General features: G+C 42.5%; 2 protein-coding genes across 21 annotated transcripts; both read right to left on the bottom strand.

Annotated features, from left to right (window-relative positions):
- Positions 1–8,343: 8,343 nt before the first annotated feature.
- On the bottom strand, positions 8,344–49,362 carry usp6nl (USP6 N-terminal like). Of its 9 annotated transcripts, none has more exons than XM_054762188.1 (15): positions 49,132–49,362; positions 42,454–42,561; positions 24,226–24,299; positions 23,708–23,787; positions 21,862–21,901; positions 18,845–18,925; positions 17,757–17,864; positions 12,996–13,105; positions 12,876–12,924; positions 12,667–12,787; positions 12,476–12,570; positions 11,271–11,336; positions 11,102–11,201; positions 10,863–11,015; positions 8,344–10,171 (listed from the first exon to the last, which is right to left on the bottom strand). In XM_054762188.1, exons 2-15 carry the CDS (start codon positions 42,455–42,457, stop codon positions 8,727–8,729), a joined length of 2,526 nt encoding a protein of 841 aa, XP_054618163.1. In that variant the 5' UTR covers positions 42,458–42,561; positions 49,132–49,362; the 3' UTR covers positions 8,344–8,726. The 9 variants fall into 9 exon arrangements, with proteins under 9 accessions (XP_054618163.1, XP_054618171.1, XP_054618136.1 ...); XM_054762196.1 differs by having other exon boundaries at positions 49,062–49,362; XM_054762161.1 differs by lacking the exon at positions 49,132–49,362 and adding an exon at positions 48,204–48,814.
- Positions 49,363–62,429: 13,067 nt separating this feature from the next.
- On the bottom strand, positions 62,430–198,964 carry celf2 (cugbp, Elav-like family member 2). Of its 12 annotated transcripts, none has more exons than XM_054766796.1 (15): positions 198,664–198,960; positions 174,119–174,154; positions 127,121–127,317; positions 115,055–115,137; positions 93,687–93,735; positions 89,734–89,868; positions 85,352–85,431; positions 81,926–82,087; positions 77,902–77,965; positions 73,419–73,553; positions 72,856–72,969; positions 70,184–70,363; positions 68,697–68,840; positions 68,454–68,627; positions 62,430–67,307 (listed from the first exon to the last, which is right to left on the bottom strand). In XM_054766796.1, the coding sequence occupies exons 1-14, from the start codon at positions 198,714–198,716 to the stop codon at positions 68,500–68,502; spliced, it is 1,560 nt and encodes a 519-aa protein (XP_054622771.1). In that variant the 5' UTR covers positions 198,717–198,960; the 3' UTR covers positions 62,430–67,307; positions 68,454–68,499. The 12 variants fall into 12 exon arrangements, with proteins under 12 accessions (XP_054622771.1, XP_054622768.1, XP_054622769.1 ...); XM_054766793.1 differs by having other exon boundaries at positions 72,844–72,969; XM_054766794.1 differs by having other exon boundaries at positions 72,856–72,972; positions 198,664–198,959.
- Positions 198,965–207,008: the final 8,044 nt, after the last annotated feature.

Here is a 207,008-nt window from a genome sequence, read left to right on the forward strand (position 1 = left end):
TGGAACAAGAATAGATATACGGTCAAATAGAATGTCATGCATTGATTTAACTCTGGTCTCACATAGCTTGGCAAGTTCCTGTGAATGGAAAGTACATGAAACCACAAGTATAGGAAGTGATCATTTTCCGATAAGTTGTACAATAAACGCAGAAGTAGATATCAAAGAAAGACACAGACATAAAAAGTGGTGCTTTTCAAAAGCGGATTGGGGAAAATTCAGGGAGGAAAGTAGCAAAGCAGCAAATTCAATACCAATGGAAGGTGGCATAGAGGAATGCACAGTTAAGATGACAAATAAGATCATAGAGGCAGCAATGAAAAGTATACCGTGTAAGTCAATTGGAGGGGAAAGGAAAATGGTTCCATGGTGGAATGAAAAGTGCACAACAGCTGGAAAAGAAAGAAATAGCACATTAAGAAGGTTAAGGAAGAACCTCAGCCAAGAAAATGTAATAAATTATCAGAGGAAAAAAGCTATAGCCCGAAGAGTAATTAAAAACAGTAAACAAAAGGCATGGAGGGATTATTGCTCTGCCATAGGAAGGGAAATCAAGATAGGAGATGTATGGTCAATGTTGAAGAAGATGAGTGGGAAAAAGGTGTTTGCTAAAATACCTACATTAGAAGATAATGGAACAATGTATGTGACTGATAAAGAAAAAGCAAATGTGCTGGGGAAAAAGCTTGCGGGGTGCACAGTGGAGACCATCTGGATGAAAATCATAGACGAGGGAAGGAGAGGACGATAAAAGAGAATAGGGATGTGTTTCTAAAACAGGATAGTGAGGAGAGTGTGATGGATGCTGAAATTAATATCAATGAACTGCTAATAGTATTAAATAAAAGTAAAGATACTGCAACAGGAGAAGACCAGTTGAGTTATATTATGTTCCAGAACTTACCAGAAAATATGTTGGGAAAAATATTTTATTTATTTAACAAAATATGGGAAGAAGGGAAAACACCAAAGCAGTGGAAAAGTGCATTGATTTTACCATTTAATAAACCCGGTAAGGATCCAAAGCATCCTGAGAACTATCGACCTATTGCTCTTACATCACATCTATGCAAATGGATGGAGGAAGTTCTAGTCAGAAGACTTAACTATTTCCTTGAAAGTCGAGAGTTACTTGCAACTTCTCAGTGTGGGTTTAGAAAAGGATGATCAACAATGGAGGCTGTAGTTAGAGTAAGTCAGGAAATAGAGAAAAGCTTTAAAATGAAAGAGTTGATGAATATTGTATTCTTTGATATTGAAAAGGCTTATGATTCCATGTGGCGGGAGGGTTTATTGATTAAGATGAATAGGATGGGAATTAGAGGTAGGCTTTATAACTGGGTTCTTGATTTCATATCGGACAGAAAATTCAAAGTAAAAATAGGATCAGAGATGTCAGAAGAATACAGTATAGCAAATGGTATACCACAGGGGAGTGTAATTAGTCCAGTTTTGTTTAATGTAATGATAAATGATATATTCATGAATCTGGATAGAAGGATTGGGTCGGCCCTACACGCAGATGATGGAGTGATTTGGGCAAGGGGACGAGATTCTATAAATGTGACAAGTAAAATGAAGGAAGCAATAAAGAAGATAGAACAATGGTCATATGACTGGGGATTTAAGCTATCACCCAATAAAACATGTTACATGACGATTACCAGGAAAAAAGGCATAAAAAATCAGAACCTGATGCTATATGGACAAAACATGATAAAAGTAGATCATTTGAAATACCTTGGTATGTGGCTAGATCAGAAAGGCACATGGAAGACCCATGTGGAAAAGGTAGAAGAGAAATGTAAGAGGATAATAAACTTAATGAGAGCTGTTACAGGTAAGGAGTGGGGAGCAGATAAACAGTCACTAATATATATATATAGAGCTTTGATGAGAGCAAATATAGATTATGGAAGTTTTGTACATGGAGCTGCAGCTAAAACACATTTAAGGAAAATAGAAATATTCCCAAAGCATTTAGGATAAGTACAGGTGCAATCACATCAACACCAATGAAAGCAATGCAAGTTGAGTTAGGAGAAGTAGCGTATGACCTGAGAAGAGATCAACTTATGTTGACATACTGGAGTAGACTTAAAGGATGTAGGCATGGACATCTGGCCAAGGATGTGATGGAGGAATGTTGGGAGTATAATACAACCAAAAGTAATAGCTTTGGGTGGGTAATTAAAGATAAAATAGATAAATATAACATAAAAAATATACATATTAATAATTCTACACCCATAAGCAATATTCTTATCTGGCTATTTCCTAAACCTGAAGTAGATATACATATAACAGAGTTAAAAAATAAATGGAAAGATAGTGAAAAAGGACATAAGGCAAGTCAATATATTAAAAAGAAATATTATGGTTACTTAGATATGTATACAGATGGATCAAAAAGGGAAGGTGGGGGTTGGAATCTATGTATCAACAATGAATTATAGCATCATTAAAAGATGACCTGACCAGCTCTCAGTTTATACAGCAGACATGATGGCAATGATTATAGGCCTGCAATGGATAGAGGAAATAAAAGCAGATAGAGTGGTATGTTGTGTGGACTCTCTGGCAGCATTATATAGTATTAAAAATATGGAATCAAGTGGAGAGGATTTATTATTAGAAATACATCAAAACCTATTCCAACTACACATGTTAAAAATAGACATAAGATTTTGCTGGGTGCCTGCACATGTAGGGGTGGAGGGGAATGAGGTGGCAGATAAAATGGCTAAAATGGGAATTAGAAGGAATGAAATGATAGATATACCTGCTGGTAAAGGCGAAGTAAAGGCAATAATCAAAAAACAAATGATGGAGAAATGACAAAATAGGTGGGACGAGGGTAGTAGCGGGAGAAAGTATTATAAAGTACAAAGATCTATCAGCGCACAAGGGGTGAAGAGAAAAAACAGAAAAGAGGAAATAGTGTTAACTAGGATGAGGCTCAATCACACCGGCTTAAATGACAAGATGTTTTTGATAGGGAAATGTAAATCAAAAGTATGTATGGAGTGCAAAAGTATAGAGAACGTAGAACACATATTACTACACTGCAAGAGATATAGGGAAGAACGTGTAACGTTAAGGAAAACAATTAAGAAGATAGGAAGGGAATGGAGCATTGAGGGTATCTTAGGAACAGGTGGGGAGGGGGTTAGAGATATACAGAGGGCAGTGATAGAATATTTGAAGGACACAGGATTACATAATAGAATATAGATAAGTATTAGAATATTTTAGTATAAGTATTATTATTAGGATTATTATTAGTAGTAGTATAAGTAGTCTCCTCACTATCTAAGTTAGCATAAAGTAAGATACTGTATATGGCCCATGTTACATACTCCGGTACAGTAGGTGGCGGTATGCACCTTTTCAAGTCATGGTTGCAACCCGCCATTAAACTAAAAGAAGAAGAAGAAGAAAACGCGCGTCTGCTGCCATAACGTGGACGTTTGAGCAGCTGGTAAGACGTGTCTAGGCTGTCTGCTCCTGTGTGTAACAAAATGCTTAAAAATCGTTCTTTTCAATTGAATGTGTAAATATTATAAGCATTTGCTAAATCGCTGTGGAGCTGTTTTGGTGACTTTTAGTTGGAAAAAACGTCATTAATATTCCCCTTTTATGTGACTTGCTGCAGAAGTCGGGGGATGCTGCTGTGTGTGCCCGCTAATAGTGTGCCCTCCTTGGCATCGTTCCACAGGTATGTTACTTGCCAAATGTTTCTATGTTTAATTTGCACTTGGAGGGATTGCACCATTCACTGTTAAGAGAAAATACACTTTGTTGTGCACTTTATAAAACTTTAGAAGTACATTGCCTACGGGGGCTAGAACGCCCGATGAAGCCTTTATTTTTTGAAATGTTTTATTTTTGTTATTGAAATGTCAAGAAAATGGATCCTTAAATGTTAACAGTTTTATTATGTTGTACAAAACAAAGATAACGTGGACGTTTGAGCAGCTGAAGTCAGGGAATGCTGCTGTGTGTGCCCACTAATAGTGTGCCCTCCTTGCCATTGTTCCACAGAAAAGAAATGTACAGATCCTGACTTGGTGTGTGTTCTTCAATCCGGATGCCATTACAAGTCTGCTACACATACACTCAGAAATGGGAATTCCATCCATCCATCCATTTTCTATACCGCTTCTTCCTCATTAGGGTCGCTGGGGCATGCTGGAGCCTATCCCAGCTGACTTTGGGCAACAGGCAGGGTACACCCTGGACTGGTCGCCAGCCAATGGCAGGGCACATATAGACAAACAACCATTCACACTCACATTCATACCTATGGACAGTTTAGAGTCGCCAATTAACCTCACCTGTATGTTTTTGGAATGTGGGAGGAAGCCGGAGTGCCCGGAGAAAACCCACACACACACGGGGAGAACATGCAAACTCCACACAGAAATGCCCAGGGGAGAATCCAACCCAGGTCTTCCCATCTCCAGGCTGTTACTGTGTTGGCCAACGTGCCATCTCTCTGTTCCCCGTGTGAGAACTGAACTGGGGAAGAAAGCGTTCTGTTTTGCAGCCCCCACAGCGTGGAATCTTTTACAGGCTGAACTAAAGCTCTCGGAACTCATCCCTTTTGGAGCCTTTCGGTCCTTGCTGTTGGACAAAGAGCGTGAGACCACAGAACAGTGCCTTTGTTTTAAATAGCTTTTTATGGATTTTATTACTAATCACTTGCATTTTACAAAGTATGTGTGTTAATATACATTGTATGTAATCTTTTAGATTTGTATATTTTATCCCTTGTGACGTGTGCTGCTGACCTCTTGGCCAGGTCACCCTTGTAAAAGAGATCCTGATCTCAATGGGTTTTTTCTATCTGGTTAAATAAAGGTTAAGTAAGTAACCACTAGACCACCGTGCAGCCCGAAATGAGAATTCCTAAAATATAAAATCCGCCAACACTCAATCATTTTCAGCAAACGTATTAAAAATCTGAATAATATAAAAGAGGAAAGAATTGTAAAAGATACACTCTCAATCACTACTTGATCACTATTATTATAGACAATGATCCTATACGGCTTTACAACTACTAACAAAACTAGACCCAATCTATGAACGGAAGGCTCGACGGGCATACGTCAGATCAAGAGCAAAGTGGATGGAAGAAGGCGAAAAAAATACAGCTTACTTCTGCAGGTTGGAAAAAACACAAGAACGAAATACGCTAAAATCTCTGATGATCAATGACTCTGAATGCTCTGATCAGCCTGTTATTGCAAAAGAAATTGGTGCCTTTTACCAAAATCTGTATGCCTCTTCTTACTCCTCTGAAGCAGCTGATATTTTCCTCAACAAAATTGGAGAATTTATTCCAAAAATTGACAACAAATTTAAAGATAAACGTGAAAAAGATATGGAGCTAAATGACCTTGATAAAGCAGTAAAACGAGCCCCGATGGGCTGACACTTTTGGGAGCTGCTTAGGGAATTCCTCTTTCATGAAACAAGGCATGATAACGCTAATACCAAAACCTGGCAAGGATAATAGAACACTGGAAAATGAACACCCAATTTTGCTTCTAAACAATGATTATAAACTTTGAACATACAAGTACATGGATAGCAGTAGATGAGGTTGAATAACGAGTGGAACACAGTCAGGATGTGTAAAGAAAAGATGAATACTGTACAGAGCAACAGAAGACATGTTGGAACACAGTAACCTCATTGAGCACAAGGGCTTCATTTGATTTGTTGACTTCCACAAAGCTTTTGATAAGCTTGAGCATCGCTTCCTTTTTAAAGTCTTGCATTTATATGGGCTTGATCCAAAATGTTGCAACATTCTAGAACAACCAGCACGATAGCACTCCCAACCGGTACTACTCCTCGCTTCTCCTTAAACCGAGGAGTTCAACAAGGCTGCAATAATACATCTTCCTTTTATTTATTCAGGCAGCAGAAATGTTAGCAATCCTGATGAAAAACTCTTTTTGATACATGAAATATTTGTAATGAGTAGTTAAGAGGCCAGCTTACGGATGACACCATGATTTTTCTGAAACACTTCGAACAAATCCCTGAATTCAATGCATTGATCTTTTCTCTCGAGCATCTGGTCTGACACTCATTGGTAGTAAATGTGAATTTAAGGCTATACGTGATCGTATATAATATTCCTATTAAATCTGGCATTAAATATCTAGAAATAGTACAGTCAAACTTGTCTATAGCGGCCACTCGAGGGAGTCTGCAAAAGTGGCCGCTATAGACAGGTGGCCTCTATAGACAGGTTGGCGTCCAGTTTGACTGTTGACCAGTAGAGGGAAAAAAAGAAGAAAAGGGGGGAAAAAAATTAATAATAATGTTGACCAGTAGAGGCCACTGCGGACTGCGGATAAAAGTTGTACAGCACTACTAGGCTTATTATTATCAAGGTTCATGGTTTTAATCCTGAACATGCATAAGTCAAACAATAGCACATCACACACAATTTTGCATGTCCAAAAAGGAGTAGGAAGAAGTAAAGCTGATTTAATCCTACTCCTCATCAGTTTCACATCAGTTGCAATACATTTATTCACCTCTTGTTCTTCCAAGTGTACTTTGTAGGTCTACATGACAATGTAGTGCAATCATAGTCAAGGTTTTTACTTACTAAAAGGAAGCTAGAGGCTTAATAATAACTGATAGAATATATCCACCACCCACAGAACAAACCTGTGCTAGTAATGTCTTATGCTTGTTTTTAATATTTTACTTTTTATACGGCAGAGTGTCATTACAGCTTTAGTTCATCAGGAAGTGACGGGAAGTGACGGTGGGCGTCCCGAGCAGGACAGCTAGGCTCAGTGCTAGCTGTGAGTTTGGAGAGAGTTGGGAAGTGTGTTTATGTTGGCGTGGATGTAAAGTCCTGCAGTGTTCTCCGCTGTTAATAAAGCCATTAAAGTGCATCGGCGACGTGAGTCTCTCCTTCCCCACAACAAGCGGCATTACAGTATTGACCAGTGCACACCAGGAAATAAACGGTGTCATTTCTTACAGGCATTGGCTGGACAGCTATGTAGTGGGGCTTGTTTAACCTTTGCCTTGTGGGCAAGCAGGAAGGAGAGACGATGCTGAGAGATGTGTGTGTGTTCTGAGCTGCTGTCTGGTGGCCGCGTTCAATAAATAAAGTTGGCAGAAGCAACAGGAGAAGTTTCCTTCTTTGCTTCGGAGCTGAATAACACTGACAAGCTAACAGACTAGTAGCGAACGGAAAAGAAGACGGCTTTGTTTGTGTCGAATACAGAAGATGAGGACTTTGATGGATTTGTGGATGAGGGTTGATGAAAAATAACGTGAGTACATTCTAAAATACTTCAATTAAGTGCAACCCAACTCAGTTTTGCTCCCGCTGCCGCATGCATGCTTTTTTTTTGTAGCGTCGCTGGGAGCACGTCCTGTTCCCAGCTTACTTTGCGGTAATGTTTTGGTGCAAATGCTCTTAAAGTTACATGTTTGACCAGGAAATAGCAAGCTCAAAAGAAGACGGCTTTTTTATGTGAACAACTGACAGTTTGTGTGGATCTTGTGAATGATTGTGACTGAGCTAGGACTCAGTAATTAAAGTCTACACACAACGGCTTCATTGATTGAAAAACTAAACTTTTTCGTGCATGAAGCTTCTACTTGAGTTGGTAATTTGGCCGCTATATGCGGTCAGATATTGACCAAGGGAGACAAAATGGGTGGCCGCTGGCCGCGTTGGACAGGTGACTTTTATACACAGGGTCTATAACATGTACATTTGCTGGGGGGAGGATTTTTCAGTGGCTGCTATAGGCAGGTGGCCCTTCTATAAAGGTGGCCACTAAGACAGGTTTGACTGTATACAGATACAGTATATACTGTATAAGTAGATTTTGTCAGTGGTAGAAAGGGGCTTCCATACAAGATGTATTTTCCACTCCATGTCAGTTTATTAAGATAAATGATCTGCTGATTAGTCAACAACCAAGATAACTTAGGGAATGCAACGACACTCAGCACCAATGCAGCAACATACACATAAGAGGGAACAGGACACATTTCATGCTGAAATGTCTTCCCACACATTTGCACACATGTAGTGTAGCGTTTATGTGCGTGCAGTGCAGTGTAGTGCTTGTGCAAGTAGTGTAGTGCTTGTGCATGTGCGTGTAGTGTAGTGTTTGTGTGTGCGTGTAGTGTAGTGCATGTGCATGTAGTGTAGTGTGTGCGTGTGAGAGAACAGTAGTGGACACATCAGTGTTGAGACGAATCAAACGTCATGAATTCAAGACAACTTTGCCAGCAGCGAGTGCATCTCGGGCCTACGTGAGGTCAACATGTCGTTACAGTGTGTAAAAAAAAAAAAAAAAAAAAAAAAAGCCCAACATTGCACTTCATCGAGGGCAAAACCTCAGCGAAGGTGTGCTATAAATGAAAGGTAAATGCTAAAGGTAAGCGTGTTATTCTTTTATTCCCAAGCGTGTGGAGTTAAGCTAGCTCGCTAGCGTCAACATCGACCACTAACATCTAGAAATATAAAGACGCTTCCTTTTCCTCTGGAGGGAACGTTCGCTCCGCTACTATGATGAAAAACATAAAAGATATTTCTTTACACTCTTTGTTGATCATTTACATCCAAATATTCATTCAGCCTTTTTTTCCATCTTTGAATGAATAATTCTTCTTTGTGAGGCTGGAAGTCAGTAGAAGAACGCACGACGTCAGCGACTGTCCTGCCGTCACAGCAGCATGGAGTCCTGCATGGCGAACGCCTCCTGCGCATGCCGGTAGTGCGCTCCTCTAAACAGCTGGGGGAGCTGCTGCCGTACGACGGGGTGCCGCTCCCGCAACGTCGTCCCGTAGTGCTGCAGCCCGTCGGTGTCGGGGAACGTGAACACCTCCACGGGAGACATTTGGGCTTTCTGGAAGCTGGGCGAGCGAGGCACACCGCCCGGGGATTGAGGGGGCTGCTCCACCTCCGTGGCCCATTGGGGTCCGCCCTCTGGATGATACGGGGGGTTTGGTTCGCCTCTTGTTTGTCCCTCAAAGTTGTAGTCCACAGAGGCGTGGACCCGTGTGGTGGAGGTGAGCTTCTGAAGGTAGATGGGGGTGGTGCGCCCCTGGAGCTCCAGCTGCAAAGGTGGTCTTCGAGGGTTGTGGGTGGTGCTGGGTGGCGGCTGCCTGCGGTAGGTTGCAAAAGTGTTCACAAGAGCCGTATCGTGGAAGTTGTTACTGTGGGGCCGCCTTGTGGTGGCATATGTTTGATCCTCCATCCGTTGAGAGGGCGGCGCATAGTGTCTGTAGCCTGGATGAAAGATGGGGACCTCAGTAGTGGTCCTGCCAGGGGAGTGGTAGTGGTTTTGGTTTCCAGGGAAGTCAGTGTCGGCCCCTGCAGGGTTATGGTGGTCAAATGAAGGTGGAGGGGGGTGCAAGGGCATCCTGGACCCTCCTGAGATGACGCTCCCACCAAGACTGGATCCATAAACAAGAGCACCCTGGTGGAAGGATGGTACGCCATAGGGGGTCTCGCTGCGAGGAGTCCTCATCCTGGATGGAGGTCTCTCCAGCTCCAAGATCTCAAATTCCTGCTCCAGCAGCCCTGGAACGTTGTCATACTGCGAGGCGTTGGACCCGCGGTTGGCACCCGGAACAAAGCCCTTGGAATGTGGCCAGCGGTTGAGCTGCTGTGCGTCGTCGTGACTGAAGGGGGCCGGAGACACCCCCCGGGTCAGCTGGACCTCTCTGGCTGCCATCGCCTTGGCGGCTTCTAGTTTGGTCTCGGAGGGCTTGAACCAGCGGGGAGTGATGTCTCTGTGAGAACCGGTGTTGTGGTTGGCGATGACGTGACTCTGAGTCTTCAACAGCGGGACGGGGGTTGGGGCCGAGGGCGGCGACGGCCCCTTTTCGGGCGTGGTTGAAGCCGATCGCTTCTGCTGCTCCCTTGAGGCCGCCTCTCGTCCACCATCCCTCATGTCGACCTTGCGGTGGCATATCGGCTTGTCCAGCGAGTCCCGCCGTAACCGACTGGGGGGACGGCTATCCTGGCGGTCGGGTACCGGACTGGGCTGCTTCGGAGGCTCGGCGGGCTCGGCGTGGCTCTGCCCGTTGCCCACATGGTTCACGGCTGCCGTCTCCAGCTCTGGAAGCTGCCCTAAGGGCTTCTTGGGGAACTCCTCGTCTTTACCTGGAAGACAAAACCAGCGGTCCCGGGTGAAAAGTCCACTTGGGGATGACAAAGCGAGCGTTGATGGCTGGAGACACGGATGAGCCACAACGGGGACACGGATTCATGCAATACCACTGCCATCCAGGCCACATTAGGAGAGTTACATTCAGGACAACACATCATCTCCACAGGCAAAAGACAGAAAAGTAAACACAGTTTGATTCATGTACAAAAGAAAAGCCTTTTGGGGGGGGGGTCCTCAGCAACCAGAGTCGTCGGGTCCGGTGAGAGCGACATGGCTGGGCTGAAAACCAGCATGGAAAGATAAGCAGAGAGAAATTGCGGCACTTCACATCAAGCAAAGCAAGAATACAAAAAACACCAGGAAAAGGTGTGTGTGTGGGAGGGGGACCCGGGGGCTGCTGGACAGACAAAGCCACAGACAGGACGCACTGAGAAGATGGACGGACATGAAGAGGCAAGACCAGTCAGGATAGCCCACCCGTTACTGTTGTAGGAACCAATACGGCCCCCGCTCGCGTTTTTGTAGTTGTTGGCTAACATTGGTTCGGAAGAAGAGGAAGAGAGGGGAGGGGGGGTTAAGGAGAAGACACGTTAGAAGATGCTAAGTTGTGATTCAGCAGGAAGCAGCTCAGCTGTGCAGGTGCTAGCAGGCTAACGCGCGGGACGGCGTTGGCGACTGAGCTACCTGGCGCCGGCAGCTCCAGCTTGACCCTGCGGAGCTCCGCCATCGAGGCCTGGAGATGCTCGATCACCAGGTCGTCCTCCAAGAGGAAATCTTTGGACAGAGACACCTGAAGGAACTCCACCAGCTCCTCCATGGCCATCTTCATCAGGCGCTCTGCGGGGGTGGGAGGGGCACATGCCGAGTTAGCGTGGGAAGCGAAGCGTCTGTGTCAGAGAGGTGACGGCACTGACGGGACGTACTCCTGTGCAGCTTGAGGACAGTGTAGGACATGGCGGGAAGAAGCCTTTCGCCCTCCAGGATGTAGATGTCCCAGATCCTGAGAGTCAGGGTGAAGGGAGTCTGGTCGGGAAAAAATGTGGAGATGTTTGTGACGACTACTTTATTGGGCATCGGGGATGAAGTACTCACTCTGTCCAGGAAGCACTGGAAGAACCACTTCATGGTGTACAGACTGGTCAGCACCTCCTGGCTGTCCTGCAGCACAACCACACATTCATCCAACATCCAACAGCCGCTTCACACGCATCGACTCACTCACTTCTGCCAACAAGCCTTTTGAACGGCTCCTTTAAGTGAACGACCACAACAGATTCGCAGTTACTTGAGTATTCCTTATTACACGAACACAAAGTTCTTATACGCAACTTGGGAACCGGTCTTCATTGGTCTCCGAGAATAGCCGTTCAAAAGACTCGACTCGTTCGCTAAACTGACATCTCTGAGCCACACCAGAGAAGTGGATGCATCAGTGGCGAGTCGGAGTGCTGTTGTGGAATTCAAAGTGTACTTTCCTACCTACTAGTAACTAGTAACTATTAGGTTATTACTTAATGAAGGAGTCATTCTGCTACTAATTTGAGGTAAAAAGGTAATATGCCAACACTGGTGATGAAGAAGTACTTATGTTACTAACTCAATTACTTTTTTGGGGAAGGTAACTATGACTAGTTACTTCAAAAAAGTAACTAGTAACTATAGCTACTTTAAAAAAAAAGTAACAACCAAACACAGTTGATTGAGTATTTATGTACTAATTCAATTACTTTTTTGGGACAGTAACTAGTAACTGTAACTGATTACTTCATTACAGGTATTTTCCCAACACTGCTGATGGAGTAATTGTGTTACCAACTCAGTTACTTTTTGGGAAAAGTAACTGGTAATAAAAGTAACTAGTGGAAAAAGCAATATCCCCAACACTGATGATTAAGGAGTAATTCTGTCACAAATTCAATTACTTTTTGGGTAACTATCAATTGTTACTTAACAAATAAAAGTAACTAGTAATGTTTTAAAAAAAGTAATAATATGCCCAACACTGGTGATGAAGGAGTAATTGTGTTACTCATTTTGATTACTCTTTGGAAAAGTCACTGGTACCCATGACAAATTACTTTTTTAAGAGTAACGAGTAACTAACTACTTAAAATGTACTTTGCCCATTACTGGTGATGAAGGAATAATTGTATTACTACTAGTAACTCGTAAGTCGATTCAAGTCAGAGGGAAGGGGGGGGAGGAGGACAAGAAAGAGAAGTAGAAGAGGAAGAGGAAGAAAAAGAAGAGGAGTGGCGTGTGCCAGTTGTGGGGTGGTGGGGGTGTGTGCGAGTCACCAGGTGATGCTTGAGTTTGGGCATCATCTTCTTGACGATGCGGTCGTGGTGTTCCTGGAAGCGCAGGAGTTTGGGGAAGCCGGGAACAAAGAATCCTGCATAGGGAGGAAGGAAGGAAGGAAGGAGAGGGAGGATGAGAGGTTCCTGGCTGGCAGCAAGGAGATACGTGTGTGTGTGTGTGTGTTTGATACCGTGCATGGCGTGCTTGTGTCCCGACAGCAGCTTGACCAGAGCCCAGAAGGCGTCTTCCTCGTTCATGTAGATGAGCAGCAGCGCTGTGATCTGACTCATCCCCTGGCAGTAGCCCACCTCCTGCACGCACACACGCACACACACACATCCACGCTGGCGTCCCAGGAGCAATGCAGATGCTGACGACGCACCGAGTAGAAGAACTCACCACGTTATAGACAGAGTAGGCCGTGAGAACGTGGAAGAGCGCCTGCTGCCTGCAAAGCAAAGCCTTACGTTAGCAAGAAGGTGCCAGGCGGTGCTAGCTAGCCGTTACGGGCGCACCCACTTGACGTCGTAGCGGTCCCGGAACATGATGTGATCCCTGTAGGTGCGGTTCACGTCCAGGTCGATCTGCCGAACGTCGGGAGACAGACCCCTCGCTCTGGCCTTCAGCTTCTGGAACAAACAACAATCGACAACTTTGTCATTTTTCTTTCACAAACTTGTTCTGACATTTCTAATCCTTTCTTGCTTTGTAAAACTTTTACATTTCAACTTTTTTTTTTTTTTTTAAAAGAAATCGGTCTCATTCCATAATTTTGTTTGTACATTTAAAAAACAAAATTCAAAATCCATATTGTTTGAAAATATTTATTTATTAAAATTTCAAGTCCATAATTTCTGTTTGCAATTTTTTTTCAATTTCAAATCCAGAATTTTTATTGGAAAATCTTTTTTTTTTTAATTTGAAATCTATTTATTCAAATTATAATTTTGTTTGTCATTAAAAAATATCCAAATTATTATTTTGTTTGTAAATCATTTTAAAATTTCCAATGCATTATTTTGTTTGCAAATCTTTTTTGAATTTCTATTTTTGCTCACAAAGCTGTTTTTAAAATTCCAAATCATTATTTTACTGTAAATATATTTTAAATTTCAAATCCACTATTTTTGTTCACAAATCTATTTTAAAAAAAAATCAATTGTTTGCAAATATTTTTTATTTCAAATTCAATATTTGTTTGCAAATATGTTTTTTAATTTTTCAAATAATTTTGTTGGTAAAAATATAGTTTTTAAATGTCTAATCATCATTTTGTGTGAGCATTTTTTCAAATTTCAAATATATATATTTTTACATTTCAAATAATTATTTTGTTTCTATCTCCTTTTAAAAATTCCAAATCCAGTATTTGGCAAATACATTTTTTGAAAATGTGAAACTATTTTGTTTGAAATCTGAAAGAATCCATTTAACATTGAACATTAACATTGATGTAGTAGTAGTATTAGAATGTGTGCAGTGCAGTATGAATGTATGTACGTATGAATGTATGTACTGTATGAATGTATGTACGTATGAATGTATGTACTGTACTGTATGTACGTATGAATGTATGTACTGTATGTACGTATGAATGTATGTGCCGTATGTACGTATGAATGTATGTACGTATGAATGTATGTACTGTATGAATGTATGTACTGTACTGTATGTACGTATGAATGTATGTACTGTATGAATGCATGTGCTGTATGTACGTATGAATGTATGTGCTGTATGTACGTATGAATGTATGTACGTATGAATGTATGTACTGTATGTACGTATGAATGTATGAGCTGTATGTACGTATGAATGTATGTACTGTATGAATGTATGTACTGTATGTACGTATGAATGTATGTACGTATGAATGTATGTACGTATGAATGTATGAGCTGTATGTACGTATGAATGTATGTACTGTATGTACGTATGAATGTATCTACTGTATGTACGTATGAATGTATGCACTGTATGTACTGTATGAATGTATGTACGTATGAATGTATGTACTGTATGTACTGTATGAATGTATGTACGTATGTAGTAGTAGTAGTAGTACTTTATTAATCCCACAGCAGGGAAATTCACTTGTTACAGCAGCAAGCAAGATACACAAGTAAAGAATACATAATGACATAGTGACTACAACATGGTTCAGGTGGTGCAGGTGTTGTGGAGCCTGACAGCGGTCGGTATGAAGGACCTGCGGAACCTCTCCTTCTTACACCGTGGGTGTAACAGTCTGCTGCTGAAGGAGCTGCTAAGGGAACCCACAGTGTCATGTAGCGGGTGAGAGGTGTTGTCCATGATGGATGTCAGCTTAGCCAACATCCTTCTCTCCCCCACTTCCTCCACGGAGTCCAGAGGACCGTCCAGGACAGAGCTCGCTCTCCTGATCAGCCTATTTATCCTGCTCCTGTCCCTGTCCGTGCTGCCCCCTCTCCAGCAGCCCACAGCATAGAAGATGGCTGAGGCCACCACAGAGTCATAAAAGGTCCGTAAAAGAGTCCTGCACACACCAAAGGACCTCAGTCTCCTCAGCAGGTGGAGGCGACTCTGGCCCTTCTTGTAGAGGGCGTGGGTGTTGACGGACCAGTCCAGTTTGTTGGTAAGGTGAACACCCAGGAATTTGTAGCTGTCTACCAACTCTATGTCCGCTCCCTGGATGTTCACCGGTGTGAAGTGAGATGTTTTCCTCTGGAAGTTAATGATCATCTCCTTTGTCTTGCTGGTGTTGAGTTGTAGCTGGTTAAGCTCACTCCAGCTGACAAAGTCCCTGATGACCGTCCTGTATTCCAGATCATTCCCCTCTGAAACACAACCAACGATGGCTGTGTCGTCGGAGAACTTCTGGATTTGACACTGTGTGGAGTTGTGTGTGAAGTCCGAGGTGTAGAGGGTGAAGAGGAAAGGGGAGAGCACTGTACCCTGAGGGGCACCTGTGCTGCAGAGTACCATGTCAGACACACAGTGACGGAGCCTCACATACTGTGGTCTGTTGGTGAGGTAGTCTATAACCCAATGCAGTCAGTTGTTGGTCTACTCCCACACTCTCCATCTTCACTCTGAGTAGTGACAGCTGGATGGTGTTGAAGGCACTGGAGAAGTCAAAAAACATGACCCTCACAGTGCTCCCGCTGTCCTCCAGGTGTAGCAGTGATCTGTGCAGCAGGTAGATCACTGCGTCATCCACTCCGATCCGAGGCCGATAAGCAAACTGCAGGGGGTCCAGCTGAGTGCCCACCAGGGGTCGCAGGTGCTGCAGGATAATCCTCTCCATGGTCTTCATCAGGTGAGAGGTCAAGGCAACAGGCCTGAAGTGGTTAGGCTCCTTGGGACGCGGTGTCTTTGGTATCAGGACCACACAGGAGGTCTTCCACAGGGCCGGGACTTTCTCCAGGCTCAGGCTGAGATTGAACAAGTGCCTTAACACTCCACAGAGCTGGTCAGCACAGTCCTTGAGGATTCTTGGGCTGATGCCGCCCGGTCCCGGGGCCTTCCTTGCCTTGATCTTCCTCAGCTGACTTCTCACCTGATCATCAGTTATGGTGAGGGGTGGGGGTGGGGGGGGGGGGGGGGGGGGGGGGTGGGGGGGGTAGAGGATGGCTGGGATGTGGATGTGGGGGTGAAGAGTGGTGAGTTGGTAGGGGATGGAGGGGGGGCAGACTCAAATCTGTTGAAAAACAGATTGAGTTCATCTGCCCAGATCTTGTCCCCACTGGCTTGGTCTCTCCCCACTCCTTTGCCATGGCCTGTGATGGTCTGCAGGCCTCTCCAGACTTCCCTGGCATTATTCTGCTCCAGCCGCTTCTCCAGTTTCCATCTGTAGCAGTCCTTCCCCTTCCTGATCTTATGCCGGAGTTCCCTCTGGACTCTGCGCAGCTCCTCCTTGTCCCTCGAGTTGAAGACCTTCTTCTTCTTGTTCAGCAGTGCCTTGATCTCAGAGGTCATCCAGGGTTTGTTGTTGTGAAAACACCGCACCACCTTAGAGGGCACAGTGTTCTCCACACAGAAGTTTATATAGTCTGTGATGCAGTGTGTCATGCTGTCAACGTCACTGCCATGGGGACTACAGAGCGCTTCCCAGTCTGTTGTCTGGAAGCAGTCTCTGAGCCGAGCACTGCTCTCCTCAGACCACTGCTTCACAGGCCTCTTCACAGGGGGTTGTCTATTCACTACTGGAGTGTAGTCTGTGACGAGATGGACGAGGTTGTGATCAGAACGACCCAGCGGGGGGAGGGGGGATGAGGTGTATGCATCCTTGATGTTTGCATACAGGAGGTCCAAAGTTTTATTGTCTCTAGTGTGGCATTTGACATACTGGGTGAAGGTGGGAAGAGCAGAGGACAGGGAAGCATGATTGAAGTCACCGGAGATGAGGAGGAGGGATTGGGGGTGCTGGTTCTGAAGTTGAGAGACGATGGTATGAATGTATGCACTGTATGTACGTATGAATGTATGTACTGTATGTAGTGTATGTACTGTATGAATGTATGTACGTATGAATGTATGTACTGTATGTATTGTATGTACGTATGAATGTATGTAGTGTATGTACTGTATGAATGTATGTACTGTATGAATGTATGTAGTGTATGTACGTATTACTGTATGTACTGTATGAATGTATGTACTGTATGTACTGTATGTACGTATGAATGTATGTACTGTATGTACGTATGTACTTTATGTACGTATGAATGTATGTACTGTATGTATGTATGTACTGTATGTACGTATGTATGTACGTATGAATGTATGTACGTATGAATGTATGTACTGTATGAATGTATGTACTGTATGTATGTACTGTATGAATGTATGTACTGTATGTACGTATGAATGTCTGTACTGTATGTACGTATGAATGTATGTACGTATGAATGTATGTACTGTATGAATGTCTGTACTGTATGTACGTATGAATGTCTGTACTGTATGTACGTATGAATGTATGTACGTATGAATGTATGTACTGTATGAATGTATGTACTGTATGTACGTATGAATGTCTGTACTGTATGTACGTATGAATGTATGTACTGTATGAATGTATGTACTGTATGTACGTATAAATGTATGTACGTATGAATGTATGTACTGTATGTACGTACGTATGAATGTATGTACTGTATGTACGTATGAATGTATGTACATATGAATGTATGTACTGTATGTATGTACTGTACGTATACCATGCAGTCTAACGAGGGGCCACACAGAAGACAAATCAAAGCACCTGTGACGACACACACATTGAATCCATCTTGGTACCTCATAGAAGTCCTTCTTCTCCTCTTTCATTTTGGGAATATCCAGCAGGAGGCACCACACCTCCCCTCGGAGCTGCAGTGGAATCCCCTTATAGATCCTGCGAGCGAGCTAGGAGGGGAAATCGGCCTTTAGGACACAGAGTCAACGTGTGTGTTTGTGTGGCCAAACACACAAAAAAAAGTCAACATTTTGCTTCCCGCGTCGAGAAGAAATGGATGAATGAAAGAAACTGAAATGAAAGATGCTGGGAGAAGAGGGAGGAGCTTAGCATGTTGCATCCTCATTGGTTGTTTCTCACGACAGCGGATCCTGTATAGTATTTTTTATTTTTGTATTTTTTAAAATATATATATATATATATATATATATATATTTTTTAGCAACAAAACAGGCTGTTTTTCCCCTGAAAAACACCCCTTTCACAAATTTGCAGATTTTTGATAATTTCTTAAAATATTTTTTATTTTTTTCTTGGAAAATAGGCCATTTTCTGCAGAAACAAAAATGTATTTACATATTTTGATATTTAAAAAAAATATATATGTAAATAAGTATTTAAAAAATATATATTTTTTGCTATAAAATAGGCTCTTTCACAAATTTGCAAATGTATGATTAAAAAAATGTTTTTTAAACAATTTTTAAAAATTTTTCCCTGAAAAAATTTGCTGAAAATAGGCCGTTTTCTGCAAAAAACATCTCATTCACAACTTTGTAGGTATTGATTTAAAATATATATATTTGCATATTTCTTTCCATTTTAACAAAATATAAGTAGTTAAGTATTTTTAAAATTTTTAGCTAGAAAATATTTATTTTTTCCCTGGAAAAAAACCACCTCTTTCACAAATTTGCAATTTAGAAAAATGTATTTTAAAATGTTTTTCCAAATAGGCCATGTTTTGTGCAAAAAACACGTCTCATTCACAAATTTGCAGATTTTTGATTAAAAAAACCCACAATTTTTTCTCCAAAAATAGGCCGTTTTTTCCAGTCATTCACCGTATGTGGGTAATCATTTGTAAATGTACGCGTTAAAAAGCCAACAATTTGGACGCATTTCCGTGTTTGTTCTTCAAGTAACTGACCTTGTCGCTGTTCTTGTACTTGTCCCAACTCTTCAACATCTTCAGCCACTTGGTGGTCCTCTCCAGCTCCGTGTTTTTGTGCTGTGTGTGTTGAAAGACAAAGCGTTAGATGTCCATAAACCGTCGCAAAAGGCTCCCAGGTGATTATTTTGAGTGCAAGTCTTTGAGTGGTATGTTAAAAATAATCAGAGATGGATGTCCTGCAGCGTGCATTGAAGATTGAAGGAAGAGACGACGTCAGTCACCTTTTCTGACACCGAGTCATCCTCTATATATATTTTTTTTTCTTGGAAAAAGGGCCGTCAAGAGAAAGAGCTCTTTCAGAAATTTGCAGATTTAAAAAAACACATTTTTTAAACTTTTTTTTCCTGAAAATAGCCACGTTTTTCTGCAAAAAACATATTTCAGAAATTTGCATTTTTTTAAATTTAAAATAAGATATACATTTTACATTTTTTTCCTCTGAAAATAGGCAACTTTTTCTGCAAAAAACACCTCTTTCAGAAATTCGCAGATATTTCATCCCCCCCCCCCAAAAAAATATATATTTTCCTTTGAAAATAGGCACTTTTTCCTGCAAAAAACACATTTTGATCAGGAAATATACAGTCAAACTTGTCTATAGCGGCCACTAAAGGGAGACTTCAAAAGTGGATGCTATAGACAGGTGGCCTCTATAAACAGGTTGGTGTCCAGTTTGAATGTTGACCAGTAGAGGGCACTGTGTGACTGCGGATAAAAGTTGTACAGCACTACTAGGCTTGTTATTATCCACGAGCCACAGAACAAAGCTGTGCGAGTAATGTTAATGTTAATGTTGTTTTTAATATTTTACTTTTTATACGGCAGAGTGTCATTACAGCTTTAGTTCATCAGGAAGTGACGGGAAGTGACGGTGGGCGTCCCGAGCAGGACAGCTAGGCTCAGTGCTAGCTGTGAGTTTGGAGAGAGTTGGGAAGTGTGTTTATGTTGGCGTGGATGTAAAGTCCTGCAGTGTTCTCCGCTGTTAATAAAGCCATTAAAGTGCATCGGCGACGTGAGTCTCTCCTTCCCCACAACAAGCGGCATTACAGTATTGACCAGTGCACACCAGGAAATAAACGGTGTCATTTCTTACAGGCATTGGCTGGACAGCTATGTAGTGGGGCTTGTTTAACCTTTGCCTTGTGGGCAAGCAGGAAGGAGAGACGATGCTGAGAGATGTGTGTGTGTTCTGAGCTGCTGTCTGGTGGCCGCGTTCAATAAATAAAGTTGGCAGAAGCAACAGAAGAAGTTTCCTTCTTTGCTTCGGAGCTGAATAACACTGACAAGTTAACAGACTAGTAGCGAACGGAAAAGAAGACGGCTTTGTTTGTGTCGAATACAGAAGATGAGGACTTTGATGGATTTTCTTGCAAAAAACATCTTGTTTTCAGAAATTGCATTTTTTTATTTAAAAAAAAATATACATTTTTTTTCTCTGAAAAAAGGCAACTTTTTCTGCAAAAATTTTTTTTTCAAAAATGTTCAATTTTTGATCCAAAACAATATTGTTTAACAAATATATATATTTTAATTTTTTCTCTAAAATAAAAAACATCTCTTTCAGAAATGTGCAGATATTTCATTGCAAAAAAATATTTTCAATTTTTTTCCCCTCTGAAAATAGGCATTTTTTCCTGCAAAAAACACATCTCGTTTTCAGCAATTTTCCGTTTTTTTTCTCTCAGAAAATACACATTTTTTTTCTGCAAAAAAACATCCATCCATCTATTTTCTATGCCGCTTCTCCTCATTAGGGTGGGGGGGTATGCTGGAGCCTATCCCAGCTGACTTGGGGCGAGAGGTGGGGTACACCCTGGACTGGTGTCCAGCCAATGGCAGGGCACATATAGACAAACACTCACATTCATACCTATGGACAATTTAGAGTCTCCAATGAAGCTAACATGCATGTTTTTGGAATGTGGGAGGAAACCGGAGTACCCAGAAAAAACACACACACACACACACACACACACACACACACACGGGGAGAACATGCAAACTCCACACAGAAATGCCCAAGGGAGAATCCAACCCAGGTCTTCCCATCTCCAGACTGTGACTGTGTGGCCAACATGCTAACCACTAGACCACCGTGCGGCTACAAAAAAAAAATCATGTCTTTCCAAAATTAGCAAATTTTCGATCCAAACAATATTGTTTTAAATTTTTCTCTGAAAATAGACTTTTTTCCTGCAGAAAAACACATCTCTTTCAGAAATTTGCCATTTTTTTTAATTAAAAAAAAAATTATTTACATTTTTTTCTCTGCAAAAAAACCTCCACATTTCTTTCAGAAATTTGCAGATATTTCATCCCAAAAATATATTTTTTAAATTCAATTAAAACCACATCTTTCAGAAACGTGCAGATTTTTGGGTTTGGAAAATTTATTTTTTTTCTCTGAAACTAGGTGTTTTTTATCTGGAAAAAACACATTTCTTTCAGAAATCAGAGTTTTGAAAACCCTTTTTTTCTGAAATTTTGAAATTTGAAAAAAAAAAACCTCATTCACTAATCTGCAGGTTTAGATCACAAAAAATGTATATTTTACATTTTTTCCAACAAAAAACACAATTTTTTTTTTTTTTTTTTACAAAAATAGGCTGTTTTTTCCTACAAAAAACCACATCTCATTCACAAATTTGCAAAATTTTTTTTAACCCAAATTATTATTTTTCTTTTTTTTACTTTTTCTCTGAAAATAGGCTGTTTTTTCCCCCCACAGAAAATATGTCTTGTTCTTCATAAGTGTGTATAATCTATGACAGTCAGTGGATGCCTGCACATTTGCGATTCAGCAGCCACAGCCTGAAAAAAAAAAAAAGTTATTTTCTACAAAAATAGGCTGGATTATCTGCATAAAAACACATCTCATTCTCAAATTTGAAGACTACTAATCTCCCCCCTCAAGATTTTAAATAGTGTGTAAAAATAGTCACAGATGGATGTCCTCTAGCGCGGGTTGAAGACTGAGAAAAGACGTCAGTCACCTTTTCCTCCAGCGAGTCGTAGGACGGCAGCTCATTGTCACTGAAAAGAAGAAGGATGAAACACATACTGTATCTCTGTGTTCCACACAGTGCTGCTATCTATCTGTGGCAGTGATTTGCACAACAGAAGACACCATGTGAGTAACAAACACAAAGATGTTTACAACTACAAATGACCTGTCTCTTCCCTTGCTTCTTCTTTAATGTCCCAAAAGAGACGGAGCCGCCTGTTTGTGCTATGGGATGGGCTCCCAGCAGCACCTGCTGCTCGTTGAGAAGAGTTGCTGTCAGAAAGCACCTTTAAATATCTGTCTTCCATTGATAATGTTTTCTCTCTAGCGTTAAGATTTCGCACTTGCTTTGGCAGTCCTTGAACGCATCACAGCTACTTGTATGTGCTAAGACACACAAAAGTGAAATTTACGTTCTGTAATCCGGTTGGTCCCTGACAACCGTGGTAGGTCAAGTACGAATCCATATTTGTAAATGCAACATTTTGGTACTGGGGCATAGAAAACCTGTTTACCACCTTGTAAATACACTTTTTAACATCATTAGAGCCCTCTAGACATGAAATAACACCCCTATAGTCACCTTTACACTTCTATTACCCAATATAGTAGACATAAGAGAAAATGAGACATAGAAAACCTGTTTAGGACCTTCTAAATGCTGTTTTTAACATCATTAGAGTCCTCTAAACATTAAATAACACCCCTACAGTCACCTTTACACTCCTATTATTATTATTATTATTATTATTATGAAGAAGAAGTCCCAAAGGAGACTGTACTTCCTGAGAAGACTGAGGAAATTTGGCATGTCCACCACAATCCTGAGTTGCTTCTACAGATGCACTATGGAAAGTGTCCTTACCGCCTCCATCACTGTTTGGTACGGTAACTGTACAACACGTGATAGGAAGGCACTCCAGCGGGTGATCAAGACCTCACAGAACATTGTTGGGGCAGCCCTCCCCTCACTGCAAGACATTTATAAAACTAGAGTCCTACGAAGAACACACAACCTCATCAAGGACAGCACACATCCACAACACTCATTATTCACACTCCTACCGTCAGGCAGACGCTACAGGAGTTTGAAGTCCAGGACCACAAGGCTGGCAAACAGCTTTTACCCACAGGCCATCAGGCTTCTCAACGAAGCACTCACACACGCCGCACGCAACACACGCACACACTCATAGCACTTTATTTATTTATTTGTATTATTAATCTGTATTAATGTCTCTTCTGTTGTTGTTGCTTAATTTATTGGTATTTATGTTTCTTATGTTCTTATTCTTTCTTGTGTTTTCTTTCTTTTCGTGGGAGAATGAACAGAATAAGATTTTCATTGCATAGTATAACTGCTGTTTTACCATGCACATGACAATAAAACTCTCTTGAATCTTGAATCTATTACCCAATATAGTAGACATAATAAGAGAAAATAAGACTTGTGCTCGTGTGTTAATGTAAAAGTATTCCAATGGTGGACACGAAGTGAGGTCGGGGGTTCTCAGTTGAGTTTTAGCTTGGCGTGGGTGACAACCCGCAACAGTATCCCGTGTTAGGGATTACTGTGCCTGCCGTGAGATGATTCAAAGCTGCAATAAAAGCCTGTTGTTCCGCCCATCGAGTCTGGTGCTTGTGTGTCTCCACCAACCTTACAGTAACATTACTAACACCTAGTGACCAGTGTAGAGTACTACATATCATCACAACGTCTGTCAATGCATCTTCTGAATGCCTGATATTTGTATTTTACTTCATTTAGATATTTTTATACTTGAAAATGCCTCATTTTGGGGAAAATAAAACATTGTGTGTGCGTGTGTCCTTACTGCAGGAAGCCGAAGCGGTCGATGAGCTTGTACAGGTGGAAGTTGGTGTCCTCCCAGGGTTCCACGGTGGCCTCTTTTCCCTGGGAGAGAGCAGAGAGACGCTGTGGAGTTGTTATACAATGAAGGTGTGAAGGGGGTGCGCTCGGAAAGTAATAATGTTTCGCCGCTCGCACAGAGGCAGCAGATGATGAGAAATGGAGGTAATGGTGTCAGAGTGAGGACGTGGAGGTCACGTACGTACAGTACTTCCTGCTGCACTCAGTGGGAAGTGAAATCAAGTCAGAGCTCCACATTACAGTTCGCCCACACTCCTTTGGGGCATACAATCACTTCTTCTTCATTGGCTGCTGAATCGCCAGCTGAGACGTGAGTGTGTGGCCTACACGGGGGTCCAATACTCCCACCCGTGTCACCATTTGTCTTTGAGGGTGTGATGTACCACTACACACAGATCTTTATCAGGCTGTATGCCTAATAAAAAAAGAAAAAGAAAAAAGAAAAAGAAAACGGGGGCCGACCTTGTCATATTTGGCGACGATGTCCGCCCGCTCCTGATCCAGTTTCACTGCGGAATCCTGCTCGCTATCTGACGCTGTGAAGAAGACGGGACAGGAAGTCAGTCAGCGGGTATGAATTTTACAGCTTCACGCTTTTCCAAAAATACACACATTCATAAATCATTGCTGTTTTGTGGCCCATTTTCAAGCATAAAATGGCTAAATAAAGCAAAATACAGATATAAGGCATTTTTACAAGACACATTCAAAGACATAATGATGATATGTAGTATTCTACACTGGTCACTAGGGGTCAGTAATGTTACATTGATCAGACAATAACCACCACAAGAAGTACTGTACAGAACAGAAGTAAAAAAAAACAAAAGCAAACAAGGAACTCTCCCAATGCCAACATGTGAGTCTATATTATGTATTATTTTCTCTTATTATGTCTACTGTAAGGGTGTTATTTCATGTCTAGAGGGCTCTAATAATGTTAAAAAGCGTATTTAGAAGGTTGTAAACAGGTTTTCATGCCTAATATGTCTTATTTTTCTTATGTCTACTATATTGGGTAATAGGAGGGTAAAGGTGACTATAGGGGTGTTATTTCATGTCTAGAGGGCTCTAAAAATGTTAAAAAGCATATTTAGAAGGTTGTAAACAGGTTTTTCTAACTAACAAAATATTTCATTTATAAATAAGGAATCCTACTTGACATATCAGGGTTGGGTCGGGAAATAATTAACGGTGATAAATGAAGGATTACTGTTTGGGGCGGCCCGCCACAGATAAATTGGAACGCCACAAATAGATTTGGAACTGCTGGTTTGGCCCCCCACTCATTTTTTAAAAATTGGCCTGCAGCACATTCTAAAACAATTTAACAAGAAAAAAACAGCAAAAATGTAAAAATCTGCAGTAATTTTTCAAGAATAAAGTCCAAATATTAGGAGAAAAAAGTTGTAATGTAATGAGAAAAGGTCATTATTTTTCCAGAATAATGTTGCAATACTATGATGAAAAATAATGTCATTGGAGTAGCATAAAGTGGAAATGTTAGGTACTTTTTTAAAAGTTGTAAAATGAGAAGAATCAAAATAAGGCGGTAATTTTTGGAAAATTAGGTCGGGGAAAAAGCTATATAAAGTCAAAATATAATGGGGAAAAAAAATAACAACACAGCACCAACAATGGAAAAATGTACGAGAGTAAAGTCAAAATATTCAGAGACAAAAGAAGTTGCATTCTAACAAGAAAAGTCACAATTTTGGGGCTTCCGGGTGTCGGGCAGTCGACCACTGTGTGTGTGTGTGTGTGTGTGCGCGCGCGCTTGAGTAAGTAGGTGTGTGTATGAGCGTGCGCGTAGGGGTGTGTATGTGCGTGCGTTTGGGTGCGTAGGAGTGTGTACTGTATGTGCGTGCGTGCCCCTATGGGCCTGGTGACCTTCTGGCGGCCGGGGCCCGGCCTGGCTATTTGGGGCGGGGCTCTCTGGGACGTGAAGGCGGCCCCTTTCCTTTCATGCATTCTCAGTGACAATTACACACCCACACATTTCTGTACCTTTACATATATATGAAGTCTTCCTCACATACAGAGATACCTGTACATATGCACACTCACAGTACATACGTACTTCCCCACATTACTCACTGAGTTAACCAGGGTGTTATTATGTTGTTGGTTTTATTACAGTGACGGTGATATCAGCAGTATGACTATATATATATATATATATATATATATATATATATATATATTTTTACAATGATGTGCATTACAGTACTTTTCATTCTGTTCACTATCATGGATAATCATTTCATTACTACTATTATGTGTGACTGTTTCAATGCAGTATTATCATTGTGATCACTATCATAGTTCATCATTTCATTACTACTATTATGTGTGACTGTTTCAATGCAGTATTGTCATTGTAATCACTATCATAGTTCATCATTTCATTACTACTATTATGTGTGATTGTCATTGACAGCGTTATCATTGTGGTTGTTGATATTGTTTTGTCCTTATGTCCTTGTTCGTCTTTATAGTTGTCACAGACATTTATTTGCTGATGTCGTTCTGTATGTTTCTGTTGTTCTGTCACTATTGTTGTTGTTGCTGCTGTTGTCCTTGTCTCTCTTTTTTTGTTTTTGTTTTTTTCTTTTTTTAAAAGTCATATTATGATAAACAAAATAAAGTTTTTGGAACATTAGGTTGGGGAAAAAAGTTGTACAATGGGGGAATAAAGTCAGAATATTATGATAAGAACATTTATGAAGATTTTTTAAGTAGAAAGTTGAAATATTTGAAAAAAAAAAAGCAAAATAGGGGGAAAAAAAAGGGGTGAAATTGATATGAATAATAGGATTTTTCACCTACTTTTTATGACAAAGCTGAGATACACTTGTTCCTTGAAATGCATACAACTTCTTAGCATATTTACAGAATTTAAGTTTTGTGAGTGTTATGCACACAGCTGCTGTTTTTACCAGGGGTTGTTTTTGTGCCGTTACACAACAAGACAAACAGTCAAAGGCAGAAAAGCCTTTTCCTCCACACTAGGACGCCGCCATGTTCCCATAGCGACGGCGGGTGGAATCCTGCTTGACCTTTTGTGCAACTTCAGCGTGCGCGTTGTTCGTATTCCGTGGATAAATGGAACGGGTGGAGGTTACATCCAGGAGTATTTTGTAGCTGAATGTGACGAGTGGTAATTCACGAGCTGGTGGTATGACAGGAGCGCACTTAGCCGGGCCGACGACGTGTCAAAAAGCATTAATGTGCACGGAAGTGTCATGGTTGCGTTTCCTCCTCCCTGTGGCGGTGGCCACAATGACGCCAAAGTGCATCATTAGCATGATAACAAGCTGCAGCGTGTGTTTAAGTGTCGTGCATCTCGTCCAGCTGCACTGAATAGTAACAATCATTTATATTTACATTCAAAAGAAACAATAAGAAGAACAGTGTGGCCTGGACAGAAGATCTCATTTCCTGTCTTGTGTCTGCTTGGCTTGCCTCAGCTGTTCTTTCTCCAAATGGACACAAAATGCAAGTGGAGTGTGACCCAACACACACACACACACACACACACACACACACACACACACACACACACACACACACACACAGTGGCTAAAAACCAAAACAACACAACTCATTAGTGTTCAATGACAGACTATCATCCATGTCTCCATAGAACAGAAGCACCCAGTGCAGTGTGTTTTCTGCAGGGGAAAAGAAAACGGCCTATTTTGGGAAACAAAACATTTTTCGAATGTGGCATTTTTCGTTTTGCGAATGTGGCAGGGATCCGGTGTCAAAGTTTCCCCCCATGCTGAGATCCAACCAACACCAATTCCACACCAATACATGCAGTAAATCCTTCACTTTCAATTTTGCAGCTTCTCTCTATCGCGGTTTACAAAATAGTTTCTTCATGAACTCATTCAATCCCAGCCATGTGTCAAAAGACAACACCTCCAGTAGTGGACATTTTAGACCATTTCGACTGATCTTCCAAGGCACACAGAATATTGTGTTCTATGGTTAAATAAACATGGAACCTACCAAAAGAAACATTACACTCCCTTCTTTCATCAGGAAAAAAAGTGTTTACAAATATAAATTTACGACACCATGAACTATTTACAATTTTCCCATTTGGAACTGAAATACGTGTGTGCATGTGTGCGCACGTGTTAAAATTTCCCTCCAATGTATAACCTCCTGCACGCTACACTCATCCACGCTCTCCCACGTCCTCCTTGCTGTCGCGTGTGTTTTTTTACATGAAAAAGATTCTTGGCCATTTCTTATCAAATGCATCTCTGCCATCTTGTGGCCGTTTTTATGGCTTAAAACTGCTCGAAAAGCGACTTCTTTCGGTCATTTTTTTTGTCTTTTGCAGTTGCATCATCATTTCTTTTTGCCTCTCACGCAAAAAAAATGTAAATCATGTACAAAGACGTCTTTGGTATTGAATGATTTCATAAATCATTGCTGTTTTGTGGTTGAATACGGCCTATTATCAGTCCAAAAATATGCATATTTAAGCAAATTGTACTTTTTTTTTTTTTTTACCTAAATGAAGCATTTTCAAGCATAAGAGGGAGTCTAGAGGGAGTCTGCAAAAGTGGCCGCTATAGACAGGTGGCCTCTATAGACAGGTTGGCATCCAGTTTGAATGCTGACCAGTAAGGGGGGGGGGGATGATGTTGACCAGTAGAGAGCACTGTGGATAAAAGTTGCACAGCACTACTGATGTTCTTATTCTTTTCTTGGGAGAATGAACAGAATAAGAATTTAATTGCTTAGTATAACTGCTGTTTTACCATGCATATGACAATAAAACTCTTGAATCTTGAATCTACTAGGCTTGTTGTTATCCACGACCCACAGAACAAAGCTGTGCTAGTAATGTCTTACGCTTGTTTTTAATATTTTACTTTTTATACGGCAGAGTGTCATTACAGCTTTAGTTCATCAGGAAGTGACGGGAAGTGACGGTGGGCGTCCCGAGCAGGAGAGCTAGGCTCAGTTCTAGCTGTGAGTTTGGAGAGAGTTGGGAAGTGTGTTTATGTTGGCGTGGATGTAAAGTCCTGCAGTGTTCTCCGCTGTTAATAAAGCCATTAAAGTGCATCGGCGACGTGAGTCTCTCCTTCCCCACAACAAGCAGCATTACAGTATTGACACACATTGTGCACATTGTCTCACACCAGGAAATAAACGGTGTCATTTCTTACAGGCATTGGCTGGACAGCTATGTAGTGGGGCTTGTTTAACCTTTGCCTTGTGGGCAAGCAGGAAGGAGAGACGATGCTGAGAGATGTGTGTGTGTTCTGAGCTGCTGTCTGGTGGCCGCGTTCAATAAATAAAGTTGGCAGAAGCAACAGGAGAAGTTTCCTTCTTTGCTTCGGAGCTGAATAACACTGACAAGTTAACAGACTAGTAGCGAACGGAAAAGAAGACGGCTTTGTTTGTGTCGAATACAGAAGATGAGGACTTTGATGGATTTGTGAATGAGGTTGATCAAAAATAACGTGAGTACATTCTAAAATACTTCAATTAAGTACAACCCAACTCAGTTTTGCTCCCGCTGCCGCATGCATGCATGCAGTATTGTATTTTATTGTATTGTAGCGTCGCTGGGAGCACGTCCTGTTCCCAGCCTACTTTGCCGTAATGTTTTGGTGCAAATGCTCTTAAAGTTACATGTTTGACCAGGAAATAGCAAGCTCAAAAGAAGACGGCTTTTTTATGTGGAACAACTGACAGTTTGTGTGGATCTTGTGAATGATTGTGACTGAGCTAGGACTCAGTAATTAAAGTCTACACACGACGGCTTCATTGATTGAAAAACAAAACTTTTTCGTGCATGAAGCTTCTACTTGAGTTGGTAATTTGGCCGCTATATGCGGTCAGATATTGACCAAGGGAGACAAAATGGGTGCCGCTGGCTGCGTTGGACAGGGGACTGCTGTACACAGGGTCTATAACATGTACATTTGCTGTGGGGGATTTTTTCAGTGGCTGCTATAGGCAGGTGGCCCTTCTATAAAAGGTGGCCGCTAAGACAGGTTTGACTGTATAAGGCATTCAGAAGATGCATTCAAAGACCTTGTGATGATTTGTAGTATTCTACACTGGTCAATAGTTGTCAGTAATTTTACACTGATGACACAAAAGCCACCACAGGAAGTGCAGAAACAGGAAGTTAAAAAACCAAACAACAAGGAACTCTCCCAATGCTAAACATCTGAGTGTATATTATGTCTTATTTTCTCTTATTATGTCTACTATATTGGTTAATAGGAGTGTAAAGGTGACTATAGGGGTGTTACTTCATGTCTAGTTGGCTCTAATAATGTTAAAAAGTGCATTTAGAAGGCAGTAAACACATTTTCTATGCCTAATATGTCTTATTTTCTCCTATCATGTCTACTATATTGGGTAACAGGAGTGTAAAGATGAGTATAGGGGTGTTATTCCATGTCTAGAGGGCTCTAATGTTAAAGAGCATATTTAGAAGGTTGTAAACAGGTTTTCTATGCCTAATATGTCTTATTTTCTCTTATGTCTACTATATTGGGTAATAGGAGTGTAAAGGTGACTATAGGGGTGCTATGTCATGTCTAGAGGGCTGTAATGATGTTAAAAAGTGCATTTAGACGGTCATAAACAGGTTTTCTATGCTCTGACTATGAAAATATTCCATTTATAAATAATGAATCCTACTTTGTGGAAATTCCCTCATCATGGTGGGGTCTGGTCCCAGTGAACCGCCACAACCATAAACGAGGTATTACTGGACTGTAAGTGCACGCCCAAGCAACAGAGGGCGCTATAAACCCTAACTGCAAGTCCATTTTCGTCCATGAGAAGTACAAAGAAAGTCATTTCTGGAGAAATGTGAACTTACTCTGACATAATAATGTAAACAAAAGCAAAATGGATTCCATGAGTGAAGAATGTGGCCAGAAAGATGATGACCCGGTAGAAGAAACGTCGACACAACGCCAAGATGACGCCATCCTGACAGCAATCATGAGTGTGTGTTACACCACAAACACTGCTGTGTGATCTACGGTCAGCATGCTAACATCTTTGCTACTAATAGCATGTGATTATCTGCAAGCAGCACTTAGCGTGCAGGTTAGGAAGTGTACATTCCTACACGTCATGTGATGTCTAAGTTAGCGTGTTAGCTTGAACGTGCTCATAAAACCTTCCGTTACCTCCTGCACAGCCTTCCCGTGGACCCCCAGAGTGAGTCAGCGCCTCGGCACGCATGCCTTCAACCGGGTCCGACCTGAGCTAGGCTACCCCCATCATGGCCGCCGGGGAGTAAGAGCTGGAAGTGTAGCGTGGCGCCCTGCAGCGATGCTGCAGTCACAATGCCAGCGCTTGTTTCTCTGCTGAAGACGTCAGTCCCACTCGCAACATTCCCCCACCCAAACACAACAACAACAACAACAACGGGGCCTGTTGGACCCCTCCAGGGGGTGCGGCCACAATGGATTCCGGCCTTCACAGAGACAACATTTGATTTCTTTCTTCTTTTCCCCAAATCAAAGCGTGAAAATGTGTGTGCGACGTGACAGCATGGTAATGGAGGGCGGCCATTAATAGCTCGTTACAACATGGAGGCGGCGCGATGTGCGCAGCGGCAAAGGCCGGAGGAAACGTGAAGGAAGACTCATGGTTCATCAGCCTGCACACATTCAATTGACATGAATGGATTTGGTGCTAGCATTGGGCCTCACTGCCTGATATGCCTTATTTTCTCCTATCATGTCTACTATATTGTGTAATAGGAGTGGAAAGCTGACTGTAGGGGTATTATTTCATGTCTAGAGGGCTCTAATAATGTTAAAAACTGTATTTAGAAGGTTGTAAACAAGCTCTCTGTCTTATTTTCTCTTACTGTATGTCTACTAAATTGTGTAATAGGAGTGTAAAGGTGACTATAGGGTTTTTATTCCAAGTCTAGAGGGCTCTAATAATGTTAAAAACTATATTTAGAAGGTTGTAAACAAGTTTTCTTTGCCTTATACTTTTTTTTTGTCTTATGTCTAAAAATTGTCTAATAGTGTAAAGGTGACTATAGGGGTGTTATTACAGTACATGTCTACAACACTTTATATTGGGTAATAGGAGTACAAAGGTAACTGTAGGCTTTTTATTCCAAGTCTAGAGGGCTCTCACAATGTTAAAAAACGTATTTGGAAGTTGGTTTTCTACAGGTTTTCTATGCTGTAACTACCAAAATATTCCTCCTTCACTTATCATGGTCTGGTATGGAACCAATTAACAATCAAGGATTACTGTACTGTACTGTACTGTTCATTTATATGTGGCGGCCCACCATTGGACTGGCACAAATAGATTTGGCGCTACCTTCTAAACAAACACATTATAATGGGAAAGTGTGTGAATGTAGCTAGTGGTTCCAGCTCTGTACAGTAGATGGTGTCGTCCGTCCGCTTCTTAACACTCCCCATACGCACCAGAGAATAAGAAAACATTGCAGGAGGGATCAGTGTTGCCAAGTTTCTTGCTATATTTAGCAGGTATGCAGATCCCACTAGATTCCCTTTCTCTCTCTAGTGACTTTCGTCTTGATGCGGCATTAAAAAAACACAAAAAGAAGCGACAGAAGAAATGCAGTTTGATTTCTACAACATACAGTCAAACTTGTCTATAGCGGCCTTTTTAGGATCGAGGGGGCTGGAGCCTATCCCAGCTGACTTTGGGCGACAGGCGGGGTACATCCTGGACTGGTTGCCAGCCAATCACAGGGCACATATAGACAAACAACCATTCACACTCACATTCATACCTATGGACAATTTAGAGTCGCCAATTAACCTAACATGCATGTTTTTGGAGGTGGGAGGAAACCGGAGTACCCGGAGAAAACCCACACACACGGGGAGAACATGCAAACTCCACACAGAAATGCCCAGGAAATGTCCGATCTCCAGGCTGTTACTGTGTTGGCCAACATGCTAGCCACTAGACCACCGTGCGGCGGCTATAGTGTCATCAGTGTAAAATTACTGACACCTAGTGACCAGTGTAGAATACTACATATCATCACATGATCTTTGAATGCGTCTTCTGAATGCTTGTATTTGTATTTTACTTTATTTAGGCCAAAAATACGTAACATTTGCTTCAATACGCATGTTTTTTCGACTAGCAATCGGCCATATTCCAAGACAAAACAGCATGATTTATGAATAGATGCAACACATAACATGTGTACTTCGTGTCGTGCTGTCCCAAATCTGGTAAAGGCTATGGCAATGATTACCTTCTTCTACTGCTCACTACTTCCCGCGCTGCTACAAGGTTACTCCTCAGCTGCCATTTTTCCAAGTTAGAGACCTCAAAAGACTACGTGGGAGTACGGAAGTGTGTGACCAGAGTCAACTCCTTCGTGAACAAAGTCATTTTGGGAAAAACACACACACACACCTCCGAACCTGGCGCCCACCCTGCATCTGGACGGCGACACCAGCTCCTTGACCATCTGCAGCACCTGCATGCTCACAGGGGGGCGGGGCTCAGAGTGGTGAAAGGGCTGAGGGGGCGGCGGCTTATCGTGCTCTCTCCCTCCTCTGCCTCCGCTGGAATCATCCCCGAACTTGTGACGGGACTCCCCGCGGCAGCGTGTCCCGTAGGATCCCCAATCTCTTCCCGCCTGGGTGGCGCCATGCGTGTTCACCAGTCTTTGGCGTCCTCAGATGCTGTTGGTCGCTTCTTCGCCATAAATAAAAGAAAAGCCCCCTTCCCTTCCTCCTCCAAATAAAAGTGGCGAAGGACGTCACCTGCTGAGTGCCGCTGGAGCACTGTTCACTTTGTCAACCTCCTCTTCTCAATCTTCAACAAGGCTTGACGATGCTGGCGGCGTCCTTCAAATTCTAATTAACGTGCGCCTCCGCGCTCTCTCTCTCTCCCTCTTCCCTCTCCCTCATCAACACTTGGTGACAGGAAGCTGGTCACATGTCCAGCTCGCAGGTCCATGCCCTCCCACGGTTGAAGTAAAACAAAGTCACGGTATAAACATATCCCCCCCACGCCCGCATGTGAGGCGGTTGCTCGGCAGTGACCTTGAGCTGAAAGACACACTTCCCTCTCCTGTCACATGCTCTGACAGTGCAATGGGGGGGTGGTGGGTTACGGCACGTCCTGGCGACTGAGGGGTTCGCACCGACACAGAAGCTCTAATTACTCAGTCGCCGGATGCTGTTACCATGCCTCCCGCTCCCGGTTGCTAGGCTGGAACCCAAACGCCAACACTGCCAGCTACACTCCAAAATTATCTCTAACATTTCTCTCAAATATTACCACTTTATCTCCTAAAATATTACCACTTTATCTTTAAAATATTACCACTTTATCTCCTAAAATATTACCACTTTATCTCTCCAATATTACCACTTTATCTTTAAAATATTACCACTTTATCTCCTACAATATTACCACTTTATCTCCTAAAATATTACCACTTTATCTTTAAAATATTACCACTTTATCTTTAAAATATTACCACTTTATCTCCTACAATATTACCACTTTATCTCCTAAAATATTACCACTTTATCTTTAAAATATTACCACTTTATCTTTAAAATATTACCACTTTATCTCCTACAATATTACCACTTTATCTCCTAAAATATTACCACTTTATCTTTAAAATATTACCACTTTATCTCCTAATATATTACCACTTTATCTTTAAAATATTACCACTTTATCTCTCCAATAATACCAGTTGATCTCCTAAAATATTACCACTTTATCTTTAAAATATTACCACTGTATCTTTAAAATATTACCACTTTATCTCTCCAATATTACCAGCTGATCTCCTAAAATATGACCACTATCTTTTTCTTCTTAGAATACCACTCTTTCTGGTAAAATTACTGTCCCCCCCTCTCTAAAATATTTTAAAAAATCATATTTTTTGAATATTTCAAGTCTATGCTACTAAAATGACATTATTTTCCTCAAATTATTACCAGTTTATTCTCGTAAAATTTCCTCTTTTTTCTTGTTTGAATTGGACTTTATTCCCATAATATTACAACTAATATTACTGTTTAAAAGGATAAGTGGTATAGAAAATGGATGGATGGATGACCACTTAAAAAAAAATCTTTAATACTTATTTTTTTCTACTGATTATTTAGTCTTTATTCTTGTAAAATTACTGCAGATTTTTCCATTTTTGCTGGGTTTTCTTGTTAAATGATATGTTTAGAATGTGCTGCAAGACAATAAAAAGAATGAAACGTGCCCCCCAGGCTCCATTTCCTCTCACTGCCATCTCCCAACTGGGACATGTGATCATCATCCAGCAAGACTTCCTTCCTGTCAGTGGAACACACACGCACACACACACTCACGCACACACACACACACACACACACACACACACACACACACACACACACACACTCACGCACGCATGTTTCATCAGTAGAAGAAAGGGGTGAAAAGGGGTGAAAAGGAGGGAGGGTGGATGAACCACATTTCGACACACACTTGTGTTTTTAGGGCGTGTGACACTTTGACAAGAAAAACTGAAACTGTACAAAAAGCTTAAGTGTTTATTAACGTTTCCTGTGACGCCAGACGGGAGCCTCGGCCTCATTTCCTCTTAGCAAGAGAGTTGGGATGCGGTCCGGTGAAAACAACACACGCTAATTTCCTCATCCTGAACCACGTCCTCGTTCTCAGCCAGCTGGTAAACCCGCCCGACCCGTGTGACCACCACCACACGCTTTCCATCCATCATCAACATGTCTGACACGTGTCATCATAACAGCTTCTACGTGCTGCCTTCACGGGCTGTGGGACGTTCGGACATGCTGCACTCACGTATCCTTTACGTCAAGGCCGTCCAAGGTGCGCCCCTGTGAGACATTTGCCGCTTTTTTTAAATTTGAAAAACATCATTGAACAACACTTTTTTTTTTAATAAAAGGAAAAATCTTCAATCCTTCCACAAGAATAAAGGCCAAATATTACAAGAATAATGTCACAATAATTGTTAAGGCAAACAGCTGTTTTGCCAGCTGATGCGCGAGCCCGTGACTAGGGCGGCCCTGTGATGCGCTCGGCAACAGGCAGAACCCTGTTAAGATTATTGCAGTTTTCTTTAAGAGAGCACATCTACTCCTGTATTCAACGAGGTTACTAGAGAGGGGTTTTATATTATTTATATAATAAAGTTATAATATTATGGGAATAAAGTCAAAATAAAATGGAATTAAAATCCTAATATTCTGTGAGTAAAGTCATCATTTTAAATTTATGAAGATTATATATGAAGAAAGTTGAAATACAGTCAAACTTGTCTATAGCGGCCACTAGAGGGAGTCTGCAAAAGTGGCCGCTATAGACAGGTGGCCTCTATAGACAGGTTGGCGTCCAGTTTGAATGTTGACCAGTAGAGGAAAAAAAAGAACAAAAGGGGGGAAAAAAATTAATAATAATGTTGACCAGTAGAGGGCACTGCGGACTGCGGATAAAAGTTGTACAGCACTACTAGGCTTGTTATTATCATGGTTCATGGTTTTAATCCTGAACATGCATATGAGTCAAACAGTAGCACATCACATAGTACAATTCACAATTTTGCATGTCCAAAAAGGAGTAGGAAGAAGCAAAGCTTATTTAATCCTACCCCTCATCAGTTTCACATCAGTTGCAATACCTTTATTCACCTCTTGTTCTTCCAAGTGTACTTTGTAGGTCTACATGACAATGTAGTGCAATCATAGCCAAGGTTTTTACTTACTAAAAGGAAGCTAGAGGCTTAATAATAACTGATAGAATATATCCACGACCCACAGAACAAAGCTGTGCTAGTAATGTCTTACGCTTGTTTTTAATATTTTACTTTTTATACGGCAGAGTGTCATTACAGCTTTAGTTCATCAGGAAGTGACGGGAAGTGACGGTGGGCGTCCCGAGCAGGAGAGCTAGGCTCAGTGCTAGCTTTGAGTTTGGAGAGAGTTGGGAAGTGTGTTTATGTTGGCGTGGATGTAAAGTCCTGCAGTGTTCTCCGCTGTTAATAAAGCCATTAAAGTGCATCGGCGACGTGAGTCTCTCCTTCCCCACAACAAGCGGCATTACAGTATTGACCAGTGCACACCAGGAAATAAACGGTGTCATTTCTTACAGGCATTGGCTGGACAGCTATGTAGTGGGGCTTGTTTAACCTTTGCCTTGTGGGCAAGCAGGAAGGAGAGACGATGCTGAGAGATGTGTGTGTGTTCTGAGCTGCTGTCTGGTGGCCGCGTTCAATAAATAAAGTTGGCAGAAGCAACAGGAGAAGTTTCCTTCTTTGCTTCGGAGCTGAATAACACTGACAAGTTAACAGACTAGTAGCGAACGGAAAAGAAGACGGCTTTTTTATGTCGAATACAGAAGATGAGGACTTTGATGGATTTGTGAATGAGGTTGATGAAAAATAACGTGAGTACATTCTAAAATACTTCAATTAAGTACAACCCAACTCAGTTTTGCTCCCGCTGCCGCATGCATGCTAGCGTATGTTTTTTTTTTTATTGTAGCGTCGCTGGGAGCACGTCCTGTTGCCAGCCTAATTTGCGGTAATGTTTTGGTGCAAATGCTCTTAAAGTTACATGTTTGACCAGGAAATAGCAAGCTCAAAAGAAGACGGCTTTTTTATGTGGAACAACTGACAGTTTGTGTGGATCTTGTGAATGATTGTGACTGAGCTAGGACTCAGTAATTAAAGTCTACACACAACGGCTTCATTGATTGAAAAACAAAACTTTTTCATGCATGAAGCTTCTACTTGAGTTGGTAATTTGGCCGCTATATGCGGTCAGATATTGACCAAGGGAGACAAAATGGGTGGCCGCTGGCCGCGTTGGACAGGTGACTGCTATACACAGGGTCTATAACATGTACATTTGCTGCGGGGGATTTTTCAGTGGCTGCTATAGGCAGGTGGCCGTTCTATACAGGTGGCCGCTAAGACAGGTTTGACTGTATTTGGAAAATAAAAAGAGGTCCGTTAGAGCACACCTGACCTGGCGGCTTTTATGTGTGGTGGGGGAACAAATAGTGTAACAAGCTTGGGATATCAGCATCGTCGGGTGTCTGCATGCCTTGGAGTGCCTTCATCAAAGGTCCAGATGAATGATTTCGTGGTTGGTTGGGGACCCGAATGAGTGAAAGTGAGCGTGTGTCATTCGTCATCAAGCATTGCAGTCTGTGTTCATGCTGGGGGACATTTAAAGATGCTGTTGTCCAAACATCCGATGCATGGACATGTCCAATACATAAACATACTTTATTCATCCAGTAGTTGCAGTAGCGCAGTTGCATAAAATAGGGAAATAAAGATTACAACTAAGTATAGTAGGTATACAGCATTACATAAAATTACATGCAGTTTCATGGTGGAAAATGGCCTATTATTTATAAAAAAATTTAAAAAACATTGTGATGATATGTAGTATTCTACACTGGTCACTAGGCGTCAGTAATGCTACTGTATTTGTATTTGTATTTGTACTTTATTTATCCCACAGCGGGGAAATTCACTTGTTACAGCAGCAAGCAAGATACGCAAGTAAAGAGTACAGTGTAGAGAATGCATATTGGCTATGCATTCTTATGGGTATGGGTCTTATTTATGCCTTAAATGTCTTATTTTCTCTTATTATGTCTACTATACTGGGTAATAAAGTGTAATGTGACTACCGTGTTTTCACAACCATAAGGTGCACTTAAAAGTCTTAAATTTTGTCCAAAATGGGTGGGGCGCCTTATAATGCGGTGCGCCGTATGTGTGTACCGAGTTCCAAAATATGTAAGTGTTGCTGTGTGACTTTTATGAGCGCTCCGCTCGACTGTGAGCGTCTCCTGCCAACACGCTGCTTGTAAAGTGGAAAGGGACGTGGACGTGACTGAGGATGCTAAAGGCATGCCCCAGTAGTTAGATAAGTATATTTATGAAATGGCGCCATCTATCCATCTAACATTGCAGACAACTACTACTACAGTACATCACCAACATGGACGACGTGCCTCTCACTTTCCACATCCTGGTGAACCACACTGTAGAGAAGCAATACAGCGATACACGCAGCGGGACACGAGAAGTCGTCTTTTACTGTTGTGCTTGGTTGCCATGGTAATGGACAGAAAGTGCTACCTGTGGTAGACGCTGACGCCGGTTTCCAGTTTCCAGCCAGACCAAAGGGGCTGGAAGGACGATGAGAAAATGGCTGAGTGACGTGTACGGAAAGAGATTGGATGTTTTTTTTCACATGCGTCACCACAAATGAAGCAAATGAACTTGGAGCTTAACATCATTCCGGGAGGCTTGACGAGGGAACTCCAACCACTGGACATCGGTGTAAACACGGCGTTTAAATTGAAGTCGCGAGCGGCGTGGGAGCGATAGATGACAGCTAGCAAACACAGTTTCACTAACACTGGGAGATAGCGCCGTGCGAGTTTCGCCACAATTTGTGAATGGATGTAAACACGGCGTTTAAAGTGAAGTTGCGAGCGGCGTGGGAGCGATAGATGACAGCTAGCGAACACAGCTTCACTAATGGATTGTGGATGCTTGGGATAACGTGTCTGATGCACAGTTCGAGCTTTCACAAAAGCCAGCATCATTTCTGAGGCGCCGCACAGCAACGAGACTGACTGACAATGACGACAGGGAACCTGGCGTGTTTGATGGAGAACTTGCCCCGCTGTTCATTTGGGATATAAAAGATGAGGACTTTGATGGATTTGTGGATTAGGATTTATCAAAAATAACATGAGTACATTGTTAAATACTTCAATAAAGTACAACCCAACTCAGTTTTGCTCTCGCTGGCTTTTTAAAAACATACAATAGCATGCATGCTAGCGTATTGTAGCGTAGCGTAGCTGGGATCACTTCCTGTACCCCAGTGTGCTTTGCGGTAGTGTTTTGGTGCAAATGCTCTTTAAGTTACATGTCTGAACTACATAGTTGTTAGTTATTGTTCTGTAAAAGTAGCAGTAGTGTCTTCTCTGTTTTTGCGTTGCTGTGTGATGTTTTTAGCTGTGCACCATGACTGAGACTGTTGTGCTGAGTGATGACCATCCTGATTTCAAGTGGCTCTGATAAACTGAATGAGAGTTCTGCTCTGAATTTATCTAAAGAAATAAAGCCTTGTCGGTTCCTCACTGACTTCTGAGCGTCACTATTTGTTTTAGCGTGCATATGTAGCGTGCATACTTGCGCCCAATATTATGGTGCGCCTTGTGTATGTGTTAACTACAAAAATAGCACCTTTAACTGAGACTGCGCCTTTTAATACGGTGTGCTTTATGGTCGTGAAAATACGGTACAAGGGTGTTGTTTTATGTTTAGAGGGCTCTAATAATGTTAAAAACTGTATTCAGAGGGTTGTTCCTTGTTGTTGGGAGAATGAACAGAACAAGAATTTTATTGCACAGCAGAACTGCCTGTTTTACTGTGCATATTCAAGAGATTCAAGAGGGTTTTATTGTCATGTGCATAGTAAAACAGCAGTTCTACTATGCAATGAAAATCTTATTCTGTTCATTCTCCCAAGAAAAGAAAGAAAACACAAGAAAGAATAAGAACATAAGAAACATAAACATAAATACCAATAAATTAAGCAACAACAACAGAAGAGACATTAATACAAATAAATATACAAATAAATAAATAAATAAAGTGCTATGAGTGTGTGCGTGTGTTGCGTGAGGCGTGTGTGAGTGCTTCGTTGAGAAGCCTGATGGCCTGTGGGTAAAAGCTGTTTGCCAGCCTTGTGGTCCTGGACTTCAAACTCCTGTAGCGTCTGCCTGACGGTAGGAGTGTGAATAATGAGTGTTGTGGATGTGTGCTGTCCTTGATGAGGTTGTGTGTTCTGCGTAGGACTCTAGTTTTATAAATGTCTTGCAGTGAGGGGAGGGCTGCCCCAACAATGTTCTGTGAGGTCTTGATCACCCGCTGGAGTGCCTTCCTATCACGTGTTGTACAGTTACCGTACCAAACAGTGATGGAGGCGGTAAGGACACTTTCCATAGTGCATCTGTAGAAGCAACTCAGGATTGTGGTGGACATGCCAAATTTCCTCAGTCTTCTCAGGAAGTACAGTCTCCTTTGGGACTTCTTCAGAATTTGTTGGGTGTTGTGAGACCAGGTGAGGTCCTCGCTGATGTGTGTGCCAAGGAACTTGAAGGTTTTCACCCTCTCCACCTCAGTCTCATCAATAAACGACATATGACAATAAAACTCTTGAATCTTGTAAGATTCAAGATTGAAGAGATGGTTTTTCTATGCTCTAACTACCAAAACATTCCACTTATAAATAAGGAATCCTAATACTATGTGGAAATTCACTCATCACGGTCGGGTCTGGTACCAATTAACCGCCATAAACGAGGGATTGTGTTATAAAATGAATAAAATACAATATACAATCAAAGAAAGAATGTACGATATACAAGATTTGTGTATTTACGGATGTGGAAATGAATAAAAATAGAAGTAAATACAAAGTAAATCAATATGTGCACTAGGACAGAAGACAGTATAGCACAACGCACGCGTGTTAGAAGAAAAAAAGAAGATAAACCATGAAGATCCTGGAGGGTTGTACATCCCCCTATTGCCCCCCTCTGCTCATCCTTCCTGTTTTCGTCCATTTTCCTGACTCACAATCAATCAGATCAACTTCCTAACCACACACACATCCATCATGGACAACACCTCTCACCCGCTACATGACACTGTGTGTTCCCTTAGCAGCTCCTTCAGCAGCAGACTGTTACACCCACGGTGTAAGAAGGAGAGGTTCCGCAGGTCCTTCATACCGACCGCTGTCAGGCTCTACAACACCTGCACCACCTGAACCATGTTGTAGTCACTATGTATTCTTTACTTGCGTATCTTGCTTGCTGCTGTAACAAGTGAATTTCCCTGCTGTGGGATTAATAAAGTACAATACAATACAAACACACACGTTTGTGTGTTTGCGTACAGCTGGCAGAGTGTGCAGAAGAAACAGAGGTAATCGGGTTAAAACTCTCAGCACTTCACTTCCACAGTGTGCGCTTAATCCAATCGCCCTCCAGTGGAGGTGGGTTGCCCTGGCAACGCAGACCCACGCCCTCACCCCACCCCTCCCCCCTCAGGTGCAAATGCCACCTAAACGGGTTTAGGACCCCCCCCCCCCGTTAGCTGGTGTTTGCAAACACTGGTGTTTGTTTGTGGCACTTAGAGCATCATGGGATTGGGATCATTACCTCCCCCAGGGAGGTCCTCCATCATCAACCAGCATACGTGAAGCTGATGGAGTGCAGGCATTTGCCCTCCTGTGATGCTTTGACTAATGACGCTGATGCTCACATTGCTGCGGCGCTTTCCAGTATCAGTGTTGTTTTTGAAAAGCACTCACCGATGACTCCGTCTTGTTTGTGACGCAATAAAAAAAATGTTCAGTTGTATTTCTAAACATATTTCTTTTGCTTTTCGTGTTTTCATACTCACTTTTTTCAACTGCGTCATGGCCGATTATGCAAAAATGCGTTATCCATCCACCCCAAATAGACTGCAGACCTGTTTATGTCATGTTTATACCGCTACCAGCCACTTGGGGGTATATTTTCACGGTGATGCCTTGACCAGCATTTACAATCCTCACGCACGTCAACGCTGCCAGTACTCACTCATGGTGGGAGCCCGGGGGTGGGAGGGCAGGTGGAGGCCCAGGCGGGGCGGTGCTTTGGACAGGTGAGCTCGTTCTCCACTGAGTCCTTCCTCGAGGCACTCATGACCTGGAGAGAAGGAGGCGGGAAAGACCAGGGTGAGATTGTTTCTGTAAAGCGTGAAGTGCACGGAGCATCACACACACACACTTTTATAAAACGTGTGTTTCTATCTGACTATAGGGATGTTATTTCATGCTTAGAGGGCTCTACTAATGTTAAAAACTGTATTTAGGAGGCCATAAACAGGTTTTCTATGCCTAATATGTCTTATTTCCTCTTATTATGTCTACTATATTGGGTAATAGGAGTGTAAAGGTGACTATAGGGGTGTTATTTTGTGTCTAGAGGGCTCTAATCCAGCGTTTTTCAACCACAGTGCTGTGGCACACTAGTGTGCCATGAGGGATTGTCTGGTGTGCCGTGGGAAAGTATCCAATTTCACGTAACTATTATCCACAAATAATATGCTGTTGCCGAGTGTCTGTGCTGTCTAGTAGTGATCGGCAGAGTAGCCATGTAGTAGCCATACACTTCCATATCAGTAGGTGGCAGCAGGTAGCTAACTGCTTTGTACCACTGATCTGTACTTAAAGAATCTGGATAGCTCATACCTCGAACGCGCCGTGCAAGCCGCTGAAGCCACAGAGAAGCCATCTTAGCACTCACATGTCGTACGTAGCAGACTACATTGGCACAGCGTACATAGTGTACAAAGCAGATGAAGAGGCTAACAGAACATCTATATTTTACATTAAAAAGCGGGGAGATTCTCCCATTCCTTCAAGTAACACAACCTTCGTCCCTTAAAAACCATTTGATACGTTATTCTCTATCTTTTGGCTATATTAAATGTACTTTTTCCCCTTCCAATTCTCATTGCCTTTGGGACAAAATTCTACTGTGCACCCTGGCTCAGCACTCCCCTATAGCAATGATAGTTTTACTCCTCTAGAAAGAGATTTTCATTTGAACTGCATATCCCATCCCTTTTTTCCACTAAAATCCATGGTCATCATCCTTTACTTTTTAATTCTTACTTTCATACAATTCACTATGCTCTCGTCTGTACAAAATATGAATCATAAAAGAGACAAGTTTTAAAATCATTTCACATTTTGCTGATTTTTTTTGTTTGTGTTATGAAATAGAAATAACCTCTTTTCTGATATAGAAATATATTTGAACAAAAACCACAGGAATAATACGTAATATAATATTTAATAGTCTAGTGGTGGTTGTTTGTTTCCATATCCTCCACGGCCCCCCATGTAAAGCCCTTATGACTCAGGTATGGTATGATAACCACAGAATGTTTAAAAATGATCATACCCGAGTGTATGTGGGTAACAAACTAACAACACACTTAACAACTCACAAGTTCTCACATAAGTCATTGTCCGAGAAGTGTTTCTTGTGAGTGGTAATATGGCGGCCGTGTGGCTTCACAAGTCATTGACCGATGGGCTATCCAGACTCTTTAAGCAAAGATCAGTGCTTTGTACAGGCAAAAGAATCAATGCATGGATGTCAGATGGCGATGACTGTGGCATTGTGGCGAGCGAAACAGTGATGGAGAAGTTCTTGAAAAGGAAAGATGCTAATTCTGAACTGCACCCTGGAAAAAAATCGAGGCAATACTAGCTGTCTTTCATTTGGATTTACTTTCACTGGGGATGCAAGGAAATGACTACGTTGTGCTTGGTGTGTGGTGAAAGACATCCAACAATGCTCTGGTCACAAGTAAGCTTAAACACCATTGTGTGTTTGCTGTGCTGTGCTGACCAGCTCTGTGGAGTGTTAAGGCACTTGTTCAATCTCAGCCTGAGCCTGGAGAAAGTCCCGGCCCTGTGGAAGACCTCCTGTGTGGTCCCGATACCAAAGACACCATGTCCCAAGGAGCCTAACCACTTCAGGCCTGTTGCCTTGACCTCTCACCTGATGAAGACCATGGAGAGGATTATCCTGCAGCACCTGCGACCCCTGGTGGGCACTCAGCTGGACCCCCTGCAGTTTGCTTACTGGCCTAGGATCGGAGTAGACGACGCAGTGATCTACCTGCTGCACAGATCACTGCTACACCTGGAGGACAGCGGGAGCGCTGTGAGGGTCATGTTTTTTGACTTCTCCAGTGCCTTTAACACTATCCAGCCGTCACTGCTCAGAGTGAAGATGGAGAGTGTGGGAGTGGACCAACAACTGACTGCATGGATTTTAGACTACCTCACCAACAGACCACAGTATGTGAGGCTCCGTCACTGTGTGTCTGACATGGTACTCTGCAGCACAGGTGCCCCTCAGGGTACGGTGCTCTCCCCTTTCCTCTTCACCCTCTACACCTCGGACTTCACACACAACTCCACACAGTGTCACATCCAGAAGTTCTCCGATGACACAGCCATTGTTGGTTGTGTTTCGGAGGGGAATGATCTGGAATACAGGACGGTCATCAGGGACTTTGTCAGCTGGAGTGAGCTTAACCAGCTGCAACTCAACACCAGCAAGACAAAGGAGATGATCATTAACTTCCAGAGGAAAACATCCCACTTCACACCGGTGAACATCCAGGGAGCGGACATAGAGTTGGTAGACAGCTACAAATTCCTGGGTGTTCACCTTACCAACAAACTGGACTGGTCCATCAACACCCACGCCCTCTACAAGAAGGGCCAGAGTCGCCTCCACCTGCTGAGGAGACTGAGGTCCTTTGGTGTGTGCAGGACTCTCTTACGGACCTTCTATGACTCTGTGGTGGCCTCAGCCATCTTCTACGCTGTGGGCTGCTGGAGAGGGGGCAGCACGGACAGGGACAGGAGCAGGATAAATAGACTGATCAGGAGAGCGAGCTCTGTCCTGGACGGTCCTTTGGACTCCGTGGAGGAAGTGGGGGAGAGAAGGATGTTGGCTAAGCTGACATCCATCATGGACAACACCTCTCACCCGCTACATGACACTGTTGTTTCCCTGGGCAGCTCCTTCAGCAGCAGACTGTTACACCCACGGTGTAAGAAGGAGAGGTTCCGCAGGTCCTTCATACCGACCGCTATCAGGCTCTAAAACACCTGAACCATTTTTTATTCACTATGTCTATGCATTGCATGCATTGTCAATGACTATGCATTCTTTACTTGTGTACATACTTGTGTATCTTGCTTGCTGCTGTAACAGATGAATTTCCCTGCTGTGGGATTAATAAAGTACTACTACTACTATTGTGTGTGTCTTTTTTGATTCCTGCCAGGATATTAGCTCCGTGTTCATCCAAACAGGCCAGGTTTCACACTGAGTGAGTAGAAATGTGAATGATTCTAAAATACTTGTTATTTTTGTTTATTTGATTCCTACACTGACACTGTGATGAGAACAACTTTATACTGTCCATGTGGGCTACAGAGGTCATTTGTTAGCATTTTCGGCTGGTGGTGTGCCTCGTGGTTTTTCAATAAAAAAAGGTTGAAAAACACTGCTCTAATCATGTTAAAAAGTGTATTTAGAAGGTAATAAACAGGTTTTCTATGCTCCAACTACCAAAGTATTCCATTTATCAAGAAAGTATTCCATTTATCAAGAAGGAATCCTACTGGGCGGAAATTCCCTCACCATGGTCAGGTCTGACAGTGATGAACCGCCATAAACGAGGGATCATTGTAGTAGTCGGTACTCATGTTGTTATGTGACACACATTCAGGCGAGACAAAATGGGCTTTTGAGTTTTGCGAAGCCGCCAGCAGCTGTATAAAGTAGCCTTTCAACACAAAAACATCATTCGGCGTTTTGCTGGAGAGGCCGCGCACACGCTGATCACAGGAGGAAAGCGTCTGGAAACTCATTTTGTGGTCCTTGACCCCGCCCGACGGCTGCGGGCCTTTTCCATTTCCTGTGCATGGCCCAGACCCAACAACAGCTTACAAGCGGCAAAAACAACTACAGTATTTACCATGGAGGCCTGACACGTGGAATACACAAGGCTTTCACCTCCATCCTGAGACACAGAAAAACCTAAGATGCATATTTATTTCACCCCTTCAGTAATGGTTTTGGGTGAAAACAAGACTTTTGTTGTCAGAAATGGTGTTTTATGCACTATTCTCAAGCACCAGACTTGATCGGCAGAACAACAGGCTTTTATTGCAGGTTTGAATAATCTCACAACAGATACAATAATCCCAAACACGTACTACTGTTGCGGCCGTAACCCACGCCAAGCTAAAACTCAACTCTGACTCACAACACACACGAGCTCTTATTTTTTCTTAATGTCTACTATATTAGGTAATAGGAGTCTAAAGGTGACTATGGGGTGTTATTTCATGTCTAGAGGGCTCTTATCATGTTAAAAACCATAATTAGAAGGTTGTAAACGGCTTTTCTTTGCCTAATGTCATATTTTCTGTTATTATAACTACTACATTAGGTATTAGGAGTGTAACAGTGACTATAGGGGTGTTGTTTCATATAGGGCTCTAATAATGTTCAAAATCATAATTAGAAGGTTGTAAACAGCTTTTCTTTGCCTAATGTCATATTTTCTCTTATTATGTCTACTATATTGGGTATTACGAGTATAAAGGGTGTTATTTCATGTCTAGAGGGCTCTAAAAATGTTAAAAACCATAATTAGAAGGTTGTAAACAAGCTCTCTGTCTTACGTCTACTATATTGGGTAATAGGAGTGTAAAGGTTACTATAGGGGTGTTATTTCATATCTAGAGGGCTCTAATAATGTTAAAAAAACATATTTAGAAGGTCATAAACAGGTTTTCTACGCTCTAACGACCAAAATATTCAATTTGTAAATAAGGAACCCTACTTGGCGGAAATTCACTTATCACGGTCAGCTCTGGAACCAATTAATCACCATAAAGGAGGGATTATTGTAGTAGTCAGTCCTCATGCCGACCAAGGAGTACACAGCAAAAATGTGGTTCTCAGGTTACAATAACTGGATACATGTAAGGTAACAAATTTGCACCACATTTCAGGGTAATCGTGTATGTGTTAATAAATATGGCATGGACAATTAAGTGCGTGAATGATAGTCTACTCTTGGCTGTATTTTGCATCCAAGCAGGCGGGACGGGGGGTGGGGGCCGGGGGGCTTGGTGGGATGCAAGATGACCCCTGAAAAGGACCGGCACGGACACAATGGCACCAACACAAGCTGATGAGGCAAATAGTTTGAGGCTGACACATCCTGCAGGTTTATCGCAGCCTAAAAGACCACCACCACGGAGAAGGACCTACGTCCAAGTGATGAGGAGGAAGGATGATTCTTGTCCTTGCTTTCTGGGTCAGAGGTGGTCTGCATACGGGCCAGATTGCGGCACACTCCCACACATGCACGCTGTTTTCAAACTGCAAAGCCTCTGACTGCAGCTAAGCCGCATTATCCTGAGGCAGGACAGGAGGAGGATTGAAAGACACACCACTGTCATGCACGGCACCACTTCCTGTCCCCATTTTCAAAACAAGACGTGTCGCCAGAGCATGACCACATATTCCACAACGATTAGATGCTTCCTTAGACTTTACTGCTCGTTACTGTACATTGAAAATGTCAGACGAACACCTTCCAAAATAAACTTTCTAGACTAATGATGCAGCATTAGGACCAAGCATTACTGTACAGGCACATAATATGGTTAAGTAATTGAATTCAGTCATTTAAAACAGAAACAATATGTGATATAATGTAATATAGTGAGACTTACTCAAAGACAGGTTTGCGCCTCTTATTGTGGAGCTCATTCACCTGAAATACGTTCAAAAACTGGCGTCACCACGCTACTAACGCCGTCTTTTCTCTCCACGCAGACAAAGCTCCATGGAAACAGGAGCGCCAACCACATCGGACTCTATCGGCTACATTCATTTTTCATCACCCTTTGTCTTCTTATTAAAAAGTCTAAAACAAGAGCGCTGTTTTATTGCGCTAACGTTAGCATAGCAGCATCGTGGAGATCGACAGCTATTCTCCGCTAATCAGCAGCATCGGGACTCGCAAAGTCAGCCAATGAGGAAGCCGCGATTGGTGGTTGTGGGTAGAATATATTCGTTTGGGGCAGATTGATGAAGGGGGTGGGGCGCCAGTTAAACACAGCACACGAATCTCAACCGGAACGACAGCGATGCGGTTGACAATCTAAAAGTCCTGAGGTTCTCCATGACAACGCTTACGGAAGTTCAAAGTACATTTCAAGCATGTTCCATTGCATTTAGTCTCTCCTCCCCACTAACTGAGCAACATGCCGTAATGCAAGTTCGCCACGTTTCTTACGAAAACCATTTTGTAAAAAGCACGTGTATTTTGTAGGAAACCACCGGAAGTGGAGTACTGCTAGTCAGCTAGCTCAACAGCGGTGGGTTTCGCTAGGTAGGCCTCGGTGAATACAAATAAAAACAAAGTTTACAATAATAAAACTAATCTTTAGCAAAAATGAAACAAACTCCGTAATTAAAAAAACGCCGCATAATAAAGCGTAACAACTGGCGTGGCCAGGTTTGAGTTGACTTTGCAAAGCTATACGGAGCGCCCTCATTCCCGCGGTGCGCTGCTGTGTTCCTCTCACCGTGACAGATGCCTCACAGCCGGGACAACAACTTCCAATCTCCAAGTTAAACACCTCCGCCAAGCCTCACCTTGCGTTCAACTCGACGGGGGTGCTCTGGTCGATCACGCCGGCGCGGCTCCCTCCCTGCCCAGCCATGTCCGCGCTGCCGTACCAGGAAGTCCGGGCCACTTGTGAAACTCTGCGGCGGAGGAGCACCGCGGGCAGCCAGGTAGCAATGCGCCGCCCGCAGGACGACCATGACACCTCCGCGCGGAGGAGGAAAAGGATGAAGCCTTGATGGACACTCAGCACCGCCAGCCTCCACACTTCCGGTCTTGGACCAGTCTGACGGACAGTGGAACACAAACTACTTGTTTTTTTTCCCTCTAAAGTATATATAATATTGGAAAAAAACAAACAAAAACTACTTACTTGTGGCTATTTAATGTGACCTAAAGTGTGAATTTTAACCAAATTGATTGTTTTTAAAAGAAAGAACTTGAAAGCGCTCATTGGGGCCAAGGAGTAACACAAATGTATAAAAACTATAACATTTCTGAACAATTTAAAGGACTGTCTTTCTTGATTAAGTCTAATTTTAGAAAACGGGGACAGGAAAGACGCCAGAGCCACTCATTTGACTTGCAAATGTCGTGTTGTCAGTGGAGGATAAAGTGATTTAAATGTCTTCAATCATTGCCCTTTCCCTATCGACTGTTGTCACGCTCACTCCGGGCCTCCCATCGATTTATTCCCATGCGGGCCTCGCTTATTGGGACGTGTCCGTCACCCGTCAGGGACGCGCCTCGGAGGGTAAAATAAACAAGCAACCAATTTGAACAAGCAAAGCAACAAATCAATGGAAGGCTGCCATGTCACGTGACTTTGTTTACAGGGACTAATGTTGATTTTGTGCTCTTAATCTAGCAAGTAATTGTTTAAAAAAACAAAAAATAAACGTGGCGTCCATCTACGAGAAGCTCACAAAACCACCAGAGGAACTTTCAGACAAAAAATCCATGTGTTGTGATGGAAAATGCATTTGCAAGACCATAAGTTGCCAGCCTGCTTGGCGCTGTGCCTGCAAATGCCCACTAGATGGCAGCATCGCAACGTAGCCATGCACTCCTCATCTGCACGCACTCGTTTCGACGCAAAAAGAAACCCAGACCTTTTTTGATCGAACACTTTATTTGAACCATTTCAAGTAACACGTGGAAGACATTAAAAAAATACAAATTCATGTCAAAGGTGTGTGATTTTACATATACTGTATGTTATACAGTAAGAGTTGGCTTCTTATGCGTTAAACCAGTTTTTAAAATTATTATTTTAAATTTACATTTCAATTTTCTTCTTAAATAATGTCCGTAAATTTTCTTCTTGTAATATTATGACTATTCCCATAACATCATATTCTTCCCCCAAGCTTATTTTCCAAAAATGACAACTTTATTTTGTTTCTCAAAATGACTTAAAACGTTTTTCTTTAATATTTCATTTTTATGCTTCTAAAGTGATGTTATTTTTTTCTCATATTATGAGTATATTCTCGTAAAATTGTGACTTTTTTCCTCTAACATTTTGACTTTATTCTCGTAAAATTACAGCGTTTTTTTTTTATTTCTGTTGTTGTATTTTTTTAAATGTCCAACTATTTCAACTTTCTACTTGTACATTTTCTTCTTGTATGTATGACTTTGTTCCCATAATATTATGACTTTATTCCTGTAATATTATGACTTTATTCCTGTAATATTATGATTTTATTCCCATAATATTATGACTTTATTCCTGTAATATTATGATTTTATTCCCGTAATATGATGACTTTATTCCCATAATATTATGACTTTATTCCCATAATATGATGACTTCATTCCTATAATTATTATGACTTTATTACCATAATATTTTGACTTTATTCTCAGAATATGATGACTTTATTCCCATAATATTATGGTTTTATTCCCATAATATTTTGACTTTATTCCCATAATATTATAACCTTATTCCATAATATTGTGGCTTTATTCCCATAATATGATGACTTTATTCCTGTAATATTATGACTTTATTCCTGTAATATTATGTCTTTATTGCCATAATATGATGACTTTATTCCCATAATATTATGACTTTATTCCCATAATATTATAACTTTATTCCCATAATATTATGGCTTTATTCCCATAATATGATGACTTTATTCCAATATTATGATGACTTTATTCCCATAATATTATAACTTTATTCCCATAATATTATGGCTTTATTCCCATAATATTTTGACTTTATTCCTGTAATATTTTGACTTTATTCCCATAATATTATGACTTTATTCCCATAATATTATGACTCTATTCCCATAATATGATGACTTTATTCCCATAATTATTATGACTTTATTCCCATAATATTTTGGCTTTATTCCCATAATATGATGACTTTATTCCTGTAATATTATGACTTTATTCCCATAATATGATGACTTTATTCCAATATTATTATGACTTTATTGCCATAATATTATAACTTTATTCCCATAATATTATGACTCTATTCCCATAATATGATGACTTTATTCCCATAATTATTATGACTTTATTCCCATAATATTATGACTTTATTCCTGTAATATGATGACTTTATTCCCATAATATTATGACTTCATTCCTGTAATATTATAACTTTATTCCTGTAATATTATGACTTTATTGCCATAATATGATGACTTTATTCCCATAATATTATGACTTCATTCCCATAATATTTTGACTTTATTCTCATAATATGATGACTTTATTCCCATAATATTATGGTTTTATTCCCATAATATTTTGACTTTATTCCAGTAATATTTTGTCTTTATTCCCATAATATGATGACTTTATTCCAATAATATTATGACTTTATTCCCATAATATTATAACTTTATTCCCATAATATTATGGCTTAATTCCCATAATATTTTGACTTTATTCCTGTAATATTTTGACTTTATTCCCATAATATTTTGACTTTATTCCTGTAATATTTTGACTTTATTCCCATAATATTATGACTTTATTCCCATAATATGATGACTCTATTCCCATATTATTTTGACTTTATTCCCATAATATTATAACTTTATTCCCATAATATTGTGGCTTTATTCCCATAATATGATGACTTTATTCCTGTAATATTATGACTTTATTCCCATAATATTATGACTTTAATCCTGTAATATTATGACTTTATTCCTGTAATATTATGTCTTTATTGCCATAATATGATGACTTTATTCCCATATTATTATGACTTTATTCCCATAATATTTTGACTTTATTCTCAGAATATGATGACTTTATTCCCATAATATTATGGTTTTATTCCCATAATATTTTGACTTTATTCCCATAATATTATGACTTTATTCCCATAATATTATAACCTTATTCCATAATATTGTGGCTTTATTCCCATAATATGATGACTTTATTCCTGTAATATTATGACTTTATTCCCATAATATTATGACTTTAATACTGTAATATTATGATTTTATTCCCATAATATTATGACTCTAATCCTGTAATATTATGACTTTATTCCTGTAATATTATGTCTTTATTGCCATAATATGATGACTTTATTCCCATAATATTATGACTTTATTCCCATAATATTTTGACTTTATTCTCATAATATGATGACTTTATTCCCATAATATTATGGTTTTATTCCCATACTATTTTGACTTTATTCCAGTAATATTTTGACTTTATTCCCATAATATTATGACTTTATTCCCATAATATTATAACTTTATTCCCATAATATTATGGCTTTATTCCCATAATATGATGACTTTATTCCAATATTATTATGACTTTATTCCCATAATATTATAACTTTATTCCCATAATATTATGGCTTTATTCCCATAATATTTTGACTTTATTCCTGTAATATTTTGACTTTATTCCTGTAATATTATGATTTTATTCCCATAATATGATGACTTTATTCCAATATTATTATGACTTTATTCCCATAATATTATAACTTTATTCCCATAATATTATGACTCTATTCCCATAATATTATGACTTTATTCCTGTAATATTATGACTTTATTCCTGTAATATGATGACTTTATTCTCATAATATGATGACTTTATTCCCATAATATTATGGTTTTATTCCCATACTATTTTGACTTTATTCCAGTAATATTTTGACTTTATTCCCATAATATTATGACTTTATTCCCATAATATTATAACTTTATTCCCATAATATTATGGCTTTATTCCCATAATATGATGACTTTATTCCAATATTATTATGACTTTATTCCCATAATATTATAACTTTATTCCCATAATATTATGGCTTTATTCCCATAATATTTTGACTTTATTCCTGTAATATTTTGACTTTATTCCTGTAATATTATGACTTTATTCCCATAATATGATGACTTTATTCCAATATTATTATGACTTTATTCCCATAATATTATAACTTTATTCCCATAATATTATGGTTTTATTCCCATAATATGATGACTTTATTCCCATAATTATTATGACTCTATTCCCATAATATTATAACTTTATTCCCATAATATTATGACTCTATTCCCATAATATTATGACTTTATTCCTGTAATATTATGACTTTATTCCTGTAATATGATGACTTTATTCCCATAATATTATGGTTTTATTCCCATAATATTTTGACTTTATTCCCATAATATTATGACTCTATTCCCATAATATGATGACTTTATTCCCATAATTATTATGACTTTATTCCTGTAATATTATGACTTTATTGCCATAATATGATGACTTTATTCCCATAATATTATGGTTTTATGCCCATAATATTTTGACTTTATTCCAGTAATATTATGACTTTATTCCCATAATATTATGACTTTATTCCCATTATATTATAACTTTATTCCCATAATATTATGGTTTTATTCCCATCATATTTTGACTTTATTCCCATAATATGATGACTTTATTCCAGTAATATTATGACTTCATTCCCATAATATTATAACTTTATTCCCATAATATTATGGCTTAATTCCCATAATATTTTGACTTTATTTCTGTAATATTTTGACTTTATTCCCATAATATTATGACTTTATTCCCATAATATTATAACTTTATTCCCATAATATTGTGGCTTTATTCCCATAATATTACAACTTTCCCCCCAAGCTAATTTTCCAAAAAAGACAACTTTATTTTGCTTTGTTTGTTTGTCATTATATTACGACAAAAAAACATACTTTTCTCTTTAATATTTCAACTCTATGCTAGTAAAACGATGTTATTTTTCCTCATAATATTACAAGTTCAGTCTCATAAAACTGACACTTTTTTCTTGTATTCTTTTGACTTTTTTGTCATAAAGTGATGGCTGTTTTTTCCATTTCTGCTGTTTTTCTTTTAAATTTCCAACAATTTCAACTTTTTTCTTGTACATTTTCTTCTTATTTTGACTTTATTGCCAGAAAATAGGATGTTTTTCACATTTTTGTCAGATTTTCTGTATTTTTCTTGCGTAATTACATTTTTAGGATTTGCCGTGGGCCAATAAAAAAACCAAAGAGTCGTGGGCTGCCAAGGGCCCCCGGGCCTCACTTTGGACACCCCTGCGTTCAGCCCTCAAGTATGTTTGTCATACCGTAGTTGTGTGTTGCTCTACGTGTTGTATTTCTACGTGCTCTAGTGCAGCGTGTTTTCCATTGATCCACTTTACCAAAAAATAGTTGTCTTCCAACTGTGAGATGCTCTTTGTTCCTTTTCTTTTCTTTTCTGATCCTGCAGCAAGCGGAACGTACTGGCCCGGTTGCGTTGCACGTGACGGCTCTTCGAAATGACCAACATGGAAGAAAATGGACTTCCTGTTAGCGCTCATTTGAAGAAAGTGGGCTCCTTTCGAGCTTTTTCCTCCTTTTTTCATCAAGCTCAGTGGCGGCAAGGACACCTGTATAATACCAACACGTTTCTGAGTCATTTCACTGAATTAAAAGTGCGTTTGTGTGCGTGTGTGTCTCACCTGTGGACGTCGGAAACGGACTCAATAAGCAGCAATAACATCCAAAGACCAAAACTCGTGTAGGGAAATCAAATCCAGAGCCGCAGACATTTTGTTGAATTAGGAGCCACACGTTGATAATAACCGAGGTGTAATATTGAGCAGGATCCACAAACTGAGGGCAGATTACTGTGCCTCAACTTCACAATCAATATTTAATAAGAGACGTGCCCGACTGCCGCCGCGCTGTAATGTGCCAGAAAGCCCATAATGCAGCGCTGCGTGGATATTTGATCTGTCATCTTATTGGGAGGGAACGAAACACGCCGCTGATTTATTGCACCAATAAACCCGGAGGTCACAGCTGACCTTTCACCTCTCCCCTGTTGGGAGGCTGGGACATGACGGCCATATTGACTGAGGGCAAAACGTTGAGGATGAGCTGGACATTTTAGGAGATATTTCCCCATAGTAACAAAAAACAACAAGAAAATGAAGCAACTAACAAGAAGTCTTTTACTAACAGAGAGCTTCCATCTGCACTCCTCATCCGAAATATTCTTCTTAATCGTAAAGACAGTTAGCTAGCGATCTGGCGAGTAGCTAGCTTTTTAGCAATGTATAATTGTGGTGTAAACGCAACATGACACAACTCATTTATTCCCAAACAAATGTATTCAAGTCACTTGGTGATTTTCATACACACTGGGCAAAGCAAGTATTTGCTCCCCTTTACAAAGATATAAACACTACATCCTTTTTATGGTAGTTTCATCTAACACAGACACACAGAATGTACAAAAGATATAAAATTAAGCTTCTAAAATGTTCTACTACTGTAATCCCTCACTTCACACGTCACACCTTCACTCTATTACCGTTTTTCTAAAATACTTTACTTCATGTGTTGTGATATGTAGCATTCTACACTGGTCACTAGGGGTCAGTAATGCTACATTGATGAGACAAAAGCCACCATAGGAAGTACCGTACAGGTTTTCTATGCCCAATATCTGTTATTATATGTACTATATTGGGTAATAGGAGTGTAAAGGTGACTATATTTAATGTCTAGAGGGCTCTAATAATGTTTAAAACCACATTTAGAAGGTTGTAAACATGTTTCCTATGTCTTGTATGTCTTAGTTTCTCTTATTATGTCCACTATATTGGGTAATAGGAGTGTAAAGGTGACTATAGGGTTGTTATTTCATGTCCAGAGTTCTCCAATCATGTTAAAAAGCATATTTAGAGGGTGGTAAACAGGTTTTCTATGCCTAACATCTCTTATTATATTGACTATATTGGGTAATAGGAGTGTAAAGGTGACTATCGACATGTTATTTCATGTCTAGAGGGCTCTAATAATGTTAAAAAACACATTTAGAAGGTTGTAAACATGTTTTTTAAGTCTTGTATGTGACTACAGGGGTGTTATTTCATGTCCAGAGGTCTCCAATCATGTTCAAAAGCTTATTTAGAGGGTATTAAACAGGTTTTCTATGCCTAATATCTCTTATTTTCTCTTATTATGTCTACTATATTGGGTAATAGGAGTGTAAAGGTGACTATAGGGGTGTTATTTCATGTCTAGAGGTTTCTAATCATATTAAAAAACGTATTTAGAAGGTCATAACGGTTTTTATATGCCTACTACAGTATGTCTTATTTTCTCTTATTATGTCTACTATATTGGGTAATAGGAGTGCAAAGGTGACTATAGGGGTGTTATTTCATGTCTAGAGGGCTCTAATCATGTTAAAAGGCATATGTAGAAGGTGGTAAACAGGTTTTCTATGTCTTATACATCTTATTTTCTCTTATTATGTCTACTATATTGGGTGATAGGAGTGTCAAGGTGACTATAGGGGTGTTATTCCATGTCTAGAAGGCTTTAATCATGTTAAAAATGTTCTATTTTTAGTATGCAGAGAGGTCTGAGTACTTGCTAAATGTCACGACACTGAGCCCTCCTTATGTCCCCTGCCGTATGTACTGATGAGGACGAGGAGGAGGAGGAGGAAGATGATGTGGAGGAAGAGGGAGGGCAAAGAGGAGACACAGAGAGAGAGAGCAAGAGGAGTATTAGGAAAAATGTTTTAATATAGGAGACAGAAGCAAAAAACGGCATCACACAAGAACAAACGTTTACAAAAATAATTGTGACTGCTGGAGCTACACACTCAAGTTCACAGAGGAGGACAGAGAAAGGCTCAAAGCAAAGCAAACCAAGGAACCCACTCAAGGTGACTCGATACTTTTGTGTGTGGTGGTGGCGACGGCACGTTACGCAAACCCAAAACTCAAACGCTGCATGGCTCCCTAATAAAAGCAGTGGGACGCGAGCCAGGAAGTGAAATAAACTTCTGGAAAACCTGATGGGAGGGGTTAGGAGTGGGGCCACACAGACTGTAGGGTCTTGAATCTCCAGTATAAAAAGTAGCACTGGTAGAAAATGATGCATAAGTACAATCAGTTGTAGAAGTAGAAAGCCTGCATGTTGTCGTCCCGTCCCGTCCCGTCCCGTCTGTGCTGGCAAACAAACACACATCACACTAACTTTGGCTTCTCTCGACACCACAACGACCGGCTATAGAACCACAAAATGAAAAAGAAAGCACACGCGACAAGCTTCATCTGCACAAAGAAGGAAACACAAACACTTTTGTTATATTCGCCAAAAGAAGTCCCGATGCAAAGAAAGCACACGATTAGAAGTACTGATCTTTTTGCTCTTGGGGGACAGAAGACACCAGATCACAAGCGGCAGGACAGCCCCCGAGTGACGCGCCCCTCCGGCCTGCCCCGCCCACCACCTTGTGCTTATGGACGCTCACGTGCACACGGGGTTTGACTTCCTGTCTGTGAGCCAACGTCACGGCGCCGCCAAGCCCTCAAACGTACAGCAGATCCCTGCACACGTTATTCTGTTTTTTACAAATTCACCATATTATTTCTCATCTTATTTCCATTTTAAAAAATGTAAAAATTGAACCCCCCCCACAATTTCTGCATATTTGTCAAATGTTTTATTTTTTTAAATAACCATATTATTTCTCAACCTATTTAAATGTATTTTTTTAAACCCACAATTTCTGCGTATTTGTCATTTTTTTACTTTTAAAATTCACCATATTATTTCTAATCTTATTTAATTGTATTAAAAAAAACACATTTTTGTCAATTTTTTTATTTTTAATTAAAAAAATTCCCCTATCTTATTTCTCCTTATTCTTACTGAACTGTATTTTTCAAAAAGCCCAGTTTTTGCACATTTATGGCAAATGTTTTAATTTGTAAAAATCATATTATTTATCATTTTAGTTAAATGTCTTTTTAAAAAAGCACAATTTTTGCATATTTGTCAAATGTTTTACATTTTTAAATTCACCATATTATTTAGCTATATTTTTTTTTAAAACACAATTTTTGCACATTTATGGAAATTTTTTACATTTTAAAATTCACTGTATTATTTCTCATCTTACTAAAGTGTACTTAAAAAAACCCCCAAATGTTTGCACATTTATGTCAAATGGAAAGTGTTTATGCAGCATTTTTTGCCAATATTTGATTTTATGTGTGGATTCCAGTTTTCCTGGGATGTTTTGGAACAAATGAATAACAGCAACCAAGGTTTCAGCGTATTACTTGACACTTTTTGGTGTACTTTAAATTGAACAAAGACCATCCCTTTTTGTTCCAAAATATATTCACTCATAAATCCCGACATTTCCTGGTTGAATATGATCAAAAAAATGCATACTTCAGCAAACTTGATAGAGTTTTTTTGTCTCATGCATTTTCTTGCACAAAAGTGGCGACATCAGGGGTGTCCAAACCTTTTCCCTCCAGCGAGGGCCACAAAGTGAGAAATGAAAGCAATGCAAGTTTTGTAAATATGCTAACAAGTTCGTTATATTTCATCTGAGCGTTGGTGATTATTCATATCACCTTTGCTCTTTTTGTTCACATTTTTACAATTTTTCCCCCCAAATATTTCAACTTTCTTGTTCAATAATCTTTGTACATTTTCTTCTTGTAATATTTTGACTTTATTAATATTAGAAGTTAATTTTACAAAAACAACTTTATTTTGTGATTCAGAGTGATTCAGAAGACCCGTATGAACAAACACACGAGGAGAGACCGCACCTCGCCCGGAAGTGGGATACCAGGGCCTCACCCCTGGGGGAGGGGCTCGCAGGCAAGCGTCTGGTGGTCGGGCTTTCACCCATGGGACCCGGCCGGGCTCAGCCCGAAGAAGCCACATGGGCTCTCCCCCCCGTAGACCCACCACCTGCGGGGGCAAGCATAAGGGTCCGGTGCATTGCGTTTTGGGTGGCGGTCGAGGGCGGGCACCTAGGCGACCTGGTCTTCGGCAGCCAAATCTGGTTCTTGGGACATGGAACGTCACTTCTCTGGCGGGGAAGGAGCCCGAACTTGTGAGAGAGGTTGAGACATTCCGACTAGATATAGTCAGACTCACCTCGACCCACAGTTTGGGTTCTGGATCCAAACTCCTCGAGAGGGGCTGGACCTTGTTCTACTCTGGAGTTGCTGCAGGGGAGAGGCGGCGAGCTGGTGTGGGCTTATTAATAGCCCCCCGGCTTGGTGCCTCTGTGTTGGAGTCGTGAACGAGAGGGTCATTTCCCTACGCCTTCGGGTTGGGGAAAGGGTCCTGACTGTCGTTTGTGCGTACGGGCCAAACGGCAGTTCAGAGTACCCAGCCTTCCTGGAGTCCATCAGAGGGGTGCTGGAGAGCACCCCAACTGGTGACTCTGTCATTTTACTGGGAGACTTCAACGCCCTTGTGGGCAATGACAGTGTGACCTGGAGGGGCGTGATTGTGAGGAACGGCCTCCCCGATCTGAACCCGTGTGGTGTGATGTTGTTGGACTTCTGTGCGAACCACAGTTTGTCCATCACAAACACCATGTTCCAACATAAGGATGTCCATAACACATGGCACCAGGACACCCTAGGTTGCAGGTCTATGATCGACTTTGTAGTCGTATCATCAGACCTGCGTCCGCATGTTTTGGACACATGGGTAAAGAGAGGGGCTGAGCTGTCAACTGATCACCACCCGGTGATGAGTTGGATTAGATGGCGGGGGAGGATGACGGACAGACCCGGGAGATCCAAACGTGTAGTGAGGGTGTGCTGGGAACGTTTGGCAGAGTCTCCTGTTTGTCGAGTCTTCAGCTCTCACCTCCGGCAGAGCTTCTCCTGCATCCCGGGGGAGGACGAGGATATCGAGTCCGAATGGGCTCTATTCCGTGCCTCCATTGCTGAGGCAGCCGATTGGAGCTGCGGCCGCAAGGTGGTCGGTGCCAGTCGTGGCGGCAAGCCCCGAACCCGATGGTGGACACCAGAGGTCAGGGCTGCCGTCAAGCTGAAGAAGGAGTCCTATCGAGCATGGATGGCTTGTGGGACTCCTGAAGCAGCTGACGGGTACCGGCAGGCCAAGCGGCACGCGGCTTCGGCGATGGTCGAAGCAAAAACTCGGGTGTGGGAGGAGTTTGGTGAGGCCATGGAACACGACTTTCGGTCGACCTCGAAGAGGTTCTGGCAAACCGTCCGGCGCCTCAGAAAGGGGAAGCAGTGCCCGGTCCACACTGTTTACAGTGGGGACGGGGGCCTGCTGACCTTGACTGAGGATATAGTTGGGCGGTGGAAGGAATACTTTGAGGCCCTTCTCAATCCCACTGACATACCTTCCATAGAGGAAGCAGAGGCTGAGAATACGAACGCGGACAGTTCCATCACCGTGGCTGAGGTATCTGGGGTAGTCAAAATGCTCCCCAGTGGTAAAGCTCCGGGGGTGGACGAGTTTCGCCCTGAATTCCTCAATGCTCTGGATGTTGCAGGACTGTCTTGGCTGACACGTCTCTTCAACATTGCGTGGAAGTCGGGAACAGTACCTCTGGATTGGCAGACTGGGGTGGTGGTCCCCCTTTTCAAGAAGGGTGACCGGAGGGTGTGTTCCAACTATAGGGGGATCACACTCCTCAGCCTCCCTGAGAAAGTCTATTCCAGGGTGCTGGAGAGAAGGGTACGACCGTTAATCGAACCTCGGCTACAGGAGGTGCAATGTGGTTTTCGTCCTGGTCGCGGAACACTGGACCAGCTCTACACCCTTGCAAGGGTACTGGAGGGTACTTGGAAGTTTGCCCAACCGGTCTACATGTCCTTTGTGGACCTGGAAAAGACATTCAACCGTGTCCCTCGCGGTGTCCTGTGGGGGGCGCTCCGGGAGTATGGGATTGGTGGCGCTACTACGTGCCATTCAGTCCTTGTATAACCGGAGCACGAGCCTGGTTGGCATTGCCAGCAGGAAGTCAAGCCTGTTTCCGGTGAACGTTGGCCTCCGCCAAGGCTGCCCTTTGTCACCAATTCTGTTCATAATTTTCATGGACAGAATTTCTAGGCGCAGCCAAGGTGTCGAGGGAGTCCAGTTCGGGGGCACTAGGATCTCATCTCTGCTATTTGCAGACGATGTGGTCCTGATGGCCTCATCGGGCTGTGACCTGCAGCGTTTACTGGGACGGTTTGCATCTGAGTGTGAAGCTTCTGGGATGAGACTCAGCACCTCCAAATCCGAGGCCATGGTTCTCAGTCGGAAAAGGGTGGATTGCTCCCTCCGGGTTGGGAATGAGGTCCTGCCCCAGGTGGAGGAGTTCAAGTATCTCGTGGTCTTGTTCACGAGTGAGGGAAGGTTGGAGCGTGAGGTCGATAGGCGGATCGGCGCAGCATCTGCAGTAATGCGGTCGCTGTACCGGACCGTCGTGGTGAAGAGAGAGCTGAGCCGGAAGGCAAAGCTCTCAATTTACCGTTGGATCTATGTTCCCACCCTCACCTATGGTCATGAGCTTTGGGTCATGACCGAAAGAACGAGATCGCGGATGCAAGCGGCTGAAATGAGTTTTCTTCGTAGGGTAGCGGGACTCACCCTAAGAGACAGGGTGAGGAGCTCGGTTATCCGGGAGGAGCTCAGAGTAGAGCCGCTGCTCCTTCACATGGAGGGGAGCCAGCTGAGGTGCCTCGGGCATCTAGTCCGGATGCCTCCCGGACAAATCCCTGGACAAATCCCTTGTTTTGGGCATGCCCAGCCGGGAGAAGGCCCCGGAGAAGACCAAGGACACGCTGGAGGGATTATGTCTCCCAGCTGGCCTGGGAACACCTTGGTGTCCTCCGGGTGGAGCTGGAGGAGGTGGTAGGGGACCGGGAAGTCTGGGCTTCCCTACTGAGACTGCTGCCCCCGCAACCCGGACCCGGATAAGCGGAGGAAAATGGAATGGAATGGAACTTTATTTTATGAACATATTTTTACTAAAATGATATTATTTTTCCTCTGTAATATTATGAGGATGTTCTCCTAAAATTGCAACTTTTTCTTTCCTAATATTTTGACTTATTCCCGTACAACTACTGCTGTTCTTTCCTGTTCTGTTTTTTTTTTTATTTTCCAACTATCACAACATTCTTCTTGTAAAGTTTCTTCTTGTAATGATAACTTTTCCCCATCCTAATTTTCTAGAAATGACAACTTTATTGTATTTTGCTTGTTTGTTGTAATATGATAACTTTTTTTATTATTATGACTATTTTTTCTTGAATATTTCACATCTATGCTACTAAAATGACATTATTTTTCCTCATGATATTACCAGTTTATTCTGCTCAAATTTGAACTTTTTTTCTCGCTAGTAGAATACAACTTTATTTTCTTAATATTGTGACTTTACTCTTGTAAATTTACAGCAGATTTTACCATTTTTGCTGCTGTTTTTTTCCCTAAATTTTCCAAATATAACACAATATTTTGACTTTATCCCCAAAAAATGACAACTTCATTTTGCTTTGTTTGCTTCTCATAATATTATGACTTTTTAAAAAATATTAAAAATTATTATGAACTCTTAGTTCAAGTCTATGCTACTAAAGTGAAATTATTTTTCCTCATAATTATTATTCAAATAAAATTGCTAAAAATTGTTCGCTAGAATAGAACTTTCTTGCTTAATATTCGGACTTTATTCTCGTCAAATTACAGCTGTTTTTTCCATTTATGCTACTGTTGTTTTTTCTTTTTAATTTTCCAAATATTTAAACTTTCTTCTTCTAAACTGTCTGCCTGCAATTATGACTTTATTCGCATAATATTTTTACTTTATTCTTGTAACATTCTAACTTTTTCCTCAGGCTAATTTTCCAAAAATGACAACTTTATTTTGTTTTCTTTGATTGTCATAATATTATGACTTTTTCAAAATTATTAGGACTATTTTTTTCTTGTATATTTCAAGTCTAAGTTACTAAAATGAAATTATTTTTCCTCATAATATTACCCATTTATTCTCATAAAATTGTGACATTTTTTCTCGCTAGGATCCACCTTTTTTCATCTTAATATTTTGACTTTATTCTCGTAAAATTACTGCTTTTTTCAATTTCTGCTGTTGTTTTATTTTTCTTTCAATTTTCCCTCTATTGCAAGTTTCTTTGCATAATTATGACTTTATTCTTGTAACATTAGAAGTTGTTCCGCAAGCCAGTTTTCCAAAAGTGACAACTTCAGTCCTGGTTTGGTTTGGAATGCTGTATATTCATATGATGTCATTTTGAACTTGGTGCCACTCAAGTGACATTGCTTCTCCCCATGATTTTACCTTATTCTTGTAAAATTACGACTTTCTCTTAACATTTTTACTGTACAGTATTAGTGTAAAGGTTCTGGTGATTTTATTCCAGTTTCTGGTTAAATTCTATTTTTAGAATTTGCCGCAGGCCATTAAAAGAACAAATGGGCCCTGGACGCCCCCGATTTGTCCATTTGACACTATCTGTATATGCTATACACAGCACATTTCGCGCTTCATCCTCCGCAACTGTCGCCATCGGCGGGGATCTACTGTACTTTCTCTGTAGCTCCGCCCCCTCAGGGCCCCCAAGCCCACAGCAGGCCGCCGAAACGTCCACGTGACTTGTGGTCGGACCACGTCAACTCGACACGCGAGGGGCCGTCCCGCTTGGCAGGCTTTGAGCGGCGAAGCTCCGCCTCCTCAGGAAAGCACGCCCACGGAACAAAGACGACATTTTGTACGATTCTGATAAAAGTGCTCCTCCCTGTTTAAGGCGAGTGGTGAGCTCGTGTAGAAAAGACTTTTTTTTTGTTGTTGTTGTACTTTTTGCAGGCAGTGGACTGACAACACTGTGCCATGTAAACATCTAGACTCCGCCCACCTCTGCTGTGCTTGTCTTCCAAACAAACGCCGCACGCATGTATGTGTGTGTGTGTGCGTGTGTGTGTGTGTGCGTGCGTGCGGGGGCTTTCACACTCGGGGGCTTTCGTGCACAATGACAACAGCAAAGTGAGAGTGTGCATGTGCGCGCGTGTGTGTGTGTGCGCACACATGTCTATAGATATATATATATAGATATATATTCATATATGAAACATGGGCACTTCTTTCTTTTTTTGTACATTTTTACAAAGAAAAAAATCCAAAGAAAAAGCAAACATGACATATTTCAGGCAACAAGACCACAAGTTAACAAACTGTTTTTCTTCTTTTTTAAATAGGAGGGAATCCATAGAAAACACTGATAATAAAATAGCATGTTATCAAATCATCATGTCACCAGAAGAAGAAGAAGAAGAAGAAGAAGAAGAAGAAGTACACGGACGCGCTAGGCAGGAAGTACCTTCCATATTTGGCACTAAACTCCACTGTTGCTTTTTTTTTGTTCTTTGTTTGTTTTTTTTTTTAACCTCCTTAGAAGACAAAAAAACACATCGAAATTCCCACCAGAGAGAAAAAAACAAAAGAATATGGACATTGAAGCGTCACAAGCTGACATTATAGAGATATACTGTATAGATATATATATATATATATATATAGATATATATATATATAGAGATTTATTTCTTTGTATTTCTATATATATTTCATAGAGCTAATTCAACAACAACAAAGAGGGACTGGTTAAAAAACAAAGAAAAAGAAAGGCTTTGTCTATTTTCTTACCACCGAGTATTTGGGCCACATCAACAAAAAAAAAATATCTGAGATTACAAAGAGAACAAAGAGAGAACAAAGTCGGAAATTTATGCCAAGAAAGTCTTAAATGTATGAAAATGAAAAATAGTCCTAAACTTCAACAAAAAAAAGTAGTAAACGCACAAGAATGAAGTCATACATTTACGAGAATGAAAATAAAAGTCGTACATGTTTGAGAAAAAAAGTAAGTTTATGACAATAAAGTCGTATATCTACGGAAAAAAAGTTGTAAAGTTTCGAAAATAATGTAACTTTACAAGAATAAAAGTCGTACATGTACAAGAATAAAGTCGTAAATTTACGAGAAAAAAAGATTGAAAGTTTAAAGTTCTGACTTTTTCTCGTAAGTTTATAAGAATAAAGTTGTAAATAAAAAAAAGATTTTAAAGTTCCAAGTAAAAAAGCCGTAGATTTACGAAAAAAGTCGTAAAATTACAAAAATTGAGTAACTTTAGGAGAATAAAGTTCATGAAAAAAAGTCGTGAAGTTCCACCTTTTTTCTGGAACTTTATGACTTTTTAAAAATAAATAAATAAATTCGTACATTTACACCAAAAATGCTGTAAAGTTACAAGACATTTTTTAAAACTTTACGAGAATAAAGTTTCTAATTTACAAGAAAAAAAGTCGTAATATTACATTTGACCAAGGTCAAAGGTCAAACTGTCTCAGGCAATGCCTGTAACATGAAGTTAAACGTTGTTATTGTCGTAATATTAGTTTTCAGAGCTCTTTATGGTAAATGTACAACTTTTTTCTTGTAAATGTGACTTTATCCTCATTAATTTACGACTTTATTCTAAAAAATGTACTACTTTTTTCCCGTATATTCTCGTAAATTTACGACTCGATTCTCGTAGATTTAAGACTTTATCCCCAGAAATTTATGACTTTATTTCCCGTAAATGTACAACTTTTTTATCGTAAATGTACGACTTAATTGTCATAAATTTATGATTTTTTTCTTGCACATTTACAACTTTAGTCACTAATTTTTTTTCTGAAGTTTACAATTTTTCTCTAAATTCACAATGTTTTTCTCATAAATTTACTACTTTTTTCTCGTTGATTTATGACTTTTTTTCTTGTAGATTTACGATTTTATTTTTAAAACTTACGACTTTATTCTTGTAAAGGACTTTTTTCTTGTAATCTGACATTATCATGATGATTATTTCCAATGTGGCCCTGTACTCCATGGTAACTCTTCAAGTAAACTCTTTTATTTTGTCGTCAAAAGCAAAACATGAGACATTGAAGACCCCTTTTGGACTGGAACTAAACTCACGAGAAGCACCGACGTCAACGCAGCTCACACGTACGCTTTTTTGCTTTTTTTGTCTTTTTTTGTACCATCTAAAGAGTAGAAAATATAGTTTGTCATATTTCATCATGTGCATTTCAACCACGGATTGTCTATCTGTGAGTCAGTTCAGCAAAAAGGTGACACAAGTAGGTAGCATTTCTTCCCCCCCCCATTTTTTTGTTCTTTTTCTCGTGTGTGTGTGTGTGTGTGTGTGTGGGGGGGGGGGGGGGGGGGGGGGGGTGGTTCCCCTGGAAACTACTCTAGAAAAAGTGGATCTATATATAGACTTTGAATGAGAAAGTCAGCCTTATCAAAAAACTTTACACGGCCTGAAAAGTGTAAAAAGCATCATCCCGGTGAGCTTTGAGTCCAAACTGTGCGGAAGTAGTCTTATTCTCTCGCCGCCGCCGCCGCCGCCACCGTTCAAGTTTCCGTTTAGAATACGAGTGACACAAAAAGAGGAAGAGAAATGAAGCAATGAATGCAGCGTTTCACATTTTTTCTTACCTTCACGCAACACCCCCTCCTCTAAAACACGTCCACATGATGTCACATGCACAAAAAACATTTAAAAAAAAGCAACAGCTAAAAAAATCCCCAAAAAGTTCAGTAGGTGTTGGCGGCGGAGGACCAGGACGTCAGAAAAAGGACAAGGACGTGTGAGGACAAGAACGCTGTTTTTGGTTTTTTCCTTTTTTTTTTTTTTAAAGAGAAGGGGGTGTTGATGGTGGGATGGGGGGGGTCATGAATTTGTACTTTTTTTGTGGGGGGGCCGCCAGCGAGTCATGCTAGGTAGCAAAGGATGTGCTATCAGGCATGAAGATGGTTGTTCTAAAAGTGGGAGAGAACACAAAGGAGAGCGAAGTGTTACATAAACAACAACATGAACATATATATTCATTTCATTTATTCATAATTACATTTAATTTCAATTTTTTTAAATAATTAATAATCTTTTAAAAATAGTGAGAAAGGTTTAAAAAAATAATTTTAAATATAAAGAAATACATTTAATTAATTAGTAATTCCATTTATTTCAAAATATTTTTTAAAATAATAAATAAATTTTTAAAAACAGTGAGAAAGGTTTTAAAAAATATTTTAACTGTAAATAAATCAATTTAAAAACAGTGATAAAGGTTTTAAAAAAATATTTTAAATGTAAATAAATCAATTTAATTTATTAGTAATTACATTTATTTCAAAAATATTTTTAAAATAATAAATAAACTTTTAAAAATAGTGAGAAAGGTTTTAAAAAAATATTTTAAATGTAAATAAATCAATTTAATTTATTAGTAATTACATTTATTTCAAAAATATTGTTTTACATAATAAATAGTCTTTTAAAAACAGAAAGGCTTTAAATAATTTATTTAAATACAAATAAATTGAATTTATTATTAATTAAATTTAATTTCTAAAATCTATTTCTTAATAATTAATAATCTTGTAAAATCGTGAGAAAAGGGTTTTTAAAAATAATTATCATTTTAAATCCTAATTAAATTATTCATAATTACATTTACTTAAAATATATATTTTTAAAATAATTAATCATTTTTAAAAATCTTTTTTTAATGTAATACATTTTTGACATTTTTGTATAAATTAATTCTTTCAATCTTTTTTGTTGACTCGAAACCCCCCCCCCCCACCAACTGGTGACAAAGCTAGTGAGGAGTCTCGTAAGACACGTAAGCACGAATCGCTCTTCTCGGCGAACAACGGGTGCCGCTGTGGCAGAGAAACGCGCGCGCGGGCGGCTCCGTCTTATTTGTGACATGAAACATTTCTACTGTATTTCCCCATCGATTTCGTTCTCTTTTCCTGTTTTTTCCCCTCACTTTTTGCTGATGTGTCATGATGGCCAGTCATGCTTGTTTGACAATTATAGAATAATCAAAACATATATTAAAATAAGAGTTTGTTGTTGTTTCTTGTTTCCAAGTAGAAAAGATGGTGGGGTGTACTTACCTATCAGTGCTAACACGAGGGGGCAGACAGAGGCTAGCGGCTAGCATCAGTAGGGTTTGCTGTCATTCTTGGAGCGTTTCAGCTGCACCTTCAGCCGCTTCATCCCGATCTGGAAGCCGTTCATGGCCTGGATGGCCGCCTGCGCCGACACCGGATTGTCGTAGCTCACGAAGCCTGCGGGAGCGCCGCAAAGACGATGCAGAGGTGAGGAGATGTTGAAGGGAGCGACGTAAAGGCGCTTACCAAAGCACTTGCTGAGGTTGGTCTGTTTGTCGATGAAGACTTTGGCCGAGACCACGTTCCCGAAAGGCATGAACATCTGCAGGATGTCCTGGTCTCCAAACTCCTGTGGCAGGTGGTAGATGAACAGGTTGGCACCTTCGGGGCCTGCCGGGTGGGGGGTGGGGAGTAGGGAGGAAAGGATGCGGTTGTCATGGCAACGTAACTTTTCCTTTCTTTGTTTGAGCGTCTTTTATCCAATGGATGACTTTCATGCTAAAAACCAAAATCTTTTTTTTTTTTATTTGTACAGCTTGGCTACATCTCTGGGAAGAACATAAATCCACTCTCTTTGCTTCCACTTATCCAGGTCTGAGCAGTCTCAAGTCCAGACTTCCTGGTCCCTGGCCACCTCTTCCAATTCTGGGAGGACACCAAGGTGTTGCTAGGCCAGCTGTGGGACATAATCCCTCCAGCGTGTCCTAGGTCTGCCCCAGGACCTTCTCCTGGCTGGGTATGCCTGGAACACCTTACCATGGAGGTGTCCGGGAGGCATCCGGACTAGATGCCACAACTGGCTCCAGATGAGCAAGCTCCTCCCCCTATCTCTTACACTACAGTCCAGCCACCCTACGGAGGAAACTCATTTCAGCTGCTTGTATCCGTGACCTCGTTCTTTTGGTCACGACCCAAAGCTCATGACCATAGGTGAGGGTGGGACATAGATGGACCGGCTCAGCCCTCTCTTCACCACGACGGTCCGATACAGTGACCGCATTACTGCAGACGCTGCCCCAATCCGCTTGTCGACCTCACGCTTCAACCTTCCCTCACTCGTGAACAAGACCCTGAGACACTGTCCAATGCCTTTTCCAGGTCCGCAAAGCACATGTAGACCGGTTGTGCAAAGTCCCAGGTACCCTCCAGTACCCTTGCAAGGGTGCAGAGCTGGTCCAGTGTTCTGTGACTGGGACCAAAACCCTTCTCTCCATCAGCCTGGAATAGACGTTCCCAGGGAGGCTGAGGAGTGTGACCTCCCTATAGTTGGAACACACCCTCCACTCACCCTTCTTGAAAAGGGGGACCACCACCCAATCCAGAGCTACTGTTCCCGACTTCCACGCAATGTTGAAGGGACGTGTCAGCCAAGACAGTCCCCATTTGTAATAATCATAATAATACAAACTAATATGAATGATTGATATTGATAAACAGGAACAGTAAATCATAATAACAAATAACTATCAAAATAATAACAATAATGATAGCATAATAATACATACGCAGAATTTTAATAATAATGATAATAATAATAATAAATATGCCACTACTGCTCCTACTAATTATAAATAATAATAGTAAAATAAATACAAAATCACAATAATAAAATTGTAATATAATAATCAAAAATACATACAGTAATACTACTACATCTACTAATATTAGCGATAGAATACAATAGAATACAATAATACAAATAATAATACAGAATAATAATATTGAGGACTGACCTTCTTTCTGGCTGCCAGCGGCGCCCTGCTGCTGCAGCAGCGACTGGCTGTAGAGGGTGGGCAGCGCGGCGGCGGCGTACTGTTGGATCCCTGAGTAGGCCTGCGTCAGCGCGTCCATGGTACCCGCCGCCCCGTTGGCCAGCCCGGCGCCGCCCAGGCCGCCGTTGAGCGCCGCCATACCTGAGAGCATTTGAGCAACTTTACATAAAACCCAACAATAAAGAAAGAAAAAGTGCACTTACTCATTAGCGCTCCCCACTGGAGGTTTTTTTTTTCAACAACACACACACTAACACAACACAACATCACAACACACACGCCATCACGTACGAGTAGATGAGCTGCACGCACGCACAATTACACTTCATGAAACATTACATATATATACTGCTAAAAAAAATTTGAGGAACACTTGGAAAACACATCAGATCTAAACTGGGGGGAAAAATGATCTTGAATATCTTTCCTGATAATAAGTGGGTGCTTGTGCTTGTGCGTGCTTGTACGCATGCCTGACAACGTGGGGGCATGCTCCTAATGAGACTACGGATGGTGTCCTGGGGGATCTCCTCCCAGATCTGGACCAGGGCATCAATGAGCTCCTGGACAGTCTGAGGAGCAACCTGGCGGCGCCGGATGGACCTAAACATAATGTCCCAGAGGTGTTCTATTGGGTTTAGGTCAGGTGAACGTGGGGGCCAGTCAATGGTATCAATTCCTTCATCCTCCAGGAACTACCTGCATACACTAGCCACATGAGGCCGGGCATTGTCGTGGACCAGGAGGAACCCAGGTCCCACTGCACCAGCGTAGGTTCTGACAATGGGTCCAAGGATTTCATCCCGATACCTAATAGCAGTCAGGGTGCCGTTATCTAACCTGTAGAGGTCTGTGCATCCTTCCAGGGATATGCCTCCCCAGACCATCACTGACCCACCACCAAACCGGTCATGCTGAATGATGTTGCAGGCAGCATAACGTTCTCCACGGCATCTCCAGACCCTTTCACGTCTGTCGCATGTGCTCAGGTTGAACTTGCTCTCATCAGGGAAGAGCACAGGGCACCAGTGGTGTAGTTGCCAATTCTGGTGGTCTATGGCAAATGCCAATCGAGCTCTACGGTGCTGGGCAGTGAGCACAGGGCCCACTACAGGACGTCGGGCCCTCAGGCCACCCTCATGGAGCCTGTTTCTGATTGTTTGGTCAGAAACATTCACACCAGTGGCCTGCTGGAGGTCATTTCGTAGGGCTCTGGCAGTGCTCATCCTGTTCCTCCTTGCACAAAGGAGCCGATACCAATCCTGCTGAGGGTTGAAGGACCTTCTACGGCCCTGTCCAGCTCTCCTGGAGTAACTACCTGTCTCCTGGAATCTCCTCCATGCGTCCAGGTACCGCAGTGATGCCCTGGTCCAGATCTGGGAGGAGATCCCCCAGGACACCATCCGTAGTCTCATTAGGAGCATGCCCCCACGTTGTCAGGCATGCGTACAAGCACGTGGGGGCCACACAAACTACTGAGAATCATTTTGAGTTGCTACAATGACATTTTAGCTAAATGGACCAGTGTGCTGCATCATTTTTTCACTTTCATTTTTGGGGTGTCTTTGATTTCCCCCCTCTATAGGGTGATCATTTTCATTTCTATCAAATGATGTGGCATCATTTTGTTACTAATACATCACCCACTTATTATCAGGAAACATATTCAACATCATTTTTCCCCAGTTTAGATCTGATGTGTTTTCCAAGTGTTCCTCTGTTTGAGCAGTGTATATACATATATATATATATATATATATATATATATATATATAGCATAGTTGTAATATATATAGCATTGACACTGGACAAGAAAGGTATTATTTTGTGGGAAGGGGAGTGGGGGCAGTATATAACAATAAATGAGAAATGAAAGTGCACATATTGTTACATCACATGTTGTATGATTCCATAATATTAGACTTTATTGATATTGATATCCAGTATGTATTATACATGCAGTATCTATCATGGAGAACACCTCCATCCTCCAAATGCAAATTGGCTGCAAGCCTGTGGTGTCCCACAGTGGGAGGGGTGTGGGTGTGGGGTGTGGGGGTTGAGGTTACATGGCACATGGTGCCCAGCAGGGGGGTGGGGGTCAGCGTAGCCTCCGCAAGTGAGAGAAGGCATCATCATCATCATCATCATCATCAGCAGCAGCAGCAGCAGCAGCGCTCATTAGCGGCGTGTAACGGGTTCATTTCACCACCCAGGGCAACTTGTCTGGGGAGGGGGTCCTGTCGCGTCGCCGTCAGACACGACCAAATAAATGATGAGTGCAGCGCTCGGGATTATAGGTCACTCATTTATTCAGGGATAATTGCACCGCTGACCTTTGCAATTCAATTAAGGCTTGGATGTGTTTAAAAGGGGGGGTATGGTAAAGCACCCCCCGTTGAAAGGCGAGCGAGCACGCGTCGCAGGTGATCTCCGCTAAAGGTCAGCAGGAGGGGGGAAAAAAATGTGGCGGAAGACAACGCTGATAAAGACCACGAATGTTAGCATGCGACACAAAGACACACAAGCAGGAAGCGGCTGGTGGGAGGACGGCGGACGGGATGGCATGTGATGGACGGGGAGGGGGTGTTGGGGGGGTGGATGGCAGGATGTATACTCACTGTTGACACTACCTGCTAGTGCATTAATGTTGTTGAGGCCCACCGTGGCGCCCGCCAGGCCCTGCAGGGTGCCCAGGGAGGTCAGCGAGTTCATGGCGCCCGCATTGGAGCTGGCAGTGGTGCCCGCTGCTGGGAAGGGAGACAGGAAGTTGAGACAGAGCTTCTGTAGGTGGTCACAGAAGCCTACAGGGGGCGGAGCTTGAGACAACATCAAAAACACACACACACACACACACAACGCTAAAGGAGTGCAATGGTGCCAAGCTAGTTCGCTGCGTGACATCAAAAAGCCCCGCCCCCCCTCCTGAAGCAGGATTGGCTGAAGATGCAATGGTGTGCTTCCTGTCTACATGCAGGCCGGCCCCGCCCACTGAATGAGGCGCCAACATGGCCGACAGAGCAGAAACGGAAAACAGGAAGAGACCCACAAAACACACACACACACACACACACACACACACCCACACACATCTACATGATGGCTGATGGGTGAGGAGGTGGACGTGGTCGGTGCGGATGTCAACAATGGCGGCGGCGGTGGCGGTGGTGGTGGTCACGGGCAACATGGGTGTTACCTGGGCTGGCCAACGCTCCCAGGGAGGCGGCGTTGGAGGACAGGGGGTTGGCGGTGGACGGGCTGGCTGAGTTTTGGGCCGCTGCCGCCGCCGCCGCTAAAGTGGCCAAGTTCTGCAACTGCAGAGCGCTCATACCTGGACAGAGGAGGAGGGGGGGTGTCAAAGCTGAGGGGCGGGTGGGGGCGGCGAGGACGCCGATTCCTTCCACTAAGAGGAGGGCGGAGCTTGTTTCTTCCGGCATTTGTGGAGGACAGTTAACGAGACGCCCTGATGGTCATGTGTCGTATATACAGTTGGGATGTATATACCGGTCCATGGGAACACACACACACACACACACACACACACACAAGGGGGGGAACTGGCGCCAAGGCGGCAGATGGATGGCAGGATTCCTGATAGCATTCCGGAATAATCACACGATCAGAAGAAAAAAAAAAGGGTGAAAAAGTTGTCATCTTGTTCCCATCCAAAGACGTCCTGACGTGCTTCTTTTTCCTTTCCAGCCGCTTGCTTTGGTTGCCATGGTAACGCCACCGTCCTCAGCTTCTTCTCCGTGTCCCTCCTCGTCTTATCACACTTACGTGTGTGCGTGTGCGTGCTCTAAGAGCAGATGCCGCTCCCGCCAAACGGCGGCGTGCAGATGGGACGAGCGAGCGGCAGATCCTCGGACTCGCGTCCAAAAGTTTGTTTTTTTTTTGACACCAGTGAAGACGGCGAGGAGACGAGAGACGGGGTGGTGACGTGTTTTAGCGGAATTAAAAAAGACGACACCTTCTTTCTGCGAGAAGTGTGATCGCCTTGGGGGCGGGGGGCGGTTGGAGACAGGGAGGGGGTGCAGAGGAAGAGGTTTCGAATAAATGGCAAGTAAAATTAATAGCAGGAGGGCAGGTTTGCATGTAGGAATGGACAGGAAGTTGGGCAGGATTCTTAAAAGTAGAAAAATACACTTGACTAAGTACACTACATTAAGTGCACTGCAGTAAATACACTATAGTAAGTAAGCACACTACAGTAAGTACACTACAGTAAGTACACCACAGTAAGTACACTACAGTAAGTACACTACAGTAAGCACACTACAGTACATACACCACAGTAAGTACACCACAGTAAGCATACTACAGTAAGTACACCACAGTAAGTACACTACAGTAAGCACACTACAGTACGTACACCACAGTAAGTACACTACAGTAAGCACACTACAGTACGTACACCACAGTAAGTACACTACAGTAAGCACACTACAGTACGTACACCACAGTAAGTACACTACAGTAAGCACACTACAGTACGTACGCCACAGTAAGTACACTACAGCAAGCACACTACAGTACGTACACCACAGTACGTACGCCACAGTAAGTACACTACAGTAAGCACACTACAGTAAGTACACTACAGTAAGTACACTACAGTAAGTACACCACAGTACATACACCACAGTACGTACGCCACAGTAAGTACACTACAGTAAGCACACTACAGTAAGTACACTACAGTAAGCACACTACAGTACATACACCACAGTAAGTACACCACAGTAAGCATACTACAGTAAGTACACCACAGTAAGTACACTACAGTAAGCACACTACAGTAAGCACACTACAGTACGTACACCACAGTAAGTACACTACAGTAAGCACACTACAGTACGTACACCACAGTAAGTACACTACAGCAAGCACACTACAGTAAGCACACTACAGTACGTACACCACAGTAAGTACACTACAGTAAGCACACTACAGTAAGTACACCACAGTACGTACGCCACAGTAAGTACACTACAGTAAGCACACTACAGTAAGCACACCACAGTAAGTACACTACAGTAAGTACACTACAGTAAGCACACTACAGTACGTACACCACAGTAAGTACACTACAGTAAGCACACTACAGTAAGCACACTACAGTACGTACACCACAGTAAGTACACTACAGTAAGCACACTACAGTACGTACACCACAGTAAGTACACTACAGTAAGCACACTACAGTACGTACACCACAGTAAGTACACTACAGTAAGCACACTACAGTACGTACGCCACAGTAAGTACACTACAGCAAGCACACTACAGTACGTACACCACAGTACGTACGCCACAGTAAGTACACTACAGTAAGCACACTACAGTAAGTACACTACAGTAAGTACACTACAGTAAGTACACCACAGTACATACACCACAGTACGTACGCCACAGTAAGTACACTACAGTAAGCACACTACAGTAAGTACGCTACAGTAAGTACACTACAGTAAGCACACTACAGTACATACACCACAGTAAGTACACCACAGTAAGCATACTACAGTAAGTACACCACAGTAAGTACACTACAGTAAGCACACTACAGTAAGCACACTACAGTACGTACACCACAGTAAGTACACTACAGTAAGCACACTACAGTACGTACACCACAGTAAGTACACTACAGCAAGCACACTACAGTAAGCACACTACAGTACGTACACCACAGTAAGTACACTACAGTAAGCACACTACAGTAAGTACACCACAGTACGTACGCCACAGTAAGTACACTACAGTAAGCACACTACAGTAAGCACACCACAGTAAGTACACTACAGTAAGTACACTACAGTAAGCACACTACAGTACGTACACCACAGTAAGTACACTACAGTAAGCACACTACAGTAAGCACACTACAGTACATACACCACAGTAAGTACACCACAGTAAGCATACTACAGTAAGTACACCACAGTAAGTACACTACAGTAAGCACACTACAGTACGTACACCACAGTAAGTACACTACAGTAAGCACACTACAGTAAGCACACTACAGTACATACACCACAGTAAGTACACCACAGTAAGCATACTACAGTAAGTACACCACAGTAAGTACACTACAGTAAGCATACTACAGTAAGTACACTACAGTACGTACACCACAGTAAGCACACTACAGTAAGCACACTACAGTACGTACACCACAGTAAGTACACTACAGCAAGCACACTACAGTAAGCACACTACAGTACGTACACCACAGTAAGTACACTACAGTAAGCACACTACAGTAGGTACACCACAGTACGTACGCCACAGTAAGTACACTACAGTAAGCACACTACAGTAAGCACACCACAGTAAGTACACTACAGTAAGTACACTACAGTAAGCACACTACAGTACGTACACCACAGTAAGTACACTACAGTAAGCACACTACAGTAAGCACACTACAGTACATACACCACAGTAAGTACACCACAGTAAGCATACTACAGTAAGTACACCACAGTAAGTACACTACAGTAAGCACACTACAGTACGTACACCACAGTAAGTACACTACAGTAAGCACACTACAGTACGTACACCACAGTAAGTACACTACAGTAAGCACACTACAGTAAGCACACTACAGTACGTACACCACAGTAAGTACACTACAGTAAGCACACTACAGTACGTACACCACAGTAAGTACACTACAGTAAGCATACTACAGTAAGTACACCACAGTAAGTACACTACAGTAAGCACACTACAGTAAGCACACTACAGTACGTACACCACAGTAAGTACACTACAGTAAGTACACCACAGTACGTACACCACAGTAAGTACACTACAGTAAGCATACTACAGTAAGTACACCACAGTAAGTACACTACAGTAAGCACACTACAGTAAGCACACTACAGTACGTACACCACAGTAAGTACACTACAGTAAGTACACCACAGTACGTACACCACAGTAAGTACACTACAGTAAGCATACTACAATAAGTACACCACAGTAAGTACACTACAGTAAGCACACTACAGTAAGCACACTACAGTACGTACACCACAGTAAGTACACTACAGTAAGTACACCACAGTACGTACACCATAGTAAGTACACTATTTTTCCTCGACTATATCAAGTTGATGCTGTTAAAATGATGTTATCTGTCCTCATAATACGACAACGTTATTCTGGCAAAACGACTGATGATTTTTCCAATTTTGCTTGTTGTTTTTTCTGTGGGCCAATAAAAAACAGGCGCAGGTCGCACATGTCCCCCGGGTCGTGCTTTGGACACCCCTGCTTTGATAGGTGTTGGTCAGCTGGGGACTCTTGTTGAGTGTTTAGCTTGATAGCTTCCTTGGTGTAGAGCAATAACGGTAAACATCCTCCTCCTCCTCATCCTGCTTCTTCTTCTTCTTCTTCTTCTTCTTCTCCCGTGTGATGGATGGCGGCCTGACAAGCTGCCACTACAAGCCCGGGGGCCGGCTTCCTGTCAAGCTTCATTACGAGATCAAGACAAATCTTAGTGTGGCTTCATAAATCTTGGGGGCAAAGATCCGGTGGCCACGCCACTTCATCCGCCAAGCTCTTTGTGCCTAAACAACCCCCCCCCCCACCTCGCACGTCTGAGGAACAAAAGATGAGCAACAAGGAGCAGCAAAGCCTCACCGTCCACCCGCGGCACTCACCGGCCATCTGCTGGATCCCGCTGAAGGCCCCCAGGTTGCCGGAGGACGTGGCCTGCTGGAGCAACTATGTGGAGGAGGAGGAAGACAGAAGACAAATCAGAAGCAAAATACAAACGCTTGCGAGATGAGCCGCTAATGTGGTGTGATCCCCCTCCTGGCAAGCCCCCCCACCGTCAAGTTGAGCATGAAAGCTCTCATCTCGCCCGCTAATTACATTCCGCAACAAAAGTGGAATACTGATGGCGTCAAAAAGGCTGGAATTATCTTGCTGGCGTCGTCTTCAGCACCCCTTCTCCCGAAACCCAGCCTGCCACTCTTTACAAGCACGCTAACACTTTTTTTTTTAATCTCTAAAATTAAACGTTATCTCGTAAAAAGGAAGGGGGCGGTGCCGTCCTGGTTAAGCAGGCGGACCCAAGGCCAGCTGGAAAACTTTCGCTTTTCTGTTTTTTGGAAAACAGCGACATTTTTTTGAAATCGCATCAAAAAACAGTAAAAACATCTTTTTTTTCAAATTGAAACTTTGAAGAAATTACTGTAGATTTAGCCCTCACTCGTAAACACATTATAATGGCATTAAAATATTATTTTATAAAATATTTCTACATTTTAATTGTATTATCATTAGAATTTTTAATGTAGGTATACTATATTTTTTATTATTTTTTGTGTTTTTAAAAAATATTATTGTAAAAATCATTTTTTAATATTTGCTTTTTAAAAAACTAATTTATCTATGTGTATAATGTCATTTTACTAGTATAGAGTTGAAATACTAAAGAAAGAAATGTTATTTTTTTACTTACTGTATTTAACTATACTTATATTACATTAATAATAATGTCATTTTAGTAAATAGTAGTAGGTGAAATATTAAAGAAAGAAATGTTACTCCATTATTTTAATATTTTTACAAATCGGAATATACATTTTAATTTGATTATACATTTCTAATAAAGGTATATTATAATTTTTATGATTTTATTTATTTTTTTAAATATTATTATACAACTTAAAAAAGTTCTATACTTTTACTTATTTTTTTTTTTTTACTAATTAATCTATATTTATATTATATTAATAATAATGTCATTTTAGTAGTATAAAGTTGAGTTGAGAAAGTAATGTTATTTATATTTATAGTATACATTTAAAAAAAATCAGTGTATACATTTTAATTGTATTAAATTACTATATTAAATAAATTAAAATAAATTATAATTTTTAAAAACTCTTTTCATATAGGTATATTATATTTGTCAGACTTTATTTTATTTTTTCAAATATTATTGTAAAAATAATTTTTTAATATGTATTTTTTTTACTTATATTTTATTTATTTAACTATATTTATATTATATTAATAATAATGTAATTTTAGTCGTATAGAGTTGAAATACTAAATACATTTTGTCAAGTTGTAATTTTTGGAAAATTAAGTTGGGGAAAAAAACTATAATATTATGAGAATAAAGTCAAAATATTAAGAAAAAAGTCACCAGAATAAACTCGTCATGTTATGACAAAAAATAACATCATTTTCATAGCATAAAGTAGAAATATTCAAGGAAAAAAATATGTTAAATTGTGAGAATATTGTAAAAAAAACAAACAACAAAAGAAAGGGGAAATTTTGAGGGGAAAATGTTATAATATTATTGGGGAAAAAAGGCAAAATATTAAAAAATAAATAATTTTTTGAGAAAAAAAAAGAAAAACGTAAGTTATATTTTTGTAATATTGTGAGAAACAAACAAAAGAAAATAAAGTTATAAATTTTTGGGAAAAAAGTTATAATATAATGGGAATAAAGTCATAATTTACAAAAAGATAATTTATGAAGAATATTGAAGAAAAAAGTTGAAATGTTTTAGCTGTAATTTTATGAGTAATTTTATAAGTCAAAATATGAATCAAAGATGGCGCCCTCCGTGGCAGACGTCTCTGTGACACTCTCCCGTTTTTTTCTATTTTTTGCTATTTTATTGTTCATTTTGGACATTCAACACAATCACGCAGTACATTACAACAGAGAGACACTCTTGAACATCGGCAACCGACCTGCTTTAAGTCCACCACCATAGTGCCCGTACCCAAGAAGAGCAACGTGACCTGCTTGAATGACTATCGCCCTATAGCACTCACTCCTATTGTTATGAAGTGCTTTGAAAGGATAGTCATGACCCACATCAAAAAGAGCATCCCGGCGGCAACTGTGGACCCCCTACAGTTTGCATATCGCCAGAACCGGTCCACGGATGATGCAGTCAACACTGCCATCCACACAGCCCTTTCTCACCTACAGGGCCAGGACACATACGTCAGAATGCTATTTATAGACTATAGCTCTGCTTTTAATACAGTCAGCCCCCACAAACTCACAAATAAGCTCCTCACACTTGGCCTGTCACCCTCCCTCTGTAACTGGGTGTTTAACTTTCTAACAGGCAGGCCCCAGTCAGTCAGAGTCCACAATCGCACATCCAGCTCAAGAATTGTGAGCACTGGGACCCCACAGGGGTGTGTGCTGAGTCCGCTCCTCTACACGCTCTTCACCTACGATTGCGTGGCCTCCCAGAACAACACCAGCATCATTAAATTTGCGGATGACACTACAGTCATTGGACTGATCACTGGTGGTGTTGAAACATCATACAGAAGAGAGGTGGAGGACCTAATAGCTTGGTGTCGTGATAACAATCTCCTTCTCAATACAGATAAGACCAAAGAGATGATCATCGACCCAAGAACAAGGGAAAAGGAGCCGCATAGACCCCTGTTTATTGATGAGACTGAGGTGGAGAGGGTGAAAACCTTCAAGTTCCTTGGCACACACATCAGCGAGGACCTCACCTGGTCTCACAACACCCAACAAATTCTGAAGAAGTCCCAAAGGAGACTGTACTTCCTGAGAAGACTGAGGAAATTTGGCATGTCCACCACAATCCTGAGTTGCTTCTACAGATGCACTATGGAAAGTGTCCTTACCGCCTCCATCACTGTTTGGTACGGTAACTGTACAACACGTGATAGGAAGGCACTCCAGCGGGTGATCAAGACCTCACAGAACATTGTTGGGGCAGCCCTCCCCTCACTGCAAGACATTTATAAAACTAGAGTCCTACGCAGAACACACAACCTCATCAAGGACAGCACACATCCACAACACTCATTATTCACACTCCTACCGTCAGGCAGACGCTACAGGAGTTTGAAGTCCAGGACCACAAGGCTGGCAAACAGCTTTTACCCACAGGCCATCAGGCTTCTCAACGAAGCGCTCACACATGCCGCACGCAACACACACACACACACTCATAGCACTTTATTTATTTATTTGTATTATTTATTTGTATTAATGTCTCTTCTGTCGTTGTTGCTTAATTTATTGGTATTTATGTTTATGTGTTTATGTTTCTGATGTTCTTATTCTTTCTTGTGTTTTCTTTCTTTTCTTGGGAGAATGAACAGAATAAGAATTTCATTGCATGGTATAACTGCTGTTTTACTATGCACATGACAATAAAACTCTCTTGAATCTTGAATCTTAAATGAAGAGAAAAAAGTCGTATTTTAAGAGAATAAACTCACAATATAATGAGGAAAAATAGCATAGCGTTGAAACATTAAGGGAAAAAAATTTGTTCTTTTTGAAAGTCGGAAAAATATGCAAAACAAAATAAAGTTGTAATTTTATGGGAATAAAGTCCAAACAATACAAAAAGAAAACGTATGAAGAAGAGAGTTGAAATCATTTGAAAATACATCAAAGAAGTGAAGTGAAGTTGATATTAATATATAATATATAGGTTATTTGCTTCAAAACATGGATGCAAAAGGTCCCAAAGTAAGGCTTCATTGCGTCACGCCGCAGCCACACAGACGAGAGAACCGTCTTGGAAATGCTCAAACTTTAATGACGTTCCTAAAAATGACTCCCATTTGTCTTTTTTTTGTGCTGTGTGTGCCACGGCAACCGAGAAAAGCCCACATGCGCGCTCGCCGTCTAGACGGACGCCCTTACCGCCAGGTACTGCGGGGTGAGGCCGCCCAGGCCCGTCAGGCCGCCCCAGGTGGTGGCGCTGTTGAGCTGCTGCATCTGCTGGGCCAGCTGCTGCTGCAGGCGCCGCTGCTCTTTGTCCTTCTGTGTGTCGGCAAACTTCACCACGATGGGAGACGAGCAGCCCTGGTGGGGTGGTGGGGGGTTTGGGGGGCCGGGGCAATGTAGACCAGCATAAAAAATAGAAAAGAGTAACAAAAGATGAGAAGAAAGAGGCTTCAAAGAGGAGCAAAAATCAGTTCTGTGACTAATGAACACACTATAGGTGTGTGTGTGCGTGGGGGGGGTGTCTACAGTAGCGGGCGTGGCTAACGTCAATTCCGCAAGGGTCCTCAAAGGGTCACATGACAAAAATGAGCAGGAGAAGTCGCTTGAGGCACTTCTGCTTCCTCTTTCTGCGTCCATGCGTTGTTTTACAAACGCGTCAACACAACCGACACGCAAGAAAATATGAGTTTTTAATGAACGCGCGCACACACACACACACACACACACACAAACACACACACATGCACACGCGCACACAGGAAGCCCGACTCCAAAGCTGGTGGACCCAGGAGGGCTCGGTTATCTCAGAGTCCAGAAAGAGATTTCTTGACTTCTCCAACTATTTCATCAGCTGGTAGGGCACAGACCTTCTGTGTGTGTGTGTGTACGTACGTGCACGCGTTGTGTGTGTGTGTGCTAGAGCGAGCAGGGAGACGCGAACGACGAGGATGACCAGACGTGATGAAGCCAGAGGAAGATTGAAAGATTTGGACCATCAGGAGAAGCTGCTTTAATTGTGTGTGTGTGTGCATGCATGTGTGTGTGTGTGTGTGTGTGTGTGTGTGTGTGTGTGTGTGTGTAAAGACACAGTGAGTCAGTACCAACAATCATCCATCAGTGTTGTGTTGCTGCAATCAAAGCTAAGCAGCAGCTAATTAGCGCTAATTGACTATTTGATAGTGTACCTAATGAAATGGCCCTTTTTCTAAGTGGTGTGTGTGTGTGTGCGCGCGCGCGCAATGGCCGCCATCACTGACCGCTGACGAGAGGCTGATACGAGGCGATTATGACGTCTGATAACATTAAAAATGGATACTAGAACAGATCATTTGGCGAGATTACCCGTACTGCGTGGGTGAGCAAATCAAGCGCTTCGTTTTTCTCCTGCCTGTGACGTTAACTTCCCCTGAATTGACTTGTAAAATAAACATTCACTTTCCGAGGAAGACATTTTGCGTGCTAGTTGATGAGGAGAGAAAAAAACAAACATTGAGCACACAAAAAAGCCTTATCAGCCACCTGAAGCGCCAGCGCCGCGGCGTTTGAAAAGTACAAAAGGTTTGCCAGAAACCTCCGTGGCGGCACCCCGGCTGCTTGGAGCATGCGTCTGAATACAGTGCACCTTGCTGGGCCACGCCAGCTGGTTCCCTCCCCTATACTCTGGTTCTCCTGGTAGTAGTGATGTGGTATAGTCATGTCATCATATTTCATTAGGACAAATCAACAGGTACACTTGGTCCAATCCTAATTTGTTCCTCCCGGTGTGCACAAACCACACTTAAATCTACATTTTAAAAAAAGCGGTACAAAATTATCGGTATCGGTTTGAAAAAAAACTATCGTGCATCTCCAGACAAATCAGCAAGATGGCGCCGACCCGAGAGCGAATCACCTGTCTCTCTGGCGTCCACTTTCATTAGGACGTGACATTCAGGCACGCGCCGCCATGTGACGCCCGCCGCCTGAATGTCATGCCGTAATGAGACACGGGATATGATGGTGACAGGCCCGTCAACACACGCACACACGCACACACGCTGCAGTGGAGCCAAGACAATAACCCAACTCTGTTTACTCACTGAGAGCAGAAGTAATGACTTTTACAGTCAGGACCAAACCAAAGCAGCGGCGGCCAACACGTGTGGCAGGAAATGAACGTCTTTCGTTCAACTCACTGAAGTAGCGAACGTCCCCGCTTTTCACGAGGGCTATGCCCAGAAAAATGTCAATTTTAGACACACGGCTCGCACCTCCCCCTTCAAGCCCACCTCTGCTAACTCGGCTTTGATGCTCTTGCTCCGGTTTTGGATCAATATTTGCAATAAAAGTGACTGTTGTAATGATTAGGATGAGATTCAGCTCCAGAACCCTTCCCTGTTTCTCTTAAGGTAAGGTGTTGGCTTCTTACTCTTGTGTGCCTGCAGTGATCCTGTAGCTATGAGCTATGTGTTGTAAAGAAAGAATAATAGGAGTGTGAAGGTGACTATAGGGGTGTTATTTCATGTCTAGAGTGCTCTAATGATGTTAAAAAACATATTTAGAAGGTGGTAAAGAGGTTTTCTATGTCTTATTTTCCCTTATTATATTTACTATATTGGGTAATAGGATTGTAAAGGTGACTATGCAGTGTTATTTCATGTCTAGAGGGCTCAAATAATGTTAAAAACCATATTTAGAAGGTGATAAACAGGTTTTCTATGTCTTATTTTCTCTTATTATGTCTACTATATTGGGTAGTGGAGTATAAAGGGGACTTTAGGGGCGTCATTTCATGTCTGGAGAGCTCTAATGTTAACAACCAGATTTAGAAGGTTGCAAACAGGTTTTCTATGTCTTATTTTCTCTTATTATGTCTACTATATTGGGTAATAGGAGTGTAAAGGTGACTATAAGGGTGTTATTTAATGTCTAGAGGGCTCTAATAATTGTAAAAAATATCATTTAGAATGCCATACACAGGTGTTCTATGCTCTAACTACATAAATATTCCATTGATTAATATTGATACCTACGTCACTTATCGTGGTCGGGTCTGGAACCAATTAACTGTGATAAATGAGAGCTGATTGTAAATATAATTGTATATAAAACTGGAATGATGTGGAAGGTTTTTTGCACAATACACCATGACAGAACCTTCCCCCGCCCCGATGTTCTCTCAGGCGGGGTCTGTGCTCCCCCTGCGTGGGGGGGGGGTCAGGCGTGATTATGATGATCGGGCCTAATGAGAGGGTGACGGGGGCGAGCGCCACAGCCTGTTATTAGCGTTGACTCACTCGGCCCCCGGCGTCTAATTCTCTTTCCAACGTGAGAGGCCTGCCGTGACAGCCTGTCGCCCGGGCCGACAACACCCACCCGGAACACACACACAGAAAACAAAAAGAAGTGGCAGCCCCGACCCCCATTACGGCGCAGCTGATGAGGTCTGCAGTAACCTCCTCCTGTGTGTCAAAGGTGTTTGTTTTCCCTGGTTTTCCTCATCCAGGTTGAGAGGAGCATTGCGCTTACACAACAATCCACGTGCACCTACACTGTGAGCGTCGTGCATGTGACAGCCGTCCATATGATGGAGGAATGATGAAACGGGGGGTGGCGGGTGTGAGAGAAGAGAGAGTGGCGTACCTCCATGGTCTGAGACTGGTGCATGGCTTTGATGGCATTCTGTGCCATCGCTCGGGTGGAAAACGTGACAAACGCACATCCTGTAGGGGAGGGATGGGGCAGGGCGGGGAATTGGTGGGACAGTGGGAGGGAGGGAGGAAGGGGGCGGGGCCAGAAGGGCAGGAGGGAAGAGGAGGAAAGACGAGAAAGAACAAAAACAAGACAAAAGGGTTGGACACGTTTGTCGTTATAAAAAAACCCACAAGAGACCCAAAACAGAGAACAGGACAACAGTGTTCTCGGTCGCTATAGCAACAACAGCAGGAAAACAAGCACAGTGTCATGACGAGCCCCTCCCTCTTTCCCAGTGACTCCACCTCCCCGCCATCTGAGGCGTCTGATTGGCTGGTCACTGCCTCCCTCCTCCTGGGAGCTTCTGGTAAGACAAGTGGGGCGGGACTTCCTGATTGGCTGCTAGCGAGCGTTCGGCGTCGGATTAGAGGAGATAATGAAACCCCATCAACGCGCCCCCGGACCCTCAGTTGCGGGCTAATAACACTCTAACAAACTCATCAAGCTGCGTCAGGCCTGAACACACAAACAACCACTCTTCAGACTCGAGTAGCTGGAGGCGCTAGATCGTACCCATCAACATTTGCGTTAGAAATAAGGGAAATGCTGATCTTCCACGTGAAATTCCAACAGCGCCCCCCCCCCCCCGGCTCCTCTGCCAAAGCCTGAAAGTTAAAACACGGGGAACTATTTAACAAGAGGGCAACAGGAATGAAGGCCAAAGTAAGGGAGTTTCCTGCTGGGGACGGTTGACAGGTGTGATTGTAGATGGGACGGCCTGGCGCCGGGACTTCCTGCCTGACACCCGGAGGTTGGTGATTGGCTGCTAGCGAGCGTTCGGCGTCGGATTAGGGGAGATAATGAAAGCCCATCAACGCGCACCCGCTAACAAACAAACAAACACGCTAACAAACTCATCAAGCTAGGTCTGGCTGAACTCACAAACAACAACTCTTCAGACCCGACCAGCTGGAGGCGCTAGATCATACCCGTCAATATTTGCGTTAGAAATAAGGGACATTTTTTTGAAAAATAAGGGAAATTCTCACGTGAACACCCCCTCCTCCAAAACCCCAAATGCCTACTGAAACTGCAGATTTTGTTTTTTTGGATGAAACAACTTTAGATACCTGAAACAACTCCAAGAGGAGGGCGTCGGGAAAAAAATGGGCGTTACCCACTGAAAACAGGGACGGTTGACAGGTGCGATTATAGATGGGAGGGGCCGGCGCCACCTACTGTGGACATGAAAAACGATACTAGCAGAGACGTTTCATAAGGAGGTCATTCTGTCCACCCGCCTCCAGGGGGCATGCCTTACCCCGCCTCTTTGAAAAGCATCACATGGTGAAACTGAGCTCGACCCGGTTCGTGCGACTAAATAAAGGCCGTCCCAGCGCGCCAGCTTGGTGTGAACCATGTGATTTCTTTTTTGCTAAAAATACCTCGCGGGCCGCATTCTGTCGTCGACGGCGAAGCAAACAGTCCTTTAATGAAAGTAGGCTAGCTCCCCAGGCCCGGCAGCCCGCTGGTGGTGTGATCCATATTTTATTAATAGCGGCACGGCGCCGCTCCTCTGATTGATGCCGCCATCGTTAATGGCGGCACAGCTAGCTGGGACTTTTAAAGAACCACTTCTACGTCGACCTGCTCGGAGGTGTTTATTTACTCGCCAGAACCAACCTGGAGCGGCTCCGACTCGCTGCTAAGTGCTTCATGTTAGCGCCGAGACCGCGTCTTGGCCGCCACCCCTAAAATATTGATGAGGACAAACGAGCGGTGGGCGGTGGTGGAGGGGGGAGGCGGGTAGAAATGTTGTTGGATGTCTGGGAGGACAAATTGATGCGAGAACGTCTTTGTGGGCCAGCCAGGCAGAACGTTGGTTCTAGAATCAGGGGAGAGTGGAGCACGCAGAGGAAAGCAACAAGGAAACATCCGGAACAGCTACACAACAACAACACAACAACAACACAACTGACAGGATGACACTGAAGCTGGCATGACACACAGGAAGCACAGGTGGGAGGGGCTTTGGGGGCGGGGGCATGTTGGTGGATGATGGGAGGGTCCTTCTGATTGGTGGATGACAAATATGATTACTGATTTTTTTTTAAATACTGCTTTTTATTTGCGTGGATATGAATTACAAAGTGTAGATTTTGTGTAGAAATTGCGTGTGAATGCTGAAGATGAAAGTGAAAAGTGCTTTTTTTTAAGGATGTGGAAAATTGTTGCTGCAATGAGTTGAGAAATGAGGAAAAATGTCATGCATTTCAACGGGAAATTTTCGGCTATGAAACGTAAAATCTCAGTATTTTTGGCATGTTGACAATATCCTGAATGTTTCGGCGTTGTGGTAAGAATTGTCCAGACGATATTTAATCCGTGACACGGATTCCGTGGGAATTTTGGGGATAAAAAAGTGTCACTGGAATGGTTTGAATGTGTTGCGAAATGTGGGCTGTTGCCAAGCATTTCAATGGGAATGTTTGCTCAGAAAAAAATGAAATTCTAGGAAAACAGAGAATTTATGGAATGACGACAATATTTAATGTGTGTCATGGAAAATGTAAATTCCATGAAAAGTGGGAATTTTTGGGATGCGAAAAATAGACAACCCGAATAATCCCGAGTGTTTGCTGGTCGCAATGGTTTGAATGGGTTGAGATATTTTGGAAAAATGCCATTCCAAAAAAGGGAAACTGGGAATTTTTGGACTCTGTAGCCTGAATATCCTGAATGCTTTGGTGTTGAAATGGCCTGAATGGGTTAAGAAACGTGGAAGTCGGAAGAATTCTCAAGACAAAATAGAATTTGTGTTTGGAAAATGCTAAAATTTCGCAAAATCTTTTGGGATGTGGCAAATAGCTGCTGGAATGGTTTGAGAAAAGCTGAAAAATTCCATGCATGTCAATAAGAAGTTTTGGGATGGAAAAAGTTAAATTATGAGAAAACAGAAAATAGACAACATGAATATCCTGAATGTTGAAAAATTTGCAAGTAGTAAGACTTCTTAAGACAAAATTGAAAGTAGAATGTGGAATTTTGTGAAAAGTGGGAATTTGGGGGAAAAAGCATCACTGGAATGGTTTGAATGGGTTAGAAAATTGTTTCTGGAATGGGTTGAAAAATGTGGGAAAAAATGAATGGGCTGAAAAAAGTAAAATTCTACAAAATACATAATGTTGGAATAGGTTGGAAAGTGTGGAAGTGGTAAGAATTGTCAAGATAAAACAGAATTTGTGTCATGAAAAATGTGGAATTTCGTGAAAAGTGGGAAATTTGTGGATGTGGAAAATGGTTGCTGCAATGTTTTCTTTTGTTTTTTTAATTCCATGAATTTTAATGGGACGTTTGGCCTGGAATTCTGGGAAAACTGTGAGTTTTTGGAATGTGAAAAATAGATTTCCTGAATGGGCGGAATATTGTGGTGTTGGAATGGTTTGAAAAATGTGGAAGTAGTAAGAATTCTCAAGACAATATAGAATTTGTGTTGGGAAAATGTGAAATTTCATTAAAAATGGGAATTTTAGGGATAAAATGTGTTGCTGGAATGATTTGAGAAATGGGGGGAAATTCCATGCATTTCAATGGGGAAATTTTGTAGCTGGAAAAGTGAAATTGTGGAAAACATGGGAACAACTGGAATGTGGAAAATAGATATCCCGAATGTTGCGGTGTTGGAATGGTTTGAGAAACGTGAAAGTAGTGGGAATTGTGCAAGTGGGAAGTTGTCTTATGGAAATTTTGCAAAACGTGAGAGTTTTGGGAATGGTTTGACAAATGTGGTCAATTCCACACATTTCAAAGGGAACTTTTGGACCGGAAAAGTGAAAGTCTGGGAATCTTTGGAATGTTGTTTATTGTTAAATTGCGTCAATCATCTTCAACATTCCCACAATTCCCGCTGAGCATTCCAGTTTCTTTTCAATGTGAAAAAAAATACGTGCTAAATGTAAGAAAGTTGCGACCTGTGACCCCCCCTCAGTGTGCGGAGGTGGCGACCACAGCAAGGTCAAGCTGGAAGGTCAAGCACATGTACAGGGCAGGATGGGAGGGATGGGGGGGTGGGGTGGGGAGCAGAAGAGGGGTGAGTGGGGTGGGTAGGGAAAAAAGGGGGCGGGGTGAGGGGAGAGAGGGAAAGATGCTATATAGAGCCAAAATCTTCCCAGCAGCCACAACAGCCCCAAGACGTCACTCAAAGTCCACATTGAGGAGCGGAACCTCCCCCGAGGCTCGCAAAGCTGGGAGCGCTCTGGAGGCTGTTGCGCACGCGGCCGTTCCCACCGCCGGCGTTCCGTGTGGATGCAAGTGAGCCGAGACGAACGCACCTCTGCTCAGCCCGTCGGGTCCTCGCAGGATCCGGCATTCCTCGATCTGCCCGAACGCCGAGAACATGACCCGGATGTCGTTCTCGTTGCACTTCTTAGACACCATCCCGATGAACAGCTTCCTGTCTTCCACCGCTGCAGGAAGACAACGAGAGTGGAGATGACCTTCCTGCTTTTCCAGTCTTATTCCGAGTCATTTGGATTATTTCTACTGTGGGAGGTGGCGGCTGCCAATTGCGTGAATTGAATGACACGTCCTTTTGAAAATATCCGTTTTACTGCATTTTTTTTAAAACTAAAACCATATTTTGATATTAGATTTGATATATAAATAAAATGATATTATTTCAATACATTTATATTTTGAAATGTATGAAATGTATGAAATGTTTGAAATGTATTTTACTTGATTTGTTAGAATTTAAACCATGTTTTGATGATATTTTACCTGTCATAATATTGTGGTATGATTATAATTTACTCATGTATTATATATAAATATTTTTTTAAATTTACACTTTAATTAACTTTTTAAAATGAAATACATATTTTGATATTATATTTTATGTCTAAATATATTATTTTGAATGTATTTATATTTTAATATTTATTCAATTTAGCAAAAATATATTTTACTTAATTTAAAAAAATCTAAACATATTTTGATGTTAAATATTATACATAAAAATATGATTTAGATATATTCATTTGAATATTTATTATATTTTGAAAAAATATGTATTTTTTTAAAAGAAAAACATATTTGGATGTTATATCTTACATATAAACATATTATTTTGATATAATTATATTTTAATATTGATTATATTTTGAAAAATATATATACTTTACTTAATTTAAATTATATTTATTATTATAAATTATATTTATATTATATATTTAAATATTTGTTCTGTATTTTGATATTATATTTCATGTATTACATTGTTTAGATTTATTTATATTTATTATATTTTGAAATAAAATTTTAGTTTTTAAAATATTTTTTGGGGATAGAATATTTGATATATAAATATGTTATTTTGATATATTTACATTTAAATATTTATTATATTTTGAAAACAAATTTTTAAAATTTGTATTTACTATTATTATCATTATAATTCTTGTTTATTATTATTATTTTTATTTTGAAAAATGCCTTTGCAGACACACGAGCGAGCGCGTTTTGACTTTTGGATTCATTCTCACTTTCTTGTCCCGCTTTTATTGTTGTATTTCCTGTTTCCACCTCTGTTTACTCTTTGTCCGGTGGCTGGGGGCGGAGCAACGACGCTGAGCTGAAAACACCTAACCGGAGGTCGTCAAACCAAACGCTTCCCACGCTCACGGCGCAACCAAAAATAACCGCACCACACCCGCAAGGCATACTGGGTAACTTCCTGTTGGGGAAGTGTGCGCACGCGGGCTTCCCAGCATGCCTTGCGGGTTGTGAACGAGTAGTTTTGCACGTATGTTAGTGTGTGAGAGTCTGTGTTTTGGTTGCGCCGTGAGTGAGGGAGGGGCTACTGAACTTGTCCTTCCCCACTTGAGCCCGCCCCCTCCCTGGAGGAGCCGACCACAGGTGATGGCAAGTAGCTTTGGTGGTCTTCCAGCGAGTGAAGCGTGTGTGTGTATGTGTGTGTGTGTGTGTGTGTGTGTGTGTGGTGCGTTCAATGCTAATCTAATTCATTTTTAATGAGCAAAGTGTCAGCGCTCAGAGGCAGGCGAAGGAGATAAGCGGTCTGTTGCACTCGGGGAAATCAATAGCACACTTGTTTATTTTGCTCTTAGGATTGTTTGTGTGTTTCAAAGAGAAAGCGGCGCCAAGATAAGTGCCGCTTCAAAAAGCTTGGGCTCATTTGTACAACACCCCCCCTTGCATGTGTGTGAGTTTATGCTGGGTCCATCGTGTTTGCTGCAGGAAGGAGTCAACACAAAAAAACCTCCAACCTGTCAAGAATCGTCTTGGTGGCGAGCTTGAAGGCATCTCTGCGTCGCCGGCAACTCGACTAATAAAGCTGGCGGCAGCCATTCATCACGCTAACGCAGCCTTTATTTCAAGGTCGTTATCGCTAAGTGGATGGATGCGCAGCGTGCACGCCACTCCATACTTCAGCGGCCTGCCTGCCAGCCCGCCTCGCCTTTATTGAGTCACGCCGTTGCCTTATAAAGTCATCGTCCGCCATATTTCACGCCACCGTTCCTCAATCGCTTTGTGGCCAACTGTCACTTTATTATTTTATGAGGCAGCTTTACGACCTTCCTTACCCGCCTGGACGTGCGCCGCTCGCACACACACATGCACACACACACACACAATAGGAAGTGTCAGGAAACGCAGAAAAATAATAATAATCATTAAACACAATGGATACAATAGGGCCTTTGCACACTTTGTACTTGCAGGCCCATAATAATAAGATGAGCTGCTGCGATTTTGTGGTAGGCCCATAATAACAAGATTGACTGCTGCACTTTTGTTGCAGTCCCATAATAATGGGGGCTGCTGCTTAAGATTGGATGCTGCACTTTTTGCAGGCCCATAATAATAAGACAGGGTGCTCAATTTGTTGTAGGCCCATAATAATAAGGTGGGCTGTGTCCGTTTTGTTGCAGACCCATAATAAAAAGATGGGCTGCAGCACTTTTGATGCAGGCCCATAATAACAAGGTGGGCTGCAGTGCTTTTGTTGCAGGCCCATAATAATAAGATGAGCTGCTGCGATTTTGTCGTAGGCCCATAATAACAAGATTGACTGCTGCACTTTTGTTGCAGTCCCATAATAATGTGGGCTGCTGCTTAAGATTGGATGCTGCACTTTTTGCAGGCCCATAATAATAAGATACGGTGCTGCGATTTTGTTCAGGCCCATAGTAACAAGGTTGGCTGCAGTGCTTTTGTTGCAGGCCCATAATAATAAGGTGGGCTGCTGCTTAAGATTGCATGCTGTGCTTTGCTTGCAGACCTATAATAATAATTTGGGCTGCTGTGCTTTTGTTGCAGTCCCATGATCACAAGACGAACTGCTGCAATTTTGTTGCCCGACAAAAATAAGATGGGGTGCTGCTTAAGATTGGACACTGTGCTTTGCTTGTAGGCCCATAAAAATAATATGAGCTGCTGCGATTTTGTTGCAGTTCCATAATAAAAGATGAACTGCTGTGTTTTTGTTGCAGGCCCACAATAATACGGTGGGCTGCTGCTTCAGACAGGATGCTGTGCTTTGCTTGTAGGCCTATAATAATAACAGATTATTGCATTTTTGTTGCAGGCCCATAATAAAATCCTGACACAAAGAGTGGCCAAAAAGTTAATAGGAGCAGTGTAAAGATATATAAGGCACGGAGGGAACACAGCAGGAAGCTAAATGACCAAATAATACATAAATAAGGGGCTGGGGGGTGATGCTCAGGGGCAGAGCACCATATTCTGGGCCCCTGTACAAAAGCCTCCTGTAGGCAGTTGTCTGACTAGGGCCTGACTGAAAGAGCGCTCTCTGCTGCAGCCGGCCGGCAATGCAGCCAGAGGACGCGAGGGTTGTGATGTGATCCATCAAACCACACAGGAAGGACAGGACCGTTCACCAGAACGTCCCGTCTGGTCTTCAGCAGCCATGCTTTCCTCAGCAGCGTGAAAAGGAACGCGAGGAGACGTCTGGAATGTACAATCAATTCACAGAACTTTGGAAAGAAGGTGATGTGAGGTGTGTGTGTGTGTGCGATACGAGCATCCACGGGGGGAGAGGTAGTTCATCACGAGGCTAAAATGTTCAACTTTCACTGACCTGCCTCAGACGGGCCTCAATTATTCATCACACGCTTTACATTCATACTCTTATTGTCCTCTTTTCCTGCTTCTGCTCATCACACACCAACAACACACACACACTTTCATGCAAACACACTACCGATGTGTGAGTGTGAGTGTGTGTGTGTGTGCGCGGACTCACCGTTAGACTTCTCGCTGTCTGCAGGCTTCATCTGGATGGGGTGGTGCATCTGCAACACACAACAACATCACTGCTAGCTTACGCGCCTTCTCCGCAACGTTTGCACACAACATCCACAAGATGGCGCACAGCACACGCCGAACATTCCACGTGTAGAAGGCTCCTGCCAGCAGGGGGGCACTCTTTCAGCTTGCAACACCCTGCTGGGTGGTGCCCTGTTGCTATGGCGACCGCTCACTATCAAACTAACAAAAACACGTGACAAATGTAGCAGTGTTTTGGGGGGGTTCAAAGTGTGGCACAGGGGGCCATTTGCAGCACGTGGCTGTTTTTAGCCTGTGTCTCATTCTAAAAATATCATTTAACAAAAACAACAAAAATTGAAAAATCTGCAGGAAATATTATGAAAAGTTGTCATTTTTGGTAAATAAGCTAAAACAGCAGAAATGGAAAAATCAGCAGTCATTTTATGAGAATAAAATCAAAACATTAAGAGAAAAACACTCATTCTAAGGCAAAAATATAGCAATTTTCAGAAAATAAACTGTCATTATATTATTATTAAATGAAGTCAAAATATTACACAAATGAAGTCATCATATTATGGGAATAAAGTCATAATATGACCGAAATTAAGTCATAATATTACAGGAATAAAGTCATGATAATAAAGTCATAATATTATGGGAATAAAGTAATAATATTATGGGAATGAAGTCATAATATTATGATAATAAAGTCATAATATTATGATAATAAAGTCATAATATTATGGGAATAAAGTAATAATATTATGGGAATGAAGTCATAATATTACAGGAATAAAGTCATGATAATAAAGTCATAATATTATGGGAATAAAGTAATAATATTATGGGAATGAAGTCATCATATTACAGGAATAAAGTCATCATATTTTGAGATGAAAATGTAAAATGGCAGATGTTGAATATGCGGGTAGTATCCAGTGTGGATGAGCCAATTATGACGTGTGTGTGTGTGTGTGTGTGTGTGTGTGTGTGTGCATGCGTGTTTGTTCAGATGATGTGTGATTGATGGGTTTTGATGATGGGATGTAACCCCGCCCCCGAAGGCTCCCCGCCCCATGTCCCTATCTTTTTGCCTCGCCGCCACGGCTGCTTCCTTTATGGGGGATTATGTCGCCGTTTGATCTGCGGGAAGACGGATGACAGCGATTCTCCAAATCGGGTGCTGTATCAATCCCACTCCAACACCCTGGCAGAGGGGGTGCGCGCGTGCGTGTGTGCGTGCGCGCGTGCGTGTGTGCGTTAGCCACAATGCCCGTGGGCTCCGTCACAGCGCCACAGACGGCTTTGATCTTCCAATTCTATCACACACCTTCATCCCGAACCTCCCTCATCACCCCCCCTCTCTGGACCACCTCAGCAGTCTGCCTGAGGGGGGGCGGTCTGCAGGGGCGGTGGACGAGGGACCGCCAAATTAAAAGCGTGCAGAGACACCAGCCTGTCTTGTAGACAAAATAGAAGCTCACTTGGTTTTTGCAGCTGACACCGCGGATCCCTCTTGCTACATCTTCTTCTTCTCTGGCACAACACGTGTGTATCAGGTGTGTTAGCAAGCACACTTCCCCCCCACCCCCCAATAATGTGTTTATCAGCAAAATCCAACACAAATCAATCATAATAAATCAATAAGAATCATATGAAATATATACATTATAAACTAATATGTATAGAAATATTCAACACACTTAAAAAAATAATAACTAAAATACTATTTAAATATTCATCATTTGATATGACATAAATGATAATAATAATAATACTACATAGTAAATAAAAAATAAATAGTACAACGTTATTCATTAATAGTGTAATATATATATATAGTTTAACAATGAAAAATAATATAAATGACAAAATCAAATGATCTTTCATAAAATTAATGGATAAATATGTCAAATATAAAGCGAACAGTGAAATCATAAAAATATTTTATTACTTAATAATTAAAATATGAATAAAAACTATATACACATATTTCAAACATGACATCATAATTTATAATAATTAATGCAATAATAGTTAAAAAAATAACATAAAAAAAGACAAATATGAGAGATAAACATTAAAATGATAGATAAATATTGAAACATTATAGTAATGTATAAGTAATGTATTACATAATCATGAAAATACAAATAAAAACATACATCAATATTTCAAATATTGAATAATAATGAATCAAACGATTAGAAATGTAAATAGAATAATATATAATATCATAGTACAGTCAAATAATACAGTAAATAAAGAAACCTTTGAAGTGCTGTGCATCGACAGGGGTCAAAGGTTGAAGAGCACAAATTCGGCCAAAGGAAGCCAGAAGAAGAAGAAGAAGAAGAAGAAGACGACGACGATGACGCGTGTGCCTGTGCTTTTTCTTGCGAGCGCACATGAAAAGGGGGAGAGCGCTGGCAGAGCAAAGCTGGAAGTCACGTCACTTCGCGTTAGAATCTGTCTCGCCAGTCGTCTGCGCTCACGGCGAGTGGGAGAAAAACCAAAGAAAAGAAGCCAAAAGCCACGACAGCATCTGTCAGTCACTCGTACAAAGCACACGCGCGCCCGCGTGCACATGAAAGTGTTTTACGGGCATCCCCCCCTCAGGTGTGCCTTCCCAGAGGCTTCTGGTGGAGGCGTGGACACGTGCGATCAGGCCAGCTCCGACCTGACATTGGTTACGTGCCCGGCGGGAGGTTAAGTGTTATCATGCTAGGTGTTTTCATGCTAATGTTAAGATAATTATACTAACATTTTTAGCATTTTCAGAAGTAGGCCGTTATATAGACACTTAGTGCTACTATGCTAGGTGTTAGCATGTTAACGTTAACATAATTATGCCAGGTGTTAGCACGTAATGTTAGTATGCTAACATACTAGCATATTTTGCAATTTTCAGGAATATAAACTTAAGCAGATTTAAGCGTTATCATGCTAGGTGTTTTCATGCTAATGTTAACATATTATACCAAGATTTTTAGCATTTTCAGAGGTAGGCAGTTATATAAACACTTAGCACTGTTATGCCAGGTGTTAACAAGTTCATGTTAGCATTCTTTTAAGTCACTCAAACCCTTCCATGATATGTTCTCACGGTCGAGGAAGCTGCAGTAAGTATGTACATAAAAGAAAAGTAAGGCTAATATTTGTTCTGTAAATCACAAGATGGGGGGAACGATGGAGCTTGGCGGACGTCTGTGCTCTCCGAGTGCTTTTCTAGTTAACATATAATTTAACAAGAACCCCACCCACAAAAAAAAATCTAGCCAAAATAGAAAAATTAAAAAAAGATATGAAGAGAAAAACAGTTAGTATTAATGAGAAAATGTGTAATTTTAGGAGAATAATGTTCTTCAAAAGAACAGTCAAACCTGGACAACCTCTTCCAAGTAACATCCAGCCGTGGATAACCCCTTCAAAGGAACAGCCAAACGTGCACGTAAGCGTATGCTATCCAGCCTGGCGCCATCACACACACACACACACACACACACACACACACACACACACACATGCAGTCCTGCTGCCTGTCTGGACGTGTGTGACGGCGAGCTGCTGGGTCAAAGTCACACAGATGGTCCTCACAGTCGGATGTCAGTGACCGACACACACACACACACACACACACACACACACACACACACACACATGCACACACACACGCACACACACACACTCATCCAGATTTTTTTGGATAATGTCCTTGTGTGGTCATAGAAATAAAAAGTACAGTAGTTAGCACATATCTCACGAGGCACCAAGACCGGGGGTGCTCGTGGTGCTAGCCGTAAACAAACACATTCTAACGGGACCGGACCGCCTGTGAACGCATCTTGCGGTTCCAACGCCGTACGGCAGACGGCATCTTAACTCTTAACTCTGCTTCTCGACACACCGCCTCAAACGCACCACGGCAGAAGAAGATGCAACGTTTCGGAGGCTGTAAAATGAATACATGTATTCATATTTAAAGTTCAACATATGCAATCATAAATAGGAATAATAGTAAAGAATACATACTGTACATAATAATGCATCATAATCTCAAATGATAACTACAGTTTTTTTAAGTTGAAAAAATCTGTCAAAATGCTGCTCCAAAAATAAGAAAGCATGACAGTCAATGATTGATTTTTGGGGGGAAAATATTGCATTTATTAAAAAAAATCTATAATAACCACCTAAATACAGTATATGCATCTAGATATATAATACATAGATATAAATGTATAAAGCAAAATACAAATCAAAATGTATAAGAACCTCAAATTATAACAACATTTTTTAAAGTTGGAAAAATCTGCAAAAAATGCTGCTCTTAAAATAAGAATCAAAATCAAGTATTTCATTTTTTTTTTAGAAAATATCGCATGTATTTGCGTTTTATAGATTATATATAAATATATACATATATATAGTACCTGGCATAACGTAAACCTCCTTTTACGTAAATTCCACTGAACGTAAAGAATTGATGTCAGGTTTTTGCATCGTACTACGGAAGAAATTCCATAGAACGTAAAGCGTCAAGTCTGTGCAAGTTCAGAAATTCGATTTGTTTAGCGCTTGGTGACGCCTTCTGATGCTTCACGCTCTCATTGGCTGATTATCGGGGCACCGCCTACGCCCTCATCTCATTGGCTGACTTATCCAGCGGCTACGTGAGTTTGTGTGAGAGACAGGCTTCTCCCTTCCTCATCGCAGTCGCGCTGAAACTAGTTGATTGGTTTTTTTCACTTTTATTCTTTTCCAGTAATCTTATTTATTATCTTATTTTATATTGGAATGTTACTCTACTATGTTTATACTAACATTTTCTTATATTTTCCCACCATATTTGGTGAACTTTGAATATTTTGAAGTGCCAAAGATGTGAGTTTGGGAAGATCTTGGAACGGATTAGACTATTTACATGTATTTTACGCTTCGTATAACATCAAATCCCTAACATAAAGGTTCTTGGAACGGATTATTTACGTTGTAGGGGCGTCTACTGTATATGTATATATATACATATATACACAATAAAATAAAAATAATAAAATTCATGATATAAAATCAATTTCAATGAAATAAATATTGAAATAAAATAATAAATATTAAATCTGTAACAAAAACACCTGCTCCAAAAATAATAATAATGCATCACAATCAATGATTGACCTCATCAAGAGTGGATTTTTGGAAAATATTGCATTTTTTTTCATATTTTTCTCATCATATTTTTTTTCTATAGAAAAAAAATCCATAATAAAAGCTATATATTTTTAATAACAAAAAAGCGTGCCCACAGTAAATATTGTGAGTCCCAGAAGCGGAACAGCACGGCCCAGCTGGAAGTGTTGCATTTGACACGTGGTGTGTGTGTTCCTGGGGGGCGTGGCCATGACCGTAATCGCTAATGGAGTCTAACCCAAACACGCTCCAGCAGCAGAAACCCAGAAAACTCTTCAACGTTTGTGGAATCCATCAGGGGCACACAGAAAAAACGCGTCCTGGTGGTCCCCCGGCGGGAAAAGGCAAACGTCTCCGCCCATTTGGACGCCTCGATGCGAAGCAGGCGTGACTTTGAGCAAACAAACTTCCAAATCTAAATTGTCCTTTACAATAACTTAGCTCACATTAGCTCACATTAGCTCACATTAGCTCACATTAGCTCACATTAGCGCCGTGTCAGTGAGCGCACTTGGCAATTAACCTCACACGCACACACACACGCACACACACGCGCACACGCGCGCACACGCACGCACACGCACACGCACACACCGAGGTGTGTTACGTAGTCAGCGTGCACGGACCAACAATTGAATCAATAGGCTTCCACGCTGCCGCCCTCACAGGAGGTTAGGAAGCTCATTTGCAACGTTCATATTTCTTGCTTTAAATAAAAGCAAACGCACACACACACGCGCACACCGGGGGTGGGGGGCAGGGGTGCTAAGGGGGGCTGACTGACGAGGTTTGCTTTGCTTGAGCGTGTTTACGACGGCGTTTGGCTTTCACTCCAGCAATTAAAGCCGTTAATTGAATTGATTCCGATAATGAGGCCGCGTAACGACACCGCTGCGGGAATGCCGCCGCGTGTGAGCGAGACGGGCGGGCGGGGGGAGTGCACGCGCACGTGGCCGAGGGGCCGGCGTGCCGTGTCAATGGCCCCCGGGCGGGAAAGGATGGATGTTTGATGCCGCTTGATGACGCCGCGCTTGTCCTTCCGCTTTGCGCGCCCGCGGGCGTGAGAAGGCGGGCGTCAGGTGACCTGTCAATCTTCTGATGTGGCGGCGGCGTACGTCTCAAAGGATATCATTTCGCACTTCACTGAAAACGATCATTTCACTTAAGAGCGACTCGTCTGCCGACTGGATATGACCGATGAAAAAAGAAAGCGTTTTGCCGCCTTTAAAGTTTAACCTTGCTCGCCGCCGCCGCTTTGATGGGCGGCTGTGATGTGCCGCCGGCCGCACGCTGCCTTCGCATCCTGGCGACGCGCTAATGATCCCACCAAAGGTACCGGACCTGCGTGTGCGTGCATGTGAGGTCTGCTTGAGCGTGTAATGAGCGCCGCGCTTCTTATCACGCTCTGATCGCAACCCCCCCCCCCCCCCCCCCGAGAGGCCGCCAATCAAAGGCCTTTCATCCTCGTTTGGGAGGACAAAGGAGGACGCGTCCTACGTCCCTCTCGCCCTTCCCTTCATGCCGAGTCGGGCCCGAGGGCGCCCGAGGAGGTGGGTGGGGCGGGGGGGGGGGGCGCCATTTAGACATCTGTCAGCCGCTAATGAAAGAGTTCAATTTAGCGGAACCCCCCCCCCCCAAAAAAAAACCTCGTGCACCGTGGTATCGTCGCTCCAGATAACAAAATAATGTTTTATTGAATAATAATAATCATCATCATTGCATTGTAAATAACACACTGTCATACGAAGATTTAAGCATTTCAAATATATATTATATACTCATTATATACTTATATAGTATTATATACTCGTGTTAAACATGATCAAATACGACTGATAGATACATATTTAAAATATTCAACCATCAAATGTACATCATAAACATTTAAAACAGTCATAACAATCTCCTTCTCAATACAGATAAGACCAAAGAGAAACCGCTCATGCTGACTCAAAGGATGAGCATATCCTAAGTAACCTAAGGAAACTGAAACTAGACTTAAAAGAAATTACTGACAAGAAAATTCAGTTCCAACTGCAGAGACTACGTTTGGAAAAGTTTGAGCATGGCAATAAACACGGAAAATACTTAGCTAACCAGCTAAAAGTCAATAAAGAAAAAAGCTCTATCTCCTCCATTAGAAACTCAGGAGGTCACATCACTCACCTCCCGGAAGAAATTAATTCTGTCTTTAGGAGCTTTTATAAAAATCTATATACACCTCAGATTAAACCATCTCTCCCAGATATCAAAACATTTCTCAACAACATAGAATTACCAAAATTAAATGACGAACAGGTGACCAACTTAGATGTACCCATTTCATTAATAGAACTCCATAACGCTCTACACCGGTTGCCGAATAATAAAGCACCAGGACCTGACGGTTTCCCTGCCGAGTTTTATAAAACATTCTGGCCATTACTATCTCCAATATTTCTTAGAATGGTTTTGGAAATTAAAGACAGTTCATGCTTGCCTCCAACCATGAACTCAGCTACAATCAGTCTCCTGCTGAAACCGGATAAGGACCCAACACTACCTTCCAGTTATCGTCCAATTTCACTGATTAATGCAGATCTTAAAATAATATGCAAAGCGTTAGCTATAAGGCTGGAAAAAGTTACCCCTCATATAATACACCCTGATCAATCAGGATTTATTAAGGGGAGAAACTCAACTAGCAATGTACGCCGTCTAATCAATCTGATTGATTACTCTATCATCCATAATTTAGAAACCACAATTGTCTCATTGGATGCTGAAAAAGCATTTGACAGAGTAAACTGGAAATTTCTCTTTGCAACACTACATAAATTTGGCTTTGGAGACTCATTCAGAACATGGATTAAAATACTATACAACACCCCGAAGGCCTCTGTTCGGACCAACAATCACATCTCTCCAGAATTTACTTTACAAAGAGGTACTAGGCAAGGGTGTCCACTCTCTCCCTCACTATTTGCTATCTTTATCGAACCTCTTGCAGCTGCAATTCGACAACATATAAATATTAAAGGGATCCACACCACAAATGTTCATCATAAGATAAGCCTTTATGCTGATGATGTATTACTCTTCCTGGATAATTCACATTCTTCACTTCACGAATCTATCTCACTCATTAACAATTATAGCACCTTCTCAGATTACTCCATTAACTGGTCTAAATCCACAGTACTGCCCATTAACTTTGGTTTCCAGAGCACCCCCTCTATACCACTGTGTTCAGGGAACATTAAGTATTTGGGTATTAACATTTCCTCCAACCTGTCAGACCTGATCCGCTTGAATTATACTCCACTATTGAAGTCAATAGAAGATGATCTTGCACGTTGGAGAACCTTGCCCATCTCACTTACAGGCAGAGTATCCACCGTGAAAATGATGATTTTACCCAAGGTTAATTATCTATTTTCCATGATCCCCACTAAACCATCTATAATTTGGTTCAAGTCATTAGACTCATATATAAATAAATTTCTTTGGAAAAATAAGCCAGCACGAATAAGTCTCAAAACATTACAAAAATCTAAAGAATATGGGGGCTTAGAACTCCCAAACTTCTCCAACTACTTCCTTGCAAACAGGTTACAGTATATCTTAAAATGGATCAACCCTAACCCATTGGATTATTTATGGCTAGACATAGAACAATCACTTAGCCACGAAATCCCAATTTGTAACCTGCCCTTCATTAGCCAAATCCTCCGAAAAAATAATTGTTTTAAAAGTATAAATATAAGCAACACTCTGACAGCTTGGTGGGAATTTTTAAAAATAACAAAATTCTCGCTCACTCCTTGCCAATACACTCCCGTTTGGAATAATCCTGACATCTTGCTTAAAAAGAAACCATTAAATTTCCCAACATGGCACGAAAAAGGAATAAGTTGTATGAAAAATATAATTATAGGAAACAACTTTATCTCATTTAACGACCTTGTTACACAGTATGGAATAAATCATAACAAATTTATTGAATACATACAAATTAAATCCATAATTAAAGCAAGTTTCAGGACCATATCATGGGAAAGCAATACCACTATTGACCAATTTTTAAAAATATCTGCCCCTAAAACATTATCTAAATTATATATTCTACTTTCAAAAAATGACAACACAATTGGAGTACCAATCTCCAAATGGAGCTCAGATTTATCTACAAGCTGTGACCCTGAATTTTGGAAGCAAATATGTCTTAATGCTTCCCGGTTAATCAATAATCCCAACCTACAGCTGATTCAGTTTAAAATCCTTCATAGAGTACACTACACAGGACATAGAATGTTTAGAATGGGCTTAACTGACTCTAACATCTGTACACACTGCTCAGACCATAGAATAGATGACTACTTACACTCCATGTGGACCTGTGCTCCCATTAAAAATTTTTGGCACGGAGTGTGTGAGTACCTATCTTTGGCACTTGGGTTCTCCATTCCTACCTCTCCTTTACTATGCCTGCTGGGCGATCTCTCCACAATTGATGTAGAAACAAATCAAACACAGCTTCTCATCACTGCATTAAGCATCGCCAAGAAAACCATTCTCATCAATTGGAAATCAAGGAAGAAACTGAACATAGCTCTTTACAAAAATCTTTTGTTAGATCATATAGCTATGGAGAGAATGTCTGCTGAATCTAAAGAACAAATGTCAGAATTTCAGTCTATATGGGCACCAATAATTAATTCCCTGACCTGACTCTCAGGGGGGTGAGGGCATCTGTCTCTGCCCCTGGGGGTCTCGTTCATCTGGCGTGGGGTGTGGTCCTGGTCGCTGGGTGGGCCTGGTACCTCGGGGGCGGGCGGTGGCGGGCTTGGTGTCCCGGGTCTTCTTTGCTGGGCTGCCTGCCTGGGGGGGCTGGTGGGTGGGGGTGGGGAGGGGTCCGGGTTGGGTGATGGGGCGGGGGCGGGGTCGGGGGGGTCGCCCAGGGGGCGGCGTTGGTTGGCCTCCGGGGTGGTGGGTGGATGGGGTGCTGCATCCTGCTGGTGCCGGGCGCCTACTGCTGCTGGGGGGGCCCGTGTGCGGCTGGTGGCGCTGGCTCTCCCTCGCCTCCTCTGCCTCTGGGGGTGGGGCGGGGACTGCCCTGGGCCCTCCTGCTCGGCTGCCGCGTGGGGCCGTCCGGTGTGGGGTGTGGGGGCCGGCCTCTCCCCCTGGTGGGGGCGCGGGTGCCTGAGCCCGGCTGCCCCCGCGGAGCCATCTCCCCTGGGTGGGAGGGTGGTTTGGGTTGCCCCTTTTTATTTATTTATTTTTATTTTATTTTTTTTTTTTAAATTATTTTATTTTATTTTATTTCGCTGATTTATGTGTGTGGTGTATGTGTGATAGGTGGGAGCTGCCTGTTATCCTCCGGCGCCTGTGGCTGTCCCCCGGGTGACGGGGGGCGCGGAGGTGGGGGTCGCGGATGTGCGGTTTGGGCTCGGGGTGGGGGGTGCGTGGTGCTGGGGTGGGGGGGATCCCTTGCTTTCTCCCCTCAGGGACGGGGCCGCTGTGGCTCGGTGGGTGGGGCGTGTGGGGGCCGTGGGCGGGTTGCGCGGTGGGGCGGGCGGCGTGGTGTCCATCTGCGTGGTGCTTCCCGGGATCGGCGGGAGGATGCTTGCTCCGGGGTGGGGCGGTCGGGGGGTGGCTTTGGCCGGGGGCTTGGGGGTCGGGCTGGCGGGGGGCTGGCGGGCGGTCCCTGCTGCCTGCTGGTGTCGGGCTGGTCCTTGCTTCCGGGCCGGCGGTTGTCTCCCTCCCTCCGGGGTTTCCCCCTTGGCGTGTTGGTGGATGGGCGGGGGGTGGGGCGGTGGCCGGTCTGTGGCGTGGCGGTGGGCGGGGCGGGCGGGGGCATCTGCTTGGGCGCCGGGCGGGGGCCGCTCCTCTCGCGGGCCCGGTCGTGCGGTGCTTGCTTCTCTGTCCCTCCCTGGCGCCTCTGGCCTGCGTGCTTCGTGGGTGCGGCCGTGCTCCGCTCTATGTGGGGTCCGGTGCTCTTGTGGTCGTCGTGGTGTTGCTCCCTTGCCGGCCGTGGTGGTATGCGGGGGGCGCGTGGGCGCGGCTCCCGCTGTCCTGGTGGCGGTCGGATCTGCCTTGGGGGCGTGTGGCTTGTCCGTGGTGTTTGGCGGTTTGGGGGTGGCGCTGTGAACGCTACCTCCGGTGGGGCTCCGGTGTTGGGGGGCACTGGGGGTATCGCCTCTGGGGGGTTGGGTGGGCCGGACTGGGCATCCTGGCGGGCCGGGTAGGGCCTGTGGTGTGTCCTGCGGCACGCCCGAGCCTGGGCTGTGGTGGGCGGCCGGTCGGTCATGTGTCCTTGGTCCCCCCCCTGCTCGGTTTGGGCGGCGTTGGGGTGTGGGGCCCCCGTCCTTCCTGTGCCACTGCACCACCTCACATATATATAGGACATTGGGGGGTGGCCTACGGTCGGGCGTGATTGGGGAGGGGAGCTGCCTTGCGGGGCTCCTTTGCTCCTGCTGTGCCACTGACCTGTTGCCCCCCAATTTTAATCGCAGAGTAGACACTTAGGGTTTGGGGGGGCTGGCCAGGTGAGGGGCCCTCCGAGCGGCAGCTGTCCCCCGATTTTAATTGCATCATTAGCTATCATCCACATACACTCCATATACATGCACACAGATACACCATCCTCTTTTATTTTATTTTATTTATTTATTTATTTTTTTTAATTGCATCATAGACACTATCACACCTTATCACATACACGGGTGGGGCGGGCTGGATTGGGGTGCCTCGTGCACCTCGGCGTCTGCCCGCCAGGGTCGGCGGTGTGGCCGGGGGCCTGGCCGTCGCGGTGGCTCGCCCGGGGCGGCCTGGCCTGTGGGGTGCCCTTGTCTGGTTCGCCTGCCCTTCCCTGGGGTGGCCCTCTGGGGCCTGTTGATGCCGGGGCTTGCGCCGGGGGGGGCGGCTTGCGGTGCCCCCCCTGGACTGACACGTGCCGCGGGCGCCTCTGCGCTCTTGGGGCGGGTTCGGCGGTCTCCGGGGGGCGGTGCTGGTGCTTCGGGTGGCCCGTGTGCTGTCGCGGCGGCCGGTGGTTGCTGCGCTGTGGCGGCTGCTGGGGCGCCGGGCCAGCTGGTGGGTTGGGGCTTGGTCATGCTTGCGGGTACTGTGGGCCTGGGTGGCGGGGTGGGGGTGGGGGGGCGGGTGCCCTGGGGCCGGGCTCGCTGGGGGGGGTCGTGCTCTGCCGGGCGCTTGGGCGTCTGTCGCCGTTGCGCTTTGTGCGCTGCCGGGCCGCTGTCTGTGTCCTCGCCTCCCCCGGTCTGTCTGTGGGCTTGTCGGGGGTGGGGCTCCGGTGCGCGGGTGGTGCGCTGTCGGCTCTGGTGGCATGTGGCTGGTCTGGCTTCTGGTGGTATGTGGGGGCCGTCGGCTGGTCGGCTGCTGGTCTCGCCTTCTCGGCGCTGGTGCTTGGCCTCCCTGCGGCTTGGGGTGTGGTGCTCCCGCTCTCTCTTCGGGGTTTGCTGGCCCGCGGGTCTCGGTTGGCGCTGTGTGGTGGTTCGCCTGGCTGCTCGCCCGTTTTCCCGCCTGCCTGCTCGGTTTCCCGCTCTCCTCCTCGCTGACTCCCCTGTCTGCCTCGCTGGCGGCGTCCTACCGCTGGGGGGGTGTGGCCGGGTGTCTTCCTGCTCCCCGGCAGTCTGCGCTCTCCGCTCCTGGGTTCTGAATCGTATGTCTGGGACCCCGGGGTCCCCGGCTCCGCTGCTCCTTGGGTTACCAACGGGGGATAGGGTGGGGCTTCCGGGTGTCGGGCAGTCGACCACTGTGTGTGTGTGTGTGTGTGTGTGTGTGTGTGTGTGTGTGTGTGCGCGCTTGAGTAAGTAAGAGTGTGTATGAGCGTGCGCATAGGGGTGTGTTTGTGCGTAGGAGCGTTTATGTGCGTGTGTGTGGGTGCGTAGGAGTGTGTATGTGCGTGCGTGTGTGTATTTTTTATTTATTTATTTATTTTAGTTATTTATTTGGGGGGGGGCATACAGGGGTTTGCTCCGTGGGGTCAGGTGCTGGGCGATACATCTCTGCCGCCCGTGCCTCCGCCGGGTGGGTGGAGGGTGTGCCTCCTGCATCCCTTGGCGGGGCGGCCCTGTGTCGGGGGTCGGGCGGGGGTTGGCCCGGGGCGGGCCGGGCTCCGCTCCCTGGGGGTGGGGGTGGCGGTGGGGGAGAATTGGCGCTTCCGGCGCGGGCGGGCTTCTTTCCAGCTGTGGAGGCGTCTCTGGGCCTGCCGGTTTGTGGCCCCCGGTACCCGTCTGCCTTTGTGGGGTGTGATCTCTCGCTGGTCTCGGGGGTTGGCAGTCCTCCGGCCCGCTGGCGCCCTGTCCTTGGCTGGGATTACCTCTCTTCGGCCCCTTACTGGTCTTCCCGGGGGGGGGGGCTCTCTGGGCTGGCTCTTGGGGCACTGTTCTTTGTGCTGCCTGCCCCTATGGGCCTGGTGGCCTTCTGGCGGCCGGGGCCCGGCCTTGCTATTTGGGGCGGGGCTCTCTGGGAGGTGGAAGGCGGCCCCTTTCCTTTCATGCACTCTCAGTGACAATCACACGCCCACACATTCCTGCACCTTTATATATATATGAAGTCTTCCTTACATACAGAGATACCTGTACATATGCACACTCACAGTACATACGTACTTCCCCACATTACTCACTGAGTTATCCAGGGTGTTATTATGTTGTTGGTTTTATTACAGCGACGGTGATTTCAGCAGTATGACTATATATATATATGTGTGTATGTGCGGTATATATGTGTATATATATATATATATATATATATATATATATATATATATATGTATATATGTATTTATGTATGTGTATGTATGTATATATGTGTGTATATGTATTTTTTTTTTTTTACAATGATGTGCATTACAGTAACTTTGATTCTATTCACTATCATGGATAATCATTTCATTACTACAGTTATGTGTGACTGTTTCAATGCGGTATTATCATGGTGATCACTATCATAATTCATCATTTCATGACTGCTATTGTGTGCGACTGTTTCAATGCAGTATTGTCATTGTGATCACTGTCATAGGTCATCATTTCATGACTGCTATTATGTCTGATTGTCATTGACAGCTTTGTCATTGTGGTTGTTGATATTGTCGTTCGGTATGTTTCTGTTGTTCTGTCACAATTGTTGTTGTTGCTGCTGTTGTCCTTGTCTCTTGTCTCTCTTTTTTTTGTTTTTGTCCCCCCCCCCCCCCCCCTTTTCTCTTCTTCTCTGTCCCCTCCTGCTCCGGTCCGGGCGCTCCAAATTTGCTTTATAACAAGCATCAAGGTCGAATAAATTTTGTATGACAGGGGAAGTGTATATCACACTTCTCTCTGGCAGAGTAAATCTGTTGAGCACTTGACGGCATTTAGGTATACAATTCTATCTGCTTTAAAGGCTGGACAGGACAGGGGGAAAAAAAAAAAAAAAAAAAAAAAAAAAAAAAAAAAAAAAAAAAAAAAAAAAAAAAAGACCAAAGAGATGATCATCGACCCAAGAACAAGGGAAAAGGAGCCGCATAGACCCCTGTTTATTGGTGAGACTGAGGTGGAGAGGGTGAAAACCTTCAAGTTCCTTGGCACACACATCAGCGAGGACCTCACCTGGTCTCACAACACCCAACAAGTTATGAAGAAGTCCCAAAGGAGACTGTACTTCCTGAGAAGACTGAGGAAATTTGGCATGTCCACCACAATCCTGAGTTGCTTCTACAGATGCACTATGGAAAGTGTCCTTACCGCCTCCATCACTGTTTGGTACGGTAACTGTACAACACGTGATAGGAAGGCACTCCAGCGGGTGATCAAGACCTCACAGAACATTGTTGGGGCAGCCCTCCCCTCACTGCAAGACATTTATAAAACTAGAGTCCTACGAAGAACACACAACCTCATCAAGGACAGCACACATCCACAACACTCATTATTCACACTCCTACCGTCAGGCAGACGCTACAGGAGTTTGAAGTCCAGGACCACAAGGCTGGCAAACAGCTTTTACCCACAGGCCATCAGGCTTCTCAACGAAGCACTCACACACGCCGCACGCAACACACGCACACACTCATAGCACTTTATTTATTTATTTATTTATTTGTATTATTTATCTGTATTAATGTCTCTTCTGTTGTTGTTGCTTAATTTATTGGTATTTATGTTTATGTGTTTATGTTTCTTATGTTCTTATTCTTTCTTGTGTTTTCTTTCTTTTCTTGGGAGAATGAACAGAATAAGATTTTCATTGCATAGTAGAACTGCTGTTTTACTATGCACATGACAATAAAACCCTCTTGAATCTCTTGAATAATGTGCAAAATAATAACATAAAAAAGATTTTGAAAAATGATTGGTAAATATATTTAAAATATGAAATCATGAAACACAAAGGATATTGAAAACATGTTGGTATATATGGTAATATATATGAACAATATAGTAATATATATATCAACTATATAGTAATATATATCAGCTATATAGTAATATATATATATATAAACAATATAGTAATATATAGCAACTATATAGTAATATATATAAACTATATAGTAATATATATATATATATAAAGTATATAGTAATATATATATAAAGTATATAGTAATATATATATAAAGTATATAGTAATATATATATATATATATAAACTATATAGTAATATATATATAAAGTATATAGTAATATATATATATAAAGTATATAGTAATATATATATATATAAAGTATATAGTAATATATAGCAACTATATAGTAATATATATATATATAAAGTATATAGTAATATATATATATAAACTATATAGTAATATATAGCAACTATATAGTAATATATATATATATAAAGTATATAGTAATATATATATAAAGTATATAGTAATATATATATATATATATATAAAGTATATAGTAATATACATATAAAGTATATAGTAATATATATATATAAAGTATATAGTAATATATATATATAAAGTATATAGTAATATATATATATATAAAGTATATAGTAATATACATATAAAGTATATAGTAATATATAGCAACTATATAGTAATATATATATATATATAAAGTATATAGTAATATACATATATATATAGTATATAGTAATATACATATAAAGTATATAGTAATATATAGCAACTATATAGTAATATATATATATATATATAAAGTATATAGTAATATATATATATAAAGTATATAGTAATATATAGCAACTATATAGTAATATATATATATATATATATATATATATATATATATATATATATAAAGTATATAGTAATATACATATAAAGTATATAGTAATATATATATATAAAGTATATAGTAATATATAGCAACTATATAGTAATATATATATAAAGTATATAGTAATATATATATATAAAGTATATAGTAATATATATATAAAGTATATAGTAATATATATATATATAAAGTATATAGTAATATATATATAAAGTCTATAGTAATATATATATAAAGTCTATAGTAATATATATATATAAAGTATATAGTAATATATATATAAAGTATATAGTAATATATATATATATAAAGTATATAGTAATATATATATAAAGTATATAGTAATATATATATATAAAGTATATAGTAATATATATATAAAGTATATAGTAATATATATATATAAAGTATATAGTAATATATATATATATATATAAAGTATATAGTAATATATAGCAACTATATAGTAATATATATATATAAAGTATATAGTAATATATATATATAAAGTATATAGTAATATACATATAAAGTATATAGTAATATATATATAATGTATATAGTAATATATATATATAAAGTATATAGTAATATATATATAAAGTATATAGTAATATACATATAAAGTATATAGTAATATATATATATAAAGTATATAGTAATATACATATAAAGTATATAGTAATATATATATATAAAGTATATAGTAATATATATATATAAAGTATATAGTAATATATATATAAAGTATATAGTAATATACATATAAAGTATATAGTAATATATATATATAAAGTATATAGTAATATACATATAAAGTATATAGTAATATATATATATAAAGTATATAGTAATATATATATATAAAGTATATAGTAATATATATATATATATATATAAAGTATATAGTAATATATATATAAAGTATATAGTAATATATATATATAAAGTATATAGTAATATATATACAAAGTATATAGTAATATATATATATATAAAGTATATAGTAATATATATATATAAAGTATATAGTAATATATATATATATATATATATATATATATATATATATATATATATATATATATATATAAAGTATATAGTAATATATATATATATATAAAGTATATAGTAATATACATATAAAGTATATAGTAATATATATATAATGTATATAGTAATATATATATATAAAGTATATAGTAATATATATATAAAGTATATAGTAATATACATATAAAGTATATAGTAATATATATATATAAAGTATATAGTAATATACATATAAAGTATATAGTAATATATATATATAAAGTATATAGTAATATATATATATAAAGTATATAGTAATATACATATAAAGTATATAGTAATATATATATATAAAGTATATAGTAATATATATATATAAAGTATATAGTAATATACATATAAAGTATATAGTAATATATATATATAAAGTATATAGTAATATATATATATAAAGTATATAGTAATATATATATATATATATATCAAGTATATAGTAATATATATATAAAGTATATAGTAATATATATATATAAAGTATATAGTAATATATATATAAAGTATATAGTAATATATAGCAACTATATAGTAATATATATATATAAAGTATATAGTAATATATATATATATAAAGTATATAGTAATATACATATAAAGTATATAGTAATATATATATAATGTATATAGTAATATATATATATAAAGTATATAGTAATATATATATAAAGTATATAGTAATATACATATAAAGTATATAGTAATATATATATATAAAGTATATAGTAATATACATATAAAGTATATAGTAATATATATATATAAAGTATATAGTAATATATATATATAAAGTATATAGTAATATACATATAAAGTATATAGTAATATATATATATAAAGTATATAGTAATATATATATATAAAGTATATAGTAATATACATATAAAGTATATAGTAATATATATATATAAAGTATATAGTAATATATATATATAAAGTATATAGTAATATATATATATATATATATATCAAGTATATAGTAATATATATATAAAGTATATAGTAATATATATATATAAAGTATATAGTAATATATATATAAAGTATATAGTAATATATAGCAACTATATAGTAATATATATATATAAAGTATATAGTAATATATATATATATAAAGTATATAGTAATATACATATAAAGTATATAGTAATATATATATAATGTATATAGTAATATATATATATAAAGTATATAGTAATATATATATAAAGTATATAGTAATATACATATAAAGTATATAGTAATATATATATATAAAGTATATAGTAATATACATATAAAGTATATAGTAATATATATATATAAAGTATATAGTAATATATATATATAAAGTATATAGTAATATACATATAAAGTATATAGTAATATATATATATAAAGTATATAGTAATATATATATATATATATATAAAGTATATAGTAATATATATATATATATAAAGTATATAGTAATATATAGCAACTATATAGTAATATATATATATATAAAGTATATAGTAATATATATATATATATATATATAAAGTATATAGTAATATATAGCAACTATATAGTAACATGGTTACGTTGGCGTGTAAACGTAGCCAACGCTGCTAAAACACTCTATGACAAAACCCTACTGGGTGTTGGCACCGTTCTTGTTGATTGTACATCTGTACTGTAGTACATACAGTATTATATTAGTATTAGTACTAGTATTATGCTGTACACCAGGGGTCACCAAGGTTTTTCCTCGTGAGAGCTACTTTTACAAAATGCAAATGGCCAAGAGCTACTCATTTTTGTAACATTTATTTCCAGAGCTTATTTTAAAGCCAAACAAAGTGAATATGCTTGTTTTAGCAGAACATGAACAACATGCTGGTGTCCACAACTCACATGTTGTATTTCACAATGCATTTCTTTCTACTGTTCTTTCACGTCGGTGACCCCTGCTGTACAGTATGTGCCCTCTGTTCATGGCAATGGAGAGAAGAAAAGGTCGTTCGGATGCTCCGTGTGTCTCAGATCCATAAGCTAACGTGACAAGAAAGATTCTTGAATCTTAAATAAAGATGAGAAGGACAAGCGGAGACGCAAAAGCTGGCGTCAAAGCGTCCCCACAAAGACGGCTTTATAAAAAAGTGCTGGCACTTCCGCCTCCATCCTTGCTGGCGCCAACGCCAACGTTGTTCTCGGGGCTTCTTACAAGCGGCGGAGAGGAGAAGTTAATAAGCAGCTCTTGCTTCTTAACTCAGGTTCCCGTTTATTGCTTTGCCCTCCAGCGAGCCGCAGCGCTCCACTCCGCCGCCTCCTCGCCCGTCTGCACTTCACCTCCTCCTCGCGTTCATTTGGCGCATCCGCCTGTGCTTCCCCCCCCCCCCCCCCCGCTCTTCTTCACCTTCTACTCGCCCTTTGGTGCGCTAACACGGAGACGCCGGGAAGTGAAAAAACAAAAACAAAAAACAAAGCAAAGTTTTTTTCCAGCTGGTGGGTGGCCAAGCGTTACATCTGGGGTGCACACGTGCACGCCGTGCAGCATAGCCACCTACATTGCAATCGCTCCTCCACACTTACATTCATCCTAAAAAAGCAACAAAAAAACCTTCAAAATAATCCAGCAGGCGCGCATGAAGGCTGGCTGGGAGTACGACCGCACCTCCCACCCCCCGGGAGTCGGGATTATTGGCTGAACTCAAAAGGCCAACAATCTCCAGCCGGCCGCGTGAGGAAGAGGAGAAACGGCCGCAGGATGCTGAAGTGTAGAAGAAGGTGATTTCATGTCACCGTAATCCTGAAAGCGCTGCAGTATGTGCCCCCCGAAGCCCCTGCGGGCTTTTCCACACCTCCACGGCGGGATAAGTAGCTCAGCGCTAACGTTCTTATTCCAGCAGCGATTAACACACTGACTCTGCGCTAACAACACTTCCCAAACTGCAAGGCCGCCGCCAATCCGTGCATGCGTCTCTCACGGGACGGACGACATCCACCGTGCCCAGGCCTAGGGGGCGGAGCCTATAAAGCGATCAGAAAGCATATCAGGGTCTCTCAATGCGGGCGGGGACCACTTCCACAGGAGAAACAACAGAGCAGCGACGTCGTTAGCCACGCTACGTGTCTTTTCATGGTCGCTAATATTCCCGCCAAGCACATGTTAAACCGCCATCATCAAAACATACGTTAACACTTCAACGCCACTTGAGTCCGGCTATCTTTCATCCAACTACTTTACCTCACCAGCCGCTTAGGCACATGCATGCGCACACCCCCCAGGAGAGAAGGCTGCTGCTGGAGGCGTGCCATTACAAGACGGAGAAGGAGAAGAACGACGAGAAGATGAAGAAAGAGGAGGAAAAGAAAAAGGCAAAGAAAGCGGAGGAAAAAAGAAACAGAAGGAGGAGGAGTTGGAGAAGAAAAAGTAGAAGGAAATGGAAAAATAGAAAAGGAAGTGAAGGAGGAGAAGGTTAAGAAGAAGAAGGAGATGGAAACTGAAAAGGAGAAGAAGAAAGTGAAGAAGGAGGAGAAGAAGAACTAAAAGGAGGAGGAGGAAAAGGAAAGGGAAATGTAGAAGGAGGAGATGATGAAGAACAGGAAGGAGAGGGAGAAGCAGAAGGAGGAGAAGATGAAGGAAGTGGAGAAGGACAATAAAGAAAAATAAAAGGAAAACAACAAGGAGAAAGAGAAAGAGAAGAAAGAAAAGGAAAAGCAGAATTGAAGTAAAGTGAAAAGAAGGCAAAAGAGGAGAAGGAAAGGGAAAAGAAGGAGGAAAAGAACAGGAAGAAGGAGAAGAAGGAGGAGGAGGAGGAGACGAAAAAGGAAAAGAAGAAGAAGAAGAAATGAAGCCACTCACCCCTGTTAAGGTCTTGATGTTGTGAAGTGCATTCTGGGCTTCAAGGGCAGCTTTCCTGGTGTAAAACGTAACAAAACAGCAGCCTGGGGGGGACACAAAGAGGGAGGGGGTGTTATTCATTCTTCTTCTAATTTCCTGGGGTTATCACGTATTATTGATGATTAGAACATTCTCAGCAGGGCCTGACCACGCTAACTCTTCTCCTAGCTCTGTGTCTCATTCACGTCCAACCCTGCTTGGGAAATATCTCCCAGAGTGAGACCTCCTGCCTGTCTTACGCACTTTCCTGCTAACGGTGTGGTGGCAGGGGCGGAGCAACCGTCCTCACGGATGCTGTAGACCGCATGGAATGTTCATTATTTCAAAGAAACCCCTGCCTATGAGGAGATGTCAGCTGATATTTGAGGAACCATCAGATTGGACTGTTGTTTAGGCGTTGTTCTCCGCCGTGGTGTTGACGCAGCAGGCCGTCTGCTGGCGGTTTTGTGGAGCGCATCGCAGACACGGACCCCGGTGACGGCGGGGCCCCTCGGCGCGTTTCTCGAGCATCTGGAGCGGCTTTAGCATCCGTGTCCCTGAGTCCCTTTGATGAGGCTGGGAGCGTAATGGATACCAGTTCCACAGCGTCCCCCAGGGAGTGGGGCGGGGGCTATCGAACACTCGGCCGAGTGCCTGGCTTTCTTCGGTGTGACGATCCGCGTCGTGACGTCTTCCTAACGCGCCGAGTGGAGCACCTGCCTCTGCTGCGTGCATCTTTGCAGTCAAAGGCTTTGAGATAAGAGCGGCGTGACTGACAGCCTCTCTGCGTGTCAAAGCGATGCTATTTATTCCATGTAGGTCACCTGTCACGCCACACTCGCCTCCTTCAAGCCGCCCTCTCATGGCTAAACTTTATGTGAATGAACACAAGTCAATTCCAAATACAAGGCACTCACTCACAACGCACATTCAAAGACGGTGTGATGACTTGTAGTATTCTACACTGGTCACTAGGTGTCAGTAAGGCTACACTGAGGACACATTAGCGCAGCAGAGAATACTGCACAGAAACAGTAAGCGAAAAATGATAAATCTACAATGCTATATCTTATTTTCTCTTATTATGTCTACTATATTAGGAAATAGGAATGTAAAGGTGACTATAGGGGTGTTACTTCATGTATAGAGGGCTCTAATCATGTTAAAAAGCATATTTAGAAGGTCATAAACAGGTATTCTATGCCTAATATGTCTTATTTTCTCTTATTATGTCTACTATATTAGGTAATAGGAGTGTAAAAGTGACTATAGGGGTGTTATATCATGTCTAGAGGGCTCTAATAATGTTGAAAAGCATGTTTAGAAGGTCATAAACAGGTATTCTATGCCTAATATGTCTTATTTTCTCTTATTATGTCTACTATATTAGGTAATAGGAACATAATGCTGAATGTAGGGGTGTTATTTCATTAACATCCGTAACATCTGCTCTTTTGCAAACTCTTTATCAGTTATTTATTATTATATTATATATTATATCAATTATTTATATTCATGTAATAATAAAAACATATATTCTTTCATATTAATATGATTTATTATAATATTTCAATTATTATATGTATATTATATTATAATTTTTTACCCCATAATCATTAATATATGATATAAAAATAATTATTGTTCAATTATATATAATATGTTATTGTTTTATTATTCTATTTGTCGATTTCTTTTTGGAAATTTGCGGTAGACCTTTGTAGTTTTGCATATCTTCCAAGTAACGTGTGTTGTAAATATTAGAAAATAGATAGCAAATATTGGAAGAAGCATCTTCAGGCGTTGGTGGCGATGAGCGTGGAGTTTACAGCAATGCATCAATAATAAAATGGTGATAACAAATTCAGCTGCACCTGAGCTCTTATCCTTGAAGAGCTACGCCGGGAATCGAGCATTCTTGTGGTGTTTTTGGACCTTTTGCATATCTGTAAAGAAAAGGGCGCTAGCTTTTGGAGTTAGCATTAGCTATTCTGACAGCGTTTATTGTCGAGGGGAGGACTCGCTATGTTGCGTGCGTGTGTGCGCGCGTGTGCGCGCGTGTTGTGATTCCCGTGGTGTAGCCGGACGTGTGGCGGATCGTCCCAGGTGGCGGGCTGTCAAGATGAGGATCAAAGAGTGCAGGAATGGACCTCACACACACACACATATGGTGCAACTGTTTAAGAGTCAGCACACACACACACACACACACACACACACACACATATGCAGCGACTGCACTTTAAGAGCATCCCAGCTTATCTTAATAATAACCTTGACCGAGTGCTATTTGTGCTGTGTGACACGCTAGCATGACTCAGTGTTCTGCATTCGCATCTTGTGTGCCTTTTTTCTACTGTTACCTGCACACACACACACACACACACACACACACACACACACACACACACACACAAGCTTCCATTCCAAATGAACCCTTTGCTGTTCTTGCCTTTATTTGCGTGTTATTGGAATGCTTTTTTTGCCAAGACTGGACTGATACACAGCATTCCAGGATACAATTCCAACTGTTGGACGTTGGTCTCGCTTGGAAGCCTTACGGTCTTCCAAATGCACGTTAACGTCGGACAAATACGGCCAGTAAATGTAAATAGTTGGAGCACTCCAATCGCCTAAAGACACCCCAACCACACTTTGAAGAACCAACGTCGGATCCTCACTTTGGAAAAATGATATGGAAATGGGATTAGGTAAGAACTCAAGCTTGCGCTCCGGATGTTTCAACCTTGGAATTCTTCTAAATTGTCCACGATGCTGCAATGATGTCAGCCTCCCTCTGGGCTTCTCTGGCTCCCTCTGGTGGATAGAGGCAGCTTTGAAGCGCCATCCATCCATCCATTCATCCATCTGCTATGACGCTCGCCCTCCAATGAAATGCTTTGCTCAGATGCAATGCATTATGTGAAAACTTTAAAATAGTTTCACCCCCTTTTACGCTCATATTGGTACATGTTTGCATATTTATTAGGTATGCCTTTTGAGTGTTAAGTTGCTGTGTGATGAGTTTAGCGTTCTTTGCACGATGACACTGTGAGTCAGACTGTTATAGTGAGTAATGACCTCCTGCAAATTCCAATGGGTTGACGAGCTCATCGTGTGAGTTTTTTCGTAGCTCATGGTTGGCTCCTGTCAAATAAACAGCTGCCTGGTCCTCACGGACTTGTGTGCGCCACGATATGTCATTTTATGACGTGGACACGTGCGGCTTATAGTCCAGTGTGACTAAGATCTGTTTTTCCTCTCTAAATTTAGTGGCTGCAGCTACACCGGATTTTACGGTATTTTTTTTACCAGCGTAGAGTGTGTACTTTTTGGGTGAGTGGATAAAATGTCCGGGAATTAAATGCAGTACATCATTGGCCAATTTAGCCCAGTAATTGTAGCCTGGCAAACCTTTCGAATGGGATGCCAGCCTCTACACACATTGCTACAAACCCCCCAACAAACTTCAACACCCGTGCTTGCCAAAAAGGAAGATGTAGTCACCCAATTGTATTATTAACCCATTCAATAACAAAGAATGTATTTACCCGAACGCCCGATCCCAACAACGTATTTATACGTCGCTTTTGGCGTGAGAGGCAAAAAGAGGTGATGACGCAACTGCACACTAATGGATGTCACTTTCAGAGCAATTTTAAGCCATAAAAAACGGCCACAAGGTGGCAGAAGTGCATTTGATAACAGTTCGGCATGGATCATGTGGAGGGAAAAGTCACACGTGACAGGAAGGGGGAAGTGGAAGAACGTGGAGGAGTGTAGGGTGCAGAGGGTTACGTATTGTCGGGATGCACACGCGTGCACACACATGCACACACATAGTTCAGTTCCAAATGTGAAAATTGTAAATGCAGTCATGTTGTTCATTTGAATGCCTGATACAACTAAAGGTACATTTGTTTGGACAAATATAACAACGACAACAAAAATAGCTCACAAGAGTTCCATTTGGCAGTACAATGCAAGAGCTACTCATGGAAGAAAAGCACGCAAGTTGCTAGATTTCAGCTCTTAAATTCAACTCTTATGAGCTATATTTGTTATCATCATGATATTCGTCCACACAAATGTACCTCGAGTTGCAACAGCCATTAAAATGGATCAATCAACTGAAGAAACAAGGGTGGTCGAACTATTTTTTCCATGACGGGTGGTGTTATATTTGCAAATGAATTGTTATTTTGATGTTTTTTGTGTTGTTTATGTTGGCTTAGATATTTGAGCTGTCACAAAGGCAAAACAAACGTTGTGTCCAAGTGAAAGTTATGCTTGAAATGTATCTTTTGGCAAAAAGCTGTTTTTCTCTTTCTTATTTTGAAGGACGTAAGCGTGTTGAGAATGAGCTTGTCAGCTTGCAAAAGAGTCCAAAGCCTGCACGGCGGTCCTCCGAAAGCTTCGATGACAGCTTCACATTAACTTTGGCTACGACTTTTTTTTACGTTTTTAGGCATTTTAGCCAAATAATCCCGGAGATTGTGGACAAATCTTGGACACATCAGCAGCAAAGCAGCAGGCTTTGGGAAGCCAAGAACGACACCAGACTATTTGTTTTCACGAGGATCCAGTTCTTTCCCCGGTCCATGGAAAGTCTTGGATCCAGAATCTGCAAAACGGGTTAAGGATCTCCTCCCGAGATGATTTTGTTTGGACCACGTCTGGAGGAGAACTGTTTGAGTTCCTGGAATGGCATTTTCCAAAGATGGCAGGCGGTTGAGCAGGAGGAGAGGTGGCCTTTAGCCCAGCAGGAAGGAGGCATGGTTTATTAAAAGAGCTAAGTCGGGGTGTATTACACAGCCTCACCCCTGGCCCTCACCCCCCGAGGCAGACTATGCTCCACTTCCCTTTGACCCCCTCCAGCGTGCACTCCCACCTAAACTGCTGCAATTACTGCTGCCGTCGCCCCGCGGCTGCAACCCATACGCTCATTTTTCCTGCCTTTACAGCCGACTAAACGTGCCTCCATGATTGGAATTAATGTGGGAAAACGAGGGGGGGCGGGGATGACAGTCCAGGTTGTGGATGTGACGGGACAATGAAGCACGGATTGTCAGGTGGCCTTCAAACAAACACGACTGCTTGGCTGCCGCCCTAATCCCATTAGCACGTATCGCAAACAATCTACCAGTGATTTTGGAACGTCACCTCTCCGAAATCCTCGCCAAGCTCCTCACCGAGCGACTCCCGAGCTCTCCCAGAGGCATGCGCGACGCAAGTGGCGCCATTCCACCTAATTGGGCTAACGTGGTGCTAAAGCGATGTAATTGGCCGCTGTAGGAGACAACGAAAGGCTCCATCAGTCCTCTCGGACTCCGTTCCAGGAGATAATCGCCTCGCACGACGCAGCATCCGAGCGAGCGTGGCTTAGAGATGTGACCTTTGCAAACGAGTCGAGACCTTTGACCGGCTCTTCTGAGAGAGCAGTGTGAACCGTCTTCTGGTTGCGTCCAAGAACGGCTCGTTGTTCTACTGCATCTTATGTGGGGAAAACGGTTCTCCACGTTCATTGAAAAGAGCCACTCAAAAGACTCGACTCGTTTGCCAACGTCACATCTCTATGAGCAAGCTGCACAGCGGCTAACAGCTCTAAGAAATCAGTATAAAAATAAAAATAAAAATAAAAATAAAAATAAAAATAAAAATAAAAATAAAAATAAAAATAAAAATAAAAATAAAAATAAAATGCCTAAAATGCCTATATGTTTTTTGTGTAAAACTTTGGCTAAAATTTTCCCTCTGTTTTCGTACAATGTTACCCATAACAAATTGGCCCTGCCTCGGTTTTTGTACACCCCAGTTTTTGTACACCCCGCGGCTCCGACTCTTTAGCCACCTTGTTGTGGCTCCTTTTGGTGGCGACCAATTATTTAATAAAACAATTCATTTTATATCGTGGGAGGCTGAAGTGAAACTTTAATAGTGAATTTTCAAAAAATGTTTCGAATGAATCAATTCAAGTATGCATCACATCCAGGTCTATGGCCCCCGCCTTCACCTGCATGTGGCTTCTTGAGCGTGCGACGACCGCGGCAAGCTAACCATGAATGCATAAAAAAAAGACATAATTCATCGATACTGGTCACAGTCACATGACAAGCACAGTAAAAGTCTTCTTAAGAGTTCATTTGAATGCTAATATGCTAATTTAAAAAGGCTAATGTTACCCCAGGATGAGGAAGCCAAAGCTCGCATAGAATAGAACCCTGATGATCTGCGTTTGATTGCTTTGGTCTTTAAGGCTTAGCAGTTCTTCTCTCGCAGCGTGCGTGTCGGCTATCGGCGCCGATTTCCACAAGGAGGCTCTGCGGGCCTTTAACTTGCTTCATGCGTGCGTGTTAATGAAGACATTAAACTTATTCTGCTGTGTGCATGCGGGCAGGCTGGATCATTAAGATAAATGACACAATGTGTCCCCTGCCAAAACACACACACACACACACTCAGGGTTGTGGACCGTTATGTGTTTACCCCTCTGGCTCTCTTTGTCTCACTCGCTCTTTATCTTCTCCTCCATCCAAATCTATCTCTCTGCACACGCAAAAAGACAAAACACAACAACAACAACAACAAAAAACAAAACAAAACAAAAACGCCAAATTGCTCCATTTCTCACTCGCCCCGCCGCCTCATCTGGTTATTAACTCCAAACACATTAAACCAACAGCGGTGCCACGCAATTCCCTGGACCACTCCAGTCAGCATAAACACACACACACACACACACACACACACACACACAGCGAGAGAGACCTGGGTCAATGTGCAGCAAGGCTGAAGGGATGCGTGGCTGCAGGGCTGACAAACAACACCCTATTAAAGGAAAGTGAAGTGATTTTCTTAAGTTTCCAGCATAAACAGGGGCGGGGGACATTTAGCGGATTTGCCATATGGATTTTTGTGGGGTTGGAGGAGGCCCTCAGAGCGATGATGGCTGACGACGGCGGCGACGGAGATGAAATAGAAATAGGCGGCGTTGCTTTTGACATTTGGGTTCATGAACTCATTTGTCAACGAGCCTCGGCGTGACCACGAGGGAAAAAGAATGAAAGCCGGTCGGTATTAGTCAGTGGAGGTCGCTAGCGCTAAGCTACGACATGGACTGCTCGGGATGTACAGTGGTGTGAAAAAGTGATTGCTGTTATAACATAACATAACTGAGATTAGCCATTTCTAAAGCTTTGGGACTCCAGCTAACTACAGTGAGAGCCATTATCCACAAATGACAACTCATCCAAGAGGTCACAAAAGAACCCACAACAACATCCGAAGAACTGCAGGCATCACTTCCTCATGACTCCACCATAAGAAAGACACTGGGCAAAAACGGCCTGCATGGCAGAGTTCCAAGACCAAAACCACTGCTGAACAAAAACAACATTAAGGCCAGAAACCATCTTGATGATACCCAAGACCTTTGGGAAAATACTCTGTGGTCTGAGGAGACAAAATTTGAACTTTTTGGAAGGTGTGTGTCCCATTACTCCTGACATTTCAGAAAAAGAACATCATAGCAACAGTAAAATATGGTGGTGGTAGTGTGATGGTCTTCAGGACCTGGAAGACTTGCTGTGATAAATGGAAGCATGAATTGTGCTGAAGGAGAATGTTGGTGACATCAAGCTGAAAGCAGCTTGGGTTCTGCAGCAGGACAATGATCCAAAACACACCAGCAAGTCCACCTCTGAATGGATGAAGACTTTGGAGTGGTCTAGTCCAAGTCCTGACCTGAATCCTATTGAGATGCTGTGGCATGACCTTAAAAAGGAAAAGCCTCCAATGTGGCTGAATGACAACAATTCTGCTAAATTCCTCCCCAGCGCTGGAAGAGACTCATTGCAACTTGATAACTTGATTGCAGTTGTTGCTGGGGGGGGGGGGGGGGGGGGGGGGGGGGGGGGGCACCACTCATTAGCTTTAGGGGGCATCACTTCTTCACACAGGACCATGTAGCTTTGGGTTTAATAACAAAAGGTTTCATTTAAAAAGGACATTTTGTGTTCAGTTGTGTTGTCATTGACTAACATTTAAATGTGTTTGATGATGTGAAACATTTAAGTGACAAACTTAAAAGCAAAAACATGAGATCATGAAATCAGGAAGGGGGCAAAGACTTTTCCACATTACAGTGGATAGCAGCACATTTGCAGATTTTTTTTGTCCAAAAATGTTTTTGTCTCTGAAAAAAACATGTCATTCATCATAAATGGGTCATGATTTGTAAATGGGTGATAATGGTGGGTGATTATGAGTTTACGCTTCACTGATAACGTTTTTCTGCCAGGCCTTGAGATTTCACACTTTGTTCTGAGGTCCTTGAACACACCATAGTTGCTGTGAGACGCGCCATCTCCTGTAAATGTGGAAATTTTGCGTGCCCCATTTTGGATGTGTGGAAATTAGGCACTGATAACCTGTAACTTTTTGAGATGTGCTTTTTTAAAATGTAGATTGAAGAGTAGTTTGTGCAGACCTGGAGGTAAGAAGGACTGGAACAAATTAGGATTGGACCAAGTGTACCTGTTGATTTATCCAAATGAAATATGATAACATTACTATACCACATCACTGCTACCAGGAGAACCAGAGTATAGAGGGGGAGGAGCCACCTGCTGTGGCCCAGCAAGGTGCACTGTATTCAGGCACACACTCCGAGCAGCCGGTGTGCCGCTACGGAGGTCAGGAGAAGCGGAGTATGGAGCGGGAGGAGCCACCTCGCGTGGCCCGGCAAGGTGCACTGTATTCGGGCACACGCCACGGAGGTCTCTGGCAAACCTTTTGCACTTTTCAAACGCTGCGGCGTTGGCGTTTCAGGTGGCTGATAAGGTTTTTTTGTGTGCTCCCTTCCTCTTAAAGTGAATGTTTACAAGTCAGCTCAGGGGAAGTTACGACGTTAGCGTCATAAGCAGGTGTGCTTGATTTGCTAATCTCACCTCATTGGAGCCTCATCGGTTATTGGCGCTATTTTTAATGTTACGGGATTTGTCGGTATGACGTCATCATGCCCCCATAATTGGAAATGTCCCAATAAAGAATTCTAACTCATGACGGCCATCTTGCTGTTATCACAGTAGACGAGCTGTATCGAGTGTTTTCTTTGCAAACACAAACAAACTGCTCGCACAAATAAAAGAGGGAGAGGGGGAGGGGTCACCGCAACACAGCCCCAATTGACCAAACTGACCTTTCCGGCGACGCCGTCGTCGATTTAAAGTAAACAGAGCGAGACGAGGACCTCGCCGACACCGCCAGGATTACTGTAGGTGTCGGCGTGGGTCGGGTGCAGATGAGGGCGGGCGGCGGAGAAGAGGAAGAGGGGGCGGCGAGGAGGGCGCTGCGAGCTCGTGGTAACAAGGCCAATAAGAGCTCAATCAAACGCTACATTTCCTCCTTAAACGCTCCGAGGCGGACGAGCAGGAAAGAAAGCAGGAGATAAAAAAGCAGCCGTCAGCGAGCGACATGCAGCTACGGTCTGAGTCAGACTAGGTAGGACAGCTCTAGTCTGCTCTTTCATCAGGCTTCATCAGCTCATGCTCAGAGACAAGGTAGGATCGCTCTATTCTGAGTCAGACTAGGGCTGTCCTAGCTAGTCTTTCAGCAGCTTTCATCTCTAGTCTGTCGGTCCTATCTGGTATGACTTAGCCAACAGCTGTCCTGCCTAGTCTGACACAGACGAGAGCTGTCCTAGCTGTCCTGCCCCTCGTCAGTATCAGACGAGAGGTGTCCTATCTAGTCTTAAAGGGATTAACCCTGCTCTAACAGCAGACCTAGATGTATCGTTTCTGTCCTATCTAGTCTGACTCAGACTAGAGCTGTACTATGTAATCTGACACAAACTAGAGGTGTTCTATTTAGTCTGATTCAGACTAAATTTGCTCTACCTAGTCTGACTCAGAGTAGAGCTGTCCTGTCTAGTTTGACACAGACTAGAGCTGTTTTATCTAGTCTGACTCAGACTACCGCTGTCCTGTCTAGTTGGGGCATAAACGGATTAAGCCTGCTCTGACAGATCTGTCCTGTGTAGTCTCACTCACCCTTGGACTGTCTATGTAATCTGACACAAACTAGAGCTGTCCTATATATCTAGTCTGACCGTCCTATCTAGTTTGACACAGACTAGAGCTGTTTTATGTAGTAGAGATGTCCTATCTAGTCTGACTCTGACTAAATCCCACCTAGTCTGACTCAGAATAGAGCTGTCCTACCTATTTTGACTCAGACTAGGCTGTCCTATCTAGTTTGAGTTGGGCTAGTGCTACCCTACCCAGTTTGAATCAAGACTAGAGCTCTCCTACATAGTCTGTCCTATCTATCTAGTCTGACTCAGACTAGAGCTGTACTATCTAGTTTGACTTGGACTAGTGCTGTCATACCTAATTTGACTCGGACTAAAGCTGTCCTACCTAGTCTGACTCAGACTAGTCTGTCCAGTCTAGTTTGACTTGGACTAGTGCTGGCCTACCTAGTTTGAATCAGAGCAGAGCTGTCCTATGTAGTCTGACTCAGACAAATGTGTCCTATCTAGTTTCTAGAGTGTAATTTATCGTATAATAGAATAGAATAACCTAGAATCTATCTATTGTGCTCCTGGGCCGCTGCATTTAGGAGTCGCTTTGTCTTCTGGAAAATCGGGCTAAAGTGATCACTGAGCTCGTTGCCGCGTTTGCTCGTCTCGTTGGCTTCATCTCTCGCCGACTCGTCTACTTGATGCTCCGCCGTCACTTAGAACTTTTCCGCTCGGATGAAGGTGTCACATCTCCCGCTCCCCTCCCCACGTTCACACGGCAGCGTTATTGTCGCCATTGTCGTGTTCATCAAAGGCGACGGAACAAAATAGCAACAAACGAGGCGTTTCTGCACAAAGGAGCGTGCGCGTGGGCCCGAGCTTTGGCTTGAAATGGTGCACGAAATGCTCCTTTGCTCGCGTCATTCCAGGCGTTTATCTTCATTCGCCTGTGAAACGGGCGGGACGGCCCACTCGGGCGATTGTTTAACTGGCAATGCAATCGCTCCTCATTCTTAGTGATAACAAACACAACTGACAATAGAAATAAAATACCAAGACTCAAAGTAATACAAAAAGTCAAACCCACGGCAATACATTTGCATGTGTGTCCTTTCAATCATTCATTCATTCATTCATTCATGACAGCAGCCGACCTTGTGCAACAAAAACTAATCAAAACCTTTTGAAATATGACCGGAAATAATCCACAAAGTCAGAGAAATTGCAGTAAAAGGTCCGTATGGACGTGATGGGACATGTCAACGGGTGGCATGAATGGTCATGCCAGCAGCGGGTCGCTGGGGGGCGTAGGGGGAATGTAGTATCAGTACAAATGGTGTAGTATTTTTATGAATGGTCTAGTATCGGTACAAATGGTCTAGTATCAGTACAATTGGTCTAGTATCAGTACCAATGGCCCAGTATCAGTACAATTGGTCTGGTATCACTACGAATGGTCTAGTACAGGGGTCTCAAAGTTAATTTGACTGGGGGCCAGTGGAGGTAGAGTGTGGGTGAGGCTGGGCCGCATCAAGTATTGGGAGTAGGGCTGGGAATATCAGGATACCCCACGATGCGATACCATTCCCAATACGTCCATGTGATAACACCACTGTTAGTTCAGTGTTGGGGTTTACTTGCCCCTGGAAGTATGGACGTCACACTGAGCTTGCCCCCATGTTGGGGGCTGCAGCAACACTACTCTTTGATGTCCAGTCGCAAATGGCCCGTGGGCCGCGAGTTTGAGACTCCTGGTCAATTATCAGTACCATTGGTCTAGTATCACTAAGAATGGTCTGGTATCAGTACGAATGGTGTAGTATCTGTATGAATGGTCCAGCCTCACTACTAATGGTGTAGTATTGGTACAAATGGTGGCGTATCAATATGGTGTATAGTATGAGTACAAATGGAGTACTATTTCTAGGAATGATGTAGTATTTATGGGAATGGAGTAGTGTGAGTAGTATTTGTAGGAATGGAGTAGTGTGGGTAGACGGTGTGTGTAGGAAGGAAGGCGTGTATACCTTTGCTCTGTGGTGGGTTCTGGCTGCGGTCTCGCAGGATGTTGATCTGGTAGACGGCGCCGTACGGCTCAAAGAGCTCCTTCAGCTCCTTCTCCGACCAGGAGCGCGGGATCTGGCCCACAAACATCTTGATGGCGTCCGGGTCGGGCTGGTCCGAATGCTCCAGCGCGCCGTTCATCTTCCCGGCCGTGCCGTTACTGCAGAAAAGGATGCTTTTTAGCGGCGCCACGACTCCTTCAAAGTAGAAGTATTGGGTTGAAAGAACTTGAAATGAAACTAAAGTCTTCTTTTTCTTGGGGGACACTCGTCACACTGCTACTGTTATGACCACTATTAGCATTATTATTATGACTATTATTATGATTCTATACCTTTTCATTTTAACACTTTCGAAAAAACTATTACTCATGATAACAATTGTCATCGTTGTCCTAAATATACAGAAATAATCCACAAATGTGCCATTAAATGAATGACAAATGGAGCACGTGGAGCTAAAAATGACACGCTGTCATGTAACTAAGATCAATGAGCTGATTGATTTTGCTAAACACGAAAGATATCCCTGCTTGACTTCCGCAAAGAAAGACTGAAAAGCTTCCAAAATGGACTCATTATCTTCATAAAAGCACATTTTCTGCTCCTTCTGCTAAAAATAAAGCGGAAAAAAGCCGGCGGTGACGGAGCGAGACGGAGCGCGCTCGTGACGGAACAGACGCGTGTGGCGTGAAAGCTTCTCGCGTCCTCCAGCCGGACGCTTTCAAACAAAAGTATTGGGACACATGCGGTCGTGCCAGCTGTGGCCAGCGCGGCGTGAAGGATGGGACCTCAGATGGGACCCGGCCCGCTAACAGCTGCACATCTGGAGTGTGTGTGTGTGTGTGAGTGTGTGTGTGTGAGTGTGTGTGTGTGCTATCTTGTCCAAACACACTCGTTCATGCGTGCTAAGACAAACACACAGACTGTCCGTTTAAGATGGCTGAAGACACTTTCTGCTCCACTTTCCTCTTCTCTAAAGAGCAGGCGCATTATCTTGTTAAACAGAACCTGCCGGTGCTGACCCATAGAGCTCAGCGAGGCATGGAGGGGGTGGCGGGGGAGAAGGGACGCCTTAAAAGAAAAGAAGAAGCATTCAAACCTTTCGACGCGGCTCATCCATCGTCTGCAGAAGGAGCCGAGGCGCTCGGCGGAGACGCCCAAGTCTTTAAAGGACTTAAAGGACATGTCCAACAAACGCACGCTAACATGCCCGACTGAGAATGGGCCGATCTTTGGGTTCAGGCTGCAGTGTGTGTGTGTGTGTGTGTGTGTGTGCGTGTGTGCGTGCGTGTGTGCGTGTGCACAGACAATCCCTCATTGTTGTCAGAGCAGCGCCATGACAGCCCGTCCTGCGCCCGCGCCGCCATTCACTCGCCAACAAGACACAATGAAGAGCTTCACCCCTGGAAGGTGTGTGTGTGTGCGCGCGTGTGTGCGTGTGTGTGCGTGCGTGTGCGTGTGTGTCTGGGGGCCAGGATTAAGTCTGAGAGAGGATGCTCTCTTGTTGCAGCCTCTCCATCTTCCTCTCGCCTCCTCCTCAATTTGCCGGCAATCGTTTGCCGTAACGCCTTCAATGTGGCTGCCGTCACGCCCACGGGCCAGCCAGCCCGTCAGGAGTGTGTTCACAATCAAACAGGGGTGTCCAAAGTGCGGCCCGGGGGCCATTTGCGGCGGCGGCGTTTTTTTATTGGCCCGCCGCACATTCGGAAAATAGCATTGGAGGGAGAAAACTAAAACAAAACAACAACAGCAACAAAATGGGAAAAAAAACAGCACTAATTTTGCAAGAATAACGTCAAAATATGAAGAAAAATAGTTGTAATCTAATGAGGAAAAAGTCGTCATTTTATGACGAAGACTTCGTAATATTATGAGGAAAAATAGCATAATTTTAGAAGCATAACTTTGAAATATTCACGTAAAAATGTGTTATTTTAGATTGTGGAAATAGTTATAATATTACGAGAAGAAAGTCAAAATATTATAGCAATAAATTCATAATTACAAGAAGAAAAGCGAAAATAAAAAACAACAACAGCAGAAATGGAAAAAACAGCTGTAATTTTACCAGAAGAAAGTCCAAATATTAAGAAAAAAAGATGCAAACTGACAAGAATAAGGACGCAACATTACGAGGATAAACTGAGAATAGAAAGAAAAAAGAATGTTTTTTTTTTTTAAATAAAGTTGTTTTTTAGAAAATGAGGTTGTGGAAAAAGTTTTAATATTACAAGAATAAAGTCAAAATATTATGGCAATAAATTCATAATTACAAGAAGAAAATGTGCAGGAAGAAAGTTTAAATTGTTGGAAAACTATACATTAAAAAAACAGTAAAAATGGAAAAAGAGAATAAAGTCAAAATATTCAGAGAAAAAGTTGGAAAAACAAGGAAAAAAATCGTCATTTTATCAGAATAACATGGTAATATTATGAGGAAAAACAACATCATTTTAGTAGCAAAAAGTAGAAATATTCATGAGAAAAAGGACATTATTTTCTTAAGTCGGAATATTATGAGAAACAAACAAAACAGCAAAATAAAGTTCTCATTTTTTGGAAAATTAGGCTGTGGAAAAAGTTATAATATTACGAGAATAAAGTCAAAATATTCCGGCAATAAATTCATCATATCTTTACAAGAAGAAAGTTGAAATAGTTGGAAAATAAAAAAAAAAAAGCTGCAAAAATGGAAAAATCAGCAGTAGTGTTACGAGAATAAAGTCAAAATATGAAGAAGAAACAAGAATACAGACGCAATATTACGAGAATGAACTTGTAATATTATGAGGAAAAATAATGTCATTTTAGTAGCATAGCGCTGAAAAATTGAAGAAAAAATAATATGATGAAAATTACATTTTGGGAAAATTAGGTTGCAAAAAAGTTCTAATATAATAACAATAATAATAATAAATTAAAATAATATAATAATAATAATAATAAAGAAAGTTCACAAAGATGATTTAAGAAGAAAGTGAAAATGTATAAATATATATCAAGAAATAATTCATAATATCTTTTTAAACTATATAAAAAAATGACATCAATAAAGTCAAAATATGGGAATAAAGTCACAATATTTCAAAAAGACAACATAAGAAGACTCGAAGAAGGAAGTTGAAATGTTTAGAAAGACAGCAGGAACGGGCAGAAAGAGCAAAGCTAGATGGCATCATCAGCACGCATGCCGTACAGGTTGGTAGCACATCTACGGACATGTGTTGCTTGTGGCAAAGTGGCATCCTTCCGTTGTTCACTATGTGAAAAAGTTTGGACACCCCTTGCTAAAGAAAACCCCTCCACCCGTTCATCTTAATTGTTCATTTTGAGCAAAGTCGCTAAAGGCATGCCTGGGGGAGTTTGGTGCAGAAGAAGCCCTTTTGGGACGGAGAAAAGGACCACGAGCTCCAAAACGGGGCCAGAATCCCCTCAGCTCGTCTCGGCAGGCCGATGGGAAGTCGTCAGACAGAGAGCTCGGGACCTGGCAAGGGCTCACTCAGGAAGTCGGCATGGACGCACGTGCGCGCACACGCACACACACATGCACACATTAGCTGCAGTTCAAGCTGGCTGCACTCATCCTTCTGCTGCTTCTGCCTTCTGTTTCTGCTCTAGAAGACATCCTCGCCTCCTTCCTTTAACCCCACAATCTCACACACGCGCGCGCACACACGTGCGTGGGCGGAGGCGGGTTCGTGGAAGGGCCGAGCTGTCACACACGTCCTGACGGCGTCCGACGCCGTGTTTGCAGGGTGTGTAACGCTCCCACGGGGGAACTGATCTTGTTGACAAGAGTGGCAAACATCTCTTCCACGAGGAGGGGGGCGGGTGGGGGTAAAGGTCAGCAAAACACACACTCACACACATGCACATGCACACAGTGAGACGTCACGTTAGCATCAGCGCATGTGAACTAGATTGGAAGGGAAAGAGAGTGTGTGTGTGTGTGTGTGTGTGTGTGTGGCGGGGGGGTTATGACAGGTGTTGCATCATCTGTAACCCCCCTTGAACTTGACAATGCCAAACTCCGCCCACCTTTCATGAGCATCCACTACTGTATGGCTTGTGCAGTTGCCATGGCTACACGGAGGAGGAAGCATCAGACAAATGTCACAGCAGCTAATGAAGCTGCACCGCTGCCCTGGCGCTCTGCTAGCTGTGCGCTAACGAGCTGCCGCACGCTAATGAGGACGCGCACGCGCACACAAACACACACGTATGAGGAAGATGTTTTCCATTGTGAATGTTACAGTGAGTCGCCACCAGGGGGCCAAGTAAAATGTTTTCTTGGCATCCTAGCTAGTCAACTAAAGCTGTCCTATCCAGTCTTTAAGCATAAACTGACCAAGTCTGCTCAGATGAGCGGCAGAGCATCTTCTCAGACAACCCGGACAAAGACTACAGCTGTCCTATGCAGGCCCATCCAGAGAAGTGGAAACATTTTCTAAAACAACCCAAACGCAGACTTGAGCCATCCTATCTAGTCAACTGGAGCTGTCCTATCCAGTTGTTGAGCATGACCTGATGAAGCCTGCTCAAATGAAAGGCAAAACATCTTCAAAGACAACCTGAAGAAAGACTAGAGCTGTCCTATCTAGTCAACTAGAGCTGTCCTATCCTTTGACCTGAATGTTGCGTTGATTGTGTGCGTTGTGTGTCTGGGATACGATGCAGAAAACATCGCAAATGAAGGAGAAAAAAAGACGATTTAACAAGCTGGTCTAACCGTGTGTGTGTGTGTGTGTGTGTGCGTGTGTGTGTGTGTGCGTGTGTGCGTGTGTGTGTGTGTGCGTGTGTGTGTGTGTGTGTGCGTGTGTGTGCGTGTGTGTGTGTGTGCGTGTGTGTGTGTGTGTGTGTGCGTGCATGTGTGCGTGTGTGTGGGTGTGCGTGCGTGCGTGCGTGTGGGTGTGTGTGTGTGTGCGTGAGTGTGCACGTGCATCACATGACTCCAAGTTGCCAAAGAACCTGTTAGGAAGAAAGAGGGGAGGGGGCGTCCTGAAGCCGATAATGAGGTACGGGTGTCGCGTGGGGAGGGGGAGGTGGGTGTGGAGATGGCGTGATAACATGAAGGCGTATTAGGGGCGGGTGGGGCGCTCGTTTTCATTAGGCTTTATGGCTCGGAAAAACATTGTCATGCATAGCAATTAGCTGCACGACAGATGGCTCAATATGCTCCTCACTCTATGTGTGTGTGTGTGTGTGTGCGCGTGTGCGTTTGTGTGCGTGTGCGTGTGTGTGTGGCAGGAATCCTCCCTTTGCTTCGCTTTATCGCACCCCCATCTCCTCCCCTCTCCTGCGTGCGTCCATGCCAGTCAGGAGGGCAAATTCAACAGTGTTCTGCTCAACAGTCCTTACGGAGGAGCCATATGCTGACATATGCTGATGGGGTGCTGTGTCCCAGATGTGCACACACACACACGCACACACACACACACGCACACACGCACACACACACACACGCACACACACACACACACACACACAGACGGACAGAGTGACGTCGACAGAAATCTTTGAAAGAAGCCCAAGTGACTTTCTGTCCGTGCGCTCTACGGTGTTTTGTACTGCGTCATAAAAACAGCACAAGTTTGCAGCCCGCCACAAGTACATTTGGACCGCCACAAATAGATTTGGCGCCGACTGATAAAGATGTTATTATTAACGGGACTGTCTGCGTAACGCCGCTTGCTAACACACCCCATAGGCACTCGTTTCTTTACGACCAATTTAGACTGAAACGATATCATATAATAAACACTGAAATATGATGGAAATATTTGATCTAATTTCAGTATTTTTAAAAAATCAGTGCAAGTAACTTGGATATTCACACATAAATACACCTCCGGTTTTCATAAGACATGTGTCACATGGTTATGCGCTTCATCCCCGATTGGCTGGCACTTGCTCCTGGTATTTTTGCACTTCATTTGCATAAACTGAATTTTAAAACACCATATTTGAGCAAACTGAATTTTTAAACTTCATACGTTAATAAAATAAATTTTTAAACTTTGTATTTTAATAAACTAAATTTTTAAAATCTGTATTTTAATTTTTTAATTTTTATTTTATTAAACAGAATTTTTTAATTTTGTATTTTAATAAACTGAATTTTTAAACTTTGCATTTTAATTTTTAAACTTTGTAATTTCATTTGGAAGTTGTGTCTTTAAATAAATTCAATTTTTAAACTTCACATTTAAATGTTTTAACTTCGTATTTTATTAAACTGATTTTTTTTAATTTGTATTTCTTTTTTTTTACTTGATATTTAATGAACAAAAATGTTTACACTCCATATCTTAATAAAGCGCTTCTGAATGGAGGAGGTGCTAACAGGCTAGCAGCGACGCTGACGTGGACGACAATTAGCATGCGGGGGCGGGGGCGGGGGCGGGGCCGGCGCTAAGTGGGAAGGAGTAAACCCACCAAGATGGACTCGCACACACACAAACACACACCGCGGCCACGCTGCCTTCAAGACCACTGGGAAATCAGACGTTAGGAGCTGCAGGCGGAAAGGGAAACAAGGAAACTTGGCTAGCATGTTTTGTTTATGCTAGTCTCTCTCCTGCTGTAAACACCTACAGTGCCGTCTTTTAGGGAGTACGCACACGCCCCCATTCTTACTATGGTGGACGGGGGTCCCATTCCCAGGGGAAAAAAAGGCCAAAAATGACAAAAACGTTTTACAGCATAAAAATAAATATACATATTATTTTTCGAATAAATATTTTACTTTAGAATGTAAAATACATATATTTTCTTTTACAGTGTAAAAAACAAGATATATGTACATGATACAGTATATTTGAGGGTAACATGTATATACTTTTATATATTACATTTCAGAGTGGAAAAAATAAAAACATACTTTTGCAATTTATTTATTTGAAATGTTACTGTACAAAGTACATTTTTATGTATATTTTATTTTAGTGTGTAAAAATATCCCTTATTTAAAAACATATTTATTGTTAGAGTGTAAAAAATTATATATATATATCTATATATATATCTATATATATATATATATATATATATATATATATATATCTATATATATATATATATATACATACACACACACATATACTGTAAATATATTTGTGCGAACAGTGTGAATGTGCGGGTGAATGCTGACTGGTGACTGTGTGAGTGCGTGGGTGTGAGAGCGTACGACTGGTGGAGTGTGCGTACGCCACGAGTGTGGCAGCCATTGTTTGTTCCGTCAGGAATGCGGCGTGTTTGTGCAGCGCTAAAGAGGAAGCTATTTTTAGTGGCGCGCTGTCACATTTCCATGCCGACCTGGCATTTTAGCTCCACAAGAACACACGCACGCACTCAGACGAGAAGCAAGCGGTGTGTTTAGCGTGTAGAGAAGCCTGTCTGCTCCGCACTCCTCTGAATGTTTCATGAAGCGTCGCTCTTACGTCACCCGCGTTGGCGCGTCTGACAGCGAGGATGAGGAGGATGAAGGCGCTGTGGCCTGCATCCAGCATCATCGCTTGTTCTCACTTCATCTTTCAAATGTTTGCAATTTGCACCCCCCTCCCCCGCTCCCGCTCCCCTGACGGGAACGCTGGCGCTTCCTAACGTGCACGGCAGAGACGGATCTGGCATCTGGAATCTTTTTTTTCTTTTGGAAGGATGCAAGCTTCCCATGACGCCTTTTTCCACAGTTTAGGTGGCGCGGGACAACAGACGTTCACTTTTATTGCGTCTCCTGATGGGACGCCGTGGACAAGCGTGAGGAAATTAAAGATTCAATCCAGCTCTCCGCCAGCATTCCCAAACTTTTCCCACAGTTTGACAGGAGGACAATCCACGGCATCCATCATCCTCGTCGGCGTGTGCACGTGGAGAGGAGAGGGAAGCGAGGAGATGGCGTGTTAATTAAAAGATCCCGCTCTAATTAGCAGGCTATGAATAGACGAGTCAAGGTTAGACACACGGCGGCCATCTTGGCTCTCCTATGACAGCATTACAACGTGTGTGTGTGTGTGTGTGCGTGTGCGTGTGCGTGTGATGATGTCAGAGCAATTAGCGGCCACATGAATCATCGTTAGGCAATGACTCCATCGCGACAGAAGAAGCTGCCACTTTTATTTATGAGTCATTTCACTCATGAATTGATATTGACTCGCAGTCCTGATCAAATGTATTGGTCTCTTGCTCACTTGGCTACAGTAAAAGGATGCTAACCCCAACCATAACTCTCTAACGCCAGTCCTAACCCTAACACCAAGATTCTAACCCAACCCTAACCCGCTAACCTTAACACCAACCCAAATCCACTAACCCTAATCCGCTAACCCAAACCCCCTAACACTCACCCACAAACCCTAACACCAACCTTAACCCTCAATCTTCCCGCTAACCCGCAACCTAACCCTCTAACCCCCTAACCCACTAACCTTAATGTGCTAAACCGCTAACCCATAACCTTACCCCCTCCCCTAACCCTAACGTGCTAACCTGTAACCTAACCCTCTAACCCCCTAACCTGCTAACCCACTAACCTTAACATGCTAACGCGCTAACCCGTAACCCTACCCCCAATCCGCTAATGCTAACTTGCTAACCCACAACCTAACCCTCTATCCCGCAAACGCTAACCTGCTAAGCCGAAATCTAACCCTCTAACCCCAACCCAACCCTCGTCCACTAACCCTAACATGCTAACCCTATACCGCTATCCCTAACCCTCTCGCTTTGCTAGCCTGAAGTCGTAAACAAAGCTGAGTAGCTTGTGCGATACCTGAAGTTTCCTGTCCCATTAAGTTGCGTGCTAGCGAGCTAGCTGCAGCGTGGGCATGGCACACAAAAGGCGCCAATAAAAGATCAATAGCGTGCATCCGCTGTGCTTTATCAGGAGAGATAGGCATGGATCTTTTTTTCACCCACACCTGCACGCCTCCATTGTGTCGCCCGTGTAATGATTCCCGTGGAGGAGCCCCCCGCGCCGCTACACGCTAAAGCGCATTAGACACGTCGACGTGGCGACCAGGCGCTCTCTGCATTTGCGTGATGGAGCGCAGGAGCCACGCTTTGTCCCACAAATGAAACTGGGCTCAGGTGAGACACAAAGCGACGCGTCAGCAGCGAGGACGAGGAGGAGGAGGAAGAAGTAGTGTCCGCAAGGACTGAAACACCCCCAGGACACCCCCATCTCTCACACACACACACAAAGGAGGGCCGGGGGGGGGGATGATGGTGAGATTGATGGAGTGTAATGTAGTAGCGAGACAAGAGAGACGTGAGACATCAGAGGACGTGACTTATCTATCTGTCACACGCACGCACGCACGTGCACACACGCGCACACCAAAAAGACCATCAAGGTTTTCCCACATCAAACAACATGGCTGGACATGTCTGTGAATATTCTCACTCATACGGGTCGTTGTATTCTCAGGTACTAGATAGGACAGCTACTGGTCTGTGAGCATGAAATGGCAAAGCCTGCTCGGATGAGAGGCGGAACATCTTCAGAGACTACCCGATCAAAGATGAGAGCTGTCTTATCTGGTCTGTGGCTGTCCTATCCAGTCGTCGAGCATGAACTGATGAAGCCTGCTTGGATGAGAGGTGAAACGTCTTCTAAGACAACCCAATCAAAGACACTCGCTGTCCTATCTAGTCTTTGAGCAGTTCCACTCCAGTTGTCACCCACTGTAAGTCTTAGCCGGTTGTCGGCCATGTTTACATTCCCTGCTTACATCCCAAGGCTGCAGGTTGTAGGCGTGGCCTTCATGGAAGGAGGTGGAGCTTAGATACTAACTCTGCTCTACGGTAGATAGCCACTTAGCACCCTGCACACACACACACACACACACACACACACACACACACACACACGTGCACTGGCACCGGCATGATTGCGTGTGCGTGTGTGTGTTTCCCTCGTGGAGGCTTGAGGCGCATCGTCAGAAGTGGTGGCGCGGGCTAGCGCTGCATGCTAATCCTCCGCAGATGAAGACGCTAAGCTAAGCGCGGGCTGACAGGCGTGCTCTGCTGAGGGGGAATCATGGAGGCTAATGCTAGCTGCTGCTGTGTCACTGTTTGCTGTCAGTGTGTGCGTGTGTGTGTGTGTGTGTGTGTTTGGTTTGTACTAGAACACGCACTGCCTCAGGCACACACACACACACACACACACACACACACACACACTTGAGTGTCGCTCAATAAGTTGTGATGGTTGTTGTTTACCAGCAGAGGTGAAGCCATTAAAATAAAAACTCAACTTTTGCGAATGTGCGTGTGTGTGCGCGCGTGCGTTGTGTGTGTGTGTGTGTCACTAACGTGCACACCACTCACAAAAGGAATCCATCTGCCAATCAAAAAAAAGCACTTACAGAGCGCAGGCCTGCCAATCTTGGGCTGCCGCCGCCACAATGGCTGTCAATCCAAGGCCCAGGCCCCGCCCATTCGCAGACAACCTGCAGAAGTAATAACGTCCAGCATCCGAAGCGCTGCTGATGAGCCGCTAACACATAGCCTGCTAATTTGCCCCCAAACCCAACCCACCCGCCCCGCCTGATCGCTTTGATCCGGACGCCACGAGCTAAAGCTAACGAGCAAACAAACTAAATGGAGGCGGGACGCTTCCTTTGATGTGGAGGCAAAAGAAGACGCGGGAAGAGCACTTTGTGTTCCTCACGCGTCATTACGGCTGGCGAGGTGAGGTGGACGTCCCTAATTGGGACCTTCATCCATTGAAAGCCGGCACACTTCCCAAATGAGAGCAGAAAGGATGAAAGCCTCAGATGACAATTAATTGTGGCGATCCGCCACAGGTACATTTGGACCGCCACAGATGGATTTCTATCACTTCCCACTGCCACCTTGGCCACACTGGAGAGACAAGCGGCATCAAAACATAACCAGGCCCGCCACAGATACATGTGACCGCCACAGGTACATTTGGAGGTACCAGCTCCCGCTGGCACCTTGGCCACACTAGAAGGTTGGTTCTTTGAGTACACCCACACAAAGGAAAACAAGAGCCACATTAAAACATAACACGCCCCGCCACAGATACATTTGGACCACTACAGATAGATTTGGAGCTAACAGCTTCCACTGGCACCGAGGCCACACCGGAGGGACCCTTCACTGGGTACACACGCAAAAAAGGAAAAGACCCGTATCAAAACAACACGGGCCGCCACAGATACATTAGGCGCTACCCAGTGAAGAGACTTTTGGAGAGTCTGACATGAAAGGACATATCGCTCCTCTCAACGAGCAGCGGGTGCTGCCGTGTAAAAGCTCCCACAGGCGGCTCAGTTCTGCCACCAATAGATTGCAGTCCTGCGGGGGCCGGATGCTGTAGCGAGGGGACGCCTTCAGGGACGTGAAGGGGGGGGAAACGTCACACGTTTAATTTAGAGAAGATTGTGTCCTCAAAAAGCCTCGCGTCTCTTCCGGAACGTCTCCGCCGCAAGATGAGAAGCGTTTGCCGTCTGGCGTCGTCGTCGTTTGAAAGGTGGAACAAAGACGAAACAAAGTCCGGCGACAGACAGGATCAGCGAAAGTTGAAGCAAACTTTTGCAAAAAGAATTGCGAGCGTTCCCTCCAGCTTCTTCATCGGGAGTTTTTTTTTGTTCTTTTCCCGGAGATTGCGACATGCAGATGAAGCCGCTGATTACTCGCCTACTCTTTGCGCCCCGGAGCGCCCGTGGGGATCCGTGCGAGGTGACGGCGCCGCGTTATTAACTCCCCCTGCCGCCGCTGCACAAAATGAGACGACTGCCTCCGTCCTTTGGGACGAGATGCTCCTCAAGGTGGTCCAGCTAGTCCACCTACAAGAGGTGCTCATGTGTATGTTTGTTCCTTTCGGCCTTTTTAAAAAATGTTACAAACAAGACGAAGACGCCTGTCAGGGGCCCACGGCAGCACCCGCTGCTCGTTGAGAAGAACCAGAGGCGTCTCTGCTAGAAAGCCCACAGTTTTTACGTGCGCATTCCTTTTTTCCATTGATACTGCTTTTAATCAAGCGTTAAATTGTCCCACTTTGTTTGGCCGTTCTTGAACACGCCACAGTTTTGTCCTATGAGACGCAAAAGTGAAACCTACACAGCAGACCCAACCATGATCATTTCTGCCAAGTAAGATTCCTTATCTAAAAATGGAATATTTTGGTAGTTACATCACAGACAACCTGTTTACCGCCTTCTAAATACGCTTTTTAACATAATTAGAGCCCTCTAGACAAGAAATAACACCCCTATAGTTACCTTGACACTCCTATTACCCAACATAGTAGACATAATAAGAGAAAATGAGACATATTAGGTATAGAAAACCTGTTTCCCACCTTCTAAATACAGTTTTTAACATGATTAGAGCCCTCTAGACATGAAATAACACCACTATAGTCACCTTTACACTCCTATTACCCAATATAGTAGACATAATAAGAGAAAATAAGACATATAAGACATAGAAAATCTGTTTACCACCTTCTAAATATGTTTTTTTTAACATGATTAGAGCCCTCTAGACAAGAAATAACACCCCTATAGTCACCTTTACACTCCTATTGCCCAATACAGTAGACATATTAGGAGAAAATTACAGATATAAGGCATTAACAGGACATAATATAGACACACACATGTTAGCATCGGGAGAGTTCCTTGTTCCCTTTTGTGTTGTTGTTGTGCAGAGTACTGCGTAGCCTCAGGATGATGATGCAGTGTCTCTAAAGAGGCGTGTCAATCAAGGTTAGCCATGAATAATCAAGCCTGCCGTCCTTCTGTGTTGTGTGATTGAGGCACACGAGCAGAGGATGTTGTAGCAACACAATGAACAGCATTGATTTTACAATAGAAGCTAATGAAGCAGCTCCACTCGCCACACACACACACACACCCACGCACACACACACCTTGCTGATGTACGTGAATTGCCGACGCGAAGATAAGCGAGCACATTTGCCCAACACAAAGCAATTAGGCGGCGGCGAAGCCATTCTAAAAACATGGCGGCGCACACAAACACGCCACAAAGCGCTCCGACACGCATTTCCTCGTCTGGGAGAGCACGTGCTCCCTGGAGGCGGCGGCGGCGACGCTTCTCTAGCTCTCTCTATTTCCTTGGTGACAGCTGTCAGCCTGTCAGGAGGGTGGCAGCCATGCTGGATGCCTCCACACATACGCACGCACGCACACGCACACACTAAAAACACATCTCACAAAGCACTAGCTAGCACCATCAAACAGCTAAAATATATGACTTCAACAACTAAATGAAGTCAAATACAAATATAAAGCATTCAGAAGACGCATTCAAAGACCTTGTGATGACATGCAGTATTCTACACTGGTCGCTAGCTGTCAGTAATGCTACATTGTAAAACAGCAACAACAAACTCCCCCAATGCTAACATGTGGGAGTCTATATTATGTCTTATTTTCTTTTAAGTTGACTATTGGGGTGTTATTTCATGTCTAGAGGACTCTAATAATGTTACAAGTTATAATTAGAAGGTCGTAAAAAGGTTTTCTATGTCTTATTTTCTCTTATTATGTCTACTATATTGGGTAATAGAAGTGTAAAGGTGACTATAGGGGTGTTATTTCATGTCTAGAGGGCTTTAATAATGTTAAAAATCATATTTAAAAGGCGGTAAACAGGTTTCTATGTGAAAAATGTCTTATTTTCTCTTATTATGTCTACTATATTGGGTAATGGTGACTATAGGTGTGTTATTTCATGTTGGGAGGGCTCTAATGTTAAAAAAAACATATTTGGAAGGTGGTAAACAAGCTTTTCTATCTCTTAAATGTTTTAAGTAGACATAATAAGAGAAAACTCTTATTATGTCTACTATATTGGGTAATAGTAGTGTAAAGGTGACTATAGGGGTGTTATTTCATGTCTAGAGGGCTCTAATGTAAAAAAAAAACTTATTTAGAAGGTGGTAAACAGCTTTTCTATGTCTTAAAAGTTTTATTTTTAAGATTCAAGATTGAAGAGTTTTATTGTCATGTGCATAGTAAAACAGCAGTTCTACTATGCAATGAAAATCTTATTCTGTTCATTCTCCCAAGAAAAGAAAGAAAACACAAGAAAGAATAAGAACATAAGAAACATAAACACATAAACATAAATACCAATAAATTAAGCAACAACAACAGAAGAGACATTAATACAAATAAATATACAAATAAATAAATAAATAAAGTGCTATGAGTGTGTGCGTGTGTTGCGTGCGGCGTGTGTGAGTGCTTCGTTGAGAAGCCTGATGGCCTGTGGGTAAAAGCTGTTTGCCAGCCTTGTGGTCCTGGACTTCAAACTCCTGTAGCGTCTGCCTGACGGTAGGAGTGTGAATAATGAGTGTTGTGGATGTGTGCTGTCCTTGATGAGGTTGTGTGTTCTGCGTAGGACTCTAGTTTTATAAATGTCTTGCAGTGAGGGGAGGGCTGCCCCAACAATGTTCTGTGAGGTCTTGATCACCCGCTGGAGTGCCTTCCTATCACGTGTTGTACAGTTACCGTACCAAACAGTGATGGAGGCGGTAAGGACACTTTCCATAGTGCATCTGTAGAAGCAACTCAGGATTGTGGTGGACATGCCAAATTTCCTCAGTCTTCTCAGGAAGTACAGTCTCCTTTGGGACTTCTTCATAACTTGTTGGGTGTTGTGAGACCAGGTGAGGTCCTCGCTGATGTGTGTGCCAAGGAACTTGAAGGTTTTCACCCTCTCCACCTCAGTCTCATCAATAAACGGGGGTCTATGCGGCTCCTTTTCCCTTGTTCTTGGGTCGATGATCATCTCTTTAGTCTTATCTGTATTGAGAAGGAGATTGTTATCACGACACCAAGCTATGAGGTCCGCCACCTCTCTTCTGTATGATGTTTCCACAGCTATTTTCTCTTTTTATGTCTACTGTATTGGGTAATAGGAGTGTAAAGATGACTATAGGGGTGTTATTTCATGTCTAGAGGGCTCTAATCATGTTAAAAAGTGTATTTTGAAGATCTTAAACAGGTGTTCAATGCTCTAACTATGGAGGAGGGGGTGAGTAATCATTAAAAAAAAGTGAATAAAAACCATAAAAAGCAAAAGAAATGTGTTTAAAACTCCTGTTTTTGTGTTTTTTAAAATGTCACAAGCAAGACGGAGCCACCAGTTTTAGATGAGGTAATAATAAATTAAAAAAATATGGGAAACACATTTGGGAGGGCCAGTGCAGGTGATCATATGACCCAAACATGCAACACACACACACACACATTCCAGCCATGCTAGTGTCACGGCTTCACGGATCACATGACCAGAGTCCTGTCAGAGATGTTTAATGGCAGCATGTGCGACGTTTATCATCATTACTGCCCACGTTAAAAATAGCGGTCATGCTGCTGCTGATCAATAAAAGACATTTTGTGTTGTAGCCAAGCTTTAAACGAGCTATTAAACACGCGAGCCAAGCGTTAAAGTGTTCCCGTAAGTGTTTTATCGCCATCATCGCTCCGCCCGCCTGCAAATGAGCCAGCGTATCGCATGGCGGGATTAAAGGACGCTAATCTGGAAATCCCGCCACAACATTGGAATAACACACCCGCCCGGACACGCTAATCCTCCTCGGGGTCCACTTGTGCTGCGTTGTTGTGTTGCCATGTTTGGAGTGTGCGTGTGTGTGTGTGTGTATGTGTGCGCCTGCAGCCGTCCCCGGAGCTTGGCTATCGACCTGCGCTAGCACTCGTACGCCGCCATGTAGGCCAGAGGGGTCGATGGGGGTATCAGAACGAGGGCACTCGTCCAAAACGGCGTTGAAGTATGCCTGCAGGGTGGTGCGCGCACACACACACACACACACACACACACACACACACACACAAACAATGTATTGTGTTTAGGTTTCAAAAGTTCTACCAGCGAGCGGCGCACACTGAAAAAACAGCGGCTGCGGCGGCCATTTTGATCTTTTTTTATGCTGTAAACCAATCGGACATAGATATGCTAACATGCTAACATGCTTTACTGCTATTTCAAGAACAGCCTGGCTATGTCAGCTTTGTGTTATTATTGCTTGTGTTTGTGTACAGGTTTACAGTATGGCGTATGAGGAGGTACAAAGGAGGCGTGGGCCACAAACGGCCCTCGGGACACACTTTGGACACCCCTGGCCTCCATGCTCATGTTGTGTTTGGTGTGTGTGCGTGTATCAGGATGACGATGTCATCAACATAAAGCATGTTCTTGACAAATAGAGCCATGAATCACGGCGCCATTGCCCTCAGCGCCTGACCTGGGGGGGGCCGGGGTCCAGCCGTGAAGTAGAGAAATGATTCACGCCGTCGCTGCGTTGAAAAGATTCTTTTCCCAGATAACGTCTCCCTCCCGGGCAGACCCGGCGGGCTCCTTTTGGCAGAAGAAGTCGCCTGGAGGAAGAACACCGACGCCCCCTAACAAGCCCCCCCGCCCAGCACCATCACTCTGCTGCCTGCAGGAGGTCATTCTCTAACCAGCATCACTGCAAGCAACACGCTGATTGGCCGGGAGGAGTCACACGGTGATTAGTTTCCGGGAAATGGAACAAAAACAGGATGTTTTCTCCTAAAAACACGAAGCAGTGGAGGGAAGTCCTGGAGAGGATTTGATCAATTTAAACCAAAGATGAATGGATGAAGGTGACGGAGTGTTAAATGGGTGTGTGTGTGTATTAGATTATTGTTATGACTGCCCCCCAGGACATAGTAGATAAAAATCAACAGATAAGCTCCACATTTATTCCCACCTCTGCTCCATCCTCATCCCCGGCATCCCTCTTCCCACTTCCTCCGTAACCGCATCAGCGCCTCCCAGGGCGCCGCACTACATCATGCTTCTCAATAAAGCCGTCAAGCTGTCCCGTGCTGCCCCCCCACTCACTTGGCAACACAATAACAGCGAGAGTGAGCGCCCCCAACAACGCCGCCATCCATCACGCTGCTACGTGGAACACACACACACACACACACACACACACACACACACACACACACGTGCGCTGTAATGACATCTCATACGAACTATTGTGCTTGTTGTCATTTCCAAACATGTTTATTACCGCTGGACTGTATTTTGAGTATTTTCTTTAGCTAGGGAGGGTCAATTTATATCAGAAGTCCTGCATTCAATGAATTACCTGAAATAAAACAACAACACAAATAATATAATAATAAGAAGAATAATAGAACTGAAATAAATATAATAGAATTTTTTTTTTTTTTTACTAAATACAAAAAATAATTCGTATAAATTATTTTTCAAAAATGTGCAAAATTAATACAAATGTTTCCCACAGAGCTGCAATCTATTTGCGGTGGCAGGTTGCAAAACGATGCCAATCAAAACAAATATCTACACACCGCTCTTTTGAAAAATGTCACAAACAAGACGGAGCCACCTGTGAGTGCTTTTCAGAGGTGAGCAGTCTCTGTCGTCCAACGACTCTTCACTCGCTTTGTTGCGAGTCACGTAGGCTATTCTGACTACTGGCTAAATAAACATGGCACCAGGGGGGTGTTTATACGAGCGAGGTCTCCCGTGACGGCATCCCCGCCGAGGACGGTCCGACGAGGACAGCGGCCGTTCGACGTCCTGTCAGGCGCTCTTTGCATTCCAATCGGCCCGCGGCTCCAGTCAAGGTTACACCTGACAGCGGCGCGGGTATGTGCGCTCTCACGTGCGCGCCGTGCGTGGCCCATACAAAGTAGGACTGGGGGAGACGAAGAGACGTTCACGGGAAGCACTCAGGCTGCAACCCCATGCCTTGGCCGAGGGTTTGATTCCCAATTAGTTTCCATTATAAGGTCAGGCCAGTGGAGGATTCTATTCATCAACGCATGATATTACTACTACTGCTACTACTACTACTACTACTGCTACTACTACTACTACTACTACTACTACTACAACTACTACTACTACTACTAGTACTACTGTATGGATACAACACCAACACACTGTCACAATAAGAAGTGTACTCTAGGAATACACATAATAGAAGGTGCATTCATGGTCTCCAAGGTAACCAACCGTTTACCAGACTGTAAAGGTCAAGTGTCAAGGCCGATAAGTTATATTTATCTATTATTTATTTAGAGTTATATTTTATTTTCTATGTAGTGCCGGCAGATCACAGCACAAGTTACACAGAACAGGTTTATACATTATTACTTCACTACAAAAAATACATTATATATATATATATATATATATATATATATATATATACATTTTTCAGAGATCAAAGATGGCGCCCTCCATGGCAGACGTCTCTGTGACACTCTCCCGTTTTTTTCTATTTTTTGCTATTTTATTGTTCATTTTGGACATTCAACACACTCACGCAGTACATTACAACAGGGAGACACTTTTGAACATCGGCAGGGTTCACCATGAACTTTCATTTAGCCTCTCAGACTTTGCCTTTCTTCTACGTCGGGAGAACGCAGCAGCCTGCGGGCCTGGTGAGCTGAATACCCGGCGAGCAAAGCATCCGAGGCGGAAACGAGGCAAGAGGGGCGGCCTGCATGCTAGGCTAAAAGCTAGAGCGACTAGGCCACCGCTACCAAGCCTGCTGCTAGCTAACGTTCGCTCTCTTGAAAATAAAATGGATGAACTAAAAGCAAGGATTACAGCTCAACGTGAGATCAGGGAATGCTGTGTCCTCACCTTCACAGAAACCTGGCTGACGGAGGATATACCGGACTCGGCGATCCAGTTGGAATCATTTGCTGCTTACCGGGGAGATCGGACTTTAGCGTCTGGTAAACACAGAGGTGGCGGCGACTGTGTTTACGTAAACAAACGGTGGTGCACAGACGTACAGACGATGGAAAAGCACTGCTCGCAGGACATTGAGCTGCTGATGGTGAAATGCAGACCTTTTTATTTACCTCGTGAGTTTAGCGCTGTGTATTTAACTGCTGTTTACATCCCACCACGAGCTAACACCGCTAACGCACTAGGCCTCCTGCATGACATCATTGATAAACACGAGACCAAACACCCAGACGCTGTATTTATTATATCTGGCGATTTCAACCACTGTAACCTCAGGACTGTCCTCCCCAAATATTACCAGCATGTGAGCTTTCCCACAAGGGAAAATAACATCCTGGACCAAGTCTACTGCAACATGAAAGGTGCTTTGAAGGCTGTTCCAAGACCCCACTTTGGAAAGGCTGACCACATCTCCATATTCCTTTATCCAACATACAGACAACTTCTTAAACAAGCTCCCCCTGTAAGTACAGCAGTTAAAGTGTGGAATGAAGAAACTGATCAAGTACTTCAGGACTGCTTTGGCTGCACAAACTGGGATGTGTTTAAAACTGCAGCGGGGAGGGAAGATTGTACTGTTGATTTGGATGAATATGCTTCTGCTGTTACTGGCTACATTAGCACATGCATAGAGACTGTTACCACCACCAAGTATTACAGAAAATACCCTAACCAAAAACAGTGGATGAACTGTGATGTAAGGGCTAAGCTACGTGCTCGTTCGACTGCATTTGTCATGGGCACCGCTGATGACTACAAAAAGGCCAGATATGACCTGAGGAGGTCCATACGAGAGGCCAAAAGACAGTACAGACAGAAGCTGGAGGGCTACTATTCCACCTCAGACCCTCGGCGCATGTGGGCGGGGCTCCAGCACATCACAGACTATCGACAGCAGAGTAGCGTAGCCACGTCCAGCCAAACCACACTTCCAGATGAGCTGAATGAGTTCTATGCCCGCTTTGACACCCAAACTCCTGATGAGCAGAGAGGGTGGCTGGACTTGGGGAGCACACAGGACTCACCTCTCATGGTGACATCAGCTGATGTGCGCAGGGTTCTGAACAAAACAAACCCACGAAAAGCAGCAGGCCCAGACAACATCTCAGGACGTGCACTTTGGGTTTGCTCATCAGAGCTAGCTGATGTGCTTGCTGACATATTTAACCTGTCGCTTGCACAAGCATCTGTACCGACCTGCTTTAAGTCCACCACCATAGTGCCCGTATCCAAGAAGAGCAACGTGACCTGCTTGAATGACTATCGCCCTATAGCACTCACTCCTATTGTAAAGAAGTGCTTTGAAAGAATAGTCATGACCCACATCAAAAAGAGCATCCCGGCCACTGTGGACCCTCTACAGTTTGCATATCGCCAGAACCGGTCCACGGATGATGCAGTCAACACTGCCATCCACACAGCCCTTTCTCACCTACAGGGCCAGGACACATACGTCAGAATGCTATTTATAGACTATAGCTCTGCTTTTAATACAGTCAGCCCCCACAAACTCACAAATAAGCTCCTCACACTTGGCCTGTCACCCTCCCTCTGTAACTGGGTGTTTAACTTTCTCACAGGCAGGCCCCAGTCAGTCAGAGTCCACAATCGCACATCCAGCTCAAGAATTGTGAGCACTGGGACCCCACAGGGGTGTGTGCTGAGTCCGCTCCTCTACACGCTCTTCACCTACGATTGCGTGGCCTCCCAGAACAACACCAGCATCATTAAATTTGCGGATGACACTACAGTCATCGGCCTGATCACTGGTGGTGTTGAAACATCATACAGAAGAGAGGTGGCGGACCTCATAGCTTGGTGTCGTGATAACAATCTCCTTCTCAATACAGATAAGACTAAAGAGATGATCATTGACCCAAGAACAAGGGAAAAGGAGCCGCATAGACCCCTGTTTATTGATGAGACTGAGGTGGAGAGGGTGAAAACCTTCAAGTTCCTTGGCACACACATCAGCGAGGACCTCACCTCACCAAATATATTTGGCAGTACTTAAAAAAAATTCAGTATTTGCTTTTAGATTTGGCGCTAGCTGTTGGCCCACTCTCATAAACACATTATAACGGGACCACCTGCGTAGCTTGTCATTCCAACGCTGTACAGTAGGTGGCAACCGGCAATCGCCCGTGCATGCTATCAGGCACACGCACACGCATCTGCCACTGTTACTGACAGTGATAGATAGATTCTCACATTATATCTTATTATATCTTGGGTAATAGGAGTGTAAAGGTGATTATAGGGGTGTAATTACATTTCTAGAGGGCTCTATTAATGTTGAAAACCATATTTAAAAGGCAGTAAATGGGTTTTCTTTGTCTTATTTTCTCTTATTATGTCTACTACATTGGGTAATGAAGTGTAAATGTGACTATAGGGGTGTTATTTCATGTTGGGGGGGCTCTAATGTTAAAAAAATATACTTAGAAGGTGGTAAACAGGTTTTCTATGTCTTAAATGTCTTATTTTCTCTTATTATGTCTACTATATTGGGTAATAGGAGTGTAAAGGTGACTATAGGGGTGTTATTTCATGTCTAGAGGCCTCTAATAATGACAAAAAAAACGTATTTAAAAAGTTGTGAACAGGTTTTCTACACTCCAATTACCAAAATATTCCATTTGTCAATAGCTTCATGTTGCGTTGTTGTTAAATAATAATCAGTTATTAATAATTTCTTATGACAAAAAACAAAAAGGTCCGTTTTACCCGTCCACACACACACACACACACACACACACACTATTTTTAAAAAAATCATCTCACAAGCTGTAAACCGAGGGAGAAACATGACTGATGTTTGCCGTGTTTGAATTCTTCCGAGCGTGCACGGGACCAGGAAACCAGGAAAGGGTCTTCCAAGCAGTGATGGCTCATTCGTGAACGAAGCGGCTCTTGGAGTGAACGAACCGTCGTTTTTTTTCCTCTCGGCTTTTTTTTCCTCATCTTTTTTTCTGATAAAGAAAATGCGCAGTGGTGTGTGAGGGAGGGGTGAGCAGAAAAATGAGCAGCAGGAAACAAAAGCTGAGGCGCTTTGCGTGTTTTTATGAACTCCAACCTCCACTGAAGACAAGCAACAACTCAGTTGGATACTGCTTTTTCTTATTCTTATTACATTCAGTCTAATAGCTTCTCATAGAAGCCTTTACAATATATACACTCAGCCTCCAGAACAACCCCTTACACTCACACAGCACAATCACTGTTGCACAACACTTACTTACAACTGATGGAAAAATACTGGGAGAGACACAAAACAGATGAACAGTTCTCACTCGCTCACTCGTGTGGCTCCCAGTATTTTTCCATCAGTCGTATTTAAGTGTTGTGCAACCCTGATTGTGCTATGTGAGTGTGCAACTGTTTCCTGAAGGCCTCTCTGAGAAGTTATCAGAACGACAATGCACTGAGCTGAATCTAAAAGTGTAACAATAATACTAATAATATCTAACAACAACAAAATCCGTTTGGGAGCCGACTCTTTTCAGGGAGTCGAGCCAATCGAGCCGAAATTCCCATCGCTACTGCTAAGATTCAGCCTCTTTCCACATCAATTCCATCTCTTGTGTATGTTCTCCTCGCTGACGGCCCAGACTTGCTGGTGAATGAAAAGTCAGGTACCTTCATCCCTCTTGGTTATTCCCGCGCTCTTTCCACGAGTGTTTGGGCCTTAATCCCAAATTCGCCTCCTCCAGCTCCATAATGAGCCGCTCTCAGACTGGAGGGAAAGCATTTAGCACGCTTCAATGGCCACGGATGGAGAGAGCACAGAGAGAGGCCAAAAGAAAGATGAGGCGAGGAGGAAGCGTAAGGAATAAAAAAAAAAACAGCGAGTCGTCGGTAAGCTCTCCCTGCGGCGTGGCGGGAGCATCGTTTGCGCTCTGCAGTGGCGGACTATTGATGAGGAAGAGGACGATATGTACATGGCGGCAGCAAGAGAGCTCTCGTGTGTCAGCGACTCTCTCTCCAGACCCCCCCAGCAACCCCCCCCTCCCCCGACCTCGCCTCCCCTCCCCTCCGCCGGCCTCGGGGACGCAAACCATGCCAAGACGACGCTCGTGGGCGGCGATGTGTGTTGCTAAAAGCGCGGCGCTCCTCTCAAGGCCGCGCGATAAATACTCCACTCGGAAAAAGCATTCAGCACGTCTTACTTGTGCGCTGGCTTCATGCACGGCTCTCAATTCATCAGGCCAGAGTTTTTGTGTGTGTGTGTGTGTGTGTGTGTCTGTGGGGGTGTGTGTGTGTGTGCGTGTGTGTGTGTGTGTGCGTGTGTGTGTGTGTGTGTGTGTGCGAACATGTAGTCGACTTGAATGAGCAGACAAAACATTAACACCAATCCTGCTAGCATTCAAATGACCTAGCATCTAGCCACTATGCTGCAGATCACTATCAATCATATGTACGTCTACTACATCGGGTAATAGAAGTGTAAAAGTGACTATAGGGGTGTTATTTCATGTCTAGAGGACTTTAATAATGTTAAAAAACATTTTTAAAAGTCGTAAACAGGTTTACTTTGCTTAATATGCCTTATTTTCTCTTATTATGTCAACTATATTGGGTAATAGGAGTGTAAAGGTGACGACAAGGGTGTTATTCCATGTCTAGAGGGCTCTAATAATGTTAAAAAAACATATTTAGAAGGTTGTAAACAGGTTTCCTATGTCTAATATGTCTTATTATGTCTACTATATTGGGTAATAGGAGTGTAAAGGTGACTATAGGGGTGTTATTTCATGTCTAGAGGACTTTATTAATGTTAAAAAAACATTTTTAAAAGGTTGTAAACAGGTTTACTTTGCTTAATATGCCTTATTTTCTCTTATTATGTCAACTATATTGGGTAATAGGAGTGTAAAGGTGACGACAAGGGTGTTATTCCATGTCTAGACGGCGCTAATAATGTTAAAAACCATATTTAGAAGGTTGTAAACAGGTTTCCTATGTCTAATATGTCTTATTATGTCTACTATATTGGGTAATAGAAGTCTAAAGGTGACTATAGGGGTGTAATTTCATGTCTAGAGGGCTCTAATCATGTTAAAAAGCATACTTACAAGGTAAAAATCAGGTTTTCTGTGCTCTACCCACCCAAACATTTCATTTATAAATAAGGAATCCTACTTCATGGAAATTGGTCAGAAACCAATCTAACGTTGACGTTCCAACTCCGTCCAGTAGGTGGCATTTTAACTCTGCTTCGTAACACAGCTCATACGCACCCGGTGCCAGAGAATAAGAACACGGAGCAGGAGGGATCTGACTTTGTTGCTATATTTCGAGAGTATTCAGACCTGTCTATATTGTGTTTTTTCAAAGCAACTTTTTCTGGTCTTATTGGACACTTTTGGAGACTAACATGAAAGCACGTGTCGCTCTTCTCAACGAGCAGCGTGTCTCCATACACTCACAGACGGCTCCGTCATGATTGTGACATTGCAATTTAACAACTTAATTTGTATTTCTAAACATTTATTTTGCTTTTCATGTTTTTTTCCTTACTTTTTGTCCCCCACATCGTCCACAATAATGCGGTCAGCTGTCAGGTGTGTTGAATGCACGGGAAACACCACCCAAAATCAAGTCAACTGCGACCTCAAAACCGAGGTGTGTACCGAATCGCAATCTTGTACACATTGAAAAAAAATGCTGACCCCCCCTCCATTCCTCATGCGATGTGACCTCACAGCTGTTGCCTCCGTGATTTGTGAGCCTTCACTGGAGATCAAGACGGGCCGAGTGCGTGTATAGAATGGGGGAGGGGGTGTGTTACGCTGTGAAAGAGATCCACGTCTCCACCGTTGTTGTTCACGAGACGACGCGCGGAAGCTAGCGACAAGCGTTGCTGTGCCCGGTTCAATCTGGGCTGAGACTGCCAAGAAGCTGGAAGGAGATTCTCAGCGTTGCATGGGAGGTGGGGGTGGGGGGTGCACACATGTTTCCCGGGATTGAGAGTCGGAGTGAGAGAGTGGAACATCGCAGGGCGGAGGTCGCGTTCGGTATTCCTGCCTGGCCTCACTTAGCTTCCTGTCATGTTTGCACGGCGCAGGCGGATGAAGACGTTCATTCCGCTCAGGACTAACGGCATCGCTGCTAATATTTGTCAAGTGTCGTGGGCGCCCGGCCAGAACGCTTCTTGATGCGTACGTGGAATCATTCTCACACAGCCGCTGAGAAGCATCCACCAACAGATCACTCGGAATACACTGCTCCCTGTTACGTTACGCGCTATATCAGCACAAAGAAAACACGACATGACATGATCACGAGACGCATACCGGGTGCTAACATTGCTAAGTACGAAACCACAAAAAGATATAACCAGGAAACATCATAACCACAAAACTATAGCCATGAAACATCATAACAACGAAATATCATAACCACAAAACGAAGTGACTGTGAAAAGAAACCACGAAATGCCGTACACACAAAACAATGTAACCACGAAACATGACAACAATGAAACTTCATCACCGTGAAGCGGCGTAAACGACGTAACCATGAAATGTCAGAAGCAGCAAACGTCGTCACTGCAAAACATCGTAATACGAAACATCATAACCACGAAGCCGCAAAACATCGGAACCACGAAACGTCATAAACACGGAACATCGTAGCCACAAAACGATGTAACCATGAAATGTAAGAAGCAGGAAACGTGGTAACCACAAAACATCGTAACATGAAACACCATAACCATGAAACCACAAAACGTCGTAGCCACAAAACATCACAACCACAAAACGTCAAAACTACGAAATATAGCCACAAAACGTTGTAGCCACAAAACGTCAAAACTACGAAATGTAGCCACAAAACGTCGTAGCCACAAAACGTCATAACCACAAAATTTCGTAGCCCAAAATAATGTACCCACAAAACGTCATAATGACAAAACTTTGTAACCATGAAACCACACAACGACACAACCACAGAACTACATAACAACATTGGAAAATATTGTAAACACAAAACGATGTAACCATGAAACATCATCGCCGCAAAATGTCGTAACCACAAAACATCGTAAGAGCAGAACAATGTAACTATGAAACATCGCAACCACAAAATCTCGTAACCACAAAACAACGTAACCATGAAACTACATAACCATGAAACATCGCAGCCACAAAACAATGCAACCGTGAAACGTCATAACCCCAAAATGTAACAAACACGTTACGTTATGCAAGGAAAACGTTACATCAGGAGAATCAGTCTAAGCATGTTACGTGTGTGTCACCTGACCAGGAACACGCTACCTGTTCAATAATGCTACACAGAAGCCAGAAAGAATACAATGAGCAGCATCAAGAGTAGCTGTCAGGAAGGAGCGAGGAAGGTTTAACGTGTCGGTTCTTGGACAGCCCATCTCGCGAGGTGAGCAGCCTCGCCTCAGACGCGTGTTCAAGTAAATACAGCGCGCCGTCCCGCTAAGCGCTATCTGCTTCAAGCTGTCCGCCTCCTCAGTGGCGGGTCAAAGAGGGCGCAGATGGGCCCGTCTTATGCTGCCCGCCCGCATTATTCCCGAATCCTTCACGGCGGGACCGCCGGGTGTCAAGGTGGAGACGGACGAGCGCGGCTGCAAGTGCGAAGGCTCCCCGGACGGACGGGCGGCGCCGAACGTGCTGTCAGAGTCGGAGACACTGATTAATGAGAGCGTCTCTCAGCATCGCGCTCTTTGCCTGATGGACGCCATGCGGCGTGGCCTTACGCCGCCTGTCACTGCTGAACACACGCCCCCTAAATAAGATGATACCTACCAATACCAGATAGCCGTTACCAGGAAGATGTCAGCGCACGTTACAAAAGGAGAAAAACACCAACTAACACAACCAGATATCCACTTAACGTTACGAGATTGCGAGGCATGTTATCTTAGACAGGGACAAAACAATACATGACAAGCTAGCCACTAAAAACCACAACATGCTACGCAAACTCGAAATGTGAGTTCACAAGGTTCACAACACGTTACTTTACATCCAACTCGATGTTACGTTGTGAGAATACCATGTTCCACAGCGAGATAGCACCTGATCGTTACACTATGAGAAAAGCACAACGTGTTACCTTTTCAAATAGCCATTAAATGATACGTCATGAAAAAAGCACAACGTGTTATTACAAGACAGTGACTAAACGTTGCATCACAGGATAGCCACTCAAAGTTTAATTACCGGAAACCCATGTTACATAGCGAGATAGCGCCTAATTGTTACAGTATGAGCAAACCACAACGTTACGTTACAATATAGCCACTAAATGTTACAAGTGACATAACCATAAAAGCACACATGTTGCATTTCAGGATATTCAGTACAAGCTAGCCACTAAATGTTACATAACGAGATAGCATCAATTTGTTACATGCTGGGAAAACCTCTTGGTGATGTGAGCAGGCAGCCACTAAATGTTACGTTACGAGCAAACAACGCCACCCTACGACAGAGCCACGTTACATTTGGAGACATCCCCTAAACGATACGTTACAAGAAAACCACGACATGTTACAAGGTGGCAGACAGCCACTGATGATTACATTACGAGATAGCGACCAAATGTTACGTTACGAGAAAACAAAACCACGACATGTTACATTTCGGGGCAGCCACAAACAATAGACTGCAAGAAAACACGTCACCTTACGAGATAGCGCTAAATGTTCCAAGACAGTCACTACAACGTTACATTAGGAGATGGCCACTTGAGGTTATGTTACGAGAAGACATCCAGCAGCCATGAAACGCTCTGCTAGGAGGAGGATGCTACACGTCACTGAGAAAGCATGCTAACGTAATTGTACATAAGATACTGATACAAGTATTCTTATTATGTTTGTATGTTTTTGTTGCTTTGCTGAACATTCATTCTACCACACATCAGTGTGTGTGTGCTTGTGTGTGTGTGTCTGCGTGCGTGCAGCTGATCATTGCACGTGAAGGCAGCATGAAAGCAAAACAAGCATCAGAGTTGACTGTGAGCTGAGGGGACGGAAGTGGGACATGCACTGGAGGGGGGGCGGAGACGGGGGTTGGGGGGCGTGTGGATGAAGCCCACTCTTTGTCCTCATTGCGCGACACATTCCAGAACCCGAACCCAAGAAAACATCACATGACGGCAAAGACATCTAAGTGTGCAAAAGTGAATCACGTGACAACCCCAGCCCCGGCTTCACGGTCCGGAACACACCCAGCACACACACACACACACACACACACACACACACACGCACGCACGCACTTCAACGGACGGTTGCCGTGCATTCAAATGTAAAAGCGATCATCGTCATCATCATCATCATCATTATCATCATCATGACGGCTGAGGCACGGCGGCATTGTGCGCGTGGGGCGTCGCGCGCGTCAGGAGGCTAAAAAAACCCGCAGAGAAAGAAAAGAAAAGAAAAGAAAGAAAAGGAAAACTCACATCCTGTCAGCGGGCACGAGCAGGCGGCTGTCCACCATCATGTCAGGCAGGAAGTGCAGACCGTAAGAGGAGGTCATGTCGCCGCACCAACAACGAGGTGGTCCGGGGGGGGGTTGAGGGGTCCGGGGTTGGGGGGGGGGAGGCTGGGGCGGGGGGAGGTGGACAGGTGCAAGAGTCCAGGGAGACCTCCCCCAAGGAAGAGCGGATCCAACACGCTCGCTTTCTCCGCGGGAAGAAGAAGAAAAAAAACACTTTCACATTCTCCTCTTCTCTTCCTGCCCACTCCTCCTCTTCCTCCTCCTGGGCAATCTTCCCCTTCCTGTTGATGATGAGGTTCCTCCGGTCCTGGTGGAGATCCTCTCCTGCACACAGCCAGGTGCCGAGTGGCGTGGGGGCGTGGCTCGGCTGCTGCTATTCGAACAGAAGCTCCGCCCACCAACAATACAAGAGCCCTCCTCTTCATTAAAAAAAACAATAATGTTCCCGCCTTAATTACGTCCACACTTTGCCTCCCCTGTGGATTCTGAGGGGTCAGAACGCCGGCGTCTTCCAGGTTGGCCCACTTCTTCCTCCGTATTGGGAGGGGGGCTTCTCTAAGGTAGACTATGTGGGTCAGAGAAGAAGAGGAGTGCTTCCTGCCTCATCTTGATGGAGGTCGGTGCGCTCATCGTTTGTGTGCTTTTTCCCAGAAATGACTTTCTTCAGGCTTCCTCTTAGCTAACACAATGAGCGTTTCTCCAAATTCCACCCTCACACCGCGACGCCGTCATGTCATGACGGGATTGTTGTCACAAATAATCTCCTCATTTGCTTCCCACTCCCCCGAAACAAATCCTTCCCTCCCGTTTTCCCTCCCCTCGCAAATCCGTCAAACGCTAACAGTTTAGGACGCCGCCACCTGAGAAGCGGCCAGAGAAAGGTGAGGCTGTTTTAATATGCAATTAGCGTCGCGCCGCTTTAATCCGCCGTGAAATACGAGCCTCTGTCGGCGTGTTTGGGAAATAATCCGAGGGGAAAAAAGGCTGTAAATAGGTCGTTTAGGGACGCAAACGCAACGCTTGCAGACATGATTGGATATTGCCATCGTGCTAAGTGTGTTGTTTGCGTTCTGCATGGTTTCACTTGAAATCCACCCAGAGTGTGACAAAGGCTTGTGTTGTGCTCAAGGAAAAATGCGACGTCTCACGTAAAGCAGATGTGGTGAGATACGTGGAGCACGCAATGTAACTAATGCAAAACAATACTACAATACTCACTTACAACCCACAAGGCATGCTGGGAAGTTACCAAGCATGCCTTGCGGGTTGTACATTTATTTTTTTGCATGCATATTAGTGTGTAAGCACGTAATTCAATGTAAGAAACAGTTGTAGTGCGATGCTTATGCAAGTGCGTGTTATGTATCCTGTAGTATATATTAGGGGTGCACGATAATTATCGGGCCCATACGAAGGAATTATGCTGTCATATCGATAAATCCGATAACATTAAATTAGGTCAGATGACAGATAATTAAAAAAAACGCTCCAATGAGGCCAGATTACCCCAACTGTGCATGTGAGCAAATGAAGCGAACCTTTTTCCTCCTGTCTGTGACGTTGACGTCCCCTGAGCTCACTTGTAAACAAACATTCACTTCAAGAGGAAGGACGTTGTACCAAATGCTCCGTGATGATGGGGGGGGGGGGGGCCTTTTCTCCTTACATTGTATCTTTTTGCTCTATTTTTTCCCCCATTTTTCCCCCAATTATTACAATAATCCGCTGGACCAATAAAAAACAAACTGCAGGCCGCAATTTCACGACATAATAATCAATAACATTAATCGGAATGACTGGAAATAGTCCACATCATCAGGCGAGGCCAGCCGACAACACGTGGATCGCTTATCAGCGAGCGGGGCGGGGGGGGACCAAAATAGGAATCTAAATGTGGACTTCGTTCACACGTGAATATTTAACGAGGGGCTCATGAATAATTCAATGCAGCAAGCAGTAGCGTTTGAGCCTAAGTGGACGTTTCCTGAGTGGGTGGGGTCAGGAGGCGAAGATGCTGGCACACACTCCTCCTTTTAATGCATGGTGCCGGTTGGAACACAGTGTTCCAGTTAGTGATCCGATCCCGACTCCACCTGTGGGGCTGCAGCCTGGGAACGACCCGTTTAGCAGCACTGATGCTCCGTGTCAGCCTGTTCGGAACACGGACGCCTGCTTTTGCAAGGTCCTTTGTGTCTAATGTTAGTACAACAGAGCCAGTGAATGGCGAAAAACGAGGAATCGATACGCCCGTAAAAATGTCTATCTTTGACACACGGCTCACGCCTCCCCCTCCAAACCGTCCTGCTAGTTGAAAAGCTGCCTATTTTTGGAGAAAAAAATCTGAAATCTGAATCAAGAATGAGCGTGGATCTACTGTATTTAGCAGGTTAGCATCTTATTTCACATGCTAGCAACTTTCTATTGTTGGCGCTCCTCATCAGGAAGTCCACATTGCGATGCCCAATCCCTGCCCAAGGGCCGCAGGTTGCCAACACCTGTATGAGAAAGTCCAAGAGTGATTACAGTTTAGCAAGTTAGCGTAGCAACACCCCCCCCCCCCCCCCCCCCCCCAGGTGAGCAGGGACATGTTTCATCAAGCCAAATGGAGCACATAATGGAATGTTCCATCTTTACATGTATCACAATGAGGAGGCCCCCCCAGAGCTCCTCCTGCCTGTAAAGTGATTTCTCCTCTCCATGCAAATGGGGGGTGGCGGGGAGGAGTAGGGGTAGGAGGGGATGGAGGGGGGTCTCAGGCCGCTCCACCTGCGGCGCATCGGAGCGCGCTCCAACTGTAATTGGCCGCCGCCGCCGTGCCAGAGAGAGACCCTCCATTCATCACGACGCCTCCGACCCCCCCCCACCTCCATCGTTCTGCCCCTTCGTCGCCAACTCTGACCAATCTCTCCCGCACTTTCCAATTTCTCCCCCCCTGCCCATGCCTCCCCCCCCCTCGCTGATCCTTTTCCTCATTAAAGCGGGAGCCAGGCAGAGGCGGTCACTGCCTCTCATTTATTTTCATTTGAAAGCGGTGCAGCTCCACTGATCCTCTGGGGGGGCCGGAGGAGAGCGAGCAGGACGCTGTCATTCTGATAACAACACACACACACACACACACACACACAAAGGGGGGCGTGTATACCCCCGCCTGCAAATAGATGCACTTTCACGCCCATTTCAATTCATTTCACGCACACATTCACACATTTCATATACCTGCAATCCGCCCTCCATCACCCCCCCTGCACACACACACACACACACACAACCACCCCCCGGCCCCGCCCTTGTTAACTGTCACATGTATGATTGCACGTATCGATCGGCCCTCGGGCAAACGGCCGCACCACGCCCTAAGCCCTTCGGCCCCCCTACTTCCTGCCGGTGTGTGTCCATGCATTGTATTAGACTCATGTCACAAGCGCCCCCCGCCTGACACCCGTTGATTGAAAAGGTGCTGGGCAGATTAAATCGTTGTAGCGGAGACGAAGGGCGCTCCTTTCAACGGCTGCTTTAGCAAAGGCTGCCTGCAAGGGAGGGAGGGGGACAGGGGTGAGGCTGCAGGGAGGGGACGGGGGCCGATTTAACACCAAGCACTGTGGACCCATCTGGGGAAATGTGAGGGCGGGCCAGTGGCTCTAAACCAACAGGCGTATCGGCAGAATAGTAAAAGGCTAATATTCTCCACCCCATTAGATAGGAACACTGTGGGGGACACGAGGCGGGGCGAGGTATGGTTGAGGAAGTGATGCCTGTCCAACCACCAGCTCCAATTTCCATATTTTTGCTGTGCAGCAGGCCATGAACCTGCCACTTAATGGTCCTCAGCTCAAGTCCTCACAGGAAAGCCACTAAAGACTCAACTAGTGGAACCACCAAAACCCAAGACGAAACACAAACTATGATCAAGACAAGGCCAACAAAGAACAAAGTGAGCGAAAGACCCTGTAGGGATCCAAGGCCAAGGCCAACACATGGTCAAGACCAGGATGACCAGGATGAATGAGGTCAGAACCATGACAAGGTCAAGACAGATAGAGGAAAAAAGCAAGAGAAGACCCTTGATAAAGACCAGGTTAATACAAAACCAGGATGAGACCCAAACATGACCAATATAAGGCCTAGATTAGGTCAGTACAAAGACAAGACAAAGTGTGGAACCAGCAAGAGAAGATTCAAGATGAGGTTAAAACCAAGACAATATCACTACCAGCGCCAAGGTAAGAACCCGACAGGTCAATCCCTACAACCTGTAGGGATCCAAGACCAAGACAAGATCAAGACCAGGATAAGATCCAGACAAGACTAGGATAGGGCCACGACAACATCAAAACATGACCAAAAGACAAGACCCTAAGGATACTCTTGATCAAGATCAAGTCAATACAAGACCAGGACGAGCCCAAAACATTACCAATACGAGACCATGATCAAGTCAGGTCAAAGACTAGACCAAAAGAGGAATAAAACAAGAATCAAACAGAGAAGATAAAGACAAGGTTAAGACAAAAAAAGACCAGTGTAAGATCAAGACAACATCACTACCAGGGCCAAGATAAGACCCCCCACAAGGTCAAGACATGGCCAACAAAGAACAAAATAAGAGAAGACCCTGTAGAGATCCAAGGCTAAGACCAAGGCACAGTCAAGACGAGGATAAGACCCAGACAATACCAGGAAAAGACAACATCAAAACATGACCAACAGACTCGGCCAAGAAAAGACCAAGATCATAAAGGACCCTGTGGATACTCCTGATCAAGACCAAGTCAACCCAAGACTGGGATGAGAATATTACCAAACATGACCAATACAAGACCAAGACCAGGTCAAGACAAAGACTAGACCAAGATCGGGAAAGACAAGAGCAAGAAAGAGAAGATGAAGATGAAGTTAAGATCAAATAAGATCAGTGCAAGACCAAGAGATTATCAATACCAGTGCCAAGATAAGACCCCCACAAGGTCAAGACCTGACCGGACAGAGAGCAATGTAAGAGAAGACCCTGTAGGGATCCAAGGCCAAGACCAAGACACAGTCAAGACCAAGATAAGATCCAGACAAAGCCTGGAAAAGACAAAGACAACATCAAAACATGACCATCAGACTATGTCGGGACCATGACAAGGTCAAGAAGAGACCAAGATCAGAAAAGACCTGATGGATATCCCTGATCAAGACCAAATCAATACAAGACCAGGGCGAAAACGGACCCAAACATCATGAAACATGACCAACACAAGATCAAGATCAGGTCAAGACAAAGACTAGACCAAGAGCCAGAGAAAGAAGATGAAGATGATGCTAAGACCAACGTAAAACCAAGATAATATCACTACTAGCGCCACGACCAGACCACCACGCGGTCAAGAACATCCCAAAGTTTGGTCAGATGTGGACAAAACTTTGCTCTGATCGTCCGCCTCCAGCCTAGCAACTGACAAATGAAGTCGTCAACTGAGATGCATTTTTATTTGTCACCTTATCACGTGCCGAGCAGTCAATTACGAGCAGCAAACATCAATAAAATTTGCTTAACCACCCACAGCACGACGCTTCTTCATGCTCGCACGCTTATCTCCATCCTGGTGCCACTGGAAGCAACCGCGGGGAGTCTGTCGGCAGATTTGGGAAATAAAGCGGGATGGAAATGAGAGACACGGCCGTCGAGTTGTATTATTTTTAAGGACACCACCCCCCGCGTCCTCCCTCCTGCTTATTTGCCTTCATTCCGCCATCATCCCAAACGAGAGCAGACAAAAGCAAAGTGGTGAAACGAAATAAATAACAAAGACGCAAATTCAGCCACAGTTGGTTGGCTCGGAAAATGTCAAATCCCGCTCCGCTTGGTTGGACGCCTCTGTCCCTAAATCCTGAGTCGCTCGCTTTTATGTCCCTTCCGCGTTAAAACGAAAGGTTCCAAAAGCCAAACACTTAAAAGCCTCCTGTTTGTTTCTGAAAAATACCAAAACTCCCACAGCAGAGACAGAAACTCCTCAAAGTAGAAGCGAAAAATATATCTGTGAGGAAGCCTCAATGACCGCAACCGTTGCACTTTGCGCTGCTATTAGCGTGTCCGCTGGCGTGCGGCGGCCCGCCGTTCGTAGCGAGATGGCAAAATAAATCCCATCTTTATTCACTGAAGGGTTGAAAAGGCTGCGAATCAGTGACACCGAAGAAAAGAATACAAATGATACATATTCATGCACGTGTGGGCGGAATAATACCAAAATGCAAATGAGCTAAAGGGCAAACAAGCGCTGTAACGTCTGCGAGCGGCGGATTCAAATAAATACACCAAAACCCCACAAAGAGAGGGAGAAGACGATCAAATGTTGAGACGCGGCCGCTGGACTGGGTAAACGCTTGATGGATCACACGCGACGACTAAGTAAGCCGTTGAATTAGTAACGGAATTACTCCTTCATAAATGGAATTAGTTACCAGCGAAAGTACCAGCTTGTGACTTGCAATTCTCTACCAAAAGGCTAGGGGGCAGTGTTTTCCTCGTGTTGACTAGCTATTTTGCTTCCTGTGTAGCAGTCGTGACCAGTGGTGACTGAAGCCACATCCGGATCATTGACAGAAATACCAGCAGTGTTGGGAAAATCACCTAAAAGAGTAATTACAGCAATCTCTCCTTTATCACGGTTAACTGGTGCCAGACCCGACCGCGATCAGTCCATTTCCGCAAAGTAGGATCAACATTAATAAATGGAATATTTTTGTAGCTATGGCATAGACGACCTGTTTACAATCTTCTAAATACAGTTTTTAACATTATTAGAGCACCCAAGACATGAAATAACACCCTTATAGTCACCTTTACACTCCTATTACGCAATATACAGTAGTAGACATAATAGGAGAAAATAAGACATAGAAAACCTCTTTATGATCTTTTAAATATGGTTTTTAACATTATTTGACCCCTCAAGACATGAAATAACAACCCATAGTCACCTTAAAATGTGTATTACTCAGTGTAGTACACATAATAGGAGAAAATAGGACATATAAGACATAGAAAACCTGTCTATGACCTTTGAAATGCAGTTTTAAACATTATTAGAGCCCTCAAGACATGAAGTAACACCCCATAGTCACCTTTAAATCTGTATTACCCAATACAGTAGACATAATAACAGAAGATAAGACATATAAGACATAGAAAACCTGTTTTTGACCTTCTAAATACATTTTATAACTTGGTGTTATAATAAGCCCTCAAGACATGAAATAACACCCCTTGAGTCACCTTGACACACCTATTACACAATACAGTAGACATAATAAGAGAAAACAAGACATATAAGACATAGAAAACGGTTACGACCTTCTCAATACGGTTTATAGCATTATTAGAGCCCTCAAGACATGAAATAACACCCCTAGAGTCACCTTGACACTTCTATTACACAATACAGTAGACATAATAAGTGAAAATAAGAAAACCTAGTTACGACCTTCTAAATACAGTTTTAAAAATTATTCGAGCCCTCAAGATATATATAATAACACCCCCATAGTTACCTCTACACCCCTACTACCCAATATAGTTGACATAATAAGAGAAAGTAATACATCTTAGATATTAATAACATAACACAGACTCACATGTTAGTAGTTTCTTGTTATTTCTGGACAGCGTACTTCCTTCCTTCACGATCCCCAATTGGAATGGTTCCAAGGAAAACCTTCCCTTTTCCCTTACAATCTGGGCCTCATCGTTCACCCGGAAAGAGCCGTTCAAAAGACTCAAAAGACTGAACGCCACATCTCTAACGAACACTGTTTGAATCCAGAGAGAAGCCAGGTCGGCTAGAGGAACAACCCCCCCTCAAAAAAATATGTGTCCTTGTTTCTTCTTGTGAAGTAACACCTCCACCACCCCCACTGGCCCGCCACGCTGATGTGATCCCACGTGAAGGCTGCACTCACGCTGGGATGTTTGCGGGCCTGTTGGAGTCGTCCAGCAGAACCTGAACCGCCATCGCCCGAACAGCCCCACAACACATCATCATCATCATGTCAGTGTCCGACGCAGAAGAGCGGGAAATAACGGCGGCTAAACTCGGCCCCGGCATCTCCTCATGCACTTTTCATGAGGCGTATAAATGATGCATCTCACGGCAAAGTTGTGTTGAGCTGCTGAAGTCGACATCAAGTCGACATCAAGACCCACTTTGCCGCGCACACGTGCACTGGAAGTAACAATGTCACGTACGCCGGTCGCCCGGCAACAGGACCAGGACGTCACAAACGGACGGTCTGGAGGATAAATAGGACGCTAAGCAGAATCGTTACGCGGAAGAAGCAAAGAGGAAGCAAAGAAGACGCTCCCCCCAGATCCTGCTCCACACACACCTGGCAGGTCACAGCCCCGCCCCCGCGAGGAGCCGCCGCTGATTAAAAATTCATGGTTGTGTTTATTATGATTTATGCGCGTTACAGCGAGCCAGGAAGAAGAAGGGAAATGTGGGAGAACAACTTTATTAGTGCATGTGGTGGGGGGTGCGTGGGGGTGGGCAGGCCTCACTAGAGCGTTTGGCACACGGGCCAAAGTCGTCCGTCTTGACTAACACCTGCGCTTCCCTTGAAAGAGGCTCCGCCCACTGGCAGAACTTGCTTTCCTTATTTTTGCCAAAAAAAGTTATTTTTCCAGAAAAATTTCCTTACTTTTACTGGAAATTATGCCCAATATTTTCTTATTTTTGTCAAAAATTTCCTTTATTTTTCTGGAATTCTTTTCTCATTTTAAGTAATTTTCTCTTATAGTTTGTGAATTTTTTTACCCCTAATTTTTTGCACTAAATGTCCTTTATTTTTTTCCAGAAAAATTCCCTTACTTTACATCCTTTTCCCTTACTTTTCCAGAACATTTCCTAGATTTCCAGAAATTTCCCCTTATTTTTTCCTAGAAATGTTCTTCTTTTTTACTTATTTTTTCATAAAATGTCCCTTATTTTTCCAGAAAATATTTCTTACTTTGGCTGGAAAATTTCCCTTGTTTTTCCTTATTTTTGCCAAAAATGTCCCTCATTTTCCCAGAAAATTTTCCTTACTTTTCCTGGAAATTTTGCCTAATTTTTTCTTATTTTTGCCAAAAACTTCACTTATTTTTGTGGAATTTTTTCCTAATTTCAACAAATTGTCCCTTGTATTTTGTGGATGCTTTTCCCCAAATTTTTGGCAGAAAATGTTGTTTGTTTTTCCAGAAACGTTCCCTTATTTGACCTCATTTTCCCTTATTTTTCCAGAAAATGGCCCCTATTTTTTCCTGTAAATTTCTCCCCCTTTTTTCCTTAAAAAAGAAAAAAGTCTCTTACTTTTCCCAGACCAGAGCCCCCCCTCACCTGTTAGGTGCGGGGAACACTCAACCTCCCCTCTCCATCTCGGAGCACCATGTGCACAGACTGCTACAGCGTCTAAACACCAACAAGGCAGCTGGTCCTGATGGTGTGACACCAGCTACACTCAGGAACTGTGCTAACGAACTTACTGCTATTCTCAGTTACATGTTCAACTGGTCTCTTCACGGTGCTACTGTACCTGCATGTTTTAAATCAGCTATGATCATCCCAGTGCCCAAAAAACCCAACATCACCTGTCTCAACGACTATAGGCCTGTCGCTCTCACCTGCGTTGTCATGAGTATTTGAACGTCTAGTCTGCAGGCTCCTGTCACACATCACATTGGACCCTCACCAATTTGCCTACAGGGCAAACAGGGGAGTTGATGACGCTGTTTCACTCTGCACTCACTTCATTCTGCAACACCTTGACTGTAAGTCCACCTATGGCCGTGTCCTATTCATTGATTTCAGCTCAGCCTTTAATACCATCCTGCCTATCAGACTGTATAATACTCTCCTGTCCATGGGTGTCAACCCCCCACTCTGTAACTGGTTGCTCAACTTCCTGTCTAACAGAACACAGTGTGTTCAAATCCAAAACAATATTTCATCAACCAAGGTCCTGAACACCGGCGCGCCACAAGGTTGTGTGTTATCACCCCTGTTATTCTCCCTATACACCAACAACTGCATATCCAATTCTCCATCTGTCAAACTCCTAAAGTTCGCAGACGACACCACAGTTATAGGCCTCATACACGACGAGGATGAAACATCATATCGCGTTGAGGTCAAACACCTAGTACAGTGGTGTGCAGCCAGCAATCTTACTCTCAACATATGAAAAACCAAAGAACTCATAGTGGACTTCAGGAAAAAGGCAGGCCAGCACATCCCCATCTGCATGAATGATCAGGTAGTGGAGCGAGTTGACTCCTTCCGTTTTTTAGGTACCACCATCCATCAGTCCCTGTCATGGAACCTTAACACCAGTCTCATCATTTCAAAAGCTCACCAAAGATGACACTTTCTCCGACAGCTGAGGAAATTTGGGGTCAGTCAAACAGGCATGATCCATTTCTACCGCGCCACAATAGAAAGCGTGCTCACCTTCTCCATCCTGGTCTGCTATGGCAATACCACCAGCCAAGATAGGCAACAGCTGGAGAAGGTGGTACTCAAGGCCTCTAAGATCATCGGCCACAATCTTCCCACATTAGCCTCACACTACAACACCAGAACTGCCAGGAAAGCCAAGAACATCACCTCCGACCCCACTCACCCAGCACACCATCTATTCACACTCCTACCATCAGGTAGAAGGTACCACAGCATCACATGCAAAACCACACGTTCTAGGGACAGCACCTACCCACAAGCCATCCGCCACTTGAATATGCGCTAACACTTACTGGACTCCACTACCGACCTGCTACCTCTTCTGCTTATTTTGCACGCTGTTACTCCAGCAGCCCCGTACAACCATGCACTTTTACCAATGCACTTTTTCAATGTTCGTACGCTGTCATTCCTGTCTTCCATGTGCTGTTTTTGACCCCTCCTTAGTTTTGTTTCTCGAGTTGTGTTGTCAAACTGTGAGCACACCAAATACATTCCTAGCAACTGTATACCCACATTGCTGATATGGCTAATAAACTAATAAACTTGAAACTTGAGAAAATGTTTCTTAGGTTTTCTCCCATTAAAAATGTTCCTTATTTTTCTGGAAATTTTTCTTAATTTTAACACATTTTTCCTCATATTTTGTGAATTGATTTCCCCCTCGTTTTTCCTTTTTTCCTGCAAAAGGCCCTTATTTCTCTGGAAAATTTGCCTTATTTTTCTAGGAAATTTTTCTCATTTTCCATTATTTTCCCAGAAATTGTTCCTTATTTTTCCAGAATTGTTTTTACTCACTTCCCCTCCATTATTACAGGAAATGTCCCTTATTTTTCACAATTAGAAATTTCAGAAACTTCCCCTTATTTCCTGGGAGATGTCTGTCATTGTCCTTATTCTTCCTGGAGGTTTCTCTCCGTGAGTGCTGGAGGAAGGCGCAGCGGCAGTGACGTGCGATGCTGAAGCTGATGCTGATGCTGATGCTGATGCTGATGCTGATGCTGATGCTGATGCTGCGCTGCTGTTTAGCGGAGGAAAGGTGCGTGTCAGGCGGGCGGGATGTCATCCCATTTTTCCATCTTAATAGCCCATGATCTCGCCGCCGCTAAGCCTCCCGCCGCCGATGACCTCCAGGGAAGATTACGTGTTTGGCGTGGCGGTGGAGAGGAGTTGATTATGAGGCGGCGCCGCGGCTTTGTTCTGAGCACACGCCCGTCCTTGGCGGCGAAGGGATGAGGCAGACAAAAAGGAGTGTCTTATCTCTCCTGGGGGGTGGGGAGTGGGTGTCTTCTCCTTCCAGATTGTCTGAGTGACCTTCTGGCCCCCGCTTGCTTCCCGCCGACCCCCGGCTCCGCCGCTTGTTTACTGTCCCATAATGACATTGTCAGCGCCGACAATGCGGCCCCCCCGCCCACTTTGGCGGCGTGTGGCGCTCCCGATAAGATGAATTCTTCATTTTGCGGCCTGATTGCACAATCTTGTATCTAATGCAATTTTTGTCCCCCCCACCCCCATCTTCCCTGCTTGGGCCTTTTCTTTCAAAGTGCAGAGTCAAGCCTTTTCGGGTGCGTAAATAATTCAGCTGCGTTTTCCCGCCTCTCCGCTGCCAGCAGAGAATGCCAATGAGGACGGGGAGGGTTTTCCTCCTTCTTTTTATTGAATGGGCCCAACGTGAGCGGCATGGCGAGGAAGGGCGGGTGAAAGACGGCGGGACTTTGCTTTTACGACGTCAACCACGCAGCTTCCCTTGCCCGGACGTGGCCCCGCCCCCCTACAGCAGAGCCACCCCACGCCGCCTCTTCCGCGTATTTTGATTCCGCTCGGGTTACCATGACAACGCCCTTGCATCACCCCCCTCCCTGCCCACGTGAAGCCAGCGGCCGTTGACCTTTCGCTGTCGGAGCATGTTAGGGAGCGCGAGAGGGCAAGCGGCGTGCTCGCCCGAAACAACAAATCGGCCGGTAAATTCGGAGACTCGGACGAGGGCGCGTGAAAATGATGTCATCACATCGTTTTCTCCGAAAAATGAGGGGACGTTTCTGACATTTCAAACTGTGAAAAATAAGGGGGGAAGTGATGTAGGGAAAATGACTACACAATAAGAGACATTTTCTGCAAAAATAAAAGAGGATGAGCAGGGAAAACGAGGGGGAAAACACGAAAATCACAAATGTTTCTAAATGGAAGAAACATTTCCAGAAAAATAAGGGACATTTTTGTTAATGAGAGAAAATGTAAGAAACATTTTCTGGAAAAAATATGTAAAAAAAAAAAAAAAAAAGAGAAATTTACAGGAAAAAATAAGGGACATTTTCTGCAAAAACAAGGGAAAATTTCTACACAAATAAGAGATATTTTCTGCAAAAATCAAGAAAAATTAGATAAATTAACTGGAAAAATAAGGGATATTTTCTGCAAAAAATAAAGGAATACAAGCGAGTGAAAAAAATCCATGAAATATACGGGAAAATTCAGTACAATTTGGACATTTTCCCAGAAAAATAAGGGACATTTTTGGCAAAAAAAAAAAGGAAAAATGAAAGAAACTTTCACGAAAAATAAGGAAAATTTTCTGGAAAAATAAGAGGAAATAAGAAACATTTTCTGCCTAAATAAAGAAAAATGAGGTAAATTTCCTTGAAAAATAAGGGACATTTTTGGCAGAAAAAAATTAAGGAAAAATCAGGGAAGTTTTCAGAAAAAATAAGAACAATTTTTTGGAAAACTAAAGAAAATTTATTTGGCAGAAATAAAGTATAATTAGAGAAATTTTGAGGAAAAATAAGGGAAGTTATCTGGAAAAATAAGGCACATTTTCTGCAAAAAAAGAGGAACATCTACAAAATGTAAGTGGAAATGAGTTCAAATGAGGAAAGTGTCCCAGAAAAAAGGTCTGTCAGCGCCCCACTTACACGTTCTAGCCCCTTTTTTGTCTTCCACCACACAAAAGAAATATTCTATGGCTGTGACGGAATGATCGACAATAAACGGGGACAAAAGGGGTCAGCTTCAATAAGCGCTGCTTCTTCCTACGCCACAAACACATTTGGACCGCCACAAATAGATCACATCCTCTGCATCCATGCGCCACCCTACGCTAAGCTAGCTCGCTCCTTCCCCTCCAAGCCGACTGCAACCAATATCTAACCTCCCGTCCCAGCGTACGGGCTGTGATTGGTCATAAGAGTCAAAGTAACAGCACTAGTGATGACAGTAGTACTAGTAATGTAACAGTAATGGGTGTAAAATATGAATATCAGCATAAAATATGAATATTCATTAAAAGTCGTCTTTAAAACATGTAAGAATATCATAAAGATAAGTAGTTAGCATTAGGGTTAGCGTTAGAGTTAGGGTTAGCGTTAGGGTTAGCATTAGGGTAAGCGTTATGGTTAGCGTTAGGGTTAGAGTTAGGGTTAGCGTTAGGGTTAAGGTTAGCGTTAGGGTTAGCATTAGGGTTAGCGTTAGGGTTAGCGTTAGGGTTAGCGTTAGGGTTAAGGTTAGCGTTAGGGTTAGCATTAGGGTTAGCGTTAGGGTTAGGGTTAGGGTTAGAGTTAGGGTTAGGGTTAGTGTTAGGGTGAGTGTTAGCGTTAGGGTTAGCGTTAGGGTTAGCGTTAGGGTTAGCGTTAGGGTTAGTGTTAGGGTTAGCGTTAGGGTTAGCGTTAGGGTTAGTGTTAGGGTTAGGGTTAGCATTAGGGTTAGTGTTAGGGTTAGCGTTAGGGTTAGGGTTAGCGTTAGGGTTAGCGTTAGCGTTAGGGTAATAATAATACTATTATTTTAATTGGGGGCGGGTATGTAACCACAAAGCTTCACAACTTCTGCAAAAAAATAAAAATGCATTGTTTGGACAAAGTGTGTATGTTTTCCTTGTTTTGTGTACTGATGTTTGCATTTTCTGACATTTTTCCTCCTTCCATTAGGCGGGAAAGGGGCCTTCAGCGCGCTGTTATCGGCGGAAAAGAGAACGCGTCACGGGAAGACGCAGCCCGCCAAACAATAGGCGGCGTAGACGAGCGAGCCGGCGGCTCATTAACGTCTGCCGTATTTTTACATCTGACGCTCCGCAAGACGGAAGGAGGGTGTGTGTGTGTGTGTGTGTGTGTGATGTTGATGTTGATGTTGTTGCCGCTTCCTCCTTTTGTGACGATTCCGACTTCATTAGAATTGTAATGAACATCGGCGAGGCGCACGGTGGAGCATTTCTGGCACGTAAGTAACGCACAAACATATCAATTCATGACAGCAACAGCGCAGCAATGAAAGCATCGTTTGTCATCACCCCAACGCCGTGACGGACGGACACACACGTGTGCAACATGGCTTCCGCCGCCATGTTAACACATTGTGTGTGTGTGTGGCGCTCCGCCGGCGTGATGATGTTCCTGTGTGTAGTGAGACTCGCTAATTGGCTCACCTGTCTCTCAGCCATCTGGAGCCTCACGCACAAAAAAACAAAAAACGCCCGATATCACACACACACGCACGCATGCAAATGCCAAAAAGAAGTCAACGGAACGCTCTTTTTTCCACACGCTGTTGTGGGATTTTTGTCTGCCTTTGCTTGCGGCAGAAAATTCATCAACAAAAAACCACAATGGGAATTTCGGGAACGTCGGGGTATTTGTCCCGCTTCCCTGCTGACTGCCGGGACGGAAAACAAAACACACACACGACAAAACTGCCTGTTTTTTGTGTTTGTTTTACCTCGCTCACACACACACACACGCACACACACACGCACACACACACACACGCACACGTTGAGGTGGCAGTGAACACTCACACACTCAAGAGTGTGGTGGGGGGGCTCACTTCAGCGTGTGATCCGGACCGCTGACCTGGAACTCATTGGGAGCTGAGAGAATAAAAACCATTACACACACACACACACACACACACACACACACCTGGCAGCATTGTTCTTATTGAACAGCATCAATCCTTCATTCAGTCACTTGATGGTATGACAGCATGAAAACGTCACGGAAATGAGGGCCATCAAAACAGCCACAAAATAGAAGGAGAAATTGGTTCAAGTTCAGAAAATTGCCCAGGAAAATAAGGGACATTTTCTGCCAAAATGAGGGAAAACCTGGGGAAACTTCTACACAAACAGGGGACATTTCCTGCGGAACAGGAAGGAAAATGGGGGGCGGGCGACCCAAGAAATATAAGGGGAAAGTTTGGACATTTTCCTAGAAAAGGTTTGGTCAAAAAAAGAGGAAAAATGGGAGGAATTCACAGAAAAGTTAAGGAAAATATTCTGGAGAGATATTTTTGGCATTTGCAGAGAAACATTAAGAAACATTTTTGTAAAAATTTAGGAACGTTTTTGGCAGCACAAATTAAGGAAACATTTGGGAAATTTTCATTTGGAAAAAAAGGTACATTTGCTTGAAAATGAACTATTTTGGCAGAAATATAAAGAAATTAGGGACATTTCCAGGACAGATAAGGGAAATCAGCTGGAAAAATAAGGGACATTTTCTGCAAAAAATAGGGTAAAAATTTCCAGGAAAAAGGAGTAAAAGTTCCTGAATAAAAGGGATATTTTTGCTCAAAACAAGGGATACATTCACACGCGCACACACCTGGCAGCATTGTTCTTATTTGAAGAGCGTGTCCTTCATTCATTTACTGGATGGCACGACAACACGTGAAGGTCGTCGCCATGGTGACGAGCCATCCCGACCTCCACGGTGGGTCAAGGCGTGTGCTCTCACACACGCGCACGTCACGTGGGAGTGCACAAAGACACGATGGGAATGCCGTGTCCCAGGGTGTGACGGGAAAGCACCCGTGCGTAACAGCGGGAATAAAACGCTAATCCCCGGCAACGGCAAACATTTCCGCTCTTGAAGGCGGCGGCCATCAGTCGGGAATTCCGTTTTTCCTGCTGACCAAGCAGGCGGCCTTTCCACGGAAGCTGCGTCTTTCTTCCTCGCTGGGGGATCAATTAGAGGCGAGGAATGCCCAGGACTGTCACCCCCACCGCTGCCCGCCCGGAACCCGCAGCCAGCAGCTCTCATACATATGCAGAGGCGGGAGTAGCGGGGAGGCGGGGCCACGACACTTGCTTGTCATGCGGCGAGCGGGGAGGCAATAAGGGACGCAGCGTACCGGGACGCCACATTGTGAGAATCCCTGTAATTACTCTCTCGGCTGTCTGTAAACAGGAAGCATGTGTGTGTGTGTGTGTGTGTGTGTGTGTGTGTGATGCTCAAACGCACACACACACACACACACACACACACACACACCTGCTGTACTGCCAAACTTCAGGCCTTCTGAGCGCCGTTGTATGGGTTCCACGTGTGTGCCTGTCCTATTCATACGCTCATCAACGCTAGTGTGTTCATTCATTCATACGCTCATCAACGCTAGTGTGTTCATTCATTCATACGCTCATCAACGCTAGTGTGTTCATTCATTCATACGCTCATCAACGCTAGTGTGTGTGTGTGAGTGTTTGTGTGTACGTTGGAGAGGTCACATGACATCCAATAGAAGCTTTGCTGCTCCTGCCGATGATCAGCTGTGTAGCTGTCTGTCGGTGTGGGTGCGCGCGCGGCCATTTTAGCATCAGACATCGGCGCGGTGGACGAGTGTGCGTCTGTGTGTGTCTCGGGGGAATAACAAGGAATTGCATCATTTTGCCGTGCGTTCAGAAGCGCAAACAAACCAATGGTCGCGGCGTCAGTGACGTCACAAATGGATGCAGAAAGTCTTTCTAGAAGAGTTGTAGGGAGGCCGATGGCTCCCCTGGTGGCCACCAGTGGTACTGCAGCATGGCTTCCCTGCCCAGTAGACGCAGCCTTCCCTGTGTGCGTGTGCGTGTGCGTGTGCGTGTGCGTGTGCCATCGCTCCTCCACATTTACGTCACTAACGTTCACACAAATCTGTCAACATTTACATTTGAAAATAACGGCAATTTGGGGGAAATTTTTCCCAGAAAAATGGAGGAAAAAAGGTTAATTTTTCCAAGAAAAATAAGGGACATTTCCAAGAAAAATAAAAATTTCCAGGAATAATAAAATAATGACAAACAAAGTTAAGGAAAATTGGGCAAAATAAGGGCAATTTTCAGAAATGTTAAGTTCTGAAAAACAAGGGAGATTTTCACAAGAGAAAGTGAGAGCGAACAAACTCCACAAAACACAAAAGAAAATGAGTTAAAATTAAGAACATTTTCCAGAAAACGTTTTTGGCAACAAAATAAGGGAAAAATGCAGACAATTAGGGACATTTTCCAGAGATTTACTGCAAAAAATAAATAAAACAAAATAAACATTTTTCAGAAAAATTGAGGAAAATTCGGTAAAAATGAGGTGAAATGTTTTGAAAAAAACAGAACATGTTTTTTGTAATCATGTGGAAAACATTTGAAAATATATAATATAATATAATATAATATAATATAATATAATATAATATAATATAATATAATATAATATAAAATAATATAATATAATATAATATAATATAATATAATATAATATAATATAATATAATATAATACAATATAATACAATACAATGCAATATAATATAATATAATATAATATAATATAATATAATATAATATAATATAATATAAAATAATATAATATAATATAATATAATATAATATAATATAATATAATATAACCTAATATAATATAATATAATATAATATAATATAATATAATATAATATAATATAATATAATATAATATAATATAATACAATATAATACAATACAATGCAATATAATATAATATAATATAATATAATATAATATAAAATAATATAATATAATATAATATAATATAATATAATATAATATAATATAATATAAAATAAAATAATATAATATAATATAATATAATATAATATAATATAATATAATATAATATAATATAATATAATATATATATTATATATTATATATATTCTGAAGACCCGACTTGAGCAGCTCCAGGGCGTGCTACGTCGAGTGTTGCTGAGCGATATCCTGGCCTGCTGTCGTGTTACGACGTCCGTGACGCACGAAACACAAAACCTCATCAAATGGAACCGACACGGCCTGCTGGGGGGGCGGGGGCTAAGATAGAGGAAGTGAAAAAGTGTGACGATACGACTTGATTGACGGCTTCCGCCGACGTCTTTGCGCTCCGAGCCGCTGAAACCGGGAAAGGGCGGGAAAAGACAGGAAGTGGATGCGTTTACCTTTGTATCGGTCCCGACAGGTCGTTGGCGTCCTGCCTGCAACACACACAAGAAACACACGTGACACACAGCCACAGGCGAGCTGGAGCCTATCCCAGCTGACTTTGGGCCGACACCAGTAAATCAACAAGGAAGAAATACGCATGCCACGATAGAAGGTGCTGACATGTCGGACCTTCTACTCTGGGAAGACAATCTTGTACATCTCATCACGTTGACATGAAAGTGCACGCGCGCACACACACGCACACACGTGAGGACGGTAAATTGGTGTTGTTTGTCCTTGGAAAGCGTGGAGAAGCTCCTTCGATCCACTGGGTTTTCTCTCCATAATTCCCTGCTCTTCCTTCCTCCTCGCAGCCTGGCTTCTTCTTCTACCGCATGTAAATAAATTGGTCCCCTGGCGCGGACGCACGCGCACGCGCACGTGCGCACTTGCAGTGCTGCACCAAATTAGCTCAGGTTTTATGTGACAGAGGTAAATAAAATAATAAATGAACAATGCACTCATTAATAACCCATGTGTGTGCACGTGTGTGTGTGTGTGTGCGTTTATGCACGTGCGTGCCCCTCTTCGACACAGCAACCAATCACAGAAGCTCTTTGCATTTCAAAGACACACTTGTCTGTTTCATCCGTGGCCACACAACACTCTTCTTCTTCTTATGTCCTCTGCAACACACACGCGTGCACACACGTGCACACACGCGTGCACGCCACTTTATTTCCAAATTCCCTCAATGCGGGCATAAAGTGAAAAAGGAAGACAATATGATTTATCACTGACGCTATTATGTTATTATTTGGGGCCGCCTGCAGCTGCTTCGTTGACCAGCGGGGGGCCGCTGCGCCTGACTGGCGCTAGACTGGCGCTAGCTAGCTAGCTCGCGCCACTGACAGAATTCCCAAGTTGGAGAGGCTAAAAGAGATACGCCATCTAACTTGGTTGGCAGCGTGGCCGCGTGGCCGCGGGCAGGCTAGCAGCAGAGTGGTGTCAAATAAATAAATCCATAAAATCAATAAAATACAAGAAATCATTTTAGAAATGAAAATAACATCAAAAAATAAAAAGCATATAAATAAAATAAAAATTGGGTGTAATTTGTTTGGTAGCGTTAAATGAGGGCAGCAAGTGGTGTCAAATTAGTAAATATAATAATACAAATACAAGAAATGATTTGAAAAAATAAAAAATAAATACAAATAAAAACAAAAAATTAAGACAAAAAAAATTGAGAATTTGTCTCATTTGCCCCCCAAATTTCCCTTAATTTTCCTCATTATCATTTGTTTTTCTGGAAAATGATTCCCCTAATTTCCCTGATTATTTTTTCTTATTTTCCTGGAAACATTCCCTTATCTTTCCCAATTTTCCCTCATTTTCCTGAAATTGCCACATGTTTTCCTCATTTGTACAGAAATATCCCTTCTTTCCTGGAAATGTCCCTTATTTCCCTGAATGTCCCCACATTTCCCTGAAATTTCCCTCATTTTCCCTCATTTCCACAGGAAATGAATGAAGAGCAGCCTTCATGATGGTGTCAAATAAGTCAATCTAATAACAGGAACAGTTTGAGAAATAAAAGTTAAATGCAAAAATAAATAGATAGATGAATAAAGAAAAAGAGATATTGAGAATTTCCTTCATTTTCCTGGACATTTTCCCTTCATGTTCCTCATTAGCCATTGTTTTTCTGGAAAATTAGTCCCCTTATTTCCCCTGATTTTTCTTATTTCCCTGGAAAATTTCCCTTATTTTCCTGAATATTTTCCCTCATTTTCCTGGAAAGTTCCCTTATTTCCCCAAACGTCCCCCACATTTCACGAGAATTTTTCCTTCTTTCCCAACATTGTTTTCCCTTGTGATTAGCGTGGAGGGTGACCTCTGACCTCGTGGCCGCACCGTCACCTTTATTCCTTTCTTCTTGATGCATTTTCTCCTCATGTAAAAAAAAGTCTCAGATTGCCAAATGACTTTTGAATTTTTGTTTTCTGGAAGGGAAATGAATCATGAATGTGCCCCCCCCAGCTTGTCTGCAGAAACGCAGCTTTTAACACGTCTACCTTTCAGCACCCCCTCCGCCCCCCCATTTCACACTGTCTCTCACACGCACACGCACACGCACGCACACACACGCACACACACACACACACACGCACACACACACGCACACACACACACACGCACACACACACACACGCACACACACACGCACACACACACACACACGCACACACACACACACGCACACACACACGCACACAATCCTCAATCAATCAACACACGTTTAAAAGACTTTCACACGTTGAGCGTTCACACCCTGAGAGGACTTGGCACCACAATCCCATTCCAACCCATCCTTTTCCATCCCATACCAACCTGTCCCACCAAAAATCATTTCAATAAAGTTGTGAGCCTAATTAAGCCAAATTAGGAGTAATTACAGCTCTTTGTTTGGTAGCGTGGAGGTACTGTATGTATATATATATATACACTGTATATATATATATATACTGTATATATATATATATATATACACTGTATATATATATATATACTGTATATATATATATATATATACACTGTATATATATATATATATATACAGTATATATATATATATACAGTGTATATATATATATATATATATATATATACACTGTATATATATATATATACACTGTATATATATATATATATACACTGTATATATATATATATATATACACTGTATATATATATATATATATATACACTGTATATATATATATACATACAGTAAGGTTTTTGCAGTGTCATTGGGAAAAATGAAAGCTTTTTGCTTGGCCATGGTAAACAATGGTATAAAATAAAATAAAATAAAATAAAATAAAATAAAATAAAATAAAATACATTTTAAGATTTATTTTATTTTAAATAAAATAAAATAAAACAAATACATGATTTATTTTAAAATATATACAAGATTTATTTTATTTCATTTACATAATTATATAATAAATATAATTACTATACATATCATTAGTAATAATGTTTTTATAGTTATAAAATAAAATAAATCAACCATTCATGATTTATTTTATTTATTTGTTTATTTCTTTAATTTTAATTTAATTTTAATTTTAATTGTAATTGTTTTATTCATATAAATCATTGAAAAAGATATATTTTACATAAATCATTAAAAAGTGAATACGAAAAATAAAAATAAAAATACAAATACAAATAAAAATAAACTGGAAATTTACTTGGAAAACATGAGAGCTCTTTGTTCTGTAGCTGTAGCAATGTTCAGTAATGCTACCAAACGGTGTAATAAATAAATAAATAAATATTTAAAAAAGCACTTTTAGCGTAAGAGAGCCAAAGTGTGACCAGTTGAAGCTGTTAGTTAGTTTGCTAGCCCTGCGGACATAAAACAGCGGCACCAAAAGGAAGTACTGAGCTTCAAGAGTCCAACTGACGCTGATGAAGAAGTGAATTGGAAATGTTGGCACAGCTCAGGCCGCCAAACGTCAGGCGCTAATCCCTTAAAAAGTGCGATATTACGCGCTAATCCCCACGAGGGAAGAGCAGGCGGTGCGGCGGCCACATGAAGTCTCAGATTTACGGCGACGCGCGAGGCAATAAAGCGATGCAAATGGATGCGATGACAAGGCGTCACATTCAAGTCGAGCCTGCCGTCCGTCAGCGTGACAAAACGCCTCCTTGGCGCACGTCGAGGCGCCGCTTGGCGCGCCGCTAACCACGTGCGATCGCTATCACCGGGACGGCGTCGGCCCTTTCCGAGCCCGTTTGTCAAATAAAGATTGAAGGCTAACGCTAGCGCCTGCAGCGCATCCGCTCATCAATACTGGTTAGCGGCCAAACGCGGCGACGGACTCATTAGGACTTCAATGTGCTGCAAACGCACTTCCTGCTACGCGCACACACATTAGCGTCGCGTACGTGCTATGCTAGCCTTTCCACTTGCATCACAAAGCTTTCATTTTTCCTTCACGTTGCCCACAATCTGACTCTGACAATGTGTTTTTGGGGGGGTCATTCTCTCCGGTATTGCATGTGACAACGGTGGGGGCATCCGTGCTTGAGCCACAGCAATCTGAGTCACAAAACAAAACCCAAAACCCCCGAATATTGCATCGAATGAGAACGAAAATTCCCTTATTTTCTCTGAAAACCTTCCATCTTGCTTTATTTTCTCTTGAAGTTTCCCTCATTTCCGAGGGAAAGTTACATTTCCCTCCTCATTTTCCCTCATATTGCTTAATATTCCCATCTCTGGGAATGGCCTCATTTTCCAGGAAAAATTCTCTTAATTTCTGTCATTTTCTCTTATTTTCCTGAGAAATTTCTCTTATTTCACTCGTTTCAACAAACATTTCCCTTATTTTCCCAGAAGATGCCCCGTGCTTTCCTTTCCTTGCCCTAACTTGTCCTTATTTTCCCAAAGAATTTGCTTAATTTTCCTAGAGATTCTTACTTACTTACTTTCACTAATTTTCTCTGAAAATCTTCCTTTCTTTCCTGGAAATTGTTCTTAATTTCCCGAAGAGTTACTCTCATTTTCGTGGAACATTTCCCGTCTTTTCCCTCAGTACCCATCATTTTTCTGGACAATTCTTCTTGTTTCCCCTGAATTTTGTATTATTTCACTGAAAAATGATCTTTGTTTTTCCCCTCATTTCCCTGAAATTCTTCCTTTCACATATGTTTCTGGGAAAACGCTCCTTGTTTTCCCTCATTTCCACAGGCATTTCCTGTATTTTCCTGGAAATTTCCCTCGCTTTCATTTTCATTTATTGCTCCGGAAAATGTCCCTTGCTTTCTTCTTCGTTTATTTCTTGGTATTTTCTAACACTGTTTTATTTTATTTTATGTGATCCAAACGTGATCGGGATCGGAGCTCGTCTGCACGCCGAACGGACGGGCTCCTTGGCCCCGCCCCCTCTGAATGGCTGAACGGGATCGGCCAAGAAAGCATCTTTTTCCGAGCGGAGGGGATGAATCCCGAGGGTGATGAGCGATATTCCTCCCGTCCGCCTGCCGGGCGCCCATCAGCGGATCTTCCAAGATGATCAAGATGATCAAGGCCCGTGACGGAAGCTTTCAGGCCAGTCATGATGTGCTAGCTTGACAGCTTCTTCATCACGCCTCGAAGATGTTTACATGTCCGGATAAATATCACAGCATGGCCCCAAACACGGGCTCACCGTGTTGCCTCCACATAGCAGGCATAACATCACGCACGCACGCACGCACACGCGCACGCACATGCACACGCACACACACGCACACACGCACACGCACACACACACGCACACGCACACACACACAGGGGCCCTGACACATGAATATTTCATGCTGTTGATGTTTAAATGACAGTTTGTGATGTATAATGCATACGTTCACTAACTTCACCCTGTGTCACCTCTTCTCTTGCTTTTAGTGCACTGCTAGCGCACTCTCGCACCCTCGCACTCTCGCACTCTCGCACTCTCGCACTCTCGCACTCTCGCACCCTCGCACCCTCGCACGCACTCAGCTTGAGCACGCTAACTGCACCGTGTCGTTAGCAAGGCCTATCCGGTGTACACGGCGTAGCAGTACAAGAAGCCACATGAAGCAGGTCACATGAAGGTCAGAAAAAGGATTTTTAACTGGTGAGACGTTTCTGCCTGCTGGATCGAACCTCAGCCTCCACATTTTCCCGGGAAACTCTCGTACTTTTCCCTTCTTTCTCGTCTTCTTCCCTTTAAACACGTTCCTGTGAGTTGCCCGCATCTTAACATGATTTCAATCAAAAATGCAACCCTTTCCGGTACTGAAAGCTCGCCTATTTTCCCTCATTTTCTCTTATTTGCCAAGAAAATTTCCCTCATTTGCCATAATTTGCCTGGAAAAATGTCTCTTACTTTCCATATCAAGGGAATACTGGGCAAATTTTCCAGAATAATCAGGGAAACTGTCAAAAAAAGAAAATTAGGTAAAATAAGGGAATATGAGGGAAATTTGGGGGAAAATAAGGGAAATTTTCCAGGAAAGTAATCGCAAATGGGTGAAAATAAGACAAAAATTCTGGGAAAATTAGGGTAAATGAAGGAAACTTCCCAGAAAATAATTTTTCAGAGGAAACACTTGAAAGTGAGGGAAAATTTCTGGAAAATCAAGGGAAAATAAAGGAATATGCGGGATATTTGTGGGAAAATAAGGGATATTTTCAGAGAAAGTAAGTGAAAATAAGAGAGATTTTCTGGGGGGGAAAAAATCAAGTTAAAGGAACCTAAAGGAGAATTTCTCAGGAAACAAGGATAAATGAGGGGAAATAAGGAAAACATTCCAGGAAAATAAGGGGAATTTTCCACTGAAATAACAGCAGAAAATGGGAATGTCCCAGAAAATAGTTTTCAAAGCAGGAAGTGAAAGTCAAGGAAATCTTCTGGATATTCCCAGACAAGTTCTGTCATTTTCCCAAAGCGTACCTCATTTTCCTGGATCATTTCTCTTCTTTTCTGGAAAAAAGGCCTTATTTCCCTGGAAATATACCTTCCTTTACCATAAAATCGCCATGACGTTCCCTCGCAGTTGGGAACCAACGAACTCCGTGATGAACGACACTACTTCCTGTCAAACGGGCGGCGCGTGCACCAGCTAGCACGCCGCGCGTGTGAGATAAGAGCGATGCGCTCGCTCGGTATTACGGCGCGCGATGAAGCGAGAGCGCGGCAAAGATAGCGCCGAGAGCAGGCGACACCTCCCGCTCCAAAAGACCACCAGCAGAAATGTAGAGCAGGAGTTGATTCAACAGCGGCCCGCCACTCTATGCCCTCTACTTCTACGTGCATCCACGTGTGGGCAGCAGCTGATAGCAAATATCACCATCAGGTGCGTGCGTGCGTGCGCGTGCGTGCGTGCGCGTGCGTGCACCAGGCCCACAGTGGCGTAATGACCCCCCGAGGGAGAAGGGCCCCGGGCTGAGCCTCCCCTCTGACTCCCCCCCTGTCAACTAAGAGGAGGGATGAAGGAGGAGGACGAGGAGCGATGGAGGCGAAGGTGGCAGCTGTCGCCTCCTCGGGACAGTAATTGGCCGAGCGCTCGCCCCGAGTTGGCGCTGGCACGCCAAGATGGTCATTAGCCACATCCCACCTGGCACGAGCACCCCCCCACTCCCGCTCTAAGGGGGGGGGGGGGGCGCTCCCGGGGCATCTGTCAGTCACTTCTGGGCAAACGAGGCGGCGGCGGCGGCCCGGATGGCGGCGCTGGAGTGGCAGCTCCAAATCACACTTGACAGCTTGCGTGACGTCTGCGTGCGGCACAGCCCGTCACGGAAATACGAGGAAGGATGAGACGGCGTGATGGGCGTCACGTGACCGGCCGCAAGTATTGGGACGGCGACACCAGCTTCCGCCTCCGTGTTTGCGTAACGCCGCCCCGCCCCGACATGCGAAGCCACGCCCCAGCTCCGCTGCTACTGCTGACACACACGTCACCGTGGGAGGCGGAAACAAGCACACCTGCTCCACCTTGGCACGGGAAAATACGGGAAAATACGGGAATGGGAGGAAAAAATTCCCTGCAAAAAGGGGAAGTTTTGCAGAAGATGCGAGTGACAATCGAGTTTCAACAACAGGGACCTTTTCCGGGGAAAAAGGGCAAATAAGGAAGGAAAATATGGGAATATGACAACTATTTCCCCCCCAAAATGACCAATTTTCAAAGGAAGTAAATGAAATCAGGTGGAATTGTCCAAGCAAATAAGGAAAATTCACTGGAAAAATGAGGGTCATTGAGGGAATATAACTTTTTTTTTTTGGTGCTCAAAAAATGACCAGAAAATAAAGGATCACGAGGGAATTTTTGTCCGGAAAAATAAGGGAAATTGTCAGAGAAAGCAAATGAAAATAAGGCACATTTTCTGAAAAACAAAATCAAGTGAAAAAAGGGACAAAGGGAAAGTTTAGCGAAAAAGAAGGCAAATGAAGGGCATTTACCAGAAAATATGGGAAATATGGACATTTTCTGAAAAATAATGCAAAATGAGGGAAAATAAGGGCATTTTTACATAAAAATACAGGGAACTGAAGAAAAATGACCACAAAATAAGGGACTGCAACGGAAATTTTCGGGAAAAATAAGTGAAATTGCCAGAGAAAGTATGCCAAAATAAGGCAATTTTTTTTTTTTTTTAATTTGCCTTATTTTCGCATACTTTCTCTGGGGACTGTTGGAAATTTACCAGAAAATAAGGGAATACTGGGGACAATTTCCCTGTCAGCAAAAGTTTTTCAAGAAGTTTGGTAAAATAAGGGAATTTGGGGGAAAATACGGGACATTTTCTGAAAAAATTATCATGTTAAAGAAAGGGAAATTTTATGGGAAAAACTAGGATAAATGAGGGAAAATGAGGGAAATTTTCCAGGAAAGTAATCGCAAATGGGTGAAAATAAGACAAAAATTCTGGGAAAATTAGGGTAAATGAAGGAAATTCCCAAGAAAATTATTTTCAGAGAAAGCAAGTGAAAGTCATGCAATTTGTCTGGAAAATCAAGGGAAAATAAGATACATTTTCCAGAAAAATAAGGTAAAATGAGGTAAAATAAGGGAATATGAGGGACATTTGGGGAAAAATGTGGGACATTTTCAGGGAAAGTAAATGAAAGTAAGAGAAATAGAATTTAAGAGAAGTACATTTTCTTGTCCAATAAGTCTGGAAGCTTCTGTCTGCATCAGGCCTGCCCCCCCCCCCCGCTCACGTTTTACAAGCCGCTGAGGCCCGAGGGTCACCAAGTCTTCCCGCCTGCTGGTGGAGTCCCAACGTTTGTGCCACAAAGAAAGAAAGAAAGATTCCACGGGTGGCCTCCGTCACACGCGACACATGTGACACGCGGCGTCACCACCGAGGAGAAGAAGCGTCAAAGCGGCGGTGGCGGCGGCGGCGGCGGCGTGGTACGACTTTGGGGAAAGGAACAAAGAAGGCCAATAGAGCGGAGGTTGTGGGGGGGAATTCAATATATTTTTAATCTAGCAGATGTAATCAGATTACACGTCTGCCATGAGCGACGTATTTCATAAGGAACAAGCAGTCTGGGGGGGTCGGGGGGTGGACGGACACTTTGGCGGGCTGATCTACATCCGCGCTGACACTTTGCAATAAATGCACTGGGAGGCGCCCGCAGAAACACGCCGTGTAATCATTTTAGCACCACAAAGCCCAATTCCCATGCTAGCCCGCGTTGGGGGGGGCGGGAATTGAATTAACTGTGAAGCGCACATGCTTGTGGAGCCGGGCGGCCGGGTGGGCGGGGTTGCGGAGGACAAGAAGAATATCCACAGCCATTTGGACCGCTTTAGTTTTGGCCAGGCTCGGGGTCTCGCAGGACGGCTCGGGTTTCCGCAGCTGCCGGCTGACGACGCCGACGCTCGCCAAACTCTCCCGAAACGTTCACACACGCGACCCGGACGCAGACGCGGGTGCTGGTGTTGCTAAAAGCTACATGAGCTAATAGCGTTGCGCTACACAAATATGAGCTATGGGATAAACCGCTAAGTCTTATGGCACAACGCTAAATGCTACGGTATGAGCTACAATCAAAAGTTACTAGCAAAACAAGCCAATGGTGCTAACATTACTGATGACATTATAATAGCATTTCATCAAAAATCAACAAGTTAGCTTTCCAAACACAATAACGAGAACAATATGTACATCGCGATGGCGGATATTTTTGAAAACGCTATATTACAAAAATGCTAATAGTCAAAAGTTACTAGAGAAAACAAGCCAAAGGTGCTAACATTACAGTGACAATATGTTGCACATGACACCCATTATGCTACTATTTAAGGTAGATTTATGTTGGAAAATTAAAAAATTCTATAGCTAAAAAAATGCGATAAAAAAGATAATCAAATTTTTTTGCCACAATGACCTGCAAACATTACAATACTGTATGTTACACATTACACCAATTATGCTACCTTTTCATATTAAATGGAAAAGTTAGCCCTTAAAATACAATAATGCTAACAATATATTCATCATGATGGTGGCTATCTTTACAAATGCTATAGTACAAAAATGCTAATCATCAAAAACAAGCCAACTTCACAGCTGACAATATGTTGCACAATTCTCCGATAATGCTAGTATTTAAGGTGGATTTATGGTGGATAATTCTAAAATGCTATAGTTAAAAAAATGCTATAAAAAAGCTAATCAAAAGTTATTTGTGAAAATGAGCCAAACGTGCAAACATTACAATACTGTATATCGCACATGACAGCAGTGATGCTACTATTTAAGGTGGATATTGTAAAAAATGCTATGGTTAACAAAAAACTATAATGCTAAGAGTCAACAAACGTGCTAACATTACAACATGTTACACATTACATGGATTATGCTACAATTTAATACAAAATGGACAATTTAGCTTTTCCAAACATGATAATGCTAACAATGTGTTGATGATTAAGGTGGATAGTCAATAAATATGCTACAATAAGAAAAGCTAATAAGGAAAAGTTATTAGCAAAGTCGAGCCAAAGGTGCTAACATTACAATGTGTTGCGCATTACACGGATTATGCCACTATTTAATACAAAATGGACACTTTAGCATTTCCAGACATGATAATGCTAACAACATGCTGATGATTAAGGCGGATAGTCAATAAACATGCCATACTAAAAAGCAAAAAGGAGCCATAGGTGCTAACATTCCAATATGTGACACATTACATGGATTATGCTACTATTGAATACGAAATGGAAAGTTAGCCTTTCTGAAGCCTTTCTGAAGATGACAATGCTAACAATGTGTTCATTATTAAGGTGGATATTTAAAAAAGTGTTATAATAAAAAAGCTAATCATCAAAAGTTAGTAGCAAAAACGAGCCAAAGGTGCTAACATTACAACATGTTGCACATTATACGGATTATGCTACAATTTAATACAAAATGGACACTTTAGCATTTCCAAACTTGATCATGCTAACAGTATGTTGATGATTAAGGTGGATAGTCAATAAGCAGGAGATACTAAAAAGCAAAAACGAGCCAAAGGCGCTAACATTGCTATATGTTGCACATTACACGGGTTATGCTACTATTTGGTACTAAATGGACAAGCTAGCGTTCCCGAAGACGATAACGCTAACAATGTGTTGATGATTAAGGTGGATACGGGTTTTGCGGCGTGGCGCTTCTCTCAATCTTCCCACTTCGGATGAAGTCGGCTAATCTTTTTATCTGGGATGCGGCGCTCGGCGGTGCGGTCAAAGATCACAGCGTCGCGCGGACGGCCGCAATCGCGCCCGCTGCAGCCTGCGACTTAAGATTAGCGCCCGGCGAGGGTTTCCGGGGTCGCTGCCAGACGGCGCGGCGGCGCATCACCGTGGAAACAGGAAGTGGTGACTGCTGACAGATAAAGGCCTCGATTGTAAAGCCGAGCTCCCGCTGCCGAGTGCATTCCACAAAGACAAGAATATGGAACAACACATTGTCCATTGTCTACGTGTTGTGGGACACCGGGAGGGGGCGGGGACTGTCCATTACTCACGTGTCTGAGGAGGGGGCGGGAATTTGTATAATGAGTCGCACGCTGCGACGGAAAACACGCGCTACCGAGTAATTGTCAATGCTTTTATTGTTGGATGTCCTCGTTGTTTCACAGGCGGGGTGCGGGGGCGGGGGTTGGGGGTGGGGCTTTGGCGAAACACAAGAATCACATTAGCATGACGCGCTTTCACTCCGTCCTCGTTCAGCTGACAGACAGAGACGACAAAAAAAGAAAAAAAGTTGGTGTTCTCTTCGCTGTCAAAAGCCTTGGGGGAGGGTGGGGGTCCGGATGGGTGGTGGGGGAGGGGGGTAAAGTTTGGCAACGCATGAAGGGAGGGGAGGCAGGAGTTCAAGTCCAGCTGTGCCGTCTGTCTTTTCGCACTTAAAACCCGACTCACCGCCCGGTCAGCGTGGGGGGGCGAGGGGTGGCCTACACGCAGATAAACACTTTGCAAAGGATGGTACGGTCCAAGGAGTTGAACGCGATGGAACGCTGCTGAAAAACTGCTGCGACGTGCTCACATTAGCCTGCGCTAGCTAGCATTGACGTCTCGTAATACCACTCCGGAGGGTTAGCTTAGGGTTGTGTCCCGTATCCCCCCCGCATGCCCCCTAGCGACAGTGAAAGACGGCCGACATCCGACATCCGGAGGTCGGATCGGCGCACGCAGCGAAATGACGGCGGCGAACTAATTAGATTCACGTGTGATCAAGTCTTCGATTGGCCCACAGCAAATATGCAAATGAGATGAGGCAGCTCATGCTCCCGTTTGCACTTAGCACACTTAACACACTTAACTCACTCAATACACTCAATACACTCTACACACTTAACACACTTAACACACCTAACTTAACGACATGAAAATGGATGCCATAATCGTCAATACGACAGTTGGATTGAACGTTTTCATTGTTTTTCCAACGAATGTCATTTTAAAATTGTACTTTTTATTTATCCATTTTAAAAAAAGTCAATTTAAGACTTTTTATTTTTTTTAAATGTAATTTAAAATGATATATTTTTTAAAATCACATTTTTCCTGATGCATTCGTCTTGCATCTCTTTTCATGGAAAAATACATTTTAATTTTGAAATTGAAATTCGCATTTAAATAATAATAAATATGACATTTAAATGTAAATGTAAATATTATATATATATATATATATATATATATTATATTATATATGTATATATTTCATTTAATGAACCAAAATATTTCAATTTTATATTTATTTATGGTTTAAAATGATGACATTTTCTTTGTTCAAATTAAATTTTAATTTAAAAAATGTGACTTTTCTGATAACCACAACTGTTTTCCTGATAAAAAATGACTTATTCTTTCTTTTCAAATTGAAAAGAGTGATGTCATTTCTTGGCGTACATGACATGCATGTAAATATGACATATTCACGTTTTACGTCTTTTATGCTGACAAATAATGACTTTCTTTTTTTCAACGGATTTTTAAACGATCATTTTTAAATTCTGTTTTTTTTTTACTTTTTTCACATAAAAATGACTTACTCTTTTAAAAAAAAATGCATTTTAAGTTTGAAATTGAAACTGATTCCCATTTAAAAATCCTAAATTTGACATTGAAATGTAAATACTTCCAATGAAGAAATGTAATTTTATTTATGGCTTAAAATGATGACTTTTTCTTCTTGTTTTCATTAAATTCAAATTTTCTTTCATGATGATTTTTTCTAACTTTGATCTTGTAAAATTGCAACCTTTTTCCTCTTTCAAAAAGTGACTTACTCTTTTTTAAAATGAATTGTAGCTTGAAAGTGAAAGTCAAGAAATGAAAATGTCCCAATAAATGTGACATTTAAATTTCAACAAATGTTTTGAAATGAATCGAGATTCCAAAAATGGTGTACCTTTTTTACGGCATGTAATCATGATTTCTTTTTCAATTAGATTTCAAATGATTATGTTTAAATTGCCATTTTTGAACACATGTGCACTTATTGATGATCACATACAATGTGCACTTATTGATGATCACATACAATGTGCACTTATTGATGATCATATACAATGTGCACTTATTGATGATCATATACAATGTGCAATTATTGATGATCACATACAATGTGCACTTATTGATGATCATATACAATGTGCACTTATTGATGATCATATACAATGTGCACTTATTGATGATCACATACAATGTGCACTTATTGATGATCATATACAATGTGCACTTATTGATGATCATATACAATGTGCACTTATTGATGATCACATACAATGTGCACTTATTGATGATCATATACAATGTGCACTTATTGATGATCACATACAATGTGCACTTATTGATGATCATATACAATGTGCACTTATTGATGATCACATACAATGTGCACTTATTGATGATCACATACAATGTGCACTTATTGATGATCATATACAATGTGCACTTATTGATGATCATATACAATGTGCACTTATTGATGATCATATACAATGTGCACTTATTGATAGAATACATGAATGTATATAGAGTACATGAATGACTGTATAGAGTACATGAATGTACTGTATAGAGTACATGAATGTATATAGAATACATGAATGTACTGTATAGAGTACATGAATGTACTGTATAGAGTACATGAATGTATATAGAGTACATGAATGACTGTATAGAGTACATGAATGTACTGTATAGAGTACATGAATGTACTGTATAGAGTACATGAATGTATATAGAGTACATGAATGTACTGTATAGAGTACATGAATGTACTGTATAGAGTACATGAATGTATATAGAGTACATGAATGTACTGTATAGAGTACATGAATGTACATAGAGTACATGAATGTACTGTATAGAGTACATTAATGTATATAGAATACATGAATGTACTGTATAGAGTACATGAATGTACTGTATAGAGTACATGAATGTATATAGAGTACATGAATGTACATAGAGTACATGAATGTACTGTATAGAGTACATTAATGTATATAGAATACATGAATGTACTGTATAGAGTACATGAATGTATATAGAGTACATGAATGTATATAGAGTACATGAATGTACTGTATAGAGTACATGAATGTACTGTATAGAGTACATGAATGTATATAGAGTACATGAATGTAAAGTATAGAGTACATGAGTAGAGTAGAGTAGATGTATAGAGTAGATGTATAGAGTAGATGTACATGTATAGAGTACATGTATAGAGTAGATGTACATGTATAGAGTAGATGTACATGTATAGAGTACATGTATAGAGTAGATGTATAGAGTAGATGTACATGTATAGAGTAGATGTACATGTATAGAGTAGATGTATAGAGTAGATGTATAGAGTAGATGTACATGTATAGAGTAGATGTATAGAGTAGATGTACATGTATAGAGTAGATGTATAGAGTAGATGTATAGAGTAGATGTACATGTATAGAGTAGATGTATAGAGTAGATGTATAGAGTAGATGTACATGTATAGAGTAGATGTATAGAGTAGATGTACATGTATAGAGTAGATGTATAGAGTAGATGTACATGTATAGAGTACATGTATAGAGTACATGTATAGAGTAGATGTATATAGTAGATGTACATGTATAGAGTAGATGTATAGAGTAGATGTATAGAGTAGATGTATAGAGTAGATGTATAGAGTAGATGTACATGTATAGAGTACATGTATAGAGTAGATGTATAGAGTAGATGTACATGTATAGAGTAGATGTATAGAGTAGATGTATAGAGTAGATGTACATGTATAGAGTAGATGTATAGAGTAGATGTATAGAGTAGATGTACATGTATAGAGTAGATGTATAGAGTAGATGTACATGTATAGAGTACATGTATAGAGTACATGTATAGAGTAGATGTATATAGTAGATGTACATGTATAGAGTAGATGTATAGAGTAGATGTATAGAGTAGATGTATAGAGTAGATGTATAGAGTAGATGTATAGAGTAGATGTACATGTATAGAGTAGATGTATAGAGTAGATGTACATGTATAGAGTAGATGTATAGAGTAGATGTATAGAGTAGATGTACATGTATAGAGTAGATGTATAGAGTAGATGTACATGTATAGAGTAGATGTATAGAGTAGATGTATAGAGTAGATGTACATGTATAGAGTAGATGTACATGTATAGAGTAGATGTATAGAGTAGATGTACATGTATAGAGTAGATGTATAGAGTAGATGTATAGAGTAGATGTACATGTATAGAGTAGATGTATAGAGTAGATGTACATGTATAAAGTAGATGTACATGTATAGAGTAGATGTATAGAGTAGATGTATAGAGTAGATGTACATGTATAGAGTACATGTATAGAGTACATGTATAGAGTAGATGTACATGTATAGAGTAGATGTATAGAGTAGATGTATAGAGTAGATGTACATGTATAGAGTAGATGTATAGAGTAGATGTACATGTATAGAGTAGATGTATAGAGTAGATGTATAGAGTAGATGTATAGAGTAGATGTACATGTATAGAGTAGATGTATAGAGTAGATGTATAGAGTAGATGTATAGAGTAGATGTACATGTATAGAGTAGATGTATAGAGTAGATGTACATGTATAGAGTAGATGTATAGAGTAGATGTATAGAGTAGATGTACATGTATAGAGTAGATGTATAGAGTAGATGTACATGTATAGAGTAGATGTATAGAGTAAATGTATAGAGTAGATGTATAGAGTACATGTATAGAGTAGATGTACATGTATAGAGTAGATGTACATGTATAGAGTACATGTATAGAGTAGATGTACATGTATAGAGTACATGTATAGAGTAGATGTATAGAGTACATGTATAGAGTAGATGTACATGTATAGAGTAGATGTATAGAGTAGATGTATAGAGTAGATGTACATGTATAGAGTAGATGTATAGAGTAGATGTATAGAGTAGATGTGTAGAGTAGATGTACATGTATAGAGTACATGTATAGAGTAGATGTATAGAGTAGATGTACATGTATAGAGTAGATGTATAGAGTAGATGTACATGTATAGAGTAGATGTATAGAGTACATGTATAGAGTAGATGTACATGTATAGAGTAGATGTATAGAGTAGATGTATAGAGTAGATGTACATGTATAGAGTAGATGTATAGAGTAGATGTACATGTATAGAGTAGATGTATAGAGTAGATGTATAGAGTAGATGTATAGAGTACATGTATAGAGTAGATGTACATGTATAGAGTAGATGTATAGAGTAGATGTACATGTATAGAGTAGATGTATAGAGTACATGTATAGAGTAGATGTATAGAGTAGATGTACATGTATAGAGTAGATGTATAGAGTAGATGTATAGAGTAGATGTATAGAGTAGATGTACATGTATAGAGTAGATGTATAGAGTAGATGTATAGAGTAGATGTACATGTATAGAGTACATGTATAGAGTACATGTATAGAGTAGATGTACATGTATAGAGTAGATGTATAGAGTAGATGTATAGAGTAGATGTACATGTATAGAGTAGATGTATAGAGTACATGTATAGAGTAGATGTACATGTATAGAGTAGATGTATAGAGTAGATGTACATGTATAGAGTAGATGTATAGAGTACATGTATAGAGTAGATGTATAGAGTAGATGTACATGTATAGAGTAGATGTATAGAGTAGATGTATAGAGTAGATGTATAGAGTAGATGTACATGTATAGAGTAGATGTATAGAGTAGATGTATAGAGTACATGTATAGAGTAGATGTATAGAGTAGATGTACATGTATAGAGTAGATGTATAGAGTAGATGTATAGAGTAGATGTACATGTATAGAGTAGATGTATAGAGTAGATGTATAGAGTACATGTATAGAGTAGATGTATAGAGTAGATGTACATGTATAGAGTAGATGTATAGAGTAGATGTATAGAGTACATGTATAGAGTAGATGTACATGTATAGAGTACATGTATAGAGTAGATGTATAGAGTAGATGTATAGAGTACATGTATAGAGTAGATGTACATGTATAGAGTAGATGTATAGAGTAGATGTATAGAGTAGATGTACATGTATAGAGTAGATGTATAGAGTAGATGTACATGTATAGAGTAGATGTATAGAGTAGATGTATAGAGTAGATGTACATGTATAGAGTAGATGTATAGAGTAGATGTACATGTATAGAGTAGATGTATAGAGTAGATGTATAGAGTAGATGTACATGTATAGAGTAGATGTATAGAGTAGATGTATAGAGTAGATGTACATGTATAGAGTAGATGTATAGAGTAGATGTACATGTATAGAGTAGATGTATAGAGTAGATGTATAGAGTACATGTATAGAGTAGATGTATAGAGTAGATGTACATGTATAGAGTAGATGTATAGAGTAGATGTATAGAGTAGATGTACATGTATAGAGTAGATGTATAGAGTAGATGTATAGAGTAGATGTATAGAGTAGATGTACATGTATAGAGTAGATGTATAGAGTAGATGTACATGTATAGAGTAGATGTATAGAGTAGATGTATAGAGTAGATGTACATGTATAGAGTAGATGTATAGAGTAGATGTATAGAGTAGATGTACATGTATAGAGTAGATGTATAGAGTAGATGTACATGTATAGAGTAGATGTATAGAGTAGATGTATAGAGTACATGTATAGAGTAGATGTATAGAGTAGATGTACATGTATAGAGTAGATGTATAGAGTAGATGTATAGAGTAGATGTACATGTATAGAGTAGATGTATAGAGTAGATGTATAGAGTAGATGTATAGAGTAGATGTACATGTATAGAGTAGATGTATAGAGTAGATGTACATGTATAGAGTAGATGTATAGAGTAGATGTATAGAGTAGATGTATAGAGTAGATGTACATGTATAGAGTAGATGTATAGAGTAGATGTATAGAGTACATGTATAGAGTAGATGTATAGAGTAGATGTACATGTATAGAGTAGATGTATAGAGTAGATGTATAGAGTAGATGTACATGTATAGAGTAGATGTATAGAGTAGATGTATAGAGTAGATGTATAGAGTAGATGTACATGTATAGAGTAGATGTATAGAGTAGATGTACATGTATAGAGTAGATGTATAGAGTAGATGTATAGAGTAGATGTACATGTATAGAGTAGATGTATAGAGTAGATGTATAGAGTAGATGTACATGTATAGAGTAGATGTATAGAGTAGATGTACATGTATAGAGTAGATGTATAGAGTAGATGTATAGAGTACATGTATAGAGTAGATGTATAGAGTAGATGTACATGTATAGAGTAGATGTATAGAGTAGATGTATAGAGTAGATGTATAGAGTAGATGTACATGTATAGAGTAGATGTATAGAGTAGATGTATAGAGTACATGTATAGAGTAGATGTATAGAGTAGATGTACATGTATAGAGTAGATGTATAGAGTAGATGTATAGAGTAGATGTACATGTATAGAGTAGATGTATAGAGTAGATGTATAGAGTAGATGTATAGAGTAGATGTACATGTATAGAGTACATGTATAGAGTAGATGTATAGAGTAGATGTATAGAGTAGATGTACATGTATAGAGTAGATGTATAGAGTAGATGTATAGAGTACAGAGCAGTGCGTGTATAAAACAGTTGAAGAGAGCGCCACCTACTGCTGCTGCTATTTTTAGAGAAGTGATGCATATTTAAAAAGAAGCTGTGTCGTCCTGATAAGGTCCCCCCCTCCCCCCCTTCCTCAAGTGCCAGGTGCTCGTCAAGCTTGGGCACCAAAGGAGGCAAGATAAGGAAAGGGGATAAGGAAGTGAGATAAGGAGACTTGGCCAATGAGAGCGAGGCGTCGACCTGCCGCCTCATCTTTATTCAAAAAAGGAGCTGACGATGAAACGGACTCTTCTGTGCACAATAAAGGTGAACATCGCCTTCTTACGGCGGGCCTGCAGACACGGTGCCGCTATTGTGCACGTGAGGAGGCCAGCTGGGACCGCCGGGTCGTGCTGACGAGCGTCCCCCGGGAGCGCCGTCCAATTACAGCAGAAAATGAGGGCTGGGAAAAGCCATGTGATGATGGAATAACGGATGGAATAAAAGCGGGCTAAGGAGCCCAAGGACGTTGAATTTAATGGGCCGGGATGGAGCCGGACCCCCGGGGGCGGGCGCTGGGCCGAGTACCCGGAAGGTGGGGCCATAACGCCACGATATCGTGGCTCAGCTGGCGCCGGCCACGTTAACGGGACGGATAGTCCCGCCTTATCGGGATGTCCCAAATGCTGTCGCCGTCATGCCGCCGTGTGCGAATGACTTTAAAAGCTAGTTAGTTACTGTTACCAGTTACTTTTACAAAAAGGTAACTGAGGCTTACATCACAAAAAGCACACTTTGAACTCCACGCACGCCGTTGTTGCATCTGCTTCTCTTCCTGTGGCGGACACATGGGACGTTCACGAACGAGTCGGGTTTTTGGAACGGCTCTTTTAGGTGTTCCCAGCTGCGTATGGGGTTAGGGATCGGGTTATGGTTAGCAAGGTTAGGGTTAGGATTAGGGTTAGAGAAGTTAGGATTAAGATTAGGGTTAGAGAGGTTGGGGTTAGAGGTTAGTTTACACGTGCCAGTCGGCTCTCATGGTGTATTGAAAAAAGCTTTTCAAAAGGTTTGACTCGTTCGCCAACAATCGACAAAAAGTGAATGTGATTTATTCTGTCTCCCAACACTGCTGACGTTTAACGTTTGAACAGGAAGTCCACACTTTGGACCGTGGAGCCGCACGCCAGGATGTTGGAAAGGGGAAGTGCCAGCCCAGGAGTCACATGATGTCTCATGACAACTCATGTGCGTGCCGATCGGCTGCAGACTTGCACATGTGAGCCGACCTGTATGGCAGCGGCACATGTGGAACAGACATGCTCATTTTTGCTCATTTTTCTCATTGCTCATTCAACAAAGTCAGGACATTCATGCTACTAGCCACATTTCAGGCACAACAAATCCCACCGTTTGTCTTGAGAAACACAAAATGCCTTTGATCTAAAGAGTTCCAAGTACTTCCAACTTTTCTCAACCGATTCAGACCGTTTCAAAGTTAAAACTCTCAACTCATTTGGGACATTTAGCCTTCCCGGTGCATTCCGCTATCATGCTAGGTGTTGGCATGCATTAGGATACTCGCATTTTTAGCTATTTTCATGGGTAGACACATACAGTATATAAACACTTAGGACTATCATGCTAGGTGTTAGCACGTTATCATGGTAGCATTTTTTATGGTGCGTGCTTTTCTCACATTGCTTTTTTTCTTAAGATAACGATTTGATTCTGGTAAAATTGTGACTTTTTTCTCTTAATATTTTGAATTTATTTTCGTAGAAAATTCACATTTTTTAGTTTTTAATTTTTTTTTAACTAAGACTATTTTGTCTTATAACATTACACGTTTTTTCTTGTAAAATTGCGTCTTTTTTCTCAATAGAAAACAACTTTTTTCTCTTAATATTTTTGGGCTTTATTCTTGTAAAATTACAACTGTTTTTTCCATTTCTGCTGTTGCCGTTTTTGTCTTATTTTTACATTTCCAACTATTTCTACTTTCTTCTTGTACATTTTCTTCTCGTAATCATGACTTCATTCCCATCATTTTACACGTTTTCTGCAACCTTGTTTGATTGAAAAAAGTCATTGTTTTGTTTGTTTCTCATAATCTTATGGCCTTTTTTACACATTTTTTTAATGACATGATTTTTAATCATAACATCACACGTTTATTTTCATAAAATTGAAACTTTATTGTCATTAAAATTCCAGTTTTTTTTTTTCCCCATTTCTGCTGTTTTTCTAAAAATGTCAACTTTCTTCTTGTCAATTTTCTTGTTGTGATTGTGACTTGATTTGAACGTTTATATGTCTTTTTTTTTTAAATCAAATTTTCAAAGAACTACAGCTTGACTGGTTGTTTTGTTTATTTCTCACAATATTGATAATTATTATTAGAAATAATTGATAAATTATAATATTTATTGCAATAAATTAATAATGTCTGTTAAAATGTTACATTTTTTCTTGAATATTTCAAGTTTTATGTGACTAAAATGACCTTATTTTTCATCATAACATTGCGACGTTATTCTCAAAGAATTATGATTTTTGCTTTATTATTGTGCAGATTTTTCAATTTATTTGTGTTTTTTTGTTTGTTTTCTTGATAAGATCTATTTATAGAATGTACCGCGGGCCACTAAGAAAAAGCCGCGGGCTACAAATGCCCCCCCGAGCCGCACTTTGGACACCCCTGGTTTGAAAGGCTTTGGCCCCGAAGATCTGCCGAGGCCGGGCTCGCTCGGATGTGCTCGTCCTGATCAGATCGGGAAGGGATGGCGGTGGAGACGAGGCGGAGGAAGGAAAAGAAGGATTTTTCCTTTTTCTTTGGCTCTTCTCTCCCGACAGAAGGGCGGGCGCGCTGTGGAGGTCGTTTCTATTTCCCTTCAGCGTGACGTCACGTGAACTCACAGCTAACTTTGACCTCTGTAGAGCATGTGAGCGTTTCGGGTATGAAGGGATTTGGTGTTTATGGCGTTTATGCCGCGTCGGCGTTTCTTTCTGCTTGGCTTCCAGCGTCCATCACTCCCAAACACAAAGCACATTTACACACACTTAGCCTCACCCGGGCCCCGCGCCAATGTTTTTTTTCTCTTTGCTGACTCTTACACGCTCACAGAGCCACCACGCCATTAGCGCCACCCCCCCGTTTTCCTGGTCGTCCCCCTCGCTTAGGGGACAGGAAATATACGGCAGGCGTGAAGCACACACTCGGGTTTAAAGCTTCTATACGGCACGAGTGCCGCTGAGATAAGACTGGAACAAAGTGCGGCGCTCTCATACGGCCACAGCACAGGATGAGTGCGCGTGTGCGTGCGCGCGTGCGCACGAGAGCGAGATGGCGACAGAGCGCCATCCTCCAGGTGCTGCATTATTGAACACATTTGTCACTTTGTGCCCGTGTGTGTGGTAAATGAATAAAAAAAACAAAAAGACAAGCAAAAAGAGATGCAAAAGACCCCCCCCCAAATCACAAAAAAATGTAAAAAAACCCCCTTAGTAAATAAATACATGAATAGTAAATATAGGATCAATAATGACATGAATTCATTCATTTAAATATGATTATTGGATTATTTGATGATTTTTTTAATGGTCGTTTGGAGGGTCTGAAAGCTTCCTTGTTACCGGGCCCTGCCATCCCATAGTGACGTCACTTCCTAACCTCTCAGCTTGACTCCGCCTCCTCGTGACGCTCTCAGCGGCGCCGCAGGGACGCGTCCGACAGCGTTCATTCATTTCGGAACCACAACAAGGTGTCAACGTAGCATACGTCATATAATACATCAGTACTCATTCAAATCGAGGAATATTCAGGAGTTTAAAAAAAAGTAATAATTAAAAAAGAAAAATAAAACAAAATAAAAAAATAAATCATTATTAAATCAAATCTAAAATAAATACATTCTATTTTTAAAAATAGGGAAAATAAAGGTTTAATAAAAAAAAAAAATATATATATACAGTATATAATTAGCTAAAAAAAAGTAAAAAAATGAAAACGTTTTTTAAATTTTTCAAATTTTAAAAAAAAATTTTAAAGTGAAGAAAAATAAATAATTAATGAATTTTAAAAAAATTAAAAAAACAGGTAAACTGGAGGTAAAAAATGTTAACAATTAAGAAAAATGATTAAAAATGTTAAAATTTAAATAGAAAAAATTGAAAAATGTAAAAAACAATTAAAAATGAGAAAAATGAATAATGAATTAATAAAATCAAATATTAAATCAATAATAAATGCTTAAAAATATGGAAAATAAGGGAGTGTGTGTTCTTCCACTTGCAAGGTGGCTGTTATTCGCTGCGTCTGTTAGTTGAGGGGGGGGGGCGGAAGACGGTCCTTTTTATTTTCCCATAAAAGTAAAAATACGGGAACGTGTTTAAACGGGAGGGTTGACAGGGCACCTTCAGGGAATCAAACACGCGCACGCATGTACGTACATGCGATGGGTTTGTGCGTCCGCGTTGAACGACTCCACGACTCCACCAAGTCTTCTTTAACTTGTTGTGTGTATTTAAATGCCACATGCCCCCCCCCCCCAAAAAAAGTCTGCCTGTGCTTGTTGTGTGAGTGCGTGTGCACGTGATGCAATCAGGAGGAATGAATATGCATGCTGTTTCTCATTAGAGGAAAAATGGAGATGCGGGAGGAACATCTACTTCCTTTCTCCGTGTGTGTGTGTGTGTGTGTGCACGTGCATGCATGTGTGTGTGTGTGTGTGTGCATGCGTGTGTGTGTGTTAGAGCACAGGTCAGCTTGTTGACGGCCGTTTATGACGAGTGTGCACAGCCTGCTGAGTGTGTGTGTGTGTGTGCGCGTGTGCATGTGTGTGCGCACGCGTGCATATGCATGAGTGAGCGCCGGCGGTGCTAAGCTGCTTTTTATTAACACGCTTGTCCCTGAAGAGGAGCTGCACCCCGTCCTCTAATGTGGGAGAACAAAGGTTTAATAAAGAAGGAGGGGGAGGAGGAGGGGGTGCGAGGGTAACCCCCCCTCCCCCATGACAGGTGACAACAAGCGAAGAGAGAAGAGAAGAGAAAGTGGTCATGTGACATATCCCTGTCAAATGTGAAGCAGCGCAGCTACGTACACAAACAAAACAAGTACAAGGGGGGGTCTTGTGGATGGGAGGGGAGGGAAGGAGTGTCACCTTTGAACCCAGGAGCGGGGGTACGTAATAAAAGAGGCTCCCATCTCTGAGCTGCCGTCAGCCATGTGGGAATGTGAAGACCACATTCCTCTACTTTCCTAACAGCTTTGGAAGTCATGATGTGGGTGGGGGGTGGGGGGGGGGGAGGAGTTGTACAACTTGGACGAAGGCAACGCAGCATCTCATGACAAGAACGCGGGGCGGGGGATCACATGTCAGACCGGGGCGAGGCTTACCTTAAGACGTTCCAGCTTTTAAGGGGGTCCAGGTCGGAAATTATAGAAACCATGGCGGGGAGGGGGGTGAAAAAAAGGGAGGAGGAAGGGGGAGGGGGGGGGTCAGCGAGGCACAAAGAGCCGGAAGCAAAAGGCCAAAAAAAAAAAAAAAAAAAAACCACGGGAAAGGCGTCGCAGAAATGTTTAAAGTCCGTCCGCGAAGAGGAAGCGACGCACGGCGTCCTGCTGCTCCGCTGCTGCTGCTGCTGCTGCTCGCTGGCCGAGGAGAACTGTCAGCGCTCTCCCTCACCCGCCTCACTCCTCACTCCCTCTCTCTCTCTCTCGCTCTACAGCCCCGCCCCCTTCCAACCGAGCCACAACGCGCCTCAGAGCTGCTTCCACTGCAACACCATCGCAACCTTCTTCTCCTCACTCCTGCCACTTCAAAATAAGAGTTCTGTCTCCAATTCAGTCCCGTTTCCTGCCTCGTTTAGCACAGTCAACTCCCTCTGGCCCCATGGTGGGTTATTCTGCAAAATGCACCATGTTTGTCCGCAGGAGGTGATAGAAAACATCATGGAATTGGATGAAAAGTAGGGCGCACTAACACCTTCTTGTGTGCTTGGCAGGCACACAACTGGTCTGTTGGTTGGGGATCAAATACTTATTTCCCTCCAATATGCATTCTCTTTTTACAAGTTACCATCCAAATCCCCTTCATTTCTCAAGGTTTGCGGGGGCGTCACCGTGGACGCTTTCGACAGCGAGCATGTGAGACCCGTGCGTGAAGCGTTGACAGAAAAAAATGGAGAAGTGCGCCCACTTCCTGTCTGACACCGCCGCATCCTGTTGATGTTCTTCTCTTTGTTGCACCCCCTCCCCTCGGCCTGCTGCCCATTTCAGCGGTCGGGTTATTACCAATCGATTGCGTTCCAAATGAATCATATATAGATGTTTTATACTTACGAAAATCATTTATATTCATGTCAATGACAAAAAGATATCAATTGTATATTCATATCAATCCATGAATAACAATCATTTATAACTCATTATTGTATATATTTATGTAAAATAATTAATATGAAAAGGATGAAGAAATAATCATTTTAAAAATTGGTAAAATATGTTTCAACTTCATTCTTTGCTCTTTTTTTTTCCTGCATTTTTGCTGTTTTTGTTTTTTCAACTTAGTGTTCCAAAAATGACGTTGTTTGTTTTGCTAGTTTCTAATAATATTACGACTTTAATAAAACACCACATTTTTTTCTTTGAATATTTCAACTCTATGCGCCTATCCATCCATCCATTTTCTATACCGCTTCATCCTCATTAGGGTCGCAGGGGCATGCTGAAGCCTATCCCAGCTGACTTTGGGCGACAGGCGGGGTACACCCTGGACTGGTCGCCAGCCAATGGCAGGGCACATATAGACAAACAACCATTCATACCTATGGACAGTTTAGAGTCGCCAATTAACCTCACCTGTATGTTTTTGGAATGTGGGAGGAAGCCGGAGTACCCGGAGAAAACCCACGCGCACACGGGGAGAACATGCAAACTCCACACAGAAATGCCCAGGGGAGAATCAAACCCAGGTCTTCCCGATCTCCAAGCTGTTACTGTGTTGGCCAACGTGCTAACCACTAGACCACCGTGCGGCCTCTATGCTCCTAAAATGACGTTATTTTCCCTCATGATACTACTAGTTTATTCTCCTAAAATTGCAACTTTTCTTCACATTTTCTGACTATGTCAACTGTCTTGTTGTAAATCTTTTTCTATTAATATGATGACTTTATTCCCAGAATTTTATAACTTTTCTCCAAACTAATTTTCCCAAAATTTTGTTTTTTTTGTCTTTAATAAAACACCATATTTTTTCTTTAACATTTCAACTCTAAGTTACTACTCTTTTTCCTAATATTAGTATGCGTTTATTCTCGTAACAATACCTAATTTTTCTCGTAATATTTGGACTTTATTCCTGTAAAATTATGGTATGCTTGTAAAATGACTTTATTCCCACAATAGTTTGACTTTCTTCTCATAACATTAAACATTTTTCCCCAACACAATTTTCCAAAAATTACAACAATTTTGTTTTATTTGTTTCTCATAATATTACGACTTAAACTCATTCAACGTTTGGGATCGAGTGTTGAGGCAAAAATAGGTGATGACGCAATTGCAGACTAATGGATGCTGAGGAGACTGAGGTCCTTTGGTGTGTGCAGGACTCTCTTACGGACCTTTTACGACTCTGTGGTGGCCTCAGCCATCTTCTATGCTGTGGGCTGCTGGAGAGGGGGCAGCACGGACAGGGACAGGAGCAGGATCAATAGGCTGATCAGGAGAGCGAGCTCTGTCCTGGACGGTCCTCTGGACTCCGTGGAGGAAGTGGGGGAGAGAAGGATGTTGGCTAAGCTGACATCCATCATGGACAACACCTCTCACCCGCTACATGACACTTATTTCCCTTAGCAGCTCCTTCAGCAGCAGACTGTTACACCCACGGTGTAAGAAGGAGAGGTTCCGCAGGTCCTTCATACCGACCGCTGTCAGGCTCCACAACACCTGCACCACCTGAACCATGTTGTAGTCACTATGTATTCTTTACTTGCGTATCTTGCTTGCTGCTGTAACAAGTCAATTTCCCCGCTGTGGGATTAATAAAGTACAAATACAAATACAATACAAATACAATACAAATATAATACAAATACAAATACAATACAATACAATACAATACAATACAATACAATACAATACAATAATATTATGACTTTATTCCATTACTAAAATGACTTTTAGTAATGGATTTTGATTTTCCCCCGTAATATGACATGTTTATTATTATTATTATATTATTTTTTCACGTTTATTAGAATACCCAATTTTTCTCGTCATATTTTGACTTCCATCCATCCATCCATCTTCTACCTCTTATCCGAGATCGGGTCGCGGGGGCAACAGCCTAAGCAGGGAGCCCCAGATTTTCCTCTCCCCAGCCACTTCGTCCAGCTCCTCCCGGCGGATCCCGAGGCATTCCCAGGCCAGTTGGGAAACAGTCTCTCCAACGTGTCCTGGGTCTTCCCCGAGGCCTTTTACCGGTCGGACTTGCCGTGAACACCTCCCCAGGGAGGCGTCCAGGAGGCATCCTGACCAGATGCCCAAGCCACCTCATCTGGCTCCTCTCAATGCGGAGGAGCAGCGGTTCTACTCCGAGTCTCTCCCGGATGACAGTGCTTCTCACCCTATCTCTAAGGGAGAGCCCAGCCACCCTATGGAGAAAACTCATTTCGGCCGCTTGTACCCGCGATCTTGTCCTTTCGGTCATTACCCAAAGCTCATGACCATAGGTGAGGGTAGGAACGTAGATCGACCAGTAAATTGAGAGCTTTGCCTTTTGGCTTAGCTCTCTCTTCACCACAACAGACCGATGTAGCGTCTGCATCACTGCAGACACCGCACCAATTCGCTTATCGATCTCGCGTTCCATCCTTCCCTCACTCGTGAATAAGACCCCAAGGTACCTAAACTCCTCCACTTGGGGCAGGATCTCATCCCCGACCTGGAGATGGCATTCCACCCTTTTCCGGGCGAGAACCATGGACTCGGACTTGGAGGTGCTGATTCTCATCCCGGCCGCTTCGCACTCGGCTGTGAACCGATCCAGTGAAAGTTGAAGTTCACGGCTTGATGAAGCCAGCAGGACCACATCATCTGCAAAAAGCAGAGACTCAATCCTGCAGCCACCAAACCGGAACCCCTCAACGCCCTGGCTGCGCCTAGAAATTCTGTCCATAAAAATAATGAACAGAATTGGTGACAAAGGGCAGCCCTGGCGGAGTCCAACCTTCACTGGAAACGGGTCCGACTTACTGACGGAAATGCAAACCAAACTCTGACACCGGTCATACAGGGAACGAACAGCTTGAATTAGCTGGTCCGATACCCCATACTCCCGGAGTACACAAAATTCCTCGAGGAACACGGTCGAATGCCTTCTCCAAGTCCACAAAACACATGTAGACTGGTTGGGCAAACTCCCATGCACCCTCAAGGACCCTGCTGAGAGTGTAGAGCTGGTCCACAGTTCCACGACCAGGACGAAAACCACACTGCTCCTCCTGAATCCGAGATTCAACTATCCGGCGGATCCTCCTCTGCAGAACCCCTGAACACCGGACGGATCTCATCCACCCCCGGGGCCCTGCCACCGAGGAGCTTTTTGACAACCTCAGCAACCTCAGCCCCAGAGATAGGAGAGCCCACCGTGGAGTCCCCAGGCTCTGCTTCCTCATTGGAAGACGTGTCGGTGGGATTGAGGAGGTCTTCGAAGTATTCTTTCCACCGATCCACAACATCCCGAGTTGAGGTCAGCAGCACACCATCCCCACCATACACGGTGTTGACTGTGCACTGCTTCCCCCTCCTGAGACGCCGAATGGTGGTCCAGAATCTCTTCGAAGCCGTCCGGAAGTCGTTCTCCATGGCTTCTCCGAACTCCTCCCATGTCCGAGTTTTTGCCTCAGCGACTGCCAGAGCTGCAGACCGCTTGGCCTGCCGATACCTGTCAGCTGCTTCCGGAGTCCCATGAGCCAAAAAGGCTCGATAGGACTCCTTCTTCATCTTGACGGCATCCCTCACCACTGGTGTCCACCAACGGGTTCTGGGATTACCGCCACGACAGGCACCAACCACCTTACGGCCACAGCTCCGATCAGCTGCCTCGACAATAGAGGCACGGAACATGGCCCATTCAGACTCAATGTCCGCCACCTCCCTCGGAACATGGTCGAAGCTCTCCCGGAGGTGGGAGTTGAAACTCCTTCTGACAGGGGACTCTGCCAGTCGTTCCCAGCAGAGCCTCACAATACGTTTGGGCCTGCCAGGTCTGACCGGCATCCTCCCCCACCATCGGAGCCAACTTACCACCAGGTGGTGATCAGTTGACAGCTCCGCCCCTCTCTTCACCCGAGTGTCCAAAACATATGGCCGCAAGTCCGATGATACGACCTCAAAGTCAATCATGGAAGTGCGGCCTAGGGTGTCCTGGTGCCAAGTGCACGTGTGGACACCCTTATGCTTGAACATTGTGTTTGTTATTGACAATCTGTGACGAGCACAGAAGTCCAATAACAAAGCACCGCTCGGGTTCAGATCAGGGGGGCCGTTCCTCCCAATCACGTCTCTCCAGGTCTCACTGTCGCTGTCAACGTGAGCGTTGAAGTCCCCCAGCAGAACAAGGGAATCGCCTGAGGGAGCACTCTCCAGTACTTCCTCTTGAGACTCCAAAAAGGGTGGGTATTCTGAACTGCTGTTTGGCACATAAGCACAAATAACAGTCAGAACCCGTCCCCCCACTCGAAGGCGGAGGGAAACTACCCTCTCGTTAACCGGGTTAAACCCCAACATGCCGGCCACAAGCCGGGGCGCAACAAGAATTGCCACCCCTGCCCGTCGCCTCTCACTGCTGGCAACGCCAGAGTGGAACAAGGTCCAACCCCTCTCAAGAGGACTGGTTCCAGAGCCCTTGCTGTGCGTTGAGGTGAGTCCGACTATATCTAGCCGGAACTTCTCAACCTCATGCACCAGCTCAGGCTCTTTCCCTACCAGAGAGGTGACATTCCATGTCCCTAGAGCTAGTTTCTGTATATTTTGACTTTATTCTCACAAAATTACAGCTTTTTTTTCCCATTTTTTTCCAAATATTTCAACTTTCTTCTTGTAATTATGACTTTATTACCATAATATTTTGTCTTTATTCTCGTCACATTGAACATTTTCCCCCAACCAAATTTTTGTTTGTTTGTTTCTCATAATATTACGACTTCAATATTTCAACTTTATACCACTAAAACTATTTTGTGTCCTCATAATATTACATTATTCTCATAAAATGACAACTTTTTTGCTTACAACTTATTTATTTTCTTATTATTTGGACTTTATTCTTGTAAAATTAGTGTTGATTTTTCCATTTTTGCTGCTGTTTTTTTGTCATTAAATGATATTTTTTAGAATGTGTCATGGGCCGGCCTCAAATGGCCCCCGGACCGCGCTTTGGACACCCCAGGAATATAGGGTGTAGAGGAGCACAATGTACACGAGCAGGTAAGACGTAAGGATGATGCAGCGCTAGCATCATCCGCCACGTACGCGCAGCTTGAAATAGATGCGTTGGACATCTGCTTCACTGACGACGAGGAGGAGGAGGAAGATGAAGAGACTCGACAGCATCACTCTCCTCGTCCTCTGTCTCTATTTCAGTCTCTCGCCCTCACACACACACACACACACACACACACACACACACACACACACACACGCAGAGTTGGTTCCTGCATCATCATCACCCTGGCAGGTCTGACACGTCGGTGTAGGTGTCGTCTCCGTGGTGTCGTTCCTCGGCCAAGTGTGACATCTAGGACGCATCCGTCCCAGACAAATGTGGCGTGTCATCATTCTTTTAGCTCCATTTCGGCCTCAAACTTGGTGACGGTCCCTTTAAGAAGCACTGATTGCTCATCTCCAGGACGTGTCTTCTCCCACAGTCAGACCTCGCTTGCTGTGTTCCACTCGGGAGAGTGGAGAGCGCTAGCCCTCGAGCTAAAGGCCCCGACTCTCAACTCCATGTCCAGCGCGTCTCAATGAAAACAGCCAGATTCACTGCCAGGATTCATTTGGACCCAAAATGTGCCAACAAAGACAAGGAAAGTGGAAAACAATGAAAGGCTCTTTGTTGAATTAAGAAGACTAGTCACAACAGTGCATGGCATGCTGCTTAGTAAGAATAAAGACATCTGGATTTACTGTGAGGACTGATTTGGACCCAAAATATGCCAACAAAGACAAAAACAGTGGAAAAAAGATGAAAGGCTTTTTGTTCTTTTGGAAAAATTAGTCACAATAGTGCATGGTATGCTGCTTACTAGGAATGAAGATGTCAGGAGTCACTGTGAGGATTGATTTGGACCCAAAATGTGCCAACAAAGACAAGAAAAGTGGATGCAGATGAAAGGATGTATGTTAGAAAGGACTAGTCGCAACAGGGCATGGTATGCTGCTTGCTATGCTACAAAACATCTGGGTTCATTGCCTGGATTGATTTGGACCGAAAATGTGCCAACAAGGAAAATGGGTGAAGATGAAAGGCTGTTTGTTCGGTTCGGAAGGAATCGTCATGATAGTGCATGGTATGCCGCGTACGAGGAATGAAGACATGGAGATTCACTGCGAGGATTGATTTGGACCCAAAATGTGCCAACAAAAAAACATGGAAACATTAAAAACAAGAGGCGCGCAATGAAAGTGGAGAGCGCTAGCCGTCAAGCTAAAAGCCCAGACTCTCAACTTGATGTCCAGCGCGTCTTGTAAGCGCGTCAGCTTTTGCGGAATAATTGCTGGGGTTTTTGCACAAAAAACGAGGTTTTCACCGCATCCGCCAATCAGCACAATGCCTCGTGGTCTCAAGCTCCGCCTCTTTAGGCACACCACCACTGCTACAAAGTGGCGTCTTTCATTGGATGACGACAAGAGAAAGACAAAAAGGCGTAGCGGTCGTGTTTGCACGCCGACGTCCATCCTGCAGCGCGCAGGACGGTGATTACAGCGGCGGCCATCAGCTCATCGATTAGCTCGCACACGCGCCCATTTGTTGCCAGCCGGCCTGCGCTAACATTAATTGCGTAGTCGATGCTTGTTTGGGCTCCAGAACCTTCCGAAGCAGCACCAGAAGAAGATTAAGATTAACACAAAGAGGCCGGCTCGGGCGCATATTGCGGGTGTGCATGAAATAAGTGTGGTGGGATTATTTCATAAACGACATTTTGATCCTGTCAAACGCGCCTGGAGCTGAACGCCCACGTGCACGTCGTCTCAAAACGCTGCCTTTATGAAAAGCCCCCCCCAACCGCCACCGCCACGTACACAACACTACAAGGAAAGCAGTAGAACGGACACTTCAACAAGTACACTGTACTTCCTGAGGAAACTCCTTCTCTCCGTGTTTTGCAACCACTCCGACTAGTCCCTACCCGTCTCAAAGATATAAAGCAAATACAATATTTAATTATTAAATATGAATAGAATACACTTTATTTTCATTTGATAGTTTTTGACTCATTATAAGTGAATTAATTTAATACAAATATTAAAAAAAGAATCATTTTACAAAGCTAGTCAAAGAAATAAACGCCTCTTCTCAGAAGTTACACATTTTTATTTTTTATTATATTTATTTTATGATTTATTCCATTATTAATTACTTGTATTTATTTTATGTATGTAAATCATTTAAAGTAATTATATAACATGCAGATATAATTGTATTGAATTATGTTATATTGTCATTAGAATAT

The sequence above is a fragment of the Dunckerocampus dactyliophorus genome, chromosome 2 (assembly GCF_027744805.1).
Source record: "Dunckerocampus dactyliophorus isolate RoL2022-P2 chromosome 2, RoL_Ddac_1.1, whole genome shotgun sequence".
In the NCBI taxonomy this organism is placed as follows: domain Eukaryota; kingdom Metazoa; phylum Chordata; class Actinopteri; order Syngnathiformes; family Syngnathidae; genus Dunckerocampus; species Dunckerocampus dactyliophorus.

What these genes read in the sequence shown, in the direction of transcription:
- usp6nl (XM_054762161.1), bottom strand. Translation starts at nt 48,240, where the DNA reads ATGAGCTCCACAATAAGAGGCGCAAACCTGTCTTTGA. An exon ending in GACCGCTTCGGCTTCCTGCA is followed by an intron (nt 21,902 to 23,707) that starts GTAAGGACACAC and finishes TCTTCTTTTCAG; the next exon opens with TGACAATGAGCTGCCGTCCT. An exon ending in CGGGACCGCTACGACGTCAA is followed by an intron (nt 12,925 to 12,995) that starts GTGGGTGCGCCC and finishes TTTGCTTTGCAG; the next exon opens with GCAGCAGGCGCTCTTCCACG.
- celf2 (XM_054766792.1), bottom strand. Translation starts at nt 198,716, where the DNA reads ATGGTTTCTATAATTTCCGACCTGGACCCCCTTAAAAGCTGGAACGTC. An exon ending in ACATCAAGACCTTAACAGGG is followed by an intron (nt 93,736 to 115,054) that starts GTGAGTGGCTTC and finishes TGTGTGTTGCAG; the next exon opens with ATGCACCACCCCATCCAGAT. An exon ending in TCACCCCGCAGTACCTGGCG is followed by an intron (nt 77,966 to 81,925) that starts GTAAGGGCGTCC and finishes TCCTCCACATAG; the next exon opens with TTGCTCCAGCAGGCCACGTC.